Raw genomic sequence first — 251,888 nt, 5'->3', positions numbered from 1 at the left:
AGGCCTATAGATAGCCTATTGATTTTGCTGAATTGTGTGACTGACTTTGCTGTTGAAGAACTTGATAAAGCGGTAGAAGGTTTAAAACAAATCTCCTGGAACTGATGGTCTTACTGCCAACTTTTATAAACACTTCTGGGATTCACTTAAAGGCCCCCTTCTTACCCTGGAAATCCAGAGTTCTCGCGAGAGCACAATGGAATTGTCTCTGCGAGACACTCCGGCAATGATGCATGTTACTTTTACCCCAACATTCCGGGAAACCAGCTAAACTGATGAAGACAGCGCTGCAACGTTGGAGGACAGTACACATTGGTCGTAGTGTTATCCGATTGCGTCGAAGTTCAAAATAATTCAGAGTAAACATGGTCTAGTGTTATCCAATTGCTTGCAGTGAGATTTTTAAATGTATGCTTGTTGCCGCCCCTCGAGTTGGGCCATTACATTGTTCTTTGCCAGACCCTTCAGATCTTTCTAGATTATCAGGCTATTTCCTTCTTATGTTAAAGGGAAATTTGGCAGGAGTTCCCCCTCTGCTGGAGAAATTGTGCATTATGCTATTTCAAACTGTGGGAAAAGGTAACAATAAAGGACATGGACTTGTTTAAAAGCTAGCGAACGGTTAGCATAAGTTTGGCAGAATTATGTGGATGTTACAAGGTAAGAAACACGATTTAAAACGAGTTTCTTGTTTCTCACTTCTCTTTCCGGGACGGTAGTCTCAATGTTGCAAGGTTGGTTTTCCGCCTGGGGACGGCTAGGCCTTGAGGGAAAGTCACCATTTTCCCCGGAACAGGTCATTTAACCAGCCAAATGATTTCTAAACGGGTTTATTCCGTTGAAATAGTTGCCAAGTTCACCTTTAAAGGAAGCGACAGATATTATGACATTCCCCCCCACCATGAAACAGGGTAAAAAAAACCTTAAAAGAACTTAAAAGTCACTAGACATTAAGAATTCATGTTCATTTCAAATACTTATATCACTGACAACAGTAGTCCGGCCAGGATATTGTCATTTAAAAAGTAAAGTTGCAGCCCTCAACTGATGTTGATGTTGTCATGTTGTGTTTTGGCCTGATGCGCCACCCTCCACCTATCTACTAATCACAAAGTCAGTAGTGTTTCGAATCCAGGGTGCCAGTTCTGCTAGTCAGGGGGGAGGGGGAGGGGATACACCGCTCTACAGTAATTTGAAAGTGATTGCAGTACCAGTTTTGGCCACAATCTTACATACGGTTCCCAATGGCAAAGACCCCAAACTGCTAGATAATTGTAGACCAATTACTTTACTAAATAATGACTATAAAATTATAACTCTTGTTTACAAACAGATTAAAAAGAAAATCCACAACATTATAAGTGATTCCCAATCTGGTTTTATGAATCTATCCACAATAACATTCGCTTGGTACTTGATGTACTAGACTACAAACACTTGATTTAGGACGATGGCTTCTTGTTATTTCTTGACTTTTACAAGGCCTTTGACTCTATTTGAGCATCCTTTTATTTTTCAATGTTTAAAACTATTAGGTTTTGGTGATAAATTCAGAAATATTATAGCTTCCCTATAACAATACTAATAGCTCCATCTCCTTACCAGGGGGCACTTCACCCCGTTTTAATATCAGACGTGGAATCAAACAAGGCTGTCCTATTTCTCCCCTTCTTTTCATAATAGCCACAGAAATGCTCTCTATTCTTATAAAAAAACTCAAATATTGCCCCACTTGACGTTTTAGGATTGCCAGTTGTAATTAGCCAGCTGGCAGATGACACAATTATTTTTATAAAGCATCTGGCCAAGACACCAAAAGTTTTGAAGATGATCGAGTCTTTCTCTAAAGCCTCTGGCCTGTAATTGAATTTAAATAAGTGTCAGTTAATGCCTATTCACCAGTGCAATCTAACCGAAGCCTATAACAATCCCATAAAATCTACAGTTAAAGGTGCCATGTGTAAGAATTGAGGTATTAGCATGCTAAATTACTAGCCACAGCCCGACAGGTGTCATAATACCAGTTTCTGCCATGGGAGGCGGTATGCGGGCAACATAACCGCCAGCCAAACTGCAATACACGAATAACTCGCACGGCTTGTGGGCGTACTTGAACCAAAGAGTATACACCTGTCGGGCTGTGGCTAGTGATTTAGCATGCTAATTCAGGTTGATATCTCTGCAGCACTATACCTTGTCATTCTTTTAATTACATCATCGCCCTTATTTCTTCTCATTCTTTTGATGCGTGTAGCTCATTTTTTTGATATTTTTACCTCAATTCTTACACATGGCACCTTTAAATACTTAGGTATACATATTTCTAGTGATCCAACAGAAAGGGAGAACATGAATGTGTCAAGGATAACCAAGGGTTGTCAGGCTAAACTTAATTCATGATTACTGAGAGACATTAGCTTACTGGGTAAAAATGGAGAGTATCTCAAGGTGTATATATCCCGCTTATTCAATGGCTATTTCCAAGAGAGCCATTCAAAAAATCAATCAAATAAACTTTGACTATGGAAGAAAATTTTGAACAAAGTTGTGTAGGCTACACCACGCCAGTTGTAGTCTGCATGAACAGTTCTTGCACAAGACACTGTTTTGATTTGCGTAGGGGAGGTGCGGGCTGAAGCCAACCTGTTTTTGAGGGAGAGGGTGCAAGGAGATAATGCGTGCTCTGCTGCGCATATCTCTACAATGAAATAATGTGTCTAGGCTAATCTATATTTTCAATAAGCAATCACTGCATGCCTATGGAAACAATAAGTCAATATAGTAGAGATATCAAGAGTAACGCAGGAATAGACGTTACAGTTATTCAGTAACTGTAACGAATTACTGAAATTTGAATTGTACTTTGTAACACGTTACCCCCAACAATGACGTAAACAGCAAATTAAGATATTTTTTCGTTGGTCCTTCGGCTCATATCCGTAATCCAGGTTTGGGCCAAATCAGTGTTTTGTATTTTAAATGCATATCTCCTGACTTCCAGTTGAGTTGCAGAAATTGGACCTGGGACAAATCTGTAAACCGCTGATAAAACAGCATTGCTAGCAGAGCTGAAACCTCTATCAGGTGCAGATCTGGCCCACAGATACCGTATGTCCGCTACAGGCGGATCTAAAGGCTTTTATGCGGATCCGGCCCAAAGGAAATTGTTATCTGGGGTCCTCTATCAGAGACAAGGTGGGAAAATGGTTGTAATCGCATATGGCTCCAGGACACTTACACCTCCTGAGAAAAAATACCACATGCACTCAGGCAAACTGGAGTTCTTGGCTATGAAGTGAGCCTTTTTGTGAGATTCAGAGATTACCTGTACCATGCCCCATCGTTTGTGGTGTACACCAACAACAACCCTCTCACTTATGTTCTCACCACTACAAAGCTGCTGGTCATCGCTGGGTAGCAGAGCTTGTAACACTACCGGTTACACAAATGTGTGTCCATAAATAGAAAGGGATTTTTCTGTAAAATGTATATTTCGCATTATTATGTATGGTGAAGAGTGCATTAATGCAAATGAGAAATGTTTCCCTCTAACTAAATGTAGATTGGGGTCGTTTGAATGTTAAAAACCTATTTTTTTTATTTTTAGTTTATCTCTTAATTTTTGCATGGTTTGTGGCTTGTTATGTCATTAGTCAATGGTTTGCCGAATCTGCGTGTTTGTAAAATGTGAATGGTCAAATGACGCCGTCTTTTTATGAATGAACGAAGGAGGCCTGAGAGAGGCTACTATGGTAATCCGTGAGAGTGAACGCAGGCCTGCAGGCCGCTCTGGATGAATTTTGCGTAGTAAATCGCTGTTAGAGAAAACTATTGCTTGGGTCTAACAGAAGCTACAGGAAGTTCGTTTTCTTTGGATTATATGGACTATCATGATACACGCAACCTTTTTTTGGATTACTTTCACGTCCTGGAGTAACTTTGGTATCGGTGAGCCTGCTGACCGTGTCCTTTATTTGTTTGTGCGAGTTGGGCCTGCGATTTCTTTGGAAGTGGAAACTGGGAGATAGCCGAAAGAACGGTGGAACTATAATTACTTGGAGGAGCGCAGTTGTTGTGCCGATTGAGTTTTTGTTTTTGGATTATTATTTTGGTGCTTTGAGGGGAATTTTGGATTGTTTGGACTGAGGGAGGGAATGTTGTGGGGGGGAATGTTGTGATGTTTATTGTGCGATTGTGTCATATGACACTCCGCTCGGTTCGGTCATCGCTCGGTCATCAGTACTCCTTCTGCTTGACTTATCGGCTGCCTTTGACACGGTTAATCACCGTATCCTTCTCTCTATACTCGCTGACATGGGAATCTCCGGTTCTGCTCTCTCCTGGTTTGAATCCTACCTCACAGGGCCTTTCGTTTAACGTATCATGGCTTGGTCAGCTATCCGCACCTCACCATGTCACCACAGGGGTCCCCAGGGCTCAGTGCTGGGCCCCCCCTCCTCTTTGCTATCTACACCACCTCCTTGGGACAGATTATCCGTTCGCCGACGCTTCTCATACCACTGCTATGCAGACGGCGACACACAGCTCTATCTGTCCTTTCCACCTGGCGACCCCTGGTTTCAGCACGGATCTCAGATTGCCTTTCAGACATAGCTGAAGGCACACCACCTCCAGCTGAACCTCTCAAAGACTGAACTGCTGGTCATCCCAGCTAAACCTACCATACACCACGACATCAACATCAAATTTGACTCCTGTCTGTTTCACCGACCAGGACTGCAAGAAATCTAGGAGTTGTTCTCGACAACCAACTAAACTTCTCAGATCATGTTGCCTCAGTCGCCCGGTCATGCCGTTTAGCACTCTACAACATACGGAAAAATCAGGACTTACTTGACTCAAGATGCTACCCAACTTCTGGTTCAGGCAATAGTCATCTCACGGCTTCGACTACTGCAATGCCCTCCTGACAGGTCTCCCAGCCTGCGCCCGTGAAACCACTTCAGATGATCCAGAACGCCAGGGCGCACGCCTGGTCTACAACCAACCCAAAAGGGCACATGTTACCCCGCTGCTCATCCAGCTACACTGGCTACCTATGGCGGCCCGCATCAAATTCAAGTCTCTAACGCTTGCCTACAAAGTAGTCTCCGGTTCTGCTCCCACCTACTTGAATGCCCTCATACAGACTTACACTACCTCCAGACCGCTGCGCTCCTCTGACGAATCGACGCCTAGCTCTACCACCGCACGCTCAAGCCAATCCAAACTTTTTCTCATCTGTTGTTCCTCGTTGGTGGAACACACTGCCAGTTCCTACAAGGGCAGGGACATCCTTTTCCACTTTCAAAAAACTCCTGAAGACCCAGCTCTTTAGAGAACATCTACTCTCATAGCAACACTTACAACAAGTCTTACTGATCCTAGCACTCACCAGCCGTTTTAAACTGACAAGTAACTGCTAAAAACAGCACTCACCGACGCACTTATTCTTACTGTACTCTAATGTTTTTTTTTAAACTGTCCTAAAATTGTGAGAATTGTTCTAAAACTTACTGTTTACCATGTTGTTAGTCGCTTTGGTTAAAAAGCGTCAGCCAAATGTAATGTAATGTAATATATGAAATGAAATACGGGGGAAATGTTGTGATGTTTATTGTGCGATTGTGTCATATGAAATGCAATACGGGGAAAATGTGATGTTTGTGGTGCAATTGTTCCAATACAATACGTGGTAAATCAGTTATGTCTGTGTTTATCTGATTGTGCATTAAACGTGGGTACCATAATTAGATATCTTTAGACAAACGTCCCTGCAAGAAGGTTATTCTGTTTAACTTAAAGAAGTAAAGAAATTATTCTATTTGCAAAGAACCCGTTTTTCCGAGTATAACACAGCCTTGATTTTATGAACATAAGGGTTGATTTGTTATAAGCTGGCCGACTTCAACTTCACCATTAAATACTGGCCTGGAAAATCCAATGCAGATGCAGACGGGTTGTCACGCATGCCTTTGGACATCGACAGCTTCATGGGTCAGTGCACAGAGGAGATTCCAGAACTCAGATACCATCAGCGCCACCATGACTGGAGTCACTGTAGGGAGAGAAGAATCTCCATGGGAGAGTGTGTGTGTCCAAGCTCTGACACTTGTTCCCGATGCACCCTCCAACACCGTTGAGCTGCCCAGCTTCAGTGTAGCTCGTTTGGACAGAGACTGCAAACTTTCTGGCAAAAAGAAGGGAGGTGGACTGGTGCTGCACATAAACAATAGATGGTGCAACCCCAGAAACCTTCAGAAAGTGGACACCTGAAGTGGATGAGGCTCTGAGAGACTGCTTCGAGTGCACTGACTGGAGTGTGTTACAGAATGGAGAGGACTTAGAGGAGGTCACACATTGCACAACTGACTACCTGAACTTCTGTATGGACATTGTTGTTCCCACCAGAACTGTACACTGCTTTCCTAACAACAAGCCTTGGATAACCAGCAATGTCAAGACCCTTCTCAATAGGAAAAAGATGGCGTTCAAAGAGGGGGACATGGCAGAGCTGAGGCGCGTGCAAGGGGAACTCAAAGTCAAGCTGAAAGAGGCAAAGGAGGACTACAGACGCGGCTCGTTCACTTGGGCAGGAGGGGCAGAGCCCTACTTAAGATTCATCCACTAGAAAAGTAGATCCACAAAATATTTTTTTAAATAAAATGTTGTGTGTTTATTATTGTGATCAGTGGCAAGGACTCAATCATGTTACTTTTTTGTATGATTTGCAAAGAAATTTCGAAAAAGATCGCAAAGATCTCGTTGATCATATCCATAATTTCTTTTATGAGTAGGCCTACATGACAATAAACAACTTGAACTTGACTATGAGAGCTGAGTGGTGTAAGGCGGCGTGAAGCCTAGCCTACGCTTGGAGCTCCAGTGGAATTTTGATTTCGCAACGAATTCTCGGGTAATTTGTTTAGTTTTTGAGAGGCAATTAAATTATGACAGATAATGTCAAACTGAAATTTGCATTTATATTGTGGAACTGTTAACCAACATACAATTGTACCAACATACAAAAAACAAGTAGGCCTAGCCACATGGGGCAATGCACAAAAAAAATCAACCATGAAATAATATATTATTATCATCAATGAATTACTTAAAGTAAGGCTTGAAAAAAACTGCCAGTGGTACCCAGGTCAGCCTAAAATGTGCAACTCCCAAACTCTGAACTCATGAAACATTGTAGCCTAGAGTTTGGCACACACGCACACAGCCACATCATGATACATTGTTAACACACAGCCATAGCCAGCCACAACGTCAAATACATTGAAACACGCAGTCTAGCGCACACACACAGCCCAGCCACATCAAATACAAACAAAGGGGGTGTTGGAGCCGATAACGGTAACGTTGTCAGGGACAGGGATGGACGTGGACTTATCACTATTTTGATCCTCGTTTTGAAAAAAGTGGACAAGGCACCTGCAGGAATGAATGCGATGGTACGCACACACCCACCTAACTTTCAACGCTTTGATAATATTTGTCCCGGTTAGGTTCCTTCATTGGTCAGTTAAAAAGTAGTCTACATAGTAGGCTAATGACATCCACATGCAATACCACAACAACACATAACAACAACGCCTAACAACGACAATAATCTTGCCTACCTTGTGCTTGCGGCTTGCCTATTTGAAATAACTCCTCTCGCTTTGCTGTCTTCATCCTTTCTGTTTTCGTTGTTTAAAAAACGTGTTATATCCATGATGAGTCTCGAGTTAATGAATTAGCTTATAACATTGTGTGCTGATAACCAGCATAGATAGTAATAGAAAACAACAAGATAGCCGACAACTTCTGTAGCATGCGTATGTAGGCTCTCCTGCTCAAACAAAAGGTGCGCGCGTGCATAGTTCTGCATTAAGTTGATTTTGATAACGTGTTTATAAACTTACTTTACAGAAAATTGTAAATAGCCTACTGTCATGCAGTTAATGGAATACTGTGCAGAGTTTGGAAGTTATGGTAGCCTAGGCCTATTTGGTGTGAACACACACACACAGGGGCAATTCTCTCTCGAGTAGCCTGATGATACGCACTGACCGTAGGTTAATAATGCATGAACAAAACGGTGTTTTGACCGTAAGTGGTAACATTATGGGATTCCATTCCCCAGATTTCGCTCATAGCCTAGCCATAGAAAGTCGTAAAAATGAACAACATTTCCATGGACCGCCCTTAGTGTGCGTCCAGCTGCCGGTGACCTGGAACTAGGCTATGCCAATTTTTTTTTTTCTAAACTTGATCATCAGACTCTGCCCTGCCTATTTGTCAACCCAGGAGCCGCTACTGGAGGACTACAGAAGGAAGGTGGAACAGAAGTTGCAGGAAAACAACATGAAGGAGGTATGGGACGGCATTAAGACTATTACTGGCCTGAAGAAGAGCAGCAGCTCTGTGGAGGGGGACCTGGACAGCTGAACCACTTCTACAACAGGTTTGACACCATCACCTCACGCCCTGCCCCCGCCTGACGCCTCCTTGCCTGTGCCTGTTGAAGTGTCCATTGACCAGCCTTGACAGGGACATCAAGAAGGTGGTCATCCCCCAACCCCACCCCCACACCCCCTCACTACCAGTGCAACACTCACCTCCAGCATCACAGGCTATCGTACCCCCACCATCACTGGATATTGCACCCCTCCCCCACATGGCGATCACAAACAATGAGGTCACAACGACTTCAGTCAAAAGCCATCAGACACACAGATCCCAGATGCACCCCCCCCTTCCCATCATCACAGTAGATCAGGTAAGAGATCAACTAAAGAAACTTCACCCCAAGAAGGCAGCCGGGCCTGACAGACTATGTCCAAGGCTACTCAAGGCCTGTGCTGCTGAACTGGGGGAGCCACTGAAGCACATCTTCAACTTGAGTCTACGTCTCAGACAAGTTCCAACACTGTGGAAGACATCATGCCTCACCCCCGTCCCTAAGAAGCCACACCCTAGTGAGCTTAATGACTGCAGGCCTGTCGCTCTAACATCACATGTGATGAAGACAATGGAGTGACTGGTCTTAGGTATGCTCAGATCCCAGGTATGCCATGCAATAGACCCGCTACAGTTTGCATACCAGGAGAAAGTGGGCGTGGACGATGCCATCACTTATCTTCTACACAGGACACATTCTCACCTAGACAAGGGGAAAAGTGCTGTGAGAATCATGCTCTTTGATTTCTCAAGTGCTTTTGACACCATCCAACCCCTCAGACTGGGAGACAAGCTCTTGCAGATGGGTGTGGACACTCACCTGGTAACCTGGATTACAGATTACCTGACCGAGCGACCACAATTCGTCAGACTGAAGAACTGTCTCTCTGACACTGTGATCAGCAGCTCCAGAGCGCCACAGGGAACGGTGCTCTCTCCAGTCCTGTTCACCCTGTACACATCTGACTTCTGCTACAACCCCGAGTCATGCCCAGTGTTGGGGAGTAACGGAATACATGTACCGGCGTTACGTATTCAGAATACAAATTATGAGTAACTGTATTCTGTTACAGTTACAAGTTAAATAGTTGGTATTTAGAATACAGTTACATTGTTGAAATCAATGGATTACATGACGATACTTCTCTGTTTCATAAGTTTATTCACTCTCTAAATAAATTAAGGCAACTCCATTTCCCAGAAGCTCCTGAAAGCAATCTATGATGAAATTTTTTACATGTTTAAATCCAATCCCCGCCGTCTTGCATTAGCCTCAAAACGCAGCCAGTGCGCATTATGGACGCGTCATCGGAGACCCTGAAATGACTATTTGCACAGCAAATTAGGAGTAAAGTAAGTGGAGGTAACTCCTGTTCCTCACTGATCGTGGTTCCTGATGTCTGTTCAAAGGATATTTTCCCAAGTATTAATAGCTCAGGCTACTTCGGCCAATCGGTTACACAGTTTGCTAAGCAATAAACAAAGCCTAGTTCACGTGTTGATTTAGACCTACAATAAAACCAATCTCTAAAATAGGCACTGCATTCTAAGTTTTTTATTCTAACTTAAAATAGCTTTATGGATTATTATTTTTTCTAATTTGATCTACATTTACGTTTTAAAATGAATTGTATGGTGCAGCCTGAAGAATTATTCTTGCGAGTAGCATATTTTAACGTGCGGTTTTTGATTGTTATTACGCGATCACGCTTGAGAGCACTGATATACAGTAGCCCATAGTGTTTACATTTACAGGTCATTTGCATTCCACCTGTCACATGCACTCCTCACTTGTACTGGGTTGATGCCACCGAAAAATCTCACAGGCACACCTTTTTAATTTCTGGCTACGCCCTTAAAGTAGCCTATTTATTTTGTTTGTTTTGATTAGCCTAGTCGCCTGCTGTAGTTTTAGTGGTCACCTTGCTATTTTAAAGGTGTATTAGGTAGCTTAGTTGACTTTACATTCTCCTATGGGGGCCTAACACTTCAGCCATTTGGAACAGAAGAACACACCAGAATAGGCCTGTTTAGTTAGCCTAGAAATCTAGACGCACCCTATTACATTTGCTGCCAGGGCTAGTCTAGCAACTCTCCGTTGGCTTGTGAGCTGGAAAAATTAAACTTCTATCAGGCCAATCAAATCGTGTATAGAGATGTTAGGCGGGCTTAACATAATGATTGATGGCAGAGTTGCAACGGTTTGGCTTGAATTCCCTGCTACTTGAAAACAAAGAAAATGGATGTTGCTGTTGGCGAACAGCCTGACACGAGTTAAGCTTTTTTTAAGTTGGCAAAAGTTTGAACTAGCCAACTAGCTCAGCTGGTGGGAAAACGCATGGGATAGCGCTGTCCTTTTGCGTGCAGAGGGAATTTGAAAGACAACCGATTATCCCGCCCCTCGGACTGAGCACTGCCAACGGTGAGTGCCCAGACCCTACATTTTAACGTGGGTCTGGCTCGTCAGGCTACTGTTTAGTAGGCCTAAGCAGGATTTGATGGCTGCATTCCTACACTTATAAAATGCAATTCAATGCTGAAGTAATCGAAGTATTCAGAATACGTTACTCAGATTGAGTAACGTAACGGAATACGTTACAAATTACATTTTTGGGCATGTATTCTGTATTCTGTAACGGAATAGGTTTTGAAAGTAACCCTCCCAACACTGGTCATGCCACATGCAGAAGTTTTGTGATGATACTGCAATTGTGGGGTGTATCAGGGATGAGCAAGAGGAGGAGTACAGGAGCCTGGTGGAGGACTTGGTGCAAACTCAATCACCTTCAACTCAAACACTTCAAAGACCAAGGAGATGGTGGTGGATTTCCGCAGGTCTAAGCCCGCTCTGCTACCAGTCTCCATTGATGGGGTCAATGTGGAGGTGGTAAGCACCTACAAGTATCTGGGTCTCCACCTGGACAATAAGCTGGACTGGTCAGCCAACCCTGACGCACTCTACAAGAAAGGGCAGAGCAGGCTGTACTTCCTGAGGAGGCTGCGGTCCTTCAATGTGTGCAGTAAGCTCAGGATGTTCTACCAGTCTGTTGTTGCCAGCGTCCTTTTCTATGCAGTGGTATGCTGGGGAGGAAGCACAAAGAAGATTAATATATATAATATATATATAGTTTTTCTATAGTTTTTTATATTACCTTGCCTACTCTCTTATATGTCCATATTTATTTTATGCTGGTCTCTAGACTTTATTTTCGCACTGTTGGACTGTTGGACTTACTCATTTGCACCATCACCATGACACTCACTCACACAGAGCACATTAAGGTCAGGAAGGGACAGGAAGAGAATAAATAAGCTGGTGAAAAGGGCTGGGCTAGGGCTGACTACTACACCCATCATGTAAGAAGGAACGCTTTCGCAGGTCTTTTATTCCATCTGCCATTAGATGTATAACACCACTGTCATGAAAATCTGTAATGTTAATGTAGTGTCTGAACTTCATTATTAATATGTGCATTTTCCACTGTACATGTGATGTGAAGCTTTTTTATTCACCATATATATTGGTTCACTCTGCCTCAAAGTATTGGTGAAACCCTAAGGCGTGTTGCAATCACTGTGTGATTTTTGTTTTTTAGGTGTGCTTGTATGCTGGGGATACGGTATACAACTTTCTTACTCTCTTATTTAAATATTACTGGGCTGTTGTGACAAGTCAATTTCCCAGCTGTGGGATCAATAAAGTCTTATCTTATCTTATCTTATCTTACCTTACCTTACTATGCACAGAGTATCACAGGCTCAGTCCCTGCCTCAGTCATTGCAAGCTCCTCATGATTAATCACCCACTATGTGGATACTGTTTTTAGACTTGATTTAGATTTAGTGTTATTATGACCGCCGCGCAGCCTCTTTGGACTTTTTCGCATGTCCAAATTTCCGTCAAGGATTCCCGGGACACTGTAAGACCGGGGTACACGAAACTTGGTGGGCATGTAACCCCACATGGATAGCATGGAACCTCCTGTTTTCGTTTTGATCTGTAGCCCCCCCGCTGGACTGGACCCCCCGAAAGGAGGGTAGGGCAGACACAGTTTTCTGTGAATATCTTGAGAACCGTACACTGTAAAAAGTTTAACGTAAAATTTACAGCAACTTGCTGGCAGCAAATAACCAGCAAGTTGCTGTATTTCACTCTACAGTACACCTACTGTATATGAAATCACAGTACCTATGCCTGATACTGTAAATGCAAACTACAGTAGTACTACCAGTGCTGTAATGTATACAGTATTGAATTGTCTACCGTATTTTTAATCACAGTACTTATGGATCATACTGTAATTTAGTACAGTAGTAATACCAGTGCTGTAATATTATATACAGTAATTTTGGGAAATTCATATCCTGCTTTATCTACAGCCAGGATAAATTTGACTAGGCCTAGGTATGGTTTAGGCTACACAAACTTGCATAAATAACCATTGACAACTTGTTATCAGTTTGAAAAGCAAGTACATTTATTCACATTTTTCGTTTAGAAATTTTCATGTGCTGCATCCTAACGTTAGACCAACGGTTGCAGTCAGCCTGATTCACCACCAGTAGCAGAGTGAAGCAGCACCTAGCAGAAATAGAAGAAAAAAAGATAAACAGTGTTAGATAACAATTTCAACTGAAACTGAAGGCTACTTACAAGTGAAACTTTAGAATAATCATTTATATATATACTGTATGTTTTTTTGAGTTTACTGTCAAAATGCCAGGCTGAAGATGGTGTTAGCATAACTCAGTTTCGCAAGGTATATTTAGCTGCTAACGTTAGCCAGCTGGGTGAGCTCATTGATGATGTTTGCTTGCAGCAACACATAGATATATGTACTGATTACGATGAGTTAACGTTACATAAGTTAGCTGGTAGCAGCTAAACCCCCACGTTAACGTTAACCAGCAGCACATCATCTTCAGCCTAACATTGTGACAGTAACATACTAGGCCTAGCACTACTAGCGAATGTTTTATATAAATTATATGAATATAATAAACTGTAACTTACTGAGAACTAAGGTAGGCCTAATATAAATGAGACTGCCAAAACGTTAACGTAACATAAAACATTAACGTTAATGCCACCTTCACAGCAACAGCAACTATGATAGCTAGCCTAACGTTAGAAGCTACTTACTTAGTTGATCCAACAAGCATGGATGAGTTTGTAAGTTAGACAGTACAACGTACATAGACTGTACACATGCCCGAATTTAATGTAGTACAATTTCACAATGAAACATTAACGTTACATAAATAAATGCTTGCTTACCATTAAGGTGGAGCTGCGAACTTGTCAGAGTGCTGAACACCGTTGGTCTGACTGACTGAACTGTTGCTCAAAATGATCTCCCGCGGACAGTTCAAAGCGTCGTCATAGCGGTGCACGTTTCAATCACCACGTCAAAATTTCCCAGTAAACCATATATCCATGACTTTTCAATATCTTTTCAAAATGATGATTTGGATGGAAAATCCAACATAATATCAATGTCACCTTGCTATCTGGGAGCTTAACTTTGTATTTATGTGCAAAAAGAAAACAGAAAACCCCAACTGATTTTCCGCCATGTTTTTTCAAAATTTTCAAAAAGCTGACAAGTGAGGGAGGAGTCAGATTTATTACTGTGTTATGATTCGCAGCAAATTTTTATTACTGTAGTTTGACCATTTTTGACCATAATTCATAGCGAAACTACAGCAACATACTGTATTCACAAATACAGTACACATTTTTCTCAAAAACAGCAGTGATGCTGTGAAAATCACAGAATCTTGTTACAGTGTAGGGCCTAGGATGACTAATCTTTTGCGTATGTTTGCCTCCAGGGTTCATGTATATCCATTCCATATGCACACATGTGCATAAACAGATACACACGCACACACAAACATTCACAGTAATCCTACGTATGACACATACTCACACAGTAGACATATATACATACGCATGCATGCACATGCGCACACACACAGGCACATAAACAGGCAAACACACAAGCACGTGCACATGCACGCACACACACCCACCCACACACACATAAACATAAACATGTACATGCACACAATTCAAGAATTTCTCAGAATTATGAACAGGCAAGATGGGGGTGGGGTTGTATAAAATGTATATTACATGTGAAATCTATGAACTAATCATGTTTTGGTACTTGTTGTCTAGCAGATACCAGTGAGAATTGCGTGTGCATAATGCAATTCAGTGAGACAGTTAGAATCATATATGCCTTTCAGCGTGACTTATTTTTTTTTAAAACATGTGCTGGACTGGGCGGCGGTCATATTTTGTACCGCTCTGCGGTACATCTAGTTTAGTATAATTTGTATTTTAGTATATTCTTCATCTTCTACTGTCCTTATTTCTTAGTTGTGTTTTTTATATTATATACTTTTAATTACTTTTTTCTGCTGTTAGTGAATGTTGTGTGACCTTGTGGCACAGTAAACTTTCAGTTTCGCGAGTTATTGTGCCAATGATCCGCTGTACTGATGTAACTACCAGTTGCAGTGAACCTGAGGATGTGCAGGGTGTGAGGATATAACCCCCCCCCCCCCCCCCCACCCACACACACCACCAACATCCCCGACGTTCTCCAAGGATTGTGGGATGATTTTGTTAACTGAAGAGCAGTCAGACTTGCTCTCCCAGGTGCTGCTGGTCAGGATATCAGGAGCAAATACCTGGGAAAAAGTAGAAGTAAGTAGAGGGGACAAATTTAAGATACGACTGGAACATACTTGTAATGAGGGACTAAATTCTGAATGGTTGGGATGTGTGACCACTGTGGGGCATTGGCAAGAATGCAAAAGATATTGGATTCAAAGGAATTTTATTATTCGAATTGTTGAATAAGCGTTTGTGTGTGGTTCTACAAAGAAACAGAAATAATCACGTCTTACATAATATTCAAATATACACGTAATTACCATTACTAACATAATAACATATACTAGTAGCTAGTAGCATATAGCTAGTACTACTAACAGTTAAGGCACATGTAGCAACATGAACCTCTTAACATTTACATATCATTATAGACTGAAACCAAAAATATACATAACAGAAATTCACTTACTGGTTTATGAACGCACACAAGGTATGATAGGGGATGGATGGCAATGGATGATAGATATACAGGATGGATGCATTTATCATCCCTACACTACCGTCAGATCCATCAGTAATGGCTCCTATCACATCAAAATCTCACTAACTACTAACATTGAACACAGGGGGCGCTAACAAGCCACATTTCAATATCACCCCAACCCTAAGTCCTTCATCACAGCCGCCCCCAAAGTTGCACAGTCAAATTTGCTGTCCCTGAGAAGGACTGCTCTCTGGTGCCATCTCCGGCAGGGCAGGCAGTGGGATCAGACGGGCAACCGGCCGCGTGTAGATCCTGTCGTTCACCTTGATCTCTGCTGTCCTGATTCTTCCGTCTGCATTCCTCCGTCATGACCTTGGTAATGTGGCCAACAGGCCAAAGGGCTCTTGGGAGTTGTGGGTCCACAACCATGGCAATGGTGCCTAGTTGCATTGGGACTGCATCCCTCTGCCACTTGGAGCGTATCTGCAGGGCTGGAAGGTAATGTCTGATGAACTTCCTCCAGAATTGATCAGCCAAGATCTGTGTATGCCTCCAGCAACGACGACTTAGCAGCTCAGACTCTGTGTACACCACCTGAGGCAAAGATGGGTCAGGCCGCCCCATCAGAAGCATGTTTGGTGTCACTGGGTCCGGGTCTGCGACGTCACTGGATACATACCCCAGAGGCTTCGAATTGAGGATGCCCTCTACTTCAATCAGGACAGTGCGCAGAACTTCCTCATTTACAGTCTGTGTCTGGATCGTGGCATACAGGGCAGCTTTGATGGAACGTATTTCTCTCTCCCATACACCACCAAAGTGTGGTGCGCCGGGAGGATTGAATACAAACTTGACCTGATGTTTGGCCAGCTCAGATTGTAAAGAGGGGTGCAAGGCCTTGAATGAGTCATGGAGCTCCCGCTCTCCTCCTCTGAAATTGGTGCCCTGGTCTGATCTTAGCTCCGCTGGCTTACCTCTGCGTGAGATGAACCGACGGAGGGCCATCAAAAAGGAATCCTGGTCCATACTATTCAGGAGATCTATATGGACTGCCCGGGTCGTGAGGCACTTGAATAATATACCCCAACGCTTCTCATTCCGCCGTCCAACCCGGACTGTGAAAGGCCCAAAACAATCCATGCCTGTAGAGAAGAAGGGCGGTTTCAGCAACCGCAGACGGGCAGGGGGTAAGTCTGCCCTCTGAGGTACGGTGGGGTTTGCCCGCCATCTCTGACAATCAGGACAGAAATGCTGGTGCCGCTTCACAGCCTCTTGTCCACGGAGGATCCAGTACCTTCGACGGAGTTCTGCAAAGAGACATTCTGAGCCTGGATGACGGAGGTCTCGGTCAGCACCCTGAATGATAAGCTTGGTCACCCGGTGGGATGGGTCCAAGACTATGGGGTGAATGGCCTCCTGGTCCAGGAGGTCACTGCGCCGTAGCCTCCCTCCAACCCGGATTAGCTGAAGCTTGTCGTCATATTCGGGGGCCAAGGTGATCAAACGGCTGGTTGAGGGGACTGGTCTGTGGTCTGCCAGGTGCTGAAGGTCCTCTGCGAAGCATTCTGCCTGCACTTGTCTCAGCAGGTCTCTTTCAGCATCTTGGTAGTCCTCAGCGCTCGGCGTGGACTGGTCACCAGCCGCCCCATGCCGTGCCTGCACAACAGCCTCCACTATATCCTTAAAACTTGTAAACTGGCTGGCATCAGGTAGGGGGGGCAGCAGGGCAGTGGTTATGGAACCACAGAAGGTAGCCTTGCGCAGCTCCGCACCATCCAACGGCTCAGTCTCCGGCTTTGTTGGCCAATGCTGTGGTGAGAGGAGTAAGAAGGCTGGACCATGGCTCCAGCGGTCCTTCTTCCCTGCTAGCTCTCTTAGGGTCTTTCCACGAGTGATGTCGTCTGCAGGATTGCTTGCAGAATCAACATATCTCCAGGCTTTGGCTGCTGTCAGCTCTTGGATCTCGGCAACCCTGGTACCCACGAACACTTTAATTCTGCAAGACTCTGACTGGAGCCAGGTGAGTACCGTGGTGGAGTCCGTCCAGAGAGTCACTTCATGAATACTCAGAGTGAGCTCACGCTGCAGCAGCATGGCCAGCTGAGCACCAGTCAGAGCTGCACATAATTCTAATCTTGGCATCGACTGCTGGCGCTTTGGGGCTACTCGTGAGTGTGCTGTCAAGAAAGCCATCTCCACTCTCCTGTCTGGGCTCTCAGTGCGCAGGTACGCCACTGAGCCGTAGGCCTTCTCGGATGCATCGCCGAAGATGTGAAGGCTTCTCATGGAGCTTAGGTCATCCAGCGAAGGGCTGGTGTAGCAGCGAGGCAGGGTGATCTCAGGAAGGTGTTGCAGTTCGTCTTCCCAGGTAAGCCATGCATTGAGTCTGGCAGGGACGGGTCATCCCACTCTCTTTCTTTGTCCCACAGGTGCTGCACGATAACCTTGGCTGGGTGAAGGGTACAAGGAAGCCTAAGGGGTCATTAAGCTTTGCCAGTGTGCTGTAAATATTCCTCATGGTAGGAGGAAGGTGATCTGTGAGGCTGCATTTATAGCCTAGGGTGTCTGATGCACAGAACCAACGAAGGCCGAGGGTAAGCTCCTGTGGATCTGCCAGTGACTCTGTGAGCCATAACTCGCTATTCTCTGACCTCGCCTCCTTTGGCAGATGGCTGATGACATTAGGGACATTGCTAGCCCACTGATGCAGCTCGAACCCGCCTGCGGCCAGCAGCATCTTCAATTTGTCAACCAGCTGCCTGGCTACTTCAGGGCAGGAGAGGCTCTGCAAGTGGTTGTCCACGTAGAAGCACCGATCAACAGCCATCCGAACATCCTCTTCTGGCTGGCTATGATCTACCACATGCTTCTGGAGTGCATACGTTGCGCAGCAGGGGCTGCATGTGGTGCCAAAGGGGAGTACGTGCCACTCGTAAATGTCAGGTGGCACCTCTTGGTTAAGATCCCTCCACAAGAAACGTAGCAGCGACCTGTCCTCTGGCAGCAACCTGACCTGGTGGAACATGCCTTTGATGTCACTGCTGATAGCGATGGCATGCTCTCTGAATCTCAGCAGGACACCAAGAAAGCTGGAGGTCAAGGTAGGGCCTGGCAGAAGCAGCTCATTCAGGTTCTGACCTTTGTAGGTGAACGAGCAGTTAAACACAATCCTGTTTTTTCCGTTGTGAGTCACCATGTGGTGAGGAATAAACCAGGACTCTGTTGCTTGGTTCAGTTTCTCTTCCTTTACCTTAACTACGTATCCAGCCTGTTCAAGTTTCGAAATCTCTGCCCCATAAGCTGATGCTCGTACTGGGTCTTTCATTAGGCGCCGCTCAGTGCTCCTCAGATGAGCCAGCACAGCCTCTTTCGAAGTATGAAGACAGGGCATATTCCTCACGCGCAGCAGAGGGGTGGCGTAGCGTTGCACTCCATCAACTTCCACCCTGATGGTTCGAGTCTCCAGCGTGCGCTCAGCCTCCTGGTCCTGCTTCGAACGTGTCACCAGCTTCTCACTCCGGTATGGTAGTACGTCCATTTGCCAAAGCTTCTCCACATGATGACGGAGCTGATCAGAGAGAGACTGTGCTGATGTGTAAACACTGTTGCGGCTGGAGATGCTGGCGAACAACTCTGGTGGGTCCCTGGATGGTCCATCCCAGCCTGGTTTTCACAGCTGCTGGTCCACCAGGAGGTCCCAGACGGACTGGCTCTACCGGAGTAATCAGCTGAGGGTAATCTGACCCAATGAGGACCATGGGACGGACACGATCTAGTGTCTGTAGAGGTAGGCCTTTCAGATGCTTGTACCGGTGCTGGAGCATCTCGACAGGTTGGGAGTGCTCTGCCAGACCCAACTGCTCAGCGGTGAAGGCTCTCTTAATCTGAAATGTCCTTTGGGGCTGGTTAGCAGGGGCAATAGAGAAGGAAACGGACATACCATGCAGGACTCTCAGATCTTGGCGCACCGTCCTCAAGGCGAGTTGCTCTGGCTCCCCCTTCAGATTTAACTCCTTAGCTGCAGCTGAGAGGAGCATAGTCCGCTCGGATCCATCATCTAATATTGCATAGGTCTCCATGGCCTGTTCCCCATTATGCAGCACGACCTTGGTCACTTTCAGAAGCACCTGACTACAGCCGGACTTCCTGTCTAAATAAAGCACTTCATTGGCTGTACTCACTAAGCAAGAAGCATTCTCTGGGGCGGGCTTTGTGTTGAGGTCATGAAGGGCGTCCAGGTGTCTGCCATCACACTTCTTACACCTGGCTTTCAGTCTGCACTGTGCAGCCTGGTGAGACCGAGCACAACGCCAACACCGCCTGTTGCTCTTGATCCAGGCACACCGCTGCTCAGTTGTAAGCTGGCTGAAGTCCGTGCACTGATTCAAGTAGTGATGGGTGCCTGCACAGTATGGGCAGGATAGGCCCACTTTACTTGGCGAACTGGCAGTGGCGGTTGGCGATTCTGTGCTGACAGGACCTCTCGCAGGCTGTTCAGAACCATGGAGGACTGTAGTTGGCCTAGTAGGCTTTGACTCCTTCCGTCTCTCCCTCTTTGCCTCTGTGCTCTGTTTGTCCTCTCTGTGCAGGGACTTATAACCATACTCTTGGATCCTCAGCTCGAACTCCAGCCAGTCAGAGAAGTCTAGCAGAGTAGGGACACGGATGCGGAGTGGGTGCAGGAACCTCATAAATTCAGCCCGCATGTCTTGTGGGAGCTTGGACATCAGCCTTGTGACATGGGACCCACACTGGAGCTCTGTATGACCTTTTTCCCCTAGCTGGGCAAGCATGCCCACCAAGGCTCTCACTCTGAGGGCAAATCTCTTAAAGGCAGCTGTGTCTGTGGCTTCTGACTGTAGGCGCCTCCATTATATCTACAATGCGCCGTAATGCCAGCTGGTGGGGTTGCCCAAAATGCTCTGTTAATGAGGTCAGGGTGTCCGTATAAGGTTGGGGGGAGTTTACGTATGAGTCTGCTATAAGAAGTGCGTCTTCAAATGTAAGGTGTTCTATGAGGATCTGATATTTAAACCTCTCAGTAGCATCCGCAGGGAGGAGGTTATCTAGGGAGATCTTCAGCCTCGCAAACTCCCGTGGATCCCCTTTACTGAAGTCTGGTATGGTAGGTTTAGGGCCCCGATACACAGTCTCTGTCTGTGGATGGGAACGAAAGGCCTCATGCGTTGGATTATGGCGGGAGACTTGTAACGGGGAAAGGAGATGCGACAATCTAGGCGGGGGCACTGGTGGCTCTTGCAGGAAGTCGGAACGCTCTGTGAAACCTGATGCTACTGACTCAGCATAAGGTTCATAGTATTCAGGTGTTGGGGCTCTAGGTGGCTGTGCAGGAGTCATCCCCATCCTCTTCAGGTGTGCCGTCAGCTCTTCCACAAGAGTAGTCGGTAGCGTAATTGTGGATGGCTGATGTGCTGTGTCCTCCTCTGCCACAGGAGGGGGAGGGAGAGGCCAGTCTCCCTCTTCCACTTCTTCTTTAATTGCTGGACGTATAGGTCTCCAAGGCGGCGGGGGGTTAGCCTGTGAAGCTGGACGTGGCAGGCTGGCAGCCCGGGCGGGCATCGATGGTTGAGTGAACGGGTCATACGGCATAGAGGGGGGTGGCAGAGGGAGCAGTGGATCTGGACCTCGGCTTTTGTGGAGTTGCCTTTGCAAATCGATCATGGTGTGTTGAAGTCTCATGTTATCTTCCCTGATCTGGCGTAGCTCCTCTAGAATGGCAGGTGACACCTCTGGTGCTGCTCTGGCAGACAGTGGGTCTGGGGTGCTTTGGTGCTGGGGTCCCGAGTACACTGACTCCCTGGGATACTTTGGCCGAGCACCAAGCGCTGGGGTCCACTGGTCATGAAGCAGTGGGTTTAGAGGTGGCATCTCGCCGGTCCACTCAGGACTATGGTAGGAGTCCTGCCTCACTGGAGAACGCTGGACTGAGGCTGCGGCAGCCGGGGGGAATCTATCTATGGCTGGCAGTGAGACCTCATAGTCGGCAATCCACGCTGGTGGCCGTATCTGACGTCGAGGACGGGCATCCTCGCCACGGACGGACGGGCATCCTCCCCACGTAGCTTCTCTCTTCTGGCAACATCTCTACTCTCCACAGCAGTCACTCTATCCCGGGTTTCGGCACCAAAATGTAATGAGGGACTAAATTCTGAATGGTTGGGATGTGTGACCACTGTGGGGCATTGGCAAGAATGCAAAGATATTGGATTCAAGGAATTTTATTATTCCGGAATTGTTGAATAAGCGTTTGTGTGTGGTTCTACAAAGAAACAGAAATAATCACGTCTTACATAATATTCAAATATACACGTAATTATCATTACTAACATAATAACATATACTAGTAGCTAGTAGCATATAGCTAATACTACTAACAGTTAAGGCACATGTAGCAACATGAACCTCTTAACATTTACATATACGTATAGACTGAAACCAAAAAATATACATAACAGAAATTCACTTACTGGTTTATGAACGCACAAAAGGTATGATAGGGGATGGATGGCAATGGATGATAGATATACAGGATGGATGCATTTATCATCCCTACACTACCGTCAGATCCATCAGTAATGGCTCATATCACATCAAAATCTCACTGACTACTAACATTGAACACAGGGGGCGCTAACAAGCCACATTTCAATATCACCCCAACCCTAAGTCCTTCATCACAATACTGGAAGACCTCCCCTAAATAAAATATCAACACACCTTTCTTTTTGTTTTTTATTTAATTTTACATTACACACGCATATCCCTTGGTGGAAATAAAAACTGCAATTCACTAACATTTCTTTGCATTTTCAGTCCATGTATGGGCACAATGTTTGATGAATAGACACTAGCCACATACACATGGACACTTTTAATACAATTAGAAACGGAATAACGCCTCAATCGGAATAAAAATTCTCTTATAAACCCCTCAATCAGAATAAAAATACAGACACAACTACTCACTTTCAGAGATGTAGCTCAAGTAGTCCAGCACTTTACAACAAGACTGAGAGAGGGATAAAACACACACACACACACACACACATACACACACACACAGAAACACATAGAAAGAGACACACATACATTCATAAATACACACACACACACACACAGAGACACACACAGAGAGAGAAAGACAGGCAGACAGACACACACACAGACACACACACACACACACATACAAAGACACACAGAGAGAAGGAGAGAGAAAGACACACACACACACACAGAAAGACAGACAGACACATATGAGAGGCCGTCTAGGCCTTAATTCATACTTGGTCTTACACACACTATCATAATCTTGCATATACTCCACTATACTCATACACACTCACTATTATAATCCTTTTACATGTATGTATGAGAGGGTATAGTCGTGTATGTGAGAGAGTATAGTAGTGTATGTGAGAGAGTAAATAGTATAGTAGTGTATGTGAGAGAGTATAGTAGTGTATGCGAGAGAGTATATTAGTGTATGAGAGAGAGTTTAGTAGTGTATGCGAGATCTTATGCCGCCAAGTGCGTAACTGTTTGCTTTCTGTTTGCTGTGCTTTTTACTGAGGGCATTCATATTAATCATTGATATCAATTGCAACAGCCAGAGAAATAATCAAATAATCAAAAAATCAATTTTACGAAAAGGAGGACGCCGCTGACTTCGACCTACACTCAATAGCCAGCGTCACGAGACTCTAATAATGTATATAATACAGAGCACTATGTTAAGCAGCGCCTCTGTAGCACTATTGAGAAGACGTTGCTGTGCCAAGCACATGAAGAATTGTGCCAGTAGCATCCCCGGTTTGAATCCAGCTCAAAGCTTCGGCTGCCTGTGTTACTCGCCGCCGTGTCCCTTTATTACGCTGTGCATTCCCGATTGCAGGGGCGGGTCATGCGATCTGCGAACTCTGACTGACCGCCGCGTGTGTTTGTGATTCTTTTAAACTGTTTGTTTTCTGTTTTTTGTGCTTTTTACTGACATCATTCATATTAATCATTGATAATTTATATCGATAGTCAGAGAAATAAAGTCCATTTGATGAAAAGGAGAACGACGGACCTCGTCTCAGACCTGCACACCCAGAGGCGTATCAAGCTTTTTAAAAGTGTGGGGGTTGTGGGATAGGAAAATTAAACAATCTGGCCAAATTATAAATAACTCCCTACAGGGACGTTGTAAGTATTTTCTGAGAGGGGTGCGGACTATATTGGTGTCCGGGAGTTTCTCCCCCGAAAAATTGTTGAAATTCTGATTGCTAAACACACAATTTTAATGCAGTTTGGGAGGGACAGAAGAAGCAGCGCCTCATGTGACATGTAGGCCTACATGATCTACCTGCTATCACTTCACTATTTGACACTACCCTATATAGAGACATATCTGATATATCATGTTATAAATCAACAAATCATTTCAGAAATGATGTTTTGTGCATATGGGTTAGCAGGCTACAATAAATTGCCTAACAGACAGCAGCCTAATTTCGAGGTATCACTAATACCTAAATAAATGTAAAGGACACAGAATAGTGACAGAACTGTAAGCTCAAATTCAAAAATGTTTGAAGTCTACCCAAACATATGCAAAGGGAATATAAATAAATTGTGTTGCATATAGCCAGCTTAATTAATGTCAATTTAAAGATTATGATTAGCAGTTTCTATGCTTTTTCCATTGATAGTTACAGGAAGCCACGTTGTTGTTTAAACTATTGTTGCTGCTAGCCCACACCAGTTTCACTTGCTGCAGGGGCCTTTTACATTGCATAAGCTCATAAAAGCGTTCTATTTGAGTTCTACATGCTGGAAATCTTAGTTCTCAGATGTAGAACTCAAATGTGTCTTGACCGGCCGTTTGTAAGATCAGAATAAGATGTTCTAAATGGAACGCGATCATTATTTAAGACATTAAGATCTTCGGGTAGGCCTAGATGTAGCACTACGGCACACATCAACATTGAAATGCCACCCGAAGTTTGTAAGATCAGATCAAACAAGGCGTTCTAAATGGAACAGCGATGTAATTAAGCTGTTCAGATCTTTTCCAAAGCGTCTTGGAGACGTAGGCTTATGTGTGCTGACTGGGCTATGTCTATATAGTTGATGACACCAAATTAATAAGTATTTCTGATTGGGGAAACTTTTTAGACTATTTTTTTCAGTCCAGCGGTCCCATACAATCTTGCTGCAAATTATCAGATGTGAAGCACCGGGCATAACTTAATTTGGCGACTCGTGGACCAGTAGGTTAATTGTTGAGGAGGCCCATAGTTTGAGAAAAGCTGCAGATCATAGACAGAGAAAGCAAAGGTCTTTCTGCAGAAACAACAAATGCCTTGGTGCGCGCACCCCAGCTTTTACTTTGACTCCCTGCATTTCTACATTGTGACAAAAACTGTCAGTCAGACAGTGAATTTTGGTTTACTAAATTAGCATAATGAGGTAACAATTATCATTTCAATTCTACCTGAAATCTGCTCACTGCAGACGTTATAATGCAGACCCAAGCAGCAGCACAGCCTTGAAAGACTCACACTTTGAATTTGATCAGAGCGGCTCTGATTCTTCACTGGCTAACTTGATGTGATTGGCTGAATGACCGTTCAATCAAATCAACAGACCTATTTGTGTCTCTCTGTGTGTGCGTTATGGTAGATACGGTTCCAACTCTTTACGGGAGCGTTTATTTCCATATTTTACTTTCATTTTAATCTGACAAAAAGTGTGGGGGATAGAATCATGTTCCAGCAAAAGTGTGTACGTTATAACACCCACATCCCCCATGCTTGCTACGCGCCTGTGCACACCATAACCAGCACTATACAGGGACTCTAATGTATGCAGAGCACGTCAAGCGTTGCCGCTGTAGCACTATTGAGAGTGCACTGGAAATGAAATCAGCATCTCCATAAAGCTCTCTCCTGTTAGAAGGCTCCATTGACTCTGGACTTGATAAAACAAAGTGGACCAACATCAACAGATGACATGGCACCCCATGTCATCACTGACTGGAAACATTCAAATGGAAAAATGGACTCCAGACTCTTGTGACCTTGATTGGACCCCTGATATAGAAATGAAGTGCAAAATTTGTTTTATGTGAAAAGAGGAGTTTGGACCACTGAGCAAGCACTGATGTTCCCTAGTTCAGCACGTTAGCTTTACTTTCCCTTGAATCAGTCGCTGAATTTCAGACAGCAATGTTGTGAGGTACTTCCCAGGTAGTTAGCACATTATAACTGTCCTTGGATTGCCCCCCAGAATTACAGACAACAATATTTTTCATCCTAACATTTTTTAATGCTTTAAAAACAGACAACACAATCCAGGATTGATACAAACTAGTCTGAGTTATGAGGTACAGTACTTGCCAGTTAGTCAGCACATTAACTATAATAGTCCTTGAATTTGCCCCCTTAATTACAGAGAAAACTGCAAAGTTGATTACAGGAGGAGAGGACAGAATCAAGAAAATGATTTCTTCCAGTATTGCAAGGAATGACACGAATCATTTGGAAATACAACAACAAATGTAAATTAGGTTTATAGCCCAAGACCCTTTCAACAATAAAATAAAATGATAATGGAACTCCCTTGAAAGGGTCTATACTTGCATATACAAGGAATTTGGTCTCTGCATTTATCCCATCTGTGAATTAGTGAGCACACAGTGAGATGAAGCACACAACGAGCACACATGAGGTGAAGCGCACACTAACCCGGAGCAGTGAGCTGCCTGCTACAGCGGCGATCGGGAGCAGCGAAGGGTCAGGTGCCTTGCTCAAGGGCACTTCAACCGTGGTTGTGGGCATGGGAGAGCAGTGCTCTTCAACCCCCCACACACACACGGCTGGACCCGAGCACAGAGGCAACGAGCAGAACGGAGCTGGATCAATAAACTTCCCACTTTCTTCCCCCTTGGTCTCAATTAATCCACTCCTCTGTTTTCTTCTGTTTCTCAATAAAGCTACATCTTTCCTTTCCCCTTTTCTCCCAGGTCCTGTCTTATTTATTTATAAAAAAAACTGTTATTACTATGTTATTAATCCCTTATTACTTTGTTATTACCTTCCCCCCGCCCCCTTTTTTTAGTCTCTTAAGTTCTCCACCCCAGTTTTCCACTCCCCCTAGACTAACCCAGGACTTTTACTTTTTATTTTTCATTTTCACCCTACACAATTTAGATGTGTTTACCTTTTATTTTTGCAGTGTCGTGGTTATTTTCAAAGGTTGTTTTTCATTAATTTTACACTTTTGATTTTCAGCACTTCTAGCACTTTTGATTTCTAGCACTTATAGCACTTTTCCTGGTTTTAGTCTACCCCTTACTCCCAGCCCCAATTGCACTTACTTTTTTCTTTTTCTTTTAGCCCCAGTCCCTAGTTTTAACCCCACCCAGCTGCTTGGCCCAACCCCAACCCCTATCCCTAAACCTAACCTCCAGCCACTTGGCTAAACTCCAACCCCCACCCCAAACCCCTACCCCTTAACCTAACCCCAACCCCCATCCCTTAACCTAACCTCCAGCCACTTGGCTAAATTCCAACCCCAGCCCCTAACCCCAACCCCTTAGCCCAACCCCAGCCCCTATCCTAAGGCTAACCCTTATCCCCACCCTCAGGCTAACTTCAACCCCCAAGGCCGACTCCAGCCCCCCACCCCTTATCCAAATCAGCCCCTTGGCCTAAACCCAACCCCTCATCTTAACTCTTTTTTTATTATTTATTTATTTATTTAATTTTCCCCTTTTCTAATATACATAATTTCTTAATTAAATATTTCTTTATATATATTATTTTATTACTAGACAGTTGCCTTCTTCCTACCCTATTCCCTTCCTTGCTGGTGTGGTTGGATCCAATCGGCCAGTGCACTCACAGTCACCCACTCCACCAAAGATCATGTTCCCCTAACCTAACCCTAGAAATGTGGGAACATAGGGCGGACCCCACCGATACAAGGAGTTTGTGCTCTGCATTTTACCCATTCGGGGGTAGTGTACAACACACCCACACAAACAGTGTACTGTACACCCATTCAAACACACACACACACCCTAGAGCAGTGAGCTCACTAGGAGTACACAAGCACTAAGAGCACACATACACACCTGGAGCAGTGGGCAGCCCTTGATCCGGCGCCCGGGGAGCAGGGCTCAAGGGCACCTCATCCAGATGTGGGTACCTCACATGGATGTGGGAGAACGCTGTTAAGTCACTCCCCCCACTCACATTTTTCCTACCAGTCGGGGATCGAACTGGCCACCCTTTAGTCACAAGTCTAATTCCCTAACCAGTAGGCCATGGATGCCCAAAGAAATTGACAGTCTTCCTCCAACAAGAGAATATGCAGCGGAACACATCAAGCGTGCACGGCTGCAAGTCTTTCTGTGGAGAGCTGCTGACAAAAAAACACCTCCAGTGTGAAAATAGAGGATGGAATTCCTATGCCTGTTCATTGCAACACTGACATTGCACCCAAAACAGGTCTACAGCTTGTTGCTTGTGGATGCAAGGCAGTGCCAGAATGCTCCAGGGCCTCTTGCAGCTGTCAGTCAGATGTACTACCATGCACCACTTACTGCCATTGCAAAGGTGGTGAACAGTGTGCAAATAAAAATTTGAAGATGGCTACACTTTCAGTGGAGGATACTGATGACAGCGAGGGAGAAATGTCTGATTGAATGAATGTTTTTTGGAGGAGACATATGATGTTTGTGATGTGTACCAGCCTGGCAACATGTTCTGTACATAGTTGCTTTCAGAATCTGTGAGAAAGTTCTACTTTGTTCCTTATAACATTGTCTATTTGATTAATTGTTGAGGGTTGATACAATTCATATGTCTCTTGTGGTTGTTGCTCAGCCTACCATTTCAGCGGTGTGACCTTACCAGGCTTTACAGTTATTATGTTCTCTGGAGGGACTTGAAATAACTTTTAGCATGTTTTTATTGACATCACTGATTTCTGTTTGAGAAGATCTTTCATTTGATACCATACATGATGGGTTTATACAGTAATGTGCAACTAGTTATTTTTTATGGTCAAAAAAGGGGGCGTGGCAAATTCTACACCCCCTAAACTATCAATTTTTGCAAAAAAATTGCATTAGTACCTTATGTCACACCTATCCTGGGGTTCTACCTGACTACAGGTAAGAAACTCTAACCTGATGTCTGATTCAGGAGTGGCTTGACACTAAGCCTGTGTTACTTGTAGCCCATTTCCTGGACATGTCTTTGCGTGGTGGCTCTTGAAGCAGACTCCAACCTCAGTTCACTCCTTGTGAAGTTCCCCCTAAGTTCTTGAATCGACTTTGTTTGACTCTCAAGGCTGCTGTCATCCTTTGCTTGCACACCTTTTCCTTTCCAGTCAACTTCCCATGAATATGCTTTCATACAGCACCCTGCCCACCTTCTGTGGCTTACCTTCTTTATGGAGGGTGTTTAGGAGTGTCTTCTGGACAACTATCAAGTCTGCAGTCTTTCCCATGATTGTGTTTGTGTTTACTGAACCAGACTCAGGAAAGGCTTAGGAAACCCACATTTCTGTATTATAACCTCTTTGTTCTAATATTCTAATACTCATTTTTGGTTTTCATGAGCTGTACATCCTAATCATCAAACTTAAAACAAAATATTGCTTGAACTATTTCAAGAATCTAAAATATATGAAAGATCCACTTTATAAAATAAATTAGGGGGACCCACCTAAGACCCACCTGTTAACATTAGAATGTGTACATATCGCATCATTACACACATTTCAACATGATGGCAAATAATGGAAAACCATTATGGGGCACTGAGTGAAGACTAGATCCAAGAATGAAGGTTTTAGTTTCAAAATCAACAACATTTAACTCCTGAGTCTAATTTTTTATTTCTGGTTTATTCGAATTAGTTGAATGTATGTATCACTTATAACAATAAACATTGTTTAAAAGGCATACACCTCACACAATCTTTTTTCAGTTAACACATGATTTTAAGTGGATTTTATTTCTCTTGATATGAACATTTGTTTTTCAATAATCAAAGATTCAAATGTCTTAATTAAAAAACTATTTTAAACTATTCAAATACTTTGTTGTGTTTGTTCCTTTTTGGCACAGGTTTCCTGTAATGTGTTTGGTTCTTTTAAATGTTGACAGTTACAATTCTGTTTACACACGTTTATCCAACAACTTTATGAAGTTTAAACATGCCAATGTGAAGAAATTACTCATTATCAGTCTATTGAAAATGAAATTTCAAAACACTGAAAACATGGAGTTTTAATTCACAATAATGATACCAACATATAAAACCCAGAACTTTCAATATAACATTTTGGAAACATTTTACTTAGAGCAGGTTTCTTAAATGCATTGTAAATGTATTCACGATGATTTATCAAATTGTTATATAGAATGGTCCTTTTTGGGTAACACTTTACTTAAATTCAGTATGAACAAGGCATTATAAACACATTCATGGAGGGAAGTATTTGTAACGCCTCATAATGATGCACTTGTGTTTGTATAACTATTTGCTGTCAGGTCTGCACTCATAAAACATTGCGATGATATAGTATCAGAATGCATAATGCAGCTTCTTTTACCTCTTGACAGTGACAAAGACAACATCTTTGCCTTCTGTTAAATGCTCACTGTCAAGTCCACTGTTGGAAGGCATGTACTGTATGGCATAGAAGACTTCATGATAATATATCAAATTGATAGTATTAAATTGATCAAGATTCCATTTATAAAAGCATGAAGGGGGAAATATCCAGGGGGGGATATTTCCCCCTTCATGCTTTTATAAATGGAATCTTGATCAATTTAATTTGGCCTTTTTTACTTTCATTTACAAAAATCCCCTCTTTAATGTCAAAGTGAGAGCAGATTTCCACAAAGTAATGTTAATGAATTAAAACATATTATGCAAAATAATATTTGTAGTGAATATTTATTGTATAGTATTAAAGACACCTATGTCTGGAAGGTCCAGTCACTGGTCAATCCTGGCCACCATGAAGAAAACAGAACACTCTAAATAACTCTAAACTACTTTTTTTATTGAAAAGCATTAGGGGATGGACACAAAATAATTCTCAAGTCACTGAACATCCTCTGGAGTTCAGTGAAATCCATCATTAAGCAATATAAAGAGTGTGGAAAATGTGTAAATCTGCCTAGAGCAGGCCGTCACCACTGAGTGACGGTTCATGAAGAATACTGGTGGGGAGGACAACTCAGAAGAAGTTAAAAGCTTCAGCAGCTGAGATGGGAGACTGCATATAACAACTATTGCCCGAGTTCTTCACAAACCAAAGCTCTATGGGTGAGTGGTAGCCTAGAAATCTAGACGCACCCTTGCGGCAGTCTAGCAACTCTCCGTTGGCTTGCGAGATGGAAAAATGAAACTTCGATCAGGCCAATCACATCATGTATAGTCGGTGGGCGGGCTAAACATAATGATGGCAGAGTTGCAACGGTTCCAATTCCCTGCTACTTGAAACTTGAAGAACAAAGAAGATGGATGCTGCTGCTGGCAAACAGCGTGACACGAGTTAAGCTTTTGTTAAGTTGGCAAAAGTTTGATCAACTAGCCAACTAGCTCCGCTGGTGTGAAAATGCATGGGACTCATGAGTTGTAGCTATCCTATTGCGTGCAGAGGGAATTTGAAAGACAACCGTTTATCCCGCCCCTCGGATTGAGCACTGCGAATGGTGAGCCCCCAATATTGCACACATCCCATAAACATAACAAACATAAACACCATGGCACCATTGCACAATGACTACAGCCTCAGGTAGCCTTGTTTTTTTTTTAAAGCGGTTCAATTTACAGTGTGGGACTCTGTATCGTCTAACAGAGGGCAAATGTTCATACTCTGTGTGTAGGATATGTGATGGGTCAGTCAATATCCTCTGAGCTTGCCTAAGAACAGACTGGTCAAATAGAGACTGAAGGGACTGGTACTCCTTCCTTCTCATCACCTTCATAGCCGTGTGGATCAGACGACTGAGCTTGTTTTTCAACTGCACAGTGAGGTTGCCGAACCATACTGACATCCCATACCTGACCAAGCTCTCCAATACAGCCTGATAGAATACAAACATAATCCTCTGGTCCACACCAAACACTCTGAGTCTACGTAAGAAATATAATCTCTACTGTATTCGTGAACAGAGACTCTCAACATGTACCTTCTAACTAAAAGTGTTATCCAGGTGAATTCCTAGGTACTTGTATGAACTCACCTGACTAATGTGTGTGTCATGTATGACCACAGGACTGTGGTCCACTACAGACCTGGGGTCCAGGACCATCTCCTTTGTCTTAGAGACGTTTAAAATGAGATGGTTAGTGTCGCACCACTGCACAAAGTTTCCTATTTCTGAGAAATAGGCTGATGTTCATGTGTCTTTATGCAGTAGGCTAAGGATGGCTGTGTCATCTGAAAATGTAAAAAACATAGTTCCCAGGGTGACTGCTTGAGCATTCAATGGTATACAGAGTGAAAAGGACTGGTGAGCTAACACACCCCTGTGGGGCACCTGCGCTGACTGTTCTCTCTACAGAGGGTGTTGTTGACTCTGACACACTGACTACGGTTGGTTAAAAAGGAAAAGTACCATTTAATTAAAAAAGGATTCTAATTCATGTGCTTCAACTTTGAAATAAGTAGATGAGGCTGGAGAGTGTTGAAGGTTGAGCTAAAATCCACAAAGAAAATACGTACGTATGGGGATCCTCTAAGTGTTTGATGGATGATGAGGTGGGTGATGCTGGCTATGGTGTCATCCGTTGCCCTGCTATGTCTATATGCAAACTAATACGGGTCAAGTGCTGGATTGACCCCTAGCTTGAGAACAGACACCATGTACTTTTCAAAACACTTCATATGATGTTAATGCCACAGGTCTAAAGTTATTTTCAGTTAGGCAGTTCTTTTTGGCTATTGGCGCTAAGATTGTTTTTTTCCAGAGGGTGGGGACAGTATGTAAGTCCACAGACTTCTGAAAAATGGTGCACCACACTGGAGGGAGCTCTTTTGCACATGCCTTTAAGAGCATTGCAGAGATGCCATCAGGGCCTGTGGCTTTTTAGTGCATGTGTGTTTGAAATTGGACTGAATCCACTGAGAGTTAACTACAATCCTACACCCAGGGTCAGTAGGGATGTTTTGTATTAAGTTGTCACCTTCCTCTGTAAAGTTACTGTTTTCAAACCTAGAGAAAAAACACATTTAATTAATTTGCTTTGTCCAGATCATTATCTGTGAACATGCATTTGCTGGTTGTATTCATATTAGTAATGGCCTTGATGTGGGTCTTGATGTGGGTCTGGCTCGTCAGGCTAGGTGAGTGGTAAAGCTCTTATAATCTTGACTAAAGTTCGCCCAAAGACATGTGGGAGACTCCAAGGTCAAATGGAAGAAGGTTCTTCGTTCTGATGAGACCAAAGTTGAGCTTTTTGCTCAGACTAAATGCACCATCCCTAATTTGAAGCATAGTGGTTAGCATCATGCTTGTAAGGTAAAGTTAAAGTGAAATGGGCAAAATATATGGAAATCCTGGAGGACAATCTGATTCAGTCTGCAAGAGAACTACAACTTGGAATAAGATTTACTTTCCAGCAAGACAATGAGCCGAAGCATACAGCGAAAACTACACAGAAAAGACAACAAGGTGAATGTTCTGAAGTGACCTAGTCAAAGCCCAGACCTCAATTCTATAGAAAATCTGTGGCTGGACTTGAAAAAGGCTGTTCACACTCGATCCCCTTCCAACCTGACAGAGCTTGAGCAGTATTGCAAAGAAAAATGGGTAACACTCCATAATAAGGTGCCATAATAAATAGCAAACTAGTAATTACCTAACCCTTTGTTAATATTTGTTAATTGTTACTAAAATATCTATTTGGCACAAGTTAATAGTTTTTTCATCATTAATTTAATATTAGTTGTTTGCATAAAATCTGTATGTTAATATTTTAACAAATCTATGAACTAATATTGTATTAATATTTGTTAATAGTTAACTAAATGTCTTTTTGGCACTAATTAACAGTTATTTCTTACATCATTTAAATGTTAACTGTTTATTTACAAACTATATACTAATATAAATGTTAATGACATATTATTATTTATCTAGCTTTTCTGATTAGCTTTGTGGAGAATTTATGGTTTATGGCTTTATGGTCTTGTATAAGGCACACCTGTCTAGTGTTTGAAAGTAGTGTACTCTTTGCCTTTGGAAGTACTATTTGGTTGCTGCTTGAATTTGGTGAAATTCAGGGGAGGGTTGTAACAGAGTTAGAAATATAGTTTAGTGTTTGTATGTGATTTTCGCCGTAATTAAGCAGCTTTTTTGAGATTGGTGTTTTGGAGCCCCCTTTGGAGAAACGGTATACTGCCGCTCTGCTGCGTTTTGTCCTTGCATTGTTGCCATAGCTGATCAGAAGCGGTATGCTTTGCATTGGGTAGGTTGGCTGTATAAAGCTCTCTCCACTTTGTTTTCATTTTGTAACTGTAAAATGTTGTTTACGTTAAAAACTTCGATATACCACCTGTATTATATTACTTTACATGTATTGTTGGGATTTGGTAGCAATTCTAGCAACTTAGAGAACGTTTATTAATGTTTTCATTATGACCACGAGTTCATACACACGAGTCTAACGTGACAAGCTGTAAACTCCGCTAGCTACTTTCCATGCATTCAGTGTAGTTAAGCTTAGTGCTCATGGAAAGTGCAATTCAGTCTAGCAGGAAATGAATGTAGATTTAGTTTAGCATTATGTTTATGCATTACCTCCGTATCGTCTACGTCTGTGAGTGTTTAGTGAGTCTCAGAATATTAATAAACTCGTTCTGTGTCGCACGTCTCCCTTGCTAGTAAGGCTGACAGTGATGGTATAGGAATCATGCATGTAATAGCCCATTAAACTACTTTTTATTTTGCTTGTGCAGATGCTGTTTTATGTATGCCAGTGTTTGAAGGCATGTTTCGTTTTAACTTTTCCTAAAGGAATAAAAGTGATAAGCCAGTTTTGGTCTCAGTCCCTTCACTGTCTGACTAATAGTAATATATTACTAATATATTAATAAAGCTTAACCAACTTTATGATAAGGGTCCCCCATACTGATAGTTATACATTACTAATATATTAATTAAGCTTAACCAACTTTATTATAAGGGTCCCCCATACTGATAGTTATATATTACTAATATAAGCTCAACCAACTTTATTATAAGGGGCCCCACGCTTATAGCTATATACTACTAATATATTAATTAAGCTTAACCAACTTTATTTTTACTTTATTGTGTTTTTTTCTTGAAATTCCCCTTCGGGATCAATAAAGTATCTATCTGTCTATCTATTGTAAGGGTCCTATGGGGAGTGGTTCATATTGGGATAGGCAGAAGCACAGTTTAATATCAATTAGTTAAATAATAAGTCATTAACTTTTCTATTAACATATAGTTTGTAAATAAACATTTAACATTTAAATGATGTAAGAAATAACTGTTAATTAGTGCCAAAAATACATTTAGTTAACAATTAACACATTAATACAATATTAGTTAATCGATTTGCTAAAACAATAACATACAGATGTTATGCAAACAACAAATATTTAATTGATGATGAAAAAACTATTAACTTGTGACAAATAGATATGTTAGTAACAATTAACAAATATTAACAAAGGGTTAAGTAATTACTAGTTTGCTATTTATTATGGCACCTTATTATGGAGTGTTACCGAAAAATGGAGTAAAATTGCAGTATCCAAGCAAGACTATTTAACGCAGATGCTTTAATCTACTAAATGCTGACTTGAAGGGGGTGAATATTTATGCAATTGCTTATTTTGCATTATACTGTATATTTCTAATTAATTAACATTACTTTGTAGAAATCTGCTTTCACGTTGACATTACAAAGGGGATATTTGTTAATTATTGTAAAAAAAGATTCCATTCATAAAAGTAGTAAAAGGGGAAATATCCAAGGGGGTGAATACATTTTATAAGAACTGTACTACATCATCAAGACATTTTTGGTGCAGGCAGGTGCAATGATGCAATATGAATACATTATAAACATTTATGATATGTTTATAATGCTTCAAGATCACTGAGTTTAAGTAAAGTGTTACCCATTTTGACATAGACTTACACATTTTGTTTGAAAAGGTCCATACTGCAGCAAGTATTGTAATTCACAAAATACATTACCCGTTTTGAAAATGAAACTGGTGCCACTAACTAATAATACACTGCCATTTTCATCTTATGTTCTATATTGTTACATTTACATGATATAGTGGTATGTTAACACCAATACATGTAGCAGACATACCTGCTGTAAGTAAAGTGTCATGGAAATGTATTTTGATAACATTCAGAGAATGTACTGTGTTAAAGCAGGTGAGGACATAGGAAAATGAGACTGACTGTGTGCACTGACTTTCATCCTGAAGGACATTCATGTGAATACTTGATTTGATGGAGTGCTGAAAAATATGTCAAAATGAGTCTTAATATGGTTGGTATGGTTTGTATGTCTGTGCTTTCATTGTGTGTGTGTGTGTATGTGTGTTATAGCATTCCCTCCATGAAACTAGTATTCAGGTGTTGTATAAGGACACGTATGAAGCTCATCTCCTTCCGAGTGTTCTCAAAGATAATACGTGGTTCATCTGACATGCAGCGTAGAACATTTGGGGCCATCACCATTGCTAGATTATTCACATCCATTTTAGTTACACTGACGTTAGAGGACTGGGCAAAGACCTGTTAAAAACAGAGAAAGTGACAGTAAATATATTTAGGTATGAAACACAACTGCAAAATGGCTATATATATAATGTAATCCACCTGTGGTAATAATGAACAGCACACTACTCTCTAGGCTCGAAATGTTTTTAGACGTGTCTGACATGGATACAGATAGGGATCCTAATCAATGGTTTTGCATCTCCACTTTTGGCTCTTGAAATATTTTGATCTGGTGATGGCAGTGCATCCAGGTGTAATTCTCATAAATGCCCATTCAAAGTTGTCTTAAAAAGGTGTGAACGTGTTTTGAAAAGGGTGAAATGGAAAAACGCACCATAGCCTAAGGCTTTGTTCAGACTAGTGTTATTTTTTGCAGCTGCCAGCGTCCGTTTTACATTATAATCCTATGGAGTAGACTGTGTTTTCAAAAAAGCCCTTTTAAAGTTTAGCGCCCTACATCATACGTTTTTTGACAGCTGACCAATTACAAGTTGAGTATGAGACATTCGTATTCAGTAGAAACTGAGATGATAGCAGTGAAGAAATGTATTATGATCAAGTCAAACTTCATTATACCTATACTTATACCTATATAAAAATGATTTCACTATTGGAATCTATGTCATGTCAATCTGGTGCATTTCTCCTGATATCTTATTAATTAGCTTTCAAAAGACTTATTTTAAGAAATCTATCAATGCATGCTTAAGACAGTATTATCTGAGACTTTGCTTCATTTATTGTAGTATCATGTATTCATTATTGTGGTTGTAAGTAATTATCATATTTCACTACTTGACAGGCTAAATAAATACATTTTGGAGACCCCTTAAATGATAAAGTTCAGCAGCAGACAAGCTATTTTTGGACACACACCTGCAAGAAGCGGATGAGGTAGCAGAGCACAAGTTTGTTGATATGTGGCAGGCTAAGTGCCACATTCACAGCAGCTTCAGGAGAGTCGCAGTGAGATATACACTCCTCATAATATGCATGTGGAATCACAGGTTCCTCCAGTTCCCTATACCATAACTTCAAAAGAGATGCTAAAACAGAAAATGAGACACAGAAAGAGAGAAAAACAGTCTCAGTAGTACAACAGAGAAGGGATAAGAAACAATAGCATATCCTGGTGAGCGAAATCAAATCTGCTGTGAAATGTTCACTTTTTCTTATAAAAGTAAGAAACCTGGTACACTAGCACAGTTTTATGCTTTTCACATATTACCTGGAATATAAGGCAAAATAGGTGAAAGAGGAAATAAGGATAATTTGTGCTCATATGAGAATGGGTTGGCACAATTATTGGGGAATCTTAGAATAAGGATCATGTATTAAAAAGCTTGCTACCAGCTGGATGCCAAGCTACTGAGCACTGCATTGAAAATCATTTTGTATATTGACTGTGAGCCCTCCCATATACAAGTTTTAAAAAGAGTCACTAATTGAACCAATTATAAACAAATAAACAGACTATTGAAGTATCATGCTAGCATTTTGGCATGATGGAGACTCATTCCACGTCGATTCAAATGCCTCAGACACTTAACATTTCAGGGTAGAGTAAATTCAGGCTGGCTTCAAGGCTAGGTTGAAATCGGCCCCATAATCAAATCCTAATGACATGTTACCGGACTGAATTTCCTATAAGCTGCCCAGTGGATATATTGGCAGCATCTCAACAGAAATATACATATGCCTGCTCCAACAACTACCCTGCTTCATCAGAGTGTTGAGGAATCAACACTCAAATTTAGTTTTGGTTATGCATTCAGATAACACTGACAAGAGATGTAAAAAAGTCCATGAGTGCTAGTTTGCTAACATCAAAACATTGCTAACTGATGGGCTTATGTTTTCGGAGAGACCGTAGCTTTGGCTATCTGTTTGCACTCGGCTAACATTGACAGAGTTATTGTGGTATAAATTATCAATATGGTTTGTAGATATTACGTTGAGAGAACAAGTTTGAAACTGTAAAACATATATTTATATAACCTCAATGGTAATCATCAAAAACAAAATCAGGTTTCTAGGCCAAGTATACTTGCGTATACAAGGAATTTGGTCTCTGCATTTATCCCATCCATGAATTAGTGAACACACAGAGCACACAGTGATCACACAGTGAGGTGAAGCACACACTAATCCCAGCGCAGTGAGCTGCCTGCAACAACAGCGGCGCTCGGGGAGCAGTGAGGTGTTAGGTGCCTTGCTCAAGGGCACTTCAGCTGTGCCTACTGGGCACAATGGTCGGGGTTCGAACCGGCGGCAACCCTCCGGTTACAAGTCCGAAGCGCTAACCAGTAGGCCACGGCTGCCACTAGGGTTAGACAGGGTTCCTACGCAGTATGGAAAATCTGGAAAAGTATGGAATTTGATTTTAGTAATTTCCAGGTCTGGATAAATATGGAAAAAAGAAACAAGGGCATGGAGAAATATTTGTGTTCCCAGACTATTGCATCTACAGTACTCACTTCACTCAGGTCGTAATGAACCATTCCCTGTTGTGTAGCTTAATTGTCAGTCCACATCATCAAGATACAATTGAATGGGGGTCCTCAGAAAAAAGATTCTCCCACAAGGGGACCCTGGTACCAAAACCAAATTGAGAACCCCTGTTCTATGCAAGTGCCCTACACCATTGTCAAGTCAAGTCAAGTCACTTTTATTTATATAGCACATTTAAAAACAACAGGAGTTGACCCAAAGTGCTTTACATGGCAATGAGAGGTTAGGCAACAGTTGAAACATAAAAAGGTGCCCAGGGATACACAGATCTGACTAAGAAAATATAAAAAAAGTAAAAGGAAAATAATATTACATGAGTAAAATTAAGAGGTAGTACATTAGAAAAAATAAAATAAAAATAAATAATAGTAGTAATAATAATAATAAGATCAGTAGATCAGTTGTGCACTGGTATGTTTGCGTAGCTCTGCTATTTTCGGCTAAAACACTGGTAGACTTTTTTGATTTTGTAAAACATACCAAGACATGGATACTGCATTATCTGATAAACTGTTATTGCAAACAAATAATACTGTTTATGGTGATTTATGAGGCCTCTGCCAGCAGTGCACTATTCTCCAACATATGTAGGCTATGCTGTATCTACAGAGAACTAAAAATGTGAGTGCACCTTCCAACACAGCACTGTTCAACGAAAAGTATCCAAGGACTACCCAAGTTTATAATAAACATCATTATACAGCTCTTTACAATGCTAGTAGAACGCTCGATTGACAATGTCTAGAATATGGTCAGAAAAATGAACTGTGGCGCAACTGGCTGGGTCACCTGCACCGTACGCTGGCGACCCGGGTTCGATTCCCGCCCCGTGGTCCTTTCCGGATCCCACCCCGACTCTCTCTCCCCCTTACTTCTTGTCACTCTCCACTATCCTGTCGCATTAAAGGCATAAAAGCCCAAAGAAATATACTTTAAAAATAAAGAAAATAAAAAAAATGTACCAAAAACTTGAGTATGGAAAATGTGTAGGAACCCTGGTTAGATGCCTTGCTCAAGGGCACTTCAGCCGTTCCTACTGGCCGGGGATCGAACTGGCACCCCTTCGGTTCCAAGCCTGAAGCCCTAACCAGTAGGCCACGACTGCCCCATCATGTAATACAAAAAAAACAAACTATTAACACAACTATGACTCTGTGAAAGAACTAACCAGTTACAAGGAAGGCAATGTAAAAAGTTAATAAAAGGATTGTGATCTTTTAGTATTGATGTAATGTCAACATAATAAATAATAATGTGGGTAGTAGTTAGGAGTGAATACGCAAAGCAACAACATTTCAGAAAAACTAAAAGCTTAAAACAAATAATCAAACCTTGCCATCCCACTGGAACTGTTGGATGCAACAGGGTGGGGCAGATTAGCTGTTACTAATTAAGCTTGATTGAGTGACAGATGAGAGAAAGATCTAAGAGTGAGCATGCCTGCAATGTGTGAATGGAGCGATGTACCTGGGGTCTTAATTCCATTGACAACCAGGAGAATCCGTAACTTATCCCATTTTTTGTTGACATTAAAGATGTCAAAAGGAGGGAGGGATAGGAAATTTGAATAACAGTATATAGACATTGCAGAAATATATTGCAAATTCCAACTCCATACCCTGCTCCAAGTTCAATACCTATTCCAGGTCCAGCCCCAGTCCTATGCCAAAGAACTCAAGCTCCAATACCTGAAACCGTACCAGGTACATCGGGTGCTATGTTATTGTAGAATCAAGGCATTCAAAGTGTTTTACAACAAGGTTGAGCTGGACTGGGATATGCGGGACAGTAACACCAGTTCATCAGTTCTTTTACTCTAAGATAAAATCGTCAAGGAAGAGACCAAGAGCATAATACCAAAGAAAGAGAAGATACCATTATAGAAGTAACAATAAAGATCCCAACAATAAAGACCGCATCAATGCTAGTAGCATGAGCAGGGCCCACACCAAAAGAACCATAAAATGAACACAAGGTACCAGCAACAAGATCAGTAGGAGAACCAACAACTCAACGACCAACTATGCAATGTGACAGATTATAGATTTAACCGTGCTGGTGAAGACCATCAACCAACGGCTTTTGAATTAAAGTTTTACTTACGTTTTTACCTTCACCAAGCTATTCATGAGTGTAAAACTACATTAACCACATGAATTCCAATACAAATGTCAAGTTTTTGCCTGAAATTGCACTGTGCTATTTACGAGGGCATTGTTCCCACCTCTTTTGGGGTTTCTTGTGGACTATTTAGATTGTATGTCAGGTATAGACTGACTACACACAAAATATGGAATAATTACAAAAAAGTCTCTATTTTTGCATTCACTTTGTTGGCTCAATGACTGTGTATAATATAGACTATACATCTGTACAACTAATATTGGATAATACATCATGAAGATTCAATTTCTATGGATTCTTGTGAATATTTCAGTACCCAATATGTTGCATCTACTTACTGTGCTGCAGCTACACTGCAGCCAGAGGTTGTTTTTATCACCTATTGTAAGAATGTTCAAAACTATCCATAATTCTTTTGTGTTGATCTTGTGGGTGTATGACATCAACACATATGTTGTTTGAATAGAAACTCAACAAATAGTAATATGTTCCTTATACAAGATGAAAAGACCATAATGGCATAGTCGAAAGAAATTCATGTTCACTGACATGTTAATGGTGATAATTACCTCTACCCATTTAGATGCTCTTCGAGTCAAGTCAGAGATACAGTAGAAGCCAGTATAAGAATGAGATAGGAAGGGTCATTTTTTACTTTGCAAATCTTTTTTGGAAAGATTTTTGGAATGGCATCTTTTGGTGCGACTGTGCAAGTCTCAAAGGAGGGAATGTGAAATAAAGTATCACTATGGTTTGTAGACATCAAGATGAGAGAACGAGTTTGAAACTATATATTTATATAACCTCAATGGTAATCATGTAATACACTGAAGTTACTCTGCATTGGTGCGGTGTGTTAAGGGGGTGGGGGGGTAGAAACAGAGTACCGGCAGACGGTGGATCGCTTTGTGGAGTGGTGTGATAGCAAAGAGATGGTGGTGGACTTTAGCAGGAACAGGACAAAGCCAAACACCCTCACTGTCCTGGGGGAAGAGGTGGAGGTGGTGGAGAACTATAAATATCTGGGGGTTCACATAGACAATAAACTGGACTGGAAGCATAACACTGAGGCTGTCTACAAGAAGCAGACTCTATTTCTTGAGGAAAGAAAGCAGGCTCTATTTCTTGAGGAAGCTTAAGTCTTTTAATGTTTGCACTAAGATGTTACAAATGTTTTATCAGTCTGTGGTAGCAAGTGCAATTTTCTTTGCTGTCATCTGCTGGGGTAGCAGTATCAGGGCCAGTGACTCTAACAGACTGAACAAGCTGATTAGGAAAGCAGGCTCTGTGCTGGGGACTACTCTAGAGCCTCTAGAGTTGGTAGTGGAAAGGAGGATGTTGCAGAAATTGTTACACATCATGGACAATGCATCACATCCCCTACACAGTACACTGGCAAAACAATAAAGTGTTTAGTTGGCGGTTTCGCTAACTCAGTTGCAGTAAGGACAGATATAAGAAAACCTTCTTACCCACAGCAATAGCACTTTACAACGACTCTCCTTTGAGTAGAGAGAGACAACTTATCTTTTAAATCTTAATATCTAATATCTAAAATGGAGGCAATTGTCTTGATTTATGTCTTATTAGGCAGTTACACTTTGGTACTTGGATGTGTATGGTACCTTGACAGCTATCATATGCTATGTCTTGTGGGTGAAAGTAATTTTTTGTTTATGTATGTGGACTAAGTGTGTGTGTGTGTGCTTGCTGTATGTTCTTAAGGCTGCTGAAACAACTGAATTTCCCTGTGGGATAATTAACGTATATCTATCTATCTATCTATTCCTAACTAACATTAAATAACTTTAACTAATACTAATTATTAGTACTAATTATTATAGTATTACTAACTAATACTAATTATTAGTACTAATACTAATAGGTGCTCTAAGCGATGCTGGGTAACTTCTGTTGACTTTAAAACAAAACAGAGAGCTAGCTCGCTACTTCCTCTCCCTCCCCCCCGTGCTCCTCCCGTGCAATTGAAACTCTCCTAAATGCGCATCTTGTCTGTGATTTGCTGAAACAGTTTGTTATGTTTTTATGGGCTAGGTTTGCCCAGGTTGTTTTGTTGCCGGTTTTGGAGCCTGGGCTGTCCACAGAGATCACATTTTTTTACAGTGTATGTTTGCAGTAAGTGCCAAAATGTTTTAGCCTAAAAAACCTGTGGCATGGCTTAGAGCACCTTTAACATACTGAAGCTATTCTAGCTAGTTATTCTCTTTGTGTGTTCTGTATCCCAATGTCTCTCTGTTCCTCACTGTGGCTGGGCGAATTCTGTTTGAAAAAAGCGATCTCGGCCTTGCAGCTGCGGACATAAACCGTCATCAGAGACGGGCTCTACTAAAAACAGCTAGTAAAGAGCAAACAAGTGAATGATACTGTATGTAACCCATGAACAATGTGTGACCTGTGATCACTGTATAAACCCTTGAACTTTGTGTAACCCTCTGAATTTGTGTTACGGTGAAAAGTTTGTACACTTGGCAACAACACTAGCAAAAGATAAGACCGAACGACGTTCCACTCATAACGTCACATGTGGGTTCGAAGTTGCCAAATGTTGTGTCAGTATCTAAGGAGGGTTATACATATTTGGTGTTCGACAATTGTTCGGGAGTGCGATCGTGCAATCCACTCAGGCTCTGCGCTATGTAGACATTTACCCAATTGGGTAACACTCCATAATAAGGTGCCATAATAAATAGCAAACTAGTAATTACCTAACCCTTTGTTAATATTTGCTAATTGTTACTAAAATATCTATTTGGCACAAGTTAATATTTTTTTCATCATTAATTCAATATTAGTTGTTTGCATAAAATCTGTAAGTTAATATTTTAACAAATCTATTAACTAATATTGTATTAATATTTGTTAATAGTTAACTAAATGTCTTTTTGGCACTAATTAACAGTTATTTCTTACATCATTTAAATGTTAACTGTTTATTTACAAACTATATACTAATATAAAAGTTAATGACATATTATTATTTATCTAGCTTTTCTGATTAGCTTTGTGGAGAATTTATGGAATTTATGGTTTATGGCTTTATGGTCTTGTAGGGTATATAAGGCACCCTACTGCCAGTGGTTGGTTGTGTGAGAGTTTGCACACCTCTTCTTCCACTTCATCCTTATTGGATACCTTTGTGGTTGGCTGTCCTGTAATTGGTGACCCTGTCTAGTGTTTGAAAGTAGTGTACTCTTTGCCTTTGGAAGTACTATTTGGTTGCTGCTTGAATTTGGTGAAATTCAGGGGAGGGGTGTAACAGAGTTAGAAATATAGTTTAGTGTTTGTATGTGATTTTCGCCGTAATTAAAGGAGAATTCCAGTGTGATGTTGACCTAAAGTGTATTGAAACATGATACCGAGTGTGAAAGTATGTCTCATAGCCCATCTCGGCTTGTCCCCTGCACTCCAAAAATCTGGCTTAGTTAGCCGATGCTACCAACAGCTTTTTCAATAGTGGTGCTTTGGCATCGGGCTAGCCATGCAAATAAATCACTGTTTTACACCCATTTACGAGGCTCAATGTATCTCCACACTTCATTGGTAGACTTCCGAGGGCCCTGACATTTAAAACGAGACATTGAGAACTTTGAAAAAGCACTGGTAGTTTACTTACAAGACGATTTATACAGACAGTATCTTCACAAAGTTTAGCGTTTGCAGCCATCTTGAATTTAGTCACGATAAGTCAAGCAACGAGTAAGAATGAACAAGTATGATAAGGGATCAGATTCCAAAAATAATTCAGTGGAAATGCATGGATTCCAGTTGCTGCTACTGGAAGAAACTGGAATCCATGCATTTCCACTGAATTATTTTTGGAATCAAAGTGATAGCAAGATTCCTAGATCAAGTTCCAAGTTTTAATGTTGAACAGTTCTTTAGTAATTGCATACAGAAAAATCCTGGGAGAGAGTTAGAAGAAATGAGAAGGGCCTTTAACGTCAAAAAGGAGAAAAAAGGGATAGAGAGAAGAAACGCAATGGAAATGGACAGAGGTTGTAAAACATTTAAGAGATTGTTGAAATTTGATTGCACTGTAATAATTGGTTTTGTAAGCTAATGCTTCAGTTAAAAAATTTCCCATTAGACCCCCCCTCTCCAAACAATTTTTAGTGACCCTACCCCTGTGCTGACCATTTTGATAGTTTATGGTCATGTGATGGACTGACAAACATACCTGTTGCCCAGTAGTCATGAAGGCTATACACAATGTAGTTCTCAGGGTTCGGCGTAACTTTCGGCAACTTTCGGTAACTGTCTACACATTTGTGCAGGACTGAGGCAATTAACCTTTTTCCGCCTATGACCCAGAAGCCCGCTGCTCTCAGGGCCCCTTCTGTGAAGTGACGGCCTTGATGTTTGACATCTTCGTGATACTGTCGAACCAGTAGCAGAGAAACATGACATGTTCTTGGGCAAGATGATGGGGTTCTTTTCCAGAGTGCTCAAGTCAGCGTGTTTCAATCTTCCACCCACACGAATGAGGTCACCCTCAAGAATAAGTCTGAGCTTTTGAATGAAACAGTCTTTGGTTACAGCCTGTCCGAGCTCCAGAGCTGAGCTCTTTTGTGAAGACATCTTCTTGAGCGGCTCTGATGATGACGTGTCTTGCCTGATCCAACTCATCTGGAGTACGTGGAAGGCTGCAGTGGTGCCATCCTTTACTATCATGGACGTGGACGTGCTGTGTCTGTAAGCTCTGGCTATGTGAATTAGTAGCGCAATAGCCCTTGTGAGGAAGCGCATGGAAGAGAAGCGCTGGAAACGTTCAGCGCTAAGGCCTTGGGTTTGAGTCTGAGCCAGGAAACTACTCACTTCATGGCGGATGTCCGAATCTGATTCTGGGTTTACAAGTCCAAATGGCTGACTTGTGTCTTCCTCAGGTAGTCTTTGTTTGTGCAAAAAAGCTGGTCCAGTGAACCATGTTGTCTTTGTCAGTTGGGACGCAGGAACTGACCTGGATGCGTGGTCAGCCGGGTTGTCCTCTGTGTTGACGTAGAACCATTGGTCGGGTCTCGTGGACTGAAGAATTCGGCGGACTCGATTATGGACATAAATGTAGAAGCGTTTGGTCTGATTGTGAATGTACCCAAGCACCACCTTGCCATCACAAAAGAATTTGATTGTATCCAGCTTCGTGTCCAGTTCATCTTGGATGAGTTCAGCGACCTCCACGGTTAATACTGCGGCACACAATTCCAACCAAGGGATGGTAGGTTCGGACTGTGGGGCCAGCTTAGCCTTCCCTAAGATGAATCCTACTTCGACTTGTCCCTCAGCTTGAATGGTTCTGAGATATGCCACAGCTCCAATGGCCTTTGTGGACGCATCAGAGAATACACATAACTCTGTGTGTTCTGCATTGGAAAGTGACGTTGCTGTGTATGCACGTGGGATGTGCAGCTTGCTTAACTCATTGAGTGCCTTCCATGCGTTGAGTGCCAAAAACGTAATATTACGTTTTTAGCTTTTTTTTTAAATTACGAAACTAGACACTCTAACACACCTTATATGTGATTTTGGGAACTCTGTGATGACTGGAAATGAAATATATGACGATCGAAAACTCATGAAAACGCACAATCTGGACATTTTATCTGGACATTTTATCATAACTCGGTTGCCGCTTTGGGTCGAATCAGTGACGCATGCACGTCAGGTCAAAACCAGGCCATTTTCGTGGGTCTATCACTAGGTGGCAACACTTCATATTTCATGAAAGACTGAAACTAGCCACTGTTTAGCTTGGGATTTCTCAGGAACAGAGGCGTGTAGAAATACACGGTTTGCACCCACCGAGAGCTTAAAGTCTCACCTTTTAATCGAGCCATTGTATGTGTTCATAGCTATAACACAGAATATGTTGTGGCTGTACAAAAATCAGCAACAATGATCTAGATTGCTGGCACTCTAGGACAAAGCTCCCGAAAACAGCTTGGCATTCAATGAGTTAAGTCGTGCAGTGACTCTCGCCACGCTTCCCATTGCTTCAGCTTTTGTTCTGGAAGAGGTGCATCCCAGTCACATGTGTCAACACTGAGTTCCCTCAACAGACTTTTGCCTTCAATGGTCACAGGTGCGACCATGCCTAAAGGATCAAAGACGCTATTCACTGTTGACAGAACTCCCCTGCGAGTGAAGGCCTTCTTCTGCTCTGAGACTGCAAATGTGAAAGTGTCTGTCGTTGTCTCCCACAGCAGTCCTAAACTGCGTTGCACTGGTGTGGCTTCACCACTGAGGTCAAGGTCTTTCAAGACGGCTGTCTTCAGGTGCGAATGCCTGTAGGACGGCTTCCCTGTTTGAGGCGAACTTGTGCAGCCTTAGGTTCGATTCACTGAGAGAGGTCTGCGTTTTCTGCAGGAGACTGATGGCTTCTGCTTCGGTGGGCACACTGATAAGCCCATCGTCTACATAGAAATAACGTTCGACAAACTGGACTGTGTCTTCTCCATGTTTGTGTGCACATTCGTGGATAGCTCTCCTCAGTCCATAGATGGCCACGAATGGGGACGGACTGTTGCCAAAAACGTGAACAGACACCACGCGGATGCTGCCAGGCTTTTGCGGGTGGTAGACTCCGAAGATTGGCAGGTACCAACACTCTTCATTCTCCTCTAGTCTCATCTCTGGTTTTCTCCGCAGCGTTTTCTCCAGGGAGGTGAAGCGAGTGAATACCTGTTCGCGGTTGTTGGATAAACGTTGCCGGGGAACTCTAAAGGGAAGAGGGGCAACCCAGTTGTTTGATGTCCCTCTGTACATTTCTCGTTCCATGATTTCCAAAAAGATTATGTCCTCAATGGATGGGGCAGGTTTGTTGTCGGAATCCGTCTCGTTGAAGACCTGTAGTCTGAGGGCCTCCAATGATGCCTCGTGTGGTGGGTTCTTCAGCTCCCCTCCCTGGGACATATCTTCAGTAAGTTTCATGAAGCCTTCGCAAGGTTTGAGAAAAGTGGGTCGGCCATTCTCTAGCACATTTGTCTTGAATGTGTCCACAGCTGGCTTATGTGCGTTCCCTAGGCACACGTCTCCTACTAGAACCCATCCCAAATCAAGTCTTTGTGCAAAGGGGGCGTTATGAGGCCCGCTCACTTGCTGTCGGACTTTATGGATCCTCACAATGTCTCTGCCTAGCAAGATGAGGATTTCCGCCTTGGGGTCGAGCTCAGGTAAGTGCGGCGCTAGACTTCGCAGGTGTGGATGGTGACAGGCTGCGTCAGGCGTCGATGAGTATGTCATTACACTCAATTAGTGATGGTAGTTGTAGGCTGGTCTGCCCATCGAGTGATTCGACCTGAAAACCCTCTGCCTTCCTGCCTGACGTCTCAACTAGCCCAGCACAGGTCTTGAGTGAGTAGGGGAATGGTTGGCCCTTGATGTTGAAAAGCTCGAAGAAATCTGATCGCACAAGTGAACGGTTACTTTGATCGTCCAAAATCACATACACATTGGCTGCTTTCTCACGTTTACATTGTGGATATACTCGAACCAGACAGATCTTCGAACAGGATCTTGCTATTCGACCTGGGCCACACACCTGGGTACAGTGTGAGCTGATGGCTGTGCTGTCGCCACTGTGCTCCTCTTCCTCCCCGCCATTGTCTAATGGGGGTGTAGGCCTTCTGAAGACTTGAGGTGGTGGACCTGGATGCATAGCAGCATGATGTCGGTCGCTGTCACACTCCACACACTTTACTTTTACTTTACAGTCTCTTGCAAGACGGCTAGCTGAAGTGCAGCATTTGAAACAAATCCCATGCTCTTTGAGAAGGCTTTTTCGTTCTTCGAGAATCTTCCCTCTAAATGTTTTGCATTTCCTCAGTGCATGTGGTTTGTTGTGAATGGGACAGTTTTTCTCTGGCCCATCAGGCTTTCCCTCAGGTGAGTTTGCAGGTGGATCTTTACCTGGAGAGATGTCTGTCTTGAACGGATATTTTCCTCCCATAACTGTTAGAGGCTACTTTGTCTGACTTCAACCCGTTACTGCTCGCACATGAAAGGATAAAACTGGGGTCATTCCTCCGGCGTGCTTCATGACCGATGAAATCGGCAAAGTAATCAAATGGAGGGAAGTAGCCGTTGTTTTCTTCTTTAAACCTCGAGCCTACTGTTAGCCATTTTTCCTGTAGCCCATGAGGGAGTTTCTCCATGATGGGCCCTATGCCCCTGGCTGTATCCAGGTAGGTCAATCCTGTGAGGTAACCTTCTTCTCTGGCACCCTAAAGTTTCATAAGAAGATCGCCTAGGTCCCTCAGCTTTCCATAATCTTTGGTTGATATTCTTGGGAATTCATCCAGTCTATTAAACAGAGACTTCTCCATTACTTCTGGTGCGGCGTAGCACTCTTAGAGGCGTTCCCAGGCCTTTTTTTTAATGCTACGTCTGGATTTCCGACGTGCACAGAGCGGATCCTTTTGATGTGTTTGACAGACTCCACTCTGAGCCACTTAATCAGTAGATCCAACATTTCAATTGTTGTGAGTCCTAAGCCTGTAGTAGCATTAGTGAATGATGACTGCTAGATAATTTTCAGGCTTATCATCGAATTGGTAGAGACTTGTACTCACTAAATCACGACGAGCCAGGTATCGTGCCAGGTGTTCTGTTTCAGGTGCCACGCTTGCAGTGGATGGATCATACACGGGTACGTATGATGGAGCTGTTGCCTCAAGTGGTGATTTGCGAGGATGTGTTGTCTTGGGTTTTGTAGGCCGTCCGCTGTCTCTAGCAGGTGTTGTGTGATGTCCACTATCTCCAATGTTCGTTGTATGCTGTCCATGGCATCTTACCTGACCTGTATGACCTCCATTGAGTGGTGCGCTGATATGAGTTACATGCCTAGATTTAGCGTCGGGAAATTGCTGCCTCTGTGTTGCATCATGCCTAAGTATAAGTAAGTATATATACTTTTTTGATCCCGTGAGGGAAATTTGGTCTCTGCATTTAACCCAATCGGTGAATTAGTGAAACACAAACAGCACACAGTGTACACACAGTGGGGTGAAGCACACACTAATCCCGGCGCAGTGAGCTGCCTGCTACAATGGCGGCGCTCGGGGAGCAGTGAGGGGTTAGGTGCCTTGCTCTAGGGCATTTCAGCCGCAGCCCACTGGTCGGGGCTCGAACCGGCAACCCTCCGGTTACAAGTCCAGAGTGCTAACCAGTGGGCCACGGCTGCCTAGATGGTCTGTAAGGAGTTTCATCCTCTTTTAGGTCTTCCTGTGGTTCAGAGTTGTGCTCTGCTGGAGGATGCCATGTGACGTAGCTCGCCTCTGATAAGGCTACCCCAGGTGATGTGGCATGGGTGGATGTCTGAGTCCGTGATACGTCAAGCCCGGCTTGTGCTTCAACATATTCGTTAGTGCGTGTTGCAATTTCATTTTGCAGATTTTCTAGTGAAGATGGATCGGTCTTGAACGAATCTCCTATGTCTAGTTCAGCTGCTTCTAATGCCTTGGCTTGGGCAATAGCTGCAGCTGCTTCTCTTTGAAGTGCGAGTGCGCTCAATTCAGCTTCCAGCTTTGCTTTTCCTAATTGTAGTTCTGCTTCCTTCTCTGCTTTTTGTACCTTGAGTGTCGCCTCTCTATCTGCAAATGTTGCTCGTGCCTTCGCCGCCTCTGCTTTAGCGCGCGCCTTTACTGCTGCACTCGATGTCGATGAGCACAAACTCTTTGATTTTTTCGTATGTACAGATGCATTATCAGACTTAGCTAATTCCATTTTTCTTATCTTGCTTTTCTACTTGCTTCTTTGGACGTTGAAATTCCAGTTGAATAACGCTTTTTCACTGTACTGTCCTTGGTGAGGTGTGCTAACTCCAACTAGACAGTGAGCTAAAGTCTCTTCTATTCATGAACATGAAGAATGCTTTAAATTCTTATTTGCAGATTTATTTTCACTCTTCACATTGTACTGAATCCACATTGATGAGATCAAGAGATCAAATGACGAAAGAGAGTGAAACTAGAAAACAAACAGCAAAGTATTGCAATTAGTTACGTCACCTAGTTTCCATGAACAATACCTATAGAAGTATAGAAATCACATGTAGCAGTTTCTCTGAGGTAATGACCGTCTGCACTTTTAATCAACCTGCCGTTTCTAGCGTTTTCCACACACAATTCGAAAGTGATCTAAACTATTTTCCTGCCTACTTCCTGTTCAGCCCAAAAATACAAACATCAAAATAAAAGTCTGGATGAAACTGAAATTCTAAAAATTAAAAGCATTAAATTCAAATGAAATGCCTGAAGGGCAGAACAAATAGAGTCTAGTCAGAGTAGAGTATAGAGTATATATATAGATATAGAGTCTAACCAGAAGCGTGGATAGAGAAGTGAGAACGGCATTAAAGACACGCACCATGACTTATAATGCTGGGCTTATTTCAGGTGATATGACTGATTACAAAGCAGCATCTTATAGTTTACGAGAGCTATTAAAGATGCTAAGCTTATATAGAGACAGAGTTGAAGCTGATTTCTTGGAGGGTGATCCAGCACGAGTGTGGAAAGGACCCCGAACCATCACTGGCTTTGAAAGAAAGTCCCTCCTATGATGAATGTGAGTAAAGCCCTCCCTGATGAACTTAATGCTTTTATGCTCGCTTTGACATGAAAACACAGACTATCTTGCACTAGCTGCAGCATGTGAAGCAAAATGAGGATGCACCTTTCTGTGTCTCTGAGGTCGATGTGAGCAATGCCTTTAGGAGGGTTAATTGTAGAAAAGCTGCTGGACCGGATGGAATTTCTAACAGGGTTTTGAAATCCTGCGCTGCTCAGTTAGCTCCTGTGTTCACTTATATCTTTAACACATCATTGGCTCAAGACAGTTCCTACTTGCCTCAAGCAGTCTGTTATTGTTCCAGTACCGAAAAACAAAAGTCCATCATGTCTGAATGACTACCGCCCAGTAGCCCTGACGTCTACAGGGATGAAGTGTTTTGAGAAGCTTGTGAAAAACATTATCTGCTCATCCCTCCCTGCCTCCTCTTCGACTCCAATTTGCTTACAGAGCCAACAGGTCTACAGAGGATGCCATCTCAAACCTCATGCACACCACCTTAACTCACCTGGAGGAGGAGAATGGGAATTATGTGAGGATGCTGTTCATTGACTTTAGTTCAGCATTCAACACGATAGTACCTCTCACCTTGGTCACAAAGATGAAGGCCTTAGGACTAAACACCACCCTGTGTCACTGGATATTTGACTTCCTCACCAACCGCTCACAAGTGGTTAGAGTGGGGGTCTGACATCTGACTCATTAACCATCAGCACTGGTGCTCCCAAGGCTGTGTTTTGAGTCCACTGCTGTACAACATCTACACACATGACTGCAAAGCCAACAGTAGTCATACCTCCATCATCAAGTTTGCAGATGACACAGTGATCTTGGGCCTGATTAGTAACAACAATGAACAGCTCTACTTGGATCAGGTTGATGAGGTGGCACAGTGATGTCAATCTAACAGCTTGACACTGAATATCAATAAAACCAAGGAAATGGTAGTGGATTACAGAAGGCAGCAGCAGAACTACAGTTACACCCCACTAATGATCAGCGGGCAACCTGTAGAGAGAGTCACAAGTTTTAAATACCTTGGTGTCCACATTACTGAAGACCTAACATGGACTGTTAACACTCAATATGTTCTGAAGAAGTCCAGACAACGACTCTACTTCCTTCGGCAGCTAAGGAAATTCAAAGTTTCTACATCCATCATGAAGGCCTTCTAAACTTCAGCGGTTGAGAGTGTTCTAACTGGTAGCATCATCACCTGGTATGGGAACTCCACAGTTAGAGATTGTAGTACTCTGCAGAGAGTAGTGCGCTCAGCTGAACGTACTATAAGAACTCAACTCCCTGCTCTACAAGATATCTATTCCAGAAGAGTACTCCTAAGAGCCCAAAAGATTCTGAAGGACTCTTCTCATCCTAACAATGGATTATTCCTACCGCTGAAATCAAGAAGACGCCTATGTAGTCACAAAGCCAGAACTGAGAGACTCAGAAGTTTTTATCCCCAGGCCATCCGAACTCTGAACTCACACTATACTGACTTTGCACACATTCACTCTTCAGCACTCTCAAACATTTCCCAACTCTGAACTCACACTATACTGACTTTGCACACATTCACTCTTCAGCACTCTCAAACATTTCCCAACTCTGAACTCACACTATACTGATTTTGCACTCATTCACTCCTCAGCACTCATGACCCCACACACACACACACACACCTACAAGACTTTTAGCACTTTTACATCCCTCACCCTATGCTATAGACCTTTTATTGATTTTGTTATTTCATCACACGTCAAAACACACACACACACACACACACACACACACACACATATCTGACTTTCTCCAACTTTTGCACATCGCCATAGAACTTTTTATTTATTATTTTTGATTTCTCCTCCATCTACCCATGTCCTTGATTGCCTAGCCTTTCTGCCCCCCCCCCTCCACCCCCATCCCCAACACACACACAAAAAATACACACACTTACATCATCACTGTCATCACCTCACATACATACAGCACACTGCTTGCTACAGTAAGCCTCCTCTACTTGCTGCACACTACCCCCCCCTCCCTACATACACAGCACATTGTCTTCAGGATCTTCTCCAACACACATCCTCTACATACTTACAGCATACTGCCCCCACCTACCCACACGCACACTACACACACACACACACAGTCACTGCTACACTCCCCTCCCGCCCACACACACATCTTCATCACTCACATACATCATACATACAGTACTCTGCTTGCAATAGTGTAGCGGGGCTCTACAGTCAAAATGTCGAATGAACTGTCTGGGGGCGGGGTTTGTGCATGTGTGTGTGTGTGTGTGCTTGTGAGACGTTCCTCCACATGTGCTGCCGATAATGGAGACAATTGACAAGACCCGTGATTGGTGGCTGGAGGGGATAAAAGCTGACTGGGCCCTCTCATCGGTGCGTTCCCTTTATCTGCAACAGGCGCCCGGATACTTCACGCACCGCAACCCACGAGAGCCGAGCCGAGACGTCGGGATTACCGCCTCTGACTTCCCAGCTACAACGGCGAATTGACCAAACATCCGCTCGGACACCGTGAGGGGGTCAAAAAAGGATTATCCAACGCATCCGATTCTTCCGGAAGGAAAGTAATTGTGCCGTTGTCTTGTGGAGTGGGTTTCAACCCGCGATTTATTGTGGCTACTTTGCTGATTCACTTCCTCCTCCTCCTCGCAGTTCCTGGTGGAGTGCCGACTGCCGACATTCAAGAAGGAGACATTGGCGGCGAGAGGCTAAGCTACCCTGTTTCAGTCGCGAGAGAAAGGAGGCGGCAGGCGGCGCAACTTCCTGGTTCTGTGTTGTGGATTACTTAACTGTGGGCTGGGTCGTGGAGTGGTTGCTGGACTATTCATTCATCCTCTGTACAAACAATTGTGTGTTACTAGGCTGGCCATAGTTAAGATAGAATGTCAGGCTGCTCAGCTACAGTTTCTTTAGAAGTGTGTGCAGGGTGGGGAAATCCATTGTGTAAACGCAGGACTTTAACGTAGTAGCAATTAACTGTGTGTGCGGTCACCCCTTTGGATTAACGGTTGTGCTAGTTCGATTGAATACTTCTACTATTTACATTTGTGGCTATTCTGCCCTTTGTTTTCACAATAGTGTGATCTTTTGTGGGTGCGTGTGATGTGATTTTGTGCACGAGTGTGAATCGCTAGTAATAGGCCTACCTGCGTTAGAGTAACTGTGACTATATGATTTCTCTCCCCTCTAGAGGGCGCCAGACCCTCCACACTGGTTTAAGACAGTATTTTGTAGCTGCTGACATTTTAACTAGCTGCCATCCCTAGATCCCCCACACTGGTTTGAAGTAGTTAACTAGCTACTTTCTCTAGATCTTCCACACTGGTTTGAAGCACCAGGACCTAGTTACTTATACATATATGTATTGTGTGTGTTTTTATATGCCTTTTTTAATGTTGTAATAAAACTGAGTTTTATATATATCCAGTGTGTCTGTTGTTGTACTTCAAGGGTCAGTAGCATAATTCCTGCTCCCGTTACAATTTTGGCGTAGTTTTGGCAGGACCCTTGACGTACACAACAATGAGTAACCGCGAGCAGCCTCAGGTAGCAGGTGCACAGCCAGAAATGGTAGCTGCATTTATGCCATGGTTTATGGGCGGGCCATGGGTCCCTAAGTTTAGTGGAGAAGGGGGTGCATTAAAGTTTTTAGAATGGAGAATGCAGATTGAAGCCTTCATCCGGGCCCAGGGGCTGAATGCAGAGCAACGGGTGGACTTTGTACTTAGCGCTTTGGAGGCAAATGCCAAAAGGGAGGTGGTGCTGTTGGCAGTGGACAAACGTGATACTGACACTAAGATTTTAGAGGCCCAAGGTGAGCTGTATGGAGGCCAACAACCACTAGCTCAGCTGAGGGCCCAGTTTTTCAGCTGCAAACAGGAACCTGGGGAGGGTGTCAAGGATTTCATTCTCCGTTTGCGTGAGCTGCATTACAGTTGGAGAGCTAGGGATCCTCTCAACACCGGAACCGACGATGAGCTGCTGCGGACACAGTTTTCCATGGGCCTAAGAACGGGATCGTTGAAGCAGGAGCTACAGAGGCAGCTCCGAAGGACCTCAACGCCACCTTTGTGGGGGAGGCTTGTGAGGAGGCAAAAAGCTTTAGAGCGGGGCTGGTCCATACAGAGGGAAGCCAGTGCTTTCCCAACCTTTGCTACAACATCTCAGCCACGGCCTACTTCCCCAGCCACCGAAGTTTCAACAAATAAAGGAAAGCCCTGCGGGCTGAGCTGGTGCCAAGAGCTGAAGGAACAGGTAACACTTCTAGGCAAGTCGATCATAGAGGAGATCCAAGGACACTGGAAGCCACCGCCGGAGACTGAGACAGCCCCTCGACCATCTTGGCGTCCACCACCCAATGCCCCCCAACGTCAACGTCTGGGATCAGCCCCTCCTGGACAGTCCTCCTACCAGTGGGATGCCCAAGGCCGAGCTATCTGCCGTGACTGTGGAGATGCTGGACACATCCAAAGATTTTGCCCACGGCGACGCCCAGCCCAGACGGGTTTTCGGTACCCCCGGTCACAACAGGGCGAGTGAACCGGGAGGGGCCGCCAACTGCGCCCCAACAAAGGCCCGCCATGGTTGGTAGATGCCCCGAAATTGAGGTATTTGTCCAAGGCCAACGAATTCCATGCATACTGGACACTGGCTCCCAAGTCACCCTTTTTAGCCAAACACTTTTCCAGCGCCACTTCGGTGATGAGTGCATACAGGATCCTAGCCGCATATCATGGCTAGCCTTGAAAGCGGCTAACGGCCTTCACATTCCCTATGTAGGCTATGCAGTCCTAGACTTTTGCATTGGGGGACTAGATGTTAAGGGGAAGGGAGTAGTTATTGTCCGTGACAACTGCATTAACACCGAATATGGACTCTTGGGCATGAACGTTCTGACAGATTGTTGGGCCGGGGTCTTTCAAGGTGGGCACCCAGGAGTCGCTGCATTTAAGTCTGTGTTTTCCCCCTCTGCAGAAAAAGTCTGGGATGCAGCGTTCGCCGCCTGCCAGAGGGCCGAAGCATCAGTGACTGGATTAGAGCTCCAAGGTGTGGCTAGACTCCAACGGCAGCCCCCAGTAGTGTTGCCTCCCTCCCCCGGAAAATGATCGTCTGGGCCCAATGCATCGCTAAGCTGCTGGCCTGCCCATTGCCCTGTCCTGATTGAAAGACCTGAGGACCATGGATGTGAATGGCGAGTGGCTAGGATCGCTGAGCTGGACCTCGGGAGGGAGAGTCCCCCCCATATCTGTAATCCAAACCCATTTCCCCATGGAACTACCTCAACGATGCCCCTGGCCACAGTCACCCAAATCCACCAAAAGGATGTACAGGGACGGACAAGGCTGGTTTTATCGAATACTGGCCCCAAATCATCCGAGAGGTCGATGTACAAATGGGTGGACAGACCCTTAGTGATGACCACCCAGCTCTAGCTCTGCATGGTGAAGGGCTGGGCGTTGACCAACAGGCCCAATTGGAAGGCCCTCTTGGGGAAGTGGTCTCATGTGTTTGCAAGCCCATGACGAGGATTTTGGCAGAACAGCAGTGGTCACCCATCAGATTCCACTGGCACCCGCACCCCCCGAACCGAGCCGCCATCGCCTGTTCCTCCAAAACCCCATCCCAGAACTGGAGGGGCTTGTTGCAGGGCATGCCTCGACAGTGGGGTTGTGAAGGAGAGCTCGAGGTCCATGGGCTGCCCAGTGGTCCTTGCTAAAAAAGAAGGATGGCTCATGGAGATTTTATGCTGATTACCAGCAAGCTAAATGCAGTAACCCACAAAGACTCCTTTTCCTCTACCTCGCATTGAGGAATCCTCACTAGCCTGTCCAAGTGTGAGTGGTATTCCACCCTTGATCTCGCCAGTGGATACTCGGCAGGTAGGAGGTTGCACCAGAAAGATCAAGAGAAGACCGCCACCACCCCCTTGGTCTATATCACTTTGAACGATGCCCTTTGGCCTCTGTAATGCCCTGTTACATTCCAGAGGCTGATGCAACGCTGTCTGGGGAGCACAAGTGTATGACCATCTCCCATCTATCTTGATGATGTCATCGCTCTACTCAGCCCAACTTCACCACCCACTTGCAACACCTAGCTTATGGTTTTGGCCGCCCAAGAACATGGTGGCCTGAAGTTGCTGAAGCCGAAGTGCCACCTGTTCCAGAGGAAAGTGGCATACCTGGGACACGTGGTCAGCAGCCGAGGGATAGCGACAGATCCAGACAAGGTAGCAGTTGTCCGTGGATTGGGCCACACCTTCACTGTGAAACAAGTGAGATCTTTTCTGGCTTTGCGGATATTATCGACGCTTCATCCCAGCTCCAAGGTAGCGTCCCTCCATCAACTCCCTACAAGGCCAAGCCAACAAACCCTCTGCCCCTATCCAATGGACACCGGGTTGCCAAGTGGCCTTTGACCGCCTGAAGCAGGCCCCTCCTTAGCGCCCCCATCTTGCCTATGCAGACTTCCAGCTTCGCTCCGATTATACACTGACGCTAGCCTGGACGGCCCGGGAGCGGTCCCAGCCCAGGTCCAAGAGGGAAGAGAGAGAGCCATAGCATAATGCCAGCCGCAGCCTTTCACCCCACTGAGCTGCATGACCAAAATTATAGCTCTTTTAAGCTGGAACTATTGGCTCTAAAGTGGCTATTACAGACAAATTCAAAGACTATCTATGGGAGCTAAGGTCACTGTTTTACCGACAATAACCCCTGGTCCACCTCGAAACAGCGAGACTGGGTGCAACTGAACAAAGGTGGGTGGCCCAGCTGGCAAACTACTCGTGATGATCTACGCTACCGGCCAGGGACAGCCAATCGAAATGCTGATGTACTGTCACGGCTACCGGAGAGGCAACGGAGCACACTGTGCACACCATGGCCTGCATGGCACCGACAGAACCACCTGCCCTGCAGAAACATTGGGGGAACAACAGCCGGGATGACCCTGATTTGCAACTCCTGCACACCTGGAAGGTGAGCCAGAACCCCTGTAGTTAATAACCCCTCTACCTTGTCTCCACAGCTTCGCTGCTTGTTCGGGAGTGGTGCCAGCTTAGAGCTGTGTGATGGAACCCTGGTGAGATGTGTCGCTGAACCAGATACTGGGCGCACGGGTGAAGCAGATCATCATCCCAGAAGCACAGGGCCCGACCATACTTTGGGAAGAGTATCATCAAGGCAGCAGCCCATGGGGGGGGTGACAAAATGGTCTCGTTGCTGAGAAGGAGGTTCTACTGGGTGGGCATGAGTACAAATGCCCGAAATGGGCAGCAGAGTGTACCACTTGTCTGGTTGGGAAGTCGGGAGCCCAACCAAAAGCCCCCCAGCCCAATTGTTTCTAGCTACCCCTTTGAGACTGTGGCTTTTAGATTATTTGTCCCTTGGGAGGCCTTCAGATGCGCACCAATATATTCTTGTCATCACAGATCTATTCTCCAGATACGCATTGGCTGTACCAACCAGGGATCAGATCGGCTCCAACCACAGTGAAGGCCCTGTGGACTGCACTTATCCTCCCTTTTGGCTGCCCGAGCAAAATCCTCACAGACCAGGGGGCAGCCTTCGAGTCGACTCCTGATGCAGCAGCTATGCACGGCATGCACGGCTGCAGAAAGATACGCACCACCCCACCACCCACAAGGCAACAGTGCATGTGAGAGGTTTAATCGCACCCTTTATCTCTGCTGGGGTACCATTGAAACGCAGTCCCAGTCTCAGTGGCCCAGCCGCTACCTGCACTTCTACAGGCCTATAACAATACCACACACGCCAGCACTGGAATGACTCCACATTATGTTGTCTTTGGTCGCCATGCCAGGTTACCAGTGGATATGTTGTATGACGCTGTAAATCGCCCAGTGTAGAGATGGGCTAGATGGGTGGGTCAGAAGCCACCATCAGACTCTTCTGCAAGCCTATGAGACTGTCCGTAACAACGCAGAATGCCGCAACCACTGGAACCAGAGGCACTACAACCGGAACACTCGGACCTTGCCACTGTTGCCAGGAGAGAGGGTGTTGATAAAAAACGTCCGTTGCAGGGCTCAAGGTAAACTTGCACCACAGTGGCTCCCAACACCTTTTGTGATCGCCGGACAGCTCCCATCGCGGACCGCCAGTGTTCACGACACGCCAGAGGGTAAAGATGGTCCGTGGTTTAACCTCCATCGCAACAACTTCATGCACCATGCCCAGGAGACCCTGTGACGCATTGTTAACAGCAAGGAAGGTCACCAAAATGGGTGCCACGGTGAAACATCCAGCCCATCCTCCAGAACCCTTTAGGCCTGCTGCCCTGTGGTAATCCAACCAGCTGTACCAGCTCAGCTGGACCCTGTACAGACCCCAGTGCCAGCCGACATACCACTCAACCCTACAGCGACGCCACCTCTTCCTCTTTGCCTCCGCTGCCCCTCTCTCATGAAGCCCCCCAAGCCCAGAGTTGCGAACAGTAGGGACTGGTCAGGATATAATAGCTCCACCACAGACAATAATAGAGCTCTGCCCAGCCCCAGGACATTACCAAAACCCGGAGACACGCGGTCCCTAGTTGGTATCCAGCCCGCCACAACCGAGGGAACCCTCCTGCTCGTTACCGACCTTAAAGGTCCCAACAGACCGTGGTAACCAACTGAACAATGAGACACTACACCAAACCTGGACTGACGCTTTAGTGCTCGACGACAAGCACTATCAAAAGGGGTGGAAATGTATGGGGGCTCTACAGTCAAAATGTCAATGAACTGTCTGGGGGGGTTTGGTTTGTGTGTGTGTGTGTGTATGCTTGTGAGACGTTCCTCCACAGGTGCTGCCGATAATGGAGACAATTGACAAGACCCGTGATTGGTGGCTGAGGGGATAAAAGCCCCCTCTCATCGGTGCGTTCCCTTTATCTGCAACAGGCTCGATACTTCACGCACCCCGCAACCCACGAGCCGAGCCGAGACGCCGGGATTACCGCCTCTGACTTCCCAGCTACAACGGCGAATTGACCAAACATCCGCTCGACACCGGTGAGGGCTCAGCGAAAGGATTATCCAACGCACCCGATTCTTCATGTGAAGGAAAGTAATTGTGCCGTTGTCTTGTGAGTGGGTTTTACCCCATGATTTATTGTGGCTACTTTGTTGATTCACTTCCTCCTCCTCGCAGTTCCTGGTGGAGTGCCGACTGTTGACATTCAAGAAGGAGCATTGGCGGCGGAGAGGCTAAAACTACCCTGTTTCAGTGCGAGACAAGGAGGCCGAGGCGCGGCTACTTCCTGGTTCTGTGTTGTGGATTACTTAACTGTGGGCTGGGTCGTGAGTGGTTGCTGGACTATTCATTCATCCTCTGTACAAACAATTGTGTGTTACTAGGCTGGCCAAAGTTAAGATAGAATGTCAGGCTGCTCGCTACAGTTTCTTTAGAAGTGTGTGCAGGGTGGGGAAATCCATTGTGTAAACAGGACTTTAACGTAGTAGCAATTAACTGTGTGAGTGTCACCCTTTGGATTAACGTGGTTGTGCTAGTTCGATTGAATACTTCTACTATTTACATTTGTGGCTATTCTGCCCTTGTTTTCACAATAGTGTGATCTTTTGTGGGTGCGTGTGATGTGATTTTGTGCACGAGTGTGAATCGCTAGTAATAGGCCTACCCATGCTAGAGTAACTGTGACTATATGATTTCTCTCCCCCAGAGGGCGCCAGACCCTCCACACTGGTTTAAAGCAGTATTTTGTAGCTGCTGACATTTTAACTAGCTGCCATCCCTAGATCCCCACACTGGTTTGAAGTAGTTAACTAGCTACTTTCTCTAGATCTTCCACACTGGTTTGAAGCATCAGGACCTAGTTACTTATACATATATGTATTGGGTGTGTTTTTATATGCCTTTTTTAATGTTGTAATAAAACTGAGTTTTATATATATCCAGTGTGTCTGTTGTTGTACCTCAAGGGTCAGTAGCATAATTCCTGCTCCGCTACAATTTTGGCGTAGTTTTGGCAGGACCCTTGACGTACACAACAATGAGTAACCGCGAGCAGCCTCAGGTAGCAGGTGCAGAGCCACAAATGGTAGCTGCATTTATGCCATGGTTTATGGGCGGGCCATGGGTCCCTAAGTTTAGTGGAGAAGGGGGTGCATTAAAGTTTTTAGAATGGAGAACGCAGATTGAAGCCTTCATCCGGGCCCAGGGGCTGAATGCAGAGCAACGGGTGGACTTTGTACTTAGCGCTTTGGAGGCAAATGCCAAAAGGGAGGTGGTGCTGTTGGCAGTGGACAAACGTGATACTGACACTAAGATTTTAGAGGCCCTAGGTGAGCTGTATGGAGGCCAACAACCACTAGCTCAGCTGAGGGCCCAGTTTTTCAGCTGCAAACAGGAACCTGGGGAGGGTGTCAAGGATTTCATTCTCCGTTTAAAGTGAGCTGCATTACAGTTGGAGAGCTAGGGATCCTCTCAACACCGGAACCGACAATGAGCTGCTGCGGACACCGTTTTCCATGGGCCTAAGAACGGGATCGTTGAAGCAGGAGCTACAGAGGCAGCTCCGAAGGACCTCAACGCTCACCTTTGTGGAGGCTTGTGAGGAGGCAAAAGCTTTAGAGCGGGAGCTGGTCCATACAGAGGAAGCCAGTGCTTTCCCAACCTTTGCTACAACATCTCAGCCACGGCCTACTTCCCCAGCCACCGAGTTTCAACAAATAAAGGAAGCCCTGCGGGCTGAGCTGCGCCAAGAGCTGAAGGAACAGGTAACACTTCTAGGCAAGTCGATCATAGAGGAGATCCAAGGACACTGGAAGCCACCGCCGGAGACTGAGACAGCCCCTCGACCATCTTGGCGTCCACCACCCAATGCCCCCCAACGTCAACGCCTGGGATCAGCCCCTCCTGGACAGTCCTCCTACCAGTGAGAGGCCCAAGGCTGAGCTATCTGCCGTGACTGTGGAGATGCTGGACACATCCAAAGATTTTGCCCACGGCGATTCAGCCCAGACGGGTTTTACCCCGTCACAACAAGGCGAAGTGAACGGGAGGGGGCCAATCCGCGCCCAACGCTCCCGCCATGGGTTGGTAGATGCCCCAAATGAGGTATTTTGTCCAGGCCAAATCCACCTATGCATACTGGACACTGGCTCCCAAGTCAAATTTTAGCCAAACACTTTTCCAAGCGCCCGCTTCGGGTGATGAGTGCATGACACAGGATCCTAGCCCGCATATCATGGCTAGCCTTGAAAGCCATAACGGCCTTCACATTCCTGCGTAGGCTGTACATTCTAGACTTTTGCATTGGGGACTAGATGTTAAGGGGAAGGGAGTAGTTATTGTCCGTGACAACTGCATTAACACCGAATATGGACTCTTGGGAATGAACGTTCTGACAGATTGTTGGGCCGGGGTCTTTCAAGGTGGGCACCCAGGAGTCGCTGCATTTAAGTCTGTGTTTTCCCCCTCTGCAGAAAAAGTCTGGGATGCAGCGTTCGCCGCCTGCCAGAGGGCCGAAGCATCAGTGACTGGATTAGAGCTCCAAGGTGTGGCTAGACTCCAACGGCAGCCCCCAGTAGTGTTGCCTCCCTCCGCCGAAATGATCGTCTGGGCCCATGTACCGCAAGCTGCTGGCCTGCCCGATTGCCCTGTCCTGATTGAAGACCTGGAGGACCATGGATGTGAATGGCGAGTGGCTAGATCGTTGAGCTGGACCCGGGGAGGGAGAGTCCCCCTGCGTATCTGTAATCCAAACTCATTTCCCATGGAACTACCTCAACGATGCCCCCTGGCCACAGTCACCCAAATCGACCAAAAGGATGTACAGGGACGGACAAGGCTAGTTTTACGGAATACTGGCCCCCAAATCATCGACCTCCAAACCTCTATCCAGAACTGAGGGGCTTGTTGCAGGGCATGCTCGACAGTGGGGTTGTGAAGGAGAGCTCGAGTCCATGGGCTGCTCCAGTGGTCCTTGCCAAAAAGAAGGATGGCTCGTGGAGATTTTGCGTTGATTACCTCAAGCTAAATGCAGTAACCCACAAAGACTCCTTTCCTCTACCTCGCATTGAGGAATCCCTCACTAGCCTGTCCAAGTGTGAGTGGTATTCCACCCTTGACCTCGCCAGTGGATACTGGCAGGTAGAGGTTGCACCAGAAGATCAAGAGAAGACCGCCACCACCCCCTTTGGTCTATATCACTTTGAACGATGCCCTTTGGCCTCTGTAATGCCCCAGCCACATTCCAGAGGCTGATGCAACGCTGTCTGGGAGCACAAGTGTATGACTATCTCCTCATCTATCTTGATGATGTCATCGTCTACTAAGCCAACTTCACCACCCACTTGCAACACCCAAGCGCAGGTTTTGGCCCGCCTCAAGAACATGGCCTGAAGCTACAGCCACGGAAGTGCCACCTGTTCCAGAGGAAAGTGGCATACCTGGGACACGTGGTCAGCAGCCGAGGGATAGCGACAGATCCAGACAAGGTAGCAGTTGTCCGTTGATTGGGCCACACCTTCGACTGTGAAACAAGTGAGATCTTTTCTGGGCTTTGCCGGATATTATCGACGCTTCATCCCAGCCTCCAAGGTAGCGGCCCCTCCATCAACTCCTACAAGGCCAAAACCAACAAACCCTCTGCCCCTATCCAATGGACACCGGGTTGCCAACTGGCCTTTGACCGTCCTGAAGCAGGCCCTCCTTAGCCCCCATCTTGGCCTATGCAGACTTCCAGCTTCCGTTCCGATTATACACTGACGCTAGCCTGGACGGTCTCGGAGCGGTCCTAGCCCAGGTCCAAGAGGGAAGAGAGAGAGTCATAGCATACGCCAGCCGCAGCCTTCACCCCACTGAGCGTAATGACCAAAATTATAGCTCTTTTAAGCTGGAACTATTGGCTCTAAAGTGGGCTATTACAGACAAATTCAAAGACTATCTATGGGGAGCTAAGGTCACTGTTTTTTACCGACAATAACCCCCTGGTCCACCTCGAAAAGGCGAGACTGGGTGCAACTGAACAAAGGTGGGTGGCCCAGCTGGCAAACTACTCGTATGATCTACGCTACCGTCCAGGGACAGCCAATCGAAATGCTGATGTACTGTCACGGCTACCGGGAGAGGCAACGGAGCACACTGTGCACACCATGGCCTGCATGGCACCGACAGAACCACCTGCCCTGCAGAAACATTGGGGGGAACAACAGCGGGATGACCCTGATTTGCAACTCCTGCACACCTGGAAGGTGAGCCGTGAACCCCCTGTAGTTAATAACCCCTCTACCTTGTCTCCACAGCTTCGCTGCTTGCTCCGGGAGTGGTGCCGCTTAGAGCTGTGTGATGGAACCCTGGTGAGATGTGTCGCTGAACCAGATACGGGCGCACCGGTGAAGCAGATCATCATCCCAGAAGCACAGGCCCGACCACTTTGGGAAGAGTATCACAAGGCAGCAGCCCATGCGAGTGGGGACAAAATGGTCTCGTTGCTGAGAAGGAGGTTCTACTGGGTGGGCATGAGTACAAATGCCCGGAAATGGGCAGCAGAGTGTACCACTTGTCTGGTTGGGAAGTCGGGAGCCCAACCAAAAGCCCCCCTGTGCCCAATTGTTTCTAGCTACCCCTTTGAGACTGTGGCTTTAGATTATTTGTCCCTTGGGAGGCCTTCAGATGCGTACCAATATATTCTCGTCATCACAGATCTATTCTCCAGATACGCATTGGCTGTACCAACCAGGGATCAGACGGCTCCAACCACAGTGAAGGCCCTGTGGACTGCACGTATCCTCCCTTTTGGCTGCCCGGAGCAAATCCTCACAGACCAGGGGGCAGCCTTCGAGTCGACTCTGATGCAGCAGCTATGCACGATGTACGGCTGCAGAAAGATACGCACCACCCCGTACCACCCACAAGGCAACAGTGCATGTGAGAGGTTTAATCGCACCCTTTTATCTCTGCTGGGTACCATTGAAACGCAGTCCCAGTCTCAGTGGCCCAGCCGGCTACCTGCACTTCTACAGGCCTATAACAATACCACACACGCCAGCACTGGAATGACTCCACATTATGTTGTCTTTGGCCGCCATGCCAGGTTACCAGTGGATATGTTGTATGACGTTGCACCGCCCCAGTGTAGAGATGGGCTAGATGGGTGGGTCAGAAGCCACCATCAGACTCTTCTGCAAGCCTATGAGACTGTCCGTAACAACGCAGAACGCCGCAACCACTGGAACCAGAGGCACTACAACCGGAACACTCGGACCGTTGCCACTGTTGCCAGGAGAGGGTGTTGATAAAAACTTCCGTCGCGGGGCTCAAGGTAAACTTGCACCACAGTGGCTCCCAACACCTTTTGTGATCGCCGGACAGCCCCATCGTGACCGCCAGTGTTCACGATACGGGCCAGAGGGTAAAGATGGTCCGTGTCGAACCCTCCATCGCAACAACTTGCGACCATGCCCAGGAGACCCTGTGACGATTGTTAACAGCAAGGAAGGTCACCAAAATGGGTGCCACGAGTACGGGCCAGCCAGAACCCTTTAGGCCTGCTGCTCCTGTGGTAATCCAACCAGCTGCACCAGCTCAGCTGGACCCTGTACAGACCCCAATGCCAGTGCCAGCCGACATACCACTCAACCCTACAGCGACGTCACCTCTTCCTCTTGCCTCCGCTGCGCCCTCTCATGAAGCCCCTGGCCCAGAGTTGCGAACAGTAGGGACTGGTCAGGATATAATAGCTCCACCACAGACAATAATAGAGCTCTGCCCAGCCCCAGCCCCAGGACATTACCAAAACCCGGAGACACGTGTCCCTAGTCGGTATCCAGCCCGCCACAACCGAGGGAACCCTCCTGCTCGTTACCGACCTTAAAGGTCGCAACAGACCGTGTAACCAACTGAACAATGAGACACTACACCAAACCTGGACTGGACGCTTAGTGCTCGGGACGAGCACTATCAAAGGGGGGTGGAAATGTAGCTGGGCTCTACAGTCAAAATGTCGAATGAACTGTCTGGGGGCGGGGTTTGTGCATGTGTGTGTGTGTGTATGCTTGTGAGACGTTCCTCCACAGGTGCTGCCGATAATGGAGACAATTGACAAGACCCGTGATTGGTGGCTGGAGGGGATAAAAGCTGACTGGGCCCTCTCATCGGTGCGTTCCCTTTATCTGCAACAGGCGCCCGGATACTTCACGCACCGCAACCCACGAGAGCAGAGCCGAGACGCCGGGATTACCGCCTCTGACTTCCCAGCTACAACGGGCGAATTGACCAAACATCCGTTCGACACCGTGAGGGTCAGCGAAAGGATTATCCAACGCACCCGATTCTTCACGTGAAGGAAAGTAATTGTGCCGTTGTCTTGTGAGTGGGTTTCAACCCGCGATTTATTGTGGCTACTTTGCTGATTCACTTCCTCCTCCTCGCAGTTCCTGGTGGAGTGCCGACTGTTGACATTCAAGAAGGAGCATTGGCTGACGAGGCTAAGCTACCCTGTTTCAGTGCGAGAGACAAGGAGGCCGGGCGGCGCAACTTCCTGGTTCTGTGTTGTGGATTACTTAACTGTGGGCTGGGTCGAGTGGTTGCTGGACTATTCATTCATCCTCTGTACAAACAATTGTGTGTTACTAGGCTGGCCATAGTTAAGATAGAATGTCAGGCTGCTCGCTACAGTTTCTTTAGAAGTGTGTGCAGGGTGGGGAAATCCATTGTGTAAACGGGACTTTAACGTAGTAGCAATTAACTGTGTGTGCGTGTCACCCTTTGGATTAACGTGTTGTGCTAGTTCGATTGAATACTTCTACTATTTACATTTGTGGCTATTCTGCCCTTGTTTTCACAATAGTGTGATCTTTTGTGGGTGCGTGTGATGTGATTTTGTGCACGAGTGTGAATCGCTAGTAATAGGCCTACCTGCGTTAGAGTAACTGTGACTATATGATTTCTCTCCCCTCTAGAGGGCGCCAGACCCTCCACACTGGTTTAAGACAGTATTTTGTAGCTGCTGACATTTTAACTAGCTGCCATCCCTAGATCCCCCACACTGGTTTGAAGTAGTTAACTAGCTACTTTCTCTAGATCTTCCACACTGGTTTGAAGCACCAGGACCTAGTTACTTATACATATATGTATTGTGTGTGTTTTTATATGCCTTTTTTAATGTTGTAATAAAACTGAGTTTTATATATATCCAGTGTGTCTGTTGTTGTACCTCAAGGGTCAGTAGCATAATTCCTGCTCCCGTTACAATAGTAAGTCCTTTCACCATACTTGCAGTACACTGGCCCCCCCTCCCCCTCTCCCCTACATACACAGCACATTATTTCATCAGGAAGCTTCTCCAACACACATATTGCACACTGCCCTCTCCCCACATACACAGCACACTATCCCATCTCCCCTGGCAGTTGGGTTAGCGCTTTGAGCCGTGGATCTGCCCAAGGTTTCTTCCTTGGTAAGGGAGTTTTTCCTTGCCCCTGTTGCTCTTGGGTGCTCCTTGTTGGTGCCCCCCCAATTCCAATCCTCCCTCACCTTTCTTATGCAGCCCTTGCCACTTAATCTACTAAACCCCTCTTCTACTGCACTTTTTACCACCCCCCCCCCCCCCCACCCCACTTTGCACAAATAGGCTGACACCAGGCATAATTTCACTGCATTTCTTACTTCCAGTAACTATATGCATGTGACAATAAACTTCCTTGGATCCTCCTTGTAGTCAAAGTCAAAGTCAAAGTCAGCTTTATTGTCAATTTCTTCACATGTTCCAGACATACAAAGAGATCGAAATTATGTTTCTTCACTGACCTTCAAATTAAGGTCTTCACTGATGTGCACCCCCAGGAATTTGGTGCTGCTCGCTCTCTCCACCACAGCACCGTCGATGGTCAGTGGCAGGTGTTGGGTGTGACCTCTCCGGAAGTCAACAGACCTCCAACCTGTATTGGAATCTCGTCGCCCTTGGTGATGAGACCCACCAGAGTTGTGTCGTCAGCAAATTTCACTATGTGATTGTTGCTGTAGATTGCAGTGCCGTCATGCGTCAGCAGGGTGAAGAGCAGCGGACTGAGCATGCAGCCTTGGGGGGCCCCTGTGCTCAGTGTGATGCTGCTTGAGGTATTGTTGCCAACACGTACTACTTGAGGCCTCTGACAGAGGAAGTCCAGTAGCCAGTTGCAGAGGTAGGTACTGAGTCCCAGTTTGTCAAGTTTGCAGATGAGTTGTTGTGGTATTATGGTGTTGAATGCAGAACTGTCTATAAAAAGCAATCTCACATATGAGTCTCTTTTTTCCAGGTGGGTGAGGGCTGGGTGGAGGGCAGAGCAGATTGCATCCTCTGTAGACCGTTTGGCTCGGTATGCAAACTGGAAGGGGTCCAGGGTGGGGGGGAGAATGGATTTGATATGTGACATGACAAGCCGCTCAAAGCACTTCATGATGATGGGTGTCAGTGCCACAGGGCGTAGTCATTGAAGCAGGATGGAGCAGTTTTCTTCGCACAGGTATGATGGTGGCAGCTTTGAAACATGATGGGACGATGGCTTGCTTCAGGGAAGTGTTAAAGATGTCTGTGAAGACATCCTTAAGCTCCCCCTCGCAGTCCTTCAGCATCTACCTGGGATGTTGTCTGGACCTGTTGCCTTACGGTGTTGATAGCAGCAAGTGTCCTCTTCACGCTGTCGGGCAGAGAGGCACAGGGGCTGCTCATGTAGAGGGGGATGGGTCTTCTGTGGGCAGGTGCTGTTTTGTGCTTCAAAGCCGAGCAAAGAAGCGGTTCAGGTTGTTGAGCAGAGGGATGTTGCTCTCACAGTTCTGTGGCGCGGGCTTGTAGTCCGTGAGGGCCTGAATGCCCTGCTATAGGCTTTGTGCGTTCCTGCGGTCTTTGAAGTGGGTGGTTATCTTGTGAGTGTATTCCTTTTTTGCTTCCTTGATGCCACGGGACAGGTTGGCTCTCGCTGTTCTCATGCCAGCTTCATCCCCAGCTCTGTAGGCTTTGTCTCTGGCCCTCAGCAGCCTGAGGACATCCCCCGTCCAGCCATGGCTTCCAGTTAGCCCGAAAGATGATGTCTTTTTGTGTGGGTCACATCATCGATGCACTTGGTGATGTAAGAGGTTACAGTGTCTGTATACTCCTCTATGTCTGTCTGGTTGTTGTAAGTGGCTGCCTGCTTAAACATTTCCCAGTCTGTTGTGTCAAAGCAGTCTTGAAGAGCATCGGAGGCTCCCTCAGGCCACACTTTTACCTGCTTACGAACCGGTTTGTTCGCTTTTACCCTTTGTCTGTATGCGGGCATTAGCATAACAGTGATATGGTCTGAAAGTCCAATGTGGGGGAGGGGGTGGCTTTTGTATGCTCCTTTGTGTGTAGTGTAGACCAGGTCCAGGATGTTATCTCCTCTTGTTGGAAAATCAACATGCTGGTGTAGCTTTGGAAGTACAGTTTTAAGATCAGCATGGTTAAAATCTCCAGTGAAGATGGTGAAACCGTCTGGGTGTGCCGCCTGTTGTTCACTGACAGCCTGGTACAGTTCACTAAGAGCCGCTGTTCTTATCGCTGTTGTTGTTGGTAGGCGGGATGTATACTGCGACTAGCAGAATCGCAGTAATTTCCCTTGGCAGGTAAAAAGGACGCACTTTATGATCATAAACTCTGCCAGTGGTGAGCAGTGTTTGCATACTACTACACTGTCCCGCACCATTCGCCACGGATGTAAACACAGATTCCTCCTCCTCGCGATTTACCTCCCTTTACAATGGCCCTGTCTGCTCGATAGCATGCTAGCTGCTCCAGTTGTACAGCAGAGTCCGGAATGTTGTCATTTAACCAAGTCTCAGTGAAGACGAGCACACAGCAGTTACCTACTGTCCGGTTCGTTGATCTCAGCAGTCGTATGTGATCCATTTTGTTGTCCAGTGATCGTACATTTGCCAGGAGAATGGATGGTATGGCTGGGCAAGTTGGGCTGGCCGCTAGCCTGGCCCGGACGCCCTCTTCTTAGTTACTCATGATTGGGATTCTTTTACAAGCTTGCATGGTGATGTGTGTAGAACTTCGAAATCATTGGTCCAGCCTAACCAATCACATTGATCAGAGATTCTTCCCGAAGCCCCATTGTACCAAATTTGGTTGCAGTTCCACCAGAGTTACATTGGGGGTGATTGTGGGCGAGTGCAAAATGAATGGGAGTCATTGGAGCTAGACGGCTAAATCTGTCTCCTTCACCTGATAGTTGTTGAAAAAAATGCAGATTTTATTGTAGTTTCTGCAAGTTCAATATGGATTATAGGTCGAAAGTTGAATGAACGAGTACTTATGTCATATCTTGCAGGTTGGGTCGTTGTTGTCCATAACAAGCTAACATTCTGCTAATGAATGATGTCATTAACATTTTGAAAGGCTTTTTAGAACAATAAGCGACTTTAAAAATATATAATACTCAGCAGTGTGTATTATCTTTCCCTCCCCTTTTGAATGCAACATTGAAATTACTAAACTAAAATGCTCCATCCATTCATTCTACACTCGTCGGCGAGTGCCCTCACGTGGAACCAGAGAAGGTACTGCAACCAGTTCAGAAAACGGAAGTTTCCCGAGAGTGAAAGTTCTCCCTTTTTTATTAGACATTCTCTGCCTAAACTACAAACTAACAATAAAGCATCGGTAGTCAAGAAACAATGTTCACGCGGGAATTCATGCGGAACCGTCACAACTCGGCGGTCATTATGTTAAGCCTTGCTATACTACCCTGGCTGCAAATTACATTTGCTGCCACTAGGGTACACCTACATTTCTAGGTTACATTTATTCATCTCCTGCTGCTCTAAAAAAGTAAAAGATTCTTGAACACTACGAGTCTACTCTGAAATCATTGGTTGGTATATTGTACCATTCATGATATAGTAAGTCATGGAAGTTAAGGTTTTTTTGTTGGGGGGGAAAAAAGGGAAAAGTCATGGAATTTTGCATTTGACTTAGAGTGGGAATCCTGAGTTATGTGGTCTGGGAAATATGTAAGAAAAGCTTTCACAGCTTAACAATGGCAACTGCACTGACCAAATCGGCATGCTAGCAATGTTTTGCCAATGACAACTCTGATGTACACAATGCCAACTTGGTGTAAACAGTTACAAACAGAACAGTACACAAAATGGACCAGGTTATGGTGTAAAATAAAATACCTGGAATGTGAGGGTCCTCAAGGCCAGTGGGGACTTTCCATTGATCGATTTGAATTTTTAAATCATTCACCTCATCAATATCACCAGGGACTCTACAAATACAAAAAAGGGTACCGAAAATCACAAAGCTTGACAGGGTTGAGCATAGGCTTTTGGCAGAGGTGAGGAATACAATTGTACATAGCACATTTTATACACAGAGGAAATTAAATGTGCCTTACATAAGTAAAAGCAAAAAGTTGAAAACAAATAAAGACAAAAGTGCTTAAGAGTACTCAAGCACACAGAAAGATAAAATGTTTTTAACCTTGATTTAAACATTTGAGGCAAAGTGCATTTTCTTTCAATTGCATGCAGCTAACAGCTAAATGCTGTTTTACCCGTTCTAGTTGTATATCTGTAAATGCAAATGTTTCCCACCTAAAGATTCCTTCAGTCTGATCTCCATTGAGTGCAAGTACTTCCTCAGATAGGCGTGTCTGTATCCATGGTAACTGTCTTTCAGGGTATCGTTCCTTCTGTAGTGACATAATTTCCTCTAAACAGGAACCAAACATGGAGGGGTTGAATATGGCATTCCGTGCGTGAATTATTTCTTCCAAACAGGGTGTATTCAAACCCTGCAAAGAGAGAAAAATAGTAGAATTGGGAAATCTGTTAAGTGTACAATTGATATTCATGAATAGAAACAAAATAATGAATACATACACTACCTTTTTAGCACCTGTCAAGGCAGCCTTCTGGAGTCTCCGATAACAATATTTAGCATAACTGCTGATGGCCACACCTGGAAACAGAAATAGGAAGTAAGGGTAGAGCAATATATCTGAGGGGCAGTGTTGGTTTCTTTGCATACATGCAACTGTATTCAAATGTTCCTACCCTTGTTGTCATTAAGAGGGTCCATGTGTCTGTATATGTACCCTTCCAAGTAAGAGTGGAATCGGGGTGTAGGAGGAAAGAAAGCCAGACAGATGGCCATTAGCTCCCAGCCCCTCTCTAGGCTGTCGTAGCGAAAGTTTTCAGTTGTTTGACGGCACAACTGGATGTACAACTCATCCCGAAGACCTTGTAAGCTCCACCCCCTCACCACTATCTCCAGTGCAACAGTCAATGGTTCTGCCTTCCCTCGGCGATCTCCCATATAGGTCTGGATGAGTTTGAAGAGATCAACTGCTTCTCGTTTGATTATCCTATCTGATGTCATAATCATGGGCTTCTTAATGGCCTCACTGCTCCAAGCCAGCATATTAGCAATTGACACCTTTCTCCGAAACAAGCCCTATTAAGCAAATTAAAGGGAGGCACATATAGTTGATTATACTCCATCACACACTGTTAATGTGATATACAGATATTTTCATGCAACATTTTAATTAGTGTATATGAAATTATGAAGTTACATACCTGTGTGTGTGTATTAAAATGTTTGGATGCCCAGTTTTCAATATCAGTCTCAGAGGAGGGCTTTCTTAGAGAAAAATTTGGGAAAACGCCACAACTGGAACTTGGCATCATATTTCGGGCATTCCGCACATTCTCAAACTGAAAACATGCTCCCAAATCCTCTGACTAAAAGACAGAGAGAGATAATTAAATATATATTATTTATTATACACCCACAAACATTAACATTACCATGTCCTAACCAGTGGTTCTTTGCCTAACTGCTACAATCTGATAAAGAACCGCATCAGCAGGCGAGAAACAATGTATTTTCCTTTTCTGTATAAATGTACTCCTTATTATATTCCTCAAAAATATATTCCTCCAATTTTTGTGTTTGTAAGCATTGCTACTACCATTTACCACAACCACTTTCGATTTTTAAATTAATGTCATCCCCTCTCGTCACTGATTGACCCACCATCCTGGTGGCTAAGGAAAACGTAATCACATGGAGATGAGCCACACTAGTATCTCAGTTAAATGAAAATGAGGCTATAGACCTCTCCGGAATAAGTCCCGCCTCCGAAGCAGCCATGTCTACCCAACTTCCGGGCGTCGAATGTCTATGGGAAATAACATGGCATTTTGAAATATCATACCTGTTAAACATCTGTAGGTGGCGAAGTAGAAAAAAATGGTAGGCTGATTGGCCTACATACTTCTGCCATCTAGTTTCCACTGGATTTTTTGATTGTTGGTGCCGTTAAAGTAGAAATATATCAGTAAGAAGCACTAAGCTAACGCACGCTTCAGACGCCGCGACTCCCCCAGTCAAGGTTGCATAGCAACGGCAATGTTTCAGTTTGTCTTCACCGAAATGGAGTTCGTGGCACCAGAGCCTGTCTACAGAGGTAGCACTAACCCTGCGTGAAATCATCATGTTTGATAGGTTGTTAATACATTCTGAAAATGTTACTGTTCTGATCAAGGTCATGCAAAATAAAGCTATCGACTCAATACGACTCTGCCTCTGATTCCTAGTCTGCTTATCATTATCTGTTTTTCGTGAAAAAAAATTTCATCTCGTCATGTCTTTAGTGCCTTTGTCGGCGATTTCTTTCTTTTTCAAATATCTCAATAACAGCCAACAAACTCGCAGTCAAACCAAAGTTAAGTCTTGTTGAAAAGAGGCTGAACCTTGCAAACAATTTACTTTTATAGACCACTGAAATCACGCATGAATCACACGTGAAAATGACCATCACGTTAGGTTGTGACTGGTTGTGAGCAAGATCTAACGCCCTCCTCCGCCCGCGTACATCGGAACTAGCTCTCGGTTAGCATTAATAATCGTTTACTACTTTAACGGCACTGACAATCAAAAAATCCAGTGGAAACTACATGGCAGAAGTATGTAGGCCAATCGGCCCACCAACTTTTTCTACTTTGCCACCTACAGACTTTGACAGGTACGACTTTTCAAAACGCCATGTTATTTCCCATAGACATTTGACGACCGGAAGTTGGGTGGATACGGAAGTTACGGAGGCGGGACTTTTTCTGGAGAGGTCAATAGCAGAGTTGCCTGTGACAGTGAAATGACAATGGGCCAATCCCAAAGTGAGCCCTGAGGACTAAGGACTAAAGACTGACAGGCTTAATTGATCTCAGGTGCTAAGTGAGTGAGTGTGTGAGACCACATGGGCTCAGTATAAATGGGATTGGGACAGCACTTCAGATGTTTAATAACAAAGACGTTGCTGACACATGCACCATGCACGTGTGTCATGCTGTTGTTTACTTTTGTAATTTCCGGATTTCCCTATGGAAATGTATGACGAATGTCTGAGAAACTCCCTCGCTACCTTGCATGCCTGGCATGCATGTGTGTAGTGCTATAAAGCAATTTGTTAAATTGCGAGACCGCGAGACTTTCTGACTCTGAGGCCGGCGGTCTGCCGGACCAAAGTTGCAAGGCTAGTTTTTCCGCTCACAGACGGTAGGGGGAAGCAAGATGGTCACCATTAAATCCGGAAAAAAACATTTCAATGACTCCGAAGCTGTTAAGTTTAGGTAAATTAAGCTAAAAAAAAAAAAAAAAAACTGTATAGTTACCCTTTAAACATGGCATTGTATGTAAGAACAGACTGCACATGAATGCAACACACAACTGCAGTACTGAATGGCAAGCTGCACTTCTCTTTCTCATGCATACATTTATGGCAAAGGTCGAGGTAAAAGTAGGAGTTTTGTGCAAAAACATGAGAGCAGAGTCTTAAGAGTTACTGATCAGGTATTTCACTGTATGTATGACAACTCTGGATTCTGGTCAATATCTTGTACAAAATTAACCGAAGCACACTTGGGTTACATAAATGACTAGGCACTGTTGCTCATCTGTTCATCATCGTATAAAGTCCGCCCAGATGATATGATTGTTGCACACAGCCTTTATGACCGGGCATAGAGGCTTTTCAATGGAGCAAGTCCAGACCAAATTTCCCCTTAAATTTTGTGGATGTGGTCAATTCGAGGTGTAATTCAAAGTGCAATAAAATGCATACAATAACAGAAACAACAGATTCAGTATTCAGAGTAGTGTTGCACGGTGCACCAATACTACAAAAGTATCGCCATACCCTGAAATTAAAAATGTCACAATACCTAATTTTATTAGTATCGATACTTTTAAGAATGACCGTGTTTTAAAGTAACATGCGTGTGTGCAAGGCATACTTCTAGCGCCACTTCCCCTAGCCTGTGGCTGTACGTCTTTTCTCCTCACACACGTATGTGCAGCTGTTGTGCCATAAACAGCGAGACATGGCTGTTAGTTTAAGTGATGCTATGGTAACACATAATAATAGGCTAATATCAAGTTGATTTAATCACTTGCATCTTTCAAGTTTGTGTTGCTAACCTACCTACAGTAGGATATAGGATTTGGGTCATTTAGGTCTACTATTTGGGTTTAATGTAATTTAGAAATAGGCTACGCAATCATGGCAAACTTTTACATCTGGAGAGAGCTCCTTGCTAACTATCCCGCTAGCTCAGGTCACGTCTGATAGTGGTGCTCTCTAAAATAATTAATGAACATTGCTAGACACTTATCTTTTCTATGATCCCAGAAATATTTTCTTCAACTTGTTAGTTTTTTGAACATTAATTTTATCTAATGACATAGAAAAAATAATCAATTGCATCCACATATCCTTATGCACTATGCGGAACTTTTATTCACTAGCCTAAAATCATTAGACTGAAGGCTAATTACTCACATATTTCTTAAAGTGACAGGCACCCAATTACACCTACACATCACCATACACACCACATTAAAGATATGCCTAAGTGTAATAGTTTAAAAATCAATATGGACTATTTAAATTACTAAATATCTTTAGTTAATAGTAATTATGCAGATTATAAAATACTATACATTATTAACTAAATACACTTTATATGAATTTCAAAATATCAAACATATTTCAAAATAGAAACATATGACATAAGCCATCATTTTCCGTGTGTGTTTGTGTGTGTGTGGAGAGTCAAGCAGAATCTAGGATGGCCACTGGTGTAAATGATCACACTACAGTATATTTAATATTACTGATGACGTCAAGGTGGTGGGGGCCCCAAATCAAATAGATTTTTAAAAAAGTATCAAAGAAGTAATGAAATCGCAATTCTTGACTTGATAGCGCATTTCTCTCTGGTTTGAGAAATGCGCCAAATCGACTGAAAAAAACTGTGTAGTAAAAGTGTAGTAAATCTTGGTAGATAGAATCATCTGGGTAGTTCCAACAATCAATCGCAAAAACGTTTGGTGGATATTTTGCAGTTGTCAACATTTTAATTGCATTAGTTTGGCTACATTGACCCTTTACATCTATACCTGAACACCCTCCAGCTGAGTATTTCACTTATCATAACATTTTAAATTCACACTTACTCATCTTGAGTGCCTGGTGGTTAGACACAACTAATTACATACACTCATTTACACATTGGAACACAACAGAAAAATGTCTTTCATTCATTATGAGTTGGGTGTGCATTCTCAGTAATTACTATGCATGATGCAGTTCTATAGATGCTCTAGTAAATGTGTAGGACTATTTTGTTTTACTATTTACTATTGTCAGACAGTGTTTTTAATCACAGATCTTGCTATTTTCTACCAAACAACAACACTTTCTAGACACAGTCCTATTTTTTTTTCAATAATAGTTAATCAATGGTTCCTTTCTTGATATTTTGTCCTGGGCTCATCTCCTCCATGCAAGTGTTGACCCTAATTACTGTACAGACATCAGTCACATCGTACCACGGTGGTTTAGCAATAACAAAGTTAACTTTTTTAGAAACACACCCCTGCTCAGTTCAGGTCATGGATTTTCTTTTTTTTAAATCAGGACTCCAAAACCCAAAAGCTGTAGGCTACTCCAAACACTCAAAAAATACTTTTTAAAGTATATTTGCTTGTATGTGGATAAAACTGTAGATATTGATAGGATATGAATAGGGAGAGAGAGATGGGAGTAGGATTGGGAAATGACAGGTCAAACACAAAACCTGTGTCCCTATGGGCAATTGGACCCAAATGCCATATGGATGCTGCCACTTTCACCACAGCTACCCACGGTATCCCAGTGGACTGGACATTAATGGGACAGAGGAAAAACTATGAACAGCACATTTTCGCTAACATGGCATTAGAAGAAAACATGGCTTTATGGTTGCTCAGCATGGAATACTGTGAGAGGTTCTAGTCATCTTCAGCAGTGTAAGGAACTATCCTTCTCTCAATGATGAAATATTGGAGTAATCTATTTTCAGACATGGTTTTAGTTTATCAAGGCTGGATCTACCGTTTGTACTCGTGTAAGGATCTTTTGAGATCTGTTTGCTACAGCTGTGTTTTGTTTGCTGCCAACTGCTGACACGTAGTCAACATAATATGGGTAAGGCCTACACACCTGTCAAATATGTTTAGTATTATGGTTAATTTCTACATACAGTAATACTTAATTATGAAAACAATGCTATCGAGCCAGTGTCTACCCCACTAGTGTTTATGGCAAGGGACTGCTACTGTCCCTTTGCTGAACATTTTCATTTGTAAAGGACACTACAATACACAATTATTTTCCAGGACACAACTAGTAAGTTTTGTTGTAAAGGATGGATGGATGGAAAGGGAGAGAGGAGAGAGAGGAGATAGATAGATAGATACTTTAGGATGTAGATAGATAGATAGATACTTTATTGCCACACAATAATTACAAGGTTTAGACACTTTCCAACAATGAGGCCATCCTACCAGAATACAGTATGTTAACACTGGGTGAGATCATTCTGAAATGTACAGTAACTCTTTAACATTATCAAGTTTCCCGGAATCATTAATGAACCCTAAGGTTTTTCCAAATGCATCTTCTATGTTATTAAAATGTGTAGGACAAAATGAGCACATGATAAACTTACAGGACTTAATATTTTCTTAGGACCCTCTATAAAAACTTAGGAAGATATGGGCCTTGGCTCAAGGCAATTACACAATATCAACAACATAATAAAACACTGTTAACAATTAAATCTGGGAACAGTGGTCCAAATTTTGGAACAAAATCATTTTGAAAAATATATGAAAAGCAACAGCAATTAATAAGACAGATCAAGCCCTCCTTTACAGTAACTGTTCAAAATAGTTAATCAATGGTTCCTTTCTTGATATTTGGTAATGACCCTAATAATGGCAAAGGCATTGTGGCCACTGCACTGACCAAGGGAAGATGTCCTGCAGTACTGGACAGTTTATAAAAATGCTTTCCTCTGAGTCTTTGACATAGGTACAAAAGATCATACAGATGTACTTGGCCTTTTAAAGTGGACTGCAAGAAAGAAGGTGGAGAGAAGGATACAGTTCCATTTCAATATGACAGCATATCCAAACACTAACACTAGCATATCATAAATATTAACATATGAGCACCCACAGACATATTGGTAAAGATGCCTGTGTGTCAATTTCAGCCTCAATTTGCCAGTTGCCATCAGACTATTCACCCCTTGCAAGTGACGTCACGTTTTGTTCGCGCCACAGCAAAATAGCCTAGTGGACGGCAAGAACACGAATCAAATCAATGGGTTGTAATGGGACATATTGCACAGCTAGGAGATTATAGTGAGATTTAACCGTAGTAATGCCCTTTCACGACTGTTGGCTTATTGTTTGGAATACAACAACATCCCATGTTCTTGCATAGATATATTTTGGTTTGTTTTCTTTGTGTTTCGGGAGTATTTCAACCACAATTGCATGCTTATCTCCTCAGTGTATGAAGCACAGCAGTGGTTGCTATAGCAACCATAGACTCTGAACAGGACGGCAGATAGCACTTAGGCAAAGTCTTTGGCAAGATCTGAATATAAACAGATAATACCGTTCAAGTTTTTTTTAAATTTCCTATTTCTTTCAATTCTTTAACTTAAGACATGTAAGAAGTAAGTTTATTCGCTGGGCAACGTACAAACTGACGAGTTACATGTACATTAGCCCTAGCACTATGAGCTACGATAAACGTTAGCTAGAATAGCTAGCTTCTAAGTGTGGCAGCTAGTTATTATTTCATGTTCTGATATGACATTCTTAACGTTTTGACTATGTTACAACTGATAAAAGCAAGACAAACAAAGTAACCAAATCGCTTTGCAATATTTTAGTCCAGAAATACTTATGGGTGTTCATTTACCATAATGTTAATTACAGTAGCCTAACGTAACGTTATCTCCCCTTGCTGTTACCACCAGTTTTAATAACTTTACATTTGCGATCATGACCCATTTCATCTAACAACACCACTGGCATCTTCTTTGACTATCAGACCCCAAACAGCAATACACTGAACTACAAAGATGTTATAGTAATGGTGTTCAGTTCATAATAATCTTTATGACATAATGTAATTTGCCGTCTGTCTCCCATCTTTTTGCCGTCCAGCATGGAGCCGTCACGTGACTTAAGTCACGTGTCTGCAAGGGGTGAATAGAAGATCCTGACAAAATCCCCAAATTGACCGATCGCAAGCCCCGCCCATCGAACGCAGATGAGCCAATTGCAGTTCAGTAGCTCTCCGACAGGATGTACGACAAAAATGACCACAATAGGTGACACTATACAGCTGAATGGGACTTTTTTCCCCTTCATAGATATCCTCATACATTTATACCAGTTTAATCTTCATATTAAGATAAATACTTTTTGTATTACACTCTAAAAAAATAAAATAAAATATGCATAAAATAAAATATGCAAATTAGGTAATCTCATTAAACATACGTACATATAAACTCTTGAAGCTGCAGATTTTCTGAGGTGATCACAATGTTTGGTAGAAAAACAGTAGTTCCTCCGCGCTTCTGTAGGTTGCTATCTGCTGGAGTGGACTAATTGTAGCCAAAGACAGGGGCGGAGTGGGGCACTAAAATCCACCGGGAAAATTCTGACGGCACCGGCCTCCCTTTTTGTAAATTTAAAAAAGGCCTAGCCTACAGACAATGTCAACCTAATAACACAGGTAATTAAATCATTGAAAAACCAGGCACTTTGAATAGTAGAGAACGATTAAAGTAGGCCTATATAGGCTTACATATAGACAGTTCCAATGAGTTCCACAAACCATTCATCAGCCTGAGTGGCCCATTAATTAGTCCCAGGCTAGGCCTAGGCTACATATCAACATAAGAGTTTCTGCCTAGCAATAACGTCAATGCTTTAGCTCCGCTAACCTTTCTCTCTGCCTTCCATCCATGTGTAAAACAGCAAGCAACCACGCAAATCCGTCGACTGTCAAAAATCCTGTAGTTTACCTCGAACTTGATCGGTCATGCCATTAGACGAGGGGCCGCTCATTTATCCCCCTACATTTCTGTAAATAGACTTGACCTGCAATTGGTTCATTGGATAAACCAGAAACACATTCCCCATTCCCAGGAGGCTTTGCTCCATTCTAGCCTTAGGCCTGTGTTAATTTAAGAACAAACAAACAAATTGTCATTTTTTTTTTAATTTGTGACCATGAAAGTTCTGTAACGCCTGAATAAGACAAAAATGAATTAAGATAAAAAAAAATAATCCTATAGCCTACACAAAAATCAGCATGGGAGAGATGAGGGATGATGGGAGAGATGATGTGCAGGGTAGCCATGAATGACATATAGACAGTGAAATATTTGTTGGACTTCTTAGAACTCTGAAGTGTAGATCTCGGAGATTTTCGCAGAAAATTCTAAATGCAATTCTCATGTACGACTTGCGGCCGCGATAAAAGCTCTATGGGCCGGCCCGCCGACCTAGAAAACTCCCGACCATCCCGATTGCCACTCCGCCTCTGGCCAAAGAGGAGTTTTACCGGAGCAACACAGATGTATAAACTTAAGATTTTATTTGAAGTGGTAACATAAGGGACTAACGTTTCGACGTTCTGCCACGTCTTCGTCAGAGTCTAGTATGGCAAGCACAGGTAGTGGTACCTTATTTGCCCTTGTGGGTTGGTATACACTGGACAGTCAAAAATGCCAAAAAGTCAATTAAAAATGAGAATATCAGAACACAAAACAGCAATACGCACTAAAAATACTACATACGCCATGGCAAGACATTATATGCAGGCTAACCATGGTTCTCCAGCCTCATTAAAATTTTGGGGATAGAAAGGATCACCACACCCCCCAGAGGCGGAGACATTATAAAAAAAACTCTTATGCAGAGAAGCGTTTTGGATATTTACTCTGAATACACTGGAACCTCATGGACTCAATGAGGAATTGAACCTATCTTGTTTCTTGTAGGCCAATGTGCATATTTAATCAATTTGTGAACGGTTTCTATTGATCTTCATGACTTGTTATACTATATATGAAATTGAGATGTTACCATGTATGTGATATCTATGTCTATTTTCTCTATGTAATAGCGTCTCTGTTAGTATAATTATTTGTTATGCCTACACCCTTAAGGGCTGTTAATGTTTTGAGTGCAGCCTATGTCTATGGTAGCCATGTGAAGATTGTCCTGTTTAGTGCTGTATTCAATGGAAAATGATAAATACAATGTATATATAAACAAGGGAATGTTTTTTAAAAGAAAGAATATACAGACATTTTATATCCAACATTGCTATTATCATTGGAATGTTAAAGGGGTGGTTCACGATTTTGGACACAGGACCTTACTTCCAAGTTAGCAAGTGTGATATGTATCAGTAGAGACCATTTTCAACACATTTCATCCAGTCCTTTTAGTTGCAGAGTTCACAGTTGCTAGGCTAGCGCAAGTCATCAGTATGTGTTAGCCTGCCACTAAAAACCAAAGTACACCTGAGGCATATAAATTATAATGCCAGACAACTGATGTAAATGTCAGTAACTTAAAGTAAAAAATACAGAACAGGTTTATTCCCTGTGTTGCAAGGTAAAACTTTCACAACCGAGTTCAGGTATGGGGATGATGATGAGATCTTATTCAGTGATAGGATTTTTACAACTATTGCCTCCTTTGCATTTGCAGTACTTGCAACAATGGATGCAGCTACCCGACAGGGACACCCATTCTTGTGTGCACACCAGTAGGCAGCCGTGGCCTACTGGTCAGGGGTTCGGACTGGTTCGTAAGGGTTGCTGGTTCGATCCCCGACCCAGTAGGAAAAATCTGGTCAGGGGAAGTGGTTGAGCACTGCTCCCATGCCCACATCCATGACTAAAGTGCCCTTTAGCAAGGCCTTGAGCACCTAACCCCTCACTTCCCCAAGCACCGCTGTAGCAAGGCAGCTCTGCTCTGGGTTAGTGTGTGCTTCACCTCACTGTGTGTTCACTGTGTGCTCTGTGTGTTCACTAATTCACGGATGGGATAAATGCAGAGACAAAATTCCTTGTATACACAAGTATACTTCGCCTATTAACCTGATTTACATTTACATTGCCACACCAGCAGGGATCTGGCAAACCTTCAGATTATAATCTCAGGGACTGATAAACTGGCCTTTCTTACAAAACCATAAGCATCTGCATTTAAAATAAAGGTGGTGTCTGTAAATGGTGCTTGAACCCAAAGCTGCTGTTGATAATAGGCTTTTTGTATAGGTTTTTTTGCATTAGTTGAGGTGCAAGCGGCCCTCTCAAAGTCCATCTTAAGGGCATTACTATAGAATGCAGCAATGCGCAGGTCGTCAAATGTCTCCATGTCCGTTGATGGTTTGAGACATTTGACCAAGAATGTTTCCGCCATTTGTATTGCACTCTCTGTTAGCTGTGGACAGTTGAAATTGAGAATCAGAGAAGAGTTGTCTGGTTTGTGGACAGTGTTCAGAGCTGCAAGTTTGGTTGATATTTTGCTGCTTGTATCGTACCCAGTCAGTGCATGTAGAGCTGGGAGACATTGTGTGAGCTCATCTCCCAGCGCTATGCAGATATTGTGAAGTGGTAATATTGATCTTTTTACTCCTGAGTTGCGGATGAGCCAGAACAATTGTTATGTGGTATAATACAGTAGGTACACAAAGACATCTGTGTCACCTGCTGACAGTGTCAGTGATGTAGATCCTGTGGATGAGTTGCAGTGTTTCCCATAGAATTGAATTCTATTTGTGGTGGTAGGTTTGCAGAATTAACTTTAATGCAACAGTTTTTAACAAATTAGCGCAGCATGGTTATGATCGAGATTTAAGCACAATTTAGCCAGTCGACTTTTATGCCAACAATTGCAAGATTGTTAATTTTTTCTTTAAACGTGCATGTAAGTTTGTTGAGACACAAGGAGAGGCTGTGCAAAGGTGCATAGCTCTACAATAAACGAATTCCATCCGATTTAAATAGTGCGCCGCCACAAATGAGTTAATGTATGGGAAACACCATCTCTCACTCTCTCCAGATCTTTTGGAATTTTGTAAAATACGATTTCAAATGAGTAACTGGTGTGTACCAACTTATCTGTTCGTTGTGAGGAATAATGTATATTTATGCATATTTAACAATATATTGCCTCATTTGCATATTTTATTTTATTTTTTAGGCAAAGTGTAATACAAAAAGTATTTATCTTAATATGAAGATTAATCTGGTAGAAATGTATGAGGATATTTATAAAGGGGGAAAAATGTCCCATTCACCTGTGTTGTGATAATAGTGTTTCCTATTGTGTTCATTTTCAGGACTTTAGTCCCGGATAGAGATTTTGGCACACATCCCACGTTGTTCAATGGGGTCATATTAGTCTATAACAGTTGAGATATTCTCCGCTAAATAAAGTGCATACAAATCGAAGTTGCATTGTTAAAACTGTAAAATTCTCCAGAGCTGTGAAGGAGGAAAGTCAATGTATACCAACAACCATGGACTGAAAACAGAATGATCTTCATTTTGGTTCGTTCTGAGCTAAAACATTATTTTTCCGTTCCAGTGTTCCAAGGTCTCTCTAAATAGTAACTGGTTAGAACCTAACTTCAGGCAACCTAACTGGTTAGAACCTAACTTCAGGCACAGACAATGTCCTTGCTTTAAGCCCTGTAATAGCCTAACCTATGTGTGGTGCAATCAACTGCATGACAGGCCTATAGGTATTTTCCTAGTGTCTCTGGTAGCCTTTGCTATTTCACAAAATGTTTCAGTAATTTAGGCTACATCCTTTTAAAAGTCAGTTAGATAGTGTTGGATATGAAAATCCTTTGGGTAAGGCTATTTGCACCCCTGGTACAATTAGCAGTGTATGCTGTTCGTACCCTGATGCAATAAGAAGTGAATTCTATTCGTACCCCGGTGCACACAGCAATGTGTCCAATTAGTACCTCGTCTGGTACAAATATCAATGTATGCTTTTCGTACCCCGGTGCACACAGCAATGTGTTCTATTAGTACCTCGTCTGGTACAAATATCAGCGTATGCTATTTGCATCCCTGTACATTTAATCTGGCATATTGATCACATGATCAAATTGGTTTTGTTCCCATTTTCGGTTATGTTCATCCAAAAACTGTGTTCATTTTCATTTACGAATCCCTGCCATAAACAACAAATGTAGTCCTTTAGCCAGCCAATGGAAATGTTAGGGTTTTAGTTCCTAAACCTAAACACATTTATATGTATCCAATGTACTTCATGTGTATGTTGTTGTGCAAAATAATAATGAATGCATGAAGTTACATTGAAATCTCTTACCTGCAAATGCTATACATTTTATTTGTATATTTTAGTTTTACAAAGCTTAAGTAAAGATTCTAAAATTAACTACTTCTGCATCAGATCTGCGAACCTAACAAGCTGGACACCACACTTTAAAAGAGGCACAATAGTAAAAAGGCACATCTGCACTGCAGTCCTGTAAGCAGAAACAACAGCAAATTAATCATCATTGGCACAACATAGTGAATAAACTGACTTTCACTAACCTTTTCAAATCAGATCACTAATGTTCAGCTGCTCTGGTGTAAACAAACTTTTTGCAAACATTCTCTTACAGCACTGATGCAAACTTTCTGTTGCGAGTTCAACTGCCCTGATAGCACATGCTCAAGCAGAAGCCGTTTACAGCAAAACAAAAGGCTGAAATGTAAGGGGAAAAACCTGAACTACAAACAAGCTTGCATAAACTACAGATGAAAAGACAGCTGTGCAGAAAATTCTGAAGCAAAGTATTATAAGTAGCTGCTGAGAATGATGATGAGTATGGACAGTTATATCATCTAAGCAGAAAAAAATAGTCTCAGATCAGCTGAACATCACAGTGAAAGTCCTGTGGTTAACTCCATGCCAATGTCTCAGTCTCCAGTCTTTCTAGAGATTTGAAGCCTCAAATCTATCACATGCTAAAAAGCCACCCAGTTTCACACCCACTAATTTACCAGCCAGGCATAGACAGAGGTGAAGCAGCGAGGAGCTACATACAGTAGAACAGGTTGATACACAGAGTAAAATCAGCAACCATGAGTTCATGGAGTTAGATCCACAACACTAATTGAAATAAGACACTACCTTGAAGACAATCCACATCACTGTAAATCCCCTGAAAATGCCATACAGTTATAAAGAGCTTCCTCAAAACAGTAAACACACTAGTCATCATGATTACCAATCTCCTCTGCGGTATCTAGCCCATTCAGCTCCTCTGTACAGCACAAGCCCATCCACTCCAGCAGCAAAGTAATAGATGCAACAGGAGACGGTGTGTTCAGGCTTACTGAAATCCAATGATCATCCAGAGGATTACTGGACCTCAAAAACATCCTTCCACAGCTGTTTTGATGACTTGAAACCCTCCACTAGAGAAGAGAATTATGCCACTCCCTTTTGGAACTTCAGGCAGCCAGAGCAGATGGCTACCTACCTGGTCTGTTGTACCACAAAATATCACATGGGGTCACTCCAATTGTCCAGAGACTCCCACATAATCTGTAAGAAAAATGGATCACAGTAGGATCATGCTAGAAAGAGGAGCAAAGTCCTCATCCTCCATTCTCAATTATTGTGAAGCAAAAGTTTCACAGAGTTTGCGATCAGCAATATTGCGTAATGATCTAAACTTTGCCAGCATAACAACAGGAGCGTTGTGGCACCAAGACAGAGGAAAGTGTTCATCGAAACACCATGCTGAAACGTCAGTAGGAAAGAGAAAACAGATGACAAAAACAGTGCAGACACTTTAGTGGTCAGAAAGGACCCTAAAAAGCAGTGCTCACTACATAATCACACAGTGCTCACATCTAACATTCCCGAGGACTGTGACAAGGCTGTACAGTTCAAAAACTGATGTTCAAGTAGGCACTACGGATCCAGTTGGGCAAGTCAAGTGACATCAAAATCAAGGTTATTATAGTTAGTTTTACTCAGTTGCTTTGGTGCATTTCTCGAATCATCATTAACATTTGCAAAACAGTGCATTTCTCAAAACAATTAATGCAAACTGCACCACATAGTGGATTACCTGCAAAAGCGTGTATCTTGCGCAAAATGCTTTGTTTATGTCTCAAAAGTAAATATTTAAAAATGATCAATACACAGCAAAACACCTCTTGGTCAGAGCTGTGCACTGTACATCATTCTATACGCCCTGACGTTCCTGTCTGTCAGGTCACATATATGTATAGACAGGTTATGATAACTAGTTCAACACATTTGCATGTAATGACACAAGCAATGAAATAAGGCCAATTTATTTTATGGGGTAGGGCTATTCAGCAGGAAACCAGTATAGTGCATTTGACCAACATGACATTAGCAATTGAAAATTGCTATTTGTTCAGGATGGGGAGAAATTGCTTTAATGATGTGCATATAAGATGGTAAGGATGGTAATGGAGTTTGAACAAACAGTTTTGAAAATGTCAATTCTAATCTGAGAAATGCGCCAAAGCAACTGAGAAAAACTGTAACAAAAACTGAAAGGAAGTATAAACATTCAAACTAAATACTAAAATGAAAGGTGCTCTCAGCGATGTTGGGTAACGTCACTTCTGGTGACGTTCAAACAAAACAGAGAGCTAGCTTGTTACTCCCTCCCCCTCCCACCCGTGCCATTGAAACTCTCCTAAACTGCCATCTCGTCGGTGATTGGGTTGGAAGAGTTTGTTATGATTTATGGTCCAGGCTGGACCAAGTTGTTTTTGATGCCATTTTTGGAATCTGGGCTGTCCACAGAGACCGCCTTTTTTTAACAGTTTGTTATGTTTTTATGGTCCAGGCTGGACTAAGTTGTTTTTGATGTCATTTTTGGAACCTGGGCTGTCCAAAGAGGCTTGTGACTTGCTGGCTTGTTATGTAAATTATGTTATTTTATTCAGCTTCCCAGGTAGCCTAGAAATCTAGACGCACCCTAGCGGCGGCAAATTAATTTGCTCAGCCTGTACGTCTAGTAGCAAACCATAGGGATTTCTATTGGCTGACGCCATGGACGTCATCCAATCACAGCGCTCTATTTTGTTAGAGAGTCTTAAGGCGGGCTTAACAGGATGACGACAGTCCTGCGACGGTGAACAACAAGGAAGGTGGCTATGGCGAACGAAGAGCGGTTGTTTGAATTGGCGTCAACTTTGGAGGAGTTGGACTTGTGATTTTCTTTGAAAGTTGAGCAACACAATGCACTTAAGTCATTCCTTTCGAAGAAGGATGTATTTGCCGTTTTGCCGACCAGATACGGATATGGTCGTAGCGCTGGCCTATTGCATGCCTAGGCAGTTTGAAAGACAATTCTCTGTCCGCCCCTTGGATTAAGCGAGGTGAATGGGTCGATTCCAGACTATACATTTCAATGATATAGGATGGCCCGCCAGGCTACTTCCCAGGCACTTCCCATGTTAAACACAGCCAACCGCTAGCATTTCGCTAATCGCTAGCATCTAGCTAACAAATTACACAGCAATGGACAACGGCTGTTCAAACGAGGGTAAGCAAACAAATGTTTAGTCATCGTTAATATTCCACATCTGGCAGAAAGGAGACATCATCACAGCAAACTGTGCAACCAGGAACTGACATTTTAATTTACTTGTCACCAAGCTAATCAACATCAAGCTGGCGGAATAGTGTAGCTGAATAACTGTGTTGCGTTAACACACCTCTTAATTCCAAATGGAGACACCGTTGACCGAGTCGATTCCAGTGCAGTTAAGAGCAGGTAAAAAGTTGAGGCTGGCTTGCGAAAGAATAGTTCTTTATTCTGAATGTACGTCTGATACAGGACGTGATATGAAAACCATCGTTGTCAGAATCACGGTTGTCATCCACTCTGTGCATCCTCTCATGTCACTATGATCACTGCTGGTTTCGTCAAACGGCTGTTTGGGGGTTGTGGTCACGGACAGTCGTTTCTGAAAAAACAAATAAAAACACAGCGGCAGTATACTAATGTTCACAGAAAATTGAAAAAAAGCATTCATATTAATTTGAAAACAAACATCTATCAAATTATAAAAGGATCATATCATTTCATCAAATAGCCTAAGGTTCAGCATCATGTAATATCTAGTAGTTATGATATGTTAAATATCAAAGGACAGGACTCCAGGTTTAGCCATGGTCGTCTGAGACTGCATCACTGGGTGCCCAGCACCCTGTCGAACTCTGCACAAACAGCTGTAGTACAACCCAGGCTGTCCATTTTAGGCAGCGGCTGACATGCTTGTCCAATCTAAATCTTGGTCACAGGTTGTGTCTTGTTAAAGATAATTTCCTCGCCTTCAACATCACAAAGAGATCGGATGTGGTTTGTGACCGGCAGAATTTGTTCATTTAAACGTCGGGATATAGACGTTGCAGTTTCCCCCATGCTCGCTGCAAATCGGCCATAGGCCAGAAATTACCATCATCATTGACGATGCCATATTTCATTTCAATCCTTTTCTCGGTCTCCTCCATCCTGAGATGACTGTTCGAAACATTTCTCACCATTGTAACTATTTCATCTTCACTAATTTGGGGCGGTGCCATCCCACCTATCTCAGTTGTAGGGATCTGGCTGGCACAGGCCCTGTTCCTTTTACTGAACATTGTATGTTAGATGTTAAGAGGAAAAAAATAGATATCTAACAAGATGTTACTGGTAGGCTACGTAGCCTAAGCCTATAAGACGCAGTCTTACAGCCCAGTGCAAAATATTAACAAGCACATAAAAAACTATGCACTATCAAATTTCTCCTACCTCGCAGCGAAACAATATGCCTGCCTAGCCTCAGCTATGCACCACACCAAATCCAGTCATTCTTTGTTACACCCTCACATCCTGCACCATAGAACTACAGAAAAAGACTTGAAACGCTGTCTTGCAGCGCAGCGGGAAATACTAACAAGCACATAGTAGCTACAAACTGTAACTTAACCTTAAGCTACAGTTAGCCTCTAATTTAGTCAGTCACCACTACTAAATTAGCCAAGAGATAGAGGGCCCTATAATGACCGTCTAAAGCGCATCGCCACTCGTCAAAAGCTTATTCAAATTTAGTAGGATGTCCAGTCCACATTGGGAGTGTTTTCGTTATCAAACGTGGAGCGTATGGCACAACAAGGTGTTCCTAGGCTTCTTAATCAGTCATGGGTTAGTTTGGGGCATAACATTGTTTAAACCAATGAGAATGGCATCTGTCATTCCCTTTAACGGCGCAAAGCACGACGTCAAAGAATGCATCTGTATTTTGACAGTCAACTTCGCATTTGAAGGAGGCTGCCTGCGAGACTGTATGGAATAGTCATTTCACTAAACCATGCTTTACTAAAACCTAGCATAGCCTTCACACATTTGCACTCGTCTATTGGTTGAACTCATTGGCAAAGTGAAACTAACTTCACCATGGTGTCAGGCAACAACAAGACAGTTACAGTACTGTATATGCAGTAAGTTACTTTCACTATTGACTGACAATGGGTTACCATCGAAAACATAGGCTGGAAAAAGCAACATTATCCTAATCTCAGCTCAAATGACTGAATAAAACATTTATCTTGCAGAGGAGTTGCTTATATCTCGTGACAGTGTGTCTTCAGCTGTGCTCCATACATGTCTCTCGCCTCTCCCCTAATCACTTTTAACCGTCATTACCAATTTGCAAATGATGGTAAATAACTACTCATCATGAGATCTACAGTATTTCGTAATATCTTTATTCTAATTATGCATCCCATTGTAATCATGCAAAACTTCTTGCTCAACACACTGGTACACTCTAGTCAAACTGTAATCCAAAAAATATTGTAGCATATTTCTGTTATTTTTTGAAGCATGAAAAAATTAAAAACGACTCACCGTTGAAACAGGCTGTTGTCCTCTTCAGGATGAATCTTGTTTTTTCCTTATTTCATGTACAACTGGGTGGAAACACCAACTAATGAATGCTTGCGAAAGAATAGTTATTTATTCTGGATGTAACAACAGAGCTCTGGAGCTCTGTTGCATGCACAGCACAGTGTTGCAAGGTGAAGCCAAGGTAATAATGAAGCAAAGATCTAGGAAACTCCTGGCTAATTATAATGCCAGAATATGCATTCACGTCTGGGGTCAAATTGGAGGGGGGGGGGAATGGGTAGTGATGGCCTTATTCAATTAAGATTTCTCTTGTGGGGGAACAATTAGTTAGGTACACCATTTGCTGTTGTAAGGTGACAACATTCTGTCTGCTTACAATAAACGTCCTGTTCCCGCCGTTTCTGTGGTATTAAACAAAGAACCAAAAGAATGACAAACAAACCACTAAAATCTAACATCCTTTTGTTCTGTGTGCTAGTGTAGTTGAATATTATTGGGGGCCAAGCAGCGAAGCTGCGAGGCAACCCATAGTGATTCTACGTGTTCTTATTATTATTATTATAACGAAACGCTCATTTGCCATTGAACCATACAGTAAAAAGTTGGGAAATTTGGCACATTGATTCGGTATAGTCATATGATTAATTTCACTAAGTTTCATGTCAAGTGCTCTAGCGCCACCAATGTGTAAGATTTTGCATTACATCTATGCGCTTAACATTTCAACCATACAAATTGAGGTATACTTGGAATCCTTGGATAAGACCGAACTCGACGCACCCCCATGACGTCAATTTCCGCCATGTTGGATCTTCCGCCATACTGTATTTCATCAAAAACACTTAAAAGTAATCAAAGGTCACAAAGTTTGTCCGATTTTCACGAAACTTGACGCAGATGATTTTCAGACCATGTCTCACAAATGCGTTGCTTTTTGGAGCCATATTCAAAACCTATCGCCCGTCGTGACCAATCAAGTTTGGCAGCGAAGCTGTAATATCTCAGCAAAGCTTTCACGTATCAAAACCAAACTCAGTACATGGGGTCAGGACCCAATAAGGCTCAATAAATTTAATGACTTTTGACCTATAGGTGGTGCTATAATGAGCAAAATTACATTTTAGCCTGTAACGGGTGATGTGTTTGGAATTAAAACTTACTATTGGTGTCTGTTAATGTTAATGTACTAGTGGTGTCTGTGGGAGGTCCTAAGGCTGACAGATGTGATTTTGTGACGTCAACATAATTGATCCGGCCGCCATATTGGATTTAATCAAAATCACTTAAAAGTTTTCACAGGTCACAAAGTTCATCCGATTTTCATGGAACTTGGCGCAGATGATCTTCAGACCTTCAACATAATTGATCCGGCCGCCATATTGGATTTAATCAAAATCACTTAAAAGTTTTCACAGGTCACAAAGTTCATCCGATTTTCATGGAACTTGGCGCAGATGATCTTCAGACCATGACTCACAAACGCATTGCTTTTTGGAGCCATATTGATAACCCGTTGCCCGTAGTGGTGAAGTTTGGTGGTGACCTTCAACCACTAGGGCGGCGCTAGAGTAACACAAGATTAGGCCATATCTCAGCAATGCTTTGACGTATCAAAACCAAACTTGGTTTATGGACTTGTGACCACATCCTGAGGATGCACAATCAATTTTGCAACCTTTGACCACTAGGGGTGCTAGAATTTGCGACACTTTCTCGTATCGACACCAAACTTGGTACATGGACTCGGGACCACATCCTTAAGAAGCTCAATATATTTAGTGACATTTGATCACTAGAGGCACTATAATTATCAACACTTTCTCGTATCGACACCAAACTTGGTATGTGGACTCGTGACTACAACCTAACTATGCACAATAAATTTGGTGATGTTTGAGGTATGCATATGTGTGGGGGGTTATTGGGGTGTGTGGGAGAGGAGGTTAATGGGACAGGGGGTTAATTGGGTGTGTGTATAATGTAACAACATTGGGTTGCCATGACAACTCCTGCTCAACTGCTTGGCCCCCTCATTGCTGCTTGCAGCTATATTTATTATTATTATTATAACCTTTATTTAACCAGGTTAGTCTCATTGAGATCTAAAATCTCTTTTTCAAGAGAGACCTGGCCAAGATAGCAGAACAAATATACATTAATTAAAACATTTGCACTAGATGGACTCATGTTCTATGGCTTTAACAACAACTTGCCTTTCCAGATTAAATGTCTGTTCTTGGTCTTGGATTTCGTGAATACATTTCTAAATAAATGCGACTTATAGTCCAGTGCGACTTACATATGTTTTAGGGCTGTCAAAATAACTGATTAATTTCGATTAATTAATTTGAGAAAAAATAACTGATTAAAAAAAATATTGCAGATTAATCGATTCCGTATGACCTTTGACCCCGAGCCGTTGTAGTCAGTAACCATTAGACTGTAAAATGAAGGAGAGAGAAGAAAATGTGCAGCCTAGATCATTGACTGGAACATTTACGGCCTGATGGTGTTGATAAAAATAAAGTGTTGATTAAAATAAAGTCCTCTGCAATGTCTGCAGCAAGGAATTTGCATATCACCGGAGTTCATCAACTCTAAAGTCGCACATCAATGCAAAGAAATTGTGTTGACATTGAGGGGAGTGTTAATTAGCGGCGGTCATATAATGATTGTCAAAGTTTTTTTATTTTTTTGGATTGTCAAAGTTTTTTTTTTTTTTTTTCCCCCGTTCCTGAATTTTTGGTCAACAATACCCGGGACACCGAAACACCGGTGCACATGAAATTTGGTGGGTATGTAGCCCCACTAGACTTTTACGGAAAAATTTTGTTTCGTCCCCGGGGGCCACTCCCCCCCCCCGTGCTGGGTCCCCCGAAACCACAAAAAAAGCAGGTTTTCCTAAATAACTACCTGAACCGTGGCACTGAGGATGAAGAATCTTTTATGGTATGTTGGTCTCAAGGGCCCACATCAACCTGGCCCATAATCACTCATTTGTGATTTGCACCCCCCTGGTAAAAAATGAAAATGCAATATCATTCTGCTTTAATCGCCCCTATCTTCAGTTAAGATGTTCAGAACTGCACCAAATTTTATGTGTATGATTGACCTGGCATTCTCTGGGGGTATGCCAAGTTTTGTAGAATTTCATCCATGGGGGGGTCTAAAAACATTTAGGTTATGTGTACATTTAGTGACTGTACACTCATTGGCCTGTAGATGGCGGTGCACACATATACACATGCACACACACACAGGTAGGCTACGCACATACTATCGGTATTAGAACGGCCGATATATAATTACAAATTCAGTAGGATTAAAAGAAAGCCAAATATTCATCATCATCATCATGGCTGCATTTCCAGTATTGGCGATAAGTTTCTCCACTAGATGGCGCATCGTTGCAGTGAGACATAATTTTGTTGGAAGTTAAAAGTGGGTTGGAGGACTGTAGTTTACCGCAGAGAACGTCTAATAAGGATAGGACGATGTTCACATGAAATGTAATTCCCATTTCTTCTTGAAGCCGAAATAAATCTGAGAATGTTTATCGGACATGCTTGGTTTTTACTGCAGGTACGTTAATCTTATAATATCAATAAGGACCTAGGTACAATAATGTTACCGTTAGCGTTGGTTGAGTGATGGATGCCAATTTGATTGCATTTGGAGAAAACTATGGTAGTTGTAGTCTGTGAGATTAAAAAGCACGTGTGTGTGAAGTATCCAAACAATGACACCTTCATTTCATTATGGCTGCTTTAGCAACACACCTTAAGCTACTGTGTAGTGGGTCCCATTTAGAAGTGGCTACTTCATTTGCGCTTTCTTTGACTCATGGAGCTGCATGAATTTTATTACAACTTTTCGCACGATATGGCAGTTTAAGTCCGCTTGATACTGTAAGGCGTAAGCCATTGGTTTCCAAAGGAGATTTTATTTGTGTCGCCAGCATAGCCTATTGACAATTTATGTTGTAAATAGTCCTACCTTATAGGCCTACCTGTAGCTTAGGGAAGCTAACAGCTTTCTATTAGGATCTAGTTTGTTAGTTACAGTTTTGTCATAACTCCCTGATGCATTTTTGCATTTAGAATAGCCAGAGCATGGATATCTCAATCGGAAAATTAAACAATATCGGGCGCCAATGGAGTAGGCTGGGTGAACCCAGCCTGATCTGCCCGCTATTTATTTTTTTCTTAAAAGATTGAGCTTGGTGTTGTGAAAGCCAGACGTTGAAAGCCGTTGAAAACGGCATGGAACTGACAGAGATGTTTTCGTTTATTAATAAATAAATAAATAAATAAATAAATAAAATATAACATTATGCTGATACCTTTTGCTTTTCCCAAATACAATGTAGCCTACAGGTGTAAGTGACCTTTTATCAATCCAGTTGCAATGGATGAACTGTGATGAACTGCCCTACTTGTGATTGTTTAGAGATGTTAAAGGTTTTATAACAATGCTACAACTTCTTTGGCTATTCTACAATCTATTCACCTTTTCAGCGCCAGTAGGCTACTTTCTGTGCAGCCGCACACACACACACACAGGCATGCCAAACAAGCATACACAAAAGTTTGGGGGATGGAGTAAAAGATGGAGACAAATTGATTAGTGTGATTTATTTTCGCAGAAAGGATGTACAGGACTGAGCGGCGGTCATATTTTGTACCGCTATGCGGTACATCTAGTTTTCATTGTGTCCCCTAGGTTATATCTGTGGCCTGAAATACCTTGTATGTGAAAAACAACTTCTTCCCGAAGCACTTTCGAATTTATTTCCTCAGCATATTAGGTCATATCATAGATTATTATGGGCATTATTAAAATAATAATAAAAGAGTTTTTGAACTTTAATGTCACTAATGCTGATTATTCAATGATTGATTTGAATTTAAATATTTAAAATATTTTCACAGCAAAAATTATATATGCGATTAATTTAGATTAATTAATCACAGAGTATGTAATTAATTAGATTATTTCTTTAATCGATTGACAGCCCTAATATGTTTATATGTTTTTTTCCTCTTCATGATGCATTTTTTGACTGATGCGACTTACTGTATACTCCGGAGCAACAAATAACAATATTTCTTCATTTTAATTGCTGTCAGTTCACTCAAGTCTACAGTAGCCACGTTTACATGGACACTTTTAATCCAATTAGAAATGGAATAACGGCTCAATCGGAATACAAATTCTCATAAACACCTCAACTGGAATAAAAATGCCTGATCTGATCAGAATTTTCGGAATGAAAGAGGTGATGTATTCCTTTCCTATTCCGATTGAACAGCCATGCGTACGGTGTTCATTTTAGGACATCTTCAGACTCAGGTGTCACGGCTCCCACACACAGCTGCGTTCCGTCAACGCATTCCAGTGGGTGTTCCTGACGGTAGCTATGCAAATGACTTGAAGTAAAACCGTAATGTGATTGGTTGGTGCCGTCCGTAGATTGGCTTGATTGGCCGGTGCCGTCTGTCGGTGCAGCAACAGCTGAACTCCTCAACGCGAGCAGTGGGAGAAACGCGACGCGACGGACCCACAATTCAGTTCGGCAACGGATCACGTGAGCCCATTTAAAGTGAATGGGATGCGTCTCCAGCAACGCGATGCACGCAGCTGTGTGTGGGAGCCGTCAGACTCAGAAAAACATCTGTCATCTTCAGACAAAACTGCCTCAGCGTCAGAAAAACCAGACTCAGGTGTCAGACTCAGAAAAACATCGGTCATCTTCAGACAAAACTGCCTCAGCTTCAGAAAAACCCTCAGCTTCAGATGTTTTTCTGTCGGCCTCAGAAAAACATCTCTAAGGAGTCAGGTCTCAGAAAAAACGCTGTCAGAAAAAGTGGAGTCAGGTCTCAGAAAATCAGGCTTTTTCGTCTGACTCTGTTTTTTCTGACAGCGTTTTTTTTTTTAGACCTAATTTTCTGAGACCTGACTCCACTTTTTCTGACAGCATTTTTTCTGTGACCTGACTCCACTTTTTCTGACAGCGTTTTTTCTGAGACCTGACTCCTTAGAGATGTTTTTCTGAGGCCGTTTGGTTTGAAGCAGTTTTATCTGAGGATGACAGAGGTTTTTCTGACGCTGATGCAGTTTTGTCTGAAGATGACAGATGTTTTTCTGAGTCTGACACCGGAGTCTGAGGATGTCCTAAAATGAACACGTACATGCGTACGGTCAGTCGGATTGCCTGTTGTATCTTCTCAACCAAAAGTAGGCAACAACGGCTATTCCGATCAAAGATTGTAAAGCGTTTGAGAGCATCTGATCGGAATAGAACGTACCCCATGTAAACAGGCGGCACACATTTTTCAATTGAAATATTTTAATCGGTATGACAAAAAACTGCATGTACACGTAAACATGTCTACTGATTGGCAGAAATTATGAAAGCAACAAAATTAAAAGTCATCATCATAATCTAGTGGTTTAGTATCAGTAATACACTTATTTAAATGTATACAAAGTTTGAGATGCTGGCATCCCATCAAGGCTGATCTCTCTTAATTTGATATAAGGTCAGCAGACAGGCTTTAGCTTTTTTGTTCCAGGTCCTAAGAAAAAATCTCTGAGAGAATGAATGGGGTTTAAAAAAAACAACATCAAAATGATGTCCTTAGTAGTTAAATAACTGCCAGGGACATCCCACATTTGATTACTTTTAATAAAGTGTTAAACTAGATGTACCGCATAGCGGTACAAAATATGACCGCCGCTCAGTCCTGTACATCCGTTCCGCGAAAATAAATCACACTTCAATTTGTCTCCATATTTTACTCCATCCCCCACTCTTGAAACTTCTGTGTATGCTTGTTTGGCATGCCTGAGTGTGTGTGTGCGGCTGCACAGAAAGTAGCCTACTGGTGCTGAAAAGGTGAATAGATTGTAGAATAGCCAAAGAAGATGTAGCATTGTTATAAAACCTTTAACATTTCTAAACAATCACAAGTAGGGCAGTTCATCACAGTTCATCCATTGCAACTGGATTGATGAAAGGTCACTTACACCTGTAGGCTACATTGTATTTGGGAAAAGCAAAAGGTATCAGCATAATGTTATTTATTTATTTATTTATTTATTTATTTATTTATAAACAAAAACATCTTTGTCAGTTCCATGCCATTTTCAACAGCTATCAAAAACAAAGGTCATTTTTGGATGGATGGATTTTTTGTGAATGTTTCTTCTTCTACATAAGATTTTAGTCATCTTTAGTTCATGTAATACTTTATTGTCAATGCACAAATTAAGTAACAGTAGTCTGAAACATTATTGTTAATGCACAAATTAAGTAACAGTAGTCTGAAACGAAATGCTGTTTTACATCTTACCAGTGGTGCAAATAACTGACATGTCCAAATGGACTTTGATGAAATGCGTCGCTAGACTGTTCATACACATTTTAACGGGCCAAAGTTGAAGAGCTGTTGTCCGTTATTGTTCGTGCAAATTTAGGCTGATTCATGTTCCCTTGCATTGTGTAACTGAGGTCCATGGCTAGTCTGGCTTTCACCAGACCAAGCTTAATCTTTTAAGAAATCAAAAAATAAATAGTGGGCAGATCAGGCTGGGTTCACCCAGCCTAGTCCATAGGCACCCAATATTGTTTAATTTTCCGATTGAAATATCCACACTCTGGCTATTCTAAATGCAAAAATGCATCAGGGAGTTATGACAAAACTGTAACTAACAAACTAGATCCTAATAGAAAGCTGTTAGCTTCCCTAAGTTACAGGTAGGCTTATAAGGTAGGCCTATTTACAACATAAATTGTCAATAGGCTATGCTGGCGACACAAATAAAATCTCCTTTGAAACCAATGGCTTACATGCCTTACAGTATCAAGCAGACTTAAACTGCCATATCGCGGGCGAAAAGTTGTAATAAAATTCACGCAGCTCCATGAGTCAAGGAAAGCGCAAATGAAGTAGCCACTTCTAAATGGGACCCACTACACAGTAGCTTAAGGTGCGTTGCTAAAGCAGCCATAATGAAATGAAGGTGTCATTGTTTGGATACTTCACACACACGTGCTTTTTAATTTCACAGACTACAACTACCCAGCTGGAATCTAAGCACATCGATTCCACTCACACCCTGCACGCACTTAAAACAAAATAAACAGGCGTCTCAGTCTCACGCATGTATAGGCAAAACTGTATCAGACCGGTGTAACGTTGGTAAATCTTCCATTGCACAGAATGATTTTTGTAGCACGTGCAACAAATGACAGTCGAAAGATACAATTACAGTGCTGCTATCAATTTGCTTGGTATAACCGCATTTATAGTTTTCTACAAATGTAATCAATCAAATTGGCCTCCATCACTCAACCAACGCTAACGGTAACATTACCTAGGTCCTTATTGATATTATAAGATTAACGTACCTGCAGTAAAAACCAAGCATGTCCGACAAACATCCTCAGATTTATTTCGGCTTCAAGAAGAAATGTGAATTACATTTCATGTGAACATCATCCTATCCTTATTAGACGTTCTCTGTGTAAACTATAGTCCTTGTAGGAAGCGTCTATTGTTTTTCCAACCCACTTTTAACTTCCAACAAAATTACGTCTCACTGCAACAATGCGCCATCTAGTGGACAAACGACTACTTATCCAATACTGGAAATGCAGCCATGATGATGATGATGAATATTTATTTTTTGGCTTTCTTTTAATCCTACTGAATTTGTAATTATGTATCTGCCGTTCTAATACCGATAGTATGTGGGTGCCTGTGTGTGTGTGCATGTGTATATGTGTGCACCGCCATCTACAGGCCAATGAGTGTACAGTCACTAAATGTACACATAACCTAATTTTTTTTTAGACCCCCCCATGGATGAAATTCTACGAAACTTGGCATACCCCCAGAGAATGCCAGGTCAATTATACACATGAAATTTGGTGCAGTTCTGAACATCTTAACTGAAGATAGGGGCAATTAAAGCAGAATAATATTGCATTTTCATTTTTTACCGGGGGGATGCAAATCACAAATGAGTGATTATGGGCCAGGTTGATGTGGGCCCTTGAGACCAACATATCATAAAAGATTCTTCATCCTCAGTGCCACAGTTCAGGTAGTTATTTAGGAAAAACTGCTTTTTTTGCGGTTCGGGGGGCCCAGCACGGGGAGTGGAAACGAAATTTTTCCGTAAAAGTCTAGTGGGGCTACATACCCACCAAATTTCATGTGCCACGCTCTGGAAATTCACAATTTCGTCGATGTCTTTAAAAAAAAAAAAAAACATAGTCCAGTATTTCTTTCGAAATTGAAATGAAGTTGTACGCAACAGCAAACCCTAGCTTACTAACAGGTTGGAATTTTGAAATGTCACGTGACGTGATGTCTCACATGAGGCGTTGCTGTTGCATACAACTTCATTTCAATTTCGAAAGAAATACTATGTTTTTTTTTTTTTAAAAACGGCGACGAAATTGTGAATTTCCAGAGCGTGTTACTCCACACTCAGCAATTGACTCCTACGGACTTTCCCCTAAAGATGGCAGCTGCAGCAGCAACATTTCCGGAAAGGTACTTGCTTGATGAAGTTCATTCTGGACTCTCTATCCGACCACATAAAGACCTTGGGATACTTCGGTTTGGCTTTAGGGACCCTCTACTCAATACCACGTAAGTGTAATGTTGTTTGGAACTGTAGAAGAGGTATAAAAATAGTGTTTTGTAGCGGCGAAATTACATGCCTGGATCACTTCCAGGCTAACGAGTTTTGACTAAAAACGGTAAAATCGAACTTTCTCAAAACACATCCGAATGACATGATTTTGATGTCAACTCAATGTATGTACTCCCAATCATCTGTAAATTGATCTAAAGTGCATTTTACTCCAGATAATTCCTTTAACACCCAGCACACACTGAGGAAATCTAGGCAAAGACTGTACTTCCTACGTCAGCTGAGGAAGTTCAAAGTATCAGCACCCATCTTGAAGGCCTTTTACTCCTCAGCTGTGGAGAGTGCCCTGACAAGTAGCATCATCACTTGGTATGGGTACTGTACAGGCCGTGACTGCAGTGCCCTACAGAGAGTGGTGCGATCTGCCGAACGTACCATCAGAGCACCTCTCCCTACCCTGCAAGAGACCTACAAGAAAATACTATGTACCAGGGCCCAACGTATCTTAAAGGACTCGTCACATCCTGATCATGGACTTTTCAAAAGACTGAGGTCAGGCAAACGTCTTTGCTGCTACAAGCACCACTTAAGAAGTTTTTTTGTCTTAAGAAGGCTTTGTGAATACGGTCCCAGAATAGAGAGACTGAGGAGGAGCTTCTATCCTCAAGCAATCCGTATCCTGAACACACACAAGACTATATAAACTTTTTTTATTTTTTACACACTTGCACATGGACTGTATACACACTGCACTTTTTATTCTCTCTTGCTATTTATTAAAATATTTCTTGATCTTTCTTTCTTCACACTTGCACAGAAAAAGCTGAACACCAAATGAAATTTCACTACATGTTTTACGTTAGTATTGCGATGTATGTGACAAATAAACCTCCTTGTATCCTTTGATTGTCTCCATGTGAATTTTAGACCAATTATATTTCTATTTTAGATATAGAAACGAGAAGTGTTAAATTATTTGTGCTATAGGTAGGGGATTTCCCATTGTGGCCATTCAACAACCAAACCTATTTAACATTACTTAACATGACTCAGGATACAACGACAATGTACAGTTGGCAAACACGCCATTTGATGTGCCCAGGATACGCAATGGCCTTCCTTCACGGTACCACATGCGCTGCTAGTAGCCTGAATGCCCAAACAAGGATCCAAAGGACAAAGTCAACAACAAAGCAAGCTTTGTGTGCAAAAAAACAGCATTACCAACAGAGCAGCCCTGTATCAAGCAACTGTATCAAGCAAACACCTTTCATCATTTGTGTTTCGTTAGTTAGTTAGGCCCACAACACCTCCAAAAGGCTAAACAGTAGTGTCTGGTGTCCCAGATCCATCCCCCTCCACTCTCATGATGGGTTCAGTAACCACAAATCCTTCGGCCATTCTTCTTTGTTGCTGTGGCCGTTTATGGTCCAATCAATAACAAAACCAGACAAACCCTTGATGTCAGCACCAACAAATATAAAAAAAAAGTCAATTCACCTTATTCACTCGAAAACCAAAACGAGGCTGAGGTGTACACTGACCAGACTAGATCATGTTAACGCTATAGGACATAATTTATTATTTATTGACCAATGTATATCCTAACACCAGAGTTTCCTTTTCAGGAAAGAGTTAGCATGAGCGTCTCAGTGGGCCTTGTCTAGGCCTACCTGACTCAGCCCAGAGTTTGAAGGCATCTCTGGCTGCAGTATGTAGCTCACCCACATGTTCATTCCAGCCAGGTTTTATGTTATTATGAACCTTACCTCTAGGTCTAGTAAGAGAAGCACTTGATGTATTAAGGCTATTGACAATGCTGTCATCCATGGAACATATAATACAAGGCCATGGTTATGATCTTTACGATTCATGTCCTGACACAGCAATGCATCTTTGGGTAATTTAATGAGGTGAGGTAAGACCAATCGTCTTTACAAAATCTCCCCAGATCGTCCAGATTCCTAGGTCCACACTTGTGCATTCTTCTCACCCCACTGTTTTTTCTATTCAGTTTAGATCAGGGGACTAAGATGGCAATGGGAGAAGTTTGATTTTGTGTTCAGTAAACCATATTTGTTTTGATCTGGACGTTTGTTTTGGTTCATTGACCTGATTAATGACCAATCATGACCCACTTTTAGTGTCTTGGTAGAGATGACAGATTTCCTTTATTTTTCTTGTTTCTTGGTTTTTCTTGGGGTTTATGATACCATGCACCTTAATTAGGTTCCCAGTACCTTTGGGAATAAAAACACCCCTACAATATCACAGCCCCTCCACCATAATTCCCATTAGGCATGGGGTTATTTTCAGTATAGTCATTCTTCGTGCTCCAAACACACCTAAAGTGTTTCTAGCCAAAGAGAGCAATTTTAGACCACACTTCCAGACAAAGTCACTGTACCATTCAGTAACTCCTGCTATTTACATTTGTAATTAAATGACTGGACAGGCTTTCACCTGGCATGCCCTCTAAATAATCTATTAGCGGTGAGGTCACTTTTGAAGATTTTTTGGGGGACTTGGTGACCACAAGATGATACCTTTTTCTGTAACTCTCCAACAGTGGTTCTTATGGGTTTTCCCCCTGTTACCATCCTCCATACTCTACGTAGGGGCAAGATAACCATGGGTCTTTGTCCAAGCATGTTTGTCACATTTCCAGTTGATTAGAACCTTTTAATCATTGTTTTAACTGTAAATATAGGCATTTTCAACAAAGTACCTAGTTTTTATAGATATCCCCTTACTTACAAATGTCAACACACTTTCTTTTTATTTAAATTTAGTGTATTCTCTTGTCTTTCCGATGTTGAAAAATGACTAGAGGATTTAGACTCTGTGTCACTTTATTTTCATACCTTAGTGAAAAAGAAAGTTCACAGACATTCTGAACTTAAATAAGTAGAAATGAAATAGGAAAATGCTTCTGTTATGTTTTGTATATAAGATTTGTCTAGGGGTGCCAATAATGAGCAATGTCTTTTTGTTTAAAATATTTATTTCTTTATGAGATTTTATTTTTCTCCGAATACATTTTCTTCCCTTCAAGGATGGATTTTCCCTCATTGTTTTCATTGTGAGAGTACAATAAATCACCAAAAGATTAGGGTACTATATATACTAGGGTTGTCAAAATAACATGTTAATTTAATTAATTACAGAAAGAATAACACGTTAAAAAATGAATGCTGATTAATTGCATTTCTTAGTGTCATTTGACCCAGTGCAGTCTGGCTATAGTGACTGAAGGAGTCACTTCCATTTGCATTTATCATGCTAAAAATCACCAGCCTGCTCCAAAGGGAAATTTATGATAAAAGAGAGAGAGGTTGAACTTTAAAGTCTATAATGTTGGTTTGGCTCTTCATTGATTCACCCATCTGCCAAATTTTTTTTTAAATATATGTTCATAGCAAAAATGGATGCATGTGATTAATTTAGATTAATTAATCAGAGTATGTAATTAATTAAATACATGTTTTTAATCGCTTGACATATATACACTTACTTGGTTACATTGTATAGTATACCTATGGGTTTTCATTCTTAGCCCTGAGTCAAAACAATGATTTTGACTCAATTTGTTTAGCTATGGTACAACATTACAGCACTTTGTACACAAAATGCCCATACACTGAGCTACTTTCACATAGATTTTCAAGTGCCTACTAGCTACCCCACAAACCATTTTAATCCTATGACAATGACCAAAAAACACAACCTGCCCCTGGAATAATCCTTAAAATATTCAAGCCCATTATATGTGGAGAGCTCAAATATTGGTACATTAATAAAATATAAGTAAGTATAAGTATATATACTCTTTTGATCCCATAAGGGAAATTTGGTCTCTGCATTTATCCCAATCCGTGAATTAGTGAAATACACTCAGCACACAGTGAACACCTAGTGAGGTGAAGCACACACTAATCCCGGTGCAGTGAGCTGCCTGCAACAACAAATACTTTAAATCTGAGACGGTGCAGCAACAACCTTATCTGATTTGACACGGAATGACCCATGTACCATCTGTAGGTCAGACTATGTTCCATTAGGTCGCTTCTATGACCATTTCCTTTCTCTGGCCATTACAGGCAGGAAAGGGAACAGTCAAATTTGAAAATCCCACTACATCCCCTAGTCACATCATGTATATCATCATATTGTTATTTGAAAGCCAACAAGAAACAATGATTTCCTTCAAATGTTTTCAGATTTCCAAACATATCAATGTTTTTTTGTTTTTTTTACCTGGGATGGGTGAAGTGAGGGTTCAGGTGAAGCCAAGTTGGTCTGCACAGACTGACTTTTCTCAAGCAGACTGTGTGTGAAAGCCAGTCTATCAAGGGTGTGAGTATTCCTCCTCCAGTGACTGTCACTCTGAGCCAGCGCTTCATCTTCACTGAGCGCACGCACAACAGGACCTGGCAGGGGAAGGGGCATAGCCCCATCACTTTCATAGCCATCCTTGGCCCTGCTATGCTGTAATGAAGCTCCACCACCTTGGTCCCACCTCATACGAAGTTTCAGAGCCTGTTGTGCCTCCTGTGCCAATTGTGCCTTTAGCAAGGCAGACTCAGCATTTTCCTGGGCTAAGATCCCACCCTCCAGAGAGGGTTTATATGACTTGTGCTTGCGCTTTCCCCCCACAGCAGTATGCTGCAGTGTGAAGGAGCCACTAAAAGTTGACGCATTCCCCATGTTGTTATAGCATGCCATATGCTCCGCAGTCCTGAAGCCAGATTGTTCCACATAAACTAGTTGCTTAACATACTCTCGTCCAGCTGCACTGTATTCCCGCCCACTAGAACTACAGCTTTGCTCAGTAGAGGTGTAAACTCGTCTCCCAGTGCTGCAGTCAGGCCCACTATGGCAGTAGTCTTGAAATTCTAGGTTAGAATTGGTTTGCTGACTGGCTGGTTTCTGCCGGGTTAGCACCAGCTGGCTGTAAGGGGAGTGACTTTGTTTAGGTGAGTGGTAACTAATGGTGGGCTTCCGTGCTGGAGACATATCAGAGCTGTAATGGGAGGAGTCACGATGCATATCAGTAGGAGGTTCTTCATAAATGGGAGGTGCCTGATATTCAGTGGGTGGTTCCTCATATAGAGGGGGCTCATAGGTATATCTGGGGGATGGTGGTTGTGATTCCCCAGATGAATGCCTCTGTATGCTCAACTCTGTTCTCCTCAAGTAGGGTGACTGCGATTGGCAATCAGGATGGAGGACAGGTGAGGCCTGAGGCTCAGGAGAAGTATTATCAGGACAGTGATGTGGATGGGTACAGGAGACTGAGAAACCATTCCCCTCAGACAAATAGCTGGGCTCCCGATCTGACACTTTAATCAGCATTCTGAACCTGCAAAACAATGTACAAATTTCCATGTAATCCCATACCCCCAAAGAGCACGCATGATCTGTATCTAAATCTTAAATTGAAAAAAAAAAAATGCAACCAAAAAGAGCCTTTTACTTATTAGTTTATTAACACTACCCAAGAATGTAGATGGCACAAATGAATTACATTATTTGCTACGATGAAAACTTAAGCTTGCAATAATGGATGATGGAATTAAGTGTAAAATCACAGGATATAAACACAATTGTTTATTTTACAATAGTCTATTTTAAACTTAAAACTCATGTGAAACTTGATCAAAGATGTGCATTATGAAGAGACTTTCCTTTTAAAATGGTTATTACAAAAACTAATTTTGGGGAAAGACTTGGTGGGCTTTTTTTCTTTGAACTTTAAAATTTGAACGATGGTGCGTAAAAATGGCCAATTGTTTGCTTTAATTGAAGTGCAAGCAAAAAGGCAACGCATCTCATTCAATATACCACTTATCTTGTTTCATAGTACACTTGCCGTAAGATAACCACGTCCAGTATAATAGATGTAAATTTGGCATTGTAAAATAAATGCAGCATTAGGAAATAAAAGTCCCTTAAATAAATAGATGTGAAATTATGAAATAAAAGTATTATAAGTATCACTCAGGAGCTTCTAGACAAACAGAAGCCGTCACACAAAATTGTAGAAAACCCCTGGGATTTAAAAAATGTAGGTCCCTGATAACAGTATGTGTAATTTCTTACACATCTAAAAGCTCTTTCATTGGTTAAACCAATGCATTGGCCAACACAAATATTTTCAGTTAATTTTACAGTTGGCCTAATATTTTGGTGATGGATAAAAAAGCTACAAGAAAATAAGACAACACACATGTGGGTTTGAGTTCTGAAGTGCAGTTGTGGTTAATTCCCCATTAATTTAAATGGGGTCTGAATTGACAAGTATCTCTTGGTATAACCAGGATGACTACCAGAGGTATTACTAGGATGACCTTTTGTCTTTCTATAATACACATTAAAATTATATTTTATTTTCTCCACAAGGCCATAACAAATCAACTCATAATACAAATCAACAAATCAAATACCTTTCAACCTCTTCCTCTTTCTCTTGTTCAGGTGAGGAGGAGTTAACCACACTGTGTGCAGGGCTTGAGTGTGTTGTCACCGTAACACACTGTGAGGTTGTGTCCGTGTTCTGTTTGAGGGTCTGCAATTTGGCAAGTGGAATGATGTCGCAGGTCTTGGGACGGTGCCAAACAGTGCGCTGTGTAGCAGCACTATAGTAGTAGAAGCGAGAGGTTTTAGGGTCGAACAGTTCCCACCACTGATCTTCTCCACTGGGTTTGATACGGACCCCTGCTGGTGCATCCCATACACACTCTCCTGTCAGTAGATTAGCATACATCCGCTCACGTGTGCGTGGCTCAACAATCTCCACCCACTCTAACCTGCAAAATCACACAAATGGAGAAAGGTATTTGACTCTGTAGTATTCATTCAACCAAATAATTCAGTCAATACTGTTAGCATCATAAGAATATTAAATGCTTTATACTGCTCCTCAATCTTTATGAACATTTTTATACAGTATTTAGTACATTTTTCATTGAACCTTATGTTTGATCAATACTTTTTTTTGGCAGCAAATAAATGGAACTAGATGTACCGCAAAGCGGCACAAAATATGACCGCCACTCAGACCTGCACATTGTCTCCGCAAAAATAAATCTGTCAATTTGTCTCCATCTCCTACTCCACCCCCTACTCTTGCAACTTTTGTGTAAATGAGTGTGTGCAAGTGTGCGTTTGCTTTTGTGTATATGTGTGCTTCTCTATGTGTGTGTTTTCATTTGTGAGAGTGTGTGTGGGGGTAATAGGGTGTGTGTGTGTGTCTGCTTGCCTGCATGTGTGTGTGTGTTTTATGTGTCTGTGTGTGTGTTCACTTGTGAGGTGGTGTGTGGGGGTAATGGTGCGTGTGTGTGTGTGCCTGCATGTGTGTTTTTATAGATAGATAGATAGATAGATAGATAGATTACTTTATTCATCCCCAGAGGGAAATTATGGTGTTACAGCAGCAATTAATAATATGTGACCCTGCAAGGCGAAACCAGTCGTTTTGGTAAAATTTACAAAATTAAGTTAATGTGCTCACATGAACGGACATTGACTAAGCTTTCCAACAATATGTATATCGAGGGTATTGCAAAAAGTATCGCCAAGATAACCGCATCCAAAGTTGGCATGGTTCTCCTGTCACGATACACCAGAAGAGGAGAAAATCTAGCCTAGAAATCTAGACGCACCCTAGCGGCGGCAAATTAATTTGCTCAGCCTGTACGTCTAGTATCGAACCATAGGAATTTCTATTGGCTTAACACCGTGGATGTTCTCCAATCACAACGCTCTATTTCGTTAGAGTCTTAAGGCGGGCTTAACAGGATAACGACATCCTGCGACGGTGAACAACAAGGAAGGTGGCTATGGCGAACGAAGAGCGGTTGTTTGAATCGGCGTTGGCGTCAACTTTGGAGGAGTTGGACTTGTGCTTTTCTTTGAAAGTAGAGCAACACAATGCACTTAAGTCATTCCTTTCAAGAAGGATGTATTTGCCGCTTTTGCCGAATCGGATCCGATATGGTCGTGGCGCTGGCCCTATTGCATGCCTAGGCAGTTTGAAAGACAATTCTTTGCCCGCCCCTTGGATTAAGCAGGTGAATGATTCGATTCCAGACTATACATTTCAATGATATAGGATGGCCTGCCAGGCTAGAGAAAATCACCTTTTTAAGTAAATTGTCACGTGCGATAGTGTGAGGACACAGCTATTATTAGCCTTACGGTAGTGTGACTTTGAAGCGGATGACTGACTATGTCCAGTTTTATCAACCGAGTGAGTGTCTTTTTCTGCCCCCTAGTTAATACCAGGGACGGCCATAAGGTGTCACTATAGAATATAATTAATGTATTTCGGGGGAAGTAAGGGGAGAAGAAGTTCTATGTACACAGATTGTGTAGGCTTATAGGCCCACTTTTAAAATGTGCTACTGCTACGTCAATGGAAAACTTCTCCTGGTCCGTAAAATGACGCCAGGATATTTCTAAGTTCGTGCTTTGACCGTTCGTGCCCTGAAAGGCAAGTCTTTCACATTCGGTTACATCTGCCAAGAACGATAGAGAGCTTACACATTGAGTAACGAGTAGCCTAATGAGTAGGCTACATTTTAGCTCTACCGTAAAACCTTATAGCGGCGTGGACAAATGGAATGACTGCTAATGTGTTTAATCTTCACCTAAATAAAGTCAGGGTTTAACAGTCAAAACGTATGTTTATCCGTGAAATTTGTTCACAATATGAAAGTGTAGACTGTATACTGTCGAATTATGCAAAAACGTGAAATTCGACATTTAACCCATACGTTTGTTTATCGTGGATTTTCTCAAAATAGCACTGTGTGCAAGACGACTGGTTTCGCCTTGCAGGGTCACATATAAACATATATCACACATAAACATACATACAAGTTAAAAAATAAATACAAAAATAAGCACAAATTAGTGACCTATTGATGGTTTCAGAGAGAGTAGCCTACACTGTGAGTGGTTTGTCCTGGTGGTTTTGCGTTTTTCGTTAGAGGCGTGTGCTATCAAAAGCTTCCTGCACCCTACTGCGGTGCGGGCTGTCAATAATATCGCAAAAGATACCGGTACAATTCTCACAAAACTTGTTGGAAAGGTGTATCACTGTCTAAGGAAACCCCATTCATTTTTGAAGCTGATCAGACTCAAAGGGAACTTTGAAGCATTTTCCATACTGTAGCCTATTTTCTCTTAATGATAGCGAAAGTGAAACGTAGTGTCCTTTTATTTGAATTTGTGCGTCCTGTGTCATTAATTTCCTTCACGTCTTACAACATAAATAATGCATTCATATGCTAGTAGTAATGTCAGAAATGAACCGGTTTATAAGCCTCTTAGAAATGGTTGTTGCATCTTGCATGTTACATTTAGATGCAGACTCAATCGCGAATCCATGCAGGCAAAACATACTCAATGTGGCGACGGCACAAAAGTTGAAAAAACTTTTACAATGGCGGTGATGGCCTACAGTTAATGTGAATCGCGGACAATAACCAAAAAAAAGGAATTTCCACCTCCGTTCACCAAATAAAGTTTGTGTTTCTACATGTTATCACAAAACGTAATTTCTGTCAGAAACCAGCCTATAATGCATAGGGTAACTTGAGGTGAGTCAGACAGAAGAGGGACCTGTCTTAGTAGCCTATCTTGAATCCCATCCCTTTCAAACTACCTTATAATTGTGTGATTAGCCGCCTGAATAATAAAATCAAAATACAAAATATGATTGGGCTATAGGTCCAAACCTATGAGTAAGCATTCAGTGTAATATAGAGGTTATCAAAGATACTTTTTGTATTTTCTTTTAAAATATACATTTTGGAGACAAATGGAGTCATACCACAGGTCTATGTCTAGGGATGGATTATTGAATGGACCTACTGGCCCCAAGAGCTCAGGGGGCCCTGAAGCCTAAGACTGTGTGAAGTTGCTTCTCCGCCCTTCTCTTCTATTTCCACAAAACTCAAAGTTGTCATAATATAAAGGGTCATTTTGTTTTTAAATCTTCCGGGGGAGTATGTCCCCGGGACTCCCCTATCTTAACTGGGGAGGGTTTTTTTGCATCTATGCCCAGGGGTTCATAATCCATCCGTGCCTATGTCCGTCAAAAGTTTGGTATATCCTAATTGACTGACTTAACTAATGACTTGTTTGTGATTTTAATAATATTTTTGCATGGCAGGAAATGTATTGAAATTCTGTTATTGAAATTCAGACCCCACGACAGATTTGGTCCCCCCCAATGTTGACATCATGGCTACGGCCTTGTTGTAAATAGTTATGGCAGTGGGCAGGAATGATTTCCTATAACGGTCCTCGTTACAGCGAAGTTGGAGCAACCTCAAGCTGAAAACACTCTGTTGTTTGACCAGTAGTTCGTTCAGTGGATGTGAGGTGTTAAGGAGCTTTTGCAACATCCTTCTCTCAACAACTAACTCTAGGGGTTCAAGTGTACTTCCAATTACAGAGCTAGCTCTTTTAACCAACTTGTTGAGTTTTTTTAGTGTCATTTGCTCTGATACTGGTACACCAGCAGATGGCTGCAAAGAAAATGATACTAGAAACAGCAGACTGGTAAAACATGTTCAACATCCTGCTGCACACATTAAAAGACCTAAGCTTCTTCAAGAAGTATAGTCTGCTCTGTCCCTTCCTATAAACAGCCTCAGTGTTGCACTTCCAGTCCAGTTTGTTATCCAGATGTACACCCAGATATTTGTAGTTTTCCACTACCTCCACCTCTTCCCCCATGATGGAGACAGTGTTCAACTTTGTCCTAACCCTCCTGAAGTCCACTACCATCTCTTTGGTCTTGGCCACATTTAAGAGTAGGTGGTTGTTTCCACACCACGCAAAAGCTGTTCACCAGTTCACTATACTCAGAATCCTCCCCATCCTTCACACACACTACAACTGCAGAGTATTTCTGCAGATGACAGGTTGCAGAGTTGTACTGAAAGTCCGAGGTGTATAATGTGTGGGGATCGACCGATGTGGATTTTTTAGTGCCGATACCGACACCGATTTTTTTCCCATCAGCCTTAGCCGATGACCGATACAGGCTGCCGATTTTCTTGAGCCGATATTTGGAGCCGATCCTGCTTTTATTTTGCTCCCTCAACTTACATCATACAAATGACACATAATTACACAAATGATGTTAACAAATGTTATAAGTCTCAATTTAAAAAAGGAACATTTATTGAACTTATGGATGGGTGCACTGGATATGGTTAACCGTGCAAAATGCTTTCATCAAAATCTTACAACACAGCCTTGATGATGCATTGCTTGCTGACTATAAGACATAATTTAGGTCATCACAAAATGTCCTTTGTCAACACATTTAAATCATTTAAGAAAACAATAAGCCTGAAAAGTAGCTATTGAAATAAAGTGCTTGATTTGTAATTTAAGACTGCATGGTTTCAATTTTTCTATGTCTATATTTTCCTAAAAAAAGCTGCCAGATTTGTCAACCACAGGACATATATCAGCAGAAGAAAATGACGTGGTGTCAGATGTTTCTGTTCTAAATGGCATCAACGTCAAAAGGTATAAAACATATCTCTCAAAGTTTTAAAATCTCTCCTTCTGGTAGCGCAGCACTCTCATATCGCTGTGATGTGTGTGTCCCACTGAGTGAGACAGACCAGACGCACAGACAAACTTCTGTTTGGTAGCTGACGAACCACCATTGAACTGGATTGATAATGATAAGGTTAGCAAACGGCTCTAAACAAGTAAGGCATACACGGTATGTCTGGTACATGGTAAACGTTAACACGAATTAATAGTCAACTACATATAACACATCTCTCATTATTAAAGCTCTGATATCACTGCGATGGCAACTCCGCCCAGCTCGAAGGGAGAGAGGGGCACACACCACACACGTCCAAAACTCAGCCAGGTGGTCGCTGAATAAAACTCCCACAAATATCACGGAACAACGTTGGCATTACTTAATCATATGATTGACCAGTGTTCGTAACAGCTACCGCTACCGCATGCATACGGATAGCCTACAACTTAGCTATTTGCAGCTCCCTAAATACAATTGCAAGCAGTTTTATAGAAGAGGCATTCAGGGAGGGAGACACACACTCACACACACCACACGCGTCCAACACTCAGCCAGATGGTCGCTGAATAAAACTCCCACAAATACCACGGAACAACGTTGGCATTACTTAATCATATGACCAGTGTTTGTAACAGCTACCGCTACCGCATGCATATGGATAGCCTAGCCTACAACTTGGCTCCCTAAATACAATGGCAAGCAGTTCTATAAACGAGGCATTAAGCATTAAATAAAGTACCTATCTATCTATTATTCTCGTTTTCCATTTGGACCCACAAACTTGCTTCCACCTTCAAAGTGTATGGCAATATTTCAGCTAAGTCAAACAGTTAAAAGATGCTTTGAAAGTTTAAAGTTTACTGTTGTCTTGAAGAGCAGGCTTTCAGCACTCTGCCTGTGGGGGAGGGGCAGTCTGCACGTGAATTGGAGGGTCTCCAGCAACACAGAGCTGCCCGTGGACGCCTGTATGTAAATAATGCGGGGGAAAAAACTGTCTATCAGCCGATGCCGATACACGTAAAAACGTAAATATCGGCCCGATATATCGGCCGGCCGATCCCTAATAATGTGAAGAGGAAAGGAAAGAGTACAGTCCCCTGCGGTGCTCCTGTGCTACTAACCACCTTCTCAGACACACATCCTCCCATCTGTACAAACTGTGGTCTTTCCGTCAGGTAATCAACAATCCATGATGTTATGGATGTCTCCACAGGTTGTATGGTGTTGAAGGCACTGGAGAAGTCGAAGAACATTATTCTCACCGCACTACCAGCTTCATCCAGGTGGTTGTGGGCTCGCTGAAGCAGGTAGATGATGGCATCTTCAACACCAACCTCACATTGTTAGGCAAATTGCAGTGGGTCCATTGAGGTGGACACCTGAGGTCTGAGGTGTGCCAACACCAATCTCTCTAGCACTTTCCTGCAGTGTGATGTTAATGCCACTGGTCTGTAATCATTGAGGACTGATGGAGAAGACTTCTTGGGTACTGGAACAAGGCATGATGTTTTCCACAGCACTGGAACCTTCCTCTGACACAAGGCTGGTGTTGAATAGGCACTGTAGAATCCTGTAATGTGTGTGTGCGTGTTTGTGTGTGTTTATGTGTGAGTGTGTGCGTACAGTACGTTCCTGTGTCTGCTTGCCTGCATGTGTATACCTGCATGTCTACTGTGTGTGTATGTGTGTGCGTCTGTTTTTATGTGTGTGTGTGTGTGCATGCGTGCATATGTGTGAGTGTGTGCGTACCTGTGTGTGTGCGTGTGTGTGTGTGTGTGTGTGTGTCTGTGCTTGTGTGTGTGCCTGCATGTGTGTGCATGCATCTTTATGTGTGTGTTTGCGTGTGTGTGCATGCATAGTCACTAAATGTACACATATATCGGATCAAAACAAAAAACAATGGTTCTGTGTCATCCTTGTGGGGCTACATGCCCACCAAGTTTCATGCACCCCGGTCTTTCAGTGTCCTGGGAATCGTTGACACAAAATTACTGAAGAATAAAAATACTAAAAATCCAGAAAAAAAAAATCTGACTAAAGCCATATGACCGCTGCTTTGCTGCGCTGCGGTCATAATAAATCACAGGAAGTATTGGCATTAGACCAGTAGGTGTCATTAGACATGCTAAATGGCTGTTGTACAGTGTTCCTGTTTTAACTGATATGCAGACATGTTTGTTTTGTACTGTTTTTACTGGTCTAGTATATACTAAATTATTGTTTTATTTCATTTTTTATTTTTGTTCTTAATTTGAATTTTGTATAATCTGTCCTTTTGTTGTTGTTGTAGAGAATTGCTGCAAAAGAGCTTTCCTTTAGGTCAATCTTTCCTAAATAAACAATAGTTGATGATGCCTTATGCCTTATGAAAACAATATTCTTGATTGTATCATCACAATATCAACTTTATAACAGGTAGTACCATGCTAGAAGTCAGCCACCACCACAAAAATCAAAACATTAAACCAAATTACAGTGCTACGTCTGTCCGTTGTAGAAGCAATAAGATCAGCAACACAACAATCTGCTTCTGATACTCCAAGATGGGCAGAGGATGGAACAAAAGATGTGACAGACGGAACGTGACCGATGCATTTAGTGGAAATGAGAGGCTAGAAAGAGCAGCCCTTCCCATTGCACAGCTCCAAGTAAGATGTATCCTTTCAGGATTGGTAATAGCTAAAAGGCATGATGGTGACACGGAGATGGTGAAATAAAATGTCTTGGTTCTGTGGTTGGCACAGAGATGGATCCCTTTATATCAGTGGTGGAGATATGGACTTCTAATAAACTGCTGTCCATCATCAACACGCCGTTGTACATTCACCAGGTAAAGGATTGTGTTTAATGGCAGACTTATTTCAATGTCCTGCTCAACTGACAGACTGAAGATGACGGAAGTCTTTTTTCCCCCTAGGCCATACAGATTTTCAACGCATCTCAGAGATGGCAGGGTGAATCTTCTAAGCATAACACCTCTCTGCTTCAACCATGGCTACCTGCAACCAAGACTGTCTGCTAGCCTAGGACTACTTGCTATTACCTTTACGCAATCAGTTTTTTGTTTATTTTGTTTTGCTTATTAGAATTTTAGATTACAGGTGAACTAGTCCAGATTTCCAGCACTCTCATCAGGCTGCAACACACAACTATTTTTGTAATCAATTGTTTTTTTTTATTAACCCTCTATGGTACACATTATGATTATTAGTAAGTAATTCTTCACAACAGAGAAACACAGGTAGGTTACACTGTCGCAAAGTCAGAGAGCAGTCAGGCCTCAGACTTGGTACTACAGGGTAGCAAACCTGCAGCTTGACCGTCAGGTGGTTGCTGCACCCTCTAAGATTAGTCAGAGTTTGTCTGCCTAAGTTTTAGGTCACAAAAGTAAGAACTGAAAAATATTTTTTGATATTGCAATGTTTTAAAAGAAATCCCCCTTTATTATTATTATTATTATTATTATTATTATTATAAATTTTACTTTTATAGCATGTTTGGCAATTCTCTATATCTCTATATCTTATATGATCTTAAAAATGATCATTCCAAGCCTTCTAGGATGGACAAACATGATCTCAGTATGACTGAACCATTAAAGGTTTCTACTGCATGCCCATTGGTTTTATATAAGGCCCTATAGTTTTGGAACTATGGGCAAACTGCTTATACTAAGGGTCTTGTAAACAATTGCTTTGTACCCACATGACATCAATCAGTATTTTTTCTGCAAATACAATACTTTATTAAAGGTGCAGTCAGGGATTTTGCACAATTTCAAGCCCATAACATTTTCTGTCACATTCAGCAATCATCTCCTCACAACCGCTAGCTATTCCATAGTACACTGCAGCCCAGGCTCCGAAAACTGGAAACAAAGTGGGGTCAGCCTGTCCCCCAAACAAAAACAAAACTCTGTGTGGAATTTCTCTGGGAATACTGAAAGTAGGGGGAGATACCTTCGTTCGGCCTTTGGTTAAACTATAATGTATGTTTTTTTGCACAAAATCGCCTGCTAATAAATTTAAACATAAACACAAACAAACAAACACCTGTGAAATCCCTGACTGCACCTTTATTGTCATGCCAATATTTTAATCTATAGTACTATTAATCGGTGGTACAATATTGGCACTTGGTTCACTAAATGCCAATACATTGAGCTACTTCTGCATAGATTTTCATGTGTCTACTACCCCCCATACCATTTCAATCCTTTGAAAATGACCGAAAAACACATCCTTCCCTTTTTAATTCTTAAAATCTTTAACCCCATTATAAGTGGACACCTCAAATATTGGCACAGCGTTAATAAAATATTGTTTAGATAATTTCAAATATACTCTAGAGAGAATTTAAATTCCTAGTGCTATAGGTAGGGGATTTCACACAGCGGCCAATCAACAACCAAGCCTATTTACTGTCAAAAACAAAATCACTAACAAATGAACTGGATCTCCTCATATGGGCAAAGATGGCAGCTTTGGTTCCTTTTTGTAGGCGAACTTCAGAGGTCTACTGCAGTCCTCTGCTAAGGATCTGTTCTCCCTCAGAAGTACCAGTGTGCAACCTATTTCACAATTGTGGATCCTCCTTTCTGGGGGTTTACTGTACTTGCTCATGCATTGCAGCGGGAAATCGTGAGTCCTGTACTGTGGATCTTTGTGTTGATTGTTTATCATCTTGTGGCTCACTGCTGCTACAGTAGGTCTAGCTACTTCTTTGGGGGATTATTTTTAGTATTTGGCCTGTAGCCAAATTTTTGTTTGCTTTAGGTACTTGATGGCAAGAAGGAACAGAGCACAATAGATTCCCAAGTTAAAGATGCTGTAGTGCTGGTATGCAGCCGTTGTATAGGTTATCTCCTTGGCTATCATTTTATGGAATTAGAATACTCCTATGTTTTGTATCTGCGTATCATGTTTTGAAATGGTAGAAATTATTTGTAACTGTAAAAATGATTGCTTAGGTTGTGCTGAAAAAAGGATAAAAGATATCACTGAGTGTATTGCACATTCCTGAGACCTCTATAAAGTCATTAAAACATAGTGCAAATATAATGCAAAATACTGCACAAAATGCTGTGAGTTTTAATAATAATAATAATAATAATAATAATATGTTTTATTTGTATAGCACCTTTCATACACAGAATGCAGCTCAAAGTGCTTTACATTTGGAGCATGTAACACAATAATAGAGAGGAGTCAGTCATTCCTCTTCGTTGCTGTGGCCGTTTATGATCCAATCAGCAACATATCAGAAATGTATATATAGGCTTTGCTAACAAATGCTTAGGCCCCGTTGTGTACTCTAAGCGGTTTGCTTTAGTATGTTCTCAGTAAGTGTTGTGATGATATGACTTTATACACAGACGTTTAAGAAACAGAACTACGGGAAGACTGTCAGTCTTAACCCTTAACCCCCTACAAGCATATGGCAATTGTGGCAACTGTGAGCAGAACCTGACTTAATAGGGGGAGCCCGTCTGCAGCTCTAATGGCAACAGTTACATGTAGAACTAGATGTACCGCATAGCGGTACAAAATATGACCGCCGCTCAGTCCTGTACATCCGTTCCGCGAAAATAACAGTAGTCTGAAACGTTATTGTTAATGCACAAATTAAGTAACAGTAGCCTAGTCTGAAACAAAATGCTGTTTTACATCTAACCAGTGGTGCAAATAACTGACATGTCCAAATGGGCCTTGATGAGATGCGTCGCTAGACTGTTCATACACATTTTAACGGGCCAAAGTTGAAGAGCTTTTGTCCGTTATTGTTTGTGCAAATATAGGCTGATTCATGTTCCCTTGCATTGTTTAACTGAGGTCCATGGCTAGTCTGGCTTTCATCAGACCAAGCTCAATCTTTTAAGAAATCAAAAAATAAATAGCGGGCAGATCAGGCTGGGTTCACCCATCGTCCATAGGCACCCGATATTGTTTAATTTTCCGATTGAGATATACACGCTCTGGCTATTCTAAATGCAAAAATGCATCAGGGAGTTATGACAAAACGGTAACTAACAAACTAGATCCTAATAGAAAGCTGTTAGCTTCCCTAAGATACAGGTAGGATTATAAGGTAGGCCTATTTACAACATAAATTGTCAATAGGCTATGCTGGCGACACAAATAAAATCTCCTTTGGAAACCAATGGCTTTACGCCTTACAGTATCAAGCCGGACTTAAACTGTCATATCGTGGCGAAAAGTTGTAATAACATTCACGCAGCTCCATGAGTCAAGGAAAGCGCGAATGAAGTAGCCACTTCTAAATGGGACCCACTACACAGTAGCTTAAGGTGTTTTGCTAAAAGCAGCCATAATGAAATGAAGGTGTCATTGTTTGGATACTTCACACACACGTGCTTTTTAATTTCACAGACTACAACTACCAAGCTGTAATCAAAGCACATCGATTCCCCTCTCACACCCTGCACGCACTTAAAACAAAATAAACAGGCGTCTCAGTCTCACGCATGTATAGGCAAAACTGTATCAGACCGGTGTAACGTTGGTAAATCTTCCATTGCACAGAATGATTTTGTAGCACGTGCAATAAATGACAGTCGAAAGATACAAACAGTGCTGCTATACATTTGCTTGGTATAACAGCATTTATAGTTTTCTACAAATGCAATCAATCAAATGCCTCCATCACTCAACCAACGCTAACGGTAACATTACCTAGGTCCTTATTGATATTACAAGATTAACGTACCTGCAGTAAAAACCCCGGGGACGAAATGAAATTTTTCCGTAAAAGTCTAGTGGGGCTACATACCCACCAAATTTCATGTACCCCGGTGGTTCGGTGTCCCGGGTATCAATGACCAAAAATTCAGGGAGTAGATGACGGGAAAAATTCTTGAATTGTGTGCATGTGTGCGTGTACAAATTTATGTTTATGTGTGTGGGTGTGTGTGTGTGTGTGTATGCATGCATGCGTACATATGTCTACTGTGTGAGTATGTGTCATACGTATGATTACTGTAAATGTATGTGTGTGCGTGTGTATCTGTTTATGCACATGTGTGCACATGGAATGGGTTAACATCACCCCTGGAAAAAATTGGTCATCCTAGGCCCTACAGTTCTCAAGATATTCACAGAGAACTGTGTCTGCCCTACCCTCCTTTCGGGGGGTCCAGTCCAGCGGGGGCTACAGATCAAAACGAAGAATGACGGTTCCATGCTATCCATGTGGGGGTACATGCCCACCAAGTTTTGTGTACCCCGGTCTTTCAGTGTCTCGGGAATCCTTGTTGGTGTACGTCACTAAATGTACACATAAATTATTTTATTGTAAGGCCCCCCATGAACGAAAGTACACAAAACTTGGCATGCATTCGGAGGGTGTCATAATGATCCTATACTTTTAATTTCGTGCAGTTTTGACCTTGTCAGCCAGAGATATTGTGATGAAAACACCTAATTTTTTGCTTTTTAATTTTTAACTAGGTGGCGCTATACATGAAATAAGTGGTAATGGGATGGGTTGACATGCCCCTTAAGACCAACATACATAAAAAAAAAAGGTGGACCTCCTAGGCCCCACGGTTCTCGATATATTCACAGAAAACTGTCTCCGCCCACCTACAGGCCAGTTGGTGTATAGTAACATAAATTAATTTATTGTGTGGCCCCCCATGAACGGAATTCCACAAAACTTGGCGTGCATACAGAGGGTGTCATAATGATCCTACACTTCCAATTTCGTGCAGTTTTGACTATGTTAGGTCACAGATACCTTCAATTACAACACCTCATTTTTACTTTTTTTTTTTTTTTTTTTGTTTAACTAGGTGGCGCTATACATGAAATGAGTGGTTATGGAATGGGTTGACATGGCCCCTTGAGATCAACATACAAAAAAAAAATGGTCCTCCTAAACCCTACGGTTTTCGAGATATTCACAGAAAACTATGTCTGCCCTACCCTCCTTTCGGGGGGTCCAGTCCAGCGGGGGGGCTACAGATCAAAACGAAAAACGATGGTTCCATGCTATCCATGTGGGGTTACATGCCCACCAAGTTTCATGTACCCCGGTCTTTCAGTGTCCCGGGAATCATTGATGGAAATTTGGGCATGCGAAAAAGAAAAAAAAGAAAAAAAATCTGACTAAACCTATATGACCGCCGCTTCGCTGCGCGGCGGTCATAATAATCTGAAAAAGTAGTCTAGAAGATAAGATGAGTTAACTGAATGCTCTCTTATACAGGTATGTTTTCAGGTATTTATTAAAGATATTCACTGAACTCTCCTGTTTGATGTACAGATGCAGGGTGTTCCAAAGCTTTGGGGCATAATGGACAAAAGCAGCTTCTCAAGTTGTCTTGTGGAGCACTTTGGCTACAATTAAAAGTTTCCTTTGTGGTTGATAAGATATTGAAAGATCAGAGATATATGAAGGTGCTATGCCATTCAGAGCTTTGTAAGTAATTAACATAACCTTAAAATCAAGTTAAAAGTCGAGCTGCAGAGCTCTGTATGAGTTCCAATTTCTTTATATGTTTTTTGGGGAGACCAGTAAAAAGTGCATTGCAGTAGTCTAACCTGCTAGTGATAAAGGCATGGATTAGTTTTTCTGCATCTTGTTGAGTTAAAAAGGGCCGCATTTTGGCAGTGTTTCTCAGGTGGAAATAGGCTGTCTGAGTAACTTTACTGAACGGAAATATATAATTGGGTATCATTTGCATAGCTGTGGAAGTTTATATTTTGCTGACTTATGATGTTTCCTAACGGAAGCAGATATAGGGAAAAGAGCAGCCCTGGGACCAAGGCAGCTCCCCTGGGCCACACCGAAAGGCAAGTCATGTTTTACAGACACATGATCTAGACTAACATACAAATCTCTGCCAGTAATGTAGGTTTGAAACCAGTTTAGAACATTATCAGAGAGACCCACCCACTTCGCAAGGCGATGAATTAGAATGTTATGTTATGTTATCAATGGTGTCAAATGCTAGCCTCGAAATCTAGACGCAGCAAACCCGGCGGCAAATTAATTTGCTCAGCCTGTACGTCTAGTATCAAACCATAGGGATTTCTATTGGCTGACGCCGTGGACGTCATCCAATCACAGCACTCTATTTTGTTAGAGAGTCTTAAGGCGGGCTTAACAGGATAACGACAGTCCTGTGACGGTGAACAACAAGGAAGGTGGCTATGGCGAACGAAGAGCGGTTGTTTGAATCGGCGTTGGCGTCAGCTTTGGAGGAGTTGGACTTGTGCTTTTCTTTGAAAGTTGAGCAACACAATGCACTTAAGTAATTCCTTTAGAAGAAGGATGTATTTGCCGTTTTGCCAACCGGATACGGATATGGTTGTAGCGCTGGCCTATTGCATGCCTAGGCAGTTTGAAAGACAATTCTCTGCCCGCCCCTTGGATTAAGCGAGGTGAATGGTTCGATTCCAGACTATACATTTCAATGATATAGGATGGCCTGCCAGGCTAGTCAAATGCCACACTCAAATCTAGAAGAATAAGGATTGAGACTTTGTTTGAGTCAGTAGCCAGTTAAGATCATTGACTAGGAGTTGCTACAGAGGGTCCCCGTTAAAAATTGACACTTCATTCACGATAATGGTGATTCACGCAGCTGGGTGACATGTAAGTACAACTGCAGGCAAAAAAAAGCATAGTCCGCTGTGGCGTTCAACGGTCGAACTGGACGGGCGATTCGACAGCAAGGGCTGTGATTGGCCGAAGTTTTCAGTCGCGTTTCTCTGTTTTAGCAGCCCCTGCAACATGCTAATCCACTGTAGCCTAAGCTTTGTACATAATGTTAAACATAGTTTTGGATTCAGTGGCAAGATTTCTTGATTGTATAGTGCCTGTCTCTCAGTAATGTTTTAAAATGAGAGCTTCGTCAGCTGGCAGTAGGCTACTTTGTCGGTAGTCATGAGAAGTTCGCTTGCTAACAGAACATAAAAATGCTGCCCAGAAACCTTGTGAATAGTTCTGACACTAACGAGGTTGAAATATAGCCTTTGCCAACAGCATCTCCTTAACAGTAAAGTTAACAAAATGACAGCATTCATATGACAAAGGAAAACGAATCCGGTCACTCAAGACTGTGCCGCAGCCGTGGGGCAGAAGACGCTTGGTGGCCGTCCACAACGTTATAAACTTAACCTAAATAGTCGGCTGCTGTAAGCTACAATCGGATTTTATTGTATACCCCTGTTGTCTCAATGATGATAACATCTCATTTCCGACTATATTTCAAAGTGTGCCGTTCATTTGCATTATTAACATAACATCGTATTTTGTCATTTTTGGCGAAGACATGCATTCCGTTAGGGATATTGAACATATTTAACATTCTCTAACCATCGTGATTTCGAATTGGTGCAGTTGTCAGCACAAAAACTCATTTTATTCTTTTGCTCTTTTGCATTGCTCTATGCTGTTCTATGGTGCTTTCTGCCTCTTGGTTGCGCACGCATGTTTTCGTGGCGTTTCATAGAAATCCATATGAGCGCATAAAACGACTTGTTGACGTTTTGGGACATTAATCTACATGTAGGCTATGTTAAGCTTTAAGGATTGTATGTCCTTAATTTATTTATATAGGCCTAGGCCTATTTAGGCTACTTGCGCAAACCCTGGATACTTTATTGCCACACAACAATATTGGTGGTATTTGTTACATTAGCTTCAAAAGGCACCGCTTCAGAAAGCTGCACTGTTTGTGAAAGAAGGGGGTGGGGGAGGGGAGCTTGCAGCCAAGTGTCGGAAAAATGCATAGCCTACAACACAGAACCCGCTTCTCGCATTAGTCACTGACAGTAGACACGCTTCCAGCCTAATGACTTTCACACATTTTGAATGTCTTTCGCTAGGCTAAGCATATAATGGAGATAGAGTAGAAAACTGGATTTAACTAAACAAATGTAACTAAGTAAACTGATTGTTTACTCTACAGTAGGCTATGTTCCCCCTCTCAGGCTGTACAGTAGGCCTATTGAAAGTAGGCTAATGAGCTCAATAGACACGTTAAGCTTCCATTAGGAAACTTTAGTTGCAGACTTTCACAACTGATTGTTTAGCCTACAGTAGCCTACTGTAGGCCTACTCTACAGTAGCCTAGGCTATAGGTTATGTTCCCCCTCTCAGGCTGTACAACAGGCCTATTGAAAGTAGACTAATGAGCTTAGACACATTAGCGCTTCCAGCCTAATGACTTTCACACATGAATGATTTACAGTAGACACATTAGCTCCCACGCAGTGCGTATCCAGGCCTAGTAGGTGCAGCAAGTGCAGTCGCACCAGGGGCCTGTGACCTCCGTCGCTACCCCCGCAATGCAATTGCTGGAAAATTCTATACCGGTCCTTTCTGACTACCTGCGTGCCTTTGACCAGGCCAAGGCTACAGCGCCAGACACTTTCGCAAATAAATGGGGTTCAGAGTACATTTGAAAATGTGAAGAGTGAAGCGTCACTTTGACGAACTATCGGAAGATAAACGCTTAACCGATGCAGAGAGATACTTAAAAGTGCAGGTATTTAATGCAACTCTGGACATCATAATCAGTCAGCTCTCCCAAAGATGTGCAAGCATGCGGGAAACTTGTTATGTGTTTGAGTCTTTACGTCCTATGATCCTTCAACTTCGCCGGTGATGATGAACTGCTTGAAAAGGCAGTGCGTTTGTCAGACCATTATAGCATGGACATTGCACCGACATTCCCAACACAACTCCTCTCATTTAGGTCTTGCTTTAAAGCAGAGATTTCACAGAAGTCATCTATTTTTCAACTTGCCAAAAGGCTGGTGGTAGATTATGACAGTGTAACATCCACATTCGGGAAGTGTGTACTGCTCTCATGTTGTTTCTACATTGCCTGTGACTGTGGCAACAGCTGAGCGATCTTTTTTCCAAATGTTCAACAATTGCTGGTGTACAGGCTATAATCAATTAGCTAAATCATTTGTCCAGCTGTTTCAACATTTTTTTTAGTTTACATTCAAACGCAAAAAGGTGCTTTGATATATTTTGTTTAAAGCGTCGGCAAGCAGGCATGCTGCGGTTGCAATGAATGAGGATAATTGGTTTTATCTGGCGGTGTTATTTTTTGCATTTTGAATATGACTCGCTCCAGCACGTCTACTTTTTTGCACGGTGCTTTCTTAAAGGAGCTGCACCATCTTACAACAATTGCATCTACATTTTCATATTAGAATGTTTTGTCAAGTGTAAGCTTAAACTACCGTGATCAAATTAAGTTTCCGTGCCCCCGCTGAAAGTCTCTTATGCTCTTATCGTTACACTATCAAATCTATAAGTAACCGTGACAAATAGGGTATAAGATATATAAACTCACGCTATTGTATTATCATATATGTTTGGTAATGGCTCAGCTTTCTCTGATTGTTCTACTGACTTGGAAACTGCATCATGGAAGCAGTAAGTCAAGTCGCATCAAAAATAGTAGTGGCAGAACTCCAAAGTGACACCTTGTGGTTGTTTGTGTCAACTGCCGTTTGTGCCATTTCTGCTGAGAAAATGGGGATCGTGATTCCTGAAGGAACCCGTCCAAACTTAACGGGGACCCACTGTAGGTTACGGGGACACTGGCGAGACACGCCGCTTTGTCTGGCATCATGTTTTTGTTTGTTTTTATGTAATGTTCGTAAATTCATTTTTTTTATTGATTTGTCTAGTTAAATGTTTTTTTCTCTTCATAGGGTGATAAAAGAGTTAATATTACAATTATGCACTACACTTACAAATCTAGTTTACAAGTATGGTTTTTCGGTTTTACAGCTACAAATCATCCTACACTCAAATATTTTATCATTACAAATATATTCAACAGTTACCCATGCTCTTCGCACAAAACCTGCCCTACAGTTACGAATCTAACTGTTCTGGTCGGCGCTAGCCATTTGGGTGCCCTAAGCACAAAATGCTTGGTGCTTGGTGGTGCCCCCCCAACAACAACAATCATTTGCAACGTAACACTTGAACATGAACATGGCTAGTAGGAGCTTACGTTACAAAGTTTATTGACGGTACCTGGCATAAGCATAGACATGCATACACGCAAGGGCTACAAAACAATTTTTTTTCATTTAAAACATTGTCTTAACTGCAAGTGACGCGCAGTCTCTTCTTTTTCCTTTTTTTTCGCCCCTGTAAGGCACGTCTTTTGCCCAAACCTTATGTATTTCTAAAGAATGCCTTTTGCAGTCAATTTACATGTGTGGATGCCTGTGTTTGATCTGTATTGTCTTAGCTGGCCATGGCCAAAGATCCCCAACACCCGCTCATGCATAAAGTGACCATTTGCTCCTTGTTCTGGCCCCTCTACTGAGAGATAACTCAGTAGGCCTACTTGATGTCTTATGGTAAGATAGGCCAACCTCATTATCATACAGTATTGCTCTGTAAATATGCGTTGTGAATAATACATTCATATTTGGTCTTGCATTAATACGTGTAATGTGGGCAACCGTCTGATTATGGTTTTGTTACAATTGAATGTATCTGTGCATAGTTGTAGATTAAGAATTAAACTGTAGCATAAAGTTATGATATCCACCTGGGCCACACCCATCCACCTCAGACAACAAAGGCTCTGATGAGTCAGGGGTGGCCCAAGTGAATGATAAAAGTGGAGGCTCTGGTCCTCCAGGGGTCTCTTCTCTTCTTCTTTCCCATCTTGGGGCTTCTTTTCCCATCTTCTCTTCTTTTCCATCTTGGACCTCTTCTCTGGGTCTCTCTCTTTTCCCCCTTTCTCTCTCTCCCTCTCTCTGTCTCTCTCTCTTTCCCTCTCCCCCTTTCCTCTCTCTGGGTTTGTATTGTTTTATCTGGTGTATCAGTTATCTCTAACTTGTCAAGTTTACCTCTGTGAATTGATTAAGTTTTCTTTGCTACCATTTGCTACTTTGTTACAGTAGAACATGTGAGTTTACTTTTACCTTGAACTGAAGTGATATTGATTACATTTACCTTTACGGCTTAATGCTAAATAAATTGTTAATTTGCCTACCAATAGTATATCTTCAATTCTCGTAGTGTGCCATGCCATTCACCTCCATAGCTGATAAACTAGTTACTTGGTAATTGATTGGTGATACAAATTATTAATCAAATGGAGTCAGATTAACGAGTATGTAATAACATCATTGCCATTTAACTCTTCACCCTATTTGTCCACAAAAGCTCTTTCAAGTGAGGATATAGCCAGACGTCTCTATGTTTCCGAGGATATATATATAATTTCTGAGCGTCTTACACCCCCGACTCTTAGTGTCTTTTCGAGGCCATGTCTGGTGTCTGCCAAATTTGGGATTGAGGCATAATCGAACAGACCACTGGGAGGTGGGGGAGGGGGGCACCAGAGGGAGACTGGAGAGAGGGCCCCACAGGAGATTCACCTTTTTCTCGACTAATTTGGTCTAACTTTTGTATTGATTTTGCACATTAACATGCTTTAGACATATTTTATTTATACTAGTAGCCTATTGTGGTGATTTTTCACGAACCAGATTTTTTGGTGTCCCCCCAGGCACTTGGTGTGCGGAGTGCCGCCACTGTTCTGGTTGAATAGCCAATGGTGATGTTCAGGTTTGGTTAGCCAATCAGGAATTTAAGGTCACTATCCAATCACAGAGCGGGGAGTGTGTACCAACGTGGGGTGTGTTAGTGTGTTGTACTTGCACTGTACACATAAACTCCATGCCAGCGGCTTAATTTTTATGTTTATGAGTGTTTTTCATGCTAAGGTTCAACTTTATGCTTATTCAGTAGACAATTTAGTGCTCCTCACAATCCCAGACTTTAATGCAGCATGCTTATTTACATGGAAAAACAGGCTATAATGGCATATCTATGGTGAGACGATTGAAACAGCTGTTTCAAATGTCCTGACCATCCTGTAACCCCATGTATTTTAAGTAAATGCACAAATATCTTGGCCTGATGAGCCAGACCCACATCAAGATGTTGGGTCTGGGAACATACCATTGGCAGGCCTCAATCAGAGGGGTGGGATAAATCCCCCCTGCACGCAATAGGATAGCGCTAAAACCCATGAGTCCCATACGTTTTCTCACCAGTGGAGCTAGTTGGTAGATCAAACTTTTGTCGTATCCGGTCGGCAAAAATACATGTTTGTTTTTTAGGAAAGGGTCATTCCGTGTCAAATCAGACAAAATCCAGGAAAATGGTTGCAGCATCAACTTCGATTTTCCTTAGAGTTTGTCTACTCTGTAAAATATTTTTGTTCAATTCTATTGTTTTCATAGTTTTGCCCTTGATTTTTTACACTCTCTACAAGGCCTTATCTTGGAGGCCATATTTGGACATTCATATCTTATTTAAGTATTATTCCTAAGTCCCTAGTTTCAGAAAAAACATGCAAAAAAAGTGATATTGAGGGTCTCAAAACTCCTTTATTCTGACACACCTGGCATCAATCAGTATTTTCTCTAGAAATATAATCCTTTGTTAATGTTGTCCCAAAATGTCTCCAAAAGTCTTCAAAACAAAAGGCCATGACAATAATAAGGATAAAACAAGGCGTGTTTGTATTTTTGTGTAATTTTCATGCAACTGAAATGGTATGTGGGGTAGCTAGTAGGACCATAAAAATATATGTGGAAATAGCTAAGTATATGGACATTTATTGTGTAAAGTACCAATATTGTCCCATTCACGGAATAAATTCACAGAATAAATGCATGTACAGGTGTTTGGGGAACACCAAAATAAACATTTTCAATAAAAAATAGATTTTAGCACCCCCTCAGGTGAAACACAACATAGCACTTTGCTCCTTTTACAAGGCATTACCTCTGATACATGAATGGAACAGAATGGCTATATTTTACTTCACATATTTTAAAAAGAATAAGACTTTCCGGTAACACTTTACTTGACAGTATCGGCATAAGAGTGACATGACACATGAAATCTAACCCTAACCCTAATACTTACCTCTAACCCTAAACCTAACCCTAACTCTAACCCTAAACCTAAACCTAATCCTAATCTTAACTTGTTATGACAAAAACAGTATGTCACCAGAAATGTTATGTCATAAATGTTTATGACTTGTTTATGACACGTTCATGACAGTGTCATGTCACTCTTATGTCGACACTGTCAAGTCAAGTGTAACCGACATTCCTAATATCTTGAAAATGAAAAAGATGGCAAATATATTAAATTATGTACTAGAAATTATATTTTAACCATTGACCTAGAATAGGCCTTAGCTGGGGATACCCTTCATTGTTCCATTATTCATTCATTGGCGGCTATGAAGTTCTCAAAGGCCATTTGAATATCTTCATACGCCTTCATATACAGGGAATATTGATGTTAGGGCTGGGAGATAAAGCGATAGCGATATGTTTAACAGATGTTTTAAGCGTGCGCTTCCTATTTGAAATGTAGCATATGCATGTTGTTTAATAACTTTCAAACGGTAGAGCCTGTTCTTTTAAAACATAGCCAAAGGACATATTCTTGCTTAGTATAGGCCTACATTTTAGGCTTATTCTCAAATTCAGATTGTGTTAGGGCAGGGGTGTCCAAACTACGGCCCGCGGGCCAACTGCGGCCCGCCACGCACTTTAATCCGGCCCGTCGAGCATTTATTAGTTTATCACAGATCCAGCCCGCCACGCACTTTAATCCGGCCTGCCGAGCATTTAATTGGGGGCCAAGCAGAGAAGCTGCGAGGCAACCCATAGTGATTCTGTTTTCTTATTATTATAACGAAAAGCTCATTTGCCATTGAACCTTACAGTAAAAAGTTGGGAAATTTGGCACTTTGATTCGGTACAGTAATATGATTAAGTTCACTAAGTTTCATGTCAAGTGCTCTAGCGCCACCAATGTGTCAAATTTTCCATTACATCTATGCGCTTAACGTTTCAATCATACACATTTACGTATATTTGGAATCCTTGGATGAAGCCGAACTCAACACGACATGATGTCAATTTGCCATATTGGACCCTACACCATATTGGATTTCATCAAAAACACTTAAAAGTTTTCAAAGGTCACAAAATTTGTCCGATTTTCACGAAACTTGACGCAGATAATTGTCAGACTATGACTCATAAACGCATTGCTTTTTGGAGCCATATTCAAAATCTGTAGGCCGTCACGACCAATCAAACAGGAAGTGAAGTAATATCTCAGCAAAGCTTTCACGTATCAAAACCAAACTCATCAGTACATGGGGTCAGGACCCAATAAGGAGGAGGCTCAATAAATTTGATGACTTTTGACCTATAGGTGGCGCTATAATGACCAAAATTAAGTTTTGGCCTGTAACGGGTGATGTGTTTGGAATTAAAACTTACTAGTGGTGTCTGTTAATACTGTGGGAGTTCCTAAGTCCGACAGATGTGAATTTGTGATGTCAACATAATTGATCCGGCTGCCATATTGGATTTAATCAAAAACACCTAAAAGTTTTCACAGGTCACAAAGTTTATCCGATTTGCACAAAACTTGACGCAGATGATCGTCAGACCATGCCTCATAAACGCATTGCTTTTTGGAGTCATATTCAAAACCCGTCGACCATCACGACCAATCAAGTTTACCAATCAAGTTTATGGCAAAACCGAAAACCGAAGTAATAACTCAGCAAGGCTTTCGCGTATCAACACCAAACTCAGTACATGGTCTCAGGACCCAATTAGGAGGAGGTTCAAGACATTTGGAACGATTTGACCACTGTGTGGCGCTATAATCACAGGAAGTATAGTCATATTTCAGCAACGCTTTGACATATAAAAACCAAAGTCAGTACATGGGGTCAGGACCCAATAAGGAGGAGGCTCAATAAATGTAATGATCTTTGATCACTAGCGGGGCGCTATAATCACAGGAAGTTGGCTCATATTTCAGCAATGCTTTCATGTATCAAAACCAAACTTGGTTCATGGACTCAAGACCACATCCTGAGGACACACAACAATTTTAGTAACCTTTGACAACTAGGGGTGCTATAATTATCAACACTTTCTCGTATCAACACCAAATTTGGTATGTGGACTCGTGACTACAACCTGAGGACGCACAATAAATTTGGTGATGTTTGAGGTATGCGTATGTGTGGGGGGTGTGTGGGGGAGGAGGTTTATCTGTGTATGTGTGGGTGGGTTAATTGGCTGTGTGTATAATGTAACAACATTGCATTGCCAGGACAACTCCTGCTCAACTGCTTGGCCCCCTCATTGCTGCTTGCAGCTATATTTATTAATTAAGGTTTTCATAGGCTGCTTGCTATTTTTTTCCAGCGATAGACGACGTTGTGATTAACTTTAGGCTACTGCAAACTGCTTTACACTGTTCTTAGAGAGCGTTCAATGTCAATGTCAAAACAGCTTGTTACATCAAGATACATAGTATCTCCATTGCAGCAGATCTAACTACGTTATGCTACTCCATTCAATTGGGAACGCATTTCAGCGTGCACAAAAGGGAGAGAGTGCGGCAGGTTCCAGCTGGCTTGTCATTGTTGATAATTGATAAGAAACTTTTAAAAGGAAATCGCAATGGCAACAGTAGTTCCCACTACTGACCATTTAAAAACTGTGAGAGGACACAGCCGAGGGCACAGTCCTAGCCATAGGCTAGTGGAGCTGGCAAAAGAGTCTTAAAGTGACAGTGCACCATTTATAAATGAATTAAACAACATCAAATGAACAGTATTTCTTAAGAAATTAATTTTCTACAACAAAATTACTTTGTCATTTAAATTATACAAAACGTTATATATACACATTATTGTTTTGTTGTGTGGCCCACCGGCCAATTTTCAAAACCCAATGTGGCCCTTGAGTCAAAAAGTTTGGACACCTCTGTGTTAGGGGGACGGGATTATTAGCCAATTTCAATCGGACAATTTGACCGGATAGATTTAATTTTGTTGCTGACTCCGACTCAACAATATTTGGGTATACAGGCTGACTGCACCACTTACCAGTGTTCTCCACACGTCTGTGCTGCATCATATACAGTAAGTGCTAAAAGCTGCAGAGGGCAATTTGTTTGCATTCTTAAGCATTTTCAAGCCATGGTAAGAGTACATGCGTTGGCATTGGTGGCACTGTTAAGCGTCTAGCTGCCTCCAGAGTCCAGAGGAGGGCCAGATCCTCTCAGCTATTCATCTCTTCAACTGATGTGAGCATAGTGTAAAGAATATGTTAAGTTCTTCTTCATCCCAAAGGAGTTAATGCCTTATGAAAGGAGCACATTTCTATGCTGTGTTTCACCTGAGGGGGCGCTAAAATCTATTGTTTATTGTAAATGTTTATTTTGGTGTTCCCAAAACACCTGTAACTACATGCATTTATTCTGTGAATAGGACTTGGGACAATATTGGTACTTCACACACTAAATATCCATATACTTATAGTCCTACTAGCTACCCCAATTATCATTTCAGTCGCTTGAAAATTACACAAAAATACAAACATGCCTTGTTTTATCCTTATTATTGTCATTTGATGTGGAGACTTCAAATTGTGGGAAAACATTAATAAACTGATGTATTTGAAGAGGAAATAGTGACTGATACCAAATAAAAAAACAACTGATTTTTAATACCCTCAATATAACACTTAATGCACATTTTTCTGAAATCTAGGGCCCTTTCAAAAGTCAGACATTTAGTACAGACTTTACATTGTTTACATATGCTTTTTATGAGTTGGTCTTCCACCCTTGAAAATTTGAGGAGGCTAGGGAATACTAATTGTCAAGATATTAATGCCCAAACATGGCACATGTTTTTCAAGATGCAAATGAAAGAATTTCAAGGTCTGAAAATGATATGAAGACATAAGATTTGCACAGAAATATTTCACAGGCCTTGGTTTTAGGACCCATTGATGATATAGACAAAGTTTGAAGAAAATTTGAGATGGTGCAGCAACAACCTTATCTGATTTGACACGGACCCGAAAGTCTTTAAGAGTCGCGGCCAAAGCCGTTTCGGAAGTCTGCTGTTCGACAGCAGCAGCCACCTTCTTTGTTTTCAAGTAGCAGGGAATTCACTTAGAACCGTCGCAACTCTGTCATTATTATGTTAAGCCCGCCCACCGACCCTATAAACGATGTGATTGGCCTGACCGAAGTTTGGTTTTTCCAGCTCGCAAGCCAACGGAGAGTCAATAGACGACCTTGGCTGCAAATTACATTTGCTGCCACTAGGGTGCGTCTAGATTTCTAGGGTACAAATATCTGTGTTTATACAATAGGGCAGCCGTGGCCTACTGGTTAGCACTTCAGAGTTGTAACCAGAGACCATTAGGAACGACTGAAGTGCCCTTGAGGAAGGCACTTAACCCCTCACTGCTCCCCGAGCGCCGCTGTTGATGCAGGCACCTCACTGCGCCGGGATGAGTGTGTGCTTCACCTCACTGTGTGCTGAGTGTGTTTCACTAATTCACGGATTGGGATAAATGCATAGACCAAATTTCCCTCACAGGATCAAACGAGTATTTATACTTACTTAATAATTTATTGAGGTCAGACATGGAAAAGCAGTTTTACAAAAGATGGAAATATATTTGGGCCCACCAGGTAGGGAGTCGAGTTTTTCCATGGAGACTGACGGGCTGTGGGTTTTTAAGGGCACTTATTTGGATGTGCTGTGGCCTAACCGACGTAAAATACTAGTGAAATGACATTTTCCACAATAGAAACATGATATAAATGGGAAAACTTAAAATGGCAGAATCATCCATAGTGCATGATATTTCAAAAACCGTGTTATACAGACATTCACTAAGACGTATAGCCCAGCAACAATCTATCTAAAACAACACCTTTTGGGAGTACCATTCACGATATGTTGTAAAATATTGAAGCTGTGGATTGTTATATGGCTTAAATGGCTGTATGTTTCATTCATCCCCCATGCTGTTTCAATCGTCCAGACCAGGAGGGACGAATGAAACATTACGCACATCCCACTTTTGCTGTAATAATTCCTGAATGGTTTTCTTCAAAGCTGAAAATGCAACTGTATTTGACAGAGGACAGATATAGCTAGTGACAAAATATTCGCCTAACTTTCAGTGTGGTACGATCACTTTGTACATTATTTTAATTAAAAAGTGTTTTAACTGTCCCAGCTCTCCCCTACCCATCTTTTGTCAGCTGTTAGAAAACACTTTAGCATGTTCACATAAAAGGGCGGTGTTGGACTTTGTTGGCACCAGATTACTAATCACAAATATGGAGAGGTCTAGCCATCTATAACAAAGAAACAAGAAATAAGCTAATACTTAAGAAAATAAGGATGTTTTATGAATAGCTCAGGATAAAAGCAACACAACAGTTAAAGTCAGAAAGGAAAGCTGGCCAAAAAATGAATGGTCTGCTTGGATGTATTTTCATGAATACCCTTCCACTATCCCCATACTGTGATCCATGGGATCTTCTAAGAATAGGACACTATTTTCATAGAGAACTGATAGGTCAGTAGGCTGTACTTTACATTTTGATCTCTTAACTCGGACATAACCTGCAGGCCAATTCCATGGAAAATTACGTTTTTTGTAACATCCACAACGCCAATAAAATGTGATGGTATAGTATGATGTCAATGATTAAATGGAATTTGAGCATTTGCTATTTTTGGCTGAAGAATGTACATGAGAAAAAATGCACAAAAAATGAATGTCATCATTCACATCATATAATGGCAAGGCATTTCACTGGTGTTATGGATGTGACAAAAAGTCAATTTTCCAGAGGAATTGCCCTGCTACATAGCAAAGTCTGTACCACATTCGGGTCCAAGTGTCATTGCCCAACCATTTCATTGTCAACCCCAGGGTGCGATTTGTGTAAAAACCAGAGGGGGGGATTATTTTGAATAAGTTTGTAACCCCCATCCAAAAAAAAAAAATGAACGAATGATTCATAGCCTAGTAATGTCATGGCTAATAATACCCTATATTATTTTGCCACCTTTGTAACATTTTAGTTTTAGTTTACCGTGGTGTCTGACTTTAAACAGCGAGTGTGCTTGGTATGATGATCAGCTCCTCTAATGCAGGGTAGGACTACGTTTTGACAAGCATACAAATTCACCTTGTTCTTGCCCCATCTGAAATGACTTCTCTACTTTTGCTGCCTCCATCCTTTCTGTATTTGTTGTGTAAAAAAACGTTGTATATGATGGCACTGAAGTCTTAAGTTATTGAATTGGCTAACAGTGTTAGTTGGTAACCAAATAGCCTACACATTGCGCTACACGCTGCGTAGGCTACGTGCATTCTCTCTCCTGCTGATTTGCGTTCAGTAGCCAAGTGCGTAATATTGCAAAAGTTGAAAAAATAAATGTGTTTATTGTAGCCTACAGAAAATAAATAGCCTATCATACTGTCAGTTAATTGCCTACAGTGCAGTGAAGAGTTTGGCGAGTAAAGTTATAGGGCAACTTGAAGTTTTATGAAAATAATTTACGAACCATGACTATGAATCCTCTATTTGTTGCAGCTGTTAAAACACCCGCTACCAACATTCGTTTTTGCAGTAGGCCTACAGATTATTTCTAAAAGTTATTTGTCTACTACTGGCTGATTTATCAAGCGAGAGCTTTCTCGTTAGTCCTCCATAAACTACAGGTGTTTTGTGGCGAGCCATTGAATAAGCGATGCCAAGCAATTTCTGTAACACTTTTTGTGACAGCAAATATCTCCTCATTTAATGTAAGTTCCTTCGGACAATAGGCCTACGTTCTACTCTACGTGCAGTTGTCCTCCATCTCAGTTGCATCAGTTTTCTAATTTTGAAGGTTCTAAAACATTATTATGCTTCACTAAATCCTTCTTGTTTTCTTTCATTTGTCCAGCTAACTTTTCTATTGAACCTAGCCATTTATGATGGATTACACACTCGACATTCTGAAATGTACTGCACGATCAAGGCCAAATTAAGTTATCACGCAGCCACTCTGTCAGCAGCATCAGTGCTGGCGGTGGCCAGTCGTTTCTGATGTCAGATTATTATGTAGGCTAGCCTACTAGACTGTTCTCACGTTGCAGCGCTTTACTTATATGAAGTAGCATTAATCAATATGAGGGGCAGAGGGGGATAAATGTTGTCCCCCCCCGACGATAAAAATAATTTAGCAGAGGTAGGGATAGGAAAACCAGAGGGGGGGAAATCCTCACCACCACCCCCTACAAATCGCACCCTGGTCCACCCCATCTCTCTCTTGTTTTCCCGTCACTCTTTACTGTCCTGTCTAAATAAAGGAAAGAAGCCAAATAAAGAGTGTATCATTAGACTAAGAGTAGTACATGGCTACATATCTAGATGTATATTCATGTTTAAACATGTTTATTTGCCCAGCTATGTTTTTTTTTTTTCATTTAACATTTAAGTAAATGTCTCAAAACCTATCCACACACCTTAGGCCTATGTATTTAAACACATTCTTGCCTTAACATCTTGTTTTTTTTATATCAATTTAGCTTTTCAAACAACCAACACTTTCAGTGACATTGCTGATGACCTTTTCATGTCTTAAAAGTCTAGATTTCCACTTAACTACTCTGTGTGCCCCACCTATCTCTGCAGCGAGCAATAGCCTACTTTGCGGTTAGCAGCGTTCAGTCGTCACGGACAGTCGCGACTTCCCTTCCATATTGATTATAGAATCACAACTAAGCACCATGCTACCTGTCACGCACCCTAAGTTTGCGAAATCGTTAAGTCTATATCAGTGTGCTGTTGTGTGCCACATTAATTAAGAAGTCCATCTCAATGGACCCCGTGTGTCAGACCAAAAACTGCATCACACACGTTAGAGCTGTGTGCTTACTGCAGACACTCGCTCTTCACTGATAAGCTTCCCTCTCCTTATTTTCAATTGGATTCATTGTTCATGGGAAATCCTTAATGACCCGGGACAGAGTGTTAGGCATAGACATAAATGTCAGTGGTAACAGGCTTGTGTCATAGCCTATGCGTGAAGGCTAGGCTACGCCGACACCAGTTCTGAAACGCGGGCAATCGCTTGAAAATGCAGGCAACACTATCCGCCATTTCTTACAACCCACGATAGCCTAACTGCCGTTTGTGTCTGTCAAATGACATTTGAGAAAGCCAGCTATACAAGACTATGGCAGCTTAACATACAGCGTTTTTTTTTTTCTGCCGTGGACAGGGCACTTGGGGTGTAGCCTATCACACTGTCAGCCCCGCGAATGATCCAAGGAGCATAACATTCCTCTATGTGAAAATGTATGGGAGGTTTTCTATTATTCTTCAAGGACGTTATCATAAAAGCTCAGCATTAATCAGAAATATTTTAAAGCACCTGCAGAGATTCCCTTAGCCTATGACAACAGCAGGAACGCGCCAATGAAATTAAGTGTGCGCGCCTTCACGTTCTGGTCCAAGCCTACCCCAGTAAGGGTGTTTACAGTATTAGCCATAGAGATTATATTTTATTATTTCAAAAGATTGATAATTGACATTACCTCTCCGCCATTTCGTGTCGTTTCGCCGACAAAACTAGAGCTGAATAATCCAAAGACCGATATCCATGGCATTAAGAACGCGCCATCATATTACCCACTTCATTTCGTCCAGGCTGATGGAGCACGTAGTCTCATCCGCGTCTGACAGCCTTACGTCACGCAAGTTATTAGGGGCACGAGCACGTAAGATTTTTGAAGGTACCCTCATGTAATCAGGGCGAGAAATATATCATTTGAATTCATTAGACGACTTTGACGAGATTTGGGAAATATTCTTGAAAGGTTGGACTCTTTTAACTAATTCTCCCCATTCAAGATTTACTCAAAAGACTACAATCTTTCAAGAATCTTTCCCAAATATTGTCAAAGTCTTCTGGTGTAAGGATGGCTAGATGGCTAGGCCTCAGTGAAACATGACATCATGCAAGCTATTTGTTCAAATCACCAGCATCAAGACGTTCTGTAGCTTACGAGTTTTGCCAGCATGTGTTCAGTAGGTCATTGAATGACTGCATGCAGAGAAATGTAGGCTAGGCCTATCGGCTACTAAATTGAAACGAATTTAGTAACGTGTAGATGCATATTTGACTACACTACACAGCGGCGTCGGTCTGGGGTTAGACTGGGGGCGGGGCGAGGGGCATCAGGACTGCTCATACATAGGGCCCAGGATCTTGTGGTACGCTCCTGACACTACACAATATGTACACTGGTGAAGACGTGGACCGTTGTAAGCCTATAGCATTGTTAGGTAGGCTAGATAAATTGCTCTCAAACATTGTTCAGTTACTCAATGTAACCACGGCAAAGGGATATTACATTGGCTAATAAATAGAGGTTTAGTGAAGTGCTCTATTTAAAAAAAAAAAACAAAGGCCTAGTTAATTTAGAAAAATCTGTCTCTTTGCAAAACACTTTGTGCTCATTGCTTGACAAGTGAATGAATGAAATTGCGCTGTTGTTGTTAGGCTACTGTTACTATTGCTGGTTTGATACACTTAGGCTACAATTACAAACGTTTGATACACTTTTTTAAAAATACATGTGCCTATCCTATTCACAATGTATAGGCCTAGGCTGTGGCCAGCAGGAAGCTTTTCTTCAAGCATAATATGAGAGGCATACAAGTGCTAAGGTTAACAAGTAGCCTAGGCGTAAAATAACCTATTTGTGAACAAGCGAATAAAATGTTGTTCGAACTTCAGAAAGACAATTTTGATGATGTTTAATAAGAAATTGTATAGCCTGGGCTATAACATTTGCTATAAAGATCCTACACAAAGTGCATGTTTTTTTGGACAGGGTCTTGGCCAGGTTCATATGTTTCTTACTTTGGTCTCTCCATAGAGACATGACTGCGTTTTGACAATTTCGGTAGACCTAGTGTTGCCAACTTTCTAATATGAAAATAAGTTTCAGCTCACACTTACACAGCTTACACTACCATTTGCTAAATTTTGTCAAAAGGATGCACTAAAATGAGCGCATAACATACTACATATATGCACAATGAGACAATTTGGTCAAATAAGCTCACATTCTCACGATATACCAAAAAATCTTGCAATGACGTCTCCAGGGCTCTGTATTGAATTAATATATAGTCTAGCTTAATAACACTTAAAGGAACCGTATGTAAAAAATGTATTTCAATTAATCATAAAATGGCCCTGATATGTCACTAGACATTAAGAAATCATGTTAATTTCAAATACTTATATCACTGACAACAGTAGTCCGGCCAGGATATTGTCATTTAAAAAGTGAAGTTGCAGCCCTCAACTGATGTTGTGTTTTGTCATGTCATGTTGTGTTTTGGCCTGATGCGCCACCCTTTCCCTATCTACTAATCAAAGTCAGTAGTGTTTCGGCATCCAGGTTTGCAACCTCGAGTCAGCCGGGAGGGTGAGGGGATACACCGCTCTACGTACAGTAATTTGAAAGTGATTGCAGTATCAGTGTTGGCCACAATCTTACATATGGTTCCTTTAATAAATAAATAACTGTAGCCTACACTGAAAGAAAAATAACCGCTGGATTTACTTGAACACTGTAAAAAAGGAAAAGTCAGGGCTGTCCAATTTATCAAACTATATTATGTTACAATTACATAAAACAGTAGTTTTGAATGAAACACAACCTTATTATCTTTCCAATTCAGTAGGCCTAATCCATTATTCTAATTGAATCACGTAAGGTTACAAGCATAGGCCTAATGGGACCAAAAGGAAAAGAGGCTTTGTCACAGTTAATTAAACAAATTCATGTTTTTCTTTCAGACACAATGTCATTAAGTTGAACTGAGATATTTTGCCACAGCAATGAATTAGAGCCCGACCGATAAAGGATTTTGAAGGACGATACCGATACAAATATTTGTTGATTTAAAAATCCGATATATCGGCCGATATATTTTTTTTTTTCAGAAACGCGCAACAAAACATTAACAGATTTCCCTAACATTAGTTATTTGTAGTTATTTATGAGTATTGACTAAAATAATATGATAATGCATTTTAAAAACTTGTTTATTTTTAAATAATATTGTCACAGTGGAACAAAGGAACATCGAAATATATTAAAGTTCTGATAAATAAAATGTATAAAAATAGTCTTTTGAACAAAAACACAATAACAACAACAACCAAATCAAAGTTACCAGTTTTAAAAGACTTGGTAAGCTTCATAAATATAACTTTGAACTAAGACTTAATAATTACAAAAAATAATGATGACATTATTGTGCGTGTGTAATAATTAGTCTCTATTGCCTTATAAGCTACCTTATAATTACAATGTCAGCTTGCTTATCCCTTTACCTGCACTTTTAAAATTATTTCCATCAAGCTACATCAAACCATTTTCAATCATCAGTTGCTGCCTGCCTTCTAAAACCTACTATTTAGTGATCTATGCAGTGTAACTACAGATATACTAGTTATAAATACAGTAATCATTACTTTATTTAGGCAGAATAAGTTGGTTGTTGTTTCCAAGCTCATTAATGTTAACGTTAGCGGTCTTCCACTGATATTCATGGCATTAGCTAGCTTTGTGGTTAGCTAGTCTATGATGAGCCATAATTTAGCAATGGATAACGTCATACTGCAAATTGTAAAACATAGGCCTACGCTTTCAAAATAACAGGCCGGGGAGAGATGATACGTCTCACTGCTATAACTGTCACGCTATTAAAGAAATACATCTTCAGTCACATTGTCAAAAGTTAATAGGACAGACAGTCAACTACACTGTAACAACATAACGTAATTACTAGCTAATTCCGCTTCACTCTCGGCTTATTTAACAGCAGCAAAACTGGACATTGTTTTCATGAATTTTGACATGCTTATTTGAGTTAAGAGAACTGATGGGGATGTTCTTTTAATTGTTATTCAAGCAATGTATGTCTCGTGACTATGGAGCTCAATTTGTCTCAATAATATTTGTATATGCACAGAGGGGGATCCACAAATATTTCTTGATTTGTGTTTTGATATCTACAAATAAAAAAAATCATATTTGTAACTCCTATATTGATTTTTACAAATATAAATGTGCATTTGTAAAACCGAAAATTTCATTTGTGAAATGTGATTCTGCATTCTGCAAGTTTGTCTCAAAAATACGTGATCCACAAATGCTGATCCACATATGCGAAAACGAAAACTGTGTGTGCTGGTGATCCACAAATGCAAAATTAGATTTCACAAAGGCAATTTTCAGTTTTACAAATGCCATTTCATTTACAAATACACATCTACAATTGTGAAAACCAATTTACAAGTTACAAATATGATTTTTTTATTTGTGGATGTCAAAACACGAATGCAAGTCAAGAAACTGAATACTGAAGTTGCACTGAATACAACAGGAAAGCCCTGCAGCGCATAGTGAACACAGCTGGAAGGATTATTGGTGCTTCACTCCCCTCCCTGAAGGAGATTTACACCACCCACCTCACCCGCCAGGCTTTACCAAAATTGTGAGTGATGCAAGTCACCCCGCTCACAATCTGTTTGATCTACTGCCCTCTGGGAAGAGGTACAGAAGCCTGCGCCCCAAGACTACCAGACTCACCAACAGCTTCATACACCAAGCTGTAAGGATGCTGAACTCTCTCCCTCCTCTCCCCCCTCCACCCTCAGCTACATAACATCCTGGACATTGGACCCAAAATGGCCGCCTGCACTACTCCACTTGCACACTTGCACACTTGTACACTTTACAACTTGGTGTTGTTGTCCTGAAAACACAACACTTCTGCTGCTCTTACATAACTTGCACCACTATGCCACTTTCTTTCTTACTTAGGTCAAACAGAACTACCCAAGCCTTTTATTGGCCTGACTTTGCACTAGTATTTTATTGACTGTCTATGCACAATTTCAACCAAATTTTGCTGCTCTTATTTTTTCATTATTATATGTGCCCTCTTATTTACTTATTTACTTACTTTTTTGTTTACTTGAATGTTATGTTTGTCTGTGGACCTAAATTGGTAAAATATGTCTTGTCTTCACCGTGGGATAGTGAGAAACGTAATTTCGATCTCTTTGTATGTCTGGAACATGTGAAGAAATTGACAATAAAGCTGACTTTGACTTTGACTTTGAAATATTTGTGGATGTCGCCATCTACTGGATTGCGATTTCTGTGTGCGGTGAATTAAAGTAGGCCTATTTACGTGTGGATTTGTGTGACTTTCATGTGAAGAACGTCTCAAAAACACGTAACTTTGGAAAGCTTAAGAATCGTGTGCTGGTGATCCACAAATGCAGAATCACATTTCACAAATGAAATTTTCGGTTTTACAAATGGCATTTTATTTACAAATGCACATCTATATTTGTAAAAATCAATATACGAGTTACAAATATGATTTTTTTATTTGTAGATATCAAAACACACATGCAAATCAAGAAATATTTGTGGATCCACCTCTGCGCATATACAAATAATATTGAGACAAATTTAGCTCCATAGGAAAATGCCTAATATCGACCGATAATATCGGCCCGCCGATAAATCGGTCGGGCTCTACAATGAATTTATCCAACAGAATCATCTAATGTGAAGCACCTAAGTCAAACTTTATCAACCGTCTCTGCCTGAAAGTGCTGAAACAAGGCAAACTAGAAAATGTAATGCCAGAGAAATTACAATAGTGGTTGGAAAGCTGCTGGCTTAATGTTGGTAGGGAGATTCCTGGAAAAAAAAACACTGAATCACTTAATCTTTGAGTTCATACAAACCCTCGTACCAAAAAAAACCTTGTGTGTCAAAGCGTTCTTGAGATATAACACTCAAGGTGTTTTTCACATTGACATTTGACCTCCAACATCATTTCACTTCATCTTTGACTCCATACAAACACTCACACCAAATTTCAGGCATGTATGTCAAGGCATTTTTGAGATATCGCGCTCAGAGTATTCATGGACTTGACCTTTGACCTCCAACATCAACTCACTTAATCTTTGAGTCCATACAAACACTTGTACCAAATTTGAAGCATATGAGATATGGCTGTGACTTTTATTTTGACAGACAGGAAACACTTAAACAGGATCTGTAGTTTTAGAGAGCGCCAGATTGTAGGCATTAGAAGCTGAGACAGTTGAAATCACAGGTGACACCTGTGCCAGTGTTCTAATTAGCCCGGGAACTTCTCTGGGAGCTTAAAGGTGTGATTTGTAGGATTGTTACCGAACGTTCTGTAGGCCAAAATCAAAACACTGGTGAACGTTCTCAAGACTACCAGACGCGAGCCTCTTCTGGGTTGCCAGATGAAGACTTAGCTAACGTTAGTTGACCTGCATCTACTATAACGTTTCTCCAACCATGACCCAGCTACACATTACGGAAACAGTGAAAACAAAAAATACCTCTCTAACCAACGTAACATATTTAGCTGAAGTTAGCGATGCAGATGAAGTTTAGCCTAGGCTACCTGTTGTGGAGAAATATGGCCAGCTCTGCGTCAGACTTGATATTCTTCGTTTGACGAAGACGTCACCATATCAGGAAGCTCCTCCGATGTCCACTTAATTTGTTTCTTGTTTTAATTTTGGAAATGTGCCTGCCTCTCGTAGGTGTTCATGACTACAACTGACAGCTGTTGACAGTTGGCCTTTGCTAATTTGGCAACCCAAATAGGAGGACGCGCTAGCCCATTATTAATACGCTATTCTAGAATTAATCGTTGAAAACATAAATGAAAATTCCAAGAGATTCCGCCCCGTAACTCTTTTTTTTTCATGGGTTTTACGGGTTAGAGTAATGTTGTCAAATAAGCCATTACTTCAATTCATCGTGTTTCCTTACTCTCTGACAACATATGGTGATCATTTTTGGAATGGTTACAGTTAATTTCCATTATTTCTACATACTGGACCTTTAAAGAGTGCAGCTGGATTTAGGCCATTATGACATCCCAGCCATACAAGTCTATGGGGGGAAAATGAGCTTTTTGACATTAATCCCCTATTTCTCAAAAACTATAAAATTTTAAGAAAATCTGAAAAAGGAACTCTTTTGTCCAACTCCAGACCTACAAAACGTTTTTTTCAACATGTCTGTACGTTAAGCGGTTAGAGTCGCATTTATTCTTGAAAAGGTAAAAAGAAAAAAGGTTATAAGAAGAAGAAGAAGCTAAGCCAGGAGATTTCAAGATAGTGGATTCCATCCACTATAATGAACGGGATGCCTTGGTGTCACCCATTTCATTATGTTCCCATGAACCTTTGCAAGAACACTGAGACCATCACACAGCTAACAGTGTTGCTAAAAGTTTTCATATGGGTTTTCTTAAACAGGGTTATGCTAAAGACCAGTAACATTTGGAGCTGAGTTGTAGCTTATGTTATGCTTTGAGATGAACTATGCTTTGTTCCCACCATTGAGTGGGTTAGGTATTAGGCATGCACAGTAATATGTTGTCATCTACAATGAATTCGTCTAATAGCCTAGGCCTACTTCTAATTCTGATTCTGAATCTGACTTGAAGTCTTTAATATCAAAGTTATCTTCCTTCAACATTGATGTTGAAATTTTAAGTGCATCTGCATATACTCTCAGTACATGTTATCTGTATAACACAATGACTTTGAAATTGCATTAATATTTTGTGTAAACTTAATTTAAACAATTTCACTGGAATTACTTGATCAAATTGGGTAACCACGGCATGAATCAATTTTTTAAACCGAAAGAGAAATGCTGGATTAATTCTAGACATTTAATTCATGTGTAACTGATGTAGCCTACACAATAAATTCACTGTAAAACTGAGCAAAAGCATCTCACGCTATCAGCGTAACGAACTATCTGTGATGACAGACAAACGGGATAAATGACAGCAGCAAGGTTTCCCATATCTCATACAAATCGTGCATTCTTCGTTCAATAGTCTAACTTATTATACTGATTTGTCAAGGATTTGCACTGAATGGATTCTCAATAATACGGAACACATCTTTCCCCTTTCTAATACGGGACGATTCCGTATTTCCGTATTTTACGGAACGGTTGGCAAACCCTACGCTACTCGAGAGTAACCTAGTCATGCTTTGGCTATGCAGAGACCCACGAAAGACTGGATTAACCTGTTCTGCAAGACCAAGGAGTATCATAGTCTACAGAATGGCAGAGCAGAAAGAACGCTCGGACAGCATCTATAGCTACTGTCTGTGGGAAGTTTTAAACCAATGCCTGTGTAGCCGAATGTTCATCTCAGTCTTTTCACTAGCCGTGCATTTGGATCAAGATACCTTTAGGACTATCTTTGCCATACAGTTTGCTGCTGTGATTTAATCTGGACACGGCTGAAAGTTTGATTTTCAAATGCGAAAAGTAGATGAGCAGGCTGCGCCATAAGAATCCTGACCTAAAGAGCCTGTCACCTGAGGTGCATTCTTCAGATAAGGTAGTGTCCTCGCTCAACGACATCGCCTAGATTACCTACTCGGTCGACGTCAGGTGTTCAAGTAATTTGGTTTATGTAGCCTAATATTTGGTTTGATAGCTTACTTAATTACACAGGGGAACACTAGTCTACTCTAACCAAAGGGTAGCTAAACATGGATTGTTTTTAAGGGACCTTTTCTGTAAAATAAAGAACCGACTTGTTTGGCTATATCAAGACCTGCACAGTGAGATCTGAGAATTTAAGTGAGTAGCTTTAAGTGACAATACCATTTATTGATTGTGTTGGACTAAAAACAACGAAAGATTACATTACATGTGCCACTAGCTGTGCCTATATAGGCTACATGTAGGCCTATCGTTAGGCCAAGTAGTTAGTAGGCTAAACTATGAATTGATAATAATCTCTTATTATTTTCAGCCATGGGGGGTTGTTGGAGATGGTGTCAACGGAGCTGTGTGTGTTTCCTCACCGAAGAGGAAAGACGGGCCATCTTTATAGACATGGAAATTCAAAAAATCCTCAAAGACCAGAAAAAGCAAGAACGCAAAGAAATAAAAGTACTACTTCTTGGTATGTAGCCTATTTTACAGTTTTACCTCAGTACAGCTGTTGGTCATGTTTTGATAACTTCCGCATATGAGCTGTAGGCAGTCATTGACTGCACCTTTCAAAATAGTCTGGCTATTTATAAATCATAGCGTTTAAGAAGGTAGTCATTAAAGATCTTTGATTGTAGCCTACGCCTAACTACACGTTAACATTTTTAAAAATATAAGAATTAGCATATGTATGATAGCTGGAGTAGGCTAACGGGGTCAATGCCTATCACTAAATTTCCTTCAAAACAATAATTTTATTCCAATCAAGGGCCTTTGTCAATCAGTGCAAGCTGGCCTAGCTAAATGTAATGATTCAGTTATACCGAGAACATCATCCTACAAAGTTTGGACAAGCAACCGGACTAATTCTTTGCTGTTAATGAACCTAATTCCAGGTAGCCAAAAGTTTTTTTCCCTTTAAAAAAAAAAATAAATAAAAAAATCAAAGATCAGAGTCCTTTGTTACCTAAGGCCTAGACAAACTTTGCGCAAAATATGAGTTGGTGCTGCGACAATTTTCCTGGATTCTGCTTGGTTTGACATGGATCCCAAAAATGTATCTTTTTATGGGACGTTTTCCTATTTATGTATTGCACCATGAAGTTGCTTGGCATTAGAACGTTCAGGATATGTTATATGAGAGGGTGGAAGTAGGCTAACAAAATGTAAACAATTAATAATGAAGTGATGAATATGGATGCAAACTGTAAAGTAGAGGTAAAAGAGTTGTGAAGTAAAAAAAATTATTGTGATAAATCATCAAGCGATTTTATTAAGTTAAGGCGATTTGATAAAAACAGCTGCATGATAAATTGCAATCATCATTTATTATTAACAACACAAAACGGTCATTTATCATTCAAAGGAAGGATTCTCATGGGTGGATGTAACAGAAATTGAATGCTAAACGTGGAGGTGGAGGACGTGGAGGACGTGGAAAAGCACAATGTGAATTGACTAAGGAATGTAGAAATGAATGTTAATTTTAAAACATTATGATAAACTGACAAGTGATTTGATTAACTAATGCCTACTATTTATCATTGACAATGTCTAACTGCATTTATCGCTAAATGGCCAACTACATTTATCGTTTACAGCAAGCAAATTCACAATTTAAAATTCAAATTCACCACCAAAATATATTACTTCCACCTTGTACCTGGTGCACGACATGATGACAGTACATCAATTCTCCTTAAACATGCACATCAGCTAACATCACATAAGTATACTTATTCACCATTGCATACTTATATAACAGTAGCACTTATCATACATTTGTTCTTTTTGTGTCAAATATTCAATCTACATTAACCATAGATCAGAGGTCTTCAACCTTTTTCAGCCCAAGGACCCCTTGGCTGGGAGAGACAGTGAGCATGGACGTTTTGAGCGAGGGAAAAGAGAGGCTTCTTATATCTTTTTACTCCACTAAGTGTTTATGTTGAAACCCAAAATAGACATTTTACTTCACCAAATGCTTAAAAAAACAATCTATTTTTATGTGCTAAGGTTGTTAAGAAGACATCGTCGGCTGACTGCAGTACAATGCTGTACATCCCCATGTATTTTAATGGCCAAGTAGCCAACTTTACGTGTTACTTTTCTCAGAACTAGCTTTGCATCTACAACTTTTCATTCGAAAAAATAGTTTTCCAGGTGCTCCAATACACACAATTTTTCTTTTGTCAGAGACATTTTTTTAATGTTATTTTAACAAATCTAAAAGGGTGTGGTTACGGTACATCTCTGATTGACAGCTCTCGCTGCAGACACGACCCGACATCTCGCCCCCTTAGCGTAATGTCAGCTGAGAGTTAATAGCGTTCATACAATCTAACCTAAATTAGTGTAGCTGTTATTATAATTATGACCGCCACACTAGCGAAGTGCTGGTCATATAGGCCTATAGACTCTCTCTCTCTATATATATATATATATATATATATAGCTAATGGTAACTTGGGGACAAAAGACAAGTGTAATGCAAAGTCGACTTTTTGTAGAACATTACGCATTAAGTCCAATTAATTTTCATTTCAAAGTACAGCGGGGAAAATAAGTATTTAACACGTTGACATTTTTACAAGTATACTTCCAATGAAGCTATTTGCTTGAAATTTTCACCAGACATTAGTATTACCTCAGATAATCCACCCCTATAAAAAAATCCAAACATTAAAGTCCATAGGTAGAGTGGAATGACACAGGAAAAAAGTACTGAACACGCCTGCTGAAATTTCTTACTTTGTGTAATACTTTGTGGAAAAGCCTTTATTCGTAATGACAGCTTCAAGGCATTTCCTATATGACGAAACTAATCAGTCACAGTATTCTGGTGTGAGTTTGGCCCATTCTTTTAAACAGATAGAAGATTCCAGGGGTCCCTCTTGTGAATCCTGATCTTTAGTTAACTTCCAAAACTGCTCAATTGGATTGAAGTCAGGGCCTTGATTTCCTTTCTCTGAAACCAATTGAGAGTTTCTTTTGCTGAATGTTTGGATCATTGTCCTGCTGGAAGGTCTAGCCAGGTCTCATCCTCATCATCCTGGTAGATGTAAAGATTCTCCCGGAACAAAATGACTCCATTCATCATTCCTTCAACTGTATGAAGTCTGCTAGTACCATGAGATGAAAACAGCCCACACCATGATGCCACCACCTCCAAACCTCACTGTTGTATTTTAGGGTGATGCATAGTGCAATTTCTTCTCCAAATATGGTGTGTAGTATGACATCCGAAAAGTTCAATTTTGCTCTCACCTGACCAGAATACATTCTCTCAGTATTTCATAGGATTGTCCAAATGTTGTGTAGCAAACTTTCAACGCGCTTCGACATGATTTTCTTCAGCAATAGAGTAATGCGGGATGAGCGTGCATAGAGGCCATGGCGGTGGAATGCATTACCAATGATTTTCTCTGTAACAATTGTACCTGCTGCCTCCAAGTCTTTCTGGAGCTTTCTCCGAGTGGTCCTTGGCTCTTGGGCTACTCTTCTGACTATCCTTCTGACTTCCTGGTCAGAAAATCTTGCAAGGAGATCCTGTGCATGGCCAGTTGATGATGCAGTGATGTTCCTTCCACTTGCAGATAATGGCTCCAATACTGCTTGCTGGATGATTCTGAAGTTTTGAAGTGCATCTGTAACTAGTTCCTTTGATATGTTTTGCAACAATAAGGTTGCAAAGATCTTAGGAGAGCTCTTTGCTTTTACCCATCATGAAATGTTTCTTGTGTGACCCCTTGGCAACAAAAAACCTTTTTATAGCCCACCAGTATGCCCAGCTTATATCAATTTGCACAGATAGGAGGGATAATTTATCTCAACCATACAACCATCATTAGGTGAATACCATTAACAGTGCAAATGTTCAGATCTGTACTCTTTTTCAAAAGCTCTTAATTCTCTTGTGAAATGTTAAATTGGAGTTTTCTTGTTGTGTGTTTACCAAACTCAGTGGGATAATGCCTTGTACTGGTGATCCTTAGGTTGAGAGTTTGAATCCCAGCTAGAGCATTATGATCAAGCTGCACATGCTGTTGGTCATCAAGATTCCCATTGAACAGCACCTGAATGACATCAGGCAATTAACATTCACGCTCATCAGTTTCCAAGAATCTCAATGCCGATACACAGAGCTTCTTTGTTAACCATTTCTCCTCATAATTCACTCTGTCATATTTATATTTCTTCCATTAGTGTTCTTGAATACAAGTGTTTAATTTCCCCAAAATTTCAAAGATTACTTAGATGTACCCTTTTAGGAAAATTCTATTGTGAAATTTGGGCTTGGAGCTTTCTTGATGTTGTGTGCTTATCAATACACATTTTTACCATGTGAATGTAACTTTCCAAAGTTTAGGATTGGCTGTAGCTCAGTGGGATTATGCCTTGTACTGGGGATCCATTAGCTACAGCATTATGATCTAGCTACACATGACATTCTACTATTGCTCATTTAAGATTCACATCATTGAACAGCACCTGAATGACATCAGACAATCAACATTCACGCTCATCAGTTTCCAAGAATCTCAAACAGGAAGTCAACTTTTATCTCAGCAAAGCTTTCACGTATCAAAACCAAACTCGGTACATGGACTCAGGACCCACTTAGGAGAAGGCTCAAGAAATTTGGTGACCTTTGACCACTAAGGGGGGCGCTATAATCACAGAAAGTAGGCTCGTATCTCAGCAACGCTTACACATATCAAAACCAAACTTGGTACATGAACTTGGGACCCCATCCTGAGGACACACAATCAATTTGGCCGCCGACCACTAAGAGCTACTAGAGTTACAGGACGTTAGCCCCTATCTCCTTGAAATGCTTTACATATCAAAACCAAACTTGGTACATGGACTTGGGACTCCATCCTGAGGACACACAATACATTTGGTGTAGTTTGACCACTAAGGGGGGCACTATAATCACAGGAAGTAGGCTCATATCTCAGCAAACACATATCGGTACTTACCCCATCCTGAGGACAAAATCAATTTGGCAACTAGGGCGCTTTACAGGACGTTAGCCCCTATCTCAGCAATGCTTTTACATATCAAAACCAAACTTGGTACATGGACTTGGGACTCCATCCTGAGGACACACAATACATTTGGTGTAGTTTGACCACTAAAGGGGCACTGGAAGTAGGCTCATATCTCAGCACCACATTATCAAAACCAAACTTGGTATATGAACTTGGGACCCCATCCTGAGGACACACAATCAATTTGGTGACCTTCGACCACTAAGGGGGCGCTAGAGTTACAAGACGTTAGCTCCTATCTCAGCAATGCTTTTACATATCAAAACCAAACTTGGTACATGGACTTGGGACCCCATCCTGAGGACACACAATGCATTTGGTGTACTTTGACCACTAGGGGCGCTATAATTAGCAAGAAATTCTCGTATCGACCTCAATCTTGGTACGTGGACTTGTGGCCACAACCTGAGTATGCACAAAACATTTGGTGATGTTTGACCACTAGGGGTGCTATAATTAGCAAGACTTTCTCGTATCAACACCAAACTTGGTACGTGGACTCATGAACACATCCTGAATAACTATAATACATTTGGTGTCTTTTGACCACTAGGGAAAACTATAATGACATGAATTAGGCTCATATCTTACTAACGCTTTCAGGTATTGAAACCAAACTTTGTACATGGACTCAAGACCCAATCCCAATCCAATCCAATTCAATCCAATCCAATCAACAATAACATGAAGTAGGCTCATATCTCAGTAATCCCAATCCAATCCAGTCAAATCCAATCAACAATCACATGAATAGGCTCATCTCTCAGCAATCCCAATCCAATCCAGTCCAGTCCAGTCCAATCCAATCCAGTCCAGTCCAGTCCAGTCCAATTCAATCCAATCAACAATCACATGAAGTAGGCTCATATCTCAGCAATCCCAATCCAGCCCAGTCCAATCCAGTCCAATCCACTCCAATCCAGTCAAGTCCAATCCAATCCAGTCCAATCCAATCTAATCCGGTCCAATTCAATCCAAACCAATCAACAATCACATGAAGTAGGCTCATATCTCAGCAATCCCAATCCAATTCAGTCCAGTCCAGTCCAATCCAGTCCAATCCAATCCAATCCAATTTAATCCAATCCAATCAACAACCACATGAAGTAGGCTCATATCTCAGCAATCCCAATCCAGTCCAATCAAATCCAATCCAGTCCAATCCAGTGCAATCCAATCCAATTCAATCCAATCAAATCACATTAAGTAGGCTCATATCTCAGCAATCCCAATCCAATCCAGTCCAGTCCAATCCAGTCCAATCCAATCTAATCCGGTCCAATTCAATCCAAACCAATCAACAGTCACATGAAGTAGGCTCATATCTCAGCAATCCCAATCCAATTCAGTCCAGTCAATCCAGTCCAATCCAATCTAATCCGGTCCAATTCAATCCAATCCAATCAACAACCACATGAAGTAGGCTCATATCTCAGCAATCCCAATCCAGTCCAATCAAATCCAATCCAGTCTAATCCAATCCAATCCAGTCCAGCCAGTCTAGTCAAGTCCGGTCCAGTCAAATCCAATCCAATCCAATACCAATCCCAACTCCTGTTCATCTACTTGGCCCCCTCATTGCTGCTTGTAGCTATATTTCTGTATAATGTACATAGGATGTAATATCAGTTAAAGGTGCCCTGCCAGTACATATGTGTTTGTGTTATGTCATGAATGTGAAAATGAACTGCTACCTCCTCTGTCAGCTCTAGCCACTAAAAAAGAAATAAGTGGAGAAATCAGGCCAATTGCAAAAGCTGCTCAGTCTGACAAAGAATTGAATGAGCTGATTACTATTCATGAGCCTGTCCAGTTGAGACAGTGCCCACAGAATTCGTCTTGCTCAAGCAGTGACAGTTTCGTATGCAAGAATGGCTTAACGTCAGTGGGCTTGCGCGCTATGCACGGATAGAACTTCAACAATGCATGTTGTCCAAGAACCCAGAGTTGAGGATCAAATGGCTTCAGTTTAGTTTTTGGAACAATGGTAAATCTGGAGCAGTAGGCTACCATCACGGCAGTCTACGACCAGTGCCCAGTCCAAAAATAAAACGCTATTGTCAACTCAAGTAAGTGCTATGTTATACAGGTTTAATGCACTCGCTAGCCTAGCAGGTTTTATGCCTATTTGGACAATGCTAGCACTCGCTAGCCAAGCTAAGTCAATTAAAATTAATTGATAACAGCTGTCATGTTATGGATGAAACCGACTAGCTGTTAGCCAATCAGAGTCAAGCAGCTTAGCTCGTTGAATATTAATGAGAACTGCTGCAAATTGAACTTCTTGCAGGCTTTCTATTACACACTAGAATGGCTTGAAACAAGGTAACCAAGGCATTGTTTCCACAAAAAATGTCCATGGAGTTCTACCATGTCCATGTGGAGTCCATGGTAAAACTTCAGACATTACCACAAAGTAATGAAATACGTGTGGCAGGGCACCTTTAATAATTCTAGTAGTCTTGCTGTTGTCTCTTTCCTAGAACAGCAAAATCTTAATATTTAAACTTGAATTTGAAACTGAAGACTTGAAGACTTTTGAAACTGTAGCTGCAAAAATGTCTGTCAAAATATTGGGTGAATACAGGTTCCAGTGCTAACGTATCATGTATGGGTCCAAAGTTACAGAACTTCTTAGGGCTCTATTTTAATGGTCTAAAACGGAAGTGTCTTTGCGCAAAACGCATTCACTTTGTGGGCGGATCTCTGGCGCTGATGCTATTTTACCGGCGGGATAATTGACTGTTGCGCCCGACGCAAATCTAAAATGGGGTTGTCTGAAGTAGCTACATTAATCATGGGTGTGGTTTGGGCGTAACGTGCAATAAACCAATCAGAGCGTCATCTCACATTCACTTTAACAACAGGCATGCTTGTTCCATAGCTGATTGCTATTATGGTATTTGCCAGGCGCAGCCAGGAGCGGTCACAGCGCTATAATCACTGTTCAGTTGGGAACAGTTAGCTATTGGTTTTTCCTCTTGACAAAATGTATACAGAATTGTCACAAAGACATACTTTCCGATGTTTTGGGATCATTCTCACTGAATCATGAGGTTATGAATGCATGGTGGTATATTTGCAATGTACAATGTAATCTAACATTACCTCTCTATAGACAATGCATATCTTCTGGCATCGGCATGCAGTTCAATATCACGTCTCCTTAAGTCCTCTAACATTTCCTAATTTATGTCATCAACACATCAGTGATTCGTGAAAATGTGTACGCTAGATTTATGCCTATTTTTTTTCTTTGAAATTATGTATGGTTTACAGAAATGGGAACTACATTGTATAGATGAGAGGAGCTAAGTATGCATTGCGCAGCACAGGCGGCCAAGCAAGTGGCCTAACTTTAAACTCTGGCAACTCCAACAACTCCATAAACAAGTGCAAGTTGACCTAACTTTCAAATCTGCACAGTATCCCATTAACTGCGTGACAGTAGGCTATTTACAATATTTTCTGTAAAGCAGAGTTTGTAAACACGTTATCATCAACTTAATTCACGCACAACATTTATTTGAGCAGGAGAAAGGATAACAATGAATGGATGCAGCAACTACAGAAATTGTACAGAAATTGTAACCACACTTGCTGCTTTCTTGTACCATCTGTTGCTGGTTAACAGCACATGAAAAGCTGATATAAGCTAATTCGCTAACTCAAGACTTCAAGGCCATCATGGATATAAAACGTTTTTTGAAAATAACGAAAGGATGGAGGGAACATAGCAAAGCTTGGAGTTATTTCAGATGGGCTACAACAAGGTAGGCAAAATTATGGTGCTTAAAACCTTAGCGCAGCTGGAATGATGCTTACAGTGGGCAGTGCTTCGACTTGGCCAGCTTCACTCGCGGTCCGCACGTGGGATCACGCAGTATCACGCGACTTTAATTTGTATTTTTCCAGTGAGACGCTGCAACAACCCAAACAACCGGTAGATGGCTCAAGTGAGCAGGGTGTCTCGTAAAAAGAAATGGAGCCTGGAAAACCCTACACAGACTTCACTACAGACTTTAGCAGACTGGTTTAGAAATAATGTAATAGCCAGAAATATGCCTGCCCTGCCCTAATAAAGAAATATTTGGTTAACTGCGAGTGAATCCGTTTGCAGCCAGAGAGACGCAGGACAAATTAAACATTCTGGTTTTCTCCGAAAGTAACGATGATAGACAGACATCATTTGGACAACATATAGAGTATTAACCTCCGTTGCTCAGCCAAATGCCTTCCTGTTACGTCCTGTTATCACGGAGTTACAGGCGATAAACGATTTTTGATGGTCACAAGTTTACTTCATTAGGGACTGTTAAGTTATTTATTTAAGGGGCTACCGGAGGAGTTTTGGGAGCATTAGTCCAAAAGACGTGACCCTCCCTCGCCAGCAATACATTTTTCTATGACCCTCCAAAGTGATTATGAAAAAATCACTGTCAACTTTTTTCCTCGGTTTATCGCCTACTGTATTTTAAAGTTTTCACATATTTGGCCATAAGCCGTTTATCATAGGCTATCACGAAAACCAAACTACAAAGGCGAACACTTTAACAGGGGGAATGAATTGGGCATGAATCATGCTGAACGCTATTTCGCTACCTTAGAATAATAAGGTTCTATCTATCGTTTTGAGTAGGTACAACCGGACGATTGAAAGGGAGGGGCCAATGAAACATTCGGTTTTCTCCGAAAGTAACGATGATAGACAGTCATCATTTGGACAAAACATGGAGCATATTAACCTCCGTTGCTCAGCCAAATGCCTTCCTGTTACGCCCTGGTATCACGGAGTTACAAGCGATAAAACGATTTTTGATGGTCACAAGTTTACTTCATTAGCGGTTTATTTTTTGGATTATTAAAGAGTGTTTTTCATTTAAAGGTTTGACTTCGTGCTTATTCAGTAGAGCATTTAGTGCTCTCCCCAATCCCAGACGTTCACATTGCATGTTTGTTTGTAATGGATGCAAATCGCGAGATAGGCTATCGTTTGACAATGAGTTGTTAACAGAACCAAGACATATAGCCCAGCAGCAATCTAGGGACTGGTCGTTATTTATTGAAGGGGCCACCGGAGAAATTTTGAGTGCTTCAGTTGGAAGTTGCATGACCCTCTCTTGCCTGCTAGAAATTGTTCAATGACCCTCCGACAGAATTGTTAAAAAGACATGACCCTCCCCTGCCAATTGTCTTCCTCCCGGCGCCACAGCCACACACTTTGTGATAACGTTCTTAAATCAATCTTTCCCGTGAGCTTGCATGCTACCAGTCCTTCCTTTTCAAATGTGTTTAAGCCTGTTTGCAATAATTTCACAAATAATCATATGTGATTTAATAGTATGACAAATAATCCCTGTGCACGGGACCAAAACAATGCATGCCAACTTTTTTTTTCGGTTTATCACATTATTTTAACTTTCCCCGCTGTCTTGCCGCTTTAATGTTTTCCGTGAATATCCCATATTTTAATACTCTCATAACAGCCCTGCCATCGGGGCTGTCTCTGTGGTGCCCTGTTGCTACCCCTGCCCTTCCACGAAACAGATGTCTTCAAATCATCGTTTTCCTGTTTGAAGGCGAACTTACAGTGATGTTAACCTATTTAAGTTTAACGGCGATTGTCGTGAGAGCACGATTCATTGGCTTGCATGTTCGGCCTTATAACGTGTGCACCTGAGGCTACTCAGCTGCAAGAGAAATAATTTCCCCTGTTTGTATGTTCACTGCAAGTTGGCCTACCATAACTTACCAACTCTGCACTGTAGACTGGCTATTTATATTTTTCTGTGAAATAAGCAAATGTATTTGTTCAACTTTATGAAGCAGAATTACGATAGGCTACTTGGAACATAATACATTTGACAAAGGACAGATGTATGTTGCTAGTGACAAAAAATTAACTTTCAGTGTTTTACAATGTCTTTGTCATGGGAAGTGTTTTTCCCCATGCATTTATTCTAGGTTACTGTCAGTGACTGCCGTGGAGAGAAGCGGGGTCTGTGTTGTGTTGTGTTATGTTAATTTATTTTCATTGGGCATACCGCGCCATGCCAGCCCACAGCTCTTCAGTGCTGACAAAGCCAAAATGACTCCTTTTGAAACAATGAGTGCAGGAAGCGCGTTTGTATGGTTATATTGCTTGACGGGGGGGGGATCCCAAGCAGCTTTCAGCCATAAGGCTACTTTGAGAACATTTCAATTCACCCCACACTAATATTCAAAATGTTGAAAACTATTTCGCATAGCCTATAAAGCAGTTTAATTAAATGGAATGTTAGTTGTAAACAAACGAAGCTACTTGGTGAGGCTTGGCCTCACAGATGCGCTCGTGCCTTAGATGGCAGGAAAAAAATCTTCCACGATAGGCCTATTAACTAACCACCCGATTCACGTTGGCTGGGGAAGGGGGGCCATCAGACAATTGTGCCCAGTTAATCTGGCCCTGCCCCCAAAAAATCACACCTTCCCACCTCTGACAGCTTAAAAGAAGTCAAGAGGACTCCTTACTCACAGACCTATATCACAAACCTGCGGTTTTAAATCCTATGCAGCTACAGGAGCTTCCAATGCGTGGAGGAAGCAATTTTGCATTGTAGGCATAACTAACATGCAATAACGCCAACAACAACCAAAACTAGGCTAATCATTGTCAACATGTAAATTAAATGTAACATTATTGTGAATCAAATTAAAATGTTCTCTTTGCAAACGTAGGCATAGTAACAGAATAATTTAATAATGTTACAAAGATACTACATCAATCCATTATGTTTCATTAGGCTACTAGGCTATTTGTTTTGCCTTGATTCATTTAGGCTAGGCCTTTTATTCAGGGCCGTATTCACAAAGAATTTTTAAGGCTAGAAGTAGCTCTAACTGGCGAATTTAGGAGCAACTCCTAAAAATAATGGGCGTGTCACTCTAACTTTAGGACTCCTAATTTTTTCACAAAAAGTAATTCACGAAGCATTTTAGACCTAAAAGTAGCACCTAAGTCTGGGACAGCTTAAGTCGAGGGGACTCCTAACTCACTAAGACCTATTTATAAACAGCTTTTTGTGGCATTTTACATTCGCGATGTTTTGAAATCGTTAGCCTATGCCAACAGGAGCTTCCAATCGCGAGGGAACAATTTTGCATTCATAAAGGGATGCAATAACGCCACCAACAACAACCAAAACTACTCATTGTTAACATGTAAATGAAAATGTAATGTTTCATTGTGAATCAAATTAAAATGTTCTCTTCTTTGCAAACGTAGCCTAGGGATATGGTGACAGATTAATTTAATAATGTTGCAAAGGTAGGCTACTGCATTAATCCATAGGCCTATGTTTCATTAGGCTACTAAGCTATTTGTTTTGCCTTACTCTTTATTCATTTAGGCTAGGCCTTTTTATTCAGTTATTAATCATCTTCCGTCCTTCCTTCGCACTACTTGTGTAGCGCCGCATTCTCCGACCTGTCACCTGTCAGTCATCATCGGAAGAGAGGTGTTTGGAATTCCCGCGTTACAATCGTCAGCCAATCAAGGTGGTCACTTCAGTCAAGCTCGTGCATGAGTAATGACGTCATCCATAGCCACGAAGACTCACTCCTAGTTTAGGAGTTGTCTGAAAGGCTTTGTGAATAACTTTTAAGAGAAAACTCAATCTAAAAATCTTTAAAGTGCGATTTAGGAGTAGCCTACTCCTAGTAGTAAGATAAAAGCCTTTGTGAATAGCCTACGGCCCCAGTTATTCATCATCTTCCGTCCTTGTGTAGCGCCGCATTCTGAGACCTGTCACCTGTCACTCATCATCGTAAAGGGAGGTGTTTGGAATCATGCCCCCACGTTACAATCATCAGCCAATCAAGGTGGTCACGCTTGCCCATTTACCCAAATTAATGGTTGAATATTACTGATGATCATTGTTATTTAAGAACATGCAGTGTCGTGGGGTACCAAAAAACATCTTCCCTCGTAAAAAAAAGCATCATAACGCACATTCTGGCGGGTCTGTTATTTACTGTAGGCTGCGCCAAACCACATGCCTTTATTTTGGGCAAGCCTGCATTCATTCATTCATTCAACCTTTATTTATTCTCGGAGGGTCATTGAGGGAAGCCCTCATTTTCAATGAAGCGAAATTACAGAAGCGAAGCAAAGCACTCCACAAACAAGACAACATTCGAGGCCTTCTGTTGAAGAATTTTATATAAAGCCTGCACTGACAGTAATCCTCCTGCCCTGATAGGCCTACCACAGCTGTGGATAGTGTGGAATGTTCAAGTAATAACACAATCCAATGTGTGTCTCAATTGTCCCCGTGACCACCCTCACACATTTCTCTAGATTTTGCAACGAACTTACATGACACAATGCCATAAAATATGCCAGTTTTAGGACACAGAATAATGTTTGTAATGATACCAGGTAGGCCAGGTATTGTCGAAGGTGCATGGTGAAGTGAAATTCTTACTTTGGAAAACAAACATTTGCCGATATCATCGCCGATCATCAGAATATTGCAACAGATTCTGTGTTCTGGACTGTAGGTAACTTGTTAAGCCAGTGGTTCTCAAACTTTTATTTCATTCCCCACTTTGATCAAGGGGCATGACTGATGATAGTGGAGATAACGTGTTATCGAGGCTTTTGCAAGTCAGCATCTTCAACGGTAGTCTATTAAAAATATAAGTTTTCGATGTCCCAAACGGAGAGCCATACTTTATTGTTTTTTTAACGATCTCTATGCTACTCACAAAAAATGTAGGCATGGGGACATGATGAAGTAGGTTATCCAACTGTCGGTGTGTTAAATTATTGTGATTACGAGCCAGTGGTTTTCAAACATCATCGTGACTTCGGACATCTAACTAAATGCAACAGGCTCATATCGTCCTCGCATTCGCAAAAATGAGGACCAGTGTTTTGTCAAATTGCAAATAGCTATTCGTTTTAACTATTTTTTTATGATAGTAGCCTATACAAAAGCACTTCATACTATCTTAATCTTGGAATATGGGGAGGGAAGTGGCGTCTGCAGTCAGCCAAATATGAATGTAATTCCTAGCATAAAGCAGATGTATTTGTTTATTGTACAGAAAATAAAAATGACATGTCAAGCAGTCAATTGACTACATTGCAGTCAAGAAGTAGGGCAAATTAATTTACTGAAACCAAAACGTGGGTCATAGTTGTCTAAGCCTGTATTGCATAGCCTGTTAAAAATGTTGCCAGATAGTATTAAATCGGCAACAACATTGTTTTCTGCAGAAGCCTACCCAAGGCTACAGATTAATTCTGAACAGTTATTTCTCTACTGGCTCAATTATCACACCACTGTTTTGATTTGCGTGAGTTCGCGTTAACCCCCAACACTGACAATAATGTAGACAGCAAATTTCGATTTCGATTTTCGTTACCACCGTGTAGTCAAGCCTTAAGCCATACCCAAGTAGCCTAAATCGAGGGTAATGTTTAATTATGCATGATTTATTTTGTTATTGAATTAAGTAGGCTGGGATTACTCTCGGCAACAATTATGTAAGGGACGGCAGGCAGAGCGATGTACAGTGGCAGAAAGCGGCCGCACAGTGGCTGAAAGTGGTACTAAAGCTTCACGCAGCTTCACGCCCGCCGTGCGTATCTTGTGAATGAAGTGGTCATTTGAAAGCGATGCCCACTGTAGGCTGATGTTAAAAAAAGCGCGATGTTTAAAGCCATACACAACGGTAAATTGGAACAAAACTAAAAGTAACTTTAGCCTTTATAGGGCTGTATAAAAGTTGTCCAGATTAATAGGTCGTAATTAGGCGTTATTGTAAAGATATTGCATGTAGATGTTGTACTATATAGGCTACTAAATTTTTAGGTCACCAATGCAATGCAGAACAAAACCGGAAATGGACAGGCTTTGAATGTTTCCGTCTGTGCGACGGGGTGTCTGTAGATTGGTGTGCAACGCATTCATTCATGCAGGCCTGTGGTCATGCATCTTTGTATTAAAATAGCATCTCCATTTTAAGCCACAGACTTTAGACCAGGGAGTTCCTGGTCTGTGGCCCGAATTGTTTCTGAAACTGCAAAATATCAACATGGAGCGTTTATACCGAACACGCCGTCTTTTCACTGAACCGCCCGTGCTGGTATCCGAATCCCTAATTTGCAGGCATGTAGGCCTACCTGTGGAGGGAAAATTCCAATATGCGCTGACTGCAAAATAGGAAAGACAAACGCGCGAGTATACAAAGTCAATTGCGCTGGGACGGAAGATAAGAGCCCTTAATGTTTTTGGTAATTATATTCTAGCATTTCATCAGCAAGAGCAAGTGGTTCAAATTGTACAATTGCAGTATTATTTGAAATCATATACTATATATACAGTATATGATAGAAGTAATGTGTTGCCTGTTAACAACATTTTGGATGATCTTTCCTTTTTTAGGGACTGGAGAAAGTGGCAAAACAACATTCATCAAACAAATGAGAATCATCCATGGCAAGGGCTACTCTGAGGAGGACAGACGAGCATTTGCTAAGTTGGTTTTTCAGAATGTTTTCACAGCTGTAAAGGCCATGACTGGAGCCATGACTGCACTCAGGATTCCCTATGCAAACCCACAGAATGCGGTAGTGTATACATACAGTGGCCTAATTAGTTTCTACAACATGAATCTGGGGATTTCAGTATCACATGAACTGTGAGCATATCTAAGCAATTTGGGTTACTTCTTTATTACATGTCTCTGTCTGCTTTCATTTCAGATGTATGCTAAGTGGGTACAAGATGTGGACATCAGACAGGTCACTCAGTTAGACAGAGGTTATGTGGATGCTATTCAGCATCTGTGGGCAGACACTGGATTCAGGGTCTGCTATAGTCGCCGTCGTGAGTACCAGCTTCTGGACTCCACTGAATAGTAAGTGACACAAAATGTCAGAGACTGCTGACAGTTGTTGTCTCTTGTGTTAGGAGATGGCCTCGGTCACATGTAATGTCTGTTAATGCAGTTGTATAATTGTTTAGATATCCCTGTGGGAATGAGATTTTTCTATTTTTTGTTGTGATCAAATCAATAGAACTCATTAAAGGGGTGGTTCAGGATTTTGGACATAGGAAATGAGGTCCTATGTCCAAAATCCTGAACCACCCCTTTAAGTAAACCAACATTATACATTGAGGCTTTCTTCAAATGTTAAAGGAGAATTCCGTTGATTTTTCACATAGATCTCTGTTTCCTGAGGTCACCGAGTACTAGGGGTGTCACGATTTCGATTTTATATCGAAATCGATCAAAATGACATCTCAATCTCGAACTTCGAACTCAAAAGTAGAATTGACGATGCAGCCTCACCCCCAATGTCATGTCCAGCATGTATGCCAAGACACACAAACACACACACACATGCTGATCTGCGGCGTCAACACTCCTCTAATTTTAGGCTGCAGCCAGTTCAAATATACACATCAACCTACCGAAATCGAAGCCCCTCTTGCTACTCTGAAATGGAAGTAATGTGGAAGTATTTTGTCGTTCATTCACGTCAATTAACACGAACTTAGCCTACTCAACTTTAGCAAGTGAAAAGATGATCGAGTTACAGTCCAAAATTACTTTAAGGCTTAAAATGCACATTGATATTCCATGAACACTAACCTTGGGTCTCTACGGAGTGTGCTGAAACAATGAAATTATCATTGTGTTGTTTCATTTCACTATGTTCACCTCTCTGTTTAGCCTAATGTTCTGTTTACATTACAACCTCACGGTTGGAACAGTTTCAAAATAAAAAGCGGTTTCAAAATAAAAGTCGCCCAAAACAGAAAAGGCCAAAAAAAAGAAATAAATACCATATAAGGAATGCATTAATAGTAATATTAAAAAAAGATCAAAAATCGAATCGAAACGAATCGGGACTTTAAAATCGAAAATTTAATCGAATCAAGGATTTGGAGAATCGTGACACCCCTACCTAGCTCGAGTTGCTGCAGCCATGCGTACATGTTTTCTTCTTTTTCGTACCGACAGTACTTGGTGACCTGGAGAAACTGAGATCAATGTGAAACATCGCTGGAGTTCTTCTTTAATGCTTCGGTACTGTTTGGGCCCTAATTTGAATCATGGACAATATGCAACGTCTTGAGTCTAGCTAAAGCTAATTTATTAACTAGGCAAAATCTATTTGCTAGTATAACACCATGAGCAAGACTTTAAGCACAAACATTGATGAGTCAGCTCAATGCTACAAAATGGCTACAAAACAAGTTCATGCACGTGAACTTTGCTTGCTCACAGACTTTGCACTCTGTCACCATTTAGATAAGGGCCCATAATTGTATCATATTAAGAGTATACATTTGACAGTATTTGTCACATGTGCAAAGGTTTGGGCACCCGTTGAAGTAAGAGCTTAATTCAAATGTTTGCATTTCCATAATTGCAGTTAATTTTCTTTCCAATCTTACATTCATCAAGTAAAAAAAATGAAGAAATTGAATTTTTGAAGGCTGCCAGGCATTGACTAACCCCCTAAAAACTCATATCCAAAATATCCTCAGAATTACATGTGCATGGCCTTAAAATTGCTTAAAAGTGCAGTCAGTGATTGCCCATGACATCACATTTGTTTATGTTTACAGTATGTCCATGTATACATTTCTTAGCAGACACTTTTGTCCAAAATGGCATAGATTACAGGGCCTAAATTTCACTGCGGGATTGCGGGTATTGCGCATAATTTGTTCAAGTCCCGCAACTTTAGCCATCATAATGCAAGAAATTCCCGCATACATGTACACTTGTCTGATGACGTTAATATAATCATGAAGTGGCGTGAATGCGGTGCTATTGACCGGATGGATCAACTGAACATTTATTTTATCTAATGACATAGAAAACATAATGAATTGCATCCACATATCCTTATGCACTATGCTTAACTGTTATTCACTAGCGACTAGCCTAAAACCGTCAGGCTGAAGGGAGGCTAATTACTGTCATGTATTTCTTAAAGTGATAGGCACTCAATTACACCTACTCATCACCAATGTGCACTCAATTAGACCTACACATCATATTAAAGATATGCCTAAGTGTAATAGTTTAAACGTCAATATGAAGCATTCAAATGACTAATTATGTTTAGCTACTAGTAATTACTAGTAAAATACTATACATTAAAAAATACATTATTAACTAAATACACTCTATATGAATTAAATAATATAGAATAGAAACATATCACATAAGCCATCATTTTCAGTGTGTGGAGAGAGTCAAGCAGAATCTAGGATGGCAACTGTTGTGAATGATTCCACTACAGTATATTCAATATTACCGATGACGTCAAGTTTGTGGGGGCCCCCAAATCAAACAAATTTTTAAAAAGTATCGAAGAAGTATCGAAATCGCAATTGGTATCAGATTGGTATCCCCCCCCCCAAATTGTGTAAATCCCCCCTACATGAATAACCTAAGGGGGGAATTCCCCCCCCCATTTTGAAAAATGAATTTTAAGCCCTGGATTATATTTTTACCAAGGACCAAACAAAACACACTCCTCCCTTCAGTATTCCCAAAGAAACCCACTTTGCCCAATTTTCGGAACCTGGGCTGCCAGGTTGGGATGATATTCCTTAAAAATGTGACAAAAAAATGTTATGCACAGCTCCTTTTCTGCTGTGTTATCAAGATCATAAAGTAACCAGTGAAGCATGAGTCCACTCACTGCCTTCACCTGAAAATAAAGAAGTTCAAAGTTGAGAGCTACAGTACGGTGATGGAAGTATTCCACTGTCGGTGTAGGGGGGACTAGCGCAGTGCCCGTTCATGCTATTCCTGTAGAAAACCCGTAGCCCAATTACAAACCCGCATGTAGGCCTGCTATACAAATAGGATGATGGGGAAAAACATCATTCCAGCTAAGCATTCAATATGGAATATTTAATATTATTATATTATATTATAATTAATGTGCAGTAGTCTAAGCAGAATTTAAGCATGGCTGCATTTCACATTTTTAACAGATCAAAATGACAAGCGTAACAGTAGGCCTAACAGCTGTTTTGAGTTAAGACTATGTTTAGCTTAATTGAATAACTTGCTGATAGAGAAGACAAACGGCATTTTGTGGAATGATGCGTCATGAAATTTGCAAAAGCCAATGTGTGCTGCTTTTGAAAAATATTTAACAATATATGTTGCATTTCTTATCCCAAAAACTTCAAACTTGACACTGCACCCACTCGTGCCCATAGCAAGACACCTGCAACGTTTGAAATCTAAATCAAAAGAATGGTTTGAGAGATGCGAATAATACACACACAAACACACACACAGAAAGACAGATAGATAGTAGGGCTGTCAATGTTAAAGCTTGAATCGCGCGTTAATTATGGACCAAGTATAACACATTTTTTTTTAATTGCAAGATTTTTTTCATTTTGTCATATGTTCTGTTATCAACAATCCCCTTTTGACATTCAATTACATTCGATTCTGTTATTCTTCTCAATACAACTCTGTACACCAGCATCGCACTTTGCCAACGCCTAAATTATGATTCAGATCTATTTTGCCGGCACCACTCGATAAAATCCATTGTTCATCTAGTGTTTGCCAGTTAAAAACTGATTTAACTCATCTTGGTGCCGGTGTTGGCTCAGTCCACATGGAATTAAAATATCACCGAAGCACTTCAAGTTTAAGCTGTAATCTACTACGAGCTAAACATTGTTTACACTTCTACACTGTTACACGTGAACTGAACATAGTTAAGGGACTAGGCTATTTCTGTTAGCACTTTATTGAAATGTGCAGGCCTACATTTTGCACATGCACTTTTGCATATTTCTCAATATGAAAAGTTCCTTATTTTCAACTGAACTCTAAAGATAATTAATATAGGCTATATGGAGTATTTTTTGTTTGCTATGCCCTTTATGTGTGTACATTTTGTGCATGCCCTTCTGCTGTAGCATTTATTTCAGTTTATCAGCTATATTTCTGAAGAATACAATGTGTTCCCACAGGCCCGCTGCACATCTTTTGAAATTGTATTTGAAATAATCAAATGTCTTAAAGTTAAGTTGCTCTCATTTGATTCCCAATCAAGATACACTGGTAAAAATGGCTTTACATTGTTAACTTGGACTTCTGGAATGTAATGAAATTTAAAATAATAGAATTTTAATCATGTGATAAAATATGCGATTAATCGAGATTCACAAAAAAGAAATTATGCGATTAATCACTATTAAAAAAATAATAGATAGATTGCATTTCAAACGGATTAAAAATGTAAGTATCAGAACTGAGAAAACTGGGAAGAATGCAGTTGTAGAAAATAGAAGGTTTTATTGAACAGAAGGCGACTCCAAACACAAAGGGCAAAAGCAGGAGTAGGTTGGACAAATCAGGAGAGAACTGGCGGGAGAGGGCATCAGGTTTAATGTTTTTGGACCCTGGTCTATAAAATCAAAACGAGTAAAAAAGAGGGCCCACCTGACTTGCCATGGAGTCAGTCTTTTTACCTCCTTGATGAACCCCAGGTTTTTATGGTCAGTCCAGATTTGAAACGAATGGAGCGACCCTTACAACCAGTGCCGCCATTCCTCCAAAGCCAGCTTGGCAGCTAGGAGTTCTTGGTTTCCTACATCAGTGCGGCTCTCTGTAGGCGTTTTTAGACATTTGGAGAAGAAGGCACAGGGGTGCAACTTGTTGTTCCTAGGGTTCCGTTGGGAAAGGACAGCTCCCACTCCGGTTTCGGAGGCATCTACCAACAACGAAGGGGACCTGGGAATGAGTAAGAATGGGTGCCGAAATGAAGCAGGTTTTCAGGGTGTCAAAAACCTATTGGGATGCAGGCGTCAGGAGTCTTTGGGGCACCACAAAGAAGACTAATCTGTGGCGGGGCGCCACGAAATCAAAATCGGCCGCCACACATTAATATTCTATGTTTAATTTAATTTAAATATAAGGTCAAATCCTTGCATTGCCATTGAGCTGCGCTTTTTACGCATGCAGCCTTTCCTTGCCCCGCCCCACTCTCTCTCGTAGCCCGCTGCCCTCCTCTGCATGTGCATTTAACAAAATATTCACGATTGTTGAAGGATTGTTGTTGCCACATAGAAGCATTGCATAGAAGACGTCAGGCTAAATTGCTATTAAATCCGCTTAGCATTGTGACAATGCTGCGCAAATTTGTTAAAACTACTGCACTGAAGTTAACTCTGCTAAGGTCTTATCACAACATAGTAGGCTACATTGAAGAGACTAAACTAAGTTAAGTTATGCAATCAAGCAGTATCTCAAATCTAACGTTAGAATACTGTTTGGATGTCGAATTTAGGATGCTTAGCCTACTTACAGCTGCTTGTCAATTTCGTTGAAGGGCTCATTTTATTTAACCTGACCCTAGCCAGATGAATTTCGTTTCGCTTAGCTCCGCCTAGCTTCACTCACATCCATCTGGGACCTCTTCCATTGAGAGTGATTTCTGCAACCGACTTTATGGTTTAGCCAATCAGAACGCAGGGCGGGAGTTTCATAGATGTGACATAGCGTAGAAGCGACTGTGAGACTGTTATTAGCGTCACGGGTTGGCTTCGATGTGAGTGGTTGAAGTAGGACGTCAATAGATGACGGACAAGTGGCTTATTCAATCAAATGCAAGCATTTTTTGATTAGGCCCAGTCTTCTGAAGTAGTGTTAATTTTGTCACCTATTTTTAATTTAGTCTTAGTCTTAGTCTTGTGACGAAATGTCCTTTTTAGTCTTTGTCATATTTAGTCATTCAAATATCATTTTTGTTAGTCAAGTTTTAGTCGACTAAAAGTCTCGTCATTTTAGTCTAGTTTTAGTCAAAAGAAAACTAAAGGTATCTTAGTCAGTTTTAGTCAACACATTTTATTCTTTTTTTTTTTTAGAACAAATTATTTCTGATTAGTAGACCAGTGTTTCTCAAAGTGTGGTCCGGGGGATCACTGGTGGTCCATAAGCTATCCCAAGTGGTCATGAGCAGGCGTGGTAAAATATAATATAGAGGAGTTGTTTGCAATATAACTTGTATGTAAATCCAAACAGTTCTGCAACACTGTCTATGTAAGATATGCCAGTTTAAATCATACAGTATGAATCCTCTGACACAATAAGCAAAGTGCAAAGACAATAAGCAAGGTGGTTCAGTGAGTAGGCCTATTGTGTAGACTAATTATAGGCTACTGTTGAAGTAGGTCTAATCTTTTTTTTTTTTTTTTTTTTTTTAGCTAGGGTTAGTTAAGTGGTCCTGAAACTGAAAAAGTTTGAGAAACACTGTCGTAGGCCAAACTATTAATGTTTTACTCCGCCTCGCTAGATGGCGATATGCGCCCAAACACAACACATTCCCCAAACAGACTCTCCATCTTAGCCATAGCTAACTTGCTAGCGAACTTTCCATATTAGCTTACTTGCTAGCAAACTTTGCATCATCAGTCTAATTAGATGAATAGTTGACATTACATGCGGAACATTTTCGTATGGACATTCTGGGGGATGTTAATTTGTATGAGAGAAGCTTCAACTTCTGGGTATGTAGCATTGTGGCATAAAGCTTAGGTAGTTAGCTTGCTAACTCTGGCAGAAATCTCCAGTGTTCTTGTTCCATGTAGTTTCGTGTTGCAGCCACAGGGTTGCAGCAGCAGCACGTAGAGTAGCCTACAGGAAAGCTGTTGCGTATGAACTCATTCGGAATATTTTGAAAACATAGCAGCTAGATATTCTGTCTTCTCATTTTGTAGACGAACATAAAGGGAGATTTTATCTTAGTTTTTATTTCATGCAAAACATTTTAGTCTCGTCTTTTTTCGTCAACAATAATGCATCTTAAGATAGTCTTAGTCAGTGTTTCAGGACATTACTGCCGTCTCGTCATCGTCTCGTCTTAGTCATGAAAAAAAAGGTTGTTGACGAACATATTTCCTCTTGTCTCGTCTGACGAAATTAACACTATTCTGAAGCAACACTTCAATGGATCGGTTCCAGATGGATGAGTGGAGCTAGGCGGAGCGAAATTCATCTGGCTAGGGTCAGGTTACATTTTATTGACTCTGACACTGAATGTTTGCAAAATCCCGATGTAAATGGAAAAGTGTTTTCCAAAATTCAAAAGTGCTTGTCCCAAGGAGAAGTACAAACCTTTATTTGGATGGATGGGTGGGTGGATGGATGGATGGATGGATGGATGGAGCCTAGTTGTAGGCCTAATGTTTAATGTGAAATAAAATAAGTAGCTTAAAAGGCAACATTCGAAATTAGGAGAAATAAGGCAAGATATGAGTAATTGGGGAGAAAAACTGAGTAGCCTTGGCTATTTTTAAGATCTTAACGTGAACTTAAAATAAAATTTGAGCTGAGACAAGGATGGATATTCCACAGCTGGTTCCTTGAACCCCTCAATTAGCCAGTTTAATTGTATTTTTTTTTGTTTTTTTATGTTGACCCGAAATCCTGGAAACCCAGGAACATCACGTTGTTGGGCAGTGAATGGATGTCACGATGATAACTGCTTATTTCTGCTTATGAAATGTCTTGTTAGGTTGAAGGACGTAAAACTTGCCAATGGTGATACCAAATCTTTTTTATTTCCTTTAAAGGGGAACTTGGCAACTATTTCAACGTAATAAACCCGTTTAGAAATCATTTGGATGGTTAATTGACCTGTTCCATTGAAAATGGTGACTTTTCCCGCTGCCCCTAGCGTCCCCAGGCGGAAAACCAACCTTGCAACATTGAGACTACCGTCCCGGAAAGAGAAGTGAGAAACAAGAAACTCATTTTAAATCGTGTTTCTTACCTTGTAACGTCCACATTGTCTGCCGAACTTATGCTAACCGTTTTGCTAGCTTGTAAACAAATCCATGTGCTTTATCGTTACCTTTTTCCATAGTTTGAAATAGCATAATGCGCAATTTCTCCAGCAGAGGGGGAAATCCTGCCAAGTTTCCCTTTAATGGTCCTTCCTGTACTAGAATTAACCATTTGCCATCTTTGTGATGGCTTATTTGTTGCAGATACAAGCACATTTCCTTTGATTCTACCCAAAATGTATACTTAAAGGTGCAATCAAGGATTGCACAGGAAGTCACGTTTGTTTGTATTTATGTTTATATTTAAATTTATTATTTTGTACAAAGAAACATTATATTTTAACCAAGGACCAAATGAAACATGCCAGAGAGGTATCTCACCCCTTCAGTATTCCCAGAGAAATTTCACGCAGGTTTTCGTTTTTGTTTGGGGGACATGCTACCCCCGCTTTGTTTGTTTCCAGTTTTCTGACCTGGGCTGCCTACAGAGACCGGGGCTTTTTACAGTGTACTCACGGAATGGCAGTTACCAGTCGTGAGGAGATGATTGCTGAATGTGACAAAAAATGTTATGGGCTTGAAATCGAGTAAAATCCCTGACTGCACCTTTAAAGAAATATAGATATACGCTCATGATTAATAAGAAATCATTTCAACTTTGTGTAGATGTGAAATATGGAATTTGACATACAGTAAGACATTTTCTGATTAGAGTAGGTATCATCCTATCTGAAAAGATCTGTGTGATGCTTCTTCTAAAACCCTCTGTCAATAATAAAATTCTTACACTGTTATCTGACAATACTGATGTACCAATAAATATTGCGCATTCCTACTTTGTTTACTTCTTTTCACTTGAAAAATTACCATAATATATCTTTTGTTCAGGGTTGCCCAACCTTTTGCATACAGATGTACCTCAATTGTTCTAGCCATTGAAACATATATAGAAAGTAAGATAAAGCGGGGGAAATAAGTATTGAAGGCATCAATTTTAGTTTCAGTATGTATTTTTCCAATGAGGCTATTGACATGAAATTACATTAGTATTAACTCCACATTAAATCCACACATGTTAAGAAATCCAAACATTAAAATCCATGAGTTATGTGTAATAAAGTGAAATGAGACAGGAAAAAATATTGAACACACTAAGAAAAAGCACTTCACGAAAGCAAGGAAAGGCCAGGAATGAGCTAAACTCTGTTAATAGTAAGTAATTATACGTCCTATTTGTGCAAATTAATATCAGCTGGGTTAGTATATATTAATGGGCTATAAAAAAAAATTGTGTCTCTAAAAAACTGGCAGACTTAAAGGTAAGATGAATGGAGCTAGGGCTGGGACAAAAAAATATGTTGACGCAAAATATGAGCGTCGATTCGTCAAGCATAACGTGTGCTGCTAAATATTTTTACATTTACACCTTCAGTGTTTTCCATACATTGACTAATCTGTGGCTGGGCACCACAAAATCAAAACCGGCAACCACACATTGATGTTCTATGTTGTAGGCCTACTATTTAAATTAAAGATAAGATAAAATAATTTCATTGAGCTGCACTTTTTACTCACACAGCCTTTCCTCGCCCCGCCCGCTCTCTCTCGTAACGAGCCCGCTGCTCCTCCTCTGCATATGTGCATTTAACAAAATATTCACGGTTGTTAAAGGATTGTTGTTGCCACATAGAAGCACTGCATAGAACACAGTGGGCTAAATTGCTATTAAATCCACTTAGCATCATGACCATGCTGTGCAAATTTGTTCAAAACTGCTGCATTAAAGGCACACTATGCAGGTTTTTTAGCTTAATATGCAAGTTTTTTAGCTTAATTTACCAGCTTCAGAGTCATTGAAATGGTTATATGACTTTTTTTGGGTTGAATGGTGGCCGTCTCGTTTCCCCCTAGCGCCTGTGAGCGGAAAAACCACTCTTGCAACTGTGGGCCGGCGGGCCGATGGCCTCAGTGTCAGGAAGTATAACGAGTGTAACGAATTGCTTTACTGCATTCAAATACACATACACGCCAGGCACAGGCTAGAAAAAGGTAGTGATGGAGTTTCTCAGACATTCGTCATGACAGAGCCAGCGAAAAAGAAGCAAAAACCGAGAAAACAGTAAGGAAATTGCCAATACTGCATAGTTTACCTTTAAAGTTAAAGTAAACTCTGCTAAGGTCTTATCACAACATAGTACATTGAGGAGACTAAGTTAAGTTACAGTATGCAATCAAGCAGTATCTCAAAGCTAACGTTAGAATACTGTTTGGATGTCAAGTTTAGCATGCTTACTTGCAGCTGCTTGTATTCGTTATCATGCAGGGCTCATTTTATTGACTCTGAATGTTTGCAAAATCCCAATGTAAATGGAAAAGTGTTTTCCAAGACTCAAAAGTGCTTGTCCAAAGGAGAAGAACGAACCGTTATTTGAACTAACTACGTTATGAATTGCATCCACACATCAGCATCCTTTTAACTGTGTTAATGTTAATTGCAAGGATTCCCACACGAACGTCTTAAAATGACCAGGCACTCAATTAGACATACACTACTGAACTTTATTGAATGCTACCTCTGACTAAGAATGCATTACTTTGCACTTGTATAGTCTTTTATTTTGGAATCTTAAGAGCAATAAACATATATTGCAATGTTAAAGAATTCATGTTTTTTCATTCAGATATGTAAATAAACATGTATAAGTTGCTATTAGTGAATTAATGGGGAGATAATCGATAATCGAAATCGAATCGGACTGAAAAAATGAATCGTTAGATTAATCGATTCATCGAAAAAATAATCGCTAGATTAATCATTTAAAAAATAATTGTTTATCCCAGCCCTAAATGGAGCCATTATTTTCCAGGAGAATCTTGCCATCCACTAGGAGGATGAGGATGAGACGTGGGTAGACCTTCCAGTAGGACAATGATCCAAAGCAATATACAGCAAAGGAAACTCAATTGGTTTCAGAGAAAGAAAATCAAGGCCCTGACCTAAATCCAACTGAACATTTGAGGAAGGAACTAAAGATTAGTTAAATCTTGAACATTCCGAGAGGGCCTCATAGAACGTCTATAATATAGCCTAGGTGGTCGCAACTCACAAAAGTAAGCAGATCGAAAGAACTCACGCAAATCTAGCCTACAACATGCCGAAGATCTGTTTAGAAGAATAGTCCAAAATCACACCTGAATAATGCGACTGATTAGTTTCTTCATACATGAAATGTCTCGAAGCTATCATTACAAGGCATTTCCACAAAGTATTGAAGACACTTCAGTTGGCACGTTCAGTACTTTTTTCCTGTGTCATTCCACTTTATTACACATAATTTTATTTAAGGACTTTAATGTCAGGATTTCTTTATGTGGATTTCCTGAGGTAATACTAATGTCTGGTGAACTTTTCATGTGACTAGCCTTATTGGAAATATACTTACTGAAAAAAACATTGATGTGTACATGCAAAACATTCTAGTCACAAATATAACCTCAGTTGTCTGAATGCCTGTGGCTATATTCTAAAACGTAACAGAATTGAATGAAAACAGTTAATTGTAGGACTTCATTTAAAGGGTAACTGAAACATGAACAAGTGGAATTTATATGTCTGTGATGTTTGTAAAGCACATAAATATAATTCAAATCTCTCTGTCTCCACTGATACAGCTTCATGACAAATCTTGAGCGTATAGCTGGCCCTGACTACATCCCTACTGCTCAAGATGTCCTTCGGGTCAGAGTGCCCACTACGGGCATCAATGATTATTCCTTTAGTGTTGAGAGGATAACACTCAGGTAAATAAAAAGCCTTGAAAAACAATTCCAGTCTAAGAACAACCTAGGGTCTATATTTAGATGATAAAGAGTGTTTACTTTAATTTGGAACCAAAACAACGTTCATTTGTGCACTTGCCTTTGGGGGCAGCTTTGCTATGGTGCCTGCTGGAATGAATGCTATGGTACGCACACAAAACTGTTATATCCATAATGAGTCTTGAATTAGTGAATTGGCGTATAACATTGTGTGCTGATAACCAGCAACTATAGATATGCCTATAGTAAAAGAAAACAACAGCCTACAACTTCTGTAGCGTGCGTGCGTATTCTCTCTCCTGCTTAAACAAAAGATGTGTGCATGCATATAGTTCTGCATTAAGTTGATTTTGATAACGTGTTTACAAACTTTACAGAAAATTGTAAATAGCATACTGTCATTCAGTGATGTTACTATGGAGAGGCTCTCTACAGACAATCTTAAGTATTTTTACCTTTGTAAGAAAAAAACCTTTGTTATAAAAAAGGACATTTGCCATCTTGCTAGAAGTAGTCAGTACAAGTCGATTACTGTCAACAGACACCAAAAGGAAGAGAGTTTGGTAATGGACTTGTGCGGACTTTCTTCTCACAAATTGGCACAAACTGGAATAGTAATAGTTAGTGCACTGACTGCACAAACAGTCCTTTATAAAACTTTTCGTTACACTTACAAAGGTAAAAATAGTCCAGTTTGTCTGCAGACACTCTCACTCTTTTTTTTTAGCATGCTGTAGATAATGACTTAAAAGAGTGGTTTACTTGTGGCAAAGCTGCCCCCAAAGTTTATGCTATAAATTATATAGCTAACATAGCGATTTGTTTTGTTGGGGGGGGGTGTATTTCTTATTCCATTCCACAACTACACCTATGTTTGATGGATTTGTTGAAAATATATACAGCTCCTGAAAAAATTGAGAGAGACCACTGAGGCAGAGACCACTGTACATTGCTGAGGGACATTCAAATGAGTTGACGACGGTCATATTAAAATGTGTATATATTTACACATATACACACCATGGCGGTTGCTGCTCTTTGGAAGAGGGGAAGCTCTGATAAAAATGGTCAATTATTAAATTAATATTATTAAGGTGCTATATTGTTGTTTAAGGGGAAAAGTTATCCCAAAACCCAGATTAGACCAAACAGTATAGAGTTCTGAGACATTGCAGCTGGCTTGGCTACATGCTAGTTCACTTTGTGGGAAGTTTAAATAGGCTATTTGGGAGCCTACAGTTATTTCTCTGTGACTATTCTGTATGTTCATCTGCCTTGCTGTTTTATTTTGAAGTATAAGTATAAATATATATACTTTTTTGATCCCGTGAGGGAAATTTGGTCTCTGCATTTATCCCAATCCGTGAATTAGTGAAACACACACAGCACACAGTGTATACACAGTGAGGTGAAGTACACACTAATCGGCGCAGTGAGCTGCCTGCACCAACAGCGGCGCTCAGGGAGCAGTGAGGGGTAAGGTGCCTTGCTCAAGGGCACTTCAGCCGTGCCTACTGGTCGGGGTTCGAACCGGCAACCCTCCGGTTACAGGTCCGAAGTGCTAACCAGTAGGCCATGGCTGCCCCATCTCCCCTGGTAGGGAAGACTATCAAATTGGATTACTTGACCCTTACAGTGTGGGTTTAGCAGTACAAATCAACATTCCAGTTTATTCAGAAGTTGAGATATTACCCTTTTAGGTAACACTTTATAATAACTACACACAATTCAAAGCGGAAAACCACCAGCGATCATCATCTATTTGAGTTCTGTTCATGATAGAGTTCCCAAAATCACACATAAGGTGTGCAAAAAAGTGTCTATTTTCGTAATTTAAAAAAAGCTAAAAACGCAATTTTGCGTTTTTGGCACTCAACGCATGGGAACAAGACATGCAATATTGTGTTTTTGGCACTCAATGTGGTAAGTAGTAACAATTAATTTATAAACACATTTTAGACATAGGCTTACTTACTATGAACAAACTATTTATAACTGTGTGTACAAATCAGTGTTTCCCCTACAATGTATTCATCAGCGGCGCAGCGCCGCTCCTGGAATTCAAGCGCCACTGCAAAAAGGTTTCATGTCAACAAATAATAGTAGGCTAACGTTGAAGGCGCAGTCAGGGATTCCACAGGAGATCACTTTTGTTTGTGTTTATGTTTAAGTTTATTAGCAGACGCAATTTTGTGCAAAAAAACGTAGCCTACATTATGTTAACCAAGGAACCAAATTAAACACGTCAGCGAGATAGCTCGCCCCTACCTTCAGTAGCCTATTCCCAGATAAATCCACGCATTGTTTCGTTTTTGTTTGTGATGCAGGCAATGCTTTTAAGCCCTGTATTGCTAACATGCCTACTGTAGCTCACATGTGCATGGGCTGTGAAACTAAGGTCTAGCTAGCCTATTGGTGGGTTTAATTGAATTTGAGTAATAGGATACGCAAGCATTTACATCTGCGATAGTTTGTAATTCCCGTAGAGCTCACCAAAATTATAGATATGATACAAGACACTTATCTGCTATAATCCAAGATAGATTTTCTTCGAATTTTTGACCATTTATTTTACCAAATGACATGGGAAACATAATTAATTTCATCCACATATTCTTATGCACCATGCACAACAACGCTAGCCTGGAAACCAGACTCTCTGACTTCGCAGTACTGTACTGTAGGGAAAATAAATCGACCGGAAGTACGTAGACAGGCCAAGGCCAGGCTACAACAACGCTACTAAGTTAGCTTAAAACCGTGAGAATCAAGCCAGCGTCACGGGCCGTCACGGCATTAAAGTGACAGGCACTCAATTCGATTTGCACAGCACCAATACAGTGTAATGGCATGAAAGAGAAGTCTATATAGTTTATACAGTGCTGTGCAAAAGTTAAGACACCCATGCTGAAATTGACTAAAGGGAGGAATAAAAAACATATTTTGCCTTTTGTCTTAATGCCTTAATTAAAAAAAAAAAAAAAAATAGACATCAATTATTTTTTTTAATGCATCATGTATCGTAAATAAATACATTATATATAAATGTCTTAACTTATGCACAGCACTGTATATTCTAAATAGTAATAGTTTGTACAGTGGCCTACAGTGTACAGTTGTACAGTGGCTAATACTAATAATGTAAATGAAAAAGGTGAAAGAAAAACATGAATAATCCTGTTCAAGTACTGCAATAATCATGCTTGTGTTGATGGTTATGTCATAATGCCATAATTTGTAACTTAATCTGTCCATTTCTTTCACAAAATCCACCAGAAGTCACCATTTAAGGAGTAATTTTTTCAAATGTTTCGGGTGCTTCCCTACGATCAACAGCACCGCTGCTGGAAAAAATTCTAGGGGAAACACTGCAAATACTTTATTTATGATAATTAACATAGGAGCAATGCTTTACAAATAAGGAACAAAGCATTTTGTAATAGTTAGCAACTGTTTTATTGGGAAAATGATTTCATTTATAAGTGGTTGTTTCAATATTTATTAAGTATAAATCATGTACTTACAAACATATTTTTTGGATAGGCTTATGTACTATGAACAACCCATTTATAACTGTGTGAACAAATGCTTTACTGATGATAAATTATGTATGAACAAGAAATTAATAATGATGAACAAACTATTAACTAATAACTAACAAAGGCTTAATAAATTATGAATTGTGTGTAATTATTATAAAGTGTTACCCAATTTGACATTTTATGGCGGCCATTTTTTAAACTTCAATATGGCTGCCATATAGACATCTGATCAAATGCAAACATTGATTTTCTGACTCCTTATACAATAACCTTTCCAAAAATGTTTAGTTTACCTAATCCCCAAGAAATTCCCACAAAGGTTAAAAATCTGAATATAAGGAACCTGACTATATAAATGCATATTCCGATCTTACTCAAAATTGCAACGTTGTTTTGGTCCCCAACTATCATCCTAAAATAGAACTATACATTTAATGTTACAGATTAAGTAAGACTATTCCATTTCTCTATCTTATGATAGGAATAGGAAATGCACTATGTTGTAGTATGTTTAAATTGTTAGTCAGAATGTAGAGGTCTAAATCACTTAACATACATGCCTCATTTCATCAAATGTATTTATTGACATGTAGCAACAACGTTATTTGATTTAGACTCTTTTTCATGTAACAATATGTCATGATAGCTGTCAATCAGGGTACAATGTGGTGTGTGTTAGGGTGTGGTCACATGAAAGTAGCCAATCATAAGGGGCCAGTGCTTCCCTTAGTTACCACCCCAAACTGCCTGCTGAAGTTGTTTTGTGTGTGCACAACTCAACTTTGAGTTAGCAGAATAAAAACATTCAAGCAGAAGTCATCTTGGAGAGCATGTTTCCCCACCAGTGGTTGTGTTGTGTACTCGCAGCTGTTTTTTCCTTGCTCGAAGCTACCTGAACTACCCTTACCTATTACCGTTCATTGTGTTTGAGTGTTTTGGTTGGATTTAAACGCCACACTATTAATGTTAATGCAAGGGTCTTCAACCTTTTTCAGCCCAAGGTGCCCTTGGCTGAGAGAGACACTGAGCACGGCCCCCCATCTCCGCCCTACTCTGTCCTGCCCCAAATTTAGGCCTGAAATTTAGTTTTATATTTGAAACTAAGTGTCAGTCACACACACACACACACACACACACACACACACACACACACACACACATCAACATGTACACTGTCTGTATTAGGGGTGATTTATAGAACTTGTTTACATTTATTCTGTTAATTATTGACATTTTTTCTACCTTACACGGGGCAACTTTTTGCGCAATGTTGCCGGGCAATGTTACTGAGTGACACTTTCCCATTGACATTGGGCAACATGATTTTTATCTGAACGATTTAGATACTAATGGACAATATTTTTAGATAATCCAATCAGAGTACTAGCTATGAATCACTTGACCATCTGTGAGCTTCTGAAATTTTCAACAAAGCATCACAACAGTGAAGTGAGGAAAAAGAGAGGCTTCTTATATATTTTTACTCCATTTAGTGTTTATGTAGAAACCCAAACTGGGCATTTACCTCATCAAATGCTTAAAAAAACAACTAGCATCTATTTTGGTGTGCTGAGGTTGTTAAGAAGACATAAACTGGACTTGGACTCAAGGTTTAGTGACTCGACTACACTACACTACCATGATTTTACAGAGTTCCTGCCATAATCTAACTGCTTTAGCTTAAGTTACCTTAAGTTACATTCTTACATATATCACCTTTAACTGTTGATGTCAGCCTTCACATGATATTTTAAATATTTTTAAAATATATTTCATTTATTTTAATTGTCCCGCCTGCAAATGACCCGAATATTATTAAAAATATTTTTTTTCTGACCGCGAAAACCCGCTCAATTTAGATCAACGCGCGCAACACTGGTACTTACGACTAAAAAATTTGATCTCAAAATGTAAGTTTATAGAGGCCAACTGGAATCAACATGAATAGACACAAAATGAATACAAAATAAAAGTTGAACTCCCTGGACTGACATTAGCATGCATATGCATCTTTTCTGATTTGTTGACAGCTCCATTTCATTCAATTGTGCCTTGTGTGATCCAATTGTGTGATTTGAATTATTCTATTCAGTTTGAGAGAGTGCTCTGATGGACCGTTATTTGCTGCAGTAGTGCATCCATCAAACCTAAATAAACAACAAACTTCACCAAGAATACCAAAGAAAAAAACCCGTAAACCCTGCGTGTCTGTATACACTAGGGTTGGGCACCAAAACCCGGTTTCACTGCGAGGCATCACTGCATGTCATGCGCTGTCATAAAACCACATCCAGATACAGTTAGTTAACAAACGCTAGATGTATAAGCTTAAAGCAGAGGGGTGCACCACATAGGCTAGTGTACAGTATTTGACAGCTCGCCTGAGCCCATACCAAGTAGCCTACTTTAAAGCAATATCACAAGCTCTTGTCAAAATCTATGACAAGAGCTATGAAACAACATCAACAGCATACTTTACACAATAACCTTGCAAATGCACTAACTGGCATCTATTTGAAATGTTATCAGCAAACTTGTAAACTGAAAACTCACTGTGTGTTTCGAACAACATTTACATGACATTAATCTTTCATGTGCATGAGGCCCATATAGCATCACAATGAATATAAAGATAATGCTAAAAGTTTACTTGCAAAAACATTAATATGTAGCTTACAAACATACCTCTGCATTGATATCCCCAGAGCCCGTCTACGGAGAGCCTGGCCACTCCCTATTAAGTCCCATTGTACCGAATTTTGGTTGCAGTTCCACCAGAGTTCCACTGGGGGCGATCACCATAAGTGCAATATGAATGGGAGTCTATGGAGCTAGACGGCTAAATTTGTCTCTTACACGTGACTATCATTGAGAAATCTCAGATTTGATTGTAGTTTTTACAAGTTCAACATGGGTTATAGGTCGAAAGTTGAATGAACAACCCATTTATAACTGTGTGAACAAATGCTTTACTGATGATAAATTATGTATGAACAAGAAATTAATAATGATGAACAAACTATTAACTAATAACTAACAAAGGCTTAATAAATTATGAATTGTGTGTAATTATTATAAAGTGTTACCCAATTTGACATTTTATGGCGGCCATTTTTTAAACTTCAATATGGCTGCCATATAGACATCTGATCAAATGCAAACATTGATTTTCTGACTCCTTATACAATAACCTTTCCAAAAATGTTTAGTTTACCTAATCCCCAAGAAATTCCCACAAAGGTTAAAATCTGAATATAAGGAACCTGACTATATAAATGCATATTCCGATCTTACTCAAAATTGCAACGTTGTTTTGGTCCCCAACTATCATCCTAAAATAGAACTATACATTTAATGTTACAGATTAAGTAAGCCTATTCCATTTCTCTATCTTATGATAGGAATAGGAAATGCACTATGTTGTAGTATGTTTAAATTGTTAGTCAGAATGTAGAGGTCTAAATCACTTAACATACATGCCTCATTTCATCAAATGTATTTATTGACATGTAGCAACAACGTTATTTGATTTAGACTCTTTTTCATGTAACAATATGTCATGATAGCTGTCAATCAGGGTACAATGTGGTGTGTGTTAGGGTGTGGTCACATGAAAGTAGCCAATCATAAGGGGCCAGTGCTTCCCTTAGTTACCACCCCAAACTGCCTGCTGAAGTTGTTTTGTGTGTGCACAACTCAACTTTGAGTTAGCAGAATAAAAACATTCAAGCAGAAGTCATCTTGGAGAGCATGTTTCCCCACCAGTGGTTGTGTTGTGTACTCGCAGCTGTTTTTTCCTTGCTCGAAGCTACCTGAACTACCCTTACCTATTACCGTTCATTGTGTTTGAGTGTTTTGGTTGGATTTAAACGCCACACTATTAATGTTAATGCAAGGGTCTTCAACCTTTTTCAGCCCAAGGTGCCCTTGGCTGAGAGAGACACTGAGCACGGCCCCCCATCTCCGCCCTACTCTGTCCTGCCCCAAATTTAGGCCTGAAATTTAGTTTTATATTTGAAACTAAGTGTCAGTCACACACACACACACACACACACACACACACACACATCAACATGTACACTGTCTGTATTAGGGGTGATTTATAGAACTTGTTTACATTTATTCTGTTAATTATTGACATTTTTTCTACCTTACACGGGGCAACTTTTTGCGCAATGTTGCCGGGCAATGTTACTGAGTGACACTTTCCCATTGACATTGGGCAACATGATTTTTATCTGAACGATTTAGATACTAATGGACAATATTTTTAGATAATCCAATCAGAGTACTAGCTATGAATCACTTGACCATCTGTGAGCTTCTGAAATTTTCAACAAAGCATCACAACAGTGAAGTGAGGAAAAAGAGAGGCTTCTTATATATTTTTACTCCATTTAGTGTTTATGTAGAAACCCAAACTGGGCATTTACCTCATCAAATGCTTAAAAAAACAACTAGCATCTATTTTGGTGTGCTGAGGTTGTTAAGAAGACATAAACTGGACTTGGACTCAAGGTTTAGTGACTCGACTACACTACACTACCATGATTTTACAGAGTTCCTGCCATAATCTAACTGCTTTAGCTTAAGTTACCTTAAGTTACATTCTTACATATATCACCTTTAACTGTTGATGTCAGCCTTCACATGATATTTTAAATATTTTTAAAATATATTTCATTTATTTTAATTGTCCATGCAAATGACCGAATATTATTAAAAATATTTTTTTTCTGACCGCGAAAACCCGCTCAATTTAGATCAACGCGCGCAACACTGGTACTTACGACTAAAAAATTTGATCTCAAAATGTAAGTTTATAGAGGCCAACTGGAATCAACATGAATAGACACAAAATAAATACAAAATAAAAGTTGAACTCCCTGGACTGACATTAGCATGCATATGCATCTTTTCTGATTTGTTGACAGCTCCATTTCATTCAATTGTGCCTTGTGTGATCCAATTGTGTGATTTGAATTATTCTATTCAGTTTGAGAGAGTGCTCTGATGGACCGTTATTTGCTGCAGTAGTGCATCCATCAAACCTAAATAAACAACAAACTTCACCAAGAATACCAAAGAAAAAAACCCGTAAACCCTGCGTGTCTGTATACACTAGGGTTGGGCACCAAAACCGGTTTCACTGCGAGGCATCACTGCATGTCATGCGCTGTCATAAAACCACATCCAGATACAGTTAGTTAACAAACGCTAGATGTATAAGCTTAAAGCAGAGGGGTGCACCACATAGGCTAGTGTACAGTATTTGACAGCTCGCCTGAGCCCATACCAAGTAGCCTACTTTAAAGCAATATCACAAGCTCTTGTCAAAATCTATGACAAGAGCTATGAAACAACATCAACAGCATACTTTACACAATAACCTTGCAAATGCACTAACTGGCATCTATTTGAAATGTTATCAGCAAACTTGTAAACTGAAAACTCACTGTGTGTTTCGAACAACATTTACATGACATTAATCTTTCATGTGCATGAGGCCCATATAGCATCACAATGAATATAAAGATAATGCTAAAAGTTTACTTGCAAAAACATTAATATGTAGCTTACAAACATACCTCTGCATTGATATCCCCAGAGCCCGTCTACGGAGAGCCTGGCCACTCCCTATTAAGTCCCATTGTACCGAATTTTGGTTGCAGTTCCACCAGAGTTCCACTGGGGGCGATCACCATAAGTGCAATATGAATGGGAGTCTATGGAGCTAGACGGCTAAATTTGTCTCTTACACGTGACTATCATTGAGAAATCTCAGATTTGATTGTAGTTTTTACAAGTTCAACATGGGTTATAGGTCGAAAGTTGAATGAACGAGTACTTATGTCCTTTCGATTTCTTACAGGTTGGATCGTTGACGTTGTTGCCCATAACACGCTAGCATTGTGCTATATTATATATATCCCGAGAAAAGTGGATTTTGAGGGGTACAGCTCCATAGACCTCCATCCATTCTGCACTCGTGGACAAGCGCCCTCACATGGAACCAGAGAAGGAACTGCAACCAGTTCAGAAACCGGAAGTTTTCCGAGAGTGGAAGTTCTCCCCTTATTAGACATTCTCTGATATCCCTGAGCTGTCAAAGAGACTACGGAACCATCTTCGTATGTTATCACTAATTAAGCTGCTCTGACAGGGGGTAGCCTATGTTAGCGCATAGTTGCTGTTAAAATGCGTACTAGCGCTGGGAATCGAGACACCGACATACTGTATAGGCTAACATGTTTAAAACTATTGCCTGTTATGGGAGAAGACATCAAATTTCTTGAAGCATATGGGAACACACTGAATGAACTTGAAAGCAGTGAGTCCCTTGACGTTGGATTAGGTTACTTGCCAATGCCGTTCTCCATGACCTGCCAATTCCAAGCCGTTTTAACATACCTTATGGCAAGCTGCCTACACTGGATAAACTTGAAAGCAGAGCTTACCATTGTGTGTGCATCCATGGCAAGCTGTTTTAACATTTAAATTTATTATGCGTGGAAGCAATGAGATATTGATAGTAAATTGAATATAACTGTATTACTCTGCCGCACCCACATAACAAATGAACATGAAAACAGTCACATATACCAACAATTGTAAACTATTGCTATAACCACAAACCCTATGCTACTATACAATAAAGTAGCCTGGTCAAATCAGTTCCTATCGCTGGTGACTTTGTAGTTCTTCAGAGCCCTATTTTTACTACCCCTGCTGTCTGTACCACGTCCATTACGGACACGATCATCACTATTACCACTGGCACCTCTAGCTATGTTGGGCAGAGGGTCGAAATAAGCAGGGTATGCTTAGTGGACACTGTTTTAATCAGTCATGTTATTTGTCACAATTTTGATTTTTTTTTTTATAGTGAATGTCATGTATCATGGAAGTGTGAAATTTGCTATTGTTGACTCATGTAGTCATGCATTCTTTTGTTTTAAAAGGTAGTCTGAGACTGGATTTTGAACAAGGTTAAACATGTTTTGTAGTGCTTTGGTCTTTCGTGATGTGTCATTTGTATGTTTTTGATGATTCTACTATTAACTCTGAAGTGGCATTTAGGTCTCTAGCAATTCAATGAGGTTAAGGTGAGAAAACAGCATAATTTTTGTTAAGTAAATGGTTGTGTAAGCAGTGATAATTTCTCTCTTGCTCTGCTTGTGACATAGGATTGTGGATGTGGGTGGACAGAAGTCGGAGCGACGTAAGTGGATCCATTGCTTTGAGAATGTGACGTCCCTCATATTTTTGGCCTCCCTCAGCGAGTATGACCAGCGGTTGGAGGAAAATGATATAGATGTGAGAATCATTTTTATTTTCATATTCCTATGGCTCTTTTTTAATGTCACAGTAACCCTGCCATGTATTGTGGCTATTAGGTAAGGCTAATCTGAGCTGATTTAATTTGCCGTATTAGTTATCCACCTCTTTGTTTTATACACCATAAACAAGCATTAACAAGCTGCTTGTAAACTGGAAACAAATATGCTTGTAAGGAACTTAAAAGGCTGCTTATTAACACTTACAAGCTGCATGTTAACTGTTAGTTAATGTTATTAAAGGATAACAACAGTTAACTAAATGTTAGTAATGAATTGTTAACTGCTTATTATGCACTGATAATACCTAATAAGCACATGTTATTCTAAAGCGTTACCCATTAATTTACCTAGCTGAACTGGTTAAACTTATTTAGCAAATATAGTGACAGCCTACCAACTACATTTTCAGATACTTTTTTTAAAATTATAATAGAAATAACTTGTAGAAATAAAATGTTCTGTCAAACATGTTTTATATATTCTATGTGCTGTATAAATATATTCTGTATACAGCAGTTAGGTCTTGTCAAACTATTGTTTATTTCTGATTGGACTAGAGACATACCATAACTGGCTATATCTCAGGACATCCCCACTCTGACTCACCGCTAGTGATCACTTCACACACTTTGAATTGTCTGACCTGAACATTCCATTTATTCAAAAAACGTCATTGAGTGAGAAAATGGAGTAAGTGAGTAGGGCCATGAAGAGACCTTTGGAGGAATAGGGGCTCAAACTGAAAAAAGGGCACATGGAACAAGCAACAATGAGAGTCTTTGACATAGGCTCTGTCCTCGGTCCAGGGGCCTCATGTACAAAGACTTGCATAGAATTCCAACTAAAACATTGTGTACGCGAAAACCTGGAAAGTAGAGCATGCACAAACAAATTCAGATGTATGAAACTGTGCGTAGGCAGGAATCTGCACAACTTTTCTTTGTACATCCCAATTAACGTGAAATTAAGCGCACATGCACGAGCATTACACTCCACCCTCTCTCCTCCCTCAATCACTAATTTTAATATGCTAACGAGAAGGCCACTCGTGAGCGCAGACCTCCGCAAAGACAAAATGGCCTATCCAGCAATATTAATAAGAAGGAAAACTCATTTGTGGATCTATCCGTACTTGAACCTAAATGTAATAATTGAAATCAATTAAAAACAAAAGTTTATTTCCAGCGAATGCGAGGTAGAAGTGCTCTTATCCGACGAAATGGCAAGAAACTTACGTCTTTATCATCTGTAATTAATCTGTAACAAAAAAACAGTAGTGGCAAAGCGTGGCAGTGGCTACTAGGGTCAGAGACGGTGGCAGATTCATTGGTCAGTCTGCAAGTAGGTGTCAGGGTTCGCATAACGGGGTTTCACTAGTTTGCCCGTCGATATGATTGCAGCGTGTGACGTATGGATAAGGAGGTCAGCTTAAATGTCCTGGCGGCGGTAGACAGGTGAGTTAATTGCTGTCAATGATCCCTAAGGGCTCCTCCCGAACTTTGTTTAGAAAACATAATTTCACTAGTTCGCCCGTTGATATGATTGTTATGCTGAGCGTATAAGCTATGCACTTGTTTGGCATGGTAGCTGGTCGTGGTCCTGGAATGCCTGAAGCGGATGGCCACTTGCACCCCAAAAGCAGAAGCAGAAAAGAAGGCCGCCACCGAAATTACATTAGTGCTTGCTTAGAAAGTCGTAGATCCACTAGATTGGAGCTGCATGCAGCTGTAGTAGCACATCCTATCCTGAATGAATGCACAGAGTAGCAGTCTGCGGGAACCAGATTTGACAAGATGGATTTTAAAAGAGTCTGGAACCTGTGACGAGTGATGAGTACCCTTCGTCTGAGATGAAGAGCAGGCTAGTAGGCGATGCTTGACCTGACTGATATGAGATGTAGTGTGAAAAGCTGAAGATCTGAGTCAGAGTTAAATATGAATATGGAGTGTCCTTATTGGAACTGATCGGAAAAGGTGGAGCTAGTGAGGTTAAACTTTGAACGAACGCCTCTTTATGAGTCATGGCGTGTTGTACAGACGTGGCTCCGGGAATGGAAAGGGGAGAGGGAAAAGGGGAAGGAAGGGAGCAGTCATCGGAACGAAAATGGGGAGCTAACGAGTAGGGGTGTCAGTATTTTGATTTTATATCGAAATCGATCGAAATTACATCTCAATCATCGCATGTATGCCATGTATGATGCACAAACGCACCGAAATCGGAGCCCCTCTTGCTACTCTGAAATCACCCGTGTGGAAGTATTTTGTCGTTCATTCACGTCAATTAACACTAACTTAGCCTACTCAAGCAAAAGATTATCTAGGCCTAGTTACAGCCCAAAATTACTTTAAGGCTTAAAATGCACATTGATAAGTACATATTCCATCAACACTAACCTTGGGTCTCTTCGGAGTGTGCTGAAACCAGGTGTTACGGTCTCGTAGACGCTAGGTACACAGGAAAGGGTTTAACTACACTAGTCTAGGGGCTATTGTTACGTAGTGGACAGTCAGGGAAACTACACACTGATATGAGAAGGCCGTGGAAGCGTCAGCTGATTAGTGGGCGTGGACGCACCAAGGTTTGAAAATGGGAAACAGGTGACTGATTGAGGTGGCGCGTTTTCCCATGATGTGAGTTTCTGTGTCGGCAACGCAGCGTGCCATGACCTCTCAGACCTTTTTAGGATTCTTGTTTGGACATTCTCCTTTTTGTGGACTACCGTCGTCGTAAGATAAAACTTTGACCTGAAGGACTTGGAGCTTGGGCTGGCCACTCGCTGGGAGTAAGGATTGGGTTATCCCTGTGCGTTCTTCGGCGGATGGTAAGCTACGCTCCTGGCCTTCTCATTAGTCGCACCCACAGTTCATCCATACTGACCTAGTTTTCAAATTTCACGTTCACACATACACGGCAGGGCAAGGTTAACGTTACGACCCAGGTCCTAGCTAGCGTGTAGTTATTTTAGAATCCCTAGACAACGTAGCAGGTAAGTGAGCTAGTTTTGTAACCCTTTTGTTTGTATTGGTTTGTCAGAGATAGCGTCTTGGCAGTTTTCGTGTCTTTGTTGGGGTGGACTTGGCTTGTTTGTAACACTATCAAACCGTCCTAGCATCCGGAGACCCTAACTTTATGCGTGTACTTTAACGTGGAGGTATGAATGTAAGATGCTAAGGGTGTGTGTGTGTGTATATATCCCAGGGGAGAGAAGGCTTACCTCCAGATCAGCACAAGCCTGGCACCAGTGCCAGTCAGCACAAGCGATTGATTGTACGTTCAGGAAGGTGGATGGTAAGATCCTTCAGTTCCCTGTAGGATTCAAGAGACCACGTCCGATGGACACGACGCTGGTTTGGAACTCGCGCCACACGATGCGGGCAGTCGCAAAGAACCACGAGAGTTCCCTCTCCACCCAACTTATAATGACATGCCCTAAAGACGCAGCCAGCTCCCCCTGGGGTATGGGATGTGAACTAGGAATTATGTAGTGTCTCAGTGCAGCTCCTAACCTTGAGTTCTGCACTAGCCTACTGTAACACCAGGGGGTCAGGATTTGAAGGGTTAGCTTCAGCCACTTAGCATGGCATTTGGGCGCTGACATTTTTGAAAACATGGCGTTACATGGTTGCAACTTCCGGCACCAGTTTTTACATGCTGATTGGTAGATGACAGCTCATGCACGAGTTTAGTGTTGGGCACGAGCGTCCTCGCACATAATTGGATGTTACTCCCCAAGCCTTGTCTCGTCATTTCAGCCAGAGCCAGTGGCTTGCTTTCTCCGCTTCCTCAGAGAGCTCTTTGGTGGATCTGCTCAGTGTAGCTCCACGTAGTCCCAGGTCCTTGAGCAGGCGTGATGTAGATCTGCCCACAAAGCCTCTGGCTCCCACCTCACCTCCACCAGGTACAGCCTCACACTCCATCCACTTTCTCTGCACTCTGTGACTAGGTCTGCATACTCTGCCTTCTCTCTCTCATATGCAACTTCCAGTCCCTCCTCCCATGGCACTGTCAGCTTGATCAGAATTGCTGACCTCACCGCTGCAGACCACAGCACCACGTCTTGTCTTAATTAGAGGGTGACAATTTTTCGGGACTCCCGCGGGTTTCCCGCAGTACGGGAGTAAATTTCACTGTTGGTAACGTGATTGGGACGGGACAGGAAATAATAAACGGGAGCTGGCGGGAAGCCAGAGATTAACTTTAAAAAATGACGCTGCAATGCAGTGAGTGCGCCCAAAGACGTGAGGCATTTCGTTTTAGAAAAGAGAACCAATTACAACCCACAATACGTTTGTTGTTGATGTTGGTGATTCTCGTTGAGTTTAATGTGTCATGCAATGTTGGGGCATGGCACCTCGACGATCGCATTCCTCAATATATTTATCGCATAACCCTGGCGGAACACAAAAAATAGTTTTGTTTACCCATATATGCTTCGCTGGTTTAACGTGATGAGAACGGTGCAAACTTAACTGATGGGTTAGCCTACTGCAGATCTACAGAATCTCAGATTCTGACTATGAAATGATTTAAGCATAGCCTACAGCAAAGTCCTGTAAAATATGTAATTTTAATGTAGCCCAAAATGATCGGCTATTAAAGAAAAGTTAGACAAGGCTTTCTGCCCTACCAAAATGTATGGTCACTGCACGCTACTGGGTAACAGTCGGATAACTTTATCTATCAACATAGGGAACGGGACGGGATTCGGGAGTCTTTCTCTCGGGATTTTGCGGGACAGAATTCTTTTGGGGGGGCTGTCACGTGATCGGGATATGACGGGAGTATTTGTGCGGGCTCGGGATGGGACGGGAGTAAAAATTGATTCCCGTGTCACCCTCTAGTCTTAATGTGGTGCTGCATATCTCCTGTGGGAACTGGAGCTGCCTTCCCATTATTAATTAAATAATCTGAACTATAAATATAGTGCAAGGCAGTTCAGTGCAATTGCAATATATTAATAACTATATTGTAATTGTAAGGTTGAAATATACATAAGGTAGATGAGCAAAACAGTGGTGACTGACTTTGTTCAGTGTAAAGGTGGGGGCTATCTCTGAGCGTTCAAAAGAGTGACTGCTTGGGAAAAGAAGCTGTCTTTGTGTTGGCTGGTTTTGGTGAACAGTGCCCTGTATCGCCCACCAGAGGGAAGGAGGTTGAACAGTTTGTAACCAGGAAATGAGGGGTCTAGTATCCTGAATATCCAGGATATTTAGGCTTCTCCTAAAGTCCACTGTCATCTCCATGGTCTTCTTGGGGTTTAACTCCAGGTGGTTTTGACTGCACCATTGGACCAGCTGTTTCACCTCCTGCTTGTAAGCAGACTCGTCACCGTCCTGGATCAAACCAATTATGGTGGTGTCATCTGCAAACTTCAGGAGTTTTACAAACGGGTTCTTTGAGGTGCAGTCATTAGTGTAGAGGGAGAAGACACGCCCCTGTGGGGCGCCAGTGCTGATGGATCGGGTTTTGGATGCTGCTGCCTGTCAATCAGGAAGCTGATGATCCACTGACAGCTGGTGGCAGGCACTGAGAACTGGGTGAGATTCTGATGTAGGAGTTCAGGAATGATGCCGAGGCCCCAAGTCCACAAACAGGATCCAGGCATACGTTCCATATTGACGGCATCATCCGCCGACCTGTTTGCCTTTTAGGCAAACTGCAGGGAGTCCAGCAGGGGTCCTGTTATGTCCTTCAGGTGGCTTAACACCAATCTTTCAAAGGATTTCATGACCACAGGCATCAGGGCGACGGGCCTGTAGTCATTTAGTCCTGTGATGGAGGGTTTTTTGGGGACTGGGATGATGGTGGAGCATTTGAAGCAAGAGGGCACTTCACACAGCTCCAGGGACTGGTTTAGGAGCACAGACTCGCAGACAGGAGTGGGACACACCATCACCATCCTTCTTGATCTTATGCTTCTGAAAGAGCCAGCACATTCTCACAGATTGTTAGCGCAGGTGGGGGGAGGGGTTGGGTGTTGAGGGAAAACCTTTTGTGCGTGAGGGGTGTGATAATGGATGCTTTTCAAACCTGCAGTAAAAGTGTCATTCAGGTCGGCCCCAGCAGTGGCGCGACTGGCTGGGGCACCTGCACTGTACGCCGACGACCCGGGTTCGATTCCCGCCCCGTGGTCCTTTCCGGATCCCACCCCGACTCTCTCTCCCACTTACTTTCTGTCAATCTCCACTATCCTATCTGATTAAAGGCATAAAAAGCCCAAAAAATATACTTAAAAAAAAAAAAAAAAAAAAAAAGTAATTTAGGTCGTCAGCCAGTCTGGGATTTTCTGGGGGGATGGTCTCTAATCCGTGATCGGTTGCAGGCCTTTCCAAACTGATGCAGGGTCATTGGCCGAGAGGCTATTTTTTAGTTTCTCACTGTAGCTTATTTTGGCTACCCTGATCTCCTTCGTCAGCTTGTTCCAGGCCTGCTTATATAGGCCCCGGTCCCCACTACTGTAGGCCTCCTCTTTGGCTTGATGCAGCTTACTAAGATTAGGAGTGAACCAAGGTTTGCTGTTGTTGTGCAAAACGTCTTGGTTTGTGTGAGCGACCGGGCGGTCAACCCACGTGTTGGATTGTGAGTTTTAGGTGGAGATGGAGAAAACGGCACTTGCAGGAGAGGTTGGATGTAGCTTCTGTTAATTTCAATTATTTATTTTTCACCATATTCAAAAATAGCAACACTAATAAACAAAATACTTTTCCCTACCAAAAACAAACAAAGATAGCACAAACAATGCATAGTCCAAAGTATCAGCATAACACATAACTTACTCTGCCTCACAACAGGAGAGTCCTTCACCTACTACGCACCCTTTGGGAACTGAGCTACCCCATTAAATAGCCCCAGCTATTACTGTCAAATGGGGATAATTGAGGCACACCATTGAGCTAGGGAAGTACTCAGAATAGGGCTCACTAATACATAACATAAATCAACATAATGATATAGAAAACAACAGAAAAGTATATAATGAACAAAACATATGTCTGTTATAAATATGTACCTAACCACAAGGCATAAAGAAACAAAACAACCAAAAGAATATCCTAAACACCCCTGTAGCATAATGCCCTGCTCCCTACCCCTGCAGAATGTTTAAAATAACCTGTCCCGGCGCGGAGCGCGCTTCCGCAATGGGACAGTGACAGAGGTCGGAGCGTCAGGAAGTGTTGTGACACCAACAATAAAAACCCCCGTACATCTCTTGTATAACGCAAAGCCCACCGAACATGCAACAACACTTAACATCACAAACAAAACATTTTACATTCAAAGAGGGACGCAGTGGGGAACTGTGTGCGTGTGTGTGCGAACAAATGAGTCTCTTTCTCTCGTGTCTGCGCTTGCAGGGCAACGCGGATGAGGTAGTGAGAACAATAAAGTTCAGTTTCTCACAGTTTGCACGCAGATGTCCTCGCAAAAAACTGATGTAAGATGTGTCAGTGAGTTCATTGAGGTCTGTAGCTGCAGCTTCAAAAGCTCTCCAGTTGGTGCAGTCAAAGCAAGCCTGTAACTCCAGCTTTGATTCCCTTGTCCATTTCTTTTGTCCATTTTTTTTTTTTCTTCACCACAGGTTTAGACATTTTAGTTTCTGCCTGTAGGTTGGGATGAGATGAAGCAGACAGTGGTCGGAGAGTGCTAGAGTTGCCTGGGAAATGGCGCAATAGGCATCCTTTAAAACTGTGTAACAGTGGTCCATTGTGTTTTTGTCCCTGGTGGGAATCTTGATATGCTGTCTGTATTTAGGGAGTTCCTGATTGAGTTTGGCACTGTTAAATATCCCCAACAATAATGGCGAGACAGTCTGGGTGTTTTTTCTCTATGTCTGTTATGTGGTCGGCTAGCTGTTGTAGCATTTAATAGACTTAATAGGGTTCTGGCTGGCTGCAGCTTCAAATGTAGAATAATCAGAAAAAGTAGTCTACAAGATAGGATGAGTTAACTAAAGGCTCTCTTATACAGGTATGTTTTCAGGTCTTTTTAAAGATATTCACTGAACTACACCTTTCTATCAGGTTTTGCGAAAATTGTACCGATATTGTTGACAGACGCACCACAGTAGCCTATGGTGCAGTAAATGAAAGCTCTTGATAGCGCATACCACTAACATATATAAAAACAATGTTTATGGAATACAACTAGACAGGTACTTCTAATTGGTATTGCTGTTTACTGTTAATCTGTGATGATCTGACCACCAGTCAGCTACAAAATGAAGAGGAAACACTGCGGAAGAAAGTTAATGTTTTTACAATAAACTAAGCTACATCAACACGGTGCAGCAGCAATTTTTGATGTTTACTGAGTGTAAACTTAGGTAATGTCATATATGAAAACTAGTATTGCCAGGCAATATTACAATGAAGGGTAGTATTGCCGTGGCAATACTGGTGACGGGGGCCATGAGTGGAAAGTTGTCTGACAGACGCATCTAAATCAGACCAGACGCTATCAATGGTTACAACAATGGTATAATCAGATAGTACAGTGTTTATATCTCGCTAGATTTTGACAAATCTAAGTAAAATCAATGTCAAACAAGTTATATTTAATCACAATCAGCAGCCGTTGCAAGTGTCATCTGCCATCTTGACATTGTGTATACCATATTTGACATGAATCTGATGAATCTAGGAGAAGTACGTCAAAAGTACTTCAAAAAAGTATGTCAAGTACGTCAAAATTTATCATGTGTCATAACGCACAAAATCCGAAAATATCTCCTGTTGGGTGAGGCTAATGCAATGTACATATATATAAGTTCTTCGCCTAGGGGAGTTACACACACCTACCAAATTGTGTCCATGCAGGTGAAACTATATGCCAACCACGAGACTCAAAAACATAAGGGGGCCAAGCCTTTGTCCGCAAGTGTTTTATATGACACCTGTTGGGCATGGCAAATTTCATAGTTTTTGCTCATGGGAACAGCTTCAAAAAACGTAAAGTACAGCAGAAGGAGACAAACTACTATAATAACTCTTCCAAAAACAATGTGGCTTTGCATCTTGGATTTTTTTTTATGACTCACCTGACTAAATCGAAGTGATTTGATTTCATGCTTTTACCAACATTTGAACAATTTTCCAAAAATATAGATTGATCTAAAGGTTATTCTGTAAATGTTATTTTTGCATTGAACATGACATGTTATACACCATTGTTTAATTTTAACCAGAACCGCATGGAGGAGAGCATGACCCTGTTTTACACCACCATCCACTCGCCCTGGTTCATCAGTGCCTCCATTATACTCTTTCTCAACAAGAAGGACATCCTGGCCGAAAAAATCCAGACTTCTGACCTACAAACATACTTTCCAGGGTTTACAGGTACAGTAACTTTAGAAATATTTGCTTATGATTACATACAAATTAAATTCCAAGTCAGCAGGGTTTTATGTGAACTTGATTGGCTGAGTGTAATGGAACCGAGCGGGAGTTACCATTAACCAAAGTGGGTGTTGCCAAGGAAGCAGAGGGAGTAGATGAGGATGGACAATAATTTAATGATGTGGCTTGAATACAAAGACCAAGTAATACGCGTCCATAGGAAAACCTACAGGAGGAGGGCTAGGCAGAAGCCTACTAGGAGGCAAAACCGTAAAAAGAAAAAAGATAACAATAATAATCTTCAAGGATTCCAATGAAGTTCTACAGGTGACTATCTTCAATAGGCTAGTATCAAAATTCTGCTTTAGCCTCTATTCCCAAAATACAGAGGACACAAGCCCAACACAGAGTCATAGTACTCATGTTACGCATTACATAAACATCAGACTAGACAGAGGGGAAATATATACGTGGCGGCCAGCACCATTAACATAGACAAGTACACAATAAACAGCTAGGGCTGTCAGCGCTAACGTGTTAATCGCACATTAATTAAGGACCAAGGACCAACGCGTTCAATTTTATTAATCACATCCCGCCTAAGTTTTTTTCATTTCGTCATTTGTTCTGTTATCAACAATCCCCTTTGGCTGCTACTATTTTGACCCTTTTTCTTGTCCTCAAACTGCCACAGACACTTCCTAGCAAAGCTCCGCTCTAAGATCTTTGCTTCCTAGTAGGCTTCTGCCTAGCCCTCCTCCTGTAGTCATGAATTAACACCAATGCAGTTCTGAACTCCTGGTCGGCTGACGAAGTGGAGATACATTATTTTCATCGGACAGTGAGGAATGGATATATTTAATGTATGCATTGGCATCATTTTTTCCTTCCACCATTGCTCAATATTCTGTCCTCCTTTCTTTTCATTAAACCCTACATCAGGAAGGAGACGTGATGCTCAGGCAGCCATGGACTACATCTGCGGGATGTATAAGCAGCAGGGCAACAGCCGAGAAGACAAGAAGGAACGCAAAAACATCTATTCCCACTTCACCTGTGCCACAGACACTAACAACATCCGTATGGTGTTCAACGATGTGAAGGACACAGTGCTGATCAAATCATTGGCTGAATATGGGGTCATTTGAGGGCTGGGACTTGAGTGTGAATGTCTATTTCTTTTATTCTAAAACCACTTTCCCTGTTTTCCTGTTTTCATACACTGGATATAGATTTAATTAGACAAAGCATATATATATATATATTGTCTAATTTGTCAGTGAGCCAACCAAAATAGTAATTGTGCAAACATACAAACTGAACTGAGGCAATGGATGTTTGACACAAAACTTCTAATGAATTCATTACTTTGTTTCACTAGGGAGCCCCTATTTTTTTCTTTCTTTTTTTATGTTACTGGTGTGCATAAGAAAGTGTCTGGTAATCACTGGAAAAGTTTTTTAATGTTTTGCCTATGACCTCTTAGGGGCTCTGAGTTTTTGGTGAGCACGAGAAAATTCTGGTGCGCATGTGAAAGAAACTGGAAAACATTTTTTGCACATGCCCCTTCAGGGGCGCTGTAGTTTCAGACAAAACGGCTCAAGTATTTAATTCAGTTTTGCAAAGCTGCACATTTTGAACATTGCATATTATAATTATCAGGAAATCTACCTGCTTTTTTGGTCACCAAAAAAACAAAAAATCAATGCTATTGTCATACAGTTCCTAAACTGAACCTGTTGTAGTGCCTTCCATTGCACTAGGCTACAATATAATATTTTTTTCCTTGGATTTTTAGAATCAAATAAATATTTGGATAACATTATGTGCTACAAAGGTAACATGAATGTATAGGGCCCTCATTTAAATGACAGTTGAAGTGCAAAGTCAGCCAATGAGTCAAGTATCTCATGCATGGACTAAAGCTATTGTGTGGAATGTCTTGAGCATTTTTTGCATAGGGCCTTGCTCATGATATTAAAGGGGAACTTGGCAACTATTTCAATGTAATAAACCCGTTTAGAAATCATTTGGATGGTTAAATGACCTGTTCCGGTGAAAATGGTGACTTTCCCCGCTGCGCCTAGCGTCCCCAGGTGGAAAACCAACCTTGCAACATTGAGACTACCGTCCCGGAAAGAGAAGTGAGAAACAAGAAACTCGTTTTAAATCGTGTTTCTTACCTTGTAACATCCACATTCTGCCAAACTTATGCTAACCGTTCGCTAGCTTGTAAACAAATCCATGTGCTTTATCGTTACCTTTTCCCACAGTTTGAAATAGCATAATACAATTTCTCCAGCAGAGGGGGAAATCCTGCCAAGTTTCCCTTAAAATGAGCAAATATGGTTTGCCTGGTTAAAGTGGAAATGAAGCAGTGAGAACTGTGACCATTTTTTGGTTGCTTTTTCATTTTTGGAGATACATGGATTTTCATTAAACCTGAAATTCAAGTAGTTTCACTGGAAAATGACATGTCGATAACGACTTTTGCCACACAGGGCGCGGCCATGTTTTAAAAATGCAGGCGCTATGTCATCAGAATGGTTAGCGTTTGTTTGTGGATGTTTTGGCCCTACCCCAGGTAGCATTTTGACGTTGGCCCAACGTTAAATTTGGTTGGCTAGGTTGGGCTGACCTATGCAACGTATGCCCAACGTTGGGCCAACGTTGGTGGAGTTGGCTGTGTTTGGCTGACCTATTCAACGTATGCCCAACGTTGGTGGAGTTGGCTGTGTTTGGCTGACCTATGCAACGTATGCCCAACGTTGGTGGAGTTGGCTGTGTTTGGCTGACCTATACAACGTGTTCATTGCTGTGGCTGTTTATAATCCAATCAGCAACATATCAGAAACATGTATGACTTGTGATAGAGTAGCAACGGCTTTGCTAACAAATGCTTAGGCCTTGATGTGGACTCTAAGCATCAGCCTTAGTATGTTCTTAGTATTTGTTGTGATTACATGAATTTATATACAGACGTTTAAGGAACACAACGACCGGAAGATTCAGTTTGTCTGTTGTGTTGTATCTAAATGCAATTTAACAATAGACCATATCAAAATCTTAAAATTTGGGGTAAGGTTGGTAAAGCCTATTCAAGTTTAAGTTTGCATATGTAATGTTGGTCTATGGTCATGCTTAATGAACAACGTCAACACAAATACAATTGTTATACTATGTAAAGCAGGGGTCTCAAATGAGCTGGGGGGCCACTTCTGCCATCGTCATCTGATTGGAGGGCCATGTCAGTGTTAAAGAATAATACAAAAAAAGAATGGCTATTTCTAATAGTACACAAAACTTTTTTTTAAATCTTTTTAGACACCTGTGCTAGCAACCTTAGCTTATAGATAAAATAATGATAAAATAAATATTCATACAAATGATAAAAACAAACAAAAAGCATAAAAACAGGTATGTGTGTGTTTCACACCAGATAAAAATATTTTCCTCTCATAACTTATTTAAACAAACTTTAGGTGGCAGGGTTAAGAAAACAACACCATTGGATTTTGACATCAAAATTTCAAAAGGCTTGAAAGTGGTCAGAGATAAAGTCCTACTGTAAATGTAAAAATCTTTGAGTATAAACAAAAGTTTATGAAGGAGGAAAATTTACCCATCTAATTTGCCACTGGATGGCATGCACCTCAAATTATACACCTTTCAGTATACTGGATGTTGCACATATTTGAGCAGGTTTACTTTCTTGTTTGTCATATTAGGAAACAGTAGGCCTAAGATGTAAACCAACAATAGTAAACTATTAGTATTACCACAAACCGCTATTATAGGCCTACAATAAAGTAGCCTGGTCAAATCAGTTCCTATCGTGGGTGACTTTGTAGTTCTTCAGAGCCTATTTTTACTACCCCTGCTGTCTGTATCACGTCCATTACGGACACTATCATCATGATTACCACTGCCAACTCCAGGTATATTGGGCAGAGGGTCGAAATAAGCATGGTAGCCTATGCCTGGACACCGTCGTATCCACGCAAAGACGCACCTCCATCACTTACGCACCGTGACTACCACTGTCAATAGACGATCGATCATAAATTTCCAAAATGCAGATATTCTCCTTCAGAATCAGAATGAATAGGTGAATAACATAGCCTACCCAAGACTTTATCAAACGTGAACGTTTTTTCAACATTTGGTGTAGGCCTATTTCTGCTTCAATTTATGCAAAACTATGACCTGCATCACTTCGGCGTCATTACAAACAAATGCACGTCTTGTCTTTCTCGCGTGTAATAAGTATTTCCTGAAAACTTTGTACAGCGAATTTGGGCTTGAATCGGAGCTCTGGATGTCTAGCAGTGGATGAGAATGGGATTTGTCACTGTACTTGGATCTATCGTCTATTTTAATCAATGTTGTTGTTTGTCGCAATTAAAAAAAATACCCTCAAGGGCCGAATTACATTATTATTTTGACATTAAGTCGCGGGCCGGTAGTTTGAGACCCCTGATGTATATAGCTATGCAGCAGATAGCAAGTAGGTCCTCTCAAATGCAAGAACAGGCTAAGTTGAAATGAGAACCGTTAGATAACATTTAGCCCATGGCTAAATGTTTTCAACTGCTAGCAACTACTGCATATAAGTCTTTTTGTTGAACTTTGTTCATGTGTGTCTGTGGTCTGTTTTAGCTTACTTTGTGTTTCATACAACTAATACATTCCAGAAACATTTAATTGATAATCATTGTAATAAGTCATCTAAACAAACCTCTCCCAGCAGCAGGTCCGTTTAACTTGCTATAGTAAACACACCGTATTGTATGGGTATCATCCTCTGTCCTCGCTACATAACAACATGAAGACCACCTGAACATATGGATGCATTGGAGCATGGACCTAAAGAAGAGCGAGCTCTTCTAAGAGAACGGTGAGTGCGTGATATAGAATTGTATAGAATCTACCGTTATCTTCAACCGTTAGCCTTCTAGCTGTTACGTTACCCCAGCCAGCCAGTCCAAGGTAATCTGCTCAATTAAAAAAAATTTTTTACACATATACATATATATATATATACATAAAACCAATGTACTATCTTCACGCTAGCAATCTGATGTAAATGTAATCTTATCATTAGAAGCTATAGGCAAGCCAGCAATTAAATGTAGATGAGCTAGCACCTACCTTTAGCCTGCTAGCTGCTAACAGTTAACGTTAGCTATTTTACGTTAGGTAAACAATGGGCATTAGCTTCCGTAGGCATATCAGCTGTAACTGTAACGTTAAATGTTAGTTATTTGTTTGGCCGCATACTTACAGGGATACACACACTATGTCTGCAAACAACATTTATTCAGACAGAACACTTAAACGTCAGGCAAAGCGAAGGGCTTTCGATATCCTTAGTGAGGTTAACGTCAATGCTGAAGCTGAATCTGACGCAGCCGACGATTTAAATATACCGGTATGCCTGGCAGAAAACGCCCCTCTGATGATGTGTGGTCAGATGCTGCATCTGATTGGCCCATGTCCTATGAATCAGAGTCTGAAATTGAGTTTAATGTTGTTGACGATAAACGTTATTGATGAATTTTGGTCATATGCTCTGACAGAAACTGACACAAGTGATGAAGAATCTGTTGAGTCTGCAGAGTGTCTTGGGGAGGAGCTCAGAGGTTGGGCAATAGACAGCCAAGTACCACAATGCCATCTAAATGGGCTCTTGGGCATCCTGAGAAAATATCATCCCTATCTCCCAAAGGATTCCCGCACTCTTTTTAGGCACTCCAACTCATTATGAGGTCCAGCAGATTGCTGGTGGCACCATGCATTATTTTGGAGTTGAGAAAGGCATTAGGCATATATTACACCAGATAGACCCTCTCCCAAAGGCCATTCATTTACAAGTAAATATTGATGGACTACCTTTGTTCAAAAGCAGCAATCAGCAGTTCTGGCCCATTCTAGGCTTGGTAGAGGAAGACAAAACAAAGCAACCATTCGTCATTGCATTATATCTTGGGTCTAAAAAACCAGCGAATGTCAATCTGTTCCTGGAAACATTTGTGAATGAATATGGAAAGCTTAAATTAGAGGGTGTGGATGTTATTGGCAAATGTGTAGATATTCAAATTTCTAATTTTGTTTGTGATGCAAGTGCACGGGCTTTCGTGAAAAACATTAAAGCCCACAATGCATACCATGGCTGTGAAAAATGCACACAGGAGGGAACGTGGGCCGAAAATCGCATGACTTTTCCTGAAGTCGATTCACCTTTACGGACAGATGCGTCTTTTATTAATAAAGACGATGAGTTTCACCATAAAGGGACCAGTGTGTTGACAGAGGTTGGAATTGGTATGGTCTCCCAATTTCCATTAGATTTTATGCACCTTGTTTGTCTTGGGGTTATGAGAAAGTTGATTGGCTTTTGGATGAGGGGACCGCTTCCTACCGCTGCCGCTACTACTGTTTAGGTGCTCATCAGATAGGCCTAATTTCTGCAGCTCTTGTGTCCTTTGCAATGACACTCCCCAGAGAGTTTGCACAGAAAGGGCGATCACTTGTTGAGGTAGATAGGTGGAAAGCGACAGAGTTCAGAACTTTTCTCCTGTACACTGGTCCAGTGGCACTGAAAGACCATCTGCCGAATGTTCTATACCACAATTTTATGCTTCTGCATGTAGCCATTAGAATTTTATGCTGCCCCTCACTGTGCCTCCAGTACTGTGATTTTGCTGAAAAGTTGCTGATCACATTTGTTGAGCATTTTCAATCTGTTTATGGTAATTACGTTGTGTATAACATACACGGGCTGACACATCTTGCCAATGATGCAAGGCAGTTTGGTGCTCTGCATAATTTCTCAGCTTTCCCATTTGAGAACTTCCTCTACACAATTAAAAAAATGATTAGGACCCCTACCCAGCCCCTTCAACAGATCATCAGGAGATTGTCAGAAAAAGCAAGTGTCAGAGCGAAAAAAAGGGTTTTCAAGGATGGTTTTTACCAGGAACATAAGAATGGGCCTCTTCCATACAATGTGACGCAATTTACACAATATAAGCAATATATTAATGGTGGAACTTTGATTAATTTATCAGAGGGAGACAACTACATTCTGTTCAATGGAGACATTCATATAGTTAAAAATATTTTAAAAGACAAGGAAGCATCACATTTAGTCTGTCTTAAATTCCAAAACAAATCATCTTTTTTTACCTACCCCATTGATTCATCAAGTCTTAATATATCCTTTGTGAAACAACCCGGGCAGTCATTGACTATTGTCCCTCTTCAGACTGTTACAAAAGTCATTCTTTTACAATATAAGGATGGGTTTGTGGCATATCCTTTACTGCATACTGCTTAATTGAGCTTCAATTAGTGTATATAGTTTGTAACACTAGCTATGTTTGTTTGTTTGTTTGTTTGTTTTATACTGTAGATGTATTCAATTGTTGTTTTCCGCACGGAGAAAAAAAAAATGAGACAGAGGTTATACCAAGTGACTGGCTGAGCATCGATAAAAAAAAAAAACCTTTTGGCCCCATATATAATACTACTAAATGTAGAAAAGCGGTTGAAAAAATGAAACCCCTGATGAAGAATGGGAAGAATATATAACTGAATGGGTGGCTGAGTATGGTAAGTTATTGAGGAAGTTCCACAATGTTAAGAAATATAGAGAAATAACTATTCAAATCTATTGCTCAAAATTAAACATGCTCCTTGTGAGTTATGCCTATAAGCAGTTATTTTCAAATGTTCAGATAATAGGCTTAACAATGTTGTTTGTTTCTATATTTAGATTCCTATGAAAAAAAGCCGAAGGAAGCTCGTGAAGTTCTGCAAAGGCAATGGTTTGGAGTCGACAGACGAGGACAGTGTCTTGAGGAAAAGAGTGTATGTTTCCTCTGTTCTCTGTTCTTTTATAGCCTGACTGTGCTTATTTGCTACTAGTGTTCACTGCACCTTTAAAAATTTGATTACACTTAATGTGTCCAACAGACCATCATCGAAATATGTTGGATTTAGGTCTACATCAGCCCCTCCATCTGCAGCCTCAGGAAGACCTCCAGTTCAGGCCTCAACAAGTAGGCTCCACACAGGTAAACAGCACAGATGAAAACATGACATGTAAAGAAAACATACAGTGGTCAAGACTTTGGAATATCATGTATTGATTCTGTTTCTCACTGTTCTTCTCACTGTTTCTCATATGCAGAGACAATGGAAAGACCAAAAAAAAGAAATTCTGCAATAATGGAGCCAAAAGCCAGACCTTGCCAGCCATACCACCATTTCCATTTCCACCATCAACACCAGAGACAGTCCCAGATCTAAGACAAGATGGTACATAGAACTATTCCAAATATTTTATAATAGTTTACTTGGAGCTTTTATTAATTACTTTTTTAGTCTATAAAAGGGATTAGAAACTCTTCAACAACTTCTTAACAATTAGCCTTAATATCCAATGTGCTTTGATTTACAACCACAATTTAGATAATAAAAAAAAGAACTTGGGACATCATGTAAAATGCTAAATAAAAACAGAATGTAATAATTTTCAAATTGAGTATGCAAAACAGTAGACACATGTTATATAAAGTTATATACTTTGTCTGTTTCAGAAAGAGAACTCCGACTCTTTCAGATGCTAGAGGAGATAAAAGGCCAAGTCAGACAAAATTCTCTTCTGCTTCAGGCAATTTTGAGAAGAGAGAGTGTCACTGAAGTCAGCAGTTTTCCAGATTTTGAGTTTCCGTTACAAAATATTAATGATATAAAAAAATGGAGGACCGGCTTTCTGACAAGGAAACACGGCTCTCTGGTAAGTTCTGTTTATGTTGTGTATGTAAACCTATACTCTAGTTATTAGTAGTTCTCATAATCAATAAATACCATAAATAAGCCATTGAATAAATACATGAATAAATAGGAATACATACATAAATACAATAAATAGTTTTAAATAGTGTTGTTAAAAGGATTGTACGTGAGTGGTTCATCCGTTTCTTGGATACCGATAGTTTGATCTTCCTCCTTCGCTCTCATTTCAATTCTTTCAGTAAACTCAACTGTCTGAGTTATCCTAAATACTTCTTGAAATCACCTCTTGAACTCAACTCTACTACAGAATCACTAATGCCTTGTCCTAGTAGTGAAGCTTTGGAGGCACCAATTGTGAGCTTTCTTGCTATGCCACTTTTCTTCTGTTATGGGACTGTATGGTAGCCCATAGCACTGTGTAGTGCTTGTAGTTATGTTCCACCTTTTGACAAGCTTAATCATGTATGCACAACCATTTCACTTTACAGGTAAAACATCTCATGAGTTTGGGTGGGACAACAACAAAAGATATAATCTACAGGATCATCATTGAAACAATCAGCAATGATTTAGCGAAAAAGTTTAACTGGATGGGCAGGGGGCAGAAAAGTCCTTTTTCTGTGTTGCACCTGGCAAAAGTCATCATAGGTAGGCCTACAGCTCTTTTACAGTTTCATTCAATGTTTATTCTACACACATTCTGATTGGTAGCCTGCTGTACACATCCAGTATATTATCTACCCTACACAACAAAACTTCACGTCATGTTCTAAATCAGTGGTTTTTAAACTGATTTTAAGAGTAAAATATTATCCTTCACTCTCCATTCAATTCCCCCAAATTCCCCACGCAGATGCTGCCAAAAAACAAGGGGCCACCTTAATGGAGGCAGAAGAAAAGATAAAAACATGGCTAAAATACAGCGGTGACCGAAATGGAGGAAGAAAAAGGAGATCAGAAAAGGGTACAGATTTCAACAACCAATCAAAAAATATTTGTAATTGCCTGTATGTCTGTATTGCTGACTTTTATTTATCATCACAGTTGTGAAATAGTAAGTAGTTAACTTGAATTTCTTTCCTCAATTTAGAGAGGCAGACACATTCCCCATCACATCCTCCAACCTCCGTGACGAATGGTGCCGGGACACTGTAGTAGTATGCAAACACTGCTCACCACTGGCAGAGTTTATGATCATAAAGTGCCGTCCTTTTTACCTGCCAAGGGAAATTACTGCGATTCTGCTAGTCGCAGTATACATCCCGCCTACCAACAACAACAGCGATAAGAACGCGGCTCTTAGTGAACTGTACCAGGCTGTCAGTGAACAACAGACGGCACACCCAGACGGTTTCACCATCTTCACTGGAGATTTTAACCATGCTGATCTCAAAACTGTACTTCCAAAGCTACACCAGCATGTTGATTTTCCAACAAGAGGAGAGACATACAAAGCCACCCCCCTCCCCCACATTGGACTTTCAGACCATATCACTGTTATGCTAATGCCCGCATACAGACAAAGGGTAAAAGCGAACAAACCGGTTCGTAAGCAGGTAAAAGTGTGGCCTGAGGGAGCCTCCGATGCTCTTCAAGACTGCTTTGACACAACAGACTGGGAAATGTTTAAGCAGGCAGCCACTTACAACAACCGGACAGACATAGAGGAGTATACAGACACTGTAACCTCTCACATCACCAAGTGCATCGATGATGTGACCCACACAAAAGACATCATCACTCGGGCTAACTGGAAGCCATGGCTGACAGGGGATGTCCTCAGGCTGCTGAGGGCCAGAGACAAAGCCTACAGAGCTGGGGATGAAGCTGGCATGAAAACAGCGAGAGCCAACCTGTCCCGTGGCATCAAGGAAGCAAAAAAGGAATACACTCACAAGATAACCACCCACTTCAAAGACAGCAGGAACGCACAAAGCCTATGGCAGGGCATTCAGGCCCTCACGGACTACAAGCCCAGCCCACAGAGCTGTGAGAGCAACATCCCTCTGCTCAACAACCTGAACCGCTTCTTTGCTCGCTTTGAAGCACAAAACAGCACCTGCCCACAGAAGACCCATCCCCCTCTACATGAGCAGCCCCTGTGCCTCTCTGCCGACAGCGTGAAGAGGACACTTGCTGCTATCAACACCCGTAAGGCAACAGGTCCAGACAACATCCCAGGTCGTGCGCTGAAGGACTGCGCAGGGGAGCTTAAGGATGTCTTCACAGACATCTTTAACACTTCCCTGAAGCAAGCCATCGTCCCATCATGTTTCAAAGCTGCCACCATCATACCTGTGCCGAAGAAAACTGCTCCATCCTGCTTCAATGACTACCGCCCTGTGGCACTGACACCCATCATCATGAAGTGCTTTGAGCGGCTTGTCATGTCACATATCAAAGCCATTCTCCCCCCCCACCCTGGACCCCTTCCAGTTTGCATACCGAGCCAAGCGGTCTACAGAGGATGCAATCTGCTCTGCCCTCCACCCAGCCCTCAAAAAAAAAAAAAAAAGAGACTCATATGTGAGATTGCTGTTTATAGACTTCAGTTCTGCATTCAACACCATAATACCACAACAACTCATCTGCAAACTTGACAAACTGGGACTCAGTACCTACCTCTGCAACTGGCTACTGGACTTCCTCTGTCAGAGGCCCCAAGTAGTAATGCGATGTTGGCAACAATACCTCAAGCAGCATCACACTGAGCACAGGGGGGCCCCAAGGCTGCGTGCTCAGTCCGCTGCTCTTCACCCTGCTGACGATGACTGCACTGCAACCTACAGCAACAATCACATAGTGAAATTTGCTGACGACACAACTCTGGTGGGTCTCATCACCAAGGGCGGCGAGACTCAATACAGGTTGGAGGTCGACCATCTGACCCGTGGTGCAGGGACAACAACCTCCTGCTGAGCGTCAGCAAGACCAAAGAGATTGTTGTTGACTTCGGAGAGGTCACACCCAACACCTGCCACTGACCATCGACGGTGCTGTGGTGGAGAGAGCGAGCAGCACCAAATTCCTGGGGGTGCACATCAGTGAAGACCTCTCCTGGACCACCAACACTGCATCACTGGCGAAGAGAGCAGCGCCGCCTGTACTTCCCTCTGGAAACTCAGGCGAGCAAGTGCTCCACCAGCCATCATGACCACATTCTACCGAGGCACCATTGAGAGCATCCTCTCCAGCTGTATCGCTGTGTGGGGCGGAAGCTGCACTGAATACAACAGGAAAGCCCTGCAGCGCATAGTGAACACAGCTGGAAGGATTATTGGTGCTTCACTCCCCTCCCTGAAGGACATTTACACCACCCACCTCACCCGCCAAGGCTTACCAAAATTGTGAGTGATGCAAGTCACCCGCTCACAATCTGTTTGATCTACTGCCCTCTGGGAAGAGGTACAGAAGCCTGCGTTCCCGCACTACCAGACTCACCAACAGCTTCATACACCAAGCTGTAAGGATGCTGAACTCTCTCCCTCCTCTCCCCCCTCCACCCTCAGCTACATAACATCCTGGACATTGAACCCACAAATGGCCGCCTGCACTACTCCACTTGCACACTTGAACACTTGCACACTTGTACACTTTACAACTTGGTGTTGTTGTCCTGAAAACACAACACTTCTGCTGCTCTTACATAACTTGCACCACTATGCCACTTTCTTTATTACTTAGGTCAAACAGAACTACCCAAGCCTTTTATTGGCCTGACTTTGCACTAGTATTTTATTGACTGTCTATGCACAATTTCAACCAAATTTTGCTGCTCTTATTTTTTCATTATTATATGTGCCCTCTTATTTACTTATTTACTTACTTTTTGTTTTACTTGAATGTTATGTTTGTCTGTGGACTTAAATTGGTAAAATATGTCTTGTCTTCACCGTGGGATAGTGAGAAACGTAATTTCGATCTCTTTGTATGTCTGGAATATGTGAAGAAATTGACAATAAAGCTGACTTGATCTGACATCAGCAGTGAATCCGAGGAAGTGTCTGAAATATCTGACATTGTAAGTTTTTTAGTCATTAGTGCATAGTCCTAAATTGTTTTACCTTTTTGTCTCATCTTTTTATCTAATGCTCGAAATGAATAACTATTCGACAAGTGTGGAAATAAGTGACCTGAAGGCATTAACATCATTTGTACATAATTAAGAGAATGTTATGAAATAGGCCTCCATAGATTGTACATTGGCACCAGTTAATAAAATGATTGCTTGATTACACTTGGAAGACAACATTATTAATATTACACATTTCGTAATCTCTTGTTAGACAAATTATCTGTATAATCTTCCTAATGCAGTGAAGTCTTATTTGAGCAAGCAAAACAAAATAATTTCTAAAAGTAACTAAAAGTAATTTCTGTTATTTTATAGGAGCAGAACTGATTGATGACCCATCAACCCTTGAGGATCTCATCACATAAATGTTTATTATTAAATCAATATGTATTATTAAATGTATTTATTTTAACCCTTAATCTCGTGTTGGTATTATATCACTATTAAGATTACAAGTTCAGGGCAGATTGGTAAAATCATTGTGATCAAGTAAGTAATTTCTAAATTACTGTAATAACCATAAAGGTAGCCAAAATATCAAGATGAGTGTTCTGCTGAAATAAGCAGTCATCTTAAGGTTAGAACGTTGACATAGTGTTGTTAAGGTGTAATTTTTGGGGGTAGGTATGCTATTTAAGTTGGCATATGGTTGAGTTGGGGTTGGCAAAAAGGTCGGCAGTCGGTCTATGAAATGGTTGGCCCAACGTTAGAAAGGTAGGTTTGGGTTGGCATAGCGTTGGTAAGGTGTATTTTGGGTTGGCTGGGTAGGCTTTTTAAGTTGGCATATGGTTGGGTTAGGGTTGGCCAAAGGTCTGCTGATGGTCTAATTAAATGGTTGGGCCAACGTTGGGCCACCGGACAAAATGACGTTGGGCCACCGTCAGCAGCCAACGTTGGGCCAACACAACCACTGACCAACGTCAGAATGCTACCTGGGACCCCTCCCCGTAAGCTACAGTGGAAGGCATTCAAGAGTATAGGAGAGCTGGGACGATTGAAACACGGGACAAATGAAACATTCCAGTTTTCTCCGAGTGTAGGCTAATGATGATAGACAAACGTCCTTCGGTCAAAAGAGCATGTTAACATCCTTCTATCAGCCAAATATCTTCCTACTATGTCATTGTATCACAGAGTTGCGATAAACGAGTTTTGATGCGCAAAAGTAAACTTCATTAGAGGTTATTTTTTGATTGTTAGCCTAATGACTATTTTTTATTTAAAGGTTTGACTTCATGCTTATTCAGTAGACCATTTAGTTCTCCACAATCCCAGACTTTCATATCGCATGCTTGTTTAACATGGAAAGCAAAACAAGCTAGGCCTAGTGATGTCTGTGTCGGGATTGAAACAAGCTTCAATCGTACCGACCAGGCTGTAACTCCATGTATTTTAATTAAATGCACACATATCTGTGTGAGGTGAGACATGGAAAAACAGTTTTAGGAAGATGAAAATGCATTAGGGCCCACCAGGTAGTTGGTCGAGTTTTCCCATGTTATCAATATCCATGGAGACTGACGGGACTGACGGTGGGTCGTTAAGCCTATAGGCCTTATTTGGATGTGCCGTGGCCTAACCCACGTAAAAACCTAGTGAAACGACATTTCCAACAATATAAACATGATATAAATAGGAAAGCTTACCGTTCTAGCTATAAACATCGCAGAATCATCCACAGGGCATTTCAAAAACCGCTTCAGGCTACACGCTTCACGATGGCAATGAGTTAGACATGCACGAAGAGCCTAGCCCTGCAACAATCTATCTAAAATAACCCCTATTGGCAGTAGGCCTACCATTCATGATATGTAGTAAAATTTTGAAGTTGTGGGACGTTTTATGTTATTGTAGTCTTAGGCATATGTTCATTCGTCCCCTTATTCAACTGTCCCGAGGAGGGAGGAATGAAACACGTCCCACTTTTGCTGTAATATTTCCTGAACGGTTTTGTTCAAAGCTGGAAATGCATTTATATTTGACAGAGGACAGATAGGTTATAGTGACCAAATATTAGCTTTCAGTGTGGTACGATCGGTTTGTAGGCTAAATTACGTTTAGACCTAATTAAAAAGTGTTTCAACTGCTCCCCTGCCTATCAATATGCTGTGGCTGGATGGGTCAAAAACGTGAAAGTGCGGCAACTGGCCACCAAGGATTTATATTTAATCATGGGAAATGTACAAGGTACAAGGTACAAGGAAGTTTATTGTCACATGCATATAGTTACTGGAAGTAAGAAATGCAGTGAAATTATGTCTGGTGTCAGCCTATTTGTGCATTAATGGGGGTAAAAAAGTGCAGTAGAAGAGGGGTTTAGTAGATTAAGTGGCAAGGGATAAAAAAAAAGGTGGGGGAGGATTGGGATTGGGTGGGGGGCACCAACAAGGAGCACCCAAGAGCAACAGGGGCAAGGAAAAACTCCCTTACCAAGGAAGAAACCTTGGGCAGATCCACGGCTCAAGGGGCTAACCCAACTGCCAGGGGGCTTGGTGTGTGTGTTGGGGGATGACAGGGGAGATGGGATAGTGTGCTGTGTATGTGGGGGAGAGGGCAGTGTGCAATATGTGTGTTGGAGAAAGCTTCCTCATGAGACAATGTGCTGTGTATTGGGGCAGTGTGCTGTAAGTATGTTGGGGATGTGTGTTGGAGAAGCTTCCTGATGAAATAATGTGCTGTGTATGTAGGGGGCAGGGACTTACTATTGCAAGCAGAGTACTGTATGTAATGTATGTGAGTGATGACAGTGAAGATGTGTGTGTGGGCGGGAGGGATTGGAGCAGTGACTGTGTGTGTGTGTGTGTGTAGTGTGTAGGTGGGTAGGTGGGGGCAGTGTGCTGTAAGTATGTAGAGGATGTGTGTTGGAGAAGATCCTGAAGACAATGTGCTGTGTATGTGGGGGGCAGTGTGCAGCAAGTATGTAGAGGCTTACTGTAGCAAGCAGTGTGCTGTATGTATGTGAAGTGATGACAGTGATGATGTAAGTGTGTGTGTGTTGGGGGTCAGGGACTTACTATTGCAAGCAGAGTACTGTATGTAATGTATGTGAGTGATGACAGTGAAGATGTGTGTGTGGGGAGTGGAGCAGTGACTGTGTGTGTATGTGTGTGATATGTGTGTGTGTGTGTGGGTAGGTGGGGCAGTGTGCTGTAAGTATGTAGAGGATGTGTGTTGGAGAAGATCCCGAACATCAGACAATGTGCTGTGTATGTGGGGGGCAGTGTGCAGCAAGTATGTAGAGGGAGTGCTGTATGTATGTGAAGTGATGACAGTGATGATGTAAGTGTGTGTGTTGGGGATGGGGGTGGGGTGGGGTGGGGGGTGGGGGGCAGAAAGGCTAGGCAATCAAGGACATGGGTAGATGGAGGAGAAATCAAAAATAATAAATAAAAAGTGTGCAAAAAAGTTGGAGAAAGTCAGATATGTGTGTGTGTGTGTGTGTTTTGGCGTGTGATGAAATAAGAAAATAAATAAAAGGTCTGTAGCATAGGGAGAGGGATGTAAAAGTGCTAAAAGTCTTGTAGGTGTGTGTGTGTGTGTGTGGGGGGGGGGGGGGGGGTCATGAGTGCTGAGGAGTGAATGAGTGCAAAGTCAGTATAGTGTGAGTATGTAAGTATTATGTAAAAACAATTCAAATGTATGATTTTGGTGGTAGTTACTCTTACTACATGTAGTGAGTTCTAAGCTAGCAAGCTAGCCTACCACTCATTTTAGTGTCATTTAGCTCACAGCTAGCTGTCATTAATCTGGATAATGTCCTTTAATCCAAGATGTGTTTATACGTATTTTATACACTCCATGGTTTATACTCATTGAAAGAACATGAAGGGAAGGGAAACGAGGCGATTGTGACTTTATGGGAACAGTTTGTGGTGGGTTATCAGCTGTTAGCTGTCAGACGGTCAGCTGTTGTGTGACCACTGGGCGGCTAAGCTGCCCGAATCGGTCGTAAAGATGGCGGCGTAAAGCTACAGTGACGTCATGAGACACAAACGTGATTGTGACAGGCATGGTTTTGTGGGTAGACCAGAGATTGTCTAATTAAGGGGAGAACTCAAGGGGGCAGGCGAATTCCCGGAAGTAGAAGAATCGACGTAGGCTGGAGGGACCACCTCTCTGCTAACTCCCATAGAAGTCCATTCATTCTAGGATTTTTTTTAAATACCATAACTTCATATAACATATATCCTGTGCCGATATTGTAGCTTCTGTGTAATCCACATAAACACTACATAGGCAAAACAGACTCCACTACCTCGTCTGTAACGTTGGTTACCCGTAAGAAGAATGGTTAGCTTGTTCGGTTGGAGGAAGCTAGCTTTGACGTAATCTCTCTTTTCGCCCCGTGAGGGGAGATAACCGTATTGTTTGGAGAAGAAGCTCAGTCCACCTGTCTATGACGGTAACTCATAAGCAAAACCTAGCATACACGACCGTATGTTAAGGTAAAGCATTACACAGAGGCAACCTAATAATAATTTTAAAAAAAAGTAAACCTAATTTGAAAAAAAACGGCACTAATCATTACAGAGGTTTTCGATGGATTGACCGTAGGTCGGAAAAGTGGAAAGAAGATTAGCTTCAAGGCTATAACTTTTCTGTTTTGTTGACTGTTTTTGAAGATGATCATGTATGGTAGCTTCAACATTAACACGACTAGGTGAGGATGATTTTAATAATAATACATAAATAAATGTTTAACTTTGATGACTTTGAAGGCGAAGGAAGTGTGAGAAGAATTTCTGTGTATCTATCATATGAGTTAAAAGATTCAGTTCGATGGCTAACGTCACGAAGTTAAGTGTGAGTCTGCGCAGTACTGGGGGGACCAAATGAAAAATCGTTCTATTTGACTCAGTGCCCTCCCATTGAAAACGACGGAGTCTGTTCGTCCATTTCTTTTACTGTCTATGGGAGAACTGCCACTCTCGGAAAACTTCCGGTTTCTGAACTGGTTGCAGTTCCTTCTGTGGTTCCACATGAGGGCCGTCCACGAGTGCAGAATGCATGGAGGTCTATGGAGCTGTACCCCTCAAAATCCACTTTTCTCGGGATATAATTTTTTTTTTTCAAGTAATTTGAGTATTGTATTCGAAAGGGGAGGCAAAGAAAATACACTTGGTTGAGTATTATATTTTTAAAGTCACTTAATTGTTCTAAAAAAGCCTTTAAAATGTGTCAATGGCGTCATTCATTAGCACAATGCTAGCGTGTTATGTGCAACAACGATTCAACCTGTAAGAAATCAAAAGGACATAAGTACTTTCGTTCATTTAACTTTTGACCTATAACCCATGTTGAAGTTATACAAACTACAATCAAATCTGAGATTTGTCAACGACAATCAGGTGAAAGAGACAAATTTAGCCGTCTAGCTCCATTGACTCCCATTCATTCTGCACTCATGGCGATCGCCCCCAGTGGAACTCTGGTCGAACTGCATCCAAAATTCTTATACTTAATACGGAGTGGCAAGGCTCTCCGTAGACGGGCTCTGGGTAGACGTTGTTTATGGACTGTAGGCTTATGGCATGCAAACAGGGTCAAAACGTCTAATAACGAAACGCCTGCAGGTGTAAAAACATTACGTCTCCACACGCAAACATTTTACGTGTACAGATGTAATATTTTTACGTGTGCTAACCAGACGTAAATATTTGCCGTGTAACCAGAGGTATTGAAACACGTGTTTCAATCGTCCCGACACAGACATATGTCACTACAGCTTGATTTGCTTTCCATGTAAACAAGCATGCGATATGAAAGTCTGGGATTGTGGAGAACACTAAATGGTCTACTGAATAAGCATTAAGTCAAACCTTTAAATGAAAAACACTCATTGATAATCGAAAAAATGTAACCGCTAATGAAGTTTACTTTTGCGCATCAAAACTCGTTTATCGCCAGTAACTCCGTGATAAAATGACATAGCAGGAAGATATTTGGCTGATAGAAGGAGGTTAACATGCTCTATGTTTTGACCGAACGACGTCTGTCTATCATCATCACACTCGGAGAAAACTGGATTGTTTCATTCGTCCCGTGTTTCAATCGTCCCGGCTCTCCCCTATAGGCTATTTTTGACGTATACAGATGTAAAATTTTTACGTGTAGATACTAACCTTAGGCCTAATGTGAGTGTAACGTGAGTCTCAGTGAGTCTCGGTCTTGAGTTCAAAAGCGACTACAGTAAATTGTAATAAAAAAACTGATATCTTGAGCTCTCATCGGCTTTCGTTTACACTGCAGCGTTTCTCAACCCACTACTGAGTCGCGGAGACATGTCAGGTGGGGCGCGAACTGACGTGAAAAACAGGAGTTTTTTTTTTCATTTATGTTTTTATTTGTAGCCTAGGCCCAGGTAGCACCCGATGCGCAATGGACGCACTGTGTTATCCATAGGGAAGCACTCGTGTCAAGGCAGCTTAGTTAGTCCCGACCTACATGAGATTTTGAACGTTGTTGTGAGAGTGATGAATTTCATCAAAACCCGGCCCTTAAAAGCGCGTCTATTCTCCGCGACTTTGCTAAGAGATGGTAGCTGACCAAAAGGCTGTACTGTTTCACAGCGAGGCAAGGTGGCTTTCCCGAGGTAAAGTGCTGTCGCGCGTGTATGAGCTCCGAGTCGCCTCTTCTTGGAGCAAGAGGGCATGTTTGAATCTGCAAGCACGTTCACTAATGAACATTTCTTGACGAAGCTGGCCTATCTTAGCGATATATTTGATATAGCGATACATTTGAGTTAAATGTCCAGTTACAAGGCAAAGACAAGCACCTCACCTAGCAAATAAGGTTACTGCATTCACCAAAAACAGTATTATGCCTTTGAGATTTCTGAGCGAAATCGGGATTCGGGTAACCTGACAATAGCCAGATGAATGTGAGGGGCAGCCTTGGCCCACTGGTTAGCACTCTGGACTTGTAACCGGAGGGTTGCCGGTTCAAGCCCCGACCAGTGGGCTGCGGCTGAAGTGCCCTTGAGCAAGGCACCTATCCCCTCACTGCTCCCCGAGCGCCGCCATTGTAGCAGGCAGCTCACTGCGCCGGGATTAGTGTGTGCTTCACCTCACTGTGTGTTCACTGTGTGCTGTTTGTGTTTCACTAATTCACTGATTGGGTTAAATGCAGAGACCAAATTTCCCTCACGGGATCAAAAAAGTATATATACTTAATACTTAATGTCGTTCCGCTTAGCTCCGCCTACCTTCACTCACATCCATCTGGGACCTCTTCCATTGAGAGTGATTTCTGCAACCGACTTTATGGTTCAGCCAATCAGGACGCAGGGCGGGAGTTTCATAGATGTGATATAGCGTAGAAGCGACTGTGAGACTGTTATCAGCGTCACGGGTTGGCTTCGATGTGAGTGGTTGAAGTAGCACGTCAATAGATGACGGACAAGTGGCTTATTCAATCATATGCAAGCATTTTTTGATTAGGCCCAGCCTTCTGAAACAACACTTCAATGGATCGGTTCCAGATGGATGAGTGGAGCTAGGCGGAGCGAAATTCATCTGGCTATTGTCAGGTTAGGATTCGGGAGCCACTCTTGTGATCCCATGTGTTAAACAGTAGGCCTACATCACATCCCTGCAAAGTTTATTTCAAAAATATTTCCCAACCAGCAGTGCTCAGTATGACTGGATTATGGATCCATTTAATGCAGCATGTTGGTATTTCATTGAATATATCGTACAATGCTGTAAAATATTGGCCTATGCTTCCTAATATGTTGCTGGAAAACAGTGTGCTATTATGTATTTATTTATTTATTATTATATCTGCAGCACCAGCTGATTTTAACTCTGTTGAAGAGGATATATTTAGAACTTGTCATTATTTCAATAAATTTGACAATTTTTAGCTTGACCCACTTTTTTAGAGCGATGAGGGACAGGTGGGGCTCGAGAATGCCCCCTTGATCAAAGTGGGGAATGAAAGAAAACGTTTGAGAATCACTGCTCTAAGGAGTGACTCAGAAAGTCACGCAGACAACTGTCTCACTCTCAAGACACTAACTTATAGCTGTCTCACTCCCATCGTTGAGTTGGGTCGCGATAGTCTGTCATTTTTAAAAAGTGGGTCCCCAGAAAAAAAGTTTGAGAAACACTGGTTTTACAGGATGTGCATTATATCTTTCTCCAGTGATTAGCAACCTACCACCAGAAACCAAAAATCTTAGCCTAATAGCCTACATGCTCTCTCTACCGTGCGCATGAAGGCTGCATACGCGCGTGTAGATTATGTATGCTTTCCTTTTGCGATCTCGTTTTTGTTTAGGCGCGCCACAGTGGCATTGGTGCCCCCTTCTTTCAATATTCTGCTTTGCGTCTGACTAGGCCTAGCGATTCCTAGCCTATGGGCTGTCCAAACAATCTAAGCATTTACAGCAACTTAATTTAGTCTTCTGTTGAAAAGTGGCGCACGTCGAAAGTGCGCCCAAATTCACCTCTGTTGAACTACGCGCGAAGTATACTCACAGACATCATCATATCACATAAAGCCCTTTCTCAGCCTTTAACACAGTGGTTTCAAACTCAAATTAGCTGGGGGGCACTTCACAAGTTGCTGTTGTAAACGGTTCGCGAGAAAAGTAACTTTAATTTAATTATATCAGGCCGACATACAGTTCTGTACCTATCTCATCATTCATGGTGCACTTCGAATTCCCATCAGATGCCTAAAGCATTGCTCTGTACCGCCGGTAGGCCTACAGCTGACTAAGAGTTTGTCAAAGCCTTATGATCACAAAATTCTAAGCATGCATGTACTGCGTTTAAATTGTTCAATACATGATTTCATAACTAATAGAAAATATCTGTATCCAACACATTCGCCGATTCGCCGTTGAACTTGCAGAGAGGCAAAAGGCGTATTGCCTAGCCAAGCCTATTTAAAAATATTTCATCCCAAATTCTTAACCAAACTGACAACACAGGCTACCGACTAGGCCATTACAGTTTTTTTTCAGTCGCTAACAAGCGTTTGTCTAACCACTTGTCACATTTTCAAAACTCTAAACACAATTAGCACAGCTTCAATCTTGGACATACCATTAACACAAAAACAATATTCCAAACTAGATAGGCTATATAAAAACCTCTGTTTTTGCTTTGCTTCTGCTACCAAGCGGTTTTATCCCATCACCTTGGATACTGTAATATCAGATGTTGATGAAAACATGTGGCCTAACCCTAAGATTGCAGAGATAGGCCTACAGTAATTTTGTGCTTTTTTTTACCCCCCCTTTTTTATCTGGGCTTTTTGCTGTTGTTTTTTTGTTCATATAGCCTATATATATGTATATGAGAGAGAGAGATTGATTTGTTATGACTTTTTATTCAAAATACTTTTTTAGCAAATAATTATTTTTAGCAAATTTGCTAAATTGTTTTTAGCAAATAATAACAAAAACACATGCACAATACAAGACTGTGCAACTCAATGTAACAAGTGTAACAATGCGACTGAATGTAACAAGTGTCAGTCTTCACATTTGCAACAATATGATGCTACAGTGCAATCATTTTAAAAGTACAAAATGCAATAATAATGAAAAAAATAACAAAAAAACCACAACAACTACAATATAAGTGTGATATAAAAACATAAGTGTGATTCACATTTAACTTAAACAAGACCAAAAGTGGGAGCCTGTACAATGCCACAATTCATCCACTTCCATCCAGGTGTTTGCCACGGGTAGCGGCCTCTGGCTGTTGTGGAACTGGAGGGAAGGGGTAGTATCAAATCCCAGAGGTGGGAGGGAGTCTAGTCCGGAAGTGAACACCAGCACCATCTCCAGTGTGACAGGGGCACACAAGCCACCTACAACGTAGCAACACATCGGGGGGAAAATGATGTATTCTTTGTTATGCTATGTGTATAAAGACCAAAAAATTTACAACAGCATGACTTGTATTCTGTTTTCCCAAAAGACAGTTGACATATAAGACATACAAAACATGTAACCACATAGACCACACAAATTCTTACATTAAAGTAAAACTTATCTGTCTGTTCTAATTGAAATACAACTTATATGGTCACCTTAAATACTCAGCACTTGAAAAAATAACCAATAGCCCCAAAAGCCTTTCTGGTATTTTGCGAAATTCCACAGAAATGTCACTTACCTTCCACATTAACCAGCCAGTCCCTCCAGAAGCCCAGTGTTCTGTTTTCCTCCTGCCGCTGATTGCCGCCACGAGGACTTAAAGTTGGCACAAACAGTTCTATTATTTCTGTGGCCTTCAGTGGTCTTGATGAATTTATAAATATTTCCTCCATTTCTGCTGGGTTCCTTCTGATGGCCTCTACCAAACCAAATGTTTGCAGACCTTCAATCATCCTGTAAAACATAAAGATGTTTGGTCATGTGTCTGAATGCTTATTGTTTTGTTCAAATGAATGGCACTTACTACACCAAAATAATACTTACTGGTCAAGAGCAAGTCTTGTCCTACCATCAATGCATGAATAATCATGTTGCAACTAGAGTTATGGTTTTGTTGCTTTGGGAGAGGTGTACTCAGAAGACAGAGGGTTGGTCATGCACTCTAACACATACCCGAGACAGTATTTATTTAACATCAGTCACAGATTTCACACTTTTCTTGACATCATCACATCATTCTCACCTTCTCTAGTCTCTCCCTCAGCTCACTGTTGGCAATATCATCCATGCTTCCCTTTTCCGTCACTATTCCTGCCACCATACTGTTTTTCTTGACAGGAAATGCGGTGCAACACCTCCATGAAGCAGGCTTACTGCCATCATCAGACCGGCCAGCCTATACCGGCCTGTTTGTAGAGCTACAGATACAGTATATTATTATTAGCATTATTATTATAATATTATCTTTGGTGTCAAGCAATCTTGAAGAAGCTGTGAAAGTAGGCCATAATGTTAGAAGTTCACCTACATGACAACTATAATGTAGTTCATTATCTAAAAAAAATCTCACCATGTAAGTCCAAGGACAAATGTTTGTCCTTTTCAGGTCCTTCAAACATTGCACTGTCTCTGATTGCCTTCATGAGGAGTCGACAGAATTCCCTTTTTGGGCCGCCATCATCCACCGCACCTCAGGTCCCAGTCATCAACGAAAATTATATCGACTTTCCTGCAAGGATCGAATAGGGGCCGCTGAAATGCCCTAATGGCACATCCTAGGACATCATCGCGGCAAACGTTGACCAGATTTGCACTTGGAGAGCTGGTGAAATCAATCTTAGATTTCAGATGTTTTAACATAACCCAGGCATCAACCCTAAGGGAGAAATTCCTAGTGTTAATCCTTTAACAGTAACAGTGATTCTTAATGCAAACTGTCATAAATATTATGGCGGGCTTTGAGTACTTACTCATTCGACGTGACATCCACCACATGGTCTTCAAACATGTCACTCAATTGGGGTGAGATTGGGGAAATGTTGTGAGTAGGGTGTTTTGGAGAAGTCATACGGCGGGGGGAGGTTAGAGAGTCCGCATACAAGGAAGGAAAGGTGCTATGAGGAGGGGAGGTCAGAGTGTCCATATCCATGGAAGGAAAGGGGCTATGAGGAGGGGAGGTCAGAGTGTCCGTATCCAAGGAAGGAAAGGGGCTATGAGGAGGGGATGACTCCATTTGAGGAGGAGAAGTAGGCCTACTTCGAATAGGGGATCTCTGGGACTCCAGTACTTCCTAAAATAAGTTAAAGGGTTGAAGTTAGCACCCAAAATATTTTGAACATGTTTTCCAATTACATTACTTCTGATTCCATAACAATAAATTACATCTGTATATGCAACAACAAAAGAGCTACCTCTACTTCGTGTCCTGCCATCCACAGCACATACATTGTGCAAGACTCATGGATTCCATTGTCCGCAAGAGTCCCAGTTGAAGTGCTGAGGATGGGAGTTGGTGACATAGCCAGTTGCAAGGAGAACACCTCACTGGACATGTCATCCATCCCTGCAAAGGCTACTAAGTCCTGGAAGGAATTACATTAAAATGTAAAAATTATGAACTGTACTTCAAAAAGGAAGAAGCATAATCTGAAAATAAACTAATGGCCAAATATTCCAAAACCTGAAATACCTGATGTGTTTCAAATCTTCTCCTTTGCAATCGCCCATCAGAGAATTTCAGTTTAATCAAAATCCCCTCCTCAGGCTCGGGGACAGAAGTCATGTGTTGCCTTCGTTCAACAACTCAATTCAATTCAATTCAAGTGAGCTTTATTAGCATGACAAATATTTTTGCATTGCCAAAGCAGAACATACATTTAGACATACATTTACATAGAGAATGCTTGGAATACAGTACATAGCAAATAGATACACATCCAAGATTAACAAACAAGCTGGTGTGTGTGTGTGCGTGTGTGCATGTGTGCGTGCATGCGTGTGTGTGTGTGTTTGTGTGTGTGTGTGTGTGCGTGGCTACGTGTATGTATGGTGTTTGTCTGTGTAATTATATGGATAGGTGCCATATAAAAGTAATGATTATTTAATTATTTAACCACTGTCCCTTGCCTTATGGCATTCGGTGACGTACTGTATTTGGCAGCAAGATTTGCTGTCTGTCCATGCTGTCCGAGTAAGACTGCCATTTTTTCTTGTTGTTCTAGATTTCTGAACCCTGGGGTTAGGCCTGTAAGCCTGTCAAAGTATGACTTACGTATAGTTGTATATTTCTCACAGTGAAGAAGAAAGTGCACCTCAGTCTCAACCTCACCTGTTATGCAGTGACCACATATTCTTTGCTCTCTTGGCAACCAGGATTTTCTCAGTCTGCCCTTTTCTATGGCCAGACTATGGTCACTGAGTCTGTATTTGGTCAGGATCTGTCTCTGCTTTATATCTCTAACAGTAAAGAGATATTCTTCCAATTGGTATTCAGATTTTATTGACCGGTAACATTCTAACTTGCTTTGGTTTTTTGTCTCCTTTTGCCAATGTTCCAAATATTCTTCTTTAGATTCTTGAATGATCTTATTGGTGTTCAGTTTGAAAGCAGCACTTGTCTGAGAGAAGTTATTAATGTTTGTTAGGGGGAGATTAGTTAGTCTCAGTACAAGCTGACTCAGAGGACTCTTTTCAGGGTTCAGATCTTGAGTTTTTACTGCATTAAAATGCAGTGTGTCAGTGGGACTTGTTTGGAGATGCATCCAGAATTTGAGGGCTCTTTTTTGCATGTTGATGGCCAATGGGAATCTGCCTAGTTCTGCCCTGCATGCATTGTTTGGTGTTTTCTTTTGGATTTTTAAGATCAATCGGCAGAACTCTGCATGTAGGCTTTCTATAGGATGTTTGTCCCATCTAGTGTAGCTATGCTCACTGAGTGGACCCCATACCTCACTTCTGTACAGCGCAATGGGCTGGATTACACAGTCAAATATTTTGCACCAAATCAAGAAAATGATTTATTTTCTGTTCATTGTTTTTTTGTGAGAGTGTTTCTACTTATCTCAGTAAGGAAAATAAATCAAGAGCCTATGTTGAGTACAAATATGTCTTCTGAAGGCTTAAACAGAGCCCAGCCAAAAACTCCAATAAAATTTGTATCAACTTTGAGGGACAGCTATGACCATGCAGGATTATACAGACCAAACGTGACGATTTTGCTACATACTATTCCTATTTATGTACCAGCATGCAAAAATTGAGCCTCCTACATGGTTTAGTTCTTGCGCTGTGGGCTTGTGAACTTTGACAAAAAAAAGAGGCCGAACAAAATCGACACCCCCTCCCCCTGTAAAACTGGCTGTATCTTGGAAAGTATTGATCTTACATAAGAGTAATTTTACAGTGTGTCTCCTAGGTAACATAGGTACACCTGGTAATTTTTTCAGAATTTTTTGAGACCTAAATGCGTGGGCCCTGGTTGAATTGACGTGGAATGACCCTACTGCATCGTGTGTTCTAGGGCGGTGCTGCCTAGATTGAAATGGTATCTGTATTCCTGACATCTGGGCTTCTTTTGGAAAATCATGATATTTGTCTTTTTTAGATTTACTGTCAGGGCCCAGTGCTGACAGTATTTCTCTAGCAGGTCCAGCTGCTGCTGTAGCCCCTGTGCAGTGGGAGACACCAGCACCAGGTCATCCGCATAGAGGAGGAATTTGATTTCTTTCTCATGTAGAGCAAGGCCAGGAGCTGTAGACTGGTCCAACTGCACCGCTAACTCATTGATGTAAATATTGAACAGTGTTGGACTGAGGCTACAGCCCTGCCTTACTCCTCTTTTTTGAGTGAAGGATTCTGTAATTCTGTCGCCAATTTTCACAGTGTTTTTGTTTTCAGAATACATTGTCTTTATTAACTGGTATACTTTACCCCCTACACCACTTTGTAAAAGTTTATAATATAATCCCTCATGCCAAATTGAATCAAATGCTTTTTTGAAATCAACAAAACAAGCAAATATTTTCCTTTTTTTGTTTGGTTTACATGTTTAGTTATTAGGGTGTGTAGGGTGTAAATGTGGTCCGTAGTGCGGTATTTGGGAGAAATCCGATTTGATTTTTGCTCAGGACATTGTGCTCCATAAAGAAGGTTACAATTCGATCATTGAGAATAGTGTTAAACAACTTCCCCAGACTACTGTTCACACAAATGCCTCTGAAATTATTAGTGTCCAATTTATCTCCACTCTTGTATATGGGTGTAATAAACCCTTGGCTCCAGATGTCAGGAAAACAGCCCGAACTTAAGGCGAGGTTGAATAGTTTGAGCATTGCTCTTTGCAGCTCAGGGGTGCTGTTTTTAATAATTTCCCCTCTAATATTATCAGGGCCGCAGGATTTTTTATTTTTCAGCTTTTTCATTTTGGATTCAAGTTCAATTTGAGTAATTGGGAAATCAAGTGGATTTTGGTTGTCCTTGACTGCCTTTTCAAGAGATTGTAATTTTGTCATGATCGTTTTGTAATTAGAATTTAGTTCTTGGGGCGTAATGTCTTTGTATAAATTTTCAAAATGTTTTTTCCAGATTTCTCCATTTTGAATGGGTAGGTTTTGTGGTTTAGATTTATTCAGATTGTTCCACATTTCCCAGAACTGATTGTTCTTAATTGATTCCTCAATTTTATTGAGGGTTTTGTTAGTGTGGTTAATTTTTTTCTGTCTTAGCAGCCATTTGTAGTGCTTCAGTGTTCCATGGTAGTCTTGTCGAATACATGCATGCTCGGGTTGGTGGTGTTTAAGGTTTGATAGATGTCTCAGTTTTTTCCTGAGTTGTTTACATTCATCATCAAACCATTTTTCTTCTCTTTTGTTATTTGTTTTTCTTTTGTGAGATGTTTGCATGCCAGCTACATCTGCTGCTTTTCGAAATATTTTATTTAATTCATCAGAGGCTTTATTAACACCAGCTTTGCTGATTTCAAATGGTTTTGAATTGTAACATTCAATGCATTATTTTAATTCTGGGGAGTTTAAAGCGTTAATAAAATGTCCTGGGCTGTCATGAGTCCATCTATATCTTTTGTTTAGTTTGAATAGTTTACTGGACTCAATTTTTGGCTGCTTTATGATTTTAAGGAAGATGTTAGTCTGGTTATGGTCTGATAGTGGAGTTTTTGCCTAACAGTGAATGCTTTGAAGGAGGTGGGGTCCATGTCAGTGATTGCATAGTCAACTACACTAGCTCCAAGAGCTGAACAATACGTAAACCTCCCTAAAGAGTCCCCTCTGATCCTGCCATTAAGAATGTACAGACCTAAGGCTCGACAGAGGTGCACTAGCTCTTTTCCATTTTTGTTGACAGTATAGTCAAGGCTGTGTCTCATGGGTAAATTTGGTGTGAAGTACAATTGGCTTTGATCAAACACATGGTTGTTACCTTGTGGGTCTACATAGTCTATTTCAGACCCGGTACTGGCATTTAGGTCCCCACACAACAGCACATTCCCCTGGGCCTGGAAATGGCTGATATCTGTGTAAAGGTTGTCCATGTATTCTTCCTCATAGTAGGGGGATTCTATTGGGGGGACATATATGGCACATAAGTATATGTCATTTACAGATATACCCGTGCTACTTTGTAGTTTTAGCCAACAGTGTGATTTGCCTAATTGCACTATAGAAATGTGTTTAGTGAGGTTTTCTTTGTACCACACCAAAATTCCACCAGAACTCCTGCCATGACGTATATTACTGTTTTTTAGGGAGGGAATTACAATTTCATTATATCCCTTGGGACAGTGGGTGGGTGTTTCTGTGCGGCACCATGTTTCAGTAAGAATAAGTATATCAACATTTTCAATACTTTTCAAAAACTCAGGTTGAGTGGTCTTACAACCAAAGGTAGAGGAGTAAAGTCCCTGGATATTCCAAAAACTGATATGAAATGAGCTCATGTTTTTTTAAGAGTGGACCACTTTTGGAACAAAAAATAAAAAGTTATATAGGTTGATTAGTAATTAATTAATTAATTAATCAAATGTTAAATTTACTTTACATTTACAAACAAAGAGTTAGATAGAACATACTGAGTATATTTCCAGCGTGTGTGGGGGTGAGGGGTGGGGTGGGGTGGGGTTGGTTAGGGGTGGGGTGGGAGGGGGGTTGTTACCTGTCACCTGTCACCTAGAAGTCTACTTCATAGCAAGTGCAGTATGTCTTTAATTTCTCTCAGTTCTGTGGGTTTAGGTGCAGTTGTTTGAGCTACAGCAGCTGCATAGCTCTGAGGCCTTTCCTTTTGGGGGGGTCTCCTTGTAGCGAGGGCACTGGGCTTCTTTTGCATGGGAGGTGGGTGTGTGGTTCTCCTCGTTTGGTTCATGGTGGGAGAGTGAGGGGCTGCTGGTCTCTCCTCCCGAATATGTAGGGCATGACGAGTGGGTGGGAATGGTGGTTGATGCTGTGGTGGCGGGACATATAGAGGGGTGTTAAGGTTGCGATCCAGTGCGTAGTCTTTAAGGGATTTTGCAAAGGTTCCTATCCTGTCCTTGTGTAGGTGGATCCCGTCATACATATCCCTCAGGCTGATGGTGGGGTGGTGTGCCATGTGCACATTGGGAAGGGCTGCACATCCTCTGAAGATATCCGCATTGATGCCATTGATAATGTGGGGTGGTGCGTCATATCTGGGTAGAAGTGTTGAGATGACTATGCGTGCATTGGGAAATGTGCTACTGGCCTTCGCTGCTACGTTGCATAGTGCCTCAGCAGTACTGTGTAAGGAGCGCAGGTCGTTGGTGCCAGTGTGGATAATTATCACCTGTGGGTTGCCTAGTCTTTTTCCCCAGCAGTCGTACTGCCTGCTTAGATGTGCTGCAGTGTTTGAGTAGGACCTGGTGATCTGGAAACAACCTCTGAGGGTCCAGAAATTTACGGTTTGAGTCCATCAGTAGGACTACCTGCGGTCGATTATCTGCTGGACTGCTTGGTGAGGGTGATGCATCTGGTGGTGTGTTGTGGGGAGAGGGTGAGGCATTGGACAGTGCAGGTCTGCTTGAGGGTATTGCTGGTTCTTTGATGGGTGTATGTGCATCTGGATGACTATCACGCCGGTCTGTGTGGCTGGGAGTGCATAGGCTTGGTGGTTATCCTGGTGTTCTGTGAGCTGCTGCAGCTGTCTGGTGAAGGAGATTTTTTGGCTTTCTGTTTGTTTTTTTAGGTTGAGTACTTGTTGCCTTAAGTCTTTATTGTCATCTTGTACCTGCTTCAGAGCTGTCCTGAATGCAGAGGTGATTGGACCTCATCTCTGAGATGCTGGACCAGGCTGGTGTTATTAGACTCAAGGAGTTTGGCCTGTGTTTGCTCCTTAAACTCAGTGAAGTCCAGCTCCAACAGAGCCAGGCTCTCTCTCAGGTGCCTGTCATGAGAAGGGGAAGGGGGAGGGGGAGGGGCTGCTGTGGGCAGAGGGGGCTGTGCCTCTGTGCTCTCTCCCTCAGAGTCTGAAGAGTCTACAGCAGCACAGCCTTTCTCCTTAGCCACCTCTGCTTTCAGCTTGGGGAACATTTCCTCAAAGGTTATCAGGCTGGTCTCATTACCTTGTAGTAGTATTGTCCCTTTGGTGTAGTATGTCACTGTAAGCACAGGATTATCTGTGTCTAAACTGGCATACTACATATAGTGATCCTTCCACCACGGCCAATACCTTCCTTCACTGTAAACTTGTGTTTTCTACATATAGTTGATTTCCACTCTGAGATAGAGCTTGTATGAAAGATTAGATTGTTTTTTATTTTCTTGCCTTTGCTATAGGTATAATCACAATAAAGTGTGTCAGGATTTTCTTGAAGTAGTTTTTCCTTGTACTTCTTTTTAGCTTGTGAAGTTTTGCAGCTGGTGGGAAACTCCACCTCTGTGCTCTGCCCCAGCATGGTTGCCATGGTAGCCAAATGTAACAAAATGTTGCAATTCTCAACGCTGCAGCAGAGAAATGTCTGTTGCTAGTTAGCTAGCTAGCTACAGTTATCTGGCTGAAGTTAGTAGACTACTGTAAGTCTTTTTAAAATTATTTTGCTATTTTCTTTTTTTGCCGTGCAGATGTCCGTCGGGCAGAGTTGCCAAGGCCTACCTTGCTGCTGTTCGAAAATGTTGTCGTTTCTGATCGGATTTGATTCTTGTTGAAGGCTGGTTGCTTTCTCTGGGCTTGTTGTCCACTTTTTGAGTAGTCCAGTTAGTCCAAATTAGCAGTTATTCCAGGCTTGTTTATTTTCTGTTCTTCTTCCATATAGTTGGCATATATCCATTGGCAAGATCATCTACTACTGTTTATGTTCAATTATTTTAGGTTATTTTCTAAATTCTGTCCATTTGTAGTCCAAATTTTAAAGGTCCAGTATGTAGGAAATAATGGAAAATAAACTGTAACCATTCCCAAATGATCACCATATGTTGTCAGAGAGTAAGGAAACACGATGAATTGAAGTATTGGCTTATTTGACAACATTACTCTAACCCGTAAAACCCTGTAAAACCCATGAAAAAAATGAGTTACGGGGCGGAATCTCTTGGAATTTTCGTTTATGTTTTGAACGATTAATTCTAGAACAGCGTATTAATAATGGGCTAGCGCGTCCTCCTATTTGGGTTGCCAAATTAGCAAAGGCCAACTGTCAACAGCTGTCAGTTGTAGTCATGAACGCCTACGAGAGGCAGGAACATTTCCAAAATTAAAACAAGAAACAAATTAGGCCTAAGTGGACATCGGAGGAGCTTTCTGAGATGGTGACGTCTTCGTCAAACGAAGAATATCAAGTCTGACGCAGAGCTGGCCATATTTCTCCACAACAGGTAGCCTAGGCTAAACTTCATCTGCATCGCTAACTTCAGCTAAATATGTTACGTTGGTTAGAGAGGTATTTTTTGTTTTCACTGTTTCCGTAATGTGTAGCTGGGTCATAGTTGGAGAAACGTTAAAGCAGCAGGTCAACTAACGTTATTAGCTAAGTCTTCATTACATCTGGCAACCCAGAAGAGGCTCGCGTCTGGTAGTCTTGAGAACGTTCACCAGTGTTTTGATTTTGGCCTACAGAACGTTCGGTAACAATCCTACAAATCGCACCTTTAAAATATTTTTAGGAGCTCATTTTAGTTGTAACTCTCGGAACTCTCGGATGTCTCTCTCTCTCTGTGATCCAAATTTTCTAAATTCTGTCCATTTGTAGTCCAAATTTTAAAATATTTTTAGGAGCTCATTTTAATTGTAACTCTCGGATCTCTCTCTCTCTCTCTCTCTCTCTGTCAACTCTCTGTGTAAACAAAATGTGACTCATATGAGTCAAAATGTGACTCAACACTTTTATATTGCATTTACATTGCATTATACTGCAACACTTTTATATTATATTTATATTAATTACAGGTTGGTGCTGTTGTGACAGTCAAATATCTGAATTTCTTATTTCATGTTATGCTATTTCAAGCATAACTCATACAGCCTCCATCCTTGGTGCTATATTTTGAAAATACTGAACCTGTTTTCGGCGCCACTCTCGTTGACATAACTGTCTACGCCTCAATTCCTTTTTGAAAGACAAAAGAAAGCATTTCCAAAAAGCTAAATGACATGTAATACCAGTGTTGTTGATATACAGTAATTGTAATATGTCATAAGAATATTATTTGGTATAGGATTTTAATATCTAAATTATTTTTAGTATTAATATTAGTGCAATGGAGTGTTACTGCTTCATGTCATAGCCATGTTCCTATAATAACGGACATTAACTTTAACAATGCCAAATGCCTGGAGACATGAATGACTACAACGGTGTGTAATACGTTTGGGTTCTTAGGGTTTGGGCTCTTATGTATCAATACCGAAGAAATAGTTTGTGTGCTTACTATGTCTCTGTCTATTTGTAGACTCTGTTGGAACTCCTCATCTTGCTGTGCTCTTAATGCTCTCCATGTCAGCAATTCCTTTCAGTAGGGAAAAGAAATCCAAACCCAAATGCATCATCCATCATTATACAAGTTTTTCATCCTGCAGTTCCATGCTGTTGCATTCACATTGTTGTACTCACAGAGGCTGATTCAGTCACAGTCTCTACAACAGACGAAGCCTCAGTCACAGTCTGTCCAACATCCTAATAATGAGAAAGTGGGCATAATATGTTTAATGTGCATATGACAAACTCTCCGGAGAAGTAATTTACTAACCATGCAGACAATGTAAGAATACAGAAGGGGAGAAAAGAACACACCTGCAGATCACAATCTTGGGGTGACAGTCACCATTAAACACCTCACCACGTCTACCTCTACTAGCCATTACAGTGTTGCAGCATGGTTTGAAGGTCATCATGTATATTACCGTATATATTTCACAGACTAACATGAATACTTTCTGAGTGTGATATGTAGACATTTCATGAATTAATTTTGACTATGACCAACATGTAGACCAATATACGTATATACCTCTGTGCTTGCTTTCAGTCGAATATATATCGCTGATCTGGCAAATTCGGGGCAAGCTTTGAGGACTGAGGGGCACTGACAGCTCAGCTGTACCGCATGAATCCTGCGCCATCTGTCGACCCTGCACATATCAAACTCTCCATTCTGAAGGGCAGGGAATGCGTCCTTCACTGTGTTTTGAAAGTCTCTCTCAGACATTGCATGAGGGATGGTTATCTTGATTATCGCTGAATCATCTGTGTGACATTAACAATTTCCCATTAATCCCTAATAAGAATGAGTTACATGTCTTCAATACAGGTCTTTCAGGCACTTTTGCTCAGCATGTATTTCTCCAATGGTTACAAGTTAGGCAAACTTCACACACAGATGGTTAGTTTGTTTGTTTGACTGGTATGAAAAAGAAGTGGCAAACCTACTTTTAGGTGTCAAGACCTTTGTATATGGTTCTTCCAAAAAAGACAGTCTTAGGGTACACATTCTGGCTGCCCGACTCCTTGCTGACCTTGTCGGTCTACTGTTTTCACCTCCTCTCTGGAAGGTCCTAAGTCTGTGAAAAACATATTTTAATATATAACACATGTAAAGTGAGATACAGATAAATATATATATATAAGAAAGTATATATGAAAAATAAGTCCCACATTAGAAAAGATTGGTAAGCACTGGAAAACCCAGACGACACAATAATAAGGTTCATTCCCAGACACCAAAATGTTTTTATTAACATTTTACCCAACATCCCAACTTTTTCTGTTTTGGGATTGTACATCTGGGACTCATCTGGCCCTGGTATGTGATTCATATTTAGCCTATCAGACAATTAAGACCCAAACAAAATACCCACACAATTTGTAATTTTCAAAAAAATGTTTTATTTAAAAAGGCATAGAGAACAATGTTTTATTTTGCTTGAATCCAGATGCACAAAAAACATTTGGCAACTTTGAACCCTTGGCTACAGCGGATCCACGGTGCACCTGTAAGACATACAAAAAGCACACAAAGCAAAGAAACAAAGAGTAAATATTAGATTCAATATTCAAAGATTCTTTATTACATGACTTTATAGTAAAATGCTTGCACAAATAAATAATACAAAATGTGATTAAAGTGGTGTGGACTGAGTACTGAGTGAGAGAATGAATGAATAGCAAGTAAATACTATTGGTTGAGGGTAGGCCATAGACTACAGTATACAGGGTAGGCCTATGCGGATTAGTATGAAGCTGTCAATAACAAGGGTCATATGTGACCCGGAAGCACTTCTTAACGTGATATTGAAGCTGTGTTTAATAAATGTTGTTAAACAGATTATTGAAGGGCAGCAGGACTAAATTGTGTTGTTGTATTTTTTAGTTCAGGATTAAGTATTACTTCGCTTTGTTAAACAAGTGTGCCAGCTCATATAAACAGAAAGAAAAAGCAAAATAGCTAAGATCAAAGCAGCTAACTTCACCCCGGAAGTAATTCCTTTGTTATTGTTGTAAGACTCTAGCCCTGTCCCCTGTATCAGAGCCCGTCTACGGAGAGCCTTGCCACTCCGTATTAAGTCCCATTGTACCGAATTTTGGATGCAGTTCCACCAGAGTTCCACTGGGGGCGATCGGCATGAGTGCAGAATGAATGGGAGTCAATGGAGCTAGACGGCTAAATTTGTCTCTTTCACCTGATTGTCGTTGACAAATCTCAGATTTGATTGTAGTTTGTATAACTTCAACATGGGTTATAGGTCAAAAGTTGAATGAACGAGTACTTATGTGGTTGGGTCGTTGTTGCACATAACACGCTAGCATTGTGCTAATGAATGACGTCATTGACACATTTTAAAGGCTTTTTAGAACAATTAAGTGACTTTTTAAGTGACAATTTAAGTGAAAAATATAATACTCAACCAAGTGTATTTTCTTTGCCTCCCCTTTCGAATACAATACTCAAATTACTTGAAAAAAATTATATCCCGAGAAAAGTGGATTTTGAGGGGTACAGCTCCATAGACCTCCATGCATTCTGCACTTTCGTGGACGAAATTTCATGTGGAACCACAGAAGGAACTGCAACCAGTTCAGAAACCGGAAGTTTTCCGAGAGTGGCAGTTCTCCCCTTATTAGACATTCTCTGCCTGTATCCACTGCAATGTACCGTACAAGGATACAAGGATACAAGGAAGTTTATTGTCACATGCATATAGTTACTGGAAGTAAGAAATGCAGTGAAATTATGTCTGGTGTCAGCCTATTTGTGCATTAATGGGGGGGGGGGGGGGGGTAAAAAGTGCAGTAGAAGAGGGGTTTAGTAGATTAAGTGGCAAGGGCTGCATAAAAGGGGGGGGGAGGATTGGGATTGGGGGGGGGCACCAACAAGGAGCACCCAAGAGCAACAGGGCAAGGAAAACTCCCTTACCAAGGAAGAAACCTTGGGCAGATCCACGGCTCAAGGGGCTAACCCAACTGCCAGGGGTCTTGGTGTGTGTGTTGGGGGGATGACAGGGGAGATGGGATAGTGTGCTGTGTATGTGGGGAGAGGGCAGTGTGCAATATGTGTGTTGGGGAAGCTTCCTCATGAGACAATGTGCTGTGTATTGGGGCAGGGACTTACTATTGCAAAGCAGAGTACTGTATGTATGATGTATGTGAGTGATGACAGTGAAGATGTGTGTGTGTGGGCGGGAGGGGAGTGGAGCAGTGACTGTGTGTGTGTGTGTGTGTGTGTGTGTGTGTGTGTGGGCAGTGTGCTGTAAGTATGTTGGGGATGTGTGTTGGAGAAGTTTCCTGATGAAATAATGTGCTGTGTATGTCCATAGCAAATACACGTAACATGTTCATGAGTGTGGTTAATGGTAAGTCTGAAGTAGCACCTCAATGCAAAACAACCGGGAGGTATTATTATCATGAGGTGTGCTAACCTACGAGTTAGCACACCTCTTGATAATAATGCTAGCCGCCAGCCTTGTCAAAAGTAATTGTATTAAGGTTAATGTTTCCTACTGTCAGAGCCCGTTTTACTAATAGACGTTCTCAGCTACTGTTTAGTTCATTTCTTATCCTGGACTGCCACCTACTGGATGGAATAGGCAACAACCTAGTAATTATGTGAATAAAAATCTACAAGATGTTTGAATGGGCAAAAAAAAGGATAAATAGCGGAACATTTAGAAACGTTCATAAAGGACTTATTTATAGTTACGTTACAAAGATGCATTAAGTTTACAAAGTTTAAATTCATCAGACAGATTGTGCATGCATAGCAAGACAACAGTCACTTTAATGGGAAATAAATGTTTTATTTTGAGCACACACCATCCCACAAACACAATTATGTTGAATATAAATGTAGGCAGCCTATCAATGGACACGATATTCAGAAATTTAAGCATTGTGGATGTTTAAAAGAACAGACTACCCAGGTTGTCAGAATGTCATATCAGTGTAAACTATATGTTTGTGAACTTTTTATGTTTAATATAAATATTTAACAGACTAACATCACATTGACATCAGTTTCATTTTAACATTTTACTTGTATAACGTAATACACTTACCAATAATGACAAAGACGATGCTTCCACTCTGCATAAAGTCAGATAGTGTTGCGGGTTTATGCGAGAAAAAAACGTTCAGTCAGCTGCCCCAGATCGGATGGACTGTCAAAGTCAGAAGCTACAAGTCTGGCGCAAAGTTAGTACAGATCTGCTTGTTCATTTGACTGGCAACCTGGTGATAAGCGGGATAACGACCTTCGTGGTAGCCTGTGACCTCAGCTGCGCGTCGGGGAGTTTTTTGCCTCCCGCCTTAATCCAGTAATTCCGTATAACAGGACACCTCGGCGGCCGTTATCCCTTACATAACACAACATAGCTGTAGTAGACTTACTAGTTACTTTAGGCTAACCCAAACATAGAATAAACTAGCATGTCCTAGGCATACTCCATCTTAACCTTATCAAAGATTACTATACTTTTTGACCTTGAAAGTTGTATCAGCGATACATTTATGTTTGGGCTTTTTTGGGCCTGAAATCGCTGATATAACCTTTAAAGTTAACGTTACCTCTCGATCACAGTCTGTGATGATCCCTCTGCCATCCCCTCATCACGAAGTTGTTTCACTTAAAATTCTGTTGGAAGTTTTCTTGCAACAATCTAACTCGCTGCCTTCGTGCCATCATTAAAAAGTGCTAGTCCATAGGCTAATTTAACGATTTTTCCCTCCCGAAATGTGGACACGCCCCCTCCTCCTTGTCATTTCTTTAGATGTAAGTTAACCCAGGCGCAAATATTTCCCGTGTAGCTACAGCCAGAGGTAAATATTTGACGTGTAGGCTAATGTAGGCTAGCCTAGATTAGCATCTATGTTTTTTTCCCCTTACAGTGGTAAAAGGTGGCATATTTCTCTACATTTGACTGCGTTATCAATGCGGCTGTTAATTCGGACACAATTCTTAATAGTTCTACGTTGTCGGACACACCTCCATGTTGATTTGCATGTGTAGCCTAGCCTACATAGACTAGGCCTAGCCTATGAGTAGGGGTGATCAGATGAGAATGGGTTAGTTGTGTTGGGGGGGTCGCTTATAAGATAGGCGTACATTAATTCAAAACATTAACATCAAAGCGCCACCAAAATTATTTTTAATCAGAAATTCAACTGTCTGTCATTTGGTAATCAGTCGCTAGGCCTACTCATAGCGCTTAGTGCATGTAAATCAGGCCTGACTGACTCTTTAACCACCAAACCACAGAACAGGGAATGACAGAGACATACTCATCAGGAAGTAAAATAAGGTGGACGTTGTTTACATGCTGGCTGTCTGTCTTGGTGGGCCTTGTTTAGACCTAGGCCTACATGCTGGTTGTCTTATTGCTTGTGGCAGGAACTTTCTGCTGAAAATGCTAAACATACTGTATATTAACATTTATTTGGAAACAGTTGGCTGGAGTCATAGTTGATAACAACTGACAGTTGAAATGGCTGAACAGTTAAATAGTTGAGTAGTTTAACTTTATAGCTACTCTGAGCTGCTTGCAATATTCTCGTTTGCATTCAGTGTCAGTGTTGAACTGTAACAATGAACGTTAGGCTACAATTTGCACAGCTGTTACAGTTTCAATAGTTACAGTCAATGGTGTTGAAGTGGTAGCACAGGCACGAAATGCAACGAGACAGAAATGAAGAGGCATTGCAACAATGTTTACAGAGATACATTATAGTTGGCTGCAAAGATTAGTGTGAATAACACACCTTTCTCCAACAACTCACTGATGTTTAGTGGATGACATAAAATTAGGTAGCCTACATACATTAGTTGTCATTGTTGGGGACACAGATGAAGATGGAATGGGAAGACTTTAGAAGTTGATATAAAACCAAGGAGGAATTGTAACTTTGGAACTAGATGGAACATCTGTAAAAACTAAGCATTAAGTGTTGATATATTTTGTCACACATGTCTAGAGAGTTTTTTGTTCTTCCAAAAAACAAATTTATCTAACACATCTTCATCTTAATTGTCTGTTTCAGCTGAATGTGGACAACATGAACAACATCTACCGACTATTATCGGGCATGTCCCTCAAAATAGCAAGAACCTGGTTCCCGAAAGGGTCCATATGCTGGAGTTGTTCCATTTGTTGAGCAACAGGCTGGAAGTTGTTTGCAGGTACACGGACGGCTTCTGGCCATTCAAAGTTAGGCATGTGGTCTTCCTCTCTTGAGAAACCCCCAGGTACTTCTGCTGGATGGGGAATGCCTTCCACCTCTGCAGCTTGATGCCTTGAATCTTCCGCACCAAAAATCCCCTGTATGGCAGTGTGAGTGGTGTTCTGCTGGGCAAGGCAACCTCTAATGAAGAGCTGGTATGGGGACATGTATCTTGCTGTCCTCAGTTTGTGGTGGTTCCACTGATCTTGGAACAGCTTCAAATGCTGGTTTATCCTAGCCAAATACACGAAATGTAGAGCCCAAATGTGCTTTTCACTGTTGGTGTCAAGTGTGCCTTCGGTTTCCAAAAGGGTGAATAATGCGTGATAGGAATTACTGACACCCCTCCAAACATCACCCCACAGTCTTTCAATTCTCTGGTTATGGGTGCTTCTTCCTCTCATAGCACTTCCCCTGTTGCTGCCACGGAACACCTCCATAAACAGGCACACCGCATTGTTCTCTCTGCCATGATCGCAGCGGACTCGGGAAGGCACCCCATGCTGATTAATGGCTTCCACAAAGCTTTCCAACACTGTGTTGCTGGTGTTGTTGTTGGAGGCTTTGAGGAATACAACAAGGCGGCTGAATCCATCAATCCCACCATGAATAACTATTCTCCACCTTAAGTGAAATGAAGAATAAAGAATGACATGTTCATCCTAGGGCATTATTTATGCATGGTCAACTTGCAAAATAAGCAGGGATTCCCAACATACCTGATCAGCTTGTGGTTCCCATCAAGGTGCCACAATGAGTTTGGCCCTGCAACCCTATACATAGACCTGGTTGCTGCTCCCTCTGGGTTGGTGCGTATAAGGCTCTGACGAACCCGATTCCGCTGCACAATGACTCCTTGACCTGCAAGCCTGGCTCTCACCGCCTCACTGCCAAGCTCATCATTCCCAGTGATCACCTGTCTGACCCTATCATCCAACTCAGAGTCAGACAGGCTTGTATAACGACCTCTAAGCGATAGGTTGTACTGCCTGTTGAAAGAAAAAATAAATTGTTTATACATCAGGGCCGGCATTAATTGATCTGTACATTTAATCTACTAATAAAAACAATACAAATTAATTAACTAATAATGCCGCACTCCTTACCTTAAGAGTCGCTTTACAGTTCGCACTGACACACCTAACATGTCAGCAATCTGGCGTATTTTAAAATTAAATGTTAGCAAAAACACCAGCTGTTCCTGGGTGACATGGAACCTTGGACGTCCCACCCGTCCCCTGACTTGTGGGGTGCGGTATCCATGGTCACCTAACATTAAAGCAATGAAATATGAACAATAATGAAAGTTTATTATTAGCCTGCTTAGTTGTAGTTATTCAGGATTTCTCAACCCTGCTCCAAGAGATACATTGCCATGCACATCTAACAGTGGAATAAAGACTAATGTGACCAACCTTGCTGAACTGTGAAAGTTTCCATTTCTTTTAAGAAATCAGCAATCACACTGAGCATTTCATCAGCTAGGTCTGGCTCAATGAGTCTTCCTCTGGCCCACTGAACGCTCCTCATCATCGCATCCATTCTGAAAAGTAAAAGGAGGTTTGACTCATAGGCCTCAAAATCAAGCTTCTGGCCATATCAGTCCCCTGAACAAGAAAAGAATTTTGCAAGTTGCTCATTGTTAGGTACCAGGGGTGTGGGTATCAGCACACCTCTATGTCCACTGTCACGTTATGGGCCCCTTCCCATCACAATTTGAAGTTACATTTATGTTGTCAATCACGGATACGCAATTTTTTTTCTCACAGTATAACATGTTTTTAATTAGGAATTGTCAGCTATTTATACCACTCAGATGTCCTATAACTATTAGTCATGGTGACCTTAGTTTTTGCATTGTGTTTACGTTCAGATGTTACAACATAGCCTACAATATGAGTTAGAAAAAAAAAAAAATACCTGCAACTTATTACATTTCTTTATTTATTGTCCGTTTTTACAAAGGAACAAGGCCTGCTGGGAATGGGGAAAATGTGTTTATCCCAAATGATCTTACTTCCTGTCATTCGTGATAACATCAGAGAATGTCTAATACGTTGTGAGTCTACTTCTGGATGTGTTGTAGCTTAGTTATAATAATCAGCAATGCAATCAGCCATTAGTAAGCATAAAAGTGGCACACATCAGAAACGATAGATGAGAACAGGAGGAGACTAAATCCAAATGATTTTTTTTTAAAACACCTCGAATGTTGCTGCTAGCAATACTGACGTTAGTCCTAGGCTAGCATGGGACAACAACGATTGAGTGGATAAGCCCAGAGCCATATAAAGGTAGAGTTGCGACAACTCCATTGACGCTAATGTTCCATTTTTTTCAACAATGGCGGCTAATGGAAGCCTCAAATAGTTCCCGAAAGTTAGCAGTGCAGTTACAGACTGTTTGTAGCCAACATTTCAGACTCAGATTTACATTATTGGCTCATCCGAATAATAATATTAACAGTAACAATAGTAATAGTAGTAAAGTAATAGTATTAATAACCTTATTATAATAATAAACTATTATGTATCGACTTTGACAGCTTTTCTGCTGCTCAGTTTTTATCAGTTCCTTATCAAATAAATTAAAAGAGGCTAAAGCCCAATAAATGTGCCACACATAATAACCTAATATAAGATAAACCTTGCCTATACCATTTCAATTAGGCAGCACTAGGCAACACCACGAACGAGCTGTCATTAAGTTTTTGCGTTTGTAGCCTACAACTTTTATGACGTGACGTGTCTTGGGAATTTAGCTTTAGCTGGTACCATCATGTCAACATAGTTGTAACGTTATGCACAATGCTCATCTAGGCTATGGATTTAAGTGGTTTAATTTTAAAAAGGGCAGCAAAAGTGGGATAAAGTGCAACTGCTTCCCCAAAACAATTCCTCCATAACTGTGGATTTAATCGTTATGTGGATAACTTTCAGTGGACTAAACACATAAAAGGTAAGATTTTGTTATCACAAAGCTAGCTGGTTCGTTAAATATGGCGAAGCATATTTACAGCCAACTTTGTACTTGCAGCAGTGAAACTGAGTTTGTTGTTAACATTGTTGGTAACGTAAACGTTTCTTCAGTTAGGAGCAGGACTGTTTTTTTTATTTTGCATTCATTTTCATTGGCAAAAGCTAGCCTAATATGCATGAGAGAACCTAGATTTGAGGGAGCTGCAGCTGTTAGCATCAGCACGGTCATATTAACACAGCAGGGCACACTAGCCCAGTGATGGCTAGCCCAGTGATGAAGGATCGTGTAAAATCCCCATCCCCAGAAAGTTTCAAACCAAGCTTGCGCTGATGATGCATGATCACTGATCAAATTGCTATTTTCTGACACGATGCACACCATTCCCAGGTGCTCACCTGTCTGAATCTCAAGCTCTTAATGCTGTTCACAGCACGGTGAATGACAAACGATGACAAAAAGCTGTTCATGTTTATGAGTTCATAGCCTGGTAATTTATCGAAGGACTTACATGTCACGTTTTATATTTTATTATGATCGCTCGCATTACCATGGGGTTACTAAATAGATAGGCCTAATGCTACGGTTAACTTAGAATGCCCACCATTACACTGGAGAAGTTAAAAAACGTTTAAACTTTTTTTTATTCTCCCGCGACGATAGGCTAGGCTTGGCTAGGGAATTCGCTCATTAGCTCAGATCAGTGACTACCAGAGGAAACGCGGGGTAGAAAACTCAAACAAGTAATGTTAGACTAGCTGTGTTACAGTTGCTCGTTGAAAAATCAAAATTCACAGGAGCTCCATGCGCTTTTGTAGGCTACACGCAGTCTCAAAAACACTGTTTACAGCTTTTCGAGTCACTGTACGAGGTCATTTATTTTATATAGCGATAATTTAGATACACTTATGGGGTGGGTGCAATTGCGTTTTCTAAAGAATCTCCCGTCTTGATTTTGTACAGAAATTAATATTAAGTGACACGTAAAAGGGCGGAAAAAAGGTCACCTTATATAGCAGGCTAAGAACTAAGGTCTGGAATTTAATATTGTTGTAATGGTAGGATAACTACATAGTTTACACAATAATTACACTGTGTTATATTGTATATCAATGCATTTATTGACTGTCATTACCCCAAATCGTGGCTCTGTCTAACAGTAGCCTATTAACGTTTTTCATGTGACGTATTCTAGGTTCTATAGCTTTGTTTACATCCAGCTGGTAGGCAAGGGACAAGTTGAACCCATTGAACATCGTTGTCTGCAGCTGCCTCTCAGTAGGCTACATCTCTGTATTTCAGCAATGTCAACATTTCAGGCATCAATAAGGGTGATGAAACGTTATCCCATTGTTCAATATTTTATAGCCTGTCACAGGAACGTTGTTTCGCTAAAATCGCCCTGATTTGGTGCATTGATCTGTATCAATAACGTTATGGGAGAACCTGCATGTAGCCTAATGGTAGCCTAACTTTTTTTCTCTGTTCAAAACTTGGTTTACACGAAGACGATAGACTTTCTTAGAAGCTGTGAAATTTGACCAGAAAGGAACATGTCTTCCTTCTGAAAGCTGACACAAAATCTTACATGACTGAAGCAGTAGCCTAGGTTCAACAGTGGTGTTTGGGGTTGCTGTGTTAAGTTGTTGTGTGTGATCGCTAAACAATTAGGATCAAATCAGTTTATTTTGACATACGGGAGTTAGCCTAAGTGACCTGTAACGTTAGCCTATAGCACATAAGCCTATTCTGTTTTCATTTATTAGCATTTGTTGTGATAATATAATCAAATGACACTCATGATAACTTGAAATAGAAGGACAGAAGATAGGTGATTGATGTCCACAAGCACGAATTTCACGAGACAAATTAGAACAAACTGTTCCGGTAAAAATAATCTTGCCATGTTTAAAATGCTGCACTTTTCAGCATCTCTGGCAATTCATTTTAGGATGACTGTAGATAGTTGTATTTTAGCCTACGTCTTCGTAGACAGTAGGCTACACCATTAGGCTATCTTGAGAATAAAAGACTTCACAGCTGCTAACGATCATCCTCCACAACCACGAGGATAGGTAGGCTAAACGGTCGTTCGTCGCCTTTTTGCTTCTTATTGTAAAACCAACTGTTAGGGCCTACACAAGTGGTCGGCATCCTGGTCAATATTTGATATTAATATTTCAATTTTGAAGCTATTTGTAACTATGTGCAGCCTATGCAACCCGACTGTTGTAGACTTGCCTACCACTCTCTGCAGTGCCTTGCCTACCATTCTTGCCTACCACTCTAGTTGTAAACAAACGGTCACATGACATTATGACGTAGGTGCAAAACCTTAATGGGCTACTTGCACAATCAGTCACAATCGCTTCCGCGTTCTACTTTGTACTGCTCAGCTGTTTCCGGTGCTACGATGGCGACAGCTGTGTTTTACACCCGGTCTCTTCAAGAACTCCCAAAATTGAGTATGACAGATGTCCACCGCATCTGCAACATGTCGAAGGTCCCATCATTTAAAATGGACAAGGGTTTTAGGTTGTATGTGGGCACGTACATACACAACTATGAAGGTAAGAACATAATTTAAACTAACTGACTAACGTTAGTAAATGTTAGCGCTAGCTATAGCTTACTTCATACGTTAATAGATAGTCTAGTTAGAAGCTATAGCAATCGTTATTGTTTGTTTTTTTCGGTGTGGGTGTCATGATGAGTATGCTATCTGAGTAGCAATGTAGTAAACACGGTGTGCTTTATCTAGATTTAATTCACATTAGCTAATAGTGAGGTTAACTTTGACAGTGTTGTCTGTGAACCGTAATGTTATGTCTAACTAACGTTAACTCACGTGAGGTAGTTCAATCATGTAACGGCTGTTTAGCTTGCTGCTACTTGTAGGATGTGTTGACGTGAATGATGCATAGCTGTTGATACACAGGTTATCACCAATGACCCATAACGCTAACAACTTAATCTGTTATTTTATAGTGTCCAATAAAGACAGGATGACAGGGCAAGTTGGCGTCAGATCATTGTGCTACAGGTCTATGCTGAAGTCTGAGATGCCACATCGTTTAAGTGTAGGCAGGAGCTCCAGCTTTATTCATCCTAACCCTCCCCCATGTTGCCTAATGTTAATGTAATGATAGTTTTGTATGTAATCAACATTGAATAGGGTGAGAAAGTTTATGGTCTAAGCATTCAGCAGTTTAGGTTTTTGCATATGTTAAATAACACCACGGCTTTTTTTTAAAGCAGGCTGACTTCTTTCTTTCTCTTTCTTCTCAGATTACACTTGGTGATTCAACGCCAGTGGTAATGACACAGAAGACATGTTCCTGTGTGGCAGGCACTGCTTTATGCAGCCACATAGTGGCCCTGCTGTATCAAACGGCACACTATTCACAACTTGAAATACCAGTGGTACCCCCTGTTCATAGCTGCACAGAGTCAGAACAGCAATGGCACAAGCCAAGAACTATGGTAATTTTAAGGAGATTGAAGTTTTTTTTCATTGATCATTGCTTTGAAGTGATCCCACTCTCAGTAATTGTATTTGTCTGATAGGGTGTGAAGCCTGGACCCATCAACGCCATGGTCTTCACCAAGCCAGTACCAAAGCGAAGGGTACAGACTGGAGTAAGGTAATAAGAGATGATTTCCCCCCTAGGAAATAATCCCAGGTCCAGGCATAATTGATCACCACACCTGTAGATATATCTAAATCCCATGTGCCACACCCAGTGCGATACTCCTCCAAGTGGCTTAAATAAGTAATAGCTGAATAAGTCTTAATAAAAGGTAGATATAAATTGCTTGTACAATCAACATTGCTTGATGACATCGGATATTCGGCCAATTATGCTTATTGGTCCAATTCTTCATCAATGCGCTCATTAACTCCTTACCAATTTTCTGTGTGGTAAAGGGTAGTCTTTAAGTTTTCATCAACAACACCTTTATTGTCTGAATGTAATGTATAATGTAAATAGAATGTAATTTCATAAAGGAAGTTGTTGCCATTTTTTTCATTCGCTGTATTCCTCCCTTATTAACACAATGTATCTATATATTTTTTAGGAGTGGATTCTACAGAGGCCTGGTCGGTCCATTACCTGATCCCTGCATGTTCCGAATATCAGAAGCATACAGTCGCTTTAGCCTTGAGGATCAGCCACTTGTGACCACCATGAACATGAGGTCTGACCAGCCCCTTGTGGAAATTGGCATCGGGTTAGTGCAAAAGGGAAGTGTATTGTCCTATCAACAGCCTGCACAGAAGACCCGGTACATCACACATATTCATGACACACCACCAACACCACACTTGCTGCTGGATGGACATGATTGCACACCATCAGATTGTGCATTTGTATGTACCAAGGAGCAGCAGCTTCACCTAAACAGTTTGTCCATGTCCATGGAAATGGCAAACAAAATTGAAATAGCTACATGAGCTCCGAAAGCCGCGGGTGACCGCCTCTAGGTTTCGGGAGATCTGCCATGTCAAAGGCCAGAGCTCTGCTGAGTCGCTTGCAGACCGAATATTTAAGGGAACAAGACAAACGGCAGACATGAAGAGGGGGGCTGAGATGGAGTCAGAAGTGGCAGCTGAATATAGTAAGTTAGTCCATGTCAACTATGCACCCAGTGGTCTAGTTATTCATCCAACCACCCCCTGGCTTGCTGCTTCTCCAGATGGTGTTGTTTATGATCCAAACGCAAACCCCCAATTCGGCCTTGTTGAATTCAAATGCCCTAATGTCAAAAACTTTGTAGACTGCAAATACGTAAAAATGGAAAATGGTTCCCCAAAACTTAAAAAAGCCACGCCTATTACTGGCAAAGTACAAGGGCAACTGCTCCTCACAGGGATGCAGTGGTGCGATTTTGTTGTGTGGGCACAGGAGGACTATCTTGTGCAACGGATTTACATAGACACTGAGGTGCAAAAATCAATCAGAGAGAAAGCTGATTATTTCTTTTTCTATGTCTACATGCCACGATACCTACAAATGAAAAATGAGCTCTAAAAACATGATCAAAATATGACTTATTCAATCCAATACAAATCATCATCATCATAAAAAAGAAAAAAAAATAGACCAATATATTGTAATAGTTGTTCATTTTTACAAATCCAATGTATTATAACTGTTCATTTTTACAAATCTATACAAAGGGGCTTAATGACTGTTCATTTTTACAAATCTATACAAAGGAGCGCATGGCCGCTTACTGTATCCAGCTGCCACTTCTGACTCCATCTGCCACTTCTGAGTTGTTCATTTTTACAAATCTATACAAAGGGGTTTAATGACTGTTCATTTTTACAAATCTATACAGGACCCTATTGATTGTTGTAATGTACTGTCACTGCCTCTGTATAATCCACTCCTAAAAAATAACACTAATTATTGAGTCAAAGACATGATGGACAAAAATATGGTTCAAATGTGTTATAGATTTTTATTTGTAAACAATAAATAATGTATATATATTAGGTAGGTAGTTTTTGCCATTTCAGAGAACATTTTTTTTTATTTATGTGATATTCATGCGTAGAGTACCCACTGTTTTACTTTTGAACTAATGTATGTTATACTATTGTGATGTATCTAATTTTACATTAAAATGTATGTACAAGTAATATTATTTCTGTGTTGACATGATATGTAGTTATTTATTTAAGCCAGGCCTTCACTAATGCCTTGTTCTGATAATTGGATAACAGACATGCCACTGTGAACATTTGACTGAATGATGCCATCGAAGAACTTGTTTTCTTTGATCCTCCTGATTACTCTTTCCACGTGTACTCTGAGACGTGCTATGGCTTGTGTTGCAATTACATGATGTGCAGGCATCTGACTCTTCCTGGACAAAAATGGTGGACAGTACACCTTGCAATTCACACAGTCGCTAATTAAGAAACCCTTGTCCACCATCACTGCCATCTCCTCTGTAAGTAGCTCTGCTAGCCCTGATCTTTTGAACAACTCTTTATCACTCACTGACCCTGCATATAATGAGGAGACAAAAGTCACTGCACCATGTGGAGCAATGCCAATCAGGCCTTTCATGGTGCAGTGACTTTTGTAGCGTGAGTACATTTCACTCTGCAGCAACAGAGAGGACGGAGTCTGGCATTTAAATTCAGTGCAATCTGGGTCATTCTACGAAACCGGTGCCTTTTCACTTTGACATTTTTTTTAAAAATCATGTAGGACAAGCCATATTTTAAGACATCCACATGATATAAGACATATATGACCTGCATAAAAAAACATTTTCCCACCTCAGGCTTAAATCCCTATTAATATTTTCCTTTTTATTGTAGCCCAGGTGTCTTTTTTTTAACCACCCCGTAACGGACAAGATGCGCTCCATTTAGACATAATGCATACATTGAATTCAGAACATTTCATGTTTTCCTGTCATAAAAATGTCCTTAATTTGATATTAAAAGTTATAGGTTTGTTTTTTAATTGGAGATTTGCAGAATTTAGACTCTAGTCTTCAAACTGTGAATTCCGCATGCCCATTGGTTGGTGTTTTGAACAATATTGGCTATTTTACTCCCTATTGTCAAATTAAAGTTACATGTGTAAATAGGCCCACTTCATCACACTATGATCAAACATTTATTTATGGGCTATTTCACTCACTCTCTAGTATTTAAAAAAAAAAAAACACATGTTATGGGGTGGTAAGTCATGTTACAGGGTGGTAAATCCTGTTACGGGGTGGTTCATTTTGTTTGTTTCCATAATTTAACAATAATTTGATTAGTTCTGGACATATGTGTGGACTGTTAATGTCGTAATAAGGCAAGATCCAAAGTATATATAAACATATTTATTGATATGAAGTTTAAAATGCAAATTTATGTCATGAAATACTGGGTACATTCAACATGGATAGATTTCAGAAGATTGAGTACATTCATTTTTGAAATATGATCATAAAATTGGGTACATTGAAAAAGATAAAGTACTCTCAGGAGGGGTGTCAAAAGCCTTCATTCTAGCCTTCGCCTACCCTGGAAATCCAGAGTTCTCGCAAGAGCACAATGGAATTGTCTCTGCGAGACACTCTGGCAATGAGCAATGATGCACGTTACTTTTTCCCCTTGCATCCCGTGTAACCAATCAAATCGTATCTGACATAGGCGGGCCAGAGGCGCGCTAAACTGATGACGACAGCGCTGCAACGTTGGAAACATTGATCGTAGTGTTATCCAATTGCGTCTAAGTCCGGAATCATTCAGAGTAAACATTGGTCTGGTGTTATCCAATTGCGTGAAGTGAGATTTTCAAATGCATGCTTGGTGCCACCCCTCGAGTTGGGCCATTACATGATTGTTCGTGGCCAGACCCTTAATCTTTCTAGATTATTAGGGTGTGGATTTTCCAGGCTAGCCTTTGCCTGCTTTCTCCTTTCAGGGCTAGTCTACACGTACCAAACCGATCAATCAAGAATATTTGCGTCCAAACGGATCCATCTCAACACGACTCAACACGTTACTTCATATCCCAGGCCTAGAGGTGGCACTGTTTCTGTTACAGAAATTGACCAAAGCTTGCGTGCTATACAAACAGACAGAATAGGCTACGACGAAAATGGCTAGTGCAAGGAAACCAGAATTGTTTGTGTGGACTGATAGTGAACTGTCAACTGTAGTCAACTGTAAAACTAATAAACTTCATTTTTACGGTTTGTGAAGGGTGCAGTCCCGTCCTTCATTTGGCTAACGCAGGTACAAATAATCTGCTTTACTTTCTTTGGTTGTAGGATAGTCCGCGATTCACATTAGTTTTGGCTATTACTGCAAGTGCATAGGCTACTGAACGCTAGGCCTACCCAAGTTCTAGGCTATTCCGTCGCCACATTTATAATATTGCTATAATACCTTCGTTAGTAACATTTAAACTTACACCGCACTTCCCTAGTAAATGGACGGGGCCTCATTCTGTTCCTTCCACTTTTTCCTTAACTTAACAACTTACTGTTGCCTCCTCTCTGGATCAGCATTGCGGCGAGCACAGAATAGTCACTGTCGTTCAGCATTACTCAATGGAGCCATGATTGTCTGCAAATTATGAAAATTATCATAATTATTTACACTGACTAGGTGTGTGTGCCAAGTTGAGAGAGACAGAGAGAGAGAGTTCATGACTGGGTTGTCACTAGATACACAAAAAAGCTAAGTACTCTCACATTTTGAAATGCATTCATTTGCTGTGATGACCGCAGAAACCTCCGTTCTGCTTGTAGTTAGCCCTTCCCTACAAGTCCATCACAACTAGTTAATAATTATTTCTCACCATAATAGTCTCCAGTAGGCTAACATTGGCATACAATATAGTCATAAAATATTAACAGTGACCAATGCATACTGATGAACCAGCATTCAACAGATTAGCTGGTTGCTATGGACTCATTGCTAAGGGCTCACTGCAGAAAGAACAGAGGTTTCCCCAGTCATCACAGTATGTAAAAAACTATATATAAATATAATTTTTTATGAATTGTGTAATCTAAATGGCAATGACAACCACTCTACATTCCCCTTATCACCCCTCTACATTCCCCTTACCACCCCATAACGATACAAAGTGTTATGGGGTGGTATGTTACAATTGGTAAATTTCACCTCTGAATGACTGCAGCTAGCACTGTAATTGACTAGCTAAGATAGTAAATATACCATTCAGTTTAACATTTCCTTCACTTTACATTACAGTTGAAAAAAAAACCCTAATTTAACAGTTTCCCTATCTATTATACGTTATGGGGTGGTAAGGTTAAGCTTAACGGACCCTATCTAACTACCAGAAAGAGCAAATAAATCATATCAAATTTTGTGGGAACTTGCCTGCTTGAGACCTTGGCTCCTGCAAGGGTTTGAGTGATGTCATCTGCTGTCTGTGATGTCACTTAAAGAAACAGTGTCTTTGTAATAGCCAGAACATGTAAGCGTTATGGGGTGGTATGTAAAACTACGGGACGGGCATAAATCATGATTTTTGTATGGGAAATCATACTTTTATTTTAAAAAAACATATAGTATAGTATCAAGAGCATATTTTTAATCATGACATTAATGAAAATTTGGTTAAAAAATGACATGTTCTAATTAATATATTAGGTGCGAATTCCATATGTGACTTTCCGGACATGGGGAAATTGGCCATGTCCTTGGTAAAGATGACTAAAAAGTGTAGGATTTATATTTACAATGACATTGAAATACGCATTATGTAATTCATAACACTTAAATTAACAGGTTTGATCCTCTGAAATACAATTTGACACATTTTTACATTGTTGAGAGCTCATGAAATGGACCGGACGCAAAAGGCACCGGTTTCGTAGAATGACTCGCCTATGATCACCTGTGTGTCAGGGAAGTCGCTGAAAACTGCTGGGAGATTTGCCTTAACTTCCTCAGGTGACAGCCAAATGCATACAGACCCAAGGAGGGTGTGTAGGTAGTTTGTCCATGATGACACTACTCTGCTGACTGTCGAGGAATGAATTCCAAACCGATGTCCTAAGTCTCTCTCCTTCAGACCAACAGAAAGATGGACAAGGAATAGGAAGAACTCATCTATTGGCTGCAGTACCTGCCTCTGTGGATTTGATAGACATATTGTAAATTTGTCTCAATCCACAAACCCAAATGGCTGACTTAACATAATAATAATAATAATAATAATAATAATAATAATAATAATAATACATAGTGTTTATAGCCTAGCTATTAAAGCTAACTCTGACACCTACCCCTGACACACATGAACGGGTCACCTCTTCATTTTTCTTAGCTGCTGCTCTGGCTCTTGTGATTCTAACCATTTTGTGGACTGATGGCTCAATGAGCCACCAGAAGGCCATTAAATGATCATAACTTGGGCAAAAATACATTTGATTGATTTTACATGTAAATATGTACTTTATAATTTTTATAGACGAATAAACTAATTGGCCTAGTGTATGTTTATCCTCTGTTGAGGTTTTTGTAGGGTGGGGGTAAAGGAAAGGAGGACGTTATGCCTACATTATGTTAAGACAACATTATGCCTGCCATCGGTACCAGAAGACTGAAAATATTTGCAATCTGCATAGCTTCTAGCCTACCTAGTGTAAAACCGTATATCCTCATCGGATCCTGCAAACCGCTGCAGTCCGAAATTTCGCTGCAGCCGTAATTCTTGCAGCTGCTTTTTTAACTCCTCCACTTCACATGCCAAATCCTCGTTTGCCACAGCTCAAATCTAAAGGCGGCGGCTCTGGAATAGCACAGTAATCATGATCGGCTGACACTTCGGTGTCTGACTCTAAAGGAAGAGATAACTCCGGTTCCTCTGGCCTTTCTCTCCTCTCCCACACACTGGGACGTGTTGTGAGCCTGTAGGCATTCCACTCAAAGAGCATAGGTATTGCTCCTTTAGCCAGACGTCTTCGACCTCCTTCTTTTGGCTCAACTAGGTCGCTTTCCATGAAGTGTCTGCTGCAGACCTTAGTGTGGGATGTTATATTAAAACTATCCCGACGAATGTTTTACCACCCACCTTCCGTTGCAGATCGGGCTGGGTTGGGAAACTATGGAAAACTTAAGACACTGTTAAATTTAGCCAAGCATTACATAACGGAACACAGCAATGTTCCGAGTACTTTCTAGCCTGTTTGAGTAGGTGGTGGGTCTTCATAACTTTGCGACGCACACTCATTTTGTTGTTGTAATAGTTTGAAAAGTTAAAAAATGTGAATGAATGAATGAATGAATGAATGGGAGTTATCGTTACCATGTAAACAAATAGTACCGGAAGCGTCCGGGCAGCACTAGTTTTAAACGGAAATACGTAACAAAGCCGAGTGCAAGTAGCGAATTTAATGCATTCTAATCCATTGTCAATCACTTCCGGGAACTAGTTGAGGTTTACACAAACCACGTGACCAACGGAATTTTGAACACCCATTGTCGCAACTCTACCTTTATATGGCTCTGGATAAGCCTATCTCATGTAAAAATGGCGGCGCTTCCGTTTTGCGACGTTAAGACGGATTGGTCCTTCCAGTCATGCAGAACTGTATTCACAGTGAATGGCAATGGCACAGACGACTTGTACGAGATGGTGTTGTGTACCTCTGTGTACAAACAGCAGACAAAAACAACCATATTTGAGCTTTCATAATTTTCCCCGCGATGTGGACCGTCGAAAAAAATGGATTCAAGCCATCAGGAGAGAGGAAGGCCCACTGTTTAAAGTCTCTAATAGCACAGTCGTCTGTAGTGTGCATTTCCGTACTAGCGACCTGTACAAAACACCTAGCGGCCTTGTGTTTTTTCATGGGTCTCTGACTCAACCCAAGCCAGGAAGTCTGTTTTCGAGAGGACAACTGAGAGACTGGGGTTTGATGTTCATGAAGTCGAGCCTTGTGGAAACGAAGATGTTGGTGTTGCTAGCTTAGCTAACTTAGCTAGCGTTGCTTCGGACCACGACTACGACGCACGACCACCCCCAGGTAAGATTTTATCTGAGTAGATGAATTAGCAAGGAGATAAATAACGAGATGTACATTTGCATATATACATTGTGTTTATTTGGAGGTTTTTATTAGCTCTGCACACTAAATCTAGACGAACCTCCATGTTTCTCTTATGGCGGACGAACGTGTCTGTGGTTCGTTATCACCTATGCTAAAAAGCACTTGAAGGTAATTGCTTCAGTTGTACCAAAACGTAAGAAATGCAATCTATGCGAGTGTTTAAGCTTGAAACCGTGGGCGGCTTTAAGGAGCACTGCTGTGTCCCACTCTGTCGGTTTCAAGTCGATATAAACGTGATTTCTGCTTCCACCGTTTTCCTAAAAACGCCAGCCTACATGGGCTGCACAAAATAAGGAGGGCAGGACTTTCGGTGCCTGAGTACAGTTTTACTACTAAAGCACTCATCTTAATGTGCTTTTTGACAGCGGAGAAGTTTGTCTCTATCTAGTGCACAAAGCCAATAGCCCTTGGTAACAAGTCAAAAACATAGCTAGAAATGTTAGCTAAGTTTAGACAGTAAATGGTTTGTCAGTGTGTCTGTGTGCGTTTTAAACTAAAACTAGATAGCTTATTTCATACATTCATATTTCATATACAGCACATTTTGCTAAAACAAAGATTGAACAGATTATTGTGATGTTATTTGTCATGCAGCACTCATAACTTTGTCATTGCACACTACAGTAATTGTTCTTGATCTGGACTGAGTTAAAAGTATTCCTGCACCTTGCCGTGGTGGGTGGGCTTTCAACAAAGTCAGGTCACTTAGGTTCCTGACAGGCTCCGTGGGGGCACCCGTGATGGACCAGTCAAACGAACGCTTGTGAGGACATGCATGTGAGTATTTTCACTTTCCTGCTCTTCTACTGCTCTTCTGCGTGCACACACACCTCCATACACTGACATACATACAATGAAGTTGTTAATAATATCACTGAATCCAAATATAGTTCTCATGTGTTTTTTTTATTTTTATTATTGATTTGAAAATTACACACAGAACAACAACTTGAAGAAGGCACACACACGCATGCACATGCACACGCTGATTTATGTAATTTTTTAACAGAATAATTGTAGAACAGAATTTGTTTTTTAAAGATTAACAAGGTACACAGGCAGGCACGCACGCACACACTGACAGTATACATACTCCTTAAGAAAAACGTCCATAAATGTGAAATAATAAAACAAATCTAATTTGTCTTTCAGACATACAATGAATGACTCATCCCGCCGGATCCTCCCGAGCAGCACTCCACAGCTGGCTCCGGCTCTGCTCTCTGGTGAACCTGTTTCTTGGTCGTTGTCATCGCTGTTGTACTAAGAAATCCAATGTATGCAAGTGTTTTCAGGTTTTTAAATCTATGGGCTGAAAGTCAAAATACTCACATGTCCTCACAAGCGTTGTTCGTTTGACTGGTCCATCACGGGTGCCCCCACGGAGCCTGTCAGGAACCTAAGTGACCTGACTCTGTTGAAAGCCCACCCACCACGGCAAGGTGCAGGTCTTGAGTGGGAAGATGAGACAAACATACAAGACAAACTCAGACGCCACAGACACAAATCAGAAAACAATTCACAACTGATTAACAATTAAACATTACTACATACATCTATTAAAAACTAAAGCACATTACAATTCTGATCCAACCACCACTCACAACTGGCTGGTGACAGCTGCAACATGCACCGAATGCTGTACCTGGGATCCGTAAAGGCCATCCTGCAGAGCACAACATGCGCTGCACCAAATAGACAGAAGGCTCATCGGTGGTTTTCACAGGACATTCTAAAAAGGAATATTTACTATGTGTGTAACTATACTTACCACTTACCAAATATACTTACCATTCACAATACATTGGGAAAATAGCACAACTCTTTAGCACAACTGAACTACTAGTAAAAAGAGATTCTTAATTGCTTTGGCAAGTTCTATAGTCACTCCTCTTTGTTGCTGTGGCCGTTTATGATCCAATCAGCAATATGTATTACCGTCACACACTATTTTAGAAAAACGTCCATAAATGTGGAATAATAAAACAAATCTAACTTGTCTTTCAGACCTGTGATGAAAGATTCATCCCGCCAGATCCTCTCCACAGAAATGTCTGACCTGGTGTCAGTGACAAAGTCACACCAGGGAAGGCCAGTGACCGCAAGCTGGCCTTGCACCTGGGTGAAGTAGCGGTGACCCCTTCTAAGTACAGGTTTCCCCCCAACAAACTTAACATGAGGTGCCTCGGTGATGCTGTTGATGTCCGGACATTTCACCTCCACCAGTCCGAAGGGGGGATCCTGCAAAGGATCAACCACCCGGCCATCTGGGCTTGCACCCAGATGTGGAGCATCTGGGTGCACAATGAAGCCACAGGGGAGCACGTTGACCTGCCATTGCTCTGCGTAGCGCTGGAGCACTTCTGGCTCCAGCTCCAACCCCCGCCGCACAGCTGCGGTTTGCCGGGTTCCCTTGAGGATCCTCTCTGCCAACCGCTGCCGGATTTCATCTCCCCTGGCCACATAGACATCATGGAACCGGCTTGCTGTGAGCCTGCTCTCCCGAGCAGCACTCCACAGCTGGCTCCTGCTCTGCTCTCTGGTGTCCCTTTCTAAAAGAGCAGAGAGGCCAGGGGTCATCAGCAGGCACTCGAGGTGAAGCTGGTGGTGCAGCATGGGGACAACCGCAAGCCTCTGGGGAAACCGGTACCCTGCCAGAGGAAGATCGGGGAAGATTGGACCCTCTCGGTGCCAGATCTCCCGGCTTACTGACTTTGTTGGAGGGCATTGGTATGACAGTGGGGACCCGAAAGGGACTGGCCCAAATTGGCTGTCCACTAGGGACATTGTGGCCAAACCAGACAATGCTTGGCAAATCAGCGGCTCTGGGCTCTCCTGCTGTAGCCCATAGTGGAGGGTCTGGACATTCTCCACCGGAAAGGGCCCTACAAAGATTAAGTAATGTAGTATATTATAGCAAATTATTCATTTACAGTTTATTTATTGCGTTTTGGGTGTTGTATTGTATTGGTTTATGTTTTTGTATTGCTATGATATGTATTTCTTTAAAATATAATATATTTCTTGTTGAAACTTTGACACTTACCTTTATATGGCATATACAAGGTAGATTTCACTCCGCAGCTGCCTGAAGCTTTTGGCTTTTTAATGACCAACAGGTCAACAGGTTCTGGGTGAATGCCCTTTACAATAATAAATGTTGCTTATGCAAAAGTTTACTTATAGAGGGCTCTAAATGTTATTTTTATTGAGGTCTTTTTTGTCTGTTTATTCCATTATAGTATGCTGCTAAGTTATGTTTACCTGAGTACGCGGCTTGTGCCAGGCTTGTGGTTTGCTGGTGCAAGCCACAGGTAAGGGAATGGTGGCTGTCCCCATGGTGCTGTAGTGTGCTGTCTGGTAGAGGAGTGCAACAATGTGATTGCAGAATCCTCTACCAGCAGCACAGGAACAGCCATACCCCAGCTGAGACTAGTTGGCTCAGCAGGTTGTATGGTCATCTAAAACATTTACATGATGGTGCTGAGTCCATAATGAAGTTGGTGAACCTGAACTCATGAAACAACAACTAGAACTTCGGGGAAAAGAAATAAGAGCTCTGGGTTTAAGCTGAGCTTTGCTCAAGTGGTTTCAGTGTCTCATGCAGAGGTGCACAGTGCACACGCATGCATTAATTGAACGCTCATACCACTACCACTTAATTGTGTGCTTCCATGTTTGATGACACCAAATTAGCAAGTATTTCGTCCTGATTGCAGAAACGTTTGTTTTATTTTTATTATTTTTCTGTCGGTCCGCGATTCCTTGATCAATTGCGCACCAAATTATCAGACGACTGAGTGACGGAAGCACCAGGCATGACTTGACTCCACGACTCCAGCAGTCTCCTCGTCACGGTGCCGGTCCGCAGGTCATAGTTTGAGAAACGCTGATTTAGTACACACAGGAAGGTGCATTTGTTTGTTAATAACATTGGAGGATGCGCAGAAATTGCTCAGGTCAGTCACTGTTGCCAGGAAGAGGCGTTTAGGACGAAACACAGGGTAGGTTGCGTTTGTTTTTGTCGGTTATTGATGCATACTCTAGCTACGTTTTTTGAAGACAACCCATAGCCATTTGACCAATGTATCCTCTTCAAAAGACTAATACAAACCAGAGTTATTTTGGAGTTATTTTGGCGCTCTTGTTTCATTTTGCCCCCTGACAGATTCAATGTATTAACGTTACTATACCTCCAGTTAGGAGAGTACTCCTAAGAGCCCAAAAGATTCTGAAGGACTCTTCTCATCCTAACAATGGATTATTCCTACCGCTGAAATCAAGAAGACGCCTAGGTAGTCACAAAGCCAGAACTGAGAGACTCAGGAGAAGTTTTTATCCCCAGGCCATCCGAACTCTGAACTCACACTATACTGACTTTGCACTCATTCACTCCTCAGCAGTCATGACCCCCCCCCCCCCACACACACACACACACACCTACATGACTTTTAGCACTTTTACATCCCTCTCCCTATGCTACAGACCTTTTATTAATTTTCTTATTTCATCACACGTCAAAACACACACACACACACAGACTTTCTCCAACTTTTGCACATCTCCATAGAACTTTTTATTTATTATTTTTGATTTCTCCTCCATCTATCTACCCATGTCCTTGATTGCCTAGCCTTTCTGCCCACCCACCCCCCACCCCACCCCCAACACACACACACAAAACACACACACTTACATCATCAATGTCATCACCTTACATACATACAGCACACTGCTTGCTACAGTAAGCCTCCTGTACATACTTGCTGCACACTGCCCCCCTACATACACAGCACATTGTCTTCAGGGATCTTCTCCAACACACATCCTCTACATACTTACAGCACACTGCCCCCACCTACCCACACACACACTACACACACACACACACACAGTCACTGCTCCACTCCCTTCCCGCCCACACACACATCTTCACTGTCATCACTCACATACATCATACATACAGTACTCTGCTTGCAATAGTAAGTCCCTTCACCATACTTGCAATACACTGCCCCCCCCCCTCTCTCCCCTACCTACACAGCACAATATTTCATGAGGAAGCTTCTCCAACACACATATTGCACACTGCCCTCTCCCCACATACACAGCACACTATCCCATCTCCCCTGTCATTCCCCCAACACACACACCAAGACTCCTGGCAGTTGGGTTAGCCCAT

At 41.5% G+C, this 251,888-nt stretch overlaps 4 protein-coding genes and 3 long non-coding RNA genes across 13 annotated transcripts; 5 read left to right on the top strand and 2 right to left on the bottom strand.

The window, feature by feature from the left end:
- Positions 1–15,073: 15,073 nt before the first annotated feature.
- arhgap39 (Rho GTPase activating protein 39) lies at positions 15,074–136,847 on the bottom strand. Of its 3 annotated transcripts, none has more exons than XM_048251888.1 (10): positions 136,714–136,847; positions 107,085–107,447; positions 104,896–106,000; positions 73,196–73,360; positions 72,671–73,070; positions 72,502–72,575; positions 72,209–72,408; positions 71,789–71,880; positions 22,551–22,593; positions 15,103–15,153 (listed from the first exon to the last, which is right to left on the bottom strand). In XM_048251888.1, exons 1-9 carry the CDS (start codon positions 136,722–136,724, stop codon positions 22,583–22,585), a joined length of 2,421 nt encoding a protein of 806 aa, XP_048107845.1. In that variant the 5' UTR covers positions 136,725–136,847; the 3' UTR covers positions 15,103–15,153; positions 22,551–22,582. The 3 variants fall into 3 exon arrangements, with proteins under 3 accessions (XP_048107843.1, XP_048107845.1, XP_048107842.1); XM_048251885.1 differs by lacking the exons at positions 15,103–15,153; positions 22,551–22,593 and adding exons at positions 35,607–36,393; positions 37,255–37,424; XM_048251886.1 differs by lacking the exon at positions 22,551–22,593 and having other exon boundaries at positions 15,074–15,153.
- Positions 136,848–144,363: 7,516 nt separating this feature from the next.
- LOC125300963 (guanine nucleotide-binding protein subunit alpha-11-like) lies at positions 144,364–194,702 on the top strand. 2 transcript variants are annotated; one of them, XM_048253172.1, is made up of 8 exons: positions 144,364–144,640; positions 145,061–145,213; positions 160,232–160,416; positions 160,552–160,706; positions 172,307–172,435; positions 183,183–183,312; positions 192,520–192,673; positions 193,616–194,702. In XM_048253172.1, the coding sequence occupies exons 2-8, from the start codon at positions 145,063–145,065 to the stop codon at positions 193,819–193,821; spliced, it is 1,110 nt and encodes a 369-aa protein (XP_048109129.1). In that variant the 5' UTR covers positions 144,364–144,640; positions 145,061–145,062; the 3' UTR covers positions 193,822–194,702. The 2 variants fall into 2 exon arrangements, with proteins under 2 accessions (XP_048109129.1, XP_048109130.1); XM_048253173.1 differs by lacking the exon at positions 144,364–144,640 and adding an exon at positions 144,651–144,885.
- A 5,808-nt stretch (positions 194,703–200,510) lies between these two features.
- On the top strand, positions 200,511–201,460 carry LOC125300671. Of its 3 annotated transcripts, none has more exons than XR_007194599.1 (4): positions 200,511–200,528; positions 200,651–200,751; positions 200,868–200,995; positions 201,277–201,460. It is a non-coding gene; the product is annotated as an uncharacterized LOC125300671 (long non-coding RNA). The 3 variants fall into 3 exon arrangements; XR_007194598.1 differs by lacking the exon at positions 200,511–200,528 and adding an exon at positions 200,535–200,545; XR_007194597.1 differs by lacking the exon at positions 200,511–200,528 and having other exon boundaries at positions 200,575–200,751; positions 201,277–201,458.
- A 572-nt stretch (positions 201,461–202,032) lies between these two features.
- On the top strand, positions 202,033–202,672 carry LOC125301173. The gene is made up of 3 exons (XR_007194682.1): positions 202,033–202,123; positions 202,329–202,439; positions 202,566–202,672. It is a non-coding gene; the product is annotated as an uncharacterized LOC125301173 (long non-coding RNA).
- Positions 202,673–205,378: 2,706 nt separating this feature from the next.
- On the top strand, positions 205,379–205,969 carry LOC125301055. The gene is made up of 2 exons (XR_007194662.1): positions 205,379–205,496; positions 205,866–205,969. It is a non-coding gene; the product is annotated as an uncharacterized LOC125301055 (long non-coding RNA).
- A 9,006-nt stretch (positions 205,970–214,975) lies between these two features.
- On the bottom strand, positions 214,976–224,388 carry LOC125300046. Of its 2 annotated transcripts, XM_048251525.1 has the most exons (10): positions 224,065–224,388; positions 222,115–223,570; positions 221,383–221,520; positions 217,637–217,749; positions 217,359–217,529; positions 216,918–217,237; positions 216,518–216,823; positions 216,191–216,365; positions 215,687–215,901; positions 214,976–215,378 (listed from the first exon to the last, which is right to left on the bottom strand). In XM_048251525.1, exons 3-7 carry the CDS (start codon positions 221,492–221,494, stop codon positions 216,625–216,627), a joined length of 915 nt encoding a protein of 304 aa, XP_048107482.1. In that variant the 5' UTR covers positions 221,495–221,520; positions 222,115–223,570; positions 224,065–224,388; the 3' UTR covers positions 214,976–215,378; positions 215,687–215,901; positions 216,191–216,365; positions 216,518–216,624. The 2 variants fall into 2 exon arrangements, with proteins under 2 accessions (XP_048107482.1, XP_048107480.1); XM_048251523.1 differs by lacking the exons at positions 222,115–223,570; positions 224,065–224,388 and having other exon boundaries at positions 221,383–221,916.
- A 13,058-nt stretch (positions 224,389–237,446) lies between these two features.
- Positions 237,447–239,546, top strand: LOC125300207. Its single transcript, XM_048251918.1, has 5 exons — positions 237,447–237,660; positions 238,079–238,170; positions 238,379–238,573; positions 238,658–238,734; positions 239,171–239,546. The coding sequence occupies exons 1-5, from the start codon at positions 237,504–237,506 to the stop codon at positions 239,544–239,546; spliced, it is 897 nt and encodes a 298-aa protein (XP_048107875.1). The 5' UTR covers positions 237,447–237,503.
- The last annotated feature ends 12,342 nt before the right edge of the window (positions 239,547–251,888 follow it).

Source organism: Alosa alosa, chromosome 9 (assembly GCF_017589495.1).
Source record: "Alosa alosa isolate M-15738 ecotype Scorff River chromosome 9, AALO_Geno_1.1, whole genome shotgun sequence".
NCBI lineage: Eukaryota > Metazoa > Chordata > Actinopteri > Clupeiformes > Clupeidae > Alosa > Alosa alosa.
This window is presented reverse-complemented; position numbering and strand designations above follow the sequence as displayed.

Bases quoted from the DNA above. Each gene is read 5' to 3' on its own strand.
- arhgap39 (XM_048251885.1), bottom strand. The intron at 73,361-104,895 runs GTAAAAAAAACA...TCTGTCTTTTAG, and splicing joins CCTCACTTCACCCATCCCAG to TCAGAGGATTTGGGAGCATG. The intron at 72,576-72,670 runs GTAGGAACATTT...TTCTGTTTCCAG, and splicing joins CCCTCTTAATGACAACAAGG to GTGTGGCCATCAGCAGTTAT.
- LOC125300046 (XM_048251523.1), bottom strand. From the start codon at position 221,899: ATGAGCTCATTTCATATCAGTTTTTGGAATATCCAGGGACTTTACTCC. The intron at 217,530-217,636 runs GTATTTCAGGTT...AATTCCTTCCAG, and splicing joins GAAGATTTGAAACACATCAG to GACTTAGTAGCCTTTGCAGG. The intron at 217,238-217,358 runs GTAGCTCTTTTG...AACTTATTTTAG, and splicing joins TGGCAGGACACGAAGTAGAG to GAAGTACTGGAGTCCCAGAG.
- LOC125300207 (XM_048251918.1), top strand. From the start codon at position 237,504: ATGGCGACAGCTGTGTTTTACACCCGGTCTCTTCAAGAACTCCCAAAA. The intron at 238,171-238,378 runs GTAGGCAGGAGC...CTTTCTTCTCAG, and splicing joins AGATGCCACATCGTTTAAGT to ATTACACTTGGTGATTCAAC. The intron at 238,735-239,170 runs GTAATAAGAGAT...TATATTTTTTAG, and splicing joins AGGGTACAGACTGGAGTAAG to GAGTGGATTCTACAGAGGCC.
- LOC125300963 (XM_048253172.1), top strand. From the start codon at position 145,063: ATGGGGGGTTGTTGGAGATGGTGTCAACGGAGCTGTGTGTGTTTCCTC. The intron at 160,707-172,306 runs GTAAGTGACACA...CCACTGATACAG, and splicing joins CTTCTGGACTCCACTGAATA to CTTCATGACAAATCTTGAGC. The intron at 192,674-193,615 runs GTACAGTAACTT...ACCCTACATCAG, and splicing joins ATACTTTCCAGGGTTTACAG to GAAGGAGACGTGATGCTCAG.